Raw genomic sequence first — 288,358 nt, 5'->3', positions numbered from 1 at the left:
ACCCCCAAACCCACCCACTCTTTGGCCTTTGAATCTTGTTTTGTGTCATGTTCCCTTGGGCTGACCCCAACATTATTGATAATGGCAGAAAAAAAAAGGGAGTTTTCACGAAATAGAAAATCGTTGTCACTTCAGCCTAGGCTCCCTGCTGGCAGCATTCTTAGATGTACATACTGAGTCAGTTTTGTCACCTCGAGTTGGAAAATTGCAGCTTTGGCTTAAGTCATTAGACTTGGGTCAGAATTCTTTGTGAAAGCAGCTCCGTATGAAACCTAGTCCAGTTTGCTCAGATCTGGAGAATCTTTCGTCAACCTGCCATTGCTGATGATAAATAATTCAGTGTTTTAGAGCAGTGGAATGGAAATTAAAACAACAAAGCATCAAAAAGAAAAAAAAAGCACCCACTCGATTCAGCTGTTATTGAACTCCTATTGTTTGCCAGACTCAGGACATAGTATTAAAGCAGACTGCTGCCATTCCTAGGGAGCACAAGTCTATGCCGAGCTCCATGGTTCATCCTTACTTCTTACTCTGTAACTTTTTCTTCTCCATAGCTTATACATTTGTTGATGGATGAAAAGAGGGCACAGACTCCTTTTGGTTTTGTTCTTTCATATTCGTTTGTATAAAATTCTCCGACCTCTTGCATCCACATGTCAGGGATGCTTCTTGAGTAAAAGTGCGACACATCAGGCCTCACCCAGACCAACGGAATCAGGAATTCTGGGAGGTGGAATCTGCATTTTGGGGCAGGCTTTCAGGTGAGTTTAGAACGAGGACTCTGAGAGCCGCTGTTCTTCTATGCCCCATGGCTTCTGTGCTCTTGGGTGGAGAGGAATTTTATTATGTATGAAGACACCGAGCAAAAGAGGTTAAGTGGCCTGCTGTAGGTCCCGGAATCAGTTAATGGGTGGCTGTCACATCTGAAACCCAAGAAGTAGAATGATAAAGTTATTTGAATCGGAGTCTCTCTGAGGCTTCAGGTCAAGTGCCCACTATTGGCAACTTGTAAAAGGAGACCACTTAACAAAACACGATCCTGGCAAAAGTTCATTGAAGAGGGCGGAAAACCTGGTGCTATTTCTGGAGGTTTCCTGTCTCTGCATATGACTCCCGGCTAGCCAGACCTTATGGTCTTAGAGACCAGAGCTGCAAGGTAGCCCTTTGCTCAGAGAGGCTCCTTTACTGAATTAGGAAACTGGGGTCTGGGAATTAGGGTCTTCCTGTTGGTGAAGAGGTAACATCCCCTGCCCTCCAAGGAAGAGTCAAAGGTTGTAGCATCTTTGGGCAGAGTCTTTATCAACATCTGCTTTCCCTGGTGGTCTGGGGAATTTTATGGAGGCTTAAGCCGTAACTAAAACCCCTTTCTTCTTCTTCTTTTTTTTTTTTTGAACAACCTGATGAGAAAGAATTTTCATCTGAAGGATGCCCCTTTTTCCTCACCCCACAAGTTTCTTTTCTTTTTTAAATTTTGCATTATTTTACTTTATTGCAGCCACTTGGCAGGCCCCAGTCTCCCCTGGGGGAGTGGGAGAGAGCTGAAACACACACCCCAGTGGACTGCCTTCTGAGTTAAGGCTTCATCTCCTTCCTAAGCAGCAAGCAGCTGCTGCAGAGTCAGGGCACCCAGGAAAGAGGGGTGACTCCTGGTGGTTAAGAATGCAGGTTCCAGGATGTACCCATGCCTGGGGACCCATCTCTTTCCACAGTGACTTTCAAAGGAGTGTAGAGTCAATGGCCAAATCGAAACCTTTCCAGAAACAGAAAACAAGGGCAAGACGAACCCTGCATTCATTGATACAGAAACTGCATTTTTATTTTAAACAAAATATTCTTGTAAAGCATAGTCAGTCATAAGCAGCCTAACAATGGGGTTATGTTCTGAGAATACATCTTAGGGGATTTCATCCTTCTGTGAGTACCATGGAGTATCCAGACCAGGACAGCTATGATATCGCTAGGCAATAAAGTCTTGTGGGACCACTGTTTTGTATGTGGTATGTCATTGACCAAAAAGGTCATTAGGTGCTGTATGACTATATATACGGGGAGAGATCATTTTTGCTGAAGCAGCAGACTTCACGGGGTCCTTCTGCTTCACACATTGTGGATTTTAAAGCCACGCCTGCCAGGCAGGTCTGTCTGCCATGATCCTATATTTTTGGTACCTAGTACCAAGGACTGCCTATATGTACAGTTGGGGCCCAATAAAAGTATCAGGCTCCTCCTAAGATACTACTGGTATTTCTCAAAGGAGCAGGGCTTGGGTTGGTCCAGTGTTTCCCCCTGCTGGGGCTCTTGAAACCTTTTCCCTGCTTTTCTGCTTTTTTGGATTGAAGCAGGCTCTCCCTGGCTGTGTTGCTTCTTACGCAAGTTTGTACTTGAATTTGATCAAAGTTCTACATCTGAAGTCTTTTTTTTTTTTTTTTTGTGGGGCTTACAAGGAGGCATTACTTCCTTCCAAAGTGCTCTGAGAGATGCTGGCCATTAATTACTTATTAATAACCTGCTGGTGCTGCAGCTCAAAGCTCTGACCCATGCCGTCTGCCGGGTCAGCATTCTGGCCCCTGGAATTCTCTGCTGCTCTGTGGTGAAGGGAAGATGAACACAAGGCAAAACAAACAGAACCAGCCCCAATTTATTTACTCATTCAAGTACAGTAGAAAATGTACAAAATACAGATGAGCTAAAAGGAGAGAGCGATTTCTTTTGATCTTATGGAAGAAATAGAAACGTTACTTTAATCTACATCACAGGAGACCCAGCTGAATCTATCACCTATTTTTCTACAAAACACAGAATCTTGAGTATAATTTCAGGCTCCTCTTTTTTTTAAAAATGATATGCTAGGACTTACTTTATGGAAGTTCAGCATATATCTGACTGCTGTTGGACAACATCATTTCTAAACTTTTGTCGTTACAAACAACATTTGCTTGAACACCCTGTGGTTTTCTGTTTACAGCATCCTTGTTCCTATTTTTGGTGTCTTTTTTTGTTGGATTAGATCTAAGCTGAAAATAGGTTTTCCCACTGTGCAGAGTGACAATGTCCTGGTATTCCCTCAGGTGCTGTCCGGGCTGAAGTGACCCTGCTTGGCTTTTTCAGCTCCCTTTCTCGTTCTTAGTGATTTCTCAACTCACCACACATGAGTGAAGGTTGAAGGGGCATCCCAGTGGTTTTATGGAAGAGGGAACAGATTCATACGTAACCAGGACATTCTTGATGATCTCCATCTATGTGCCCATGAAATTTGGTTTAAGACTTCTCTTCCCCTTCTTTAAACTAACTTTCCTTTCTAATTCATGACTCAAGTTCAAGGCTGAGACTGCTTTGCATTTCCACTGCCACCTTTTTCCTTAAGAGTGTTAAGGGGTCATTGATTTTCTTGTGCCTATTGTTCTTTTACTGCTCTGTGAGCCTCTTGACTGCTCAGTGCCATAGGCATTGATAACCCAAGCAGTAGCCAACTGACTGCCAATCATTAAGGTGGACTTGGGGAAAAAGGAATCACAAGTGGCATTTGAATGATGGATCTTTGGTGTCCTCTTTTGGGATTCCTAAGTAAGATGTAGGCTTTCTGGGAAATATTAGGATATAGCTTTTTCTTCTTAACCTCATTGCAAATGCATCTACTCCCTTCCAAAACCAAACCTGTTTTACCACCTATGCCCTGGCACAGGAAGGCAATTTCAGCATCCAGATACAGTCAGTAACAGTTCCTCCTGTGGCTTTGGCAGACACTTGCTTCTGCAGTTTGAGCTTGAGAGTTCCCGAGCCAGTTGTGCAATTCTGTGCAGGAAATAATCTCAGAAATGATTTGCCTCCAAGGTTTTATCTGGTCATTTGAGGGTCTAACCAGAAGGTGGGAACCTAGAGTTGTATGAGTTTGTTTTTTGGAGTCCAGGTGTGCTTGTTCATCACCTATATTTCAAGAGTGTGTTCCCAAGAAGACCTACTCAACAATAACACAATTGGGTGTTTCAAAATTATAATATCTTTTGATCTGGAAATTAAACTTCTAGGAATCTATTGCTGTGGAATTAATCATAGATCACTAAATAAGTATCTTCAAGGATGTTTATGGTAGGGTTGTAATACTGCTATAGAGAGGGAGAGGAAAAATCTAAAAGGCCAGGCACAGTGGCACACACCTGTAATCCCAGTGGCTCTGGAGGCTGAAACACCTCCGTTACAAGTTCAAAGCCAGTCTCATCAGCTTAGTGAGGCCCTCAGCAACTTAGTGAGACCCTGTTTCAAAATAAAAAATAAACAGGGCTGGGGATGTGGCTCAGTGGTCAGTGGTTAAGTACCCCTGGATTCAGTTCCTGGTCAAAAAAACCAAAAAGCCAACAAACAAAATAAAATGATCCCCCAAACCCAAACCCAAACAAACAAAAACAGAAAAAAATTACAGTAAACCAGAATGATCATTAATAATTATAAAGGAAAAATTACTTAGGTATATGTGAGAAATGTTCAGGATATCCTTCTGAGAGAAAAAGCAGGAGATAAAACAAAGAGACTTAATACAATTCTGCTACGTTTATAGAATTGATGGCTACTCACCAATCTGTTCCTGTTAGTTGGAATTGGCCAGAGGCATTTTTTCCTTCTATTTTTGTGTCTTTCTATTTTTCTTCCTTTTTTGGGGGTAAGTTTTCAGCTGCTATGATTTGTAAGACCCTCCTCCTACAATAAGATGAATCCAAATACATTCATTCAGACAATAATGGTGGTACCTTAGGCAGCGTTGTATAGATTCAAGGTAGAGATGGGTGGCTCCGCATTTCTCCTAACACAGAGAGCTAGCTGATATCTCATATTATTGTAGTATTTTAAACTTTTTCATAATGCACATATCTTTGCTACTTCAGATCATATTCAGTCATCTGGTCCTTGGGTCTTAGAGAAACTATGTGGATTTTAAGTTAGAATGTTTGAAGTCAGGGCTTGTTTGGAAAAAGCATTATGGTCAGCAGCCCTCTCTGAGCCTGTGGTTTCCTCCAATTATCTAAGTAAGGAGATGCTGGAAGCTTGTCCCTGATCCATGTCCTTCTGCCCATGGAAAGTATGGCTGAGAAATCTCATTCCCCATAGTTGAATTTTTTTTTTTTTTAAAGATGATGCCTATGGTAGGAACAGGTGGAGAAACTGGTTATAAACAAAAGACTCCATTTAAAATCCTTTCTGCAAAACAGACATATAGCTGTATATGAGGTGGGGACAGTGGGTCTGCAGTAGATGTAAGGGGAATTGTGTAGCCTATGGAAACATCTTGGGGCATCCTTTTCTGGGAAGGTTGGAGGCAGATGGCATGTAGGAGGGAATTGCATGAAGCTGTGAAACAGAGAGGAGTCTTAGGAAGGTAGAGAATTCCCTGAAAAGATATCAGAATAAAACTGCAACTTTCTGATTCTTGTTGAAAGAATTAGGGGTTACTTGGTTGGAAATAGAGAAAAAAATGTCATTCTGGAGATTTTTAAAAGGAATTTGTGTTAGTTCTTTGGGTTGCTTTAAGAAAATGCCATACACGGGGCGGCTTATAAAAAGGAGACAGCTATTCTCACAGTTCTGGAAGCTGGGAGTTCAATATCAAGGCAGATTACATATCTGTTGAGGGCTTTCTTTCTGATTTATAGATGGTTGTCTTCTCTCTGCATCCTCATATGATGAAAGAGACAAGGAACTTTCTAGAGTCTTTAATAAAGGCTCTAGTTGCACCTGTGAGGATTCTGCCCTCATGACCTAGTCAGTTCTGAAGGCCTCACTTGCTAACACCATCAGTTAGAGGTTAGGACTCAACATATGCATTTTGAAGTTAGGACACAAACACGCAGACCACAGCAGGTATGTTGGACGCTCACTTTATTGAGAGCTGAGGGGAGCAGTATCTGTGGTCCATCAGGAGGGCTGGAAGCACAGGGGAGTTTCAGCAGTCTGCAAGGGGAGTGTTATGGTTTAAATATTAGGTGTCCCCCATTATCTCATGAGTGAGATCATGCAAGAAGGGTTAGAGGTGAAATGATTGGGTTATGAGAACCTTAACCCAATCAGTGAATGAAATCCCCTGACAGGGATTAACTAGATGGTGGGGAGTGGCTGGAGGAGGTGGGCATTGGGGGGTACGCCTTTGGAGATATAAATGATGAGCTGAAAGTGGTCTTTCTCTGCTTCTTGGTGTGATGTCTTGCGCCCCTTCCCTCCATCACACTCTTCCACCATTATATTCAGCTTCACCTCAAGACCTGAGGAATAGAGAGAGCCAGCTGTCTATGGACTGAGACCTCCAAAACCATTAGCTTCAAATAAGTTTTCCCTTCTCTAAAATTGTTCTTGTCAAGTCTTTTAGTCACAGAAGCAAAAAAGCTGACTAAACAGGGGTCTGATTTCTAGGAGGCTCTGTTCTTCCTGTGTAGAGTGGCCAGGCACAACGTGGACTTGGGTAGGGGGTGGGGATCGGCAGAACTCAGGGTCCCTCCGAGCTGCTGAGAAGGGGAAGCAGTGTGAAGAGAGGGATCCAGACCAGAGGAGGGGACCTTGCCTTGAGCAGAGCCTGCGACTCCTCTTTCTGCAGACCAGAAGCCCCTTCGGTGAGAGTAAGGCCACTGATGAAATCTGACAGTGAGCAGGGCATGGTGCTCTTGCACTCTCTTTTATTTTTCTCTCTTTCAAGTTCCTGGGTGTTCCCAGAGGCACCTAGTTTTTTTTTTTTTTTTGTACTTTCTCTTCAATTGAAATTCATTGTGGTGTAATTTAGACCACAGGGCAACTTTAAAATCAGCATTTGCTCTCCAATTTAGTAGCATATGTGCAATGGGGAAGAGCTGGGACATTGGGCTTGTGGGCTACTGTGACCCCTTGCTAATAGACAGGGTGACCAAGGGTATTGGCTCTGGTGCAGGGGATTAAGCTGAGGCTGATGAGTGCTGGTGAGGTACACACCAAAGATGACAATTGTGAATATCCAAAGAAGTGCAAATAAAGTGAATCTGAACACTCACAACCTAAGGAGTTAACTCCATGCAGCTCCTGCCATAGTCCTGTGGATAAGAGGATGGGCAAAATAGCCTCTGCGGGAGCTCTAGAAAGTTGTGTTTTTGTGCATCATCTTTTATTTTTAAAATGTAGCTAAAAACAAAATGATACTGTATTAGTCCAACACAGTACATTTTCTGGGCCCTGGGGTAATGACTTCTGCAGGAGCCGAGGGCTCAGCAGTGTGAGGTTCATACTAGTATGGTGTAAGGCAAGGCATGCTTTTTAAATTCAATCTCCTGACTCCAATGCTAATCTCTTCCAGGAATATGCTCACAGAGACACACACAAAATCTTGCTTACTAACTATCTGGGCATCCCTTATCCCAGCTAAACTGATGCGTAAACTTAATCATCACGGTTACCATGTATAATGCTGACAGAAATTATCATCCACGTTTTTATTCTTCCCAGACAAGATGGTGACCATGAAATGTTCCCAGCCATTCTGCCCAGGGGGACCTCCTACTCTGATTCCACTGTGTCCAGGTGCATGGGTTTCCCCCCACAGGGCTCATGGAGCCTTCCCCTGCCTCTGTGTCACGGCTGGCATGGAGGCTAAGTTCATGGGCATGTAACCTGTACATGTTCAAAAGGGCTATGTGCTTGGATTAATGCTGTGCCGTTGCAATTGGAGTTTAATCTTTTAACTTGTGTTTTGCAAGTGAGATCTTCTGAGACAATGGAGCATGCCCTCGTTGTGCTCTGTGTGTCTGCAGCTATTCCTTGCTCCACGGGCATAAAATTCTGGTGCACCAACATTGGTGGGAGCTCAGCTGAATCCAAGGTTATTCAAGTGAGCCTAAGTGTTGCCTTTATGACTAAGTATGTCCTGAGTGACCACACTTCCCATTCAAACCAGAACTTACTTTGAACTCAGAGAGAAGGCTATGATGTTGCAAGAGATGTCAACAACCAAAGAACGCGATTACATCTTTTGTGACTCCTGATCCTTCCCTGGATTATTCTACCACTAATGCTGATAATTATAATGTAGGGGAAAGGGATCTAGCTTTACTTTCTAGTCCTCCCTTACTCCTCAAGAAGCAAAAGGTAGAGCAGGTTGGTAGAGTATGAGTATCAAGAAATGACACAAGTCAATGTAGTAGTTTTATGCACTATTTCCAATAAAGGCCCAGCTGAGGGGTAAGAGTGATTATGTGATCGTGATGTCTCTGATTTCAATCATTTGTACTGGTAGGAAAAAATAGTATATACCTACACATATATGTATGTTAGTCAGCTTTCTGTTACTGCAACCTATACCAGAGGTAATCAACTTATAAAGAAAAAGGGTTTATTTTGGATAACAGTTTTGAAATTTCTAGTCCATGATTGATTGGCTCCTTGCTTTGGGCCTATGGTGAGGCAGCACACCATGGTGGGAGCATGTGGTAGAGCTCACCTCATGGCCAGGAAGCCAAGAGGAGAGTAAGAAGGAGGCAGGTGTCTCTGAATCCTCAGCAAGGGCATGCCCCCAGTGACCTCTGAAGATCTCTCACCATAGGCCCTGCTTCTTAAAATGTCCACTACTTCCCAAAAGCACCATCCTGGAGACAAAGCCTTTAAGACAGGACCCTTTGGGAGACATTCAAGGTCCAACACTAGCACTATGTATAAGCTATAAAATATGAATTCTATAATTTTGGGGAGTCTGCTCTTGAGCTAACTGCTCTTCTGCTTGTATTGTAAGACAGTGTTGCACAATGGAAAGATGCATTAATAATTGATGCACTCATTATGCAGTAATAATGCAATATTTTATTATTTATTTTTATTTTTAATTTTTATTTATTTATTTTTTTTGTGGTGTTGGGGATTGAACCCAGGGCCTTGTGCATGTAAGGCAAGCACTCTACCAACTGAACTATATCTCCAGCCCAGATTTTTATCTTTTCTTCATTTGAAACATGGTAAATAGCAAACAATAACACTGCAAGTCAAGAGCAAGACCACAGAAAAAAGGAAAAGTCCTTGTTTCACAGTAGCTTTAATGGCATTGTCTTTCCTGATGTTTGAACAAGTTCCCCTGCATTTTTAGTTTTGCATTCTAACTTCTGAACTCAGCCCTCGCCAGCTCAGCGTACACCGATGAATGCTTCTCTCTCCATTTCAATTCCCGTAAAAACCAAGACTATGGTCACCACGTGGACTTGGCCCTGGTTCCACAGTTTCCCTGTCAGTCCACTTTTATTTTCAAAGAATTAGGAGAAAGCAACTCCCAAATTTCAGGTTCTGTTTATTCAAATTTCCTTAAGAAGTGTCTACTCTCCTTTAGAGGCACAATAAGTAATTTAATTGTCTTCAGGCCAGAGAGGACCATAAGACATTTTTTTAAGAATAAAAATTCATACAACCTTAATGCATAATGAAAAGCAAATGAACAACAACAACAACAAAAAAAAATCCATGCATTTTTAACTGTGCAAACCCTTTGGAAATTTCTTTTTTTTCCCCTCTGTCACAAAAATGTGCATGTAAATTTATTACTATTTTCTTAATTTCCTGTAACCATAAAACACAAGTCATTAAAATATTTATGCTGACTTGAGTTAATATTAGAAATACCCACTGCACTCAATTGACCAAAAATAATAAAAACATATTTCCAAGTTTGAAAAACTATTATTAAGCACTAGAATAAAATTTATGGGGGACACATCTCTTAATAAAATGGAGGTTTTTTTTTTTCATTGAGTGTATGTGTTGAGGAAGAAGCTATTATAGGAATGAGGTCAATTTCAGCCTCAGTGCTGTTCCTACTCTTCCTTGTCACAGGTGTACACTTTGAGAAGACAGAGTTGAAGGAATTTCATAGCAATAGTATCACTTAGTTCCTCAAAATCATTTTGAGTTAAGTTAAAAAATCGCATTGTGATTTATCATAAAATTTTTGTTGAAGTCCTGTCAGCTTAATTCTTCCTACAATTTCATTGATACCAAAAGTTGGGAATTAACTTTCTTATCAAAGAATTTGTCAGGATGATCTGCTTTTCCAGGATACCAACACTTTAATTCATTCCTTTGTTGGGCAGCATGTTCCAGGAAATGTATCATAAAAGAATAGGATAGATGAAAGAGGTGCCATTCTTTTATAAAATAAGAGAGGACCATTCTTATTAATTTTCATACAAATTCTTATTTGAATTGAGATATAATTTATGTACCATAAAATACATACTTTTAAAGTGTACAGTGCTTTGGAAATTCCAATGATGGAAAGTTTGGAACATTATGTAACTAATGGTGGTTTGAATACTGAGCAAAAAGTTCATATCTGTATCTGATTATTTTATTCAGATTTTCTGGAGACTTTTAAATTTTTTCCTTGAAAGTGTGCCACAACGCACACTTTGAGTTGTAAGGCTAGCCAAGAAAAAAAAAAAAGTATTTTTTTTCACAGTATCATTAAAAAAAAAAAAAAAAAAAAATCCTTCCCTTTTAACACTAGAGGTCACTCTGCGACCACAAATGTGAAAGAAGCGCCCTGGGGCTCCAGAAGGTCAGCGCAGCTAATCTGTATAAATTGCTGAACCATGAGCCAAATTTGTACCTAATTATGGGTTGCTTTGATGCAGCCTCGCTCCTATTAAAAGTTTCCCTTTTTCTTACAGAACTGTGATTTTTGTGACTCATAGTCACAACCAGCACTAATATTTCTTCGCTAACCAGTGTCATCTCAGGCACTGTGACCAAATATACACATCTCTCTATGTTACAGGTTTTTGATGTTCACTATTCAGGTGGAGAAGAGCATCTGTCACTTGGGTATCATCAAACGGTGATAGCTTGGTCTTTATTTATTCATAAGTCCAAGACAGAGACAGTTTTAATTAATGCAACCCTGGATACGTGGGTGTGAAGACCACAGAGCACAGCGTGTGGAAACAATTGCCAAACATTTTCAGAGTTCCTCTTTTATGTTTTTGGAGATGCATAAAACTAGCTCTGCACACAGTATATGAATATTCTTGCATGCATTGGATTATCAACCATAAATTACAATCTTTGGATCCCTAGAAGAGTTGAATTTCCTTTGGTTAGTTACTCTTTCATTGTAGCATTTTTTTTCCCCCTGAGGCTTTGAATATTTGCTACTGAAGAAATTTCATATATAACTGCAGGCAAAAATATGTGCTTTGTTTCATTATTGGCCCCTATTCATTGGTGTTTTGTCTGTGATGACCAGGACATAGGGTGCCCTCTTTGGGATCGTCTCCTTAAGTGAGAGAGTACAGTTCCTCAGGTGGGCAGACATAAAGACTGAAATACCAAGCATTGAGAAATAGAGGGAGTAGTTGGAAGCTTGCTACTCCCTGTCATAGAGTCATGAGGCACGGATGAGAAATTTGCAGCAGAGGCAGGTGATTCCCAGGAGTGCAAGGCTTTCTTCTCTGGAGCGCAGGTTCAGTCGGGTATTGAGATTCCTTGATATTGGCAGTCTCAGCTGGTCAGGACTAGAGGACTTCCTCCCTGCTCTGCCTAAGCTCCCAGCACCAGCAGTTGAGGGAGCGCTGATGTAGATTTAATGGAGCTGATGTGCTGCTCCTGGGTCTGATTCCTCACATCCAGGATTGGCCATGTTTAGGAAGACTTTAGCCATGGGCAAGCCAGAAGCCTTCCCTTGTGGATTGTAGCACAATCACATAATTGCCCTGACCTCTTGTATGTCCTACCCAGGGCTGGATTGGATTTTCAGAGTGTATTTTGCTTAGATTTAGAGCACTCAAGGCAGTGGAGATCATTATTCTCTGTAAGGAGATAACAAAAATATGCTATGGTCACTTATCTCGGCACCTAACCCATCCGCCAACCATTGATTTCCCATCTCGGTTTGCAAGGTGTTGAATGGAACCGATCAATTTAACAGCACTGATGCGGCTCAAACATGCCCATAATCTATATTTTCAGTGGGTTTCTCTCCTGATATCCTCATTCCACTTCGCCACAGTGGCTTCTTGATTGGAGATATTGAAAGAAGGCATTGGGAGGTCTTTATAATGGGAGCAGTCAGCTTTAGGTCTTCCACTCTGCGGGGAGGGGCTCATCTTGTCCCCCTCCCTGCTTCTAATGCTTTCCTTAATGTACATGCTTGCATTCCCCCGCTTGGATTTAAATTAAAAGCACCAATTAGTCTCCTATTTTCTGGCAGCCTGCAAAAATGCCATTTAGGGAGGAACTGTTTAGAAAGCAGGTTTTTACTTAATAAACAGTGATCAATCGAATTGATTAACCATGAACACATTCCCACTGAGTCTGTGGGTGGCGCTTGTTGTTGATAATTGCGGTTCACAAGTACAAGACTATTAAATGGCTACCTGTGGACGTTGTCCCAGCTCGTTCACTTAATAGAACCCAGGGGAGGCGGCGGCAGTGAGAACAATTGTTGATGGCAGTTTTGGGGTTGGGACAGTGTCTGAGCCAACATTTGGCTCCAGCAGATCTCTGCAGTATCTTTATCAATTGTAGCCATTTACTAGACACTCATGCCCGTTTCTGTAAACCTCGCATCTGTGGTTATTTTTTATTTTTATTTTTTAGTAATTCACTTGGTAATTAGATCTTTTCATGTTGGCTTTGTGGTTTTTACATAAACCAGAAGTGTCTGGAGCTGCCTGTGCATCAGAATTAGTGCTGTGATTTGTGCAAAACAGGTTCTCCCCTTCGCTAAAATCACAGCTAGAAACTGGGAGGAGAGCTTCCCAGCTGCATTAGCTAACTAGCTGCGTCCGAAGGCGTGTGCGAACGATGGAAATGAAGGCGGTTTCCGCAGGAAGGCCCCCCTCAGTCGTCCTGTGGCAGTTGCAGAGCGTGCCTGGAGCTTAAACGCAGCTCCAGAGCAGCCAGCACCTCTGCACAGCTCACTGGGGGCTCCAGGCACAGCTCCGAGCCCAGAGGTCAGGCTGCTCTTTGTGTGTCAGAGGCAAGGAGACGCCTGAGGTTTGGAGCTTCTGCGGATGCCCCGCTTATTTTTTTTTTTTTTAATTAATTTTTATTGTTGGTTGTTCAAAACATTACATAGTTCTTGATATAGCTTCTCTTTGCATACATACTTTACCAAATTACCCAAAGCACAAAATAGCAATGCAGCGTGTTCTACGTGGCTAGGATTCCAAAGATTTAGTGAGAAGATCTGGGAGGAAAATACATGGACGTAGTTTGGAATGCGTTGTATGCCCTAGGTGCTCTCTCTGGGTAACTGCGGAGGTGGCGCTGGGTGACTTTTAAAGGCCCCTTAACCAGGGAGGACTGGTCTTGGCGGTGTGATTCCTTGCGCCCTCTAGTGGTTCACTTAGTACGTGTGGACACCAAGCTTGGGGGTCCTAAAGCTCCACTGTAAGGCAACTGCCCGGCCCCGCCCCATGCATGGGTGTCATTGGGCTGAGGAAGGGCCCCGACATTGGTGTTCCTTACAAGCTCACCAGGAGATTCTACTGTGCAATCAGGCTGGAGAGCCTTTGATATAAACCAAGCAAAGACAGGACCCCACGTGGTAGGTGGTAACCCATGTATATTTGACTTTGAAATATATTTATTATTATTATTATTATTATCACCATTATTACTACTATAACTACTGGAGATTGGAAGTAGGATCTCACATGTGCTAGACAGGTGCTCTACTACTGAGGTACATCTCCAGTCCCTTTTAAAAAAAATTCTATTTTGAGACAGGGTCTTACCAAGTTGCCTAGGCTTATCTTGAACTTGTGATTCTCCTGTCTCAGCCTCCAGAGCAGCTGGGATTATAGGTGTACACCACCACATTCAGCTTAGGTTTATTATTTATGTGTTTTTTTATTATTTTAATTATTTTTATGTAATATTGCCTATGGGTGATTCTAATCCGGAAATTTCTAATCCTCCAGGAAGACCCAGAAGTTCTCCTGATTTGACAGCCATTCTCAGCCTTTCTCTTCCCTCTCATCTTCTGCTAAAGAGACTGGAGAAACTAAATTAGTATGCAGTTTCTTAGTCTTTCCTAATGCAGTGAATAGCCATGTGATACCAGGCTAGATAAAATAAGGTAAGGTAAAGTCCACTGTTGGGTGTTTCTGGGAGAGACTTTTATCCTTTTTAATTTTAATATGTTAAAAGAGATGTGGAAGACACCATTCACTTCTCCTTACTTTGAATGTAGGTGAGATGCCTGGAACTCATGCAGTTATCTTGAATCCATGAGGGTGGAGCTAAGAGAAAAAGTGACCCCTTGGCTCAACCAGAACAAGCTAATCCTAACAGTGCCCTGCCTCCAGATATTTTTATTATGGGGTAAAAAGTAGCCTTTATTTGTTTAAACCATGTTAGGGCTTGAAGCCAAATAATTCATACCCCGAACAGTTTCAAATGAAACATCATGGTGAAAAACTGAGTAAGAGAAAAATGTGAAGAAAAATACATTTCTTTAGAGCATCCACAATAGGAAAGGCCCTGGGCTTTCATGTGCATAATTTCAAGCAGAACCAAAGGTGGTGTTGTCATTAGAATCGTTTCCAGTTGAGGAAACGGAGGTGGAATACCTTTCCTTTGTTCAGACAATTGGCTTAGTGTGAAGGACCAGTTATCAGATTTCCAGTCAGTCTTACCTGTCTCCAGAGATGATACCTCTCCTTAGGACTGCTTTCCTACTACCCATTGCTGGAGATGCTGAGTCCAGAGGAGATGCTGAATCCCAGCATTGCTGGATTGGGTAGTTAATCCAGGTAGACGGCTGCAGCCAGGGCCAGGTGGACAGGGAAGGCCACAATGGCACCCAACAATACCCACAGAACAAAAATGGTGGCCCTGAGAGCATCAGCTGGCCAGGGCATGGGACCAGCCTCTCTATGCATCAGAGACGATGCATAGAGAGGTGTGGCTTGTGGAACCATGCTCAGGAGCAGAGCACCTGGGAAGGGAGGGAAGTAAAGCTTCTGGCAAATTCTTGAGGGGAAGGTTGACTTTGGATAATCTAAAGACTGAAAATCCGCTAACCCTCCCGCCTCCAAGTCTTCACCATGAGCAGGGACCTGTATATTTCACAGAGAGAGATATAGAACACATACCAGAAACCCACTGGAGGGTGCACATTAAGAGACATGTATTATGTAATATGTAAATGCATGCATTATAAACAGTGTGGACCTTCTTCAGAGATTGTGGTGTCAATCATTTTCATCAGTCTTTTATCTTCACATCACTTTGTGTTAAAGATCCTTTCCCCTGCCGCTGTTGTATACGGCCGGGAAGACATGGATCCTGGCAGAGAACCAGGGTACCCAAGAAGGCTCCATAGACCCATAGCACCACATCCAGTCCTGCATTCTAACCACAGTGCCAGTGTATCCCCTCTCTGAGGTACAGCTGCTGGCCTCTAAGTTCTCTGAGTCATTGATTCACACCTTCCCTGACTGGATAGATCGTTAAGAGAATTGGTTTACAAGGCTCTTGCTGAGCGGTTGGCTGTGGGAGAGAAAGTAAACAGACGCTAGATAGAGCTGTAACATATGATGTTATATCCAATGCTTAATGAGGCCAGTAAAAACAGGGAAGCAAGATTAGCTGCAGATAAATGAACGTGCCTGTGTAGAATCGAGAGATGACTGTATTTTATGTGATTTAGTTCCGGAAATGGCAGCTGTTGTATCAATTATGGCAAAGTCGTTCTAACTAATCTCTTCATTGAATTCATTTCATGGACTGAGATGGATTAAAAAATTATTTCATTTCCATGATTAGAAAAGTCAGACAGTTTCTTATAGGAAACATACAAAAGAATAAAATAGAGAATTCAAATGACCAGAAATCCCACTGCTAATAATAATTCATAATATAGATCATGTTTGCAAGTGCTAACTAGTTATTACATACTACCTAGAACCTTGGCTCTATTAGCATACTAATTAACCCCCTAAGAAGGAAGACAACTAGCAACCACTTGGTTACAGGGAGGAGGGCGATGCTCAAGGAAGTCAAATGACTTGGAATTAATTGTCTGTGTCCATCTCAGGAGAGGCACTTGGAGCAAGTTTTGAAACCACAGTGTCACCCAGTTGGAGGTGGCACAGTCAGGATTTGACCCTGGCAGCTTGGCTCTGGATATAATTCTTTTTTATCTCCCTTACTGATTTATTTTATTTTTTTTTAAATTAATTGACTACTTTTACAGTAGAATGCATTTTGTCATATTGTGCACCCATAGAGCACAAATTCTCATTCCTCTGGCTATATATAGTACAGAGTCACTCCAGTAGTGTAATCATACATGTATATAGGGTGATAATGTCTGTCTTATTCTCCTGTTCTTCCCATCCCCACAGCCCTACCCCTCCCCTCATTCCCCTCTACACAAACCAATTTTCTTTCATTCTTCCCTATCCCCCACTCCACCATGGATCAATATCCACTTATAAGAGAAAACATTTGGCTTTTGGGTTTTGGGGATTGGCTTATTTCACTTAGCATGATATTCTCTAGTTCCATCCATTCACCTGCAAATGCCATAACTTCATTCTTCTTTAAGGCTAAGCAGCATTCCATTGTGTACATGTCCCACATTTTTTTTTTGGTCTGGATGTATTTTTAATCAGAAATCTCTATTGCCTTTGAGGGAAACTGTGGAAAACTTATTGTTCTCTTCATTTGAAAATGCACACATAGCTTTGTGTTAAAGATCTACATCACAAATTTGGGAACATTTTCTATATGCTGTTTAGAAATTTTATTTGTCATGTGACTCTATGTATCTATTATAAAGAAGCATTTGATGACTTTGTAGTATTACTTTCTCTGAGTGCTCTGGTTTGAATGTGAATTGTTAGTCATGAGGATTCTGTCCTCTTGAATGGGTTAATGACATTTTGAAGGAGTGGCCTAGTTGTCATGGGAATGGGTTCCTGACACAGACTGTGTTCAGCCTCCTTTCCCTCCCTCCTCTTGCACATGCGCTCTTGCCTCCTGCCTTCCAGGATGGGATGAATTATGAGACCCTCACCAGATGTAGACTCCTCCGCCTTGGACTTCCAGCTTCCAGAACTGTAAGAAATACATCTCTGCTCTTTGTAAATTACCCAGTCTCAGGCATTCTATTATAGCAGCACAAAATAGACTAAAACACAGATGCACATTGGAATATTTTTAAAATTACCTTCCTAACCCCAGGCATTTGCATCATTTCCAAGTGCTATTGGGTGATTTTATAAATAATGCTGAGATGAAAGCCAGTTTTATACATGTATCTGTGAGTAGACCCCTGATTATTTCACCTAAGTCAATTCCCACAAGTAGCATTCCAGGATGACAGCATATGGGCAGTTTAAATGACCTCAGTACTTACATTGATTCCTATACGGTTTAGTTTGGTGATGAGCTTTGACCACCATGATGAAATGAATGGATTGGCTTCATTTGTGGTTGTGATTACAGATCTACCCTCAGCCATATGACAAAAAGGCATTATATGGGTTGGAAAATAAGTCGCACAGTGGCTCTAATGAACCCCAAGAAGCACTGTGATGGATGGTGTGCCTTTGTGCCTCACAACAGAGTCATAACCCCCTTGCTTGCCTGCTTTCCCCTTGGGCTGTGAGCAGAAGGAGGTCACTCACTGACCAGGTGCTCATTGAGTGTCTTGCCTGGGCCGAGCACTGTATGGGGGTGGGCCCTGCCCTCACCTGCCCCCCTGGAGGGCTGCGGAAGCAGTTTCTCCCCTGGGTCACCTGATGTCTTTTCTTATACTCTGCCTTCAAAACTTGCTCCACGTGCTTCTCCTGAGATGGACACAGATACTTAATCCCAGTAGCAGGTGTTAGTAGGGCCAATCCTTGGAGACATCTTGAAGAGTGGCTTCCATATCATATCCCATATTACAGATGAGGAACCCAAGGCATAGAGTTTAATAACTTGCTCCAGGCCACATGTCTACTAAGTAGTGGACTTAGGATTGGAACTTGCATCTGTTTAATTCCCAAGACCCTATTCTTTCCCGTGCCACCTTCTGACTTCTCAGAGTGAACTCAGGGTTAAGTGTAGGGCTCAGCACTTGTCCTGATTCCTACAGTCTGTGGTTCAAACTGGACCACAAACAGGGACAGGTGTTCCTGATTGCACCCCAGGCTCAGGAAGGGATCCCGAGGTCCTTGTGGAAAGCTGGGAATCCCTGGTTACAGCAACTGCCAGGACGGAATGAGTGTTCAGAATGACTCCCTCTGGGGAGCACGTCACTCTGTTGCATCTGGTGGCAGGAGCCTTTCTTTGCTTGTTCTAATTGGGAAAGCGACTGTTGTTGAGAGTGCTGTTCGTAGCAGAATGGCTTCCCCTGCGTTGTCAATTTCACAAAAGGAATTCACACGCTCCCTCCTTGGATCCTTTGCTTGTTTGGCTGTTTGTGTCCCCTTCTGTGTGTCAGGACTTGCTCTTGACACTGAGAATCCAGAGGGAACTGGAAGAAGGCTTCTTCCTCAAGGATCTCCCAGTTTGGTGGGGAGGACTGGGAAGTGACCTGCCATTATATGAGGCAGAATGTTGGTGACTCTAGGGATTAGACTGTTGGGGCAGGAGAGGAAGGGATCACGGATTGCCCCAGACAGAAATGATTCCCAGCAGAGGCAGAGTGACAGGAACGCTCCTAAGGAGGATTTTTTTTAAAACCGATGGTTGGATGAAGAGATGATCATTTTGGAGCCAGAGGGGTGGGAGAGAGAAAAATGAAAGGAAAAAAGAAAAGACAATGGGGGGGAAAAAAAAGAAAAAAGCAATGGATGCCCAAATATTTACAACTGAGCAAATATATAAAGCAGGCTCATTTTGTCATTTTGGTTTCTTTTGGCTGAGGAGCTAAAAAGCAGGGTGGTGGTGGGAGGAGATAAATGTGGGAGGCAATAATAAAAAGAGTTGATTTTTCTTCTTTTCAGGCCAGAAACATTTGCTGAGCTTGACATAGTTAGTGCTGATGTTTTCCTGTGAAGTGCATCAAGAGAACACTTCTTACAATAATCATGTTCTTAACAACCTCATGTTAGTCAGAGAACAGGAGTCCCCGCTTCTGAATTCTGATGTCCCTAAAGTATACACAGGTGTCCCACCCAGGCAGAGAGGAGCAGCATTGTCCCCAGAGGCTGGGGACAAAGGGGGAGAGACCAGAGGCTGCCAACAGGTGGCTCTGTGAGCTCAGAAGCTGTTCTTGGGGACTGTGCTTGGTGGGAAGGATAGAAACCCCTGCAGATCACAGGGCTTGATGTTCCAGTATATCTACAGGGATGGTAGTCCTTGGGCCACCAAGAGCCCCACAGTCCACAGCCTCAGTGCCTCAGTCTTGTGCAGAAAAACAGGCAGGAGGAGTTGAATGTGGCAGGGGCTTTTCCTTCCCTCCTGTCTTCTGGATTTCTGAGACTACATCTTTGCCCATTTGTCTGTTCTGTGAAAGAGAAAGTTACCCTGTAGCTGAGGGGAAGGACATGCAATGACAGAGTGGTTCTCCCGAGTCCTGTACTGCTGTCCGTGTGGAAGGACACCATTTCCTAAGAAAATGTGTAAGCACTTTCAGGCAGGAGATGTCACGGGAGGCCTTTCCCTTGTCAGCTCTGGGACCTGAGAGAGAGAGAATGTGTGGGATTGTGTGCCTTAGAGGGTCCCACCGCTGCATGCCCACACAATGGACTGTCTGTGAACACAGGCTCACTCTGGGGTCAATAAGTTTTGAATTAAGAAGGATTTACATGATCAGTTGTAATTGTCACCATTGCTAAAGGAGATGCCGGATTCTTCAGATCAGAAGACTTTAAACTGCCAGCGTTCCACAATTCCCGCTCTGAGTAGCTCCACTGGGTCAGACCCAATAATTCAAGCTTTAAAATTCCCGTGTCTACGTCGTGGGTTTAAACAGTACAAAGCTCTGTGGTAAGTCGTCTCCCTCCTAAGGCAGCCATCGATGAGAAACCCTGGTTATACATCAGGATCAAACCGGACACAGGGGTATCCTGACTTTTAAGATAAGTTCATGAGACTTTTGAATTATAAGAAATCATGCTCCTTGCAGACAGTTTCAGCGATAAATAAGTTACAATGAATTTATAAAAATTGCCTATAATCCTACCACTCAAAGGCAACCCAACTATTAATATGAAACAAAATAAGATGAAAAAACTGGTGTAGCTATGGTTATGATATTCCTTATAGTTAATGAACTGGGACAGATCAAGGTCCACAGATTCTAGGGTTTTTTGTTTTTTATTTAAAAAAATTTTCCCCACCCCAGGATATATCAATAGATTTTTGCTATTAGCATGTGACAGTGTAGGTGTGGGAACAGTGCTGACTTTGAATTTCTGTGAAGGATTTCCTGACTGTCTTAAATGATGTTACTGTGAACAGGGGTGACCTTCTGTCTCTGCCAAAATGCCTCTGGGTTGCACATGTCTGCTGCTGTCCTGATTCACAGCAGGTAGACAGGTGCAGTCCTTAGAAGAGACCATCCCTCACCACCAAAAGTCTCCCTGGCCCTGCTTTTGTGGTCTGCATATTAGTTCTCTCTGCCTGACATTTTGTTTTCTATCCATCGGTTATTGTTGGTGGCCCCTCACAAGAGTAGACACTTCATATGAACAGGCATTTCCTTACTGCTATATCCCCCAGCATGCAGCACAGAGGTCTGGCACTTACTAGATACTCAAAAGTTTTTGACCAGCCGGATGAAGTGGCACATGCCTGTAATTCCTGTGACTCAGGAGGCTGAGGCAGGAAGATTGCAAGTTCAAGACTACCTGAGCAACTGCCTGTTAGTGAGACTCTATCTTAAAATTTAAAAAAAAAGAATTAAAAAAAGAGAAAAATACTGGGAATATAGCTCAGTGGTGAAAGCACCCCTAAATTCGATCCCTAGTACAAATAAAAATTTTTTTTGTTGACCAAATGGACACTTTCTGGGAGCTGTTGATTGCCATGAGATAGAGTGCTCCAATTTTTGGTCTGAAAGAAGGAGGCTGCCATTGACAGCAGTGGACAAGGATGCATCCTCGCTTGTCCGAAGGGTGGCCTCTTGACTGTCACGTTTAGTCTCTGTATCATTTAGAACAGGGCCCGAAGGAAAATCAAGCAATATTTCTCGCTGGGTGAACTTCAAGTTATAGAACTCTAGTCCAGTGTTTTTCCACTGGTGACAATTTTGACCTTAAGAAGCACTTGACAATGTCTGGTGACATTTTTGGTTGTCTCAACTGGGGATGGGGATGCTGGTAGCATCTGGTGAGTAGAGCTGGGGGCTGGGGGCTGCTCAGCATCCTCCAATCCACAGGGCAGCCCCCACACAAAGAGTGTTCAGGCCTAAAGTGTCAATAGTGCCAGAGCAGAACGCCCTGCCCTAGGCCCTCTCTTGTCTTTCTTAGAAGGGGCGTAAGGAAGGACTTAACATAGGGAGGAAACAATGAGAACAGCTTTCATGGATAATGAAGTTACCTAGCTCTGTGTTAGATACTTACTAAATTAGCGCCTGTCTTAGTCAATTTTCACATGGTCCTTTGAATGGAATCTTTTCAGTCTCATTTTACAGATGACAGACTGAGGCTCAGAGAGCTTAGTAACTTGACCCAAATCATACAGGCAGCCTCTCTGAACACAAAGCTGTCTTGTTTTAAAACTCACACCCTTCCCAATAGACACACTGAGTCCTGCAGGTGGTAGAACACTGATTTCTTCCTAAGAAAGCACGGTGGATAAGGGAGACCTCTTCAGGAAGGAGGTGATTAACCTGTTGCAGTTAAGAGCTCGTTAATGTGGAATCTGAAAAGTCAACCAGGCTGAGGAAGAGGTTTCCTCGGAATTTTCGGCCAAGATGAGATTTGCACTGAGTAAAGGAGACTGTGAGGTAAGCATACTGAATTTCTTTTGGAAGTTCAATATTAAAAGCGTTATGATTGTTGGTTTAAGCAATGCAGGACTTAAATGGTAACCACTTCACCATTACCTGGAGAGGCAGTAATGTCCCTAGCACTCTGCACCGAGGACAGGGCTGTCACTTTCTGGTCTTAGTCATCTGTTAACACCTTTAACAAATGTTCTGGGCGCTTGCTCTGTGGATGATCTGCCCAGGTCCTGGGGACACCCTAATAAGACCCGTTGGCTGGACAATGTTCATAGTCTATTTAAGGGTAGACTTAAAATCAAAAGTCACAGTGCCCTGTATGAAGTGCCATAACTTAGACACGGGTCAGGTGATAGAAGTCTAAAGAGGAGATGGTCAGAATCTTCTTTGGGCAATAAGAACAGGGGAAGTGTCCCTGAGGAATAGTGGTCCATCTGGGTTTTGAAGGATGCAGAGAAGTCTGAGTGCATATAGAAAACACAGGAGCGTCAGGCAGAGGAAACATGGTGGTGAAGGCCTGTGGCAGGGGAAAGCGTCTTATCTCCAGAGCGTCGTGTGTATTCATAGACAAATAGGTGAGCCTGTACTGTGTGTTAGGCATCGGAAACAGGGACGAACAATAGAGGCACATGGCTAAGATAACAATAGCGTTTCAAATGCTCTAGAAATAGAGCAATGGGGTTGTGTGATGGAGAAATGAGAACTGGAAGGGAAATGATGTGTAAATCAAAACTTAAGTGCTAGAAGGAGCTGGTAATGTGACCTGATCATTCAGATAGGGATACTTCCCTTCTCCTGCCCCCGGGCTCTAGTTCCGGCATTTGAGCTAGGGAAGCCCTTCCACCTTCATGGCTGAGGCCCCTGGCCAAGGTTGCCAGGCACAGGGAAGGTTACAGGGAAGGGCACAGGTTCTGGATTCTCCATTTTCTGTACTGATCATTTAGGGAATGAGGGGGTCTGCCCTCTGTTGACTATTCCCTTGACAATTCCCTGGAACACCTGCCTGGTGATGGGATGTGCTGAGCATCCTGCAGGACTCAGGGAGCCTCTCTGATTGACTTAGAAGATCACCGCTGGCTGTATGGTGCACCTCTAGGATCACGGGGATGTGCAGTTGTGGAGCCGGCATGGACCCCCTCTCCATTAGAGCAGCGATTTCTAGATAGTGGGGAGGTCACAAGGAGCAGTCCTAGAGGCAAGGAAGGAAGGGGGCTCTGTGCCTAATGATGGCCTCATAGAAGATGGTCAGTTGGGTTATGTTGAGAGTAGATGCTTCAGGGTCATTCAGCATTGTTCCTATATGCAGGACATTGGTGGAAGGTCTAGCTGATGAGAACTGAGCGAAGTGGGGATGTGAGCATCCAGAGCTCAGAGGACTGTCCAAGTGGGCATGGGAGAGGGGCAGGAGGCGAGAGGGCTGGAAAGTGAGGTAGAGCCTTATGAGAAGTCATGACATAGCCCTTGATTTCTCCTGCATGCCCAGTGGCTCTGGATGGTGAACGGTACTGTGGATAAGTAGTGGGAAATCTTCCTCTGGAGACTACTGAGAGAAAGCAGGCTCCGCGAGGACAGCCCGGCTGTGACGGTCAGCAGGCCAAGGCAGAGGAGGTGGGATCTTCCAGCCTTGGGATCTGGGATGAGAAAGGCAGTCACAGCCCCTCCTGGCACCAGGTAGGGGATGCAGGGGCAGATAGGGGAAAAGGTGTCAGTTGGAATTTGAGGATGCTGAGGGCAGAAAGCAGGCAGCCACTGGACATTCAGGTCCAAGCCTCAGGAAGCCAGAGACAGACTTGGTGACAGAAGAGTGGAGTTGTGAGCAGCATATTGGAGATGCTATGAAAATGGGAAGAGTGAGAGGAGGCAGGGGACAGAGTCCTGGCAGATCCCAGGTCTCATTGGTGGTCAAGAGGAGGAGTCCCATGAAGGTGAATGGAGAGAGGTGTCTTGGGACATTGAAGGAGAATCAAAGGGAGTGTGATCATAGTTATTGATGAGAAATGGTGACAGTCACATGTGGGAAGAGTCGGTTTATTTGTTATGATGAAATTGAAGCTCTAGCTAAGCTATGGAACCAACCTAGATGCCTTTCAATTGATAGATGGATAAAGGAAATGTAGTACATATATACAATGGAATATTACTCAGCCTTAAAGAAAAATGAAATTATGGCATTTGTCCATAAATGGAGACTATCATGCTAAGTGAAATAAGCCAATCCCAAAGAACCAAAGGCCAAATATTCTCTCTGATATGCAGATGCTATCTCACAATAAGCAGGGTGGAGAGAGGGAAGAATAGAGGTTCACTGGATTAGTCTCAGGGGAATGAAGGGAGGGGGGAGAATGGGAATAGGAAAGACAGAAAATTAATTGGATAAAACTTTCTTATGTTCTTATATGAATATACAACCAGTGTAACTCCACATCATGTACAAGCATAAAAATGGGAAGTTATACTCCATGTATGTTTGATATATCAAAAGACATTTTACTGTCCCATATAACTAAAAAGAACAAATAAAAATTAAAAAAAAAAATGAAGCTCAGGAAGCTTCTAACAGGTCACATAGCTAGCAAATGTCAGAGTGGGCACATGGCAGGGACTAGCAACCCAAGTTGGGGACAGATCTATTAACCAAGTCACTCAGTTCAGATTCATTTTATAGCCTTTTAAGAATCACATTCACAAGAGTTATATGTTTTTTAAATACTATGTTAACAAACACATATACATATACATACACACATATGTATACACACATACTTATTAGAAGGAAAATAATTGTACTGGAGAAAATTTGGACTATAAAGAAAAGGAAAAAAAATATCAGCCACAATCCTCACCTTTTAATGCAGCCACTGTTAGTATTTTGGGATGAATTTTGGTGATAATTTTTCTGATTTATATTCTGATTTTTAAAAATCTAATATTCTAACTAATTGTTGAGGCTTTGCACAGATTCCATAGCGCCCCGCCCCCCCCAATGGTCACATAAAAATCCATCAAGTGAATGTTCTACTTATGAACTTGAACATTCTCCAGTCTCGAAGACTTAAGTGATTTTCTCTTTTGTCACTGCTGTTTGGTGTAGTATTATTATACTCTATCGAACATTTTTTTCTGAATTTAAGGTAATTTCCTCATGAAAGTTTCAGAGTCAATATTTTTATTGGTCTTAATACATATTGCCAAATTGCTTCATGAGAGAGCCATGCATGTAATTATCCAGTACATGCACGACTGGAAATGTTTGCTTTTTAATTTTGGATGTCTTCATTGGAATCTCTTGGCTCAGCAGCATGGGAGTCAGAGGCCTTCAGCTACCAACAGTGAGAGGGACCCCACCTCAAGTCCATAACATGGCTTCAGGGTTAACCTGAAGCAGGAGGGGATCTGAATTAGCCAAGTGGATCTTTCAGTGGCAACTTCACTATCAATTGATAGAATTTGCAAAGGTATGAATGCGGACATACCTGACAGTGTGGACCACAGAGGAGGCCAGAAAGTGGACAACAGTGAATACGTGGACACACATGGGAACCCCAAATGTCACATTGGCTCATTCCTAATCTCTCCAGAGACTTCACCATTGGAGACTCTGCCCTTTCATTTCTTGAGGGACTAATTTACTGGATTAGTTCAGCCTCTCTCTGGATCCTCCAGGGAACAGTGGAATTCTAAGGGGGCTTTCCCGTCCTCTGCCCAGTGCATGTGGAGGTGGGATCCCAGCCAGTCATGTCCACAGCTCCCAGTACAGCAGAGGCAGCCTGCTGCTAATGAGCCCTGGGCTGGTGCCTTGGATCCAAGGGACATGTGCATACTGCCAGCTAGCGTGGGGCTAAATGCCACTTCTGTGTGTGCACATTCTTATTTCTTTGGCTTCTGAATGTCCTTAGAAAGACAATAGTAATAGAAGCGAGTTAAGGGGACGGGAAGGGGTTGTATGGTGGATTCCATTAGATGGGATGTGATGGCGAGGTCTAAATATTGCATTGCCAAGAAGGAAAGGGGAAAGCGACTTCCCTGCGCCTTGTCCTTGACACACGCCTTGATAGACCGCAGCAGATATTAATGGTCGGGAAATGCTTTTAAGCCTAACGTGCCTTCTGTGGGCTTCTAAATTCTGAGAGGTTCAGATAAGGACTCTGGTTTCCCAGGGGAGTGAAGGAGTAAATACTGCAGGCTTACAGCTTTTCAGAGAAGTCTTAAGACAACAAAGCACTCATTAATGGAAGAAATACACGGTGGCAGACACCTTTATTTTTGTTTAGTCTTTTGACAGGGTTGGAATAAAAAGAGTTATGTGATAGGGGAAGAAGCCCTACCTTCATTTAACTTGCTGAATTCTGTGGGTGTAATTACCTATAAGTATAATTACAGGGAAGACAAATGGCATTTTTAGCTGTGGTCTTAAAAAGCGAGTTAATTTCCGACTTTGACCAGAACTATGTTAATTAGCCTCCATGCACTCCCATGCACTCTCTCTCTCTGTGTGTGTGTGTCTGAAGGGAAGTTTTTCACCTAGGACTGAGTGTGGCAGTTTCCCCCGTACCTTTGAGTAATGAAAGGACACTGCATGCCAACCGAATCAGGGCTGCTGTATTAATAAGGCTACTTTCCTGTCCATTTATCATCAATTAAAGGTGCGCTAGTTTGTAAAGTAACCCCACCTTCGGCCCAGCCGCCCAGAATGGCTCCTCATTTATTTTCTGCGTGGTTTCGTTTGGAGTTAGACCCACCTTGCAGCTCAGAGGTGACAGGCGGCATGAAAAAGTACACTAATTGAGACATCTCAAGGGAGAAATATAAGAAAACCGAAATGGTAATTAGAATGAGAAGATTTTTAAGCTGGGTAAGGAAAATCGAATGGAGGTGCATATTAGGGGCTGTTACAAATGGGGATGAAGGTATTCGGAGCTGGGAAAGACAGAAATGGATGTTCAAGTAGAGCATGCCGTTTTAACACGGCAGGGAGAGAGAGGAGAGTACAGCGACATCCCGGGTGCAGGTACGTGGACTTTCAGGAAGGGTGGCCTCACATGCAGGATGCATGACAAAGCTGATGGCGGAGCTGACCAGAAAATTGCCAGGGTTTAATGGAGGCTGATGTTTTGGGGACAGAAATATGTTGGAACTCTGATAGGAAACATGGTCCTAAAACTAAAATGTGGTCTAACTGCTCCCGGGTATTTGTGCAGGAGTAGAGAGAGAAGCTGCAGGGAGTTTCCCGTGATCCAAGAGCGGGAGTGTTCTTTGGCTTCCCCTTTAGTACTCCCACTTACTGCCCTTGAAGCTGTGCTTCTCAGGATTTGGGAAGGTCACCACAAGTCCAAGTCTTCAGTGGCAAAAGGTAGAACAGGTGGATCACTTTTCCTGCAACCTCATCCCTCGCACCTGGATGATTTTTTTTGGTTAGGAATTCAGGTTCCAATTGTTCATTTCCTTTCTGAAACGTGAATCCCCAGGAACGAACACATACGTGAGCTATTTTAAGAAATGTTTCTTTAAGTGTGGGATAGTCTTGGGTAGCCAGTTTGTATTTTAGCTTGGTGGGTTGTGAGCCCCCTGTCCTTGCCTACCAGATCTGGATGCTCAGAGAACTTTGCACTTCTCACTTGGTCTGGCAATCTCATTGGGCCAATGAGGCTAAAATCAGTGGGCCAGAGACATAGGCACCCTTCAGGGTGGATGGGAGCATCTCATAGTCCAACCAACATGGGGATCCTTGTCAAGTTGCTGGAAGATCAGGTTGAACACTTCCAATAACAGGGAGCCTCAAAAGATGCGATGCTGTCACCTTCTCTCTGCAGAGTGGACATGTCCCTTTCAGCTGTTTGCATCCATCTGTCAACTGTCATACTTTTTTTATTTTTAAGACACAATACCTTTATTTTATTTGTTTTTATTTTTATTTAAAAAAATTTTAGTTGTATATGAACTCAATGCCTTTGTGTGTTTTTATGTGGTGCTAGGATCAAACCCAGTGCCTCACGCATGCTACGCAAGCGCTCTACCACTGAGCCACAATCCCAGCCCCAACTGTCATACTTCAGATGTCTTGTCACCAGCCTGAATGTGCTCAGTTTCCTGGGAGGATGTGGTTTTTAGTTCCTTCCCCTTGGCCATCATCATGTGTGGGAGCCAACATGAACCCTGGTGTGTGATCTGGCACAAAATGGGAATACCTGTCACCCTTGTCGTAGAACATATGTCTCTTTTCATGAGTCTCAAGACCATCTTGATTTCTTTGGCAACTGCATTTGTACTAACCATCGTCATCGTCCATCTCTTGGAATAGAGGGGGATGAGCAAGACACATGTGGCCCTTGCTTGTCTGGAGTTCACAGTGTGGTGAGGAAGAGTCAGAGATGAAGGAACCACCGTGGTGTTATCCAGTGGAGGAGGAGCCGGGACAGCAATGGGATTATAGGACTTGGACTCACATCTGGTTTAGTCGGGGTGAAAGCATTCAAGCCAAGCCCTGCAGGCTGTGTAGGCACATGTCTGGTGAAGCAGGGATGAGAAGCAAGGTGTGATGCATACTTGTAGAGAGAAAACTCCATGTGCAAAGGCCCAGGGGTGAGGAAGGTGCCAGCTGATGGATAGATGTCCCAGAGAGGTGACTGCATCAGATTGTGAGATGGGACAAGGTTAGAAGGAGGTCAGAGATGGAGCCAGCCTGCTCCATCCATGAGAGGGCCTTTCTCTCTAGACCAGGTTCTGCCTTTGGCTAAAGCCTGGGGAAGGCCCTTTTAAGCAAGAAGTGGCTGGATTACATTTTCAGCTCACTTGCTTCAGAACCCCCTGCTTTTTCGGATGTCATCCTGTTCCTCCCCACATTTCTTTTCTGTGATTGTACCCTCTGGGTTTTCACCTTCTGATTAGAGTTTTATGTCCACCCACATTTTACACTTTGGTGTACACAATCACAGCAGTCTATATGGACATTTACATTTGGATTTTGATCCTATCCCCTGATATATGCACTCTGCCTCCCAACTCTGCTTAGCTTTCTAAGTATCTCCTCTGATCTTCCAGGTGGCTGAGGGATTTGAGCTGGACAGAACCTTGTAGCACTTGTCTGTAAGCTATCCCCTGGGTGACCTAGATTCATTCATGGACACATGTTTTGTTCCTGTTGAAACTATCCTTGACTCTTCCTCATTGAACCTACATCAGCCTTCCTGTCTTCCCCGGGTCTTGGAGACTTCAGATAAGAGAGATTCCCTTGGTCCTTATGTTGGCGTAGCTTCTGTTACTATAACAAATACCTGAGATAATCAACTTATCAAGAGAAAAAGTTTATTTTGGCACAACAGTTGTAAAGACTTTAGTTCATGATCTCCTGGCTCCATTTTTTTTTGGGCCAGGCAGGTAGCACATCTTAGTGGAGGTATGTAGTGGAGCCAAAGAGAGAGAAAAGAAGGGACAGGGACCTATGATTCATCAAGGGCACACCCCCAAGTCCTAAGGACGTTCCATTTCTTAAATGTTATACTACCTCCTAATAGTGGCACCCTGAGGACTAAACCTTTACCACAGGGACCTTACCATCCAGACTGTAGCAGTCATGTGGCCATCCTGGAGCTCTGCTGTGGCTGTGTGCTGCTGCTTATCTCCAGGAAAGTCCCCTGTATGGTGTGGCAGACTCTGTACTGGAGCTACTGAGATGCCTTCTTAGCTCAGGCTGCTATAACAACATATCAGACACTGGGTAACACAAGCACCAGGCACTCAGTTCTCGGGGTTCTGGAAACTGGAAGGCCAAGAACAGGGTGCCTACATGGTCATGTTCTGGGGAGGGCTCGCTCTCTCATCTGGGTTACAGGGTGCTGACTTCCTGCCATTTCCTCAGATGGCAGAAAGAGCCAGAGAGTTCTCTGGGGTCCCAGTCATAAGGTACTAATCCTGTTTATGATGTTTCTATCATCATGACCTAATTTCCTTCCCAGAGCACAACCTCCTAAAACAATCATCTGGGGAGTTAGAATCTCAGCATTTGGATTTTGGGGGAACATAGAGGTTCAGCTCTTTGCTGATCCCCTACATAGTCCTTTCCTAGAGGAGCTTAAGAGAAAGATTATTTCCTATCATTTCCTGTCTGACTTTTGGCTGAGTAAAATCAGCTCAAAAGCTGATGAGGCTGCTGCTATTAGGAACATGGAGGAAGCTTTTAGCGGAAATTCTGATGAATCTTAGGAAACATCCTGCAACGACTTGACTCTGCCTTGACTTGAGATGCCCCTTCTGAAAGGCACTGCTTTGAGGGACATTGAAATGCAGATGCAGTTGTCAGATGGTCCCAATGAGTTCTTTGGTCCACACCTGGAGCTTTTTGGGGCTTTCTAATAATTATTCCAGACAATAGACTAAAATCTCACTTTGCAAACGTGGTGCTGGCAAATGTAGGGTGCCTATGTGTTAACACAATGTGGGCAGATTCCATTTTCAACTATAGGCTTCTCTTGAGCTCTGATTTTATTTTGAACTCCTCAGTTCATCAACTTCTTTCAGTCTTCCTTGTTGTCAACTTTGAGTTTAAATGAAGTCTGCTTTCTTGGTGCCTTATGTGCCCAATGTGGGGAATCCTTAGGCTCTCTGCCTGTAGTTATATGGAGCTGCAGTTCTGTGCACATCCTGAAACATAAAGCATCTGTGTTAGTCAGTTTTTCATTGTTGTGAAAATACCCAACAAGTGTACACTTAGAGGAGGAAAAGTTAATCTGCTTCATGGTTTCAGAGGTTCAGTCCGTATTTGGCCAACTCCATTGCTCTAGGCCTGAGGTGAGGCAAGACATCATGGTGGAAGGGTGTGGTGGAAGAAAACCACCAGCTTATGGTGGTCAGGACACAAAGAGCCATAAATAAAATATAATGCCCAAAGGCATGCCCCCAGTGACCTGCTTCCTCCAGCCATGCCCCACCTCCCATAGTTACCACCCAAATTATCCCATAGTTACTTTCAAATTATCAATCCATAAAATGGCTTAATCTACTGATTAGCCTCTGAACATTGTCACATTGGCTAACCCATGAGCTTTTCAGGGAACACCTCATATCCAAACCACAGCAGCATCTTGCTTTTTTTCCAATGTGTACTCTCTGCAAATTCCCATTCTCTGGCCACATAACTGGTTTGGACAGTTTGTTCTTGGGGTTCTGCCTTCCCCGGGTCTTGGAGAGTTCAGATGAGAGAGATCCCTTGGTCATGATTGTTAGGGTCTGTAAACAAGTCAAGACGGCGCCTGGCATTTTGCCAGAAGGAGTGGTTTGTGAAGTAACACCAGCGAGCCATTAAGTGTGGAGATTCCTTATTGGTTGACTGCTGTATCTAGTTTATGTTAATTAAGATAAGCTGTGTGTAATGTATTTATACCCCTCCTGTCCTACAATAAACGGCTCCCACTCCTGCTGTATCAATGTACACAAGTTGCTCCCACTCCTGCTGTATCAATGTACACAAGTTGCTCGTCACCCCCCCCACCCCCAGTTATTTTGCTGCAGCTGGACTGGGGCACATTATGTTGGTATAGTGTCTGTTACTATAACAAATACCTGAGATAATCAACTTATTAATAGAAAAGGTTTATTTTGTCTCAACAGTTGTAAAGACTTCAGTTCATGATCTCTTGGCCCCATTGCTTTGGGCCAGGCAGGTAGCACATCATAGAAGAGACATGTAGTGGAGCAAAAGAGAGAGAAAGGAAAGGACAGGGACCGCCGAGGTTCTGGGAGGATTTTATATAGTCTGAGCCCTGCTCCCTCCCAGGACAGACACATCTCCCTTGGCAAGTATAGCAGAAGCATCTACTCCTATTGAAGTGTCAGGCTCTGGTCACTTTCTTCTGCTTCTTGTATTATTTTACCCTTATCCTGATTGTGTCAGAGGGTGGCTCTTTCTCCCTTTCATGTCTTAAGTGGGTTACAAATTTCTGGATTGCAGCTGCCAGTTAGCATGCTTTTTTTTTTAGTTATCGGCAGATACAACGTCTTTGTTTGTATGTGGTGCTGAGGATCGAACCCGGGTCGCACGCATGCCAGGTGATCACGCTACAGCTTGAGCCATATCCCCAGCCCCGCAAGCTTTTTTTTTTTTTTTAACTTTACTGTTAATAACCCTAGGAATGGTACGACTCATTTCACTAATCAAGCTGAAATAGTTATCAAGCCACTAGCTTTGAGTAAGAATAGATAACTTTATAAAGCCATGAAGACATGGCCTTATGAAGGTTGAAAATTCAAAGCCAGCACCATGTGGATGGTGAAGCAATGAATTAGCTAATTATAGTGGTTTTATATCCCTGTTTGATCATTATTAAAAAAAAGTTTCTCCCTCCCCCAACACACACACATTCACACACACACACACACACACACGCAGGCAGGCAAAACCCTATCAAACAAGTTTCTCTTTGAATTTTAAATTACTCTCGGGGGCAGGGGGGTTTCTGAATCACAGATGAAATGTGAACATCAAAGAGATCCTCTCCCTTCTTCTAAGGAAAGAGCTCTTTCTTCCCAACTATATAAGGAGGGAGAATAATACATAGATTTGAAAGTAAGTTTTCACGAGGGCAAGAAGAGACTAGAAGACACCCCGTTCCTGTAAGTGGACAAGTGTGAATGTTGCTCTGATGAGATAGAATGTGACTGATAAGGAGCATCTGCAGTCTTAGGTCCAGGACTAGGGACCACTTCTTCCTGAGCAGAGAAGGGCACATGCAGAGGCTGTCTTCTCATCAGCCGACCAATAAAGAGAAGGGATGCTGGACCCCAAAACTGAAGAAGTCTGAGTTTGCCTCCAGAAAAGGATTCATAGAAAGAGACTTTCAAAAATGAAAATATTTGGGGGAATCATGAACTGAAATAGATTTCTGTGCATGTATGCATTTGTCAGAATGAACCCAACTACTATGTATAACCATTAAACTCTAAGAAAATAATTAAAATATTTTTGAATAAATGAAAAATTCTTTAGTTTCAAATGGATCATTGAGAAAAGAGTATAGTCGAGTGCAGAATATATATCCACTTTCTTAATAAGTAAGAGTAATTTTGACCTACCCTGAGTTGGTGTGGCTGAAATGTGCCCTTTTGGTCATTATACTGTTACTGACTGTGCTAAACTTTTCTTTTTCCCTTTGTTCCTTAGCTTTCTGGGATTTCATAAATGCCAATAGCTAACAGAATAATATGTGTCATATAAAGTGCTGTCACACTTTCTTTAGTTTGGTTCTTATGACAGTCTTGTAAGATAGGGAGATGTTTGTTCCCACATTGTCATGTAAGAACCTAGTTAACCAAGAAAAACCCACAGCTGACCTCATTGTTGAGACTGGGATGAGGCAGGGATGTGTGCCCTCATCACTCCTATATAATTCAGGGAAGGTCACTAATATAGTGACCACAGGTGGAGTTCTTCAGGATGTTGGCAGCTGTGCTACATACTTTGCATTATGTTCTTTATTTAATCCATAGTGCTCTGGGGACTGTTTTCCCTGATTGTTTGATGGATAAGAAAGGAACAGCTCAAAGAGGTTCTGATTTTGTCCAGAGTTACACAGTAAGCAACTGTTGGAGCAGGTATTTTCCACCACAACAATCTACTCCAAAGGGGAACTACTGTACACGGTCTTATACAAAGCTCCTTCTGTTTGTTTAAAAATTTGGGTTCTAAGAGGGGCCATGACTATCCTTGTGCCCGTAGGTGGTAGGACTAGGACAGAATTCTTAGCACTGTGCGCTCTCCTTGATTCCTTTTCACTTATAAGTTGTAGACCCCAGCCTGTTATTGAAGTCTTTATAGAGTTTGAAATCTTGCATGCAAAAAAAGAAAAATTCCTCTCCAGTGAAAAACCAATTTTAATTGGGAAAGCTAAAAAAAAAAAAAAAAATCAGATCCGCCCTCCTGTTTCAGTCCCCTTTAAATCTCTGAAGGTCACTTTAATATATTGTCTACTTTTTCTTATGAAAATATGTTGCTCATTTAGTTAAACAGACTAGAGTAGTTGAGTCAAGTGATGGTTTCACACTTAGTGATTGATTTTCATTTTCTTAGGCTATAAATTAAATTTTATGAGACTTTGACATAAAGTTGAGAGCAGAAAACTCCATCAAAGGTGGAATAGAACAAAAATATGGCGATACATGGCAGGGCAGGGTGTGTTCCTCTGTGTTGGTCAGCTGCACTGTGGGCCAGGAAGTCCCACCAGGTGTCCCCTAGCCAGAGTCCAGCTTCACTCTCTACCCATCTGGGGTGCTCTCTCTTCTTTTATCCCAGAAGGCTGGAGGGGAGAGTTGGAGAAATAAAAGAGGGAGCCAAGGGGAGGGGAAACATTTCTGCTTCCTTCCAGTACCATTTCCATTTTCTGGTACGCAAGGGAGCCAGGTGGGAAGGAGGAAGCATATCCTGCAATGTCAGCATGTGGAAGTTCAACCAAACAGAAGGGCTCATACTAGGAGAAAGTGAGTCTACTCACGGTGCATCTGGAGACTGCAATTCCACCCATGTACTAGGAAGTGATATTTCTGAGTTTTTCTGTTAAATTTATTGGTTATTCTTTCATTTTATTATCTGTCTTTATTAGGAAATGTGCATTAGCATCTATTAAATGTTTAAGCATGTTTTTGCAAGAAACCATTACATTTAAAAAATTATTAATGTTTTGGAGACTGCAAAAATAAGCAGTGAAGCTGTCACAACTTTTGTGTGTGTAAGGGTGCTTGTGCACGTACAGGCATGGACATGTGTGTTTTCTCACTTTCCTTCCAATTTATGGCTACTATTATTATTATATGATAAACAACAATAAGTCTATCTATAATAAGTCTAGCATGATAATAGTTATAAAAGTCATAAAAATGCAGAGATCATCCTACTACCAATAGAAGATCCTCCTACAATGCTGAATTTCTAGTATTTTAAAAAATTTTTAGTTGTGGAAATTTCTAGAGATGATTGAACTTTTTCTTGTCCCTTTGATTCAGCCTATTAATGGTGTATCACAGTTGCTCATTTCTAAATGAAAGGGTTTGGAAATATTTCAGTCTATGTAATATAGTAGTTGAAAGATTTAGATGATTGCTTGTTTCAGTATGAACACTGATGTGTTAAGGGAGTTGTTTTGGTCAAACTTCTAAAAATAAGAAATTAATTTTAAGCTGGGTGTGGTTGGGAGGTTGAGGCAGAAGGATTGTGAGTTCAAAGCCAACCTCAGCAATTTAGTGAGGCCCAAAGCAACTTAGTAAGACACTCTCTAAATAAAATATAAAAAGGGTTAGGGATGTGCCTCAGTGGTTAAGCACTCTTGGGTTCAACCCTTGGTACCAAAAAAAAAAAAAAAATTGAGATTTTCTACTTCACGTTTTTTTTGTTGTTGTTGTTGCTCTGTTTTTTTTTTTTTTTTTTTTTTTTTTTTTGCGGGGAGATAGGGTTTTGTTTTGTTTAACTCATTTTCGCCAGAGATCAGATTCCTTTTGCTCATCTATTCTTCTGATAAACATGAAGGAAGGGTCTTCTTTTCCTGGGGTGGCATCAGGATGAAGGTCACCTCGCACATCCTTGCTAAGTTGGAGATGAACCAGGGAGATGTAAGGACACCAAACTGAGTTGTGTTATCCATATGCATTAACCACAGAGAAGTATTTTCAACTAAATTTGCAATATTAATGCTTTTCTTAAATAAGGTATTTATTCTATCCAGTAAAAACCAGTTCTATATATTTGTGAGCTCATAGTCCTGTAATTCCTGTAATGACCAATAACAATAATATCATCAACTACTGTTTGCTAGGTATTTTCTTTTGAGCATTTAATATTGCTGAAGGTTTTATATGCATCATGTGATTTTGTCCTCACAATAATTCTTCAAAATATATACAGTTCACAAGTAAAGAAAAGGGAAATCCCAATTAAAACTACCTGGTCAAAGTTGTACAGTTAGTGACAGACCCAGATTCAGGTCACTCTGGCTCCAGAACCTCATTCTAAATCAGTATACTTCACTACCAGTGACAAAGGAACTTTCTCTTTTCTGTGAAGAAAAGTGTTTAGTAAATGAGTATTTTAAAAATTTAATTCATGTTTTAATTTTTAAATATAAAATGTAGTTATTCTCCTAACTGATACCTGCTGAAATTAAGGGACAAAATGTCCAGTGTCCCTTCATTCTTTGCTTGTAGCAAGGGAATCTGAGCCTTCACTCAGCTTTCAGAGCTTGGAGAAGGAGTTCTTCACACAGAATCTGAGGTTCTGTTACTGGATCTTAGGTGCTATCCATCCCAGGGTGCCTCTGCTGCTCTCCGCCTATCCATGAGTGCCTTCTTCTAGAAGACCTGGTAGATGTGTGTTGCCTGGACAGTTCTATTTGTTCCTCACCCCCCTGCAGTAGAACATGGAATTTCTCTTCCCAGTCAGCTGGTATGAATCTAATTTCTTTACACATTTTATTAAGAAAAATTAAAACATACACAAGAGACAGAAGAGTTTAGTGAAACTCCATGTCCCTATCACTCAGCTCTGAACAATGATTGCTCAGGGCCCCTTTTGCTTGTTCTATTCTGTCACTCCTCCTTCCCCAACCCCAATGATTATTTTGAAGCAAAGTTCAGATGTTATATACTTTTATATATATTTGGTGATTAATTAAATTAAAATTTAATTTAATATATAACCAGAAAGGACATGGGGGTGGGGGTGGGGGAGGAGAGAGAGAGAGAGAGAGAGAGAGAGAGAGAGAGATAGATAGATAGATAGATTTGGAATATTCAAAAACCCTTTGTGATAAAAACACTAGCAAATTAGGTAATAGAAGGAATATACCTTAACATACAAAAGACCATATTTAGTAAAGTCTACAGCAAATCTCATACCGAATGGGGAAAAGATGAAATCTTTTTCTCTGAGATCTGCAATAAGACAAAGATACCTTTTTCACCACTTTTATAACATAGTATCAGAAGTAATAGCCAGAGTAATTAAGCAAGACAAAGAATAAAGACATGACCATATATATAGAAAAACCCAGCAAAGATTCATTATGACTAATAAATGAATTCAGCAAAGTTTTAGGACATAAGACCAACATACAAAAATCAGCAGTATTGCTATACACCTATAGTGAATTATCTGAAGTAGGTTAACCGATTCTATTTATAATAACAACAAAAAATGCATGGGGATAAATTTAACAAGAGATGGAAGACCTCACCAATAAAAACTATAAAACATTAATGAAAGAAATTAAAGGGGACACAAAAAGTGGAAAGATATTCCATGTTCATGGAATGGGAAAATCAGTTTTGTAAAATGCCCACTTTACCCAAAGTGATCACCTCTTCTTTCTTGCAGGCCTGTGCTGCCAAGGAAGCCTTTTTTGTTTTAAACTGTTGTCCTGCTCCCAATATTATGAGAAACTAGTGGAGGCTTTTGGAGAAGAGCTGTGAGCAACAGCAAGCTGCTCTTATGATGGGAGCCCCAGATACTCCACATAGTAGCCCACGTCTAGCTTTTAAGAATTCATTTCAAAAATTATATGATTTTATCTTATAAACTTATATGGTGCCCACATCTTCCTCCCAGGGACTGAAAAATGTGAAGAACTTGTCACTTGTGGAAAGAACTTATCACTTGTGGAAAATAGCTCACTTGGACTACCAAGTGACCATAGGCTGATGATGGATTCAAGTAGAATTATTCTTTTGTAGGTTATTCAACTTTTTTTTCTTGCCAATATGGGAGAGAGATTCTTTGCAATTTTATACATCCTAAACAGAAGCACATACACCTCATCTTTTACTTTGATCAAATTTTTATACAGTTTTTGAGGTATAATTTTTATATAATGAACTGCATGAATTTAAAGAATAGAATTTGATGAGTTTGACACATGTATATACCCGTGAAATCATCCCCACAATCACCAAAATGACTTATCTGTCACCACAAAAGTTTCTTCATGTATTTCTATAAATCATCTCTCCCTATTTCCACTCTAACTCCCATCTCTTGGTAACAAGTGATCTATTTTTCTGACCCTAAATTATCTTTAGATGAAACATTTCAGACTTTATACACCTTTGGGTAATTGTTGACAAATTGCCCTGGAACTAACATAAATGGTAAAACGGTCCTATTGTTTTTGACTAATAGTTCACAGCACATATGAATTAGATAAGAGTTTGGGTAGCCTAAACAGCTTCATACTGTATTCAGTGTGATGAGTGTACTAACCAGGGGCTTGGATGTTAAATTATAATGTTAAATCACTATAAGCACATCTAAATCCTTATTCTTAATTCTTACACTTATTTCATCATGCCCGGAAGAAACTGTGTAAGCACTTCATGGACTACATTAATTAGTGATTCACACTTTGAGTAGTATTATTGTAGAGTTTCCTAAATTTAAATTTGTTGGTTAGATTCTTGTGGCGTAATTTAGTATGTTCTAATTCTTCTGTAATCTGATAGTTTTAGAATCTTGATCTAATTCAAAAATTTTCAAAAATATTTTATCTGTGGTGGATATTTCTATTAGGGGTTAAAACTTTGGTTGTCTCTCTTCTTTTTATTTTACCAGCCTGTTGAAAATGGTTGCCTATTTTATCAGGGATTGTAAAATGATGTTACTTTAATTTTTGTCAATAATTAAAAAAATTACATCAAAGACCTTTTTAAAAGGACACTTCCTCTTATCAATGACTGCATTGTTTTAAGGTAGTGTTCAGGCAGGAAAGGCTGGATAAGTGCTTGATTTCTTTCTTTTATTTACCGTCTTTCCAAACAATGAATTAGTGATTTAGCACCCTCTAAAGATGATTGATGAGATTTCAAAAATAAATATTACTATGAACCCATATATTTGATAGAATTCAGATTAGTACAGTTACTATTATTATACCAAGATTTTACTTTCTTTGGCCAGTAGGAGAACTTTCAAGCTGGCGTCTGTGTCTTTAGGACAAAATCCTATTAGTATTGGAGTGTTTCTTTCTGATACAAAATGTTCCAGATTTATATTGTCAATTTTCTCTTTCAGACTTGGATTTAGCAGCCCCAATTTGTGTGTTAAAGGGAAATGGTATGTAGAGGCCATTATCTGGGTGATAGGAGATCTTGATTATTTTTAATGGCTGCACAATATTCCAACATATCAAATTTGGTCAAACATTTCCCAACTGTTGAACAATGACTGTTTTTCAGATTTTGGCCTACAGTCTTCACATGTAACCCTTTGCTATTGACTTCTGCTGTCATTCCTGTTGTTAGCCATTCAGAAAAAGAAAGAGATCAACCCAGTTGCAAACTCTGTTTATTCTAGCATAGAGATGCTCACTGGTCCTCAGAAAATGTTAATCACTTAATTGGTGTGGGGAACTGAAGCCTGAATAATTTTTATTTGGTCTCTGAAACATAAATCTGAAAAGGGAGGATGAAAACAGATTATTGTCATATGAATTAATCATTGGGAGACTCAATAGAATAGATTTTTTCTTTCCAACTGTAAAGTGTCATATGCATAAGACCCTAGTCTCTTGCAGGCAAATCCAAAGGCTTATACAGACTCCATGAATTTTCCTGATCTGAGGAAGCAAGCTAAGATCTGTCACTGACTTAAGTGAACATTGTTGCTGAGCTGACATCATTTGTTAATCATGGAGCCTGTGAAATATCCAGGGACAAAGAGAAAACTAACAAGTATTCCTTTGGGGTTGGGACTATAGCTCATTGGTAGAGCACTTGCCTTGCATGTGTGAGGTACTAGGTTCGATCCTCAGCACCATATAAAAATAAATAAATAAAGATATTGTACTAACTACAACTAAATTTCTTTTTTTTTAAAAAGTATTCCTTTGACAAGATTTTGCTGGTCAAACTGAAGTGCACAATTAGGTCATAACAATAAACTAGGAAAAAAAAAAAAAGAAAAGAAAAAACATAAAATCCCACAGAGGACTTTTTTATGTTGCTCTTTGGGAATGGGAGAGCAAATGCAGTTGTAGGCAAAATAGTGGCTTGATAATGAATGTTCACAGGTGGTGCTAGGAAATCACATGACTGCATATCCCTGTCTATGAATTTGGCATGTTTGCATGAATAAAGATGCTTTTGTGGTTAAACTATGACAATAAATGAGAAAAATGATGTTTACAGAAATGAAAGTATTCTTTCTTTTCTCTGCAAAAATACATTGTGGAAACCACTTCTCATTCAGGAGGAAAATGTTAAATAAACTACATAATAATGAAAAGAAACAACGAATGAAAACTTTATAAATAAAAATTCTATATCTGCAAGCCAGAGAAATTTTATATATTTTATTTATTAAATGCTTCACATATCTGAATATATTATTCTTACTGATGCACTCTTTTTTTTTAATAAATAGGAATTTCCCAGGAGAAGTCCTTAGTCATCCTATCTATTTACTATATGATTTCTTTCATTGGTGATTTCATTTACTTTCTGGCTTTGAATACCTTCTACATACTGTGACTCTTAAGTTCATATTTCTGTTCTTGACCATGCTAGTGTGGAGAACAAACCCCATTGGGATTAGGCAACAACCTAATCCCAATCTCCATTTGAGAATCTTTTGGTAATTCAATCTTAACATGCTTCAAATAACGCTCTTGATCTTGTCCTGTAAGTCTGATCCCCTTCTTGTTTTCCCCGTAGCAAGAAATGGTATCACCAGAAGTCCAATAGACTGGAAAGGAGTCTTGGGGTTGTCACTGAGTCTTACCCTTTTTTGATGTTGTACAGGACCTATGAGCAAATTCTGCTTTGAGTCCACTTCCATTATCACTGTTGTTAGAACCACAATTACTTTGAGCTGGGACTTCTGCCAGGAGTCCGCATCAGTGCCACAGCTTTTCTTCTCATTGGCCATCTACTGTATTACAGATGCTATGCTAAGAAGGGGTTCCACCCTTGCAGGTTCACATCCGTGGGGGAGACAGACATGAAAACAAGCAGCTATGTCACTGTGTGGCACCTGATAAAGTGGAGGTGGTGGAAAGCTGCTTTGGGAGCAAAGGGAAAGGAAAGGAACCAACTGTGACTGGGGAATATTTGAACTGTGTCCCATAGATGAGCCTGAATTTGCTAAGAGGTGGAAACTTACTTTAGACGGATTTAATGGCAGGTACAAAAACTATAAAGGTACATGATGTGATGTGTTTGGCAGCCACCTTTAAACTGGCAAGTGCATGTTTCTGGTAGCTAGAGATTTTTCCAAGAAGTTCATATATATAAAGCGTTTTAATGAATCCATTTCCAAATTTTCAATTCTAACTTTCCTAAAATGCTGCTTCTTGGAGTGTGTATCCACAGTAGCCCTTTACTTTCCAGGAGAAAGACACACCTCTTGACTCTTCCAAATCTCACTTTGATGTATTGCCATGGGTTAGTGTGTAAAATCCCCATAGTGGAGATGGAAAGGAAGTACTGGGCACTGAAATTGAGCAAATTATGTTATATGCATTTGCAAATATATCAGAATCAATCTTACTATTGTGTATAATTACAATGCACTAATAAAAACATTTAAAATGAAAAAAAAACCCTCAGTGGCAAAGGATAAATTGATTTAATCTGGGTATCATAGCACACATTGTTCCAGGTTGCTCTTTTTGTTTGTTTGTTTTTTTGGTATTGAGGAATCAAACCCAGGACCTCTCAGATGCTAGGCAAGTGTTCTACCTCTGAGTTATATCTGTAGCCCACTAATATCTTATACATATTTCTGTTGAGTATGAGAAAGAGGATATTTTTATCAATGTTGGCCTGTTTCCAATTCAGAAGAACAGAAATTGTAGGATGGCACACAACTGTAACCTCACTGCCCAGGAGGCTGAGACAGGAGATTCATGAGTTCAAAGCCAGACTCAGCAACATAGTGAGGGCTTAAGCAACTCAGTAAGGTCCTGTCTCTAAACACAAAAAAGGGCTGGGGATGTGGTTCAATGGTTAAGTGCCCCTGGGTTCAATCCCCAGTACCAAAAAAAAAAAAAAAAAAAAAAAGTTGTAGAAGATAGTGATAGTATTCTTTTAAAAAATAAATAACAGGACTATTTTAAGGACTGCCCAAAATTTCAAGATGCATTGGATAAAGCCAGTGGTATAAAAGTTTCATGATTACCTTCAGATTTAATGGCATTTATTCAATAAGGCAATTAAAGCTTATCATGAAATAGTCATATCATGAAATAAATATTCCATTTCCAGTTAATCTTCTTTCCATGAACCATGTAGGTAAGGTCCAGGTGCAGAAATTGAGATTTAGCTAGTAAAAGAAGGGCTGTGATTGAATCAAGGCCAGTCTGACTACAGTGCCTCTGCTGTTGGCCATGCACATGAATTCTGATGGGTCTGGGGGTTCTTTTCCCAGCTGTGGAACATGCCTATGGCTAACAGTCCCCCCGGAGCCATATTAGCATCTGCTTAAAGAAATTGGTGGCTCCAGTGTCTCTAGTCTGTAATCTTGGGAGTTGACAGGATTTTGTCTAGAATGAGATAGCCCCCAGAGAGAAATGATGATTTCAATGCTTGAAAATGTTCACACATTTCCCAGGAGACACTTCTGTTTTGTGAAATTTTTTCTGATTTCAAGGAACATTTAAAACATGGCTCTTTTTCTTTTACAATGTTAAGTTCGTTTGGCACCCGAAATCTATGCTCATGTTTTCCTCTTCTTTTCATTTTGACAAATGAACTCAAGTGTGTGGGGCTGAGGTTTTGAGTAGCAACAGACCTAAGTGCATCCTCTGGAGGTGGCTTCATGGAGCTTTCCTTATTCCTCTGGAATTTACAAGGGAAGGGGAAGAAGAATACCCACTGTTTTACTCCCTTAGCCCAGATTAGTGGCACAAAAGCTTGGTGGCAACTGCTACTCCCTTTACCTGGTGAGGAGGAAGTACTTTCTTCCTGCTGCATAGTTTTTGGTGTGGAAAGCACTAAGACTCCAGCTGGGAAAATGACTGATGTCTTTCTAGACTCCAGAGGCTTCCACAGACATCTACTCTCATTTCAAAGAAGGAAAAAAGTGCAAGTGTGTATGGGGCATGGTGTGAAAAAACCATTATTCTTTATTTTATCAAAATGAGGAGGAAGTGAAGGAAAAGTATAGGAGTGAGCACTAAGCTTCTGTGATAAATAGATTGCTTAGGTTTTAACAGCGAAGGAACTTTTCCTGGTGTTCATTCTTCCACTCACTCATGGAGCAGATACTGAGGCCCTATTATGTGCAGGGCCCCATTTTTGTTTCAGGTTAAGCAAAGATAACTAAAATAGAGTGCCCACCCATGTGGTTCCCATCCTGTGGTGAATGCATATGTTTAAACAAACATGTTTCAATGTCATTTGGAATATGATGTAGAGGAGGTGGGAAGACTACAGGAAGAATGGCCCTTTTCTGGGTGGTTGACAGGAGAAAGGGTGGATGTTATAAAGACAATGCCATTTGAGTCTTCAAGGAGGCATATAACATCAGGGTTAGGACAGCCTGGAAGGAGCTGTGAGGGGATGGGATCTTGTTTCTGTTGAGTATTGTAATTGGGCATAAGTGGGCCATAGGGTCACTGTGAGCTTTGTATGAGATGGTGTCCAAAAGTGAATAATCTGTAGAAGTGGGATCTGTCTTCATGGTACCAGCTCTTGTTTACTAGACTGAATGGAAGAACCACAGATTAAGGTGAGGGAATTTTCCTCTACCAATAAGAAGGGGCTCAGTCTTCCTTGATTTGGGTTTGTATTTTGTGGGATGGAGATGTAGGAGGGTGTGAAGATCCTTCGAGAACACTTAAGTAAATTGGTGCAAGTTATTTCAGTGTCCATTCTCAGGAGGGGTGTGCAAAGGGTACAGAAATTGTGAATGTTCACAGTGAATTTGATTTTACAAACACATCTTTTTTTTTTTTTTTCCCCCTATGAAAAACAGGCAGGTTGAATGTCAGTGGAGCCAAAAGTTTTCAAGCATGTGCCAAACACAGATTGGGGCGGCAGCAGTGTTGGTGTGCTGCATGCAATACTAATGGGATTGACTTGGAGTCCCCTCTGCTTATTTTCCCTTTAAATCATGATTCTATTAAGCCAGTGGTTCTTAGCCTTAGTCGTGCATAATAATCTTTTGGAAGGTTTTAAAAATACCAATGCCTGTACCACACCCCCAGCGAGTCTGTTTCACCTGGTTTAAGGGGAGTTCCTTGGCTCTCTTATTTTTCAAAAGATCCTATCCCCACTCCATGCTGCTATCAGATCATTGTAATGCATGAACAAAGTTTACAGTTGTTGCCTTGGGGAGTGGAAGGCTCACCTGTGTGTGGTTCAAACTTTGACCCTGCTTGGTGACACTGCTTTCTTTGTAGAGAGGAGGCTACCTTTATGACTATGAGTTAAGTTCCTTCCTTACTGGAGAATATCTTTAAAAGCAAGAAATGATACTCAGAGTAGTCATCCCTCGACATATGAGGGGGATGGGTTCCAGGACCCTATGCATACCAAAATCCACAGATGCTCAAGCCTCTTATATATAATGGCATAGTATGTGCTTTCAATAGATCTTCCCATACACTTTAAATCTTCTTTGGCTTACTTACAAAACCTAGTATACTGCAAATGTTATATGAATAGGTGTTACAATGTATTGTTTATTTTATTTGCATAATTTTTAGTGTAGTCTCATTACTTGTATTGTTCCCCCCACCCCCATGCATATTTTCTATGCATAGTGGGTTGAATCCATGATGTGGAACCTGCTGATATAGAGGGCTGATTGTCTGATCTGTTGTGAAGGTACTTCTAGCTTGCTTGAGCTAAGTTTATAACTTCATCCAAACTACCTTCTCACACTCAGATTTAGTTATAATAAGATTAATTTCCTGAGTCTTGCCTTTGCAGACTACAGAGGACTCTTTTGCTCTTGATCTCTTTTCCCTCTACCAGCTTTGACTGGTTGTGCTGAGACTTGACCACTGCAGCCTCTCAGCTTTGACCCTTGAGACTGCTCAGAGGATTCACCTTCTTCTGCCATTATACTTGGGCATTTTGAGCACTACACCATGCCCTTTGCAGCCCTGTTTGTTAGGTATCTATCCCTGTTGTCATCCATATCACAGTCCCAGGTGTGACCATTAGCATCAAAAGGGCATCATCTTCAGAGAAAGCCTGAGGCAAGTCAGCTGTTGAATTGATCAAAACAAGTCTCTTTGAAGAGCATCAAATAGTGCCTGCTCCCAATAAAAAGTTAAATTGTTATAAATTGTTTTTTTTTGCCAAAAAATAAGATTATTGGATTTGCAGATGGGGAAGCTGGACCTTTTGATCTTTTTCTGAATACCCATTGGCAATTTTGACTTTTGGACTGAATTCTGGGCAGGTTTGCTCAGATTGTTTAAGTGCAATGCCCGGGGGCTGAAGGTTACAACTGGTGATCTTTCAGACTGCCAAATCTCAGAAACTGGAGTTCTACCAGGTGGAAACATTTGAATGGCTCAGTGCACAGTGATCAAGTGGGGAAAAGATAAAACTAGTAGAAGGGAGAATCTTAGCAATGAGAGGTTGGCAGGAGCTGATAACCTGGAAAGTAAAGGGTATATTCTTTGTATATAAAGGTCTTATGTGTTCTTTTTTGATATTCTAAGATTTCTTAATTTTTGAGTATCAATAGAGAAAAAAATGAAACAAATTCTAAAAACATACTCCGATGATCACAATAGTTAAAGATTACTGCTCTGTGACTAGAAAAGCAGCTACATAAAACAAAACAAAACAAAAAACAACAAAACCCCACAAAGAGCCAAAAAACCAAAATACAAAACAAACAATCAAACAAAAAACAAGACCCAAAATAAACTAAGCATGACAAAAATGGAAATTTTGAAAAGTTACATAAAAAATTTATGCTCAGAGTTGGTGACTATATATATCTAAGAGGTTACTATAGAAGCAGTGACATGATTAATTTCAGTAAGGAAAACGTGGTATGAGTCCAGCCTTCCCCTAGCAACTGTTGCCTGCAAATGAAAGCTCAACTATGGGTCCACATTGGAGAAGGTTGGACTGACAGCCCCTTTTCACAAGAAGCTGTTTAATAATGCAAGCCCATTAATTGTGAAGGAAGACTGCTTCTTGTTCTCTACTCTTTACAGCAAAACCAACCATATTATCAGAAATGAAGTTGAATGCAAAAAAAAGCAAGGGTATGAAAGCTTTTTCCCCCTTTACTTTTCTTTGGAAACACATTCTACCCTTTGGAAGGTTTAGGATGTTTGAAAAGTGGTAAAATAAACAGCACTACTGGACCATTGTCAGTAGAATGTCTTGGAGTATTAGCTGTTTATTTCACTGACATATTCTGAAGGGTCTATAGGGGGCTTTTTCAGAAGTCAGGACCTCAATGTAATATACAAGCATTGATTCTGATATTTCCCTTGATAACGGTGCTTGACCATATTGGGGTCGTAAGTCAGTAAGGTTCATTGGCTGCTGCAATGCTCACTGTCACCAGTAATAAGTACAAAGGACTTGCTCTAAAAGCTGGCTTATAAAACTTTAAGGAAACTTGGATTGCTTAAGTGAACTTGCAGGACTCCGGGGGGGCCAGGCAGACCTTAGTTGTCTACTTATATTAATTTCACAGAGTTTAAAGGGTCAAGAAATGCGGTCGGTGATGCTTATTAATTTATGAAAGACAGACTTGTCTGTCTCACTATCCCGCTTTGACCATTCTGCCTTTCCTTTTAGAAAATTTAATATAAATTAAACCTTACCAGACAAGAGTGCCCTAAAGGATTAAGTCTAAAGTTCACAGCTGGACTAAAAGGATCCAAAGATGCTATGTCTTTTTGCAGGCACAATTTCATTTGAAGTGATGTTTGAACAATAGAACCACATGGTGGACATAAAACATGAGAAGAAAAAGCAATTAGAGGCATATCACAGTTAGTCAAGGATTAGAATATTTTAAAAATATAAGACATGTTTGCTTCTAAGGAGTTTTTATTCTTCTTTCCTCAAGAAATAATGGCTTGTAACTAGAGTGTCTTCTTGGCTTTAAGTGGGGGCATGGTGCTTGTTAAGATGGGAATGTTTGTATGTCATGGTGATGTCTCAAAACCGAATCTGACTGCTGAGGCCAAACTCTACTGAGGGGAAGTGAGGGACATGGAACATTGCCATCAAAACTGAAGCCATTCTTCCTAATGGGATGCTTCTTCCTGGTTGACATGCTTTTGAGTAAAGAAGGGGAGGCCAGAATCATGTAAAGACAGGTATTTAAAAATACAGTTTCTCAAAAAACTTGACCATTTCGAGGTTCAAAGAGATTCATACATTTTCTGAGGTTGCACAGCTAAGAAATAAAGGAATCTGCCTCCCCGCTCCCCTATACCAAGGGATCAGATTGAGTACCACCACTCCCATGCCAGGCTTTTATTTTTGGAGACCAATACATCCAAGAGATGAAAAAGCACATGTACATAGGCACTGAGTGAGGAATGGAAATCAGGCCAGCTTGGCTGTAATGTATTAGGCATGGGGGGGGCACAGGAATTGGAAAATTAGATGGGAAAGCTAGAGTCAGACATGCAGGGTCAAATAGCTAGTCATTTGGTTTTTACTCTAGGAGTAGTGGAAGCCATTTGGAAGGTTGAATCCAGGAATACTCAAGTTTAGTGATTTATGAGTTTAAGAAAAGTTACACTGAGAGACTACTACTTCCTGTTGGGATAGAGTACAGGTGGTAAAGAATACTCCTAGAGAGAAGAAATGAATAAAACCAAATGTCTTGTTCCATTTGGGCTGCTGTAACAAGACACCAGAAAAGCTGGATAGCTCATAAGTAACAGGAATTTATTTCTCACAGTTTTGGAGGATGGAAAGTCTAAGATCAAAGTGTTTTCAGATTCAGATTGTAATGAGGACCCACTTTCTCAAAAGTGATACCTTCTTGCTGTGTCTTCATGTGGTAGAAGGGGCTGACTAGGTCTCTGTGCTGTCTTTTATAAGGGCATTACCCACTCACCTCCAGAAGGGTCCCCCTCCTAATACCATCACCTTGGTGATTAGGTCCCGACTTTCAATACCATCACCTTGTTGATTAGCAAGAATGTAAACATTCAGACCGTACTTCCAGAAAAAAAAATGTAGAAATTATTTCTTTGAAGGCAACAGAAAGTTGTTGAAGCAAAGAGGAAAAGAGCAGCTGAGACTCTGGAAAAGTGAGGGTCTGACTTCTATAGCCTCTTTTTACTGATTTTTGGGGGTACACATAAGAGAATGAAAATCGAGAATCTGCACTAAGTGATAGACTCCTAGTGGGAGAGAAAATGGTAGAGCTTCTGTGAGAGACTTGGAAGGTTGTAAGCGAGCTTCTGTGAGAGACTTGGAAGGTTGTAAGCATGCCGCCATGTTTTTTCCTTAAGGCAGTTGAATTCTGACACTATGTGGAGTTGGAGATAAAGACCTAAACATCAGTTCTCTAAAAAAGAACACAGCGGAGTTTTCACCAGTCTTCAGTCTCAAGAAATGAAGATTAGAGTCCAGCACTCACTCTGAGGGGATGGGGATGATACAGGGAATACATTGGACATTTATATGAAAAATTTGAAGGACATGGCTAAGATAAGGGAAAAGAGAAAGCAGATTGAGCCTTATGTGCTCTATAACACAGACTTGATGTCTGATAGTCGCTGCTTAGATTAAGGTGGTTAATTCTCTGACTGAAGGAAGGAGGGGAATATGGCCCATGGAGGAAAATGACATCACCTAGGATCTCCAAAAGTTTAAGAAGCAATAATCATCAAATCAGTAATTACTAGACAAGCTAAAGCAAAAATACTACATAAGTGAAATGGAGAGGAAAAACAAAAAGGCCCACAGATCATCCACATACAGCAGTTTGTTAATGAGACTTTTAAATAACTGATAATTATACTTAAGGGCATGGAGAATAGGAATAGAGCCAAAAATATACAGAATGTGTCACAGGGTTCAATCTATAAAATAAATGGGCAATTTCAAAACTAAATAATGCAATATTAGTGACAATAGTGCATTATGAGAGATAGTAATCTTTACATGACAATAAGAAAAATTAGTGAGTTTGAAGACATTTCAACAGAATATCCACACTGAAGCTAACAGGGAAAACAATATATGGAGAAGAACATTAGAGAAATTTGGAACTCCATCAACAGATCTAACATAAATGGAATTTCAGAAAATAAGTAAAGTGAATGGAGCAGAAGCAACATTTAAAAGAGGTCATGGATGAATATATTTAAATACTGATGAATGATGTTAATCTACAAGTTCAGGGAAGCTCTGTGATATCAAAAATTGTAAACATAACATCACCGGGTTGTATTTCAAGTAAATATTATAATAAGACTGCTAATAGCCACAGGAAAAAAGAAAAACAATATACATTACCTTCAAGGGAACAATGGTAAATCTGATATCAAAGAGACTTACCAAAGAGAACAATGAAAGCTAGGAGACAATGGAACGATATCTTTAAAGTACTAAGAATATCACTCTGGTGTCCAGAAAAGAAAATGGATTTGGGGGGTTAGAGTTGGCTAGAGAGAATATGAAAAGAACAAGTGGCTGATTTTTAGAGTATTATAGTGTCTTGTAAGAGGTTAGACAAAAGTAATGATGATGGAGATGAAAAGGCGGGGATTGATGTGATAAATTTTAGGAAGTCAAAACCCTCCAAAGAAATAGAGCAAACCCACCAATAAAATAGGAAACCCTTCCCCCCAAAAGTCTGTTTCTTTTCCACGATTATTTTCTTTATTTCTTAGAGGTTTCCTTAGCCACCTCATGGACCATCTGATTAACTGAGATGAAAACACATTTTTTTTTTCCCACAAGAAAGCCTCTTCTGCAAGCCATGCCTTCTCATTCTTGTCTTCACATATGAAGCTTAGAAAGCAAGTGAGTACAGCTCTGTTTCTCTGTGAAGAATTCCATGTGACATCATGGTAGGAACTTTGGTAGGGAGCATAAACTCTTACCTCAGTCACATCACATCTTATTCAAATGTGTTTTGATCAGAGTATGGTTCCAGATATGTGGGCTTGACAGTAAGGAAAAGGACTGAATTTGGTAAGTGGTGCTTTCTTTGAAGTCTTTTAGTTTAGAGAAATCTGAACAAAGGAAGGGTGACTTCAGGTCTGATTTAACTGTATCCAAGCATCATCTTTGTCTACTACTTAGACAACTTTGGAGCTTATTTTCTTGCATTTGAAAAAAGGATTGCTAGTATAGTAATATTCCCCTTATCTGTGGGTGATGCATTCCATTCCAAGATGTCTGGTTGATGCCTCAAGCTGTAGATAGTGCCGAACCCTAAAATTTAATGCATTTTCCAACTTAACAAAGTACTTACATGTACCGTAGCTGTGCCTTTTGTAGAATGAGCTGTGACAGCAAAACTAGCATGAATTTCTTTTCCCTTCTTTACAATTTCATTCGTCCTTGCCATAGATATTAGCAACCTCAGCATACAATTTTTTTCTTTATTTATTAAGTCAAGAACTTTCATCTTTTAAAGGAATCACTTTACAGTTTCTCTGTAGCATGTCTGAATTGCCAGCATCACTACTCTTGCTCAACGGGATCATTATTAAGTAAAATAAAGATTATATGAATACATACACTGTGCTACCATGTCAGTCAATCTAATAATAGAGTTGTCTACTAAGTGAATAATGGATAGGCAGCATATAGAGTGTGAATATGTTAGACAAAGGGATAATTCACTTCTAGAATGGAACAGAGTAGAACAATGTGAATTTTTTTCATGCTACTTCGAATGCTGTGCAATTTAATACTTATGAATTGATTATTTCTAGAATTTTTCATTTGATATTTTTGGACCATGGGTGACCATGGGCAACTGAAACTGCAGAAAGTAAAACCATAAATGGAGTGGAATTGAGTCTATTGTAATATTAATATGAGGTAGTGCCAGATGTGAGCCCAGAGTCAGGTGCATGTCAATAATACCATCATCTATCCCACTGGCCTGATTGTATTGAGGTCAATTATCTTAAGGTCCAGCACAGGACATGTACAAGGATGATCTGCTCGGAGCTACAGACCATACTGGCTTGTTCTCTCAGTACATGCATAATTAAGCACATAATTGTGCATCTTTGGACATGAAGAGATGGCAAGATCTAACAAGGGAGAAAAAGTCAGGCTCATTTGAACAAGGTATAGTCATAGGAATTAAGAAGGGCAACATAACTAAATATAAACAACTTAAAAATACAACATGGGTCTCAATAAAAATAGAACTCTGCTATTTTAGTTTCTGCTCATGAGAGGTTTGAAGTAATGAGAGTTTGAAGGACAGGGTCTATTTAATTTATGTATTAGTGCCCTACTGCTGCTACAACAAATTATAACAAACCGAATGACCTAAAACATCACAAATTTATTCTCTTATAGTTCTAGAAGTCAAAAGTCTAAAATTGAGAAGTCTATGGGGGCTTTGTTCCTTATGGGGTCTTTAGAGAACACTCTGATACTTTCCCTTTTCTGTTTCCAGAGACTCCCTTTCCTGTATGTCTTGGCTCCTGGGTCTATCCCTGCATCAACACAACTGTTTGTTATCCTTGTCACATCTTCTGACTCCCTCTTAGGAGGACCCTTAAGATTACATTAGACCTGCCAAAATAATTCAGCTCAATCTCTCCATTTTACCTTAATCACATCTGCAAAGTTCCTTTTACCATGTAAGGTCATATTAACATGTTCTGGGGATTATGATACAGACATAATTATTAAGCTTATGTAAGATACAATTATTAAGCTTATATAATTTGATTTTTTTTTGTGATTAAAATGTACAGTCATAAAACTTACTAAAGTAATATTTTAAAATATATACTTTTGTGGCACTAGATAAATTTATATTACTATACAATTAACCCTAACATCTATTTACAGAAACTTTTCATCTTCCCCAATTGGAATTCTGTTCTATTCTGTTCTTCTTCTTTTATCCCTCTCTCCAAGTCCAAGGAAATCACCATTTTTTTTCTGTTTCTGTGAATTTGACTTTGCTAGATACCTCGTATAAATGGAATAATAGAGTATTTTTCTTTTCTTGACTGACCTATTTCATATAACATAATGTCCTTAAGGTTCATTTATGTTGTAGCATGTGTCAGAATATCCTTTTTAAAAGACCAAATAATATTCCATTGTAGTGTATACCATATTGAAAAAAATCCATTCATTTTACAGTAGACATTTGGGTTGCTTTCACCTTTTGGCTGTTGTGAATAAAGTGCTATGAACATGGTTTACAAATATCTGTTGGAATTCTTACTTTGAGGAATTGCTCCTATCTAAAACATACTGTTTTTTGATAATAGCCATCCTAATGAGTATGAGATGGTGTCTCATCATGGGTTTGATTTTCATTTCCCCAATGATTAGTGATGTTGAGTATTATATAGCTCTAGATGATCATTTGCATAACTTCTTTGGTAAAAAAGAACAATTAAAGATTTTATCAATATTAAACCAGGAAGCTGAGTTTTTTTAGGTATGAGTTCTTTATATATTATGTATAGAAATCCCTTATCATATAAGTGATTTGCTTGCCTTTTCATTCTGTTGCTAGTGTTGTTTAACACACGAAAGTTTAATTTTGATTAAGTCTAACTTATCTATTTTTCCTTTTCTTTCCTTTCCTTTTGGTGTCATATCCAAGAAATTACCATCAAATCCAATGTCATGAAGTATTCCACCTATACTCTTTTCTAGGAGTTTTGTGATTTCCTCCGATACTCTTTTCTAAAAGTTTTAGTTTTACAATTAGGTCTTTGATACATTGAGTTAATTTTTGGATATGGATTAAGGTAAGACTGCAATTTCACTTTTTTTTGCATTTGTATATCCAGTTTTCTTGATAACATTTGTTAAAAAGACTGTCTTTTCCCCATTGAATAGTCTTGGTACCCTTGTCAAAAACCACTTGACTTTGTACACAAGGGTGTATTTCTGTGCTCTCTATTCTTTTATTGGTCTTTTGGCTAATAGCACACTGTTTTGATTACTGTAGTTTTGTAATAAGTCTTGGAGTCAGGAAGCTCTTTATTGTGAGATCTTTATTGTCATGACTGAGAGTGATTTCTGGGGCTATAAATTTGAAATACCCCAGTGATAGCAGAAGATTCATTAATGAATGTCCTTAAAAGTACATGAAACTGTGTCTTCTTTTTCTGCCAGAACATGCCAATGAAGAGAGATTTTCCATATTAGAAAGATGAAATATGGTTTTAGCTTCCATTGAAATTATTGACCAGATAAAAACAAAGTCCTCTGATCTAGGGCACTCCTAGGGAGGAGGAACAGAATATCTTCACTTGATTTAACTCATTTTAAAACTAAATTCCTTCTTTCTTCTTTCATCCTGGCACACACTATCAACACCTTGAGTAAATTATGATTAATTTAGACTGCATATACTAGAAAATATGGTAAAGTAAGAGGTTTATTTCTATCTCATGTAACAGGGAGACAGGCAAACCAGGAATGATTTTTAGGCACCCAGTTCACCTCCAGCTCTCTGTTATCCCTGGATTATAGCCTTCATCTTTCTACTCCAAGATGGAAATTTTATTTCCACTTATCACATCACCTTACACCAGAGATCATCATCATCTAATCACATCATATAACACCACATCACAGAAGGAGGAAAGAAGAAATGCCCCAACCCCCTCCTTTTTAATGAGACTTCTTAGGGGAATCATGAAATGCTTCCATTTATCATTTATTGGCCAGAAATTAGTCACATAACCACATTTCTGCAGGGGAGGCTTAGAAACACAGCCTGTTGGCCAAGTTAACACTGGGGAGCTGATTTGCAAACAAGAAGGAGAAAATGATCATTAAAAATCAACTTGCGGTCTCTGCCACACTTTTGAGTACCTTCGACAAAAAAGTCTGAATATATGAACTCTTGTCTCCTTCTTCTATGCCCTGCACTATTAGATATCGATGCAAATAAAAATAATAAGGTAATGAAAGCTTTAAGTCATATAATATATGACCTTAGGAGGCTTCCTAGAATGAGCATAAATGACTATGGTAAGGTCTGACTATTTCAGCTCAGTTCTACTCCAATCCTCTTTGCAAAGCTCATCACCAACTTTGCACTGGAAGGAAGATTGTTTGCTTTTGTGGATATACTGCAGTGGTAGGTAAATGCATGTAATTTCATGGCAATAACTCATCAAATGGGGGGAAGCTTGGACATAGCAACAGATGGTAATACATAAGCCTATCCAATCAGCCCTTCTGATTATCAGAATCCCTACTGCAGTGATTCTTTGGAGTCTGCTGGGTTCAGAGCTCTAACCCAGAAAAGTCTGAAGGGAATATTGAGCTTGGAGCTCCAAGATTCAATGAAAGGATAAAAAAGTGTCAAGCTGAAAGTCGAATAGTGATTACTAGGGACTGAGAATGGAGTTGGTGTGGTGGTAGTGGAATAAGTATTATTGGATATGACCAGTGCATACTGTGTACACATATCTGGAAATATCATGCTGATTACCATTGCTGTGTAAAGTTAATATATGTTAATAAAAATATTAAAAAATGAAAATGACTACAAAGTTTACTACAGAGTTAAATTCAACAAAAATATATGCATCCATACGCATCCATTATGGTCAGTCCTTCTTCATGAAGAAATTACTAAAATTCTTTGCCAAGTTTGTCCAGTTCAGACATTCTTCTTTTTTATTCAACTCTCTTCTCTGTGTCTTGTTTATTCATATCCTTTGTCTTTGCCATTACTTATTTGATTAAGCACTTTTAAATATTGATTGCAGAGCTTTCTCAGAATTGCTATCAGCGACGGCACACATTTGCTCTTTCCTCCAGTGTGATTAGCAGGGATGGTACAGGTCCATGCAATACTGCAATTAGTAAGGCCTCCTCTCCTTCAAAGCTAGGGCTGTACATTGGCTTCAGGGGAGTATTGCCTATTCTCTTCAGGTTCTTTACTCTCTGTTCTTTCTCACTGAACCTATTGTTGACAAGCAGTTTTCCCCATAGAATGTACTTCTATCATGAGAAATCCATAATCTGGTTGATAATAATGATTCTAGAACATTCCTGAAAGTTGGTCTTCCAAAGTAGATACAAAGACATCTGGAAGCATTTTTCACCTGCATATTTAGGAGCCAAATGTTTTACTTTTTCCAAAATTTTCCAGGTAGATGGATTTGGAGAAAAAAATTCAAAGCATACTGATGTCAGACATTGGCTGTCTATTGTTCAATGTATATGTTTACTCCCCAACTTTCTGCTTTCTGTAACTGCAAAGTAAATTGGTAACTATTTAATTTATTGGAATAAATCTGAGAGTATTGGAAATGATAGTTATTAAAGAACAAAAGTCTCAGAATTTTCAAATCTTAAAATGTGGATAATCATAATACCTCCATCTACCCATCTCCCAGAATCAGTAGTCCACCTAGATAACACATGTAAGGGCACTTTGTAGACTATAAAACACAGTAAAATGTTGGTTGTCATTACAGACTTCATGCTAATATTTTCCTTGTGACTCTTATATCAAAGCAGGAAAAGTTTTTAACTATTAATTTTTACGTTTTTTTTCTTCATTCTCAAAAAGGCTTGCTGGAATTCAACTCAAACAAAAGTAAGCAACAAGTGAAATATACTGGTCCACCTTATTGGGAAGTCAAATCTGTCTTCAGGCACAGTGAGATCTGGAAGCTCAGTCACTGATATTGAGACTCTTTCTCTTCCAGTCTGTGGACCATGTTCTTTCAGTTTCCTCCATGTTTTATGGGTGCACAATTACTGACATCATCACATAACTCAACAGAAAGACAACTTCTTTCTGCTAGTGTCCATATATCAATTTTAAATATATGGACTCACTTCAGGTGACTGCTGAGAGTGACATCTGTCATGAAAGAAATGAGTTCCTTCTTTGAGTGGCCACACACTATGTGGCTTCTTTTGGTCCACGCAGAAGTAAGGGCAGGAGCTCTATGGATGACCATCCAGTCAGAAGCACAGGGTTGGGAGAATGGTGATTCTTCACAAACAGACTTGTTGAGCATACGTGAAATTCATGTTTTTTTTTTTTTTTTTTTTGCAAAGGATGAAATCAAGTGTTTCAGAGAAGAGGAAGCACAAATAGTGAATGAATATATGAAAACTTTGTTAGTAGTCAGGGAAATGAAAAACCAACCCCGTGGGGAAAATTTTAAAAAATCAGACAATACAAATCTGGTGAAGATGTAAAACAATGGCTAATTTACTCGTTGACGTATGACTTGATATAACTTCCTTGGAAAATAACCTGCTATTATTGCAAAGTTTGAACATTCATATATACAAGAGTCTAACAATTTGACTCCTAAATGCCAGTGAAAACCAACAGCAGCAGCATGAGCTGATACTTCTTAAGCTTGAACAGTGTTAAGTGAGAAAACCAGTATCAAAAACTAACCCCAGCATGGCGCTATTTTTGTAAAGTTCAATACAAGGAAAATGCAATAACGTTTTGCTTTGTCAAATAGCAAATGCAAGAGAATGATAAGTACAAAATTAAAATAATAATTACTGATCAGTTATTTAGACTCACTGGTAATGGTAATGGTTCTGGTTTTTATTTTTTAACATAGAGATCAATTTGCAGACATTTGTTTCATTAGCTCCACAGCACACTCACGCACGCATGCACACACATACACACGTACATGCATATATATATATATATATATGTGTGTGTGTGTGTGTGTGTGTGTGTGTAGATATGTTACATATATTATTTCATATACTAAAATATTAAATAATAGAAGCATGTAAAAAGAAAGCATATGTTCACTGCAAGTGTTCCAAAACTGGCTTAATCAGAAATGCAAATTTTAGTAGACATTAATATGCATGTAACTGAGGAAATTCAGGAGTCAAAGTATGATTTATATGTGATTGTTGCTGTATTTTAGATGCACTAAAAGTTTAGCTTGGCCAAGTAACTATTGGAACATTTGCTAAGTTATCAAACTTTGAAAGACTCAAAGAAAACAGCAAAGGAAGGACATTCTTTTTGCAGCCTGATCCAGTGGAAATCTGGATTAAATATAAAAAAAGAAAATGAAGGGGTGGTTTAAGGAATTTGTTTTGAATCTTTAAGACATAGCCATTAGAACATGGAAGAGTTTTCCCCAACGGGCTTCAGATGATTCATTTTTTTTTCCGCATAATGAATGTTTGCTTGGAGAATAAAAGTCAGTATTAGGTATTGACAGCATGATTTTAACTCATATGGGAATTTGTTTTTACTCATGTGAGAATAGTTCAAGTTTGCGTTCCTGTTATAATTTTAGAATGGGATTTTTTTACAAAGCCTAACATTTTCCCCAAAGGAATTATGGTTAGGCAAGGAGGATTACTGAAAACAAAAAAGATGACAGAAAGAGAGTTGGGATAGAGAAGGCAAAAAACACGGGAGTGAGAGAGAAAAGAGAGAATGGTATAGTGGAAAGAGCAGAGTCTTTGTGATGCACACATGGAAGTTTAAATCCTGGCTCTGCCACTGACTAGCCGTGTGACTTGGCCAAGTTCCTCAACTTCTCTGATATTCACTGGGCATATCTGAATGTGAGGAACAACAGCCTCCACCTCCCCATGTTGTTGGGATCACAATCTTTGCAGGCAGATGGAATGTGACCCAGGAAGGATCAACGATGAATGCAGAAAAGATGACTATATATATTTGATGATCATATTCTTAACACTTTGCATGTTTGTAATGCCTACTATAAAAGACAGTGATTACCATGAATATATTGATGGGTGAATGAACAACATGAAAGTAGAAATTTTAGAAAGTGAGATTCACTCTGTGGAAAAAGTAAAGGAGAGGATGGTAACCCCATATAAATAAAAATAGCTTTATTATTCTTATTTTTTCACTTGGTGCCAGCCCTATAACTAAGAACTGTCCCCCTCCATTTAATCAGGTTGCATGTCTGGCATACAGAGAGAATGTTCATAAATATATTTGTGCTTTGCATTCTAGCATACTTGATTATTCTTTTCCAGTTCTAAATGATAACAAGCTTGTGGCTAAAGAGGAAGATGAGATGGTGTTGGGACTATTGTTAGGGGTACATTCAGTGAGTGAAGATTTATTTTCAGAAAATTAGGTACCCCTCTCTGTTTGGGGAATTATTGGTGATAGAATAAAAAATATGTCTGGAGCCAGGCACCCCTGTGGTGCTGTGGTTTGGGTGGGCTTTTTGTGTCTTGCATTCATTGTGATTGAAGGCTTGGTCTGGCAGGCTGGTGCTATTGGGAGGGGGTGGGACCTTGAGGGAGGTAGAGCTAAGTGAGAGGTCCTTGGGTCATTGGGGATGGGCTTTCAGGAAGTAGTTGTCTTATCCCTTTAGTTCTCTCAGGGGCATTGTTTAAAAGGAGCAAGGCCTGGCTGCTCCCTCTTCTGTAAGTGAGTTTCAGGTATAATTGCCTGCTCACTCCTGCATGCGCCCTTGCCATTGTCATCTGCACCATCATGTGATGCACTAACAGAATCTGTACTATGCTCTTTGGATTTTGAACCTCTAAAAATGTGAGCTAAATAAACCTCTTTTCTTCGTAAGTAGTGTATGTGAGGTATTTTTAAAATAAAATCGAAGAACAAAGAACCAAGAAGAACGTTTATTATTTATTTGGGGTTTATTAGGATTCCAATCCAGGAGATAGCCAAATAAATATTGCAGTCTTAATGATATTTTCAAAGTCAGTGTGCACCCAGGTGTATAGACAACTCTATTCTAAAGCTGTGGATGTGCCTGAAAGCTGTTTTACCAAGGCCTTCCTACTCCCTTTGAATCGTCCTGAACCAGTGCTGCTGCTCCATCTAGATTATGGGGCACAAGTGGCAGCTAAAAGCACCAGAGCATGCTGTGATTGTCACAGTCTGGTTTGTAGACCAGTCCACTCATCCAGACTCAGTACACTTACTTCATAACAACACTTAGCAAAGGGAAGGATGGGCATTCTAGCTGTAACACATGCCAGGGATTTTGTGTGCTATCTCCTTTACTTCTCATAGAAACCCCTCCTGTGAACTGTTACATGCTCTTTTTCAGTGGTTTCCTCCAGATCACACATTCACGCTCTGTGTTCACCTTGAAGAACATCTGGCTGCAAGACATGGGGTCTACCCAACAACCTTCACTCCCTCCCAGTTGACAAAATACTCATCCTACTTGCATGTTTTCTTAACCCCAAATCTCAGAAAGGAGTCATGAGAGGTGTTTTCCAGGTGAGGAAGTTGAGGTTCCTAGGCTGTGAATGACAAAACTAGATCAGGAAACTCGGTTGTATGACTTCAAGTTCAGGCACCAGAGTGTCACATGGAAGAAAGGGGAAGGCTATCTTATATTATCCTACTAGCAGAATATAACCTTGGGGTTCTGTTCTGCTAGTATTAATTAACTGCTTTTCAAGGTCTACACCCTCTTTATACCTCACTGCTTATCCTGGAGTTGCAGTAAGAACCAGGTAACTGGAGAGGCTGGACGCAGGTGGTCATGGCTGGAAGTTGGCCAAGTCAAACTTCAAGGGCCCAACTTTAAGTGCCTATGGCTCTGTGGTTCCAGAAGCTTCTCAGAATTATAGATCATTGTACACTAATGCCCCGATCCAGAAATCCATGCCTGAGAGTTCCAAGTGCCTCACCATTGCTATCTTGGAGAATGAAAACTATAAATGATTCAACTACTACTCTCTGGTGTGAATCACCCAAGAATTTCAAGTGATCTATCTGTTGCTTTTCTGCATTTGGCAACAGGCTCTACTCTGTGCAATGTGATTTTGACTACAATCCTTATCACAAGGAACCTTCTATTTTGTTTAAAATTCTCGTTGACTTTTTAAACTTGAAAAATAATCCACTGGAACATATAACCGAGATGTTATATGGACATCAGTATGCCTGAAGAAAAATGGACATCAGTCACCATGAGCTGGTCATATATTCCTTAATTTACCATATTATCAGCTCATGCACCTACAACCCAATGTGGGAGCAGGCATGTGTTTTTCAAATGAAACTGCAGTTAATGGTACAAAATATTTACATTTATGCCCCTAATCCAACAGCCACAAAACTTTATTTCTCCTCCTCTAGTTTCAATATTTAATTAGTGACAAAGCACCAGAAACCTGCAGGGAAAAAATGCCCCATTATTTTTTAAGTTATAGTATATTTACATCTCCACCTGCTCCCTTTGTCTGCACCTGTCTCTGTTGTACACAGATTCGTCTCAGCCAGCCCCTCAGGAATGCAGCTGTGTCATCACATACAGAGGCATCCTAATATTTCATACTAAGCTCTAAACCAATTAGGAATGACTACTGACTGTGCTGACTCATGGGAAGAGAAGGGGATAATGTGTCCTTCAGGTAATGAACTTCTTTGGGGACTTGACACATATTTCATTTTTTAGTGCTGTTGGTTTTCCCTTGTCACATTTCTGTGGATGAGGCTTCGTTTTGCTTCGTTGTGCTAAAAGGATTATGCAGAGATTAATATTTGGGAAGGAACCAGGTGACCCACCTCAAAGAGTACAGGGAGAGTACAGGGAGATCTGGTTCAAGTGAATATGTGTTTTGAGGGGGATGTTGGGTCCTTCTTGTACTTTAACTTCCCTATACTCTGCTGGTTCTCAACCCTAATGTGTATCAGAGTTATCCCAGTGGACACACTGCTGGGTCTCCAAACTCAGAGCTCCTGATTCAGTGGGATTAGGATGGGACCTGTCAAGGGCCCCAGTGAATCCAATGTTGCTGGTTTGGGGGCCACACTTTGAGAACCACTGCTCTGAAGTTGGGGTGCCATGGTTTAACTATTTGCTGGATGTGTGAGGATTCCTTGAATAAAAGAAAAATGTGAGCTCAGATATACCTTTGTGTGATTAAATCAGAGGTTAAAAGACCAAAGCTTACCAGACTGTTGGGTATTGTTTAACATCACCTAAATGAATGAATTGGACCAGAAGGCAGAGACAGACAGGAGTGGGGGGACCTGAGGGACTCAGAAAGCTCATACCCCATCAAAGGGACAGCTTTATCTGAGCTGAACTAGACTGTGATTTGTGGGAGCCCAGTCTTCTAGTTCTACATGATGAACCTCAAATCCAGATTCATATTTTTAAAATGTGAAATGACCCTATTTCAAAATGGAGAGTTACAACTGCTCCTCAGCTTGCCCCTTTGCAATCTCTGGTCCAAACAAATATACCAACCACTTTTTCTTGAGAGAGTAGACAGATTTATTAGACATGCATAGCATAGCCTTTCTTTGGAGTTTCCTCCAAATTTGCCAATTGCCCATCCTTGTCTAGTGGATACTTTGGCTCCAAATCCCTGTCTGGGTCCTGGTGGTGAAAACCTAAGTTGAAGGCTGACCAACTGGATACATGACAGGTCAGCACCCAGTGACAAACTAAAAGAGAGGCCAAGTGCAAATTTCATGGTGTATTAGGTAGGGTTCTCCGGAGGAACAGTCAATAGAATATTTAAAAATGTATATGGGGATTTATTAGATTAGCTTACATAAACAGAAGCTGGAAGTCCCACAGTGACCATCTGCAGGCTGGAGACCTGGGGAAACTAGCAGATGCTATCTGTGAAGCTGAAGCCTCAGAACAAGAAGGACCAATGATGTGGCTCCAGCCTGAGGTTAAAGGCTTGGAAGCCTCCTTTAGAGTTGCTGGTATAAATCTGCTTTCAAAGGCTGAAGAAGTTGGAATCTGAGGTCCAAGAGTGATAGAGCATCAGCAAAAGAACGTGGCCAACTCAAGAAGGGTTGAGTTAGTACACACCTGAGCTTCCCTCTTCTGTATTTTCTTTTTACCTGGCCCCCAGTGTATTGGGTGGTACTGGCCATAATCAAGGCATTTTTCCCTACTCTGTTTGCTGACCCACATGCAATCTTCTCTAGAAACATCCTTATAGACACACTCAGACAGAGTATGCTTTACCAAGTTTCTAGGCATCACTCCAGTCCAAGCTGATGACCAAAATTAACCATCATGCATGAGATAGATCTGCTTCTTGTGAACTAGAGAGGAAGATTCTCGCTCATGGTGGCAGTTGGGACTGGAGCAATTGCTATACTTATGTTGGAGCACTAGTAGATTCCTGTGGAACATGCATCTGCAACTTGAGGCAGGAGAGGAACAAGGCCCAGGCAGCCTGGTCATTGTCCCCTTTGAGGAGGATGCTCATTTAGGAGCTTTCACATGTTGCATCTCATTTAATTCACATTGCAACTTGATGATAATATTTTTTTTTAATTTTAAATTTATTTATTTATTCTAATTTGTTATACATGACAGCAGAATGCATTTCAATTCATAGCACACATATGGAGCACAATTTTTCATGACTCTGGTTGTTCACAAAGTAGAGTCACACCATTTGTGTCTCCATACATGTACTTAGGGTAATGATGTCCATCTCATTGCACCTTGATGATATTATTATTGCCATTTTATCTGAGGTGAAACTGGAGGTCTGAGGGTTTTTGTAGTTGGTGAGTGATTAGGCTATGACCTCAAATGAGATCATAAGATAGGAAGCCCAGTGACCTGCCACCTTAGACTCTTGAGTAATGCACCCCAGCCTCCTTGACTGGGGATGTAGCATGATGGGTGTTGGGAAAACCATGGCTTTCATTTTTTTTTAATGATTTCAAATTTTATAATGGGAATTTGACTTCATATTTGTACATGCTCCTACATAGCAAGACCTTAATTTTTCTTTACTAATACAAAATATGACCCTGAGAAGTTCATTCCCAGCTCAAGTAACCTGTGTTGAAATAGGATGTTAACAGAAACCTCATAGCTCACACCTGACTCATTAATAACCCTGAGTTTGAATGGGGCAGGTCCTAACTCTTTCACTGAGATTTCTTTGCTTCACTAAGTTTAATCCATGTTGGGGCTATTAAAATGTCCATTCAGTGCTTAGTCTGAAATTACCCCCTTTTACAAGTTTTCCCATTATGTAGATCTACAGCCCTTTGGAAGATGAATGGTTTTTGGTGAAGGTGGAGGTATGCCTGTCAATGTTTGAGAGCCATCTAGCTCTAAGCTGGATTACAAGTAAATAAAAATGGACTTTGAGCCTAACTCCTATCTTTAAAAAAAAATCCTCTATAACAGAGATAATAGAAGCAAAGAAATGGCAGTGCCTGAGCCCAAGAATGTGGAAAGTCTAAGTAAGGTACTTAATATTCATCTAGTATTCATTGCGATAACATCAATCTTACCAAATTCTCTTGGTATTAATGTAGATGTTCTGCATTTAATATATACTTCCAGTGGAATTTCATTGTAATTGAGCACTAAATGATGTCCACTTATGGTAAAGTGGTTCCAGAATTTTCTGTAATAAATAGGTTTTAGTAGAATAGAAGGTCCCAAATTCATCGCTGAGTCTATATTAGGCTCTTTATGCTCTAATTGTCATTGATAGTCTTTACTGTATTATTGCCAGACAGTTCATAATTTCCCCAGCTGAACAAATGGTGATTTGTGAGTGGAACAAAATACTGAGTGGATTATGTGATGCTGTTGATTTCTATTGCTCTACTTTAGCAAAATACATTTGGTCCTCTGTATCCACAGGTTCTGCATCTTGGGTTTAGCATTCATGCAATCAACTAACCATGGATTAAAAATATTTAAAAAATTGCATCTATGCTGAACATGTACAGACATTTTCCACTTGTTATTACCTAAACAATACAGTTTAAGAACTGTTTACATATCGTTGCATTACATTAGTTATTATAAACAATCTAAAGATGATGTAAAGCATGTGGGATGTTTATATGTGTTATATGCACACACTATACCATTTTATATAAGGAACTTGAGCATCCTCAGATTTTGGTATCTGTGTTAGTTAGCTTTTCATTGTTGTGACCAAAATACCTGACAAGAACCACTCAAAAGAGGAAAGATTTATTTTGGCTCCTGGTTTCTGGAGACTCAGTTCCTGGTGGGATGACTCCAAAGCAGAAACATCATGGTGGAAGGGTTGTAGAAGAAAGCTTCTCATCTCATGGGAGACAGGAAAGAGAAGCGGGGAATGGGGTAAGATTGAGTAGTGAGAAAACAAATTCTTCCAGACACACTCCCAGAGACTTAACTGCTCCAACTGACTCCAACTCCCAGAGACCTAACTGCTCCTAACTGCTCCAACCAGTGGTACAGTCAGTTATCAAACAAATGGATTAATCCATTGATGAGGATCAGAGCCCTCATGATCCAACCATTGCTTAAAAGCCCCTCCTCTGAACCTTACTACTTTGGGCACTATTCTTTAAAAACATGAGTTTTTCTGTGGGGGGACATTTCAGATTCAAATCATAACAACATCTGAGGGGGGTGTTGGAGCGTGGATACTGAGGGACGATTATATCTTTTAAAATCACATGAATCATCTCTACTGGCATCATTATTAATTAGTTGTAAGGAAGTTACTTGTGTAGCAGCAAAGATAGCAAAAATGTGTTGAGTGCTTACTATCTATTAACACCTTGTTAAGGTAAATACTATATATTCATCATTCCACTGGACCCTCAAAGAAACATGATAGGTCCAATTATCATTTGTATTTTATTAGGTAAGTTGAGCATCAGGGGTTGGGAATTTGTACAAGACCATACAGATGGAAAGGGGCAGAGTTGGGTTTTGAATTCATATTATCCTGGCGTCAGGCTTTAAAGTCTGTGCTTTTAGCTACTGCACCAGATAGCGTGTGTGTGTGTGTGTGTGTGTGTGTGTGTGTGTGTTTGTGTGTGTGTGGTTAACAGGCATGGAATTCCCTATAAGTAGATGGAGAAAACTATGGATTCCTGGACTGGCAAGAATTATTGTGTTTCTTTATCACAAGCATGCTAGACTTGTTATGATAAACCAAGATGCTGATTAAGAGATAGCCTTTCCTTGGCTTTAGCTGAGAGATGATGGGGGAACTGACATTTAGGGAGAATATCTTTCTGAAAAAAAGGCGCACACAATGAACCCATTAAGCGAATAGCTAGTAACCCAAACAAATTGCTCAGACTGATTTTATTTGCATGGGAAGCAGTCTTAGCAGATATATAATAGCAGCTAGTTAACCCTGGGGTGAGACTGTGAGACCATTGGAGCTGAGGTGGAAATCTCTGTAAAGTTCACCGTCCTGGTGCTGCCTGTGCTGGAGTTCTGAATGCCCCACAGGAAGGGCTGTCCCAGTGCTGACTCACCAGCAGAGGGCCTTGACCTCTCTCTGCAAAAAAGAGAGAACTGAGTTGAATTCAGACCTATTTACACTGGCACAGTCAATCATTTTTCAAATGAAACAGAATGTAGAATCCTAACGTATAGAACAGATGAGGGCAGAAAATCTCTGGCTGAAGTAGTCACAGCCTCCTTTCCATCTTAGACTGGAAACTTCTTGGGCCTCCTTATCTTGACCCAGATCTCCCGAGACCCTTTTAGATGTCAGAATAAGTCTAGCTGCTCTCTTAGGCTTCTGCTAATGTACATTTCTGTTTATTCACTGTATCTGGATAAAGGATATATAGGAGGATTGTGTAGCTCTGGATTAGAGCAATTGGTGTGTTATAACTTTATGAGCCCTGGAAATTGAGTCATTGGTCAGTTTTCTTTTGCACAGGGACTCCCTGTCTGATATTTTACCTAGGGCAAGCATTTCAGACACTAAGGCTTATGTTTTGGATCAACCACATTTTGTGTCCCTGCCATATCATTATTTCAATTTTCTTTCTTCCTTATTTCTAATGTACATAATTGTGTTGTTCAACACAATTCTGCAAGCCACTTTAACTTTTTTTTTTTTTTTTTTTTTTGTATTTTTAGCGAGATGGATTAGGAGACTAACCATCCAAACCAATCAACTGACAAAAAAACTCTTTCAGATCCTTTCTGATTCCAAGCCCCCAAATATGTGTCACTAACATCTGCAAATTTCGCAACTTGGGGTTCAAATGTCACTTCTTTACTTTTACATATACCTACATCTCTGTTACGATTGTTATTATGCCTGTAGTCCCCTTTATTGCATTTAGCACAACTTATAATTATGAACTTGTGTGATTATTTAATCTGCTTCTGAGTCAAATTTTTAGGAGAGGAAGCTTAAAAAGTATGGTTTAGGGTCATGCTAAGGTATTTGGTTTTCATTTGTTTAGTTACAAAGTAACACACAGTAGGTCCTCAGCTAACTACTAATAAATGGCTGCAGGAATCAAATGAGTCTTTAGAGACCCAGCAGGAGGCTGGTTTCACCACATAAGTCTCCTCGATGGGGAAAAGCAGTTCTTTATTGTTAATGCCAACACCTCAGATAATATACTTTTTATCTCTGCTCGTAATGGTAATGTAGATAAATTCCATAAATCAAATCTCAGCAGTAAAAAGGTTAATAAGTTTATGCTGTATAATTGAAAGCCATATTGGTGATTAAAAGGATTTTATATATCAGTTTTCTGGGTCACCCAACTAATTATTTTCAATGGCCAGTAATAAAACACAGCACCATGCCTGGCCAGACGCTGCACACTGTCAGATGTTAAATCATGTAGAAAGGACTTGAGCAGGTTACCTTAAGTTGGCTGATTTTTCCCTTGGGATGTGAAGCCACTGAAATCTGTGCTGTTTGTTTTGTGTCAGGCTTATATGATGTTTGGGGGTTCTCATCTACCAAAAGGAAGGAAGCAATCCTCCCAAATGGGAAAGGCTACGGTGCGCTCCTACGGTCCAGGAGTAGCGGTAATCATTCACATTTAATGCTTCATTTACAACAAGATCATAGCTGCAGTGCAGCGCATACTTTGCCATCCTAGCTCAGAATGGAGAGTTTGCAAAGAAAAGGACAAAAAATATGTGATCTGGAGTAGATTAACATGTATTGACCCCTCAAAAATATCCCAGGAAAATGCTTTTAGATTTAGGTCCACCAGAGACCACTAAGTTATGCATCTTCAATACAAGTTAGTGATGGGAAAACTGAGGCTCAGAAAGTATGGATGAGTTGACCAAGGTCGTGACTATAAAGCAGCACAACCATGTTCATGCTTGGGTTTGTGTGCCTTTACCTTCAAGTTGTTCTGCTATTGAGCTATATAGTTTTTGCTTCTGGTTTTGTGGAGTACCATGTGAAAACATAACAATAGCAATGACAACAACAACAACAAAGTTAAAATGGTTCCAAATGGTTCCAAAATCTGTGTGGGAGATCAGAGGTTTGTGTGGCTAGGGATGGTGGAAGCAAGGCTGTTACATGGCATGAAACATGTGTTGTGTTCTAGGTAAGTGATCTTCCTGGAGTAGTGGAAGGCAGCAGGAAGAACATCCAAGGGGGACTTTCCGGTTATGGACGCTGTGTGAAGGGACATGAAAATGAGACAAGATGGAGAGGGGTGGCATTTGTCTCAACTTCTGCTACTATTTCTTAAAAGTGGTCCTGATGTGTCACTTAGCTCAATTGCCATCACCTCCAGAGTGGCAAAAGAGTTGCCAGTCTTTGAAGAGTTTACATCAAAAATAAAAACAAAACATGTTTGTTTCTAAATATGAATTAGTGGACTTAAATCCAGAAAAGTCACTAAATACTGTAGTCAGTTGTCTTTTCTTTCACACTTGATTTTGCCCTATTATGGACAGGAATTAAATTTGGAAACCTGTATATTTGAAATCTTTCTTTTTATAACTTTAGTTCTCTCTGAGGTTCTGAAAATAGGCACTGTGTTGGGTCCTGGGTGTATGTGTGGAGGCAGAGGTACGATTTGTAAAACTAGTCCAATGGGACGCTACAGAGTCTGCTGATCACAGATGAATCAGTTTGAACTACTCAGTTACAAAGGCAAATGATTTACAGATGAAATAAAGAATGAAAATGGAGAGGTGAATGCCATTCACTTGCCTTCCAAATTTATTCCTTTATAGAATAGCCAATAGCATCCAGGAGTGTGGTGACTGGTTTAAAAAAGTTATTTGATGGATATGTTAATCAAACAATCAAATCAAGGAGATGAGCTGAAGATGGCACTAGATTGGCGCTCTCAGAACTCTCCAGGGGTTTGATAATTAAACCCAGGTGCTTTCTTTTCTGGCATCCAGTGCTGGGAAGGAGTGACCTTCCAGTGACTTAATGTTCCCATCTGCCATCAGGTGGTATGTGAAATGTATGAGCAACCTCAGTTCCTTCCTGGAGGAAGGAGATGTGATTAACCCAATAACCCAGAGAGAAGACTCAGAAACAGGCGAAGGAAAGGCGAAGGAATCCCCTTTGGGGCCACAGCGAAGGGATTCCCATTGTAGGGGAAAGTTGGGCTTCTCAAATTACAGGAATTCTTCTTCATGTCCATTTGTGACAAGTGTTCCAAAACTCCTCTAACTGCTCAACCATATTTTACAAGGAAAAATCGGGGTAAGTGGGGAGTAGGGAATGAGGAGGGGAGCCAGGTGGAGCAGGATGGACCGGCAGACTTAGAAGGGCAGAGAGAAAAGGAGAGACAACGACACATATTATTTCCATTAATATGAAAACAAATGCGCTTCAGATGTCTTGAGGCACAAGTGACATTTATCTTTAATGGGAAGCATACTTTGAATAAAACTAAGCGAGCAACATCCATCATCTTTCCTCTTGACATCTGTAACAACATGCTTGAGGGAATCAATGATTGGGGGTTTGTGGGGAGAGTTGTCAAGAGGCAGTGGCTTGTCCTGTCCCTGGGAGCACAGATCTGGGTACTCTGGGCTGGTTGCACCTGATGCACTGTGAGAGAGTGGCGGCGGGGTAGGAAGCCAGCACTGTAAGGCATCGTCAAAGGTTTCTGTAGTGGGCTGCGCCTTGCAGGTTAGACTCATCTCTGCAATGGCATTGCCATTGTGGACTGCTGGTTTTCACTGTGTTGGTACAAAGAAGTCAATAGGAGAGCAGGGACTTACCCTGCAAAAGGTGTAAAGATGGTATACATTTTCTCTGTTCCATTTTCTCCCACCAGTACTCAGAACTTTCCAGCAGACTGTTGATGTCTCTAGTCTCTCCCTAAGCAAGTATTTGAGGCTCATTTCTCACTCTCAGCTCATCTGATCAATCAACCAATCTGGCCTGAGAACTCCTACTAGTTGGACTGGGCTAAGACTTCAACAGAGCTTATTGGGATACAATACCCTGCGGGAGGGAAGGCTTGGGTGCGGAATTTCACCCACTGTTGGAGGTAAGGCAGCAACTAGTGAGAGGTGAGTGAAGTACTTGCCTTGTGTAGGCTGCAAAATTTAAAGGGGAGTTTAACAGTCCCCCCCAAAAAAACCCCCCATACTTCTATAATAATAAGAGTTAATATTAAAAAATTCATGATGAATGTCTACATTTTATATATAGAACTCATGGGTCATGGAGAGTAAGGCTGTCACTCTCAGGGTCATGCAAGGGTGGGGTTTCGTCTGTTTTTTATTTAGAACTTTCATATTTTGTTCATGTGGAGTTGGGACTGGGGAAGCTATAATGGACCAATGGATGCTTCTCCAGCTCTGTCCCAGCCCCTTGCTGAGTCCAGGAAGACTTTCCTCCCAAATTCATATCGCATTTTACATAAATTCCCTTTGATTTAAGCTGGGTTGAGTGGGGTTCTGTTTCCTGTGATCAATGATCCCAAAACTAAGACAGAAAGAAATATTCATTCCCTTTCCAACTTCACAGAGCCTTGTCAGAGAGTCACAAAATCTTTTCTTCTTGATTCAATTTTCTGTTTCAAATTGTAAGGAACAATTTGAGAGCAGTAAGAAAGAATTTTCTTTTTAAAAAAATATATTACATCTAATCCCCTCAATATAATACAGAGGTTCTCATTTTTACATGTTCCCTTCTAGGATCTGATCACAATTTTTCATAGTCACAGTCATAGTGAACATAAAATTTTGAATTTTGTTCTTTTGGGTGAACTTCGTGTACACCAAATTTTCCATATTGTTACATGTAAATGTCTGCAGGCCATTCTATTGATCTTTTTGTTCCATATTTTCTCATTAAATCTCTTATTGTTAGGCTTACATATTGTGTCCAATTTAAATCACTTATTATTAAACTCACAAATTGTCTCTGATTTTTCATGTGATAATGTGAAAATTAACATGTTCATCTTCATGGGTTTTGTTTTTTCACTGATTTCTTTAAGATTCCAGAAGTCTGATTTCTGAGCCTACGTCCATTGCTATGCTTTTTAATGTATAACTTTTGCTATGCTTTTTAATGTATAACTTTTATTGCCATATAAAATTTCAACAGCATTTGGAATTTACAGTGCAAACAATAGAATTTAAGCCAAAAGAATTCTTATACATAAACTGCCTTATTTCAAATTTAAATGCAAGTGGGGGAAGCATTTATCTTTTAAATTTAGTTTACTTACAGTGTTGTTCAGTTTCAAAATTGAGACAGCAATGGATTTTTTTTTTCTTTTCACTTGCAGCAGAGCCTTATGATTACCCCAACTACTTTTTCTCTCTCCAGTTTATTTGGCAAAACAGAAACAATCCTACTTTATGGTTTTTTAAGAAAATATTTTTGGGGCATCTCTGAGAACCATATAGTCATACAAATTGCAAATTAAATTGGAACTCTCTATATGCATAACAGATATTTGATGCTGAAACATTAGTAGTTTTTAATTTTTTAAAAATGATCATATTACTTTTTAAAGCAATGTTAATATCATACTTCCAGGAAAGAGTCAGCATGTCTATTCCAACCATAGGTATATGCAGTGAGGCTCAACTTCCCCTATACTAATTTTGAATTAAAATAAGCAAATGAAAATCCTGAGCCATATCTTACATTTCTGTGGTTTATTTTCACTGATGCATGTAGGGCAATTTTTGCAAAAATAGTATAGACAAAGGAAGCCCTGAGACCCAAAGACTCTATTTCCTCAAATTGAGTCAGTGACTGAATTAGTGATCCAAAAATATCCCTTAAACCAGGGTCCTTGTTCCTCTATAAGAGAATTACATCAACATTTCCCCTCAAACCAACATTTTGAAACATGAAACTCTCAACCTAGATGAAGATTAGACAAATGTCTAATCTTTCTTCCCCCAAAGTAGTTATTTGATATATAAATGAAATGGGGGTAGAAAACCAAAATGTGACCATTGAGGAGTCTCAAAAGCACATAACGTTCTGGCTACATCCATTAGCAGAATGCTTTGAGCAGATACAGCCTTAGATCAATAGCTTGAAAACCCAAACTGCCTTACAAATGGAAGATTTTCTGGAGTGATATAGGAACAGGAGGCACGTGAAAGGAGGGCTGTTGGCCCATCACCTAGATGAATTCCAGCCAGCTGTAGGCACAGAGAAAGGCTCACTTCTAAGTCAGGTAACACTGGAGATAAACAGCATCTTGAGGCCAGTGTGAAAAATAACCCTTTTGCTCTGTGTGAAGGTTTGAAGGTTCCATGACTTGCCCAAAGTCAAATGAGTAGATTGTTTTAGTTACAGGGATGCAGTTCAGTGTTTTGAAACACAGTGCACCATTGCTTCATCTCATTGCTACTCATCACGGACAACAATGCATTTTCTTGTGACAGGTGTCTAATCTTTCTTCTTCCTGTGATCTCCAAGTTTCTTCTCTGGAAGCCAACTAGGGGAGTCCTCATTCCGGGTAGTACCATAGCCTACAGGTTACTGATTTACACAGCTTGTGGCCAGGTTCTCTTGCTTTGTCTTATGAGGGTGGGACTCCTTCATCATTCACCAACTCATCTCTGTTTTTCTTGATTCATGTTTTCCTGAAACTATTCAGTGGGCTCCACTCAGCCTGTGAATCAATTCTCTTTGGGTTAGGTTTGTACACTGGTCCCTTCTAAAGGGGTCAAAGAGAAGTTCCCCAAAAGTAGTTATTTGATATCATGCACATAGTAAGCATCATTTCTGTGCCTGTGTATTATTTTTATCTTTTATTTTTATTTGTTCTGATTAGTACATGTCCCTATGTTTTGATGCACACAAGGTCTGGGCAGGAAAAAGAATTTAATTCAAGAAGAAACTACCTGCAGAGGAATGCACAGTGTTAAGGAACCAAAGAAGAAATGTTGAGGCCCCCCTGAGTCCAGGAAAGATAGGACAAAGTTGTCACTTGGGTCTCAAGTAGAGAATGGATGAAATAGTGTTTTACAGCCTGGCGAGAGCAGGAGTCCTAGGGTCAGAGAGACTTAACAAAGCTGCACGAATTCCAGGGATGCTGTTCAAGCAAGGAGGGCAAGAGGAAAGAGGCAACACATCTGCCTCTCTCTTACCATCCTCTTTCTGGCCAGCCTCCAATTGACCAAACTCAGAAAGAAGCCAGTCAATAGAGGAGACAGGACATGATTTTTGAGGGTCAGCCTTCATGAAGCATGGAACAGAGCAGTGAATAGATTTGTGGAATAAAAAGAAACATATCAACAAGTTTTTTTTTTTTGCATGTCTTCTTATCTAATATTTAAAACAGTTCCATTTTATGATGGGAAACCAGGTAGCTTGTGGAGCTGTTTTGAATTCTTTCTGAAATAAGATAGTATATGGAGCCAACCTAGGTGCCCTTCAACAGATGAATGGAAAAAAAAATGTGGCATACACACACACACACACACACACACACACTCACACACACAATGGAGTAATACTCAGCCATAAGGAGGAATGGACATTATGGCATTGGAGACTATCATGGAAAGTGAAGTAAGCCATCCCCAAAAGTCAAAGATTGAATGCTTTCTCTGCTATACAGAAGCTAATTCAAAATGGGTGGTGGTGGGGAATAAAAAATAGGAAAAGAAATCAGTGAAATAGATGAAGAGGAATGGAGAAAAGGGAAGAGGGATGGAATAGGGAAAGACAGTAGAGTGAATCTGACCTATTTTCCTATGTACATACATAAATATACCACAGTGAATCTCACCATAATGTATATCCACAAGACATTAATTAAAAAAAAACTATAAATAGCAGAAAGATCAGTAGAATAGAGGGAAATAGAGTAGAGGGATAGGAAGAAGGGGAGGGAAAGGGGGAAGTACTAGGGACTGAATTAAAACAAATTATATTCCATGCTTTTATAATTATATAGAAATGAATTCTAATGTTACATATAACTAAAAAGAACCAATAAAAATATATAACTACAAAAAGATAGCATATAGATTCACAAATGTGCTCATAGTCACAGAGCTAGTATATTACTGGGCTCTGAACATGTCTGTTTGATTCAAAAGATAATAACATTTGCTAACACTGTGTAGGGCAGATAATATTTGGGCACTGTGCTAAGAAAATCACAATCATTAACTCACCTCATCCTTATAATAGTAAAGGGTATTGTAACCTTCATTTTTCTATTAGGAATGAAATTTTATGGAAGTTAAATGGAGTCATTCCTCAGTCTCTTCAATAGATTGGTTCCAGGACTCCTGCTATTACCAAAATCTGCAGGTGTTCAAGTCCCGTATATAAAATTGGATAGTATTTGCATGTAACCTATGTAATCTTCCATATACTCAAAATCATCACTAGATGATTTATAATACATAACACAATGTAAGTGCCCTGTAAGTTGTTGTTATATTCTATTGTTCAGAGAATAATTACAAGGAAAAAAATTTGTACATAGTCAGTATGGATGCATTTTTTTTCTGTCAATGAATGGTAGAATCCATGGACACAGACCCTGCAGATACAGAGGACAAGCAGTATTGTTTTCCAACTCATTGTGATGGGAAAAATTCAAATCTACTTCTGTCTGAATCCAGAGTCTGAGTTCTTCAGGAGCCCCTGCCTTGCTGCCCCTTTAAGATGAGTGTGGAGAATCCAGCAATACTCTTTAATGTGGGTGTCCAGTCACTGACGTGACACCATTTCCCTCTGTGCATGCTGAGCTGGCAATGATCATTCCATCTTCAGGATCCTCCCGGTGGGTGGTAACAGTCACGAGACATCCTCCATGGAATAATAATGACCATAATGATATTTTCTCTAATCCATAGAACTAATCTGCATAATGGCTGCTATTATTCCCATTTGGTAGATTATACAGTTTAAGTTTGGACAGACATGTGGCTCAGATGAGCTCACAAGATCCTGAGCCGCCACCGGAATATGTAGCCATGTTGGACTGACCATAAGTCCTGACCTCTTACCTTCAATTCACGTGACTCACTTTCTCATCCAACACAAATCAAATAAACTCTTGAAAAGAAGCCAGGTGGTTTGTTCCTGAGAATCAGCACAGATCCCATACTTTGACTGTCTTCATCCACACAGGAAGATTTGAAACCTTCCACATCTTTCTGTCTTCTGTTGGAATAGGGTGGTCGGCAAAAGTGAATGAAAGAGTGATTAAATGAATGAATAAGTAAATAAGCACATGTATTCTCATTTTGATTCTATGAAATCCATAATTGAAATTTTTTATTGTGCTATTAAAACCCCGGGACAGCTGGTTGCTTCTGTTTTACTGAAAATCTGGTCTCAGGAAGATGAAAGCTGCCTGAGTTCAAATTAGTTTTCCTTGTGCTTTGGAACTTGCCTCCACTTCTGTTTAGGATGATGGGGGCTGAACAAGCCTGCAGCACATATTTAATAGGCATATTTATTTGGTGTCTGCACAAAATCCTTTGAGGGTTTATAATCTGAGAAGTGGACATTAAATCCTGTAAATTAATGGAGCCATGCTCCTTGTTCAACATCAAACAACCGATGAATAGCACTAGACCAGCTTTCCTTCCTGACAGAAGACTGGTCCACTTTTGGTGGGGAAGTTGTTTTTGCAAATGAACTTTCAAATTTAGGAGGGTATATATGGAGCTTGGAGGGCATAATGGGAGACCTCCCCAGTCAACCACATCCAGTGATCCAGTCCTGGTGGTCAGGAGAAAGTATTATGACCAGAGCTGCACTTGAACTTCAATTGTGTAAGAATCACCTGGGGAGTTTGAAAAAAAAATATGCAGATATGTGAATAACACATTTTGGGTGGGACCTGAGAGTTTTCATTTGTAACAAGTTCACAGGTGGTGCTGACATGTTTGGTCCATGGACTACACATTGAGTTGCTGGGTTCTATGATATGCATTTACATCTTATTTTTCTAGTGCTCTCATGATTAGGCCAGTGATTTATCAGTAGCTGTACTGGGGCAGGGCTGATATTATATAGCAGCATTTGATGTCATGAAAGTCATTGTCATTTTATTGAAATCATCTTGGGGTCATCATTGTTATTGTTTCTCTTTTGGGGACCTCCATCAGGGTGAAATATTGGCAAGCACCAGAACTTCACTCAAGGAGGCTCCAGTTGAAAGGAAATTTTATTCTGCTATGGACAAATCCCTTGGGAACTAATAATAACCTCATGGGGGCTGGAGCTAGCCAACACCATTTCTCTGTCTCTGTTTCTTGCTGCACATGCAGTTCAAATGCTTGATCACAGCCCATCAAGGCTGGCCACCAGTGGTGGACTTGATAACCAAGTCTATGTAACCTACAAGTGCATCCACTTACAGCTCACTGACTGCACTTGTAAAGTCCCTATCCAAAATTCTCAGGTATCCATTGGTCTAGTATCAGTCTGGGGTCCAGCCTGGGTCCAATGTCAGAGAGGAGTATAGGCAGGATGCTGTGGCCCAGAGGCTGCCAGGACTGATTTGGGAAGAGTGTCCTGCATCCTGTCTCTTCTTCATCTATCTCCATTAAAGAAATCCACTTTGAGTAAATACTCATCCCCTCAGGAAAAGTATAATTCAGAAGGTGATGGTGGCCCCTTCTCTGGGCCTGCTTGCAGCCAAGCCTCTGCATGTGCATTTTGTGGTTTTAGTTACATAGCTAATCCTCCAGGAGGCAAAACTTTAGGATTAATAAATCTTGGGAGCTCAGTCCTAGGCTGGTCCACCCATAACTTCACAGCTTCCCTCAGAGCACTGAGCACCAGCTCTTGATGGCTTTCAAGTCACATCTTAGGTATAACCTTCAGGGACTTCCATCTGTTTTGTTCTGTAACCTCCCCTGGCTTGGTACTGTGCAGACTATAGGCTAATCTCATACTGAGAATTGCCCTCTTGCCAGCTATTCCATGTCCAGTCTACCTGGGCCTCCATCTCCATCACCATGTTTCTGTGGGACTAGAGATCCAGGAGTCAAAGTTGCTGGTTAGCCATGACATCACAGATTCAGTGTGTCTGATACTTCTTAATCCCCTCTGATGCCCAGTGTATGTTCCACTCTGGAGGCCTCCCCACTAGCTTTCTACTGCATGAGAAAATGTTAAGTCTTGCCCACATTACATTTGCTTTTGAAGGATGGAATGGACAAACTGGGTAGGACATTGAAAGGAGAGATGGTTAGCTCCAATGTTATAGACAGGGACCACTGATGCTGAGACAAAGCAACATGACAATGTTGCCTGAGTTCTTCCCTGAACTAACAATGTTGCCTGAGTTCTTCTTGATCAGAAGTATGCTATCCATGGCTCTTTCATGATCCATACTTAAAAACCAAATGCTTTGCCTCCAAGATGATGGATTTTTTTAATCTGTTAAGGGAAGCAGAGCAATGATGCTATCTTCTATCAGGAGAGAAGTGGCCACTGATGATGTGGGGTGCTGTGACTGACACCAGTGAGTAGCGTACAGCCTGTGACAGGTGTCAGGTCATAGACCAGATGGGGAACCAGTTCATCAAGGTTTACTGCCAAGACCAGGCCACTAGGAAAGGTCTTCAGCAAGGAGGTTGAGAAAGACGCTGATGCAGAGGGTACTAGGAGCAAGAAAGTTGGGAGCAGTTTGTGACTATGGGAAGACTGTCATGCCATTCTCACTGGGTTGAGTCCAGTTTTCCAAGAGATGAAGATGTGGTCTCCCAGGGGATGGATAGCAGGAACTTTTTATAAGAGGGCAAGTCCTCCTCTGCCAGCATCAATTTTCCCCACCTCCCACTATATCTTTTCTATTGTTTTTCTCTGTTCTTTTCCTACATTGAACTCATCGCCATTTTAATCTGGTATTTAATTGTTGATGTGTTTACTGTCTGTTAATCTACTAAGGGGAGGGATTGAATCTCTTGGGACCTCCAGGACCTACTATGTGCTTGGTATGCAGAGAATGCTCATTAAGTGTTCGCCGAATATATCAAACCTGGACAGAAGTGACAGCCACTCTGAGCCTATGGGTTTGATGGCTGATCCCACAACCTTGGCTGCCATTTGAGGAATGGAACACTTGGCCATCAGGTGGATTTTGCACTTGGTTTGAGAAAAGATAAAAGAGTGATGCCTGTAGATAGCTTTTGATGAAAATATGGGAGATGGAAAGATCATTGGGAACATAATATGGAAATGCATCGCCACCTGCTATCTAAGCTTGGTGGCAAGAAGCCAGACATGGGCATTGGGTGGACTTGCTCAGAATCTCTGCCATGTTGCTTTGTCTCAGCATCAGTGTCCCTATCTGTAACAGGGAAGTAATAGTACCTGCTTGATAGGGTTGTTGTGTGGATTAGCTATGGTAATGCCAAGCACTGGGCTGGGCATACAGAGCTATTTTCATAATTCTATCACAAAGTTTAAAAACTTTAAACAGTAAGATTATGGGAAGGCAGTACATTATAGGATAATGGAAAGATCAAGGCATTTGTAATATGGAAAGCTGTCTGGATCCCAACTACATGCCTACAGCTATGACAAACTGGGTATATACTTTAACCTCTCTGAACTCCACTCAAAAAATCATTTTTTGCTACCTGATGACAGGAGGATTAAATGAGATAATGCATCATAATACATTAACTAAAAATGTAAAGCAGAGTTCCAGAGGGTGTGTTTCCTACTCCATGAAGGTTGGGAAAATGATTAAGGGAAGAAATGTTAGAAGAATCAAAAGATTACGACTCTTTAGAAACATTATTATATTAAAAATAGAGTTTTTTAAATAAGGGGAAGTAAAATTTTAGTTAACAATTGTTCCAATTTACTTAGTGATTATCTTCATAAGTGTAAATTCTGGTGCCTGGAGCAAAACATCTTACCCTTTGTTAATTGTAACTTCAGTGGTCTCCCGAGGGGCCACTCCTCTCCTGCAGCACCTCCCTCCCGTAAAGCTGTGTGTATGCCTGTGGCTGTCTCTATAGCCTTTGAAAAAGCTGTAAAAAAGACCCACAAAAGGAAAATCGAGCACCTTCCGACATTTCCCCCGCTCCTTCTTACTTTTTAAGTTTCATTGAACATTAAAAGTTTTTATGAGTATCGAGGAAAGGCATTTTGCCACTTGAAGTTAAGGTGTGATTCAAATTATAGGATGGTAGAGTCCATTTCCAAAGTGGTATTTAACAAGTTTCACAGATATCTTTTTTTATAGGACATTTCTAGTGGTGCAGAGATGTAAAAAAAGCGACAGACTTTAGAAACTTGGTAACTGCCCTTGTGCCCCAACTTTGCTTGAAGTGCAGCCTGGGCCACCGTTTCCTTTGATCCCTTTTTCTTCATGCTTTACTGAACCACCTCAGTACACTTCTCCTTGAATGAGTTCCAAGCTACTTACCTCCATAAGATTGCACCTTAGCAAAGACCCACATATATAATATGTAGAGATGATGGGAATTGATGGGTGCCAGAAAGTTCTGCCTCAGAGGCCAATATCATGTTTGCGTCCAACAGTTTATGGGGCCAAGTGTGAGGTCTTAGCATTAATGCCATTTTAATCTAAGTATTGTCTTGGCATTTTGATCTGGTAGGTAAAGAGGAATAGTGTCGATTGAAGTAGAGACCACTACCATCAATGTCTGCAAAACTTTGGTTGTTAAAACTGCAAATAGTTTTTGTATTCCAAAGGATAAGAACAAATCAACAAAGAACCAATCAGAATTACTTTCTTATTCAGTAGAAAGGGTAAGCAATATTACTGACACAGAGATTAAATTTTAAAAAAATCCCACCAATGTAGGGACCATGAACTAATTAATACCTTCAGGTCATGAGTGAAAACTTGTGAAGTCGTCCTCCCTTCTTCTTGGAAACAATGTATTCTTGCCCAGGGCATAACTAGCTCGTTAATCTGGTCAATAATTCAAAAGATTTTTTTTTTATGAGAAGGCTGATTTATCTTGTTTGATTTTTTATCATCTGTCAAATTAGCTGGATAATCACCTAATTGATACTTTTCACTTTGCAAGTGGCTCCAACTTGAATGTAGAACAAATTAAAACTGTCTTCTCTGTCAATTAGAAAAGGAAGCAGGGCTGACCCACCTGCCATGGAATCTATGATAGTCCATAAGTGGTGACCTCAAGATCAGGAGGTGAGGGACGAGCCTGATGAGAAAGATTTTGTGTTCTTTTTTCCTTTGGCATAAAACCACCTCCGTAGAGGCCAATTTGGCTACCCCCACCCCAATTCATATTGAAATGCCTCAAAGAATTAATAATAATAAAATTCTCCCAAAGTCAATTTGCACATATTTCCAACTGAACTAAAGGACGTGGGAGACAAATTATGTTCTAAACCTCTTCTCCCCTTAAGTCCAGCAAATCTGAGTTGACTTCGCCCATAAATTCAAGAACAAAAAGTTATAAATTGAGCCTATGAAGGACATTGCCTCTTTTCAAGTGACGTTTCCTTGCCTTAATGGATTTAGCGATGGCAGGGAGTCAGAGAAAACTGTCTTAACTAAATCTTTGACTGATTATGCATTTTTCCCTATTCATACTAGATAGATTCATCATCCCAATTTGTCAAGCTGGCGAAGTTCCAATTAATTACACCCGGCAAACCTCAGCTTGCGTTATGTCCGTGTCAGGCCTAATCTAGAGGCTCATTTGCTGGCGGCCCGATGAAGAGGTATCAGAGGTGGTGTTCCTTGTGGTACTTACTGTGATGGATGCCCCTGCACCACGGCCGGTGGCAGAGGCAGAACCCTGGACGCCTCTCTCCTCCTCTGGGCCCGAGGACTCTCCGCTCCTGTACTAATTTGAGGGCCCATCTGTATAGTGGATGTTGCTGCAAAGTCTATTCTTCATGGCCGGGCTGAAGGCTTTCCCTGTCGTGTGGGCTGCTTAAATATCTACACAGCTCCTACATTTCTGTCAGGTTTGTCCTTGCAAAATGGAAAACAGAAGGAGACTTGTCCTCCAACTGAGTTTTGGAGCTCTTCGGGACTGATGTGTGTTACAGGAGAATATCACAGGTACTAGCTTGGTGTACCCAAGGCATTTATGAACACATCTGCATATTCTCATAAGTATATGTTTCCTTAGTGTCTGCAGGTAATGCCAGGCTCTTTGGCTTATGGTGACTTTGTTTTCATGGTTTTACTTTATTGGGGAGTGACTTGAGAACAAGTGTTATTTATTAAGCAGCATGAGGGCCTGCTGGATTCTGGTATGCATTCTCTGGTGCATGCATGAAGTAATGTTTGATGGAGTGACTAGAATTCCATGCTATGCTCAATGCTATATTGGCATAAGCTGTCTTTCAACCAATTGTTATTAGCCTCATTAAAGATGGGGAAAATGAACTTAGACAAGTTAAGTGACTTACTCAAAATTGCATAACGAATAAGTTATGGAGATGAAATTTATCTCATTATAAGATTTGAGCTCTTTCCAGGACCCCAGATTATGTCCCCAGATTATGTTCCTTCTTCCTCTGTTCACACCTGATCCTGACCCACAACCCTAACCTTTCTTCCCCCTCCACCCACATTCTAGCCTGCAAACTGCACTGAGGGGCTATAGTGCCTTGCATGGGAATCAGGTTTGCAGGGTTTCACAGCTTTATGACACTGTGCCATTGCTGGGGCTGCTATAGTGCCATTGCTTGGTCCATCTCCTCTGGACCATGGGACTGGCAGGCAGGAGGATGTATCAGAGCTAAAGCTTGGGCATATTTCCAGATTGCCTTGACACTTCTCTTCTGTCTCTTTTTCTGTAAGTTTCTCTCCCATATCTGTCACTTCTCCATTCCCAGCTTTGAAGAAATGTCACCTGAAGGGCATGGAGTCTGCATTGCAGAGGAGCAGGATGATGTACCCAGAAGTGTGGGAATATTGACTCTGCATAGAATGAATTTGACCAATGGGAAATGGGAGGTGTGTAGAGGCCAAGCAGACCTCTCCCTTTTTGCACTTGTGGGGTGGTTTTTCCTTGTTCCTCTTGCAGAGAAGTCACACATGTTAAGTGAATACATCTGCTGAGCATCAGTCTGGATGTCTATTGCTCACAGTGAATCAGTGGCCAGTCAGTAATACAGTGCCTTGTATTGCCTGTATCTTGGACTCACTCTTTTTTTTTTTAACTCCCCACCTTTCAAAACAAAAGTATTGGTATCTTAATCTTAGCTGCTGGAATTGAGACAGGGATATGGGGAACTGAGAGAAAAGTTGACTTCTCACCCTTGCAGCTTCTGCAGAAGAGACCCTGAAGGTGATTGTCATATTTTGAACAAAATTAAGTTACATCAATATGAACTTGTAACTTCAATAAAACTTCTAGTGCATTAATATTCACCATTTACATTCCTTCCTGGTTCTTAAATATAATGTGTTTTACAGTTATCAAAAACATATGCTGCATTTCAGCAGCATTTTATATACAACTTGCTCAACAGAAGGTGCCAGTATCCCAATATGTTTTTCTGAGTTTTGGCTTTAACCATTGTGATGAAAGAATTCAAGTGCAACAGTGTCATCGTTTCGAATGTAGATGGAGACATTGCCAAAGGGTGCCTCCTGAACCAAAGGAAAAAGAAGGGGGTTGTTTATTTTTTTTTCTTTGAACTAATTTTATAATATTTCTACTATGGGAAAGGCTTGCTATTGAACTTGGTGAGAGCTACACGGATGAATCAATCCTACCTCTTGTTTTAAAGGAACTTTCAGTTTAATACAATACTATCTTTCTTTCATTTTTTTATAATACTTTCTTGATAAAGCTGGACATGACAGTCTTCTTATTAAAGGAGGGAGTGATAATTTTCTGTTGCTATACCTGGGGAATCATATGAGAGTTAACACAAGGAGATACATTCATACCTTGTGGTCAATGTACATTGTCCTACATCTCCAGTAGGTGGCCTCCCTCATCCCTCCCCCATCATCCAGCTCCTAAAGCAAGGCCACGGATTTCAAAACTTTTCTCCAGCACTATGGCCAATGTCTGATATGATTGCTTAGAATCCATTCTTTGCCTGTTGTTAAATGCACAAAATGTCTTTCCTGAATGGAGAGATGCTGTGCCTGTTATATTCAGATAATTTGTATTTGTGATGGTTAATTTTATGTGTCAACTTGACTGGATTAAGAAATGTCCACATTGCAGGTAAACATTTCTGAGTGCGTTTGTGAGGATGTCTCTGGAAGAAATTAACATTTGAATGGGTAGATTAAGTAAAGAAGATCTGCCTCACCTTGATGGATGGTTATTATCCAGTCCATTGAGGGTCTAACTGGAAGAAAAATGCTGAGGACAGGATGAATTCATTCTCTATGCTTGAGTTGGAACAAGCATGTTTTCCTACTCTTGGATAGAGGTGCTCCTGGTTTGGGGGCCTTTGGACTTAAACTTGGACTTATCCTGTCAATCCCCTGGTTCACAGTCCGAGTTTTGGCCTGCACCATTGGCTTTCCCCAGGCCTCCATCTTGTAGATGACAGACCATGGACTTTACATTCTTCATAATTGTGTGAACCAATCCCCCACTATAAATATTTCCATTTAGCTCTCTATAACGTATTGTTTCTGTTTCTCTGGAAAACCATGATCAATGCAATATCTTTATTGTTATAACCTCCAATTAAGTGTGTGGATCTCTTTCTGCCTTCCTTTAGTTCTTCAGTTTTTGCCTCATGTGTTTTGAGACAGTGTTGCTGTGTGCATATCCATTTAGACTTGTTTTGTCTTCCTCGTGAATGTACCCATTCACCATTCTGGAATACCCCTTTTTAACTCTTGGTGCTACTCTTTTCCTCAAAGTTTATTTTGTCTCCTACTTAGTCACATCAGCTTTCTTATGCTGAATTTTTATGGTATTTTTTTCATCCTCTTACTTTAAACCCATGTCTTTATATTTATCTCTTCTCTTGAAGATGGCGCATAGTGAGGTCTTGCTTTCTTAATTTAATTTTTAAAAACGTATTCTGAGTCTGACAATTGCTAGAAGTGTTAGTTTATTTCCACTTAATGTAATTTTTGATATGGTCGGGGTTAGTGTGATGTTTTGCTGTTTGTTTTCTGCTTGTACATCTATTTTTCTCCCCTTTTCATCTTTTCTTGCTTTCTTTAGTTATCAAAAATTTGTTTAGTCTTTTATTTTGATTCCTCTCTTGGGTTTTAGCTATACCTCTTCTTATTTAGTTGTTGGTGTAGGGATTATTTATTACATAGATCATTAGCTTTTCACACTTAGTTAATTATTATTACTGTTCAGTTTACTTAAAATATAAGATACTTGAAATGGTATAATTTTATTTATCTTCCTTCCTCATTCTTTCTACTATTATTATATAATTTTACCTCTATATACATTGTGAATATATTTTATACACATGTAGGAATATACCCTACCCCACCTTAATAGTTTATTATCTTTTAAAGGAAATAACAGGAAAAAAAAGTCTTTGGTATTTGCCTATGTTTATCATTTCCACAGCTCCTCGTTCTTTCTTATGGTCCTAAGTTTCCATCTAGTGTCATTTTACCATGGCTTGACAAACTTCCCTTGGCATTTATTTATTTATTATAATGGAAATATGTATATATGTATTTATGGGCTTATTTACTATATGTATACACATATAGGGGAGTGCCTCTCGTTTCTACTTGCTTTTGCCTCTCTCTAGTATATTTAAATAAAAGTAAATTGTGTTATTTGTTATTTTGGTGTTAAGCTTTTTGAGTTCTTTTTATATCCTGGAAATTAACACCCTATCTGAGGTGTAGGTAGAAAATATTTTCTCCCATTCTGTAGGCTCTCTCTTCATGGTCTTGATTGTTACCTTTGCTGTGAAGAAATTTTTTAATTTGTTACCATCCCATTTATTGATTTTTGATTTTACATCTTGCACTTTAGGAGTCTTGTTAAGGAAGTTGTTTCCTTAAAAATACGAGACATGGCTGAACTTGCAATTCAGATGACAAGTCATTTGCAGGGTCTCAGCTTTTCTGCCAAGGTCATGACAATGAAATTGCAGAACTAGGAGCCTGTGGGCCAGCTTCTGAGGTTTTACTGACTTAAACACAGTTTAACATATTTCAAGTTTATTTTTGTATTTAATAGGGTTCACATAAAATTGTAGATTTCTGGATTCTTTAAAAAAATCAGAAATTCTGTAAATTTGAGACTCTGAATTTCATTTTTCCACTTGGTTAGGCACCACTGGTTAGGGGTGAATAGCACCTCTATCCATGAATGAGAACCCTGGTCTTTAGTTTTAACCTTTTCACCCCACATTACTCATCAACACCGCCTTTTTGTTCCCCAAGGTTTTTTTTTTTAATTTAAACTTAGAACTTCAGGAGGAATTAGAACTTCTCTGTGCAATACCTTATTCAGAGTTGCATTCTGAGGTAAAGCAGAAAGTGAGCTGTAATTTGCACAGAGGCTGAATATAAGGTTTGGAATACCCTGTGCTGGTGCCTCTTTAAGGCCATATGAAATCACCTCTGGAGAGGCAAATTTGAAGAACTCTGTCATAGTTAAGAGTGAATCTCTTGGGTTCTTTGATAATGATTTCAAGACTGAATAAATGGAATAGAAGTCTCTTGGGTGAGGTTTATTTATATATTGGGTAGAGGACTTTCACCTCCAAATCATAACAGAGACTACATTTTCTGCATATGTTTTCTATCCCCAAACTAATCTTCAACGTAGAGGAATGGCTCAAGAATGCAATCTTTTCAGAGATTGCAAGGTTCCAGACTGTCCTGGCTAAGATACAGATGAAATGCAAATTAATCATGCCATAAAGAAGGAGAATGTATCTCAAAATGCAGCATGGTGTTGGTCAGTGCTGAAGGGTGGAATTCATGATCTTGTGTGAGAAGAGGTTAAATTTATGCTGTACACTTTTCAGGAAGAATCTTAGAGGAAACCAGGAAGAAATGTCAAATCCCACTGGGTTGGCACAAATAGCACAAATATCAATGAAATTGGAAAGACAAAAACTATTTGGCTCATTTTATCCATTTTGGAGCTTCATAGGGGAAAACAAGTAATCTCCCTCTGATGATAGGAAATTAGAAAAGACAAGAGGAATGGGATCTCTGCCCCAAATCCATCCTTTTAGATTAATGCTCACTAATGGATATTAAAACAGTGTAGATTAATGAAAGCCTGATAGACCATGCAGCTAAAAAAACACACTTTCTTTTGACAGCCAGGCATTCCAGAGATGTCCAGGAATTAAAGAGCAATCCAGATTAAACTACCCTCTCCATTAGGATATCCTTTCCTTGGTAATTCATGAGCTGCAGGAGAGGGACAATGAGAAGCCATGATTACCGGAAGTCATTTGTTTGAACTGTGCTTTTGACCACAGAAATAAGGAACCCATCCAGATTTCTTATGCTGACAGGTTAACTGAATGTGGGTCAACAGGAGGGAGGAGTAAAGGACACTGAAGATCAAGAGAGTGTAGATGAAGAGAAATGAAGGAACCTGCCCAGTGTCAGCTGGCTGCATACTAGTGAAGGGTATTTCATCACTGAATTCTGTTTTTTTTTTTTTTGCACTCTGTGGTGGTTTTGTACTAATACCTTTCCCAGAATTCTCTCCTCTCTCTCATTCTAGGTAAGGGCTGGCTCAAAAAAAAAAAAAAAAAAAAAAAGAAAGAAAGAAAGAAAGAAAAAATCTTGTGCAAGATTTCGAAGGCCAAAATGAAGCAACAGCCAATTTTATGTTCCTGAGATTGGGTTTGTGGGGGGCACTAATCACTGTGACAGCCCCAGGCCAGCTGTTCCTGATCAGCTGGTTCACCTTGCTGGCAGAGTCAGCATCCCCCATCCACAGCAAGTGGGACTCCCATGGGTGATCTGCATGCAGCTCTGTGGCAGATGTGTCAGCTTTTTCATGTCACCCATGTGTTTTAGGTTAGTGGCGAGAGACAGGTGTGGGGTTCAGGCTGTAGTTGTAGATTCCAGCTTCTGTTGGTGGTGTCTATTTCACCACTGCTCTCCCTTACCTCATATCCAGCTTTCCTTCCCGACCTCGCAGCCAGGCGATCTGATAATGGTGACTGCAGGCATGAGGTCAGTTGCAGCGGCATTGGCTTGGCCTTGATTTTCCTTCCCCATCCAGATCTAATCTCAGAAACACATCTCTTATTCTAAAGCGCTCAGAGTGGTTCTACTTTTTGGATCAAATCTGAGACTGACATGCTTATTCTGTGGAGATAGATGGTGGGTGGACATCTGGGACTATCATTGCTATTATTGTTGGGAGTCTATTCTCATAAGTGCTTGCTTTCCTTTAGTTTCAGGATCTAGTAAAATCTAAGTCATACCACTTACATATATAAAGGTTGGAGAAATGGAAAGATCCCATTAAAATTACTTTGCAGAAATGGAATACATTCTGCTTGTTTTGCCTCTCCTGTTGCTGCCTTTGACATATTTCCTGGAAATAAATACAATTGCTGTCCCTTTATTCCCATCACACTTGAAAGTTGGGGGGATTCATCCTTCATTTTTTCTTTTTATGCTTTCAAGAATTAGTGGGCTAAAAACTTTTTTTAAAAAATATTTGTTTTAGATGTAGATGGGTATAATAACCTTTATTTTATTTTTATGTGGTGCTGAAGATTAAACCCAGTGCCTTGTGAGTACGAGGCAAGTGCTTTACTGTTGAGCCACAACCCCAGTCCCCTGAATCCTTTTTTAAACAAGAAAAACAAGTTTACTTTTATAATTTTATGAAAAATTACCTACAAATACTAAATTGAAAACTCAGGAGTGAAAAACCTGAAATTATTTTTGTTTCAATTTTAATTGATAAGTAAATATATGTATTTATTGCATACAACATATTTTAAAATATTGTGAAATGATTCAATTGAGTTAATAATCTATTACCTTATATTCTTGCCATTTTTGTAGTAAGAAAAATTATTATCTTCCCTCTTAATTATTTTCCAAATATAGTACCTTGTTGCTCAACTTAGTCATCATGTTGTACAATAAATTTCCTGAATTTATTCTTTCTACTTGATATTTTGTGTACTTGGATGTAGTTCCCCAATCTCCCCTACTCCCAGCACTGAGTAACCCTCCACTTTCATGAATTCAATGTCTTTAGATTTGTCTTTCTGTGCCTGGCTTATTTCATCTAATATAAATTTTCCATGTCATCATATTGTTGAAAACATCAAGATTTCCTATTTAAGGACTGAATAGTATTTTATTGTTTCTATATCACATTTTCATTATCCATTTATACATTGAGAGACTTTCAAGTGGATTTACATCTTAGCTATTGTGAATAATACTATAATGAACATGAGGTTTAGATACCATTTTTTTGTCTTAAATGGTTATTTTTTCTTATTTATTTATTTATTATTTTTAGTTAAACATGGCAGTAGAATCCATTTTGATATAATGGATTAAATTCCATTTTGATATAATCAAATAATCATGGAATTTATATTATTTTTGTTAGGTTCACATTCTTGTGGATATACACTAACCCCACCATCCTACAGATATCTTTTTGACATGCTGATTTCATTTCCTTTGGATTCATACCCAGTGGTGGGATTGCTAGATCACGTGGCAGTTCTACTTTTAATTTTTTGAGGCTCTCTGTGCTGTGAGGTAAGGATATCATTTCATCTTCCTGCATGTGGATATTGAGTTGTTTGGACACCACCTCACCACTTATTGAATAGATTGCTCTTTTCCCATTGTGTATTCTTTGTACCTTTGTAAAAAATCAATTACCTATAAATTCATGGTTTTACTTCTGGGATCCCTATTCTGTTCAACTGGTTTATTGTTCCTATTTTATGCCAGTACCATGCTGTTTTGATTACTATAGCTTGGTGTGATACACACGCACACACACACACACACACACACACACACACATACACACACTTACAAATATACATATATATATATATATGATTGATAATATAATATATATTTATTTATTGGTTGTTTTTTAGTTATATAACATGAGGATTCATTTTGACATAATTATAAAAATGTGGATTATAATTTGCTCTAATTCAGTCCCTAGTATTTCCCTTTCCTACCTCTTATTCCCTTCCCACTGCTCTACTGATCTTTCTGCTCTTTACTTTTTTTTAGTCAGTGTCTTATGGATGAACATGATGTTGAGATTCATGGTGGTATATTCATATGTGTACATAGGAAGTTTAGGTCAGATTCAGATTCATTCTGCTCTTCTTCTCTTTTCCTTTTCCTGTCCCTCCTCTCTCTCCCTTAGTCCCCTTCAGCTAGTCCACCAATTTTTCTTCTATTTTGATGAAATCTCCCCTTGTCTTACACCCCCTTATTTTGGATTAGTTTCTACATATCAGAGAAAACATTTAGCCTTTGTCTTTCTAAATCTGGTTTATTTCACTAAGCCTGTTAGTCTCAGATTTCCTGCATTTAACAGCAAATACCATAGCTTCATTCTTTATAACTCAGTAATACTCCATTATTGAGTATTACTCCATTGTGTATTTATACCACATTTCTTTATCCATTAATCTGTTGAAGAACTTGATAGTGTATTCTGAAGTCAGGGGGTATGATGCCTCCAGTTTTTTCTTTTAGCTTAAGATTGCTTTGGCTGTCCAGGATCTTCTGTAGTTCCATAGGAATTTGAAGATTTCTTTCTTACTAGAATTTTGACAAGGATTGCATTGATTTATAGGCTGCTTTGGGCAGTACTGACTTTTTAACAATATTAATTCTTCTGATTATTATTAATTTTTAATTTTTTTATTCTAACTTGTTATATATGACAGTAGAATGCATTACAATTCATATTATACATATAGAGCACAATTTTTCATAGCTTTGGTTGTATACAAAGTATATTCACACCATTCATGTCTTCATACATGTACTTAGGGTAATGATATCCATTTCATTCCACAATCTTTTTTAACCCCCTGTCCCCTCCCTTTTCCTCATGCCCCTTTGCCCTAACTAGAGTTCATCTAATCCTCCCATGTTCCCCCTCCCAACCCCTCTATGAATCAGCCTCCTTATATCAGAAAACATTTGGCATTTAGTTTTTTGGAATTGACTGACTTCACTTAGCATTCAACATACAAAAAGCAATAAATGTAATTCATCACATCAATAGACTTAAAGATAAGAATCATGCGATCATCTCAATAGATGCAGAAAAAGCATTTGGCAAAATACAGCACCCCTTTATGTTCAAAACACTAGAAAACACTAGGGATAACAGGAGTATATCCCAACATAGTAAAAGCTATTTATGCTAAGTTCTAGGGCAACATCATTCTAAGTGGAGAAAAATTAAAAACATTTTCTCTAAAAACTAGAACAAGACAGGGATGCCCTCTTTCACTGCTTCTATTTAACATAGTTCTTGCAGTTAGTTAGATGAAGGAAATTAAAGGGATACTGATAGGAAAAGAAGAACTCAAAGTAGCACTATTTGCTGATGATATGATTCTATACCTAGAAGACCCAAAAAATTCCAACAGAAAACTTCTAGAACTAGTAAATGAATTCAGCAAAGTAGCAGGATACAAAATCAACAATAAATCAAAGGCATTTCTGTATATCATTGACAAATCCTCTGAAAGGGAAATGAGGAAAACTACCCCATTTACAATAGCCTCAAAAACAAAAAACAAAAAACAAAAAACAAACAAACAAAACCAAAACTTGGGACTCAACCTAACAAAAAGGTGAAAGACCTCTACAATGAAACTAGTAAATGCTAAAGAAATAAATTAAAGAAGACCTTAGAAGATGGAAAGATCTCCCTTGTTCTTGGATAGGCAGAATTAATATTGTCAAAATGACCATACTTCCAAAAGTACTACATAGATTTAAGGCGATTCCATTCAAAATCTCAATGACATTTCTCTCATATTATTTTTAATAAGTATTTTGAAATTGTGTGAGGACCACTTATCATTGCATCAGAGATCTTATAAGTCAAAGGAACATTTGTTAAGTATTTGTTATGTACCCTATGTTTCATGCACATTATCTACATTAATTCCTTTAATCCTCAAATTCTACAATGAAATGAGTGTTATTCCCACCTTCTGGGCAATCATATGGCGCCTTGGAGATGACAAAAAAATTTATTTGGTTTAGTTACTACACAAGCAATTTGGGTATGGGCCTAAATCTTTCTAGTTCAAAATTTCCTGACTTCATAATAATGATTATTGGAGAATTTCAGTTTGCCAGATAATCCCACAAATATATTTTGAGTAGACAATGTAAGCAAACTTTCCCTTAAAGTTTTAGATTGTACATTTATACAACATAAATAGAGGTCGTGAGATGCTAGACTCTCTATTGTCAATTTCCACTATGAATTCACTCAGCGCTGCCCTTTCTACCTCTGCTTTTGCCAGGGGCTCCCTGATAACTTCTTATGTTTTCTAGATCCTGGGGAAGTAAATTTGCTACTTTATAAGAGGTTTTGTGGTTCTCCAGTATATATTGCTACCTTGCATTTTAGTAAAAGCCCTAGACAGCTATTATTACCATGCAATTGTTTTTCCTAGTTCCTTTACTCTCTATATCCCTTTATCACCAAGTGTATAAGGACTTTGATTTATTTGTTTAGTTTTCATATTTAAATATCTGCATGACATAAACAATTCTATTCAAATACTTATCAAAGACGATGATGTGCTAATGTAGTCTCTTTGCTCTTGTATCATTTGGGCTGGATGAGAGGCTCTTCTTATTAATTTACACAATAAAAAGTTAAGTTGGCTGAAAGTCCACAAAATTGAGACATTGCACAATGAGTTGGTTTTACAATATACTTCTCAAATATTGTGTTTTAGGGTATTCTTTTTGAACCAAATCTAACTCAATTTTTCTTGCTCTTACAGTGATGATTCCTGTCACCACCAAAAGTACTGATCAAGTGTCTTTTCTGAGATTATGAGACATACATGTGATATGAAACATTTAAAGTAAGACATATGGTTTTATGGAAAAAGAAATGGCTGAGAATCAGGGAATCAAGTTCTTATTTGAGCTTTCCAACTTAGCCAGCAATGTGTCCTGGGGAGCCCACAAAATGGGAACCAGGATACCTTCTCTTTCTCCTTATCTTAAAAGATTAATGAAAATAAAGTTTATGCTCAATGAATGCGAAGCCACTTTGGACAACTAAAGAAGAAAGGAAACACTAAATAAATAAAAGCTCTACTTTCATTGGATCCTTGTTTTTCCAGTTTCTCTTTGTACAGTGTTTTTCAAACCACGTGTGCCAAGCATATTTTCAGATGGCACTCTAATGGTGGATGGGTTTAGCCCCACTCTCACTAGAAGAGATGTACTTTGATTCATTTTTAAATAATAAGGTCTTTTTTGGAGTAATGAGTAAGTTTGTTTAGAAATAAATTTTCACAAATCTCCCAATTAGCTTTTGGTACTGGAGTTTGAAAGCTACCAGTGAGTCAGGTTCTTGAAGACATTGTGTTTAGAACAAGCTTGAATTGGACAGGGAGGTCCCATTTGTGAATATGGAGTCGAAGGCAAGCTTCAGGAACTACTAAGGTATAGGTTATAAAAATAGCAGCGGTGGGGATGGGGTGGGATTCTAGATTCAATTCTCATTTTGTTTCTTTGGTAGGGATTGTAAAAATTATGCAGCTCTTATCTGACTCTCAGCTATCTAGAAACCCAAATGTAAATGATGTAGGTTCTAGAAAGAATAAGGGCTGGGAAGAGGAGGGATGTGGTCAAAGCACAGCAACAGTCCCAATGTGTGGTAATTATCAAGTAATTTCCCCATGAAGGTGCTCATTTGAGCATTCACAAACATTTCAAGTCTTCCTTGTATTGGTACTGAGGACAAAGCATCCTGGCTCTCCAAAAATGTTCTAATATTTTACACTTAGCTGATGCTGTTTAGATGGAAGTACAGATGGGTGAAGGGGATTTGAAGAGCTGTCTAGGATATGGGAGAGAAGAAAGAAGTAGGTGTGAAGTTGAAAAGGGGAGTAATGAGTATGATTTTTTTCTCTCCTAGTGTTGCTTTCTTTCTTCTTTCTCAAGTTGTCAGATAGATGGTGGATATTGGCAAGTTCTCCTGCCTGTGAGTACACACTGACTCCTTGATCTACACATCCCAAAGGCTCCCTCCTTCTTTTGAGTGATTCCACAGCCAATGAAAGCCATCAACAGAATTTAAGTATCCTGCAGAGATGATTTCTTTTTAGAAGAGGGAAATGGAAACCTATCAAGCTGGCCTTTGGCTTTGCCAGCAAAGGGTAACAGAGCTGACCAACTGACTTGTGGACAGCCATTTTTGGCATCAATCATAAAGACAGCAGTCTTGGAGAGATTTTTATGAAGATGCAGGGCATCCATACACATAAAAAGCAGGAGAAATGCTTGTTAGTTATGGGGAAGGTGAAAGGCTTAGAAAACTGATTAGCGTAGCAGTGTGGTCAGATGGAAATGAAAGCTCAGAAGCATAATCGTTAATTGGGTGCTTACCTACTAATTTGAGCTTGGATGTCAGCAGTACTGCACTTCATTTCAAACCCAGGGTCAGACTTTAATGCTACATCATAAATTACGTAAAGGCACAACACTAACAATTAGATAATTATGGAGACCCATGCTGTTGCAATTTAACTGGGCAAGTTCAGGGCAAACATGACAGGAATACTGCTTAACCCTCAGACTGCTGGCACGATGTTTTTCCAGAGACAAATGAATACATAAGATGGTGTTGTTGGCTGATTTTCAAATCCTGTGAGTTAAATAAGTTCTTTACAGTAGCTGGATCATCAGATGACCTAAGCAGACTCTGAAGAAATATTAGAGAAGTGTTATATATAAAATATATATATATATATATATATATATATATATATATATATATATATATATATATACATATATATATATATTCCAGTCTTTAAATCTGCACCAGCTAAAGCACCTGGGAGTGGGCTGGGTTCCAGTTAAATTTGAAACTGAAGTTTAAAATTGAAGCTAATTTTTTACAATTGTGAGGCTTTCTGTAGATGAAATGTGTGATTGTTCAATCACAGTTCTCCCACATTAATGTATGAATCAAAATAGAAGATTCAGGTCAATATTTTATTCCCATTGTATTCTTGCTGGCAGACTGGTGGTTGACTCAGTGGAAGAAGGTGTTTCATCATGGGTGTGAATGCCAGGGCCATGTTGATGCCCCCAATGTGCTGGGTATGAGGGATAAAGATGTCATTAAACAGGAAAATAAACATCATTCTCATTCCCTGGTGGAGAACAAAGACTTATGGAGTCTCAGCCTATGCATATGTAACATGTTTTCAATATTCATTTTATTTCTGGGAGAGTTTTGTCCTCACCATCAAACTGTGAGCTTGAGAAAGTCTACAGCCATGTCACGCTTCCCCTCCATCCCCAAACCCTCAGCCCAGGCAAGGTATCTTTCAAGAAATACATAAGTTTTAGAGCGTGGCTGAAAGGATAAATTATTTTTGTTGAGGAAAAACGATGGGTAGTTAACCAATATTTGGGTTTTGGAAATCCACATTGTCTGACAAATTAATTTATATTTTAACTTTGCAAAAATATTTTAGTGAAACTGAATTCTAACATGAAAATAGTTGTTTGTTGCTTACAAATTAGTTGCATTTGTCTCCTCTTGAAATGACAACAATGTAATCAGCCCAGGTGCATCTACAAATCATTGAATCTGGGACCGTGGAATTTAAGATTGGTGGATTCAGTGGGAACTCAATATTGAATTCCATTTTTATTTGTTAGCCAGTGGATTTTCCCAAGACTTTGGGGTGTTGAGATCTAGATTGAGAAGAGTGTGGCTTAAGATGGGGAAAGAAAGGGATCTCAGATTGTAAACCTCCTATGACTAAACAAGCAGGTATTAAGGACACGCTGCAGGGAAATCTCTGTGTGTGTAGGTGTGTGCATGTGAATGCACATGTGTATGTGTACATTCCTGTGTGTGCATCAACAGTTTCATAATTCCAGCACTGTACAGAGCAGAGCAAATCAGAATCAAGCCTATTCCTGGGGAAGAGGGATGTCTTCATCTACCCTGATTCTACCTCTCACAGTGTGAGGGAATGAGACTCCTGCATATGACAATTTCTCTCTTTTGTGGATGGCAAGCTAGGATGGACCTTGCCAATCCAAACTCTCCTGGATTTCTGGGATTTAACACAGGAAGGAGATTCTGGGGAGAGGAGAGAGTGTCCTCCTGGTAGGTTACAGGATTGAGGGCTTATTTAATTTGAATATCAAAAGAATCCCATCATTTTATAACCCCCAAACTACAAAAGTGGGATTATTAGCTAGCTACATGGAGACAAAGAAGAAGCCTGGAAAGGACAGAGAAAAACCAGGAGGCTTCAGATTGTGGAAGCTAGATTGAACCAGTTTCTCAATAAATGGTGGTGGTGGTGGAGGTATGTGTGTGAGTGATAGTCAAATACAAAATGAAAAAAAAAAAAAAACAGTGCTTTTCACCACATGGATTTCCATCTCATCACTTAATCTTGGCCAATGTCTTTTCCCTACCTCACCTTTTTGTTACTCAGAGTTTCCCAAATGCGTTAGGTTTAAAATTCAATAAGCTCAATGTATGTCATACACTGTCTTCACCTCCAAATACCTTTGAGGTCTCTTCAGTGAGTATTGATGGTGACAGATGTGCCTTGTTGACAACAGGTCTTTCCCCAAAAGGAATTATTACAGATTTTTCTAGTGGTTGGGATTTGTTATAATTTTTTTTCTCACATACACAAAGATATTTGGTGGCCCAATTTGAAAATGTCTTTAATAAATTTACTCAGTATACTCATTAATATTAATAGATCACCTTCTGAGAAAGGTAAAACCATTGTTGGATGGATTGGACATTTCCTTGGCAGAGAAGTAGATTTTTGTCATTATGGTTGTTGCTGTAAGGAAACCATTCAAAGGTTAAGTGATGGGCCATTTTCAATGGTGTCTTAGTGTCAGGGAATCTACATTTTGAACCAATGTTATATAACCACAAACAATGACAATATGCAAAATATTCTCCTAACTCTTAAAGACTTCACTAAAAATTAATATTAGTGAAAATTAGTAGTTTTCCTTCTTTTAGCCATCTGGGAAAGATACTTGTGAGTCAATTGATTATAAATTTTGTTTTGCCGTGCATTGGTGGCTGCCTCTAAGTCAATCAGTTGCAATCTTTAGTTATCTTTGGCAGGTCAATTCATGGCAAGAATTGAAACTTTAATATAAGGAGGTCATCTTTTCCTAGACTAGTACTATATGTTACTTGAATAAAGTTGCATCTTTCTTTTTACCTGCTCCCACTCTACTCCTTAAGTGGATTTATCTGAGTTACTTAGCTAATCAGATTAAATTTAAATAATGGAAAGAATAACAACTCCTTATTGTACCCTGGAGAGTTACGGTTTTCAAAGCACAACCAAATAGCTATCTCTAATGGTTATTTTCTGATGGTGAAGTGGCTGCAAATGAGGATGAAAGACTAGAAAAAAGGAATCCTTTCTCCTCCTCCTTAGTATGCCCACCTCTCTCTCCCTCTCCCACCTGCTCCATCTTTCTTCTTACCCTGGGGAGTAAAACAAGGCACATTGTTCTGTACTTTGGATTTTACATGTGATGACTTGCCTTGCTATCTGTCCCACTTCAGCATGTTGAGGGTCACTTCATTCTTTCTTGCAGTGACCTAGCATTCTATTCTGGGAATGTACCATTGTATATGAATCTGTCCCTGCAAAATGGACACTTAAGAACATTCCAAACGTTTACCTTTGAAAATGCTATAACTTGAACATTCTTGTTCATGTGCCTTTGAAGCACATTGGAATGTACATTGAGAATGTACATTTTAGATCAAAGAGTGTGTGCATTGGGAATTTTAGTGACAATTGCCACATTTTTCTCCAAAGAGTTGGTGATGATTTGGGAGGTATCCTAGCTATGGGATCCTAACCATTGTCCAAAGACATCTTGTGACAGAGTTTATCCAGTTGGGGCAGATGCAGACAAGAAACCGAAGGAGAGGGATACTGGAGCAGAGAGAGTCTTCTGGAGGGGGAAGTGAGCACAAGCTGAAGTTCTGTTTGTCAAATGGAAGGGAGAAGGTTTGGCTTATCTTGTAGGTACCTAAAAGCACTGGCTGAGAGTTCCAGGGGACACATTAGGACTCAATACAAAAACAAAACAAAAACCCTAAGCCAAAAACAAATGAATGAAAAAAAAGAATCCCCAAAACATCAACAAAAACTTTATGAAAGTGTTTGTCAAATATGGAGCTGTTTCAAAGGAAGTAGGACCTCTGTCACTAAAGGTGTTCAAGTTAAGGCTGATTGTCATTGGTTTTGTGTGTGTGTGTGCTCATGTGTACGTGTGTATTTGTGTTTGTGTGCTTGTATGTGCATGTATATGTTTTTGTGCATGTGTGTGCATGCGTGCATTCATGTGTATTTAAGTGGGTGAATATTTGTGCTTGTGTTTATTTGTCTGCATGTATATGTATGGAAATGTATGTGTATGTACACCTGTATGTGTTGTGTGTGCGTGCAAGCATGCAAACATGTTTGTATTTGTGTGTATGTGTGTATGCATGTGTGGGGGGTATGTGGACTTGCATAGGGCAGTTGTATAAAGAGGACATTTCTTTAGATGGGAGGTTGGCTCCCATTTTTCCAGTCATCTACATTGATTTAATAAGTAAATAAAAATGTAAACATTTTAATTTTTTAAGGTATAAGGTTTTGACTGAGTTGCCCAAATATAAATAGCCCCAGTGTCCAAGTCTAGGATAATATAGTATTGTATATTCATTATTTCAGTGAACATGCAGTGAGTCCTTACTGCAAGGCAGATAGGGGATAGATAGATCTGCAATGGACAGAGAGACAAGATCCCCTCCCATATGGAGCATAACCAGGACTCAGTGAGAACACAAAATCCGGAATCGTGTATAAGTGTGTGCCATGGGAAAGTATAGACCACACTTGGTATGGAAGACTGGTCTAGGTTGAAATTTGAAGGTTAGGAATTTACTTAGTTTGGGTGTACTCCTTTGTGGGCATTGGCAGAGATTTTCAGGCAGAGACCTAGGAAATTCAAGAAAATGAAAGAATCTTGGCATGGATATTTGGAGTGTGGAGCCTAAGCAAAGGTGGGTGGAGAAATTCCTTTGAGAATGTGCCAAAGATTTGGGAATTTGTTCTTTTTTTTTTTGAAAAGTAACAACAAATGTAATTAATAGGAAGTCAACAATGTTATAGTCAAGGATTTAAACAAATAATTCTTCATTTCTTTGCTGTATCATAAATGGAAGTCAAATTTGTATCTATTTTAAAAATACTAAGATTATAAGAAAACTGTTAGAATTATATCCCTGTTAGAGATTATTAATATATGGCAAACTAGATACAGTGGGGATCTATGATTGTAGTACCTGAACCACAAATAAATTGCCAGATTTTCCAACAGGTAATCCTGTACTAGATGATAGAAAAATATTTTTTAGTAACTCCACTTTCATATTCATTTTAGCCATTTTTCTGCAAAGGGTCACACATTGCACTACAGATGTGGTCATGTTATGGCTCAGATATGAGTTAGTTGCCTCCCAAAAGCTCATGTGTGAAACAATACAAAAATGTTCAGAGGAGAAGTGATTAGATTGTGAGAGCTGTAACCTAATCAATGGACTAATCCACTGACATGGGTTAACTAGGTATTAACTATAGGCGAGTATGGGAACTCATTCTAAGATCATGACATTGGAAGTTTTTTGAATAGACAAGTTACACATTAAGATTTATATCAAGCTTGCCCTGGCACATGGCAGGAAGATATTCTACGACAAAGTTTCTTAGCCTCAGTTCTGTTGACATTTGATGCTCATAATTCTTTGTGGGAACTGTCATAATTGGAGAATGTTTATCAGTATCCTGTTCTCTATCCAGTAATTGTCAATAGCACCACCCCAGCTCTCAGCTGTAACCCCAAATATCTCCAGATGTTGCAAAATTTCCCAGGTAAGGGTAAGAGGTGTGTGCAATTATTAAGAACCTTTGTTTTGGGGAATGAGATGACAGATCAGGGTTCAGGTGGGTCTCATACAGATTCTAAGTCAAGGGCTTGCATTTAAAGCCTGCTGTCCCATAGCTGGTGGTTGAGCTAATGCCCCTGCTGGCCCACTGATGACATTATGGAAATGTGCGTCATGGCTGCCCACGTGTTTTTTGGCCCTGTGCAAGGCAGGCACTATATACAGGAATATGTGGCCAATTTCAGTTGCTTGCAGCTCCTTGGCCATTCACCCAGACCACCCCACTGAAGCAAGATTCACATGGTTTCTCGACTAAGGAGGGGAGGCCCAGCAAGGTTGACCTTTCCTGCTCTCTGCAGCTGAAGTACTTCTTAAGTGACGGCTGAATGGTCGAAGCTATTACTCTAACTGTAATTTGTAATGGCTCTCTAATTCTTTTGAGAGAGCTGGGGTTCCTTGGGATGAAAGGTGACTTTTAAAAGTCAGTAATTATACTTCCAGTGAAAATGTGTCTCTGGCACGGTGTGTAACTATAGTATGCAGGGCATCCAAGAATTCTCTCCTGGACAGGGCTTATATTAATCATAGTTTCAATGCCCAGAGAACATGTTCTCAGTATTTAACCATCCTCTTTCCTGCTCCTTAAAATGTGGACCTTGTAATCAAAAAAGCAGACACACCCTCAACTACAGCAGGGCTGCTGTACTAAATAAAAAATTATAGTTATTATACACGGACTTCATACGGAGCAGGGTCTAGTTATAACACATCTGGTAAACTCCATTAAAGAACTGAGTTATGTTCAGCTTGTATTTTAATTAGCCTGTGATAAACAAAGAATCAAAGGCCATTCCGCTCTGGTGGTTTTAATATTTATGACGGCCTTCACCTGCACTTACGAACAGGTTTATGAAGTGTTAAAAAGGGACGCGTTCTAGTGGCGCTGTCTAGACCATTTACTGTGATAGATCAGTTAGGAGGTTGGATTTTGGAACCAGCCAGGCATGTACAATGGCCTGCAGAGCTGATGGGTTGCTTGGTTTACAAAAATGTTCAAGACCAATGTAGTCTCATCTTCAAAGAAGAGATTTGCTATCAACATTTTCAGACTACTAAGGTTCCATTGTAGTTTGTAAAAAGTATATTAGAACAATGTGGTTTAGGAAAAAAGAATGCTGAGTGAGACCTAAATAAAACCTTGTGCTCCTGAACAATGAGAAAGGTTACAAGAACCAATGAGAAAACATTTTTGTAGATGAGATACATTAAGCTTCAAAATATATCTTCCCTGGTCCACCTCCCAAACCTCCCTGCAGAGAAAATTACTGAACAGGTTGATGTGATGGGTTTTAAGAAATTTTGCTAAACAATCTTCTGAATTTTACTAATCTCCCAGGTACATTCCAGTTCTGTGCTTCTCATGTAAAGGATTGATTTAGGCATTATGCTTTTAAGGTAATCTGGTGATGTTGCTTGATGGGCATATAAACATGGCCTGGAAAAAACTGTTTGGACATATTGCTGCTCCCTAGGTTCCTTGCAAAAGCTCACCTCTTTGCTGTTCTGAGAGAAGATCCTGTGCCAGCTCCCACACTGAGAACAAAGTCACTAATTTTGCTTCACTTCTATTTTCTACCTTTCAACCACTTTTTTCTTTTTTTAAAAAAATCTGTGTTTTGGAATATAATATATACTCAGAATAATGCAAAAATACCAAAGTGAGTATGCCTTGTAACCCCTACCCCTATTAAGAAGTAGAATACCACTGTTCCTCAGAAACTTCCCTCGGGTCCTCTTCTAATTATTTTCCTTCTGTTTTCTCCCAAACTAACTACCATGACCTCCAAGTTAGATTAATTTTTTCCTGTCTTTGCAATTTGCATAAATATACTTAAACAGAATACATACTTCTGTGTATGACTTCTTTCACCCAATATTCATGAGATTTGTCAATATATCATTGCTGCATACAACTGGAGTTCTTTTGTAAAAAAAAATGTTGTGCAGTATTTCTTGTAAGAATATGTATTCCATTTATTTTTTTCATTTTATTGCTGATGAAAATTTTGTTGTGTCCAGTTTGTGACTATTATGATATATATATATATATATATATATATATATATATATATATATATATATATATATATAAAGTCTTTTTTGTATATATCATTTGCTAGACACCTGTAAGCATTTCTCTTGCATCTGACCAGCTAACATGCTATTTGACCTCTGACAAATCATTGAACTTTGTAGGATTGTTTTTCTTCTCTTCAAAAGATGTTAATAAACTTAGTCTTGAAGTTCCATTCAGGAAGTGAATCTTTCACTCAAATATGTGCTGAACTAAGTCACTGGTATGTCCACTAAGCCCTGATAATGCCTACTTAATTGTCTCCACCACACTGATGGTGGAATATTTTAAATAAGCTGGTTACCATCCACACTCTCAGGGTTTTCTCTGTTTCCTGTTTCTGTTTCTCTTTCTGTGAGCTTGCAGTCACAATCAGCTTCCTGACATCAGGAGAGCCAAACTCTACCTTTACACCAGAAGTTCTTACAGTGTGTTCACTGGATTTGTAGCATTAGCAGCACCATGGAATTTGTGAGAAATGCTCCTTCTCAGGCTTCCTCCCAGACCTGTGGAGTCAGAGAAGGGATTTGGAGCCCAGCATCTCCTGAGAACCACTATGTTCCTCTTTTCCCATCCACATCATCTCTATCAGGATTTGCACAATGGGTGGCACTTGGTGGGAAACTTCATTTATTTTTTTTTTCCATTAATTCAACCAGTACTTGTGGAACACTTGCTAAGTTCTGAGCTACACTTTGCTAAGCTTTTGAGATAAGAAGATGCCTTAGAGATGGTCCTTGTTCTTAAGGAGCTCAAGGTCAGCAAATGGATAATAATATAGAGTGATAGGTGCCATGGAGACTCACAAAAAAGGGGATGATCAACTCTTCTGGGGAGGTCAGAGAATGTCCCATTCAGGAAGTGAAACTTTAACTCTAATACGTGTTGAATTAAGTCACTGGGATGATTCCTAAGAAAGAACTAATTAATGCTTGCATATTGCTAGTGGCCTCTTGGATATGAAACTGTCCAATGATATCATCACTTCTGAAACCCAGATGCCTGAAATATAGCAGACAATTATTAAATATGTATTAAGTTTCTGAATAAATGGATTGCTTTTTCTCTGCCCTTTTCATTTTGTAGTTCACTCAGTCAACATGCACCTGCTATGCGACAGGAACTCCTCTATACACTGAATTAAAGAAGTGAGCAGAAATACCCATAATAAGGGTAGTAGAAATAGACACAATTTCTACATGTCTTTAGACTGGTGGGTGAAGGCACTAAAAGGAAGTGTGTGTGAATGGTGGTCTGTGGTCAGTGTTTACTGAACTGTATCAGCTAGCTCCCATGGAGCAGTTGGAATGCTACTAATTGGACAGGACCACTCAAATGGCTGAGGGGCTGGAACAGGCTGTGTGTCTGATATTTGTTATCTGGGAGAGGACAGTGTGAAGAAATGGATCTACTTAGTTCTTTAGGGTGTTAAATATGATTTAAAAGGTTCTTTTGATGGCAGGATACTACACACTGACACTCAGATAGATGAAAGGCAGAGCTCCTTGTCACTCACAGCTTGGAATGAGAGGAGGCTGCTAGGCAGAGCCACACAGGGGGTTGCCTCCAGGGAGAAGGTAATGCAAGCTGGAGTGCAGGGGCAACTGTCTGTGACCAGCAGGCTGGGGTTAGCTAAGTCTTATGGGCTCCATGTGGATAGGTTAATTTGAAGAATTATGTGGGCTCCAGGGTACAGTGACTGTTGCTAGTTGCCTATGCCTGGCCTGGGGTTTATTGGAGAGGTGCACACTGGCCCCGCAGTGACCACTGATAAGGGAAGTGGTTGTGATGTAGACTTACTCAGCTGCTCTCGGGGGAAAAAAATAAAAAGACAAACTTAGAACCTGGGTCTCAAAACTGGATCAAGACAATATTTTAGGAAAATACCTTATTACCCAGGGAAGTTTTGTGGAATGACAAAAATCCTGTTTTGCTGCCGGGAAGCATTTCTGAAGCCTTTACGTGGCTGCCTCCTTCCCTCTGTGTTCCATCTATGAGGCAGACAGGTTTTCAGTTGTTATGTGGAAGTAGAAATAGGAATTCTGCAGCAGTGTAAGACTGCACAACATAATACAAACCAAATACAGTCTTTCTAGCCTGGTAATGGGAAAGATGTGTTAAAGGTGACCTCCATAGACCTCAAGTTGAAGTTACCTGTAATAGAAGATATCACCAAAAAATGAGGGGTGGCCAAAACTCTGTGGTTTTGTTTGAAATCAACCAAACCTATAAGAGATGCATCAGTTACATAATGGAGTTCCTATACAGAGCCTGCAGATCTTTCCTGGAGAATAGATATTAAGGGTGAGTAAACACTGAAACTATCTAAAGGATTTCAGTTCATGTTATTGTGGTCTGTCCATGGTACTTTTTCCCCCTTATGGTGAACCAGAATAAAATCTAGTGAAGCACAGAAAGCAATAATGCCAGAAATGAACTGTGATTCTGGAAGCCATTTTTTTTTTTTTAAACTGGAAGCTGTATGCATGAATTAAGGGGCAGGGGGATTGATCTCAGTTAGAAGCTCCTGTTGTGAACTCTGTCAACTAGATGCTTGAATTCTTCCTATGCTGCAACAGTTTCTGACCTTGCTGCTCTTCTGGCTGGCTGTGCATTTGAACACACACAAATGAAGCAGGACTGTGGGACTAGACACTTGGAAAGGGCAATTAGGTACACCCATGCCTCCTGACAACCTCTTTCTCAAGTGAAGCTGCTGCCCTGCTGGACTAGCCCAGAGATGCAGATCTGAAGTTCATTAAGAGAGACTGAACTGCATCTATATTTAAAGCATCTGATGTCCCAGGGTACAAAAGTAAAGTGGTGGTATGTTATTCCTGGTGAATTTTCTATCTGAAAGCTCAAACATTTCCATTCCTTTCATATCTTGATCCCATAATTCATTGTCTATTAAAAAAATTCAACCTTCTTCACATTAAAAACCAAACAAAACCATCACCACTGTGCTTATTTTAGCAAGTTTATTTTTTAAAAAGATAAAAATCAATATTCTCCCTTGCACAGCTGATATCCTGGGGGATGAACTACAGGAATCATAGTTAAATTGCTGCTAGTCTGTCTGTGTGATAGAAAAGGTCAATATTTTTCTAGAACGAAAGCGCTCTGCTTTCCTCTTGGGAGACAAGAGAATGCTGCAGTGGTAAATTACTGGATTTCTTCCCCAAGTGATTGCAAGCAATAATTTTACTCCTTGAATGGAAACATTTCTCCTTTGCTACATTTCTTGCTTCTCACCTCTCATACTCTTAACTTAGAAAGTTTCCTTTGGCTGGTGTCACTAGCTTATCCTTACAGAACTGCTCAGTAGGGTCTATCTTAAACCCTAAAATGAATAATACAGGATGTCATCTCTATTGGCATTGCATCAGTCAGGATAGTGTGAGATGTGGTGAGGTAACAAAAATGTCTCAATCTCAATTAGTTAAAACTACCAAAGTTTAGTTTCTGCTCATGTTACATTTCCATTGCAGGTCATCAGGGGCATGTGCTCATTGGAATTATGCAGGGACCCAGGCTGAAGGATACCCCATTCCAACACTTGCCTTTATGACCACCTAGATGTGGAAATGGTGTAAGGTCAGCTTTTTTTTTTTTTAAAGTTGTTCTAATTAGTTATATATGACAGTAGAATGCATTTTGACACATCATATGTAAATGGAGTAAAACTTCTCATTCTTCTAATTGTACATGATGTAGAATCAGACCGGTCATGTAATCATATATGTAAATGGGGTAATAGTATCTGATTCATTCTACTATCCTTCCTATCCCCATACATCTTCCCCTCCTTTCACTCTCTTTTGACCAATCCAAAGTACCTCTATTTTCCCTACCCCCACACCCTTATTGTGAGTTAGCATCTGCATATCAAAGAAAACCTTTGGACTTTAGTTTTTTGGAATTGGCTTATTTCTTTTAACATGATATTCTCCAGTTCCATCCTTTTACCAGAAAATTACATTGTTTCATTTTTCTTTAAGTCTGAGCAATATTCCAATGTTGAAATGCATCTAGATTGGTTCCATAGTTTCACTGTTGTGAATTGAGCTGCTGTAAACATTGATGTGACTGTATCACTGTAGTATGCTGATTTAAGTCCCTTGAATATAAACTGAAAAGTAGGATAGCTGGGTCAAATGGTGGTTTCTGTTCCAAGTTTTCTGAGGAATCTCTATACTGCTTTCCATAATGATTGCACCAATTTGTACCTCCCTCTTAAAACTTTGCTCCTAAGTGACATGGGTCACTTTTGCTTACATATTATTGTCCAAAACTAGACACATCTCATCTACTGTCCAAATTCCAAGGAAGAAGATAGGATCAGAATGTTTGTGAATGACCTTCTTTATCACTCTGATCATTCATCCAATAAATTGAAATGTTGAAAGGATTTGAGAAGACATCTCTCCTGGATTCTTGCTCAGGGGATCTTTTCTATAATACGCTGATATCCTACCTGTGCTCAACCTCTGCTAGAGCTTTCCTGGTGAGGGAACCTCACTACTTCTCAAGGTGGCCATCATATCTTTGGACAGCCTTTGCTTTATTAAAACCTCTTATAGTATGAGTATCTAGAAATTGGGCAAATGCTCTGTCCTGTGACTGTGTGACCCCAGCTGTGAAGTTCACCTTGCTGAGTCTCTGTTTCCTTTTCTGTAAACTTATTCAAAGTTGAATTGAGAAGAAATGAAATGCAATTAAATTTATGAGGCCCCTACATGGTTGGCACATAATTAAAAACAAAGGCTTGTGCTCTTACTGTAATATAGGCTGCTGAAAGACTGAATGTATAAATTGTACACAAATTCATATATATAATTAGTATATATACAATTAGTGCTCTGCAAATTATAGATGGAAAAAATATTAAGATATTATAAGCACGATTTAAGAATGTATGCCGATAATTTTGGATCGAAGTGGAAAGTCTTGGATATTCAGTAGCATAGATGAATATTTCTAAATTATTCAATCACAGCAGACATTTACTGATTTAAAAAGATGGATTTTTACTTTTGTCTTTTCTCCACTTTCAATTTGCTGGCTGGAATGCATCTCCCTCCCATTAGTTACTTTCTTTGACTTACTCTTTATGTCTCAGTTCCTTTCCAGTTTTTATTGTCAAAAATGGCCTATATTTACCCTAGAGAGTATCATTTATCACATGGAATTGTCTTCAACTTAAAGTATCTTGGGACTACTTCTGAATATTGTTGTACCCACCCCACCTTTTCAAATGAGTGATTGGACAACGTGTTTTCAGTATCCATCTCTGTATCAAGCACTTAGTGAGTCCTCAGCATATGGTTGCTCTTCTCTCTTTCCCTGGGGTAATCTTGGAGGACGATCGGACTTCTGGTTCTCACTGTTAGAACTCAGTATGTTAAATGAAATTCAAAAACATGTTGCTTGTCATTGCCCTTCGTAAAATATTACCGTCATTTCGGACAAATGGCTCAGAGGACATCTGGTTATTCTCTGTGAGTTATGATGATAGAGCAAAGCAATGGCTATTTGAAGGATAGCTAAAGGCGTTCAAGAACAGTGGGTAAGCAGAAACCACAATGGGGTCAGGAGAATCCGTAGAGGAAGAGGGCAAATATCTCTCTGACTTATTTTTGCATATATACACTGATTTAAATAGTGCATCCTTTCAAGATTGCATTGCTGAATGAATGTGATATTTTACAACCTTATAAATTAGTTGGACAGCGTATCTGGAGGTCTATGGCAGGACGAAGACTCTGGGTTTGGCCCTGTAGCATGCTGCAAAGGGATGTCTACTGGAGCTTGCTCTGGGGAAGACTGGACCAGACTTCCCTTCATCTGGTTGTGGGTCAGGAATGGGGAAGCTCCCAATCCCCTTCTTGGGAAATGGTCACAGCAAAGAGACAAAATCCTCCTGAGATTGCCTCTGACCCTTCTGGTTCGTCTTTGAGAACTGCTTTAGCTCCAAACTGCTTCATTCCATTCAGATTTGCAAATATTTGAGACCTGGGATTTTGATCTGGAGGCACAAGTATGTTAAGTATCATTAATTCTTGGGCCAATTGTTTCTAGGAAGCAGGAAAACAATCCACACTGTGTTGTGTGAAACTAATGCTGTGACATTTGAATATATTTTTTGTAGAAATTGACATAATCTGGGCTGTCAAATGCCTTTTGCAATTACTGGGTTCCTGTGTGGTGCATTTGCTCTCTTCTCTTTTTCTTTAAAGGCCTTGTGAAAGGACACCTTTTTCCCCTCCTGTAGGAAACTGCCACTGGATTCTGCTGAGAACCTTCCCCCACTTCCCTAACCCATCACATGGAAGGAACATCTTACTCTCAGAACACTCACGGTCTTCTAGCACTGCTCTCCTTTGGGAGCCTGTCATGTTTTATTTGCCTAACAAGTGGCTCTGTCCATGCTTAGTATGAGCTTCTCAAGAGTGAATCTTTGATTTATCCACATATCTCCTATACTACACTGTATCCGCACAGCAATGGCTTAGGAAAATCTACCTAGGATGCATTTAGCTATATTGTATTGTTGAGCAGCCTGAAATAAATTAATGGGCTTTTCTGAAGCACCTACAGAACTCAGCATATGGCCTTCACTTCATGGTGACTAGGACGATGTATGCATTGGAGACTTTATTTTTGAATCCCTTCCTACAACATTAGGTTCTAATGGTAGTTATGATTAAAATGACTGCTGCTTAATTGAACAAAGCATTTGATTCATAGAAAGGCATATAATAAATGCTCAGTAAACTCTGAGTGACTAAATTGGTGGATAAAATGCATAGGAAGCAAATATCTCAAGATGGACTTGTGCAAGGCACAGCAAACTCATCTATCAGGTCACATTTAAAAATTGTCCTGTTGACAAAAATCAGTGGTATTCTAGTATTTTTAACATCCAGTTCTTTTGGGAAAAAATAGTCTTGGTTTACAGAATTGGCTGAGTCCTGTGTTGTTAAACTCTCACCAAGGTGATTTCATCAATCCTGGGGTTAGGATGGAAACATCAGACCTGGCTGTTCCCCAGCACGTCACTGACTACCTTCTCAGGGCTCTCAGGCTCATAGGGAAGTAGGGGTTAGGATTAGCGGTAGGGGTAGGGTTAGGGTTAGGGTTAGGGTGATCATGACTGAACTTGGGTACAATCTGGGAACTTGCATGGTCTAGTCTTCTGAGGCTCTCTCAAGAAGCCAAGTTCTTGATTCTCCCAGCCACACAGCATTATATTGGTCCTGTTTAGTTCTGTTTCTGTTAGCCACAGCAGATATTGTGCCTTTGACTTCAGAATCAACATCTAGACATTAAATAAGATTTCTACAGTCTGAACTCAAACAGATGGTCAAAATGCAAGGAAAGAAAACCAGTTAAATCATGATTTTGATATGATGTGGGAAACCAAAAGGAGCTTTGCTGAATTTGAATAGATGTGCTTTAAAAAAAAAAACAAACTAAGACCTACTGGTCTGGGTACCTGAGGGCAGCCATGTATATATCGTTAAACCCGCACAGGTCCCTACCTAGCATTCTTTCTAAATTTCTTTCTTTCAAAAAGTCCAGTACGCAAAGAAGGAAAAATAGCTTTAGAGAAACCTGACAAAACTACTTCAAAGTCAACATCAAGGTCAACATAAGCAGTGATGTCATGTTGCTAGCGAACAGCCTTGATATGATGTGATGAGAATGGTGCTTTACCTCTGTGTTATTCCTCTCCCACACTGATAGTGCCCGTGTAATCGTGAGGAGAAGAGCAGACAAATCTCAATGGAGGGGCATTTGACCCGATCAATCTCTGACCAATGGTCCTCTTATTGTCAGGGTCATCAACAACAACAAAAAACCCAAAACAAAACACAACAAAACAAGAGGCTGTATGAAACTGTCACTGTCAAGCGGAGACTCCAGGAGACACGATGGCTAAATGTAATGTGGTCTCCTGGATGGGATCCTGGACAAGAAAATGGACCTTAGGAAAAAAGTAAGAAAATCAGAATAGAGTGTGGATTTTAATTAATGATAATACCAGTGCGCTGTGCTGATGGAGGATGTTAACAATAGTGAAAATTGCACATGGGGTACATGGGAACTCTTAGTATATGTAATTTTTAAAAATAAATCTTAAGCTAGGCTAAAAGTTAAAAATCATTGTCAATAGCTTACTCAGCCTAGAAAAGATTGCTCTGTTCATTTATTCAGTCGTTCATGCCTTCATTTATTTTGGGGAATGAAATCAAAAGTTGTAATTGTGAATATGAAACTACTCAAGGAATAAGAATTTTTAAAAAATAACTCTTGATTTATATTAGTGACAATTCAAGGGCAGAGATGAGAACAAGGAGGAAGCATAAAATGAAGAGAAAATGAGGAGATGGGTAGAGATGGCAGGAGCAGGCAACCAAGGGGCACAGGGAATAGCCCAACAGAGAGAAGTACCTGGATATAGACAAAAGTCCCACCAGACACAGAGCAGAGGTTTAGACACCAAATCCAATACCTGAAAAAGAAAAATAAAAAGTTCCAGAAAACTAGATTTAGAGGCAACAGTATTTCCATCTTGTGCCTACTTTGGTCTGGTGTTTCTGTATCATATGAGCTCTTTAAAAATGATACTTTATATCATTAAAAATTCTTTTGGCTCAGTGGTAGAGTGCTTGCCTAGCCTGTGCGAGGCCCTGGGTTTGATCCTCAGCACCACATAAAAATAAATTAATGAAATAAAGGTATTGTGTCCATCTACAACTAAAAACTATATTTAAAAAAACTCTTTTGAGTGAGCAGTGCTTGCCACCACTTTATAATGGAAATAATAATAAACTGGAATCTAAGCTGTTGCCTAACAAAATTTATGAGAAATATAAATAATGAACCTACATTTCAATCAGAAGATTTATATTTCTGAGTAAACTATCGACAGTGATTTTTAACTTTTAGCATAACTTAAAGAATGTTTTAAGAATAACCTATATAAAACCTCATCTTATATATGCAGTATTTTAAAGTTGGAAGGAACTTTAGCCATAATATTTACCTTACAATCTTGAAGGTGTCAGGAACATAGGCTAAATTTGAATGCCACGTGCCTGAGTTATTCCATTCCTCTGTTCCTATCCCTTTTCATTTAGGACCAAAATACCATACTGCCCATTGTCTGTCAGAGCCTCTGCATGACTGCCAGAGCCAAGCAAACAAATAAAACGGCCAGGAGAATCATATTTGAATTTGCATTTTTAGGAAAAAGTGAAAAAGTGACTTGCTTATCTATGATGTGTTTTTCAAAATATCTTGTATTTAAGCACTTTCTTTCAGGTATCATTTTTAGTTTATCCCAGTTGGTAATTATTATTTTTTTCCTTATGAGAAAAGAAAAATGCCCATTCCATTTTAAAAAATTAACTTTCAGCAGTTGAATCATATTTTTGAATGTGATCGCTCCATTTTAAAAAATTTTTCTAGGTCTACTATGACATTCTATCCCAAGTTAGTTCCTCTACTTTTTAGATTCTCTGTTTTCTCTAATTCTCTATGTGTGTGTTTTACTTTTTGGAGTATATTTTCAAGTAAATTGAAGATTTTGTATTTGGTCTATATCTAAAATGTCTTTATTTTACACATTCCTGCTTGATAGTTTGGATGGATATAAATTCAAGTTTTAAAATAATTTCTTTGCATAACTCTTAAAACATGTCTCTGTTATTTCTTACCAGTTATTTTTTTTATTGTTTGTTAACACTTTTTATTTTGCAAATAGTCTAATAAATCTGATTCTTATTTCTAATTAAATTATTTTTCCATATTTCTAGTAGCTTGGATTACAGTTTCTTTATTCTGAATTCTGATATTTCCTTACACTTTTTAATTTATTCTGCTAACTTTCAATGGACTATTTCAATCAGAAGATTTATGTTTCTTTGACAAGTTTAATTAAGTTTTCATGAATTTCCACCTCTTCAGTTTTATTTATTTTTAAAAGCTTCTAATATTGGTACATATTAATTATATACAATTGTGGATTTGATTGTGGCATATCTGTGCCTACATAAAACATAATTTTATCAGATTTCATTCCTCTGTACCCCTTCTACCCACCCCCACTCTATCCTTCCTGATCTCATTCTAATTTACTGGCCTCCTCTCTAATTTCATGGAGTTCTCATTTTTTCTTCTTTCTTTTTTCCCCCTTCTAGCTTCCACATATGAGAGAAAACATATAATTTTCTCTCTGAGCCTGACTTATTTTGCTCAAAGTTAGGGTATCCAGTTCAATCCATTTTCCTGCAAATGACATAATTTCATTATGACTGAATAAAAATCCATGGTCTATAGGTACAATATTTTTTTTTATCCATTCATTTGTTTATGGCACCTAGGTTGATTCCTTAACTTGGCTATTTGGAAGGATTTTGCAATAAATATGGGTAAATATGTATCTCTAAAATATGCTGCTGTATAGCTGGATCATATGACAGATCTGTTTTTTAGCTTTTTGTTCCTCTTCATCTTTAAAGGAGGTGGCTCTATTGAGCTTCATGGATTTTTTCTCTGTATCACTTATTTTCTTTCATATGAATTTCTCCTTAATCTTTTTGACCTCTTTTATAGAGATTATTTGACAAGCTTTTTTTTAAAAAAAATTCTGAATGTTCATGCTTTTATGTGTTCAACAAATTTGGGCTTTTTGTGGAGTTATGGACATCCTTCTTCTCTTTTCTGATATTTTGTTCCCCTTGGGGTAAATACTGTGTTTGTTTATCCTAACGTTTCCATGTTATTTGTTTTGTTCAAATACCCACTGATTCTTGGTTGAATGTTCATATTATGAAGAAAAAAAAACTATGTTAGTGAGTAGAATCAGCTGGCCTGGCTTTCCTGTGATATTGAGCATTTCTGCTTCTGAACTCAGCTATTTTAGTCTTTTCAGGCTACTATAACCAAAAGCCTTTGACAAGATTGTTTACTGCAACAGAGTTTATTGCTCACAGTCATGGAGGCTGGGAAGCCTCATAATCAAGGCACTAGCTGATTTGATGTTTGGTGAATGCCTGATCATCATAGACAGTGCCTTCTTGCATTATTATGTGGCAGAAGGGGTAACCCAGGCTCCCTCTCTCCTGTTAGAGAGAGCTCTTTGCATCTAGTCATGCAAATCCCCACCTCTAAATACTATTGCTTTTCAGTTTTGGTTTCAACATCTCAATGCTGTAGGGAGTTAAAGATTCAAACCATAGCAACAGGCCAGTGTGACAAAACTGGTCTCTCTTTGGGTGTGTGGGCTTGGAGGTAGGTTGACACTTCCTCCTCCATGTACTCTCTCTGTTGGAATATATGAACTCTGCAGTGGAGATGCATCACTCACCCTAGGGTCTCTCATTCTTTCCTGGTCACTTCGTTACTTGCTATTAGGGTACAGTTTCCTGGTTTTTTACATTTCCTAGTAATGAACCCTGATTCCAGTGGCCTACAAATTGGTTAGGAAATTCTTGGCATTTGAGGGAGGGTAATGACCCACCAACTCTTCTCCCTTTATCCTTTCCCTCCTGTTTCTTGTTTCTCCATCCCTTCTCCCAGTCTTTAATTATGACAATGGTACTGTCCACTCCAAATACTTTTATCAAAATATAATTTAACTAAGCTATTTGTTGTACTTTAGGGAATTTTTTGTGTACTTGTTTATAGTAACTTTATTTGTAATAATCAAATATAAGAAACAGTCTAGGTGTCTCTCAATAGATAAAGTCCTTTTTAAAAAAATTATCTATGTTTTCTGACTGTCTTACCATTCAACCCTTGTTTTCTTAACATAACCCTGGATTTATTTACCTTCATACATCTATATAGTATTTCCAACGAAGAGAATGTAAATGGGTGTGTTCAGTCCACCATCTGGATCTAGAAACTTTGGTAATTCATTCTTAACAGTATAGTTAGCACTAAAGCATATGGTGTTCCTAAGCCTATGACTGAGAAAATGAAAGAATAGGTTCATGGAATGCTTTAACCAAGGGAAAATTCTTATAGTTTACTGGTTAGAGGAGTAGATTTAATTCTAGACCCATCATTTCCTGAGCTAAGGGTGTCAGGGACACATTTTTTTTTTAGAGGGTTTGTGCCTCTATTTTCCCACACATATGACTGGTAATAATAATGGTACCATCTTCGAGGGGTGGTATGAGGCTAAAAAGAAAGTCTGGTGCCTGACACAAAGTAAACCCTCAATAAATGTTCACTCTGTGTTTTCACGGGTATTCTGCAGTAGTTTTGTTAAGAATGTTCAAGGTTGTCAAATACAAAGATCCTTTCTATCTCCTGTGATCTTCTTTCACCAAGGAATAATACATACTTATCTGAAAAATGGTATAATATATGACTGACATAACAGGTTAATCAAGCAGAAAGGGACTTCAAAGATGGTTGCTTGTGAAATGCAGCCATCTCATTTCACCCCAGGAAAAAATCATGGTGCAATGGGTTGAATGGTAGGCTCTGCAGAGTGACAGAGCCCTGGTCTGTGTCAGGTCTCCTGATTCTCCATGGAAAGTGTTGAGAGACACCTAATGTTTGCCAGGCATTGTTCATGTTCCCCCATTTAATCCTCTCAACAGAAATGTCCTTCTGTTCTCTCTGTCTTATGGAGAGCAGGCTTGGGCTCAGAGAGTTGAGTGCATCGGTGAAACCCTTTATGTGAGGCTGGGTCCTAAAATCAGCATGGAAAGTGAAAACCCCATAGAGTCTACTTACCCTACATTCCTTCAGGGAATTGCTACATCGGAGAACAACATATAGACTCTCCATTAACCCCTCAAAACATGTCTTCTATCCTGTCTTGAGATAAGTCATTATTTCTTCCTCTGAGCTTCAGAAAAGCAATTGACCTGCAGTTAGCAGGACATGACATGAAAATCCTGAGATCTGAGCTGGGAATGGCAGAGTCCTTCATTCTATCTCCTTCTTCCTCTGGAACAATCGCTTCCTGAGTGAAATGGTGGGCAGTGTCCTCTCCAGTTTAAAGTTCCCTCTTTCCCTTTTGCAGGTTCTTGGAATTGACCTTGTGGAATTTTGCCAGCCATTACTTGCATGAGCCACACTGCTATTAGGTGGGGGAGTTGGGTATTGCATCCTACTGTACCCAAGGCCTTTACTTGGGCTCCTCACTACCTTCCCACCAGGGTTCACCATCTTCCCATTCATCAAGCTTGCCTAATTTAGTTCACTTTGACATTCAACACAGGAGCCTTCTGTTTTCTGGTATAAATCTCCAGACATTTTATGAACCAATAATGTCCGAAATGTACATGGACTCTTTTGCTGTGTGGTAATTACCACTGACCTCTTTCCTGGACCCTTCTCCATAAAGAGGCCACATCTTTGGGGCATCTCTGCTATCCCCTTTCCTCCAAAGCTGTAGGTGGAACAACCAAGTTCCTAATTAGCCAGCTTGCACAGGGAAGCTTGGTGTCAGGTTTGCAGGTCAGTGTTTGATGGAGGGGTAATCAGGGGAGGTGAGGCATTGACTTTGATTAAAGAGTAGTGATGAATCAAGATAAAACTGACATTTCATTTCTTTCAGACTAAACTAATCTTCCAAGACCACACTTAAAGGTGAATTGCCTTATTTTTTTTTTTTTTTTTTTTTTTAGTTTGTGGGGCAAGGGAATTACTTCCTTTGGAAATGGTAAATCTGACCAAAATTTGCTGTGATTTCTTTCTCAAATCATTGTTGTTTAATCAAACAGGGATGCATGTGATGATTCAGTGGAGATTTTCCAACCAAATCTGAAATATTATCCCAGCACTTCAGTCCATACACTGCGGCTTTCCTATGGGGAGTCCCCTCAGAGAAGGATCCTGACTGCCCTCAAACTGCCCTGCCCACCTCACTCCCCATCCAGTGGAATATGATCCTTGTGTTTAAAAAGAGGAAGGAAACATACCTTGTTAATATCAACACATTTAGAATAACAATGTGCTTTGAAAACTACCACAAAATGTGTGACTCTTTCCTAATTAAACTCACACCCCTCTTGGAAAAAAAAAAAAAAAAGACAGAAGGGAGAAACAGCTTCAAGTGATAATTGACTTTTCTTTGACTGTCAACAGTGAAATAAATAATAGGAAAATAGCAACTCGCCCCCTTGGTAAACTAGAATATTGTTAATTACTCTTGGAACACACACAGATATTGACCTGAAAATCTTGGAAGTGGAGTGATTTTCAACTGTGAATCTTCATGTTCTCATCTGAGTGGATGTGGGACAGGGCTTGCACGGTACACAGGGAGAAGTAGCAGGCTTTTATCAGTAGATGGGAGTAGAGCAACACAGATGGAACTGGCTGAGCAGCCAGTCCTGATAGTTTGTCCTCAAACCTGTATGCATGAGTTCCCTCGCCCAGATAGCAGGGAAAAAAAAAAAGACCAGAGTGGTTGGGAGTTAGACAATGTGGACTTTCAAATCCACCACATGAGATCTCAGGCAAATTCCAGAAATGAGTTTCTACCCAGCTGTACATTCCATTTTGGGCTTCTTTAAAAATTTCTTAGAAAATGATAAAATTATTAATTTTAGTTTATGTCTTGTTATCTAACAGCTTCTCTCTTTCTCCATTCCTCATTTGTCTTGTTCTCTTTCTCTTTCCAATATATCCACACTTGTTTTATAGCCGTCATTTCATTTTTGAAGTGGGTTGAGGTCTAGCTGAACACATATTTAAAAAGCTGTGAATATTCATGTAGCTTGTATAATCATAATCCCTTTTTTTCCCCTAAAGTATGGAAACTTCTTTAACAACTTGTCTATTTTCTTTGGAGGGAAATCAGAGGCATTCAGTGTTTTGGTTTGATAGTTAAAATATACCCTAACATAGATATTGTAATAACAGTATTAATAAAGTCAGATGTGAGTCTTTATCATGCTCCTCAGCTCTTGACAACATTGCGAGTATCAGAGTTAAGAGGTTCTTTCATTCACTCATTCCCCTTTATACATTCGTTTTTTTCTCACTTCCATTACCTCCTCCCACCCTCTCTTCCTGCAACCACACTAAAGAGTTTTATTACACTGAATCTGTTGATTAGCATGTGTTTTGTAAAATAAGAATTGTTGTTTGTGGGCATGCTTTCTAATATAAATAATATTTTCTTTCTAATTTACACAAATGGTTATTAGGCTGATTGATTCATTTTATTTCTTTTTCTGCTCAGGATTGTGCTTTAAAGATCTATTCATGTTGCTGTGTGTACCTTCAGTCTCTTGCTTCTAGTGATTGCAGAACATTTTGCCTGATACCTGGTGTTTTTCAGCATCCCCCAGGAGTGGGCCTAGACTACTTAGGACTTTCCAGATCCCCAAACTGGGACATTCTCACCAGTTTTGTTTTCTTGCAAACTCATGTGAGGATCTTGGGGATATGTTCCTAAGAATAAGATTGCCACGTCCTGGGCCATATGCAGAATTAACGTGAGAACCTCCAGAATAGCCAACCCATTCCCATAGGTACTACCCAATCATTGTCTATATGTCCCTGGTGTTGTCTACAGAACATAGAATTTTTTTCCATGTATTCACATTTCTTTCATATTCCTTATTAGAGTTCAAAAATATTGTCTCTCTTTTAAAATAGAAATTTTGTATATTCCTTAATTCTTAAATTTTTTTTATAAACTTTTGAAACTATTGTGACTTTTCTTAAAATCGTATTTCCTAGTTATTTATTGCTTGGGTAATTAAGTATTTTTGTGAGTGATTTTTTTTTGGAGGAAGTTTTGTGAACAATCTTATTGATTCTAATTGTGTATATGTTAATTCTGTTGCATTTTATTGTTAAGGAACATGTTGCCTGCAAATAATTGATGATTTCCCTCTTTATTCTTAGGCCTCTAATTTACATGTAATTTCTTAAAACATGAGTCAGGACTTCTAGTACTCTTTTAAATAATACATTAATAATACGAACTCTTGTCATATTTCCCATAGAAATGTCTAATTTCCTATTAGTTATAAGGTTTGCTTTAGGTTTGGGGCACATACTTTTTGTCAATCTCAGAAAGTTCCTTTCCTTTCTGTTTCTAGTGTGCCAAGATACTTTTTTTTTTGGTGTCTATTGAGATGATCATGTGATTTCCCCCATATAGTCCGTTAATGTGGTAGAGTACACTGGCAGGCTTCTAGGATGTTGACTTATTGCTGTCTTCCTGGAAGAGATATTTTGGTGGTAGTAAAGTTGAAAGACTACCAGAATCATCCTCAGGATTAAATTCTCTGTCATATTGTACTATGTGTTTTGTATATATATATATATATATATATATATATATATATATATACACATACACACATACCCACATATATGTATATATATGTAAGTATATATGGATATATATAATATGTATTTGAATTTATATATTTATAAAATTAACATTTTTATTCACTGTCTCTTAAACCCTGGACTGTGTACTGGTGAAATGTTTTTCAATATACCTATATTAAATATTTTCAGTGAAAACTTTGGCCCTAAAGTAGTTGGTAGCTGGCACTGGCATCAAGTTCACAGCATGACCAGTGGCCTTTATATGAGATGATGAAGAAGCAGCAAAGCCTCTATTGACTTTTGTTTCTGTCACAAAAGGTCAACTGTCACTTCAGACCGTCATTTGGGGGCTCTTTGGCTCACCGGTAGTGGGAGCTGAATAAACCCCTGTGAATATGAATTGGGCTTCCATCCAGTTTTACAGTTGATGAAGATTTGTTTGATTCATTAAGATTTGAAAATTACTGGCTTTACCTGTTTGTTGTTCTGTGCTTTAATCATATTGGCATAGTTAGAAACCAGCCAGATCACTAAACAAGCCTTTGGTAAAATAAGTGTTTTAAAATCTCACCTGACTATTACTGAAACCATGATAATGTAACTTATTCTCTGACAATCATCATTTATATTATCTAAATGTAATACAGATGATGTACTTAAAGGAAGAGAGGAGAGATCAGAAGATTTCAACTTGGAATTCGAGGAAGGAGTTGCAAATCCATATTGAACATAACCAAGTTTGCACACGCAGGTATTGGATTGAATATGTGGTCAAGGTGGTTTTCATCCCGAAAATAGGTCTGGGAGGAAATAACAACTTAGGATACCTGAGATGAAGTAATTGGATTTTCCGATTTCTCCTCTCACCTAATTGGATGTGCAAATGATCTGTCTGCACAATGAGCTCATGCCCATGGCTCTTCTCTCCTTCATTTGTATGCTGTGAGCATGTGTGTGTATGTGAATTTACACCAAATCATACAGGCTTTATTTTCCTGCAGGGAGTGCCCCCAGAACAAAAAGAAAAATGGCTTCTTAATTGTAAATGGGGTTTGTAACGTGCCCATGCCATTTTCTGGTAGTTTTATGTGACCTGTCATAAAAACAGGGGACAGAGATGAGGCGGTACCTATTTAACAGGGGTGTATTTGTGCACTGGTGTATCTGTGGCACGCGGCGGGAGCTGCTTTATTATGTATAACTGTAATATTTTGCCTGTGTGTGGGTCCTACACCCAGCATTTCAGACGTTGTTGATACTGTTTCAGCCACTCCCCCACAGCGCGGCTGCTAAGTCTATGCTGGACTCTGATCCTGTGGGAAAATCTCTCTGTAGTCCAGAATCCTTTTAGAGATTTGCATCTCAATGAATATCATTCCACATTTCCATACGAGCTGAATGAAACTACTGGATAAATTTGCCTTAATGACTTGTGCTTATTCTTTCCTTTTCCATATTAAATGACTGCAGCTTTGGAAAGACATAACCAAGCCCAGAGGCTAAGAGTGAGGGGAATCAGGAGAGGTTTCCTGGGAGGTAACTTTATACCCAAATCTTAGAGGTGAAGCCGAGGTTTAGTGAGGAAGAGGCGAGGATGCTCCAGGCAGAGAGGTTAGCAAAGTCAAAGACTTAATGGTGTGAGAACAGCTGGCCCATTCTGGAAGTAAAAGCAACTGAGCAGGCAAAGGATCAGGCGCAGAAGAGAAAGGCGGAAAATGGGAAAGGCAGATCATGGCTCAGCAGTGTTTCACGCTCTACCTTAAGACTCTTGGCCTTGTAGTTCTTTTGTCCCGTGGCTCTGCCTGTTTGGCTTCTCTCTTTATTGTAAGTTAGCATTAGGTCAATCTCCACAGAGTAAAGAATGCATTTAAACCTGGGGCAATTTTTTTTTTTTTTTAATTCAGGTTAGAGTCTTTCTTTCCTCCATCTCCACTTAGGCTTTTTATTTTATTCCATTTAGTAAAAAAGGAAAATAATAAGAAATAAATGTATCTGTGATCCTTAGGTTAACAATTTGCTAAAGGCCCAGGATTCTAAAAGCCTCATGTGAATGGTTTTTAGTGGCATTCCTGAAACCATAGTCATGGTGGTGGTGGAGAGGATTACCCTGTTAGTCAGCTTTCTGTCACTGTGACAAAATACCTGATAAAATCAATAAAAGAGGAAAGGGTTATTTTGACTCATGGTTTCAGTCCATGGTCAGTGGGCTCCATGGCTTTTAGGCCTGTGGCAAGGCCTCATGGTAGAAGCACGTGGCAAAAGAAAGCTGCTCACCTCATGGCAGCCAGGAGAAGGGTGAGAACAAGGGGGAGGGACCAAGGACAATATACAGACCCCAAGGGCATGTCCTCAAAGACCCTCTCCCTTTACCTCCTATAGTTTTCTCCACCTCCCAATGGTGCACTCAGCTACAAATCCATCAATGGATTAGTTCATTGATGAAGTTAGTGTCCTCCTGATCCAAACACTTCCCCAAAGCCCCACCTTTGATGATTGCTGCATAGGGGACCAAGCCTTTAACACATGCACTTTTGGGGGACATTCCAGATTCAAACAATAGCAGTGACTGGAAGAGTTCATTTTGATGCCAAAGCTGACAGGTTTTTTTGTTTTGTTTTTTGTCTTTGTGTTAATTCAATTTTTATTCCCACTTGATTTAATCTTAAGTGGATAACTGTGAAGTTTGGCCTGTCTGGATTTCCATGGTTCATAAAGTGTGGCAACATAATAAAGGAGTATTGGTTCACAAAGAGCAATGAATACCTGGGATGGAGAGAAGGGAGAAAGGGAAATCAACATTTATTGAACATTTATTATGCGCCCAATGCTGTGAAAGGCACTTAATGTGCATTATCTCTTTTATTATTTACTGCAGTCTTCTGAGGTGTATATTTTCCCTTATTTTTCATTGAAGGAATTTAAAGTCAAGACTTGCCTGACTTACACAATGATGAAGGGCTACATACTCTCATTCCAAAGTGCACACTCCTTCTATTGCACAAAGCTGAATGATAGTGGTGTGTATTTTTGAAAACTTTGTCCTTTTATATCACCACATGTGAAATAATGGTTTTCAAGATATTAGACATCAGCAATGAAGGATGGTAGTTCCTGAGAGAAGAGAAACAATTTAGGAATATCATGCAATTGTCCTATGGACTATTGGGCCCTTTCAGGCTGTGGAGCAAGAAAGGGAAACCCAGGTGCTGCTCAGAAGTTTCCATGATTTGAAGAGATGGAAGAGAGGGCAGGTGGGTAGAATTCATGGGATAGAATACCAGAGAGGAGAGTAAGAAAGAAAGTGAAAGCAAGTGAGAGAGAGAAAGAGAGAGAGAGAGAGAGAGAGAGAGAGAGAGAGAGAGAGAGAGAGAGAGAGAGCGCCAGAGCAGGCTAGAGTGTGTTCTGGATATTCTTAATGAATCCCCATTGAGTCTTCAGCTGTGATTGATGTGCACATGTGTGTGAGGAAAGTACCTGAGGCTTTAGACTGAAATATCCAAAGGAATAGAGAGAACAAACCCCGGCTCTCTCACAGGGCCAAGAACAGTTTCTGTTATCACCAGAGTTAAAAAAACTTTGATTAAAAAACAAACAAACAAACAAAAACCTCCAAAGCATCTATAGAAAAAACACACACTGGGTACAGAGAAAAACAAGAATGGCAGCAGATGTCTCATTAGAAACAATGCAAGTCAAAGACAATGGAGGACATTTTTAGAGTACTGAAAGAAAAAACCCCATCAAGCCAGAAATTTTTTTTTTCTGGAATAAAATAATTTTGAAATGTAGAAACACCAAAAGAATTTATCACTACCAAGTCGGGTGCAGTGGCACACACCCATAGTTCCAGGCTACATGGGAGGGTGAGTCTTGAACCTGGGAGGTTCAAGGGCAAAATGGTGAGAGCCCATCTCAAAAAAATTTATATCTAGCAGAATTTTATTATAAAAAATATGAAAGTTTATCATTCACAGAGAAGGAAAAGGATACCTGATACAAATGTGAATCTTATCAGAAGCTGCACAAGTGGTAACTGTGGGTAAATAAAAAACACATTCTTTTGCTTATAAGAAATACCCTTAGGGCTGGGGTTGTGGCTCAGCAGTAGAGCACTCGCCTAGCATATGCGAGGCCCTGGGTTCGATCCTCAGCACCACATACAAATAAATTAAAAAAAATAATAAGGTATTGTGTCCAACTCAACTAAAAAAAATGAAAAAAAAAACATTAAAAATATTTTTTAAAGATATTTGACTGTTTAAAGAAAAAAATAACAACATATTGTAGACTTTATAGTATGGAAGTAAATTGTATGACAACAATAGTACAAGTGGAGAAATGGAAGTATACTCTTTTCTTAGGCTACTAATAAAGTAGGAGGATAGAGAAAGATAATATCATGCTAACAAGTTAAAAAAAATGCAGTGTCTATAATGGACAAAGTAAATTTCAGACCAAAAACAAATTATGAGATAAAGCGTTGTTTCATTTTGATAAAGTGATTAATTCATCAATAGCGCAATCTCCCTAAATATATTTGTACCTCTAAAAGAGTTTCAAAATACACAAAGAAAAGGCAATCCAAAGGCTGTATCCTTGGGCCATGGGCAGAAATACAAAATTGTCCCTGAACTATAATTTGGTACTGCACAACTATTAGGGTACCCTGAGAAACAACTCCTTGGACCTCAATGGTCCATTTTCTAAGAAAAGTTGTGGAAAACTTTGTTCATCATCCAACACACAATTGATCTCTTTGGGGAGGACCTGAGAAATAATTTCTCTCTGGCTTCAGTATTGGGAATTTTATGTGCTTTTCATAACAGTAGCCAATATTTGTTAAATGTGTGTTATTCATTTATTTTAAGGAACCATTTAGCATTTTATAGGTATTATCTCATTTAATCTTCCCCAAATGCCAAGGAATAAATGCTACTGTTTTCCATATTTGATGGATGAGATTTTCTTTTGTCCTTTTTAATACACTATGATTCTTGTGGATTTTGAGACTCACTCATAAAGTGTATAAAATTTCATTGTATGTATTCTGTAAACCATACTCTCTGTGGACCCCAACTTTTCATATTTCTCTCTATACTTCATTTATGTTATGCATTTCAAATTATTATTATTTTTCAAATTAGGATTTTTATTAGTGCATTATAATTGTACATGGTATTGGGGTTTATTTTGTCACAATTACACAAACATGTAATATAATTTACTCTAATTCAGTCCCTAGTACTTTCCCTTTCATACCCCTCCTTCTTCCCCCTGTTCTTTTTTCTCTACTGATCTTCCTTCTATTTATTAATAGTGTTTTTTAAAATTAATTCTTTATACACATACATAATAGTGAAATTCACTGTTGTATATTCATATATGTATATAGGATAGTTTGGTCAATTTAAGGGTCATTTTAAATTTTATAGTTCAGGGACAATTTTGGATTTCTGCCCATGGCCCAAGGATACAGCCTTTGGATTGCCTTTTCTTTGTGTATTTTGAAACTCTTTTAGAGGTACATATATATTTAGGGAGATTGCTCTATTGATGAATTAATCACTTTATCAATATGAAACAATGCTTTATCTCATAATTTGTTTTTGGTCTGAAATTTACTCTTAACAATCCTTCATTTGTTTATTAGCAGAAGACGAGAGAGCAGTGTTTTCTCTCAGTTGGTGTATTCACTAATGATTGGATTTCGTAATAATAATCTGAATGACTGACTTCTGACTTTCCTCATTGGTCAATGTTGAGGGCAGAAGGCTGAAGTGGGCTCCTGGAGGGTGTGTTGGTCTTCTTGGAGGAGACTGACACCTAATGGAAGTTACAGATATTTGGGCTTCTGGGGACCTGAGGGATAGGCTACATTTCATGAGGGTCACCAGGACAGTCTGCATGGCAATTCATCCATCCTTTCTATGTGGTGTACACAGACCATCAAGTCAGTGCCACTGAGGTCAGTCAAAATCGATACGTGAGGACTCAGTCCTCAAGATCCAGGAGAAGAAGGTGAGTCCTCACACAGGAGAAGAGGTGGGGTTTTTTGTTTTGTTTTTTTTGAAAATAATATTTGTTACAAAGCAGGAAAGATAACCTGAGGTGAGAGAGGGGAAGAAAAAGAGTTTAAGGCATGGGTTATGGACCAGGTATAGATACTAGTAGCTCATTTTCCAAATGGGGTAGAGTGTGAAAGGAGAATGTAGGATTGGGAGGGTGTGAGTGTTAGGAGAGGGGGATAGAAATCTTCTTCTTTAAAGTGCAGAGTCAGGCAAAGAGCAAAGCAACCCAGATGCATAGTATCCCGGGTCTCAAAACTGCACTGAGCTATAAAGGAGCCCCAGTAATGGGCAGAGGCTCCAGACAGAGTCTGTACCACAGGTTGTCCTTCTGAGATGTGAGAATAAGGATGCCAGCTCTTTTCATTACAGTTCATTAGGAGAGACTCAGGCTCAAATGAAAAATAAGATTTTTTTTTCAGTGTTTCTCTTTAGTACCCAATCTCTGGTAGCACTAGCTAACAAAAATAATGTGGAAAGTAGTAGTAGTATCCAGACCCCAAATAATGGGAGGCTCCTCAGGGATGATAAGGGAAGTACTTAACAGTTTGAGAATTACCATGTCACTACCTGTAGCTCCAGTATTGCCCAGCTGCTTTTAGAGATGACCATCCAGTAGAAGGCCTGAACAGGCGATGCTCTCTTTCCCATTTCTTAAAGAGGGTTTTCTATTCCCAAGACAGGTATCTGGTACAAAACGGGTATGTTTTTGCCTGGAGACCTGAGTGGGTCTGAGGTCCCTTAAGTGACCAACCAGCACTCTTGATTTCTTGTTCCCGTGTCAAGATCCCATCTTGAATGATCAAATTTGTAACATAACCACATGCACTTTCTATGCCATAGATTTAGCTCTTGCCAGACTGAACAAAATCTATACCTTCTCCCTTGATTCTGGAATAGCTATGCCTAAGAGATAGCTGTACATTTTTTTTATTTTTTTATGTTGGAAACATTCTAGATCTGTGCTATCCAATATGGCAGCCACACTGAGGACTTGAAATGTGACTATGTCATAAATTTGATCACACACATTTGGCTAGTTAAGTACTATCTGTGGTTTCAGGTATCAACTGGGGGTCCTGGAACAGACACACACACACACACACACACACATATGTATATAAATACACATACACACATACAATCATGTATACTTTTCAGTCAACAGGAGACCACATATGTGATGGTATTACTCCCATAAGATTATATCTTCTAGTGACATCATAACCATGTGGGTTTAAGTACATGCTGTGATATTCTTACAATGACAAAATTGCCCTAAAACTGCATTTCTCAAAATATGTCTCTCTTGTTAAGTGACACATGACTGTATTATGTTTTTCCTGTACATATGCATATATGATAAAGTTTAATTTACACTTAGTCACAGAGATTAACAGCAATAACAATAAAATAGAACAATTATAACTGTACTAAAAGTTATTTAAAAAGTGATTTTTTTCCTGTAATTTTTCACTATTTTTGGATGAAGTTGACTAACCATTGATAACTGAAAACTTGGAATGTGAAACTGCAGATCAGACCATAGCACTCAGAGAACTTCAATGAGAGAGAGGACTCATTTCATTCTGGTTTGCTCCTATACGGGTCTGTTGTTTCTCTCACAGTGTAAGGTGCTAGATTCAGCTAAAACATTCAGTGTGGTTAACTTATATGGTCGAATAACCTGCCTGTATTCTGATCACTTTCCCTGCTTTCTCCTATTCAGTCTCACTGTTCAACCTGACTCCTGAGTTGTGCCACTTTGATTTGATTTAATGACAGTCTGACTCTGATGGTTTTTCAATGTCTTATACATGTCAGGCACCTTGAAAACACTTAGGCCTGAGCGACCTCATTTAAACTCTCAGAGGTACCTTATTTTACCCATTTTTTAAAAAGGAGAAACTGAGGCCTGAGGGCTGAGGAGTGGTAGAACAGGGACACATATCCAGAGTTCTCAACTTTAAATTAAATATTTTGTTCTTGGCTACTTAGTTTTAATCTCACAAATGTATAGGAAATGACATCTGCTTTAATTTGTTTCAATGAAAATGTGATGTTTTGTCCATGCTACAGGGGAGCATCCTGAGGCTAAGGCAGGCTGGCCAAGTGTCTTGCCCATACTGGAGCACTAGCATGCCAAGGATGAGGACTTCCATCTTTCTGAGCCCAATGCCTGTTCTTGCTCCACTCCACTACTCTAAATCTGAGTAACAACTTTATTAAAAGATGGTCTTTTGGAGAAAAAAACTGGGTACTGAATGACTTTCAGTTTAACTGGTTGCTCATAGGTCTTTAGCCTCTGATGAGTCCCTCAGAGATACCTCAGTTCTGCTTGATTAGTGGCCCTGGATGCAATGCATTGGCCCTAGGATGTACCCCTGGGGCTGTGGAGCAGTGGCTGATGAGACCCTGGCATAGCCTCACTGTTGCTCTGTGAAATGTAGCTCTGTTTTTGTTCCCAATGAACAGAGAGACCTGGAGAAAGTCTTTTATGTGGTGACTGTCATTTTTCTCACCCATAAACCCAGGGCCATAGACTGGGGTCCCTCAAGTTTTTCTTCTGCTGTTTGTAATACCATTTGCAGTGCCTCCTGCCACTACAGAATAACCCCTCTCTGCATATCAAACTGGCATTTTTCTTTATAATCTAGCTTCTCTTTGTGATCTCAAATGTGTGATCTCAATATTGGTTGTTTAAGAGCGGCAGTTAATTATCTGAGTGTGGCACTATCTCAATGAGCGCCGATGATGAGAGATTTAGGTTTTAAAGCAATCACCCATTCCATTAAAAAAACCAATGATGCCAGGTACCCCACATAAAACACTGAGTCAGATTAACTGTCCAAAAGTGCTTCACAAACTCGTTCCCATGTAACCATGAAGCAGAGGGGAACTGCCAGAGCTTTTACAAAGCAGGAGCTGACACCAGGCATATTTGAACACCGTGAGATATGGTATCACCAGGGACAGAGAGTGAGTTTAGTTAATAATGAATGGCATATCCCATAAAATACCATTACACAGTGTTCAGGGCCCAAGAATGATGACATAATTATTAGGAGACTGGGAGATTAAGATATAATTTAAAAAAACATGACAGGGGAGTGTGTAATTGGGGAGACAAAATACACAGGAAGTTTGTAATTTACATGTCAAAATACCTTTTTCATGTTTTGATTGGATTAGACGCTGCCTTTCCACTCCATTTATCCTGGCTTCAATTAGAGGCAGCTGAAATGACATTTCATGTTCATATTCTTGACACCCGCTGCTCATGGGCACTTTCTAATTCTAACCGACAGGAAGGGGGAAAGGGAAACTCTGTTTTGCCTCTGCCATGCACTTTTTACTTAACCCCTAATTTGTTTCTAAATGAGCCTGTCACTGTGGTTCACAGGGCTTTGTGCATGGGCTGCCACTGGCTGGTCTTGGTGGAAGCTGTCCGCCATCACTTGATATGCTCCGACATAGCCCTGCAGGCGTGGTGGGAGACTCCGAAACCGAACAGGAGAACTATGGATTCCTTGTGAAACAGGATGGCACAAGGACACGTGTTGAGAAACCACACTATATTATCAGCATCGTGTATTCATGGTGCTAGCGACCATCAAGCACAAACTATCCAAACCAGAGGACAAGGGGTGGGAAACACTCCTCGTGGCCATTCATTTCATGTGTCAGTTTAACTGGTTTAAGGGATACCAAGGTTGGGGAACACTGTTTTGGGGTGTGTCTGTGAGAATGTTTCTGGAAGAGCTTAGTGATTGAATCAGTAGACCAGGTAAAGAAGATCTGTCCTCACTAACGTAAGCGAGAATCATCCAATCCTTGGAGGAATCAGGTAGAAAAGGCAGAGAAAGGCAAATTCATACCTTCTGCTTGAGCTGGGACACCAATTTTCCCAGCCCTGGGACACTGTTGTCCCGATTCTCAGGCCTTTGGACTCAGGCTGAAGCACACCACTGGCTCTCCTGGCTCTCTAGCTTGCAGATACAATGAGTTGGAACTTCTTGGCTTCTGTAATCATGGAAGCCAATTCCCATGATAAATCTCTTACGTAGTTCTGTGGACATATTATTGGTTCTGTGTCTCCAGAGAACCCCAAGACATTCCCTTTGTTCCTTTTTTTTACTGAATTTTACCTAGAGGCAAACTGTATACATTCAATAGAGGTAAATCCTCAGGTTTTTGTTAAACTAGGATGCCTGGTACCTCCTTGTTATGGTTTGGATGCAACATGTCCTCCAAAAGCTCACGTGTGAGATAATGCAAGAAGGTTCAGAGAATAAATAATTAGGTTACAAGAGCCTTAACACAATCAGTGAATTAATCACCTAATGGGATTAATTGAGTGGTAACTGAAGGCAGGTGGGGTGTGGCAGGAGCAGGTAGGGCATTGGGGATGTGGCTTTAGGGTATATATTTGTATCTGGTGAGTGGAATCTCTTTCTCTCTGCTTTCTGATCATCATGTGAGCTGTTTCCCTCTGCCACACTCTTCCACCGTGATGTTCTGCCTTACTTCAAGCCCTGAGGAATGGAGCCAGTCTTCTATGGACTAAGACTTCTGAAACCGTGAGCCCTCAAATAAACTTTTCCTCCTCTACAATTGTTCTAGTCAGATATTTTAGTCACAGCAATAAAAAAAAAAAAAAAAGCTGACTAAAACACTCCTTCTCTCATTGACCTGACAGTCCAAGGCCCATCTGAAAACCATCAGTGAAATATTTAAGTCAATTCTTTTTCACTTCTGTGAGTCACATATGTGACAACCCAAAGGCATTAAGTACACAGCTGGCAATCATAATTACCTGCAAGATGAAAGGTAACATTATAGTCTCATCTATTTGAGGTTAAGAGCCTGGGATTTACTTTTATCATCTTGTTATTTCCTTTATAGTGGATGCAATGATACTGCTACATCTAGATTTGTTTTAGAATATGTATTAGCAACAAATATCCTATATATTATATATTGTGAGAGACTTGTGAACACAGGCCTGTCTACTACTTATCAGGTGCTTGAGCAGTTTTAAAGAGCAAGACGAGGTTTAAACCTCAGGGCAAACAAGTGCTACCTAGTAGAATTGGTTGGTTCTTTCCTCCAGCCATTTCCTTATTTCTCCTGAGAACTTCTCTTTACTAATCCTTGATCAGAAGTTTTAATTTGGACATTACTCATTTGGTCTCTGAGTGGTGAATTTGAGAGAACTCTTAAGTAACCCCCCCACCCCCCAAAAAAAACAGACTATGGGATTGATTATTCAATGTCCTGGGAAGGCAGCAAAGAAGTTAACTCGATTTCAAATTATTTTCTGACATTTGCTAATTGTCCTACCTTGGATAAGACATATTCTTTTCGAGCCTCAGTTTCCTCACCTCTAAACTGGGGATAACAGAGATATTTATCTCACACTGTTTCATGATTAAACGACATAAAACATGTTAAATGCTTGTCATTACACCAAAGCAGGCATCCCTCCGTATGCACAGAAGATTGCTTCCAGGTCCCTTCCCTCCTCTTGTGGATACCAAAATCCATGGATGCTCAAGTTTCTTATATAAATATGAGGTAGTATTTGTGCATAACATAAGCACACCCTTCCATATACTTTAAATTATCTCTAGATAACTTACAAAAACTAATACAATGTAAATAGTGTGCAAATAGTTATTATACTGTATTTTAAAGGAAATAATGAAAAGAAAAAATACATCTGTACATGTTTAGCCAGATGCAACTTTTTGTGCTGCACATTTTTGAACCGCAGTTGGTTGATTCTGCAGATGAGGAATCTGTGGATATGAAGGGCTGACTCAAATTGGTAAGTTTAGCTGTCACTTGTTATTTGGTTTTCAGCCTTGTTTTCTGACTGTTTCTGCTCACCTCTTTGCTCATTGGACCCCACTATATTGTCCTCTATATTGGTTTCTACTTTCAGAGGACAGATGTATTTTAGTTCTTTAATGAGACTTTCTGAGGTGCCCAAGGTTTCAACTTTGTTATGGACTCCAATCCTGTCAGCACAGCAAGTCAGTACCTATGTCACTATGATAATACAAGCAAGTTGTAAGATAAAATGGTATCAATGGAAGAAACTATAGCAATATTGCATTAAATGAGGTTTTTGGAAATCTCTGAAACGTCTGTGTGTGGCTGAGGAGGGATTCTTATTCTCAGATATTATTTAAATCTCTTTACCTTGTGTTATGGTTTAGTTATGAGTTTTCCATCAAAAGCTCATGTGTTAGACAATAAAAATAAGTTTAGAGATGAAATGATGGAGTTATGAGAGCTTTAACCTAATCAATGTACTAGTCCACTTGAATACATGGTAACTGTAGACAGCTATGGTATGGCTGGAAGAGGAGGTCACAAGGGGCTTGCCTTTGGGGTATATGTTTGGTCCCTGGTGAGCTGAATTTAATCTCTCTCTGCTTTCTGTTACCATGTCCTGAACTACTTTCTTCCACCACACCCTTCCACCATTATCTTCTGCCTTATGTTCTACCCAGAACAATGGAGTTGGCCATCTATGAACACCTCTGAAACCATGCGTCCCCAAATAAACTTTTCCTCCTCATCATTCTTGTCAAGTCTTTTGGTCACTGAAAAAGCTGACTAAACCACCTTGGTATTAGGAATAGCACGGTGGACAAATCTATTGGATCCTAATCAAACCATCTTTGTGCCGATTTCGAAAACACATCAAGTCTAGAAGAGGAATCAACTTGAATCTTCTACTTGTCCCTTCACCCAGATGAAGACATGGAGACTTTAGGTTTGGGTATTTGCTTATGATATTGAAGTTCTTGGAGTCAGAATTGGAACTCAGGTACTAACTCTCAGGGTCAGAGACTATCCCTTTGTTCCTTAGTCTCTAGTATAAAACTTTTTAAAAGGGTTGCATATTATGTCACTTTGAATTAACTTGGGCAGATGTGGGGGAAAAGGGCTGGAGAAAAGGCAGGCAGAAGAGAGAGTCAGGATTCTCCAAAGTAACAGAACCATTAGGTGATAAACCTCTACCTCTACCTGTGTTCATTCATTCATCCTCCTTTCCATCCATCCATCCATCTGTTCGTACATATTTCCAGCCATTGAGATGGAAAGATTTGTTTTAAAGAATTGATTTATACAGGCTGGCAGACTGAAAATTTAGACTGGAAAATTAGACATAGACAGTTGGTCAATGAAGGATCATATTTCTTCCACCCAACAAATTTTTCCCCTCTTAAGCAAATGAGAATGTGGGAGGCCGTTGAGCTATGTAACCAGCATTCTCCTTCTCTGATTGGTTGAAGCTCTGTCAGTCACTTCTAAGTGATCTGGCCACATCAAAGTGGCCCTAGATGGCTGCCCCAATCTTGGAAGTCGCAAAATGTCACAAAATGTGTCTTCATGCATAGGCGTGCCTTCCTGCAGCCCCATGAGTCAAGCTACGCTCACCTGTTCCTTTGTGATATTACCCCCTTGCCCTGTTTGGGATAGAATGTTCCATGGAAATGCCCTTTGTGTGTCCCCTTCTCTTGCTCTGCCTTTTGTGTGGCCTTCCTAGATGTCAGTCAACCTGCTGACAACAGACATCATGAAGCTAGACTCAGCCCCTTGAAACCTGACCCCTTGCCTCATTTGAATGGCTTCTCCTCAATAAAAGGGGTTAGCACTGGATCAAGCTCTCTGTCTCTTTCTGCAGACCTTAAGGTCACAGGAGCCCTCACAGCACCCCCAAAGAAAAAGGTATCTCTATCTCTTTTGTGGTTATTTCGTGCAGCCCAGTTCCCCTGGAGTGACTCTGAGTGTTTTTGTTGCTGGGAATGCGACAGGAAAAGATGGAAGGAAAGTAAAAACTAAGGGAATTGGAGGCCAATCTGTATTAAAATTGTCCACAGAAGAGCTGTAGCCCTTTCCTTCCCTTTCTTCAATCCGAAGCACAATTCCTAGAGAAATACAAGTGTCGTTAACTTCTTTTTTTTTTTTTTTATGAACTCCCATTTTTTACCCCAAATACAGATTGCAGAATCACATCGGTTACACATTCACATTTTTACATACTGCCATATTAGTGTCTGTTGTATTCTGCTGCCTTTCCTATCCTCTACTATCCCCCCTCCCCTCCCCTCCCATCTTCTCTCTCTACCCCATTTACTGTAATTCATTTCTCTCCTTGTTTTTTTCCCCATTCCCCTCACAACCTCTTATATGTAATTTTGTATAACAATGAAGGTCTCCTTCCATTTCCATGCAATTTCCCTTTTCTCTCCCTTTCCCTCCCATCTCATGTCTCTGTTTAATGTTAATCTTTTCCTCCTGCTCTTCCTCCCTGTTCTGTTCTTAGTTGCTCTCTTTATATCAAAGAAGACATTTGGCATTTGTTTTTTAGGAATTGGCTAGCTTCACTTAGCATAATCTGCTCTAATGCCATCCATTTCCCTACAAATTCCATGATTTTGTCATTTTTTAGTCCAGAGTAATACTCCATTGTGTATAAATGCCACATTTTTTTTATCCATTCATCTATTGAAGGGCATCTGGGTTGGTTCCACAGTCTAGCAATTGTGAATTGTGCTGCTATGAACATCGATGTGGCAGTATCCCTGTAGTACGCTCTTTTAAGGTCTTCAGGGAATAGTCCGAGAAGGGCAATAGCTGGGTCAAATGGTGGTTCCATTTCCAGCTTTCCCAGGAATCTCCATACTGCTTTCCAAATTAGCCGCACCAATTTGCAGTCCCACCAGCAATGTACAAGAGTACCCTTTACCCCACATCCTCACCAGCACTTGTTGTTTGACTTCATAATGGCTGCCAATCTTACTGGAGTGAGATGGTATCTTAGGGTGGTTTTGATTTGCATTTCTCTGACTGCTAGAGATGGTGAGCATTTTTTCATGTACTTGTTGATTGATAGTATGTCCTCCTCTGAGAAGTGTCTGTTCAGGTCCTTGGCCCATTTGTTGATTGGGTTATTTGTTATCTTATTGTTTAATTTTTTGAGTTCTTTGTATACTCTGGATATTAGGGCTCTATCTGAAGTGTGAGGAGTAAAAATTTGTTCCCATGATGTAGGCTCCCTATTTACCTCTCTTATTGTTTCTTTTGCTGAGAAAAAAACTTTTTAGTTTAAGTAAGAGAGCCTACATCATGTCGTTAACTTCTAACAGTTACCTACTCAAACTCTGCCACAAATTCAGTTGGTACTGTTCAAAGTCTTTGTTGACAACAGAGAAATTAAAATTAGAGCAGATAATACACATGAGCATCATTCTCAATGGACTTATAGTCCTGTGAATGATTTCTTGGGTTTTCAATTCCAGTTTGGCTCCAAATTTTGACAGCAGAAAGTGTCACACTGATGGCAGAGTTGTAAGGGATTGCATCCAAAGAAGATTGAAAAACACATTCTCTACCTACAATAGATGTCAGAGGGCTGCCGGTCCAGTTGAACTCTGCAGATATGTTCACTTACATCAGCTTTATTTTATTTTAAAAATTATTATATGTGTAATCCCAGCAACTCAGTAGGCTAAGGTAAAAAATCACATTGAGACCAACCTCAGCAACTTAGCATGATCTTGTCTCAAAATAATCAAATAAAAAGACTAGAGATGTAGTTCAATGATAAAGCACCTCTGGGTTTAGTCCTCAGTACCAAAAAAGTTATTAGCAAAAGTGATTTTTTTTTAAAAGCAAAGAATCAAACACTAGACTGACTTCTATCACTTTAAATTCTATTTCTGTTTTCATTCAATTTTCTAAAATCTGGAGCACCCACGGCATGATACCCAAATCCTGTCTCTCTTTTGTCTACAATCTTTCATTTACAGGATCTTATTCAGTATCATTGTTCAAATATCATCTCTGAGCTGGTGGCTCACATAATGATGTCTCCAGGGGCCGCTGCCTTTTGGGAATGCCAAACTTTCATCTAACTGTATACTTGAAATCTCCATTGTCCTACCTTCATAGCCATCTTAGACAAGAGTCCCCAAAGTATTCTCTCTCCTCTCTTCAACCTGTTTCGCTTTTGTCTTCCTAGACCACTAAATAATCCTTCCATCCATTCTTTTGTTACATTAAAGACTCAAAGGTCATCAATTGGTTCCTTTCATTATTTCTCTTGCAACAATCAGTCCATCAGTCAGCTCTGTTTGGTTCTATTCCTTCTGCTCTGATGGTCTTCACTGTCTTCCTCAGCCTCCCCCTCTCCTGCAGGCCCACCGCAGCAGCCTCCAAGGTGGACTTCCTTATTCTACCTTAGCTCATCTTCCCCTCTGCAGTCTCCTCCTTCACACAGCACTGTGAGCAGGGCTGCTTTGTAATGCACAAGTCGAATGAAGTCAGCCCCCACTTAAAACACCCTGAAGCACTCTCCCTAACTTTTAATAACACCCAAGTACCTTCCCCTGGCTTCTTCATCAGGTCTCTTAGGTAGCATTGACATTCCTGAGCTCACCCTCAACCCTTTTCCCCAGCCCTGGTCATGGTGCTACAGCCTCATGGCCCCTCTGTATTTTCTATGATTGCTTAAACCATCCTGGTTCTCTGGTCACAGAGCCTCTGCATTTGCAATTCCTTCTGCCTGGAACATTCTTCCCCTGAATCCTTCGCAAAGCTGCCTTCTAGTTCAGCTCTTAGTTCAACTATTACTTCCAGATAAGCATTCTTCCTTAAAACCTTCTCTAAAAGGGTTTTCTCCAGTCATTGCATTACGTGATAGATTTATTGTTTTTATTGCACTTGAGCCAGTTGAAAATAATTTTGTTCTTCTTTTTTCTTTCTTTCTTTTTTCATTGTCTCCTAAAGCTAGAATATAAGCCCATGAGCTCAGGAACCATGTAAACCCTGTTCACCCTTGAATCCTCTCTGCCTAAAACAGTGACTGGTATGATTGTTAAAGACACACATAAATGAACAGACAATTGATTATCTGGTACCTTTGTGCCTAAAACTGGGAATGTGACATTAAGTGAGTATAATTTCTTCTCCGAAGAAGCTCATATTCTAATAAGATTTTAAAGGCATGTGGAGATACCTTTATAGTTGGTATGGCCATACTGTCCTTGGCTTTCATTTATGAACTTAAAACTTATTCATACATACATCCAGTATTTTGAGAGTTCATGCTATTTTAAATAAGCTATTAGTTTTAAGCCTCAAAATAAGCTATTCAGCCAATCAGTTTCTCCTAATAAGAAGCAATTGGTTCAAAAGTGTCAGTCCTTTCTCTGATGAATTGTATTCTAAGTGTTGCGTACAGTTGGCCTCAGTTTTTAGTTCATGTGATTTTTGCTTTTAATTATCATTTTTCTTTAATTTTATTGGTTCTATCAATTTAATTTTTTTGTGTATTCTGTTTAACCTCACAATGTGAAGTGTGTTTGTCACAGTGGCGTTTTGGACATGTCATTTTCTAATAGCTGGATTTCAAGATTTATGCTGTGGTTTTATGGGAATAATCTGTATCCCGATTGCTCAAGCAGATGTGCATATTATGTGTTATATTATGTTATGTACTTTATATAGACATACCTGGCTAATCTATTATACTTTCCACTGGCAAGTGTGGTTGCCTGTGTCAGGAAGATAATGGGTTGTTAATGTTTTGCCCACTTAGTGGGCCTTGGACATCTATAGAGACTGCTTAGTGATGGTTCACATTTCTCTTGTAGGACTGACCCATTTATATCATTTTTAAGGTTGTTTTGGAAAATATTTTTATCTGTATATTTAGAACTAGAATTCTAGGTGGAGGGCTAGGATATTATTTGGCTATAGCTTTAAAACAATTCTGAAGAGAATTGTTTTTAGGTTAAAATCAATTGGTCAAAATTTATCAGTTGTATGTTTAACGAAATAAGACTGTCCAAAATGCATAGTTCTGTTTAAATTTCTCCTCTTTCCTTTGTTTTCATATCTACATACAATTATTTCCATATAAAAAGTTTGGTATTTGCTATCTCTCTACAGGCTTGTTAATTCTCCCTGTTTTCTCCTTAGTCTTGCTCATTTAGTTCTTCACTGTTTCCTTCAGAATTATACTGGCTTCTTGAATCTCTTCAAATATTAAGGAATTAAAAAGTTTTAGTTATTGGTCATTTGTATTTCTTCTTTGTAAGGTGTGCTCATATTCTTTAAGTGTTTTACAAAAGGTCATTTTCTCACTTACAGATAAGGGCTAATTTTCTATTTATTTCATAAATCCTTTGTTTATCAGACCTATTTACATGTATTTTTTCTCATTTTACTTGAGAAAAAAATTCTAAAAAACATCTTATAAACTATTTCAAGGAAACATAAAAGTGGAGAGACTAATGTAGCAAATCCTAGTTTGCCCATCCCTGCCTTCCCAGGTGTTGACTGGTGGCCAGTCTCGTTCCATCTCACATCCATAGCCACTTACTGCCATCTCCAGCAAGGACTAGATATGAGGCCATTTCTCCTATTATATTTGAGGATGTATCTCTAAGAGGAAAACATTTTTTTAGAAGCATAATAATGGCACCATTACTTCACTTTCAACTTAACAATATTTTCAACCATCTAATATTCAGATGTCTCAGATACCTCATAGTATTTTTTGCAATGTCTTTGAATTAGGATTGAAATTATACCTCATTGCAACAATTCTCTTTTATCCTCAAGGTCCTTTCTCTCTTTAAAGAAGCAGCAACTTTTTTTTTTTTTTTTGAGAACTTTCCACAATCTGGATGGATCTAGAAGTTTCTGGATGCAAACTCAAATGTCCTTTATACATTGTCCTGACTCTTTCATGTAAGCTCTGAGTTAGATTTAAGAATTTGGTAAGATTCAGGTTTTAGTGATTTGCTTTTTCTGCAAGACTGACTGTAGGTCATCTGGTGCCTCTATCAGGAGGCTGTGGAGTCTGGCTGACTTAACTTCTGGAATGTTAGTCACCCATGGCCAGTCAGTCTTTACTCTTTATTGCTTTGGGGTTACACAATGCTCATATTTTCATCCTGTCATTCCTCTTTATTTATTAGTTGGAATACTTCTGTAAGGAGAAACTACTACTTATTATCGTTACTTGTTTCCCCAGCAGTAAAAGTTTAATGGGAAATGTAAGGTACGTACGGGATTCTTCTTCTCTACTTGCCTGTGATAAAAATAATACAGCTACATATTAATGTCAAAAAGGGACCAACCAGTTTTTTTAAACCTTGATCTTGTTATAAGCGAATGAATTTAAACATATTTTAAGTATTTCAGTTCTTTGCAATTAATATTCTTATTGATTTACAAAGCTGATAGCTTGCCTGACAAATCATCCAATCTATAAATTGAGGTCATTTACAACATGCCTGGTAATATTTGAGACATGCTCAAAATAACAAGTTCTTTTGTAATTCTTCATTTAAAGTCACAATTCAAAAATTAGCGAGGAAACAGTTGATTTTATAAAGAAACCTCACTTATCAGATTATAAAAGCAATTAAAAAATCTATTTGGATGCTACAACATACATTTAATTCCTGGTATTCATTTGCTCTGAAGACAATAAATGTATAATTTGTTTGAATTTTTATGTTGACATTTAAATCTCACTTTCAAAATGTACCCTCATGCCTTTCTTATTTCTTAGTTTTTAAAATAAGTCTCATTCTTTCTACTTTATTTCTACTGTAATACCATTAGATTAAAAACTATGAGATAATATGGGGAGAAATATAGAAATGTATTTGAATGGTTATGAAAATAACAATGAAATGACCACACTTAAATCTACCATTAAGGTAAAGAATTAGAAAGTGACCAGTGCCTTACAGCCTCCAATATCCCCTTTTCCAGGAAAATTTCTTTACTCCAACTTTTGTGTCAATAATTCTTATATATTTCTTTATGCTGAAACCACCTAGGTATGTATCCAAAACCAATGTGCTGTTTGGTTTTGAATAGCTATGTAGTCAGTACCAACCAAGCTATGCAGGGACATGGTCTCACAGCTGTTCATAGAAGATGGCAGATAGGAAATGATAAGATGAACAGAGAATTACATGTGCTCACATTTAGAAATTGGGGAGTAAAAACCTATCAGAAGTTTTGATTATGTGAATGGGGCTTAACAACTTTGAGTTTAGATGCGGGTCAGCTGAGGGATGGGGAATTCTTGTCTTCAGCATCTCCAAATCTTTTTTTCAGGGCTGGTCACACTTTCTAGGAAAGTCCCTTCCACCAGCCCTGCTGGAAGTCAAGGATCCCACTGCACATATTATGGAATTGTTCGGGAGGTGGGAGGGGATGTTTCAGTATTCATTATTTGGAATGTTGTAGTTACTTCATTCCAACATGCATGGTCTTCCCCCAACCAGATCCTGTTTTACTCTCTGAGAAAATAAAATTGTATTTTCATCTGTGGTACAGGAGAAGAGTTAGGGAATGAACTGTTTCTCAAACATCTTTTGTCTAATGTTTCTCATTTTCGTTACCATCACCTTCTGTGTATACTTCTTTTGCAATTTCAGAGGTGTATATTGTACACATGAACTTTTTGGAAAATTCCGTATTGTATTTTGTGTTTGCTTTTATTTCTTCCACTGCCACTTTGGGGCTTGGCTTTCTCAGGTTTGCTATGCCTATTGCCACTTACCCATTTGCTTTGTGTTGTAAGAGTTGGTGCTGTTTTCCCTGAGGGTTTAAGTACTAAAATTTTTTAGGGGATGGTGGTGTAGCTCAGTGGTAAAGTATATGCTAATCATGCACAATTAATTAATCAATTGGTGCTGGCTCAATTCCCAGCATCAATTAATTGATTAATTATCTAAATTCATAAAAATTAAATGGAGATTTAAGATGTGGGAAAATTTAAGATTTATGTGTTTACTCTTTTATATTTTTCCTTTAATATCATAGTTTTAAAATATCCATTTGAAACTTCTTCCCTGTAAATGTATTGGGAAATGTCAAAATCTGAAACAGAACAAGGACCTACATAGTTATTTCTTTTAACCATAAATTTCAACCATCAGAGCCATCCATGAAAATAATAAGGCAGTCAATTCATTCACATAATTCAAAAATAACCCTGTCAAAATGTGTTTGGTATTAGGTGGACTAAATAAAATATGACTAAATGATTTAGTTTTGCATTTTCCACCCAATCATTTTTGACATCATACACTGGGGAAATTCTCAGAACTCACAGCCATGATGATTCTGGCAGGTTGGTGGCTCTCACATATGGTTGGCATGATGTTGAGGGGAGTGGCTAAGGATTAAGCATCCAAATCCACTAAAAACCAATTTTTCCAAATCATGATTCCCAAGAAAAAATATAACAAATGGAACACACACACACACACATACACACACACACACACGCATACACACACATATACACACATAGATATATTTACACATAAACATGTACATATATGTGTATATAAATGTGTGTATATACACGGAGACATTTTTAGATAGCAACACAACACACATATATACATACATATTGAGGCAGCAAGAGTGGGAGGGTGATGAGAGAGAGAAAGTAATTAGGCATGAGGACATGATGCTTATGGGAAGGGCATATTCATTAGGAATTGGCTCATGTAGTAATGGAGGCTTACAAATCAGCAAGCTGGAGAACCCAGGAGAGTTGATGGTGGAAATTCCAGACTGAACCTGGAGGAAAGAGAAGAATATTGTACTACCTTGAATACATTTAGGCAAGGATATAATTCTCTCTTCCTGAATGTTTTATTCTGCTCAGGTTTTCAGTGGAATAGATGGGGGCCACCTATATCAGGCAGGGCAATCTGCTGTAATAAACAGTGTACTAGTTCAAATGTCAACCTCATCTAGAAACACCCTTTCAGACATACCCAGAATAATGTTTTACCAGATATCTGGGTACCCTGTGGCTCAGTCAAGTTGACATAAAATTAACCCTCATAAGTCCTACAGAAGCATGAAATAACAATTCACAGGACTTTGGAGTGAAGTTCAAGGAGTCACCACTGGTAGTGAGAAAATACAGCATATTTCCCATTTTGTAAGATATCTGTGTTTATTTTAATATAAAATAAACTACTTTCCACTGAATATAATAACTTCTGGGAAGATGCTGAAAATTTTTGTATTTTTTTGTCATATCACTGAACACCTTTTACAGATATGTATTGCAAATGCTTGATCTAAACTTATAGGTAGAAGAGAATTTCATTATAACTTAAGTCTGAAAAGAAAAAATCTTTGGATCTCTCTTGATTCTGAAAAAAAAAGAAAATGAAAAAATTTAACTATGCATCATTTGACTTAATTTAACTTCATTTTAGGAAAGATTTATAACCTATGTAATATGCTATCTGACAGGTTTCGTGTGTTATCGCAGCTCACTGTTAAAGTTGGTTGCCTGTTTCTCTTTATTGCTTTCCTAAAACTAAATCTCCGCTCCTTTTCTGTTTCACTGAGCACAAGTTTTTCTCTTGGAGGCATGGCTAAATTCATAAGAAGAGATAAAGGAAGGATTTTTTTTTTAAATGAGAAATCCAAACATGCAGTGAGGATGAGTTTTAAATCTTTATATTCTGTTTGACATTTGAAGGATAGAGAAAGTGCCTGTTGGAAAGATGTTTGAAGCTCTTGTGAACTTTGGGTCCTTCCCTGCACTGGGCCACAGATCCCAGGGCAGGAAGAGGCAATGCCAGCTTCCCACTGCTTATTGTGACACTCCACTTTTCCAAGATCAATATCCATCAGAAAGTGATTATCATAAAGAAAAGTATTCAAGTAAGATGGATGTTAATCTGCCTTCTGAAGATCAGTTCCTGTTCTGAAAACAAGAAAGCTCGAATTGAATTCATGTATCAATTTGGGAGATTTCTGTAATTTATAGTCTTCAATTCATGTAGTTATTGGTAGGTGGTAGGTAGACCAAGGTTTTGTAGGATTACAGACTTGAGATGAAATTCACACTGTGTCCCTTGCTAACCTGTGACGGAGGGGAAGAACCATTAATATGGAATCAGGGATTTTGTTACTGTCTTGGGCCCAGGCCTAGAGTACAGCCTGGCCCTTACGGGAGGAAGGAGGGTGTTTAAGAAGTGATGAATGACTTTAATGATGAATAAATCAAATAAATATAGCGTTTTAACCCAATTCAGAGTAGCTGAAAGATGTTCTATAAAATGTTTTCTTCCCTCTTATTTAAGGAAGAATACTACCTTTAGCAATACTAACTATTATATCTAAATTTGTTGTGTGCTAGTTGCTGTTTTGAATGCTTTTCTTGTACTGACTTACTTAATCCTCACCAACGACTCTGTGAAGCAGGCCTGTTATAGTCTCCCTATTATTAAGAAATTGGGGTATAGAGAGAATCAATTTGTTGCTCAAGAACTAGACTCAGTAAAATCAGGACGTAAAGAAGCTTGTTTCTCATAAATATATTTTAACCACTAGGGAGGGCATACCATTCTTATCAACCACCTCATATCTGAACCCCGTTTCTTTTTTTGGGGGGGGGATTTTCCACTCTCTCATTAACCATTTTGGGAGGAAGAGGTCATATTTTATAATAAAACTAAAGGAGCTGGCTACTCTTCCTCTGTTCTTTGCAGCTAGAGTACAAGTGTGTGGCCTAGGCTTCAGTGTTTAGACACACTCATGCCAGACTACTACAGCTGTGATGCAAGGAAATACAGACTTCTTAGAATTCATTCTGGCAAGGGCTACAGTAGCTACACACAGCTTAATGGCCACAGCCGAGGGGCTTCTGGCAGCAGCACCCAGTGTCCAGTATCTGTGCAGTTCTCAGCAGCACCCCAACTTCAAGTGAAAGAAGATTCTCCAGAAAGGCCCAGGCATTGCTCACCTAAAGTTGCATGAAAAGTCACATGAAGAGATGGATCAACTTCCCAGCATGATATGGCCGGCATTCCTATCCTTCCCAACCTACCTCGTGGCTTCATGGAAATGTTCATGTTGAGTGATGGTGATCTCTTAAAGGTAGTGGAAGGGACAGAGACTATGTCTGTCTTTGTTACTGTGGCTTGGTTACTGTCACCATTGTCCAGTGCCCAAACTGGCAAGAAGCAACAATTAAACCAAAACCTTGATGGGATGCCTCACTGGGGAGGAACATGTTACCTACCTGAAGATAAATCAGCAACAATTAGAGGTATCCATAGATCGAGTTCACCAACACAATCTCTGATCCCCTCTTTTGCTTGTTTCTCCAAAGAAGCTTTATAGGGTCAACTTCCAGTTAAATGGAATCATTACTATGCTCTCTGCTGGAGGCATTTTTCCTTTGGGTGTTGAAGCCCTCAAGCCAGTAGGGTCCTGAGCCCAGAGAGCGGGGCTCTCTGTTGAAATGCTGATGACAGCATTAGGCCCATCTTATATTGAGGAATCAAAGATTAGAAGTGGAAGTAGCATCTCTCATTAGGAAACTCACTTGTATAATTACTCCTTCCTGCTCTCTGGGCTCAGGACTCTGCTGGCTTGAGGGCTTCAACACCCAAAGGAAAAATGCCTTCAGCAGAGAGCATAGTAATGACTCCATTTAACTGGAATTGATCCTATAAAGCTTTTTTGGAGAAACAAGCAAAAGAGGGAATTAAAGATTGTGTTGGTGTACGTGATCTATGGATACCTCTGTCACTGTGTTATCTTCTTTCTGACATCAAATGTGTATTGTTGTTTCATACCAGTTCTTCGGTTCTTCAATACCAGTTGGATACTATCTAGAATTAACACAGACCCCAGAGATCTATGGCTCAGTCCTTCCCATGAGATTGTCCCTCCTTCAGATATCTGTCACTAGTTCTAGAACCAATCACACCTCTGACTAATCCTTTGTAAATTCAGAGGTTTTCCGTAACCCTATCCTCAGGCGCCATAATTTTCTAGAATGACTCTCAGAACTCAGGAAAACATTTTATTTTGGTTTATGTGTTTATGGATAAATGTTACAATTCAGCAACTGCCACATAGAAGAGATATATAGGAGGAGCTGCTGAGCACAGGGGTGGCAGAGACTCCAAGCCCTCTGTGGGTATTCTACCCTCCCAAAACCTCAATGTGTTCACTAGTCTGGAAACTATCTGAACCCCCTTGATTAAATGGAAATTTCATTACATAGACATGATTGATTAAGTGACTGGTCATTGGTGATTGAACTCGATCTCCAGTCCTTCTTCCTTCCCCAGAGGTCTAGGGATAAAGCTGAAAAGTCCCAACCGTGTAACCATGCCCTGTCCTATTCTAGTGATCAACCTTTACCTTGGAATACTTGGTGAATCTAGCCAACTTCATCAGGGGCTATCTCTAGGATGCAGAAGATCATTCAGAAAATTCCAAGGGTTCTATGAGCTCTGTTCCAGTAACAGGAGATAAAGACAAAATAATTATTTATTTTTGTTTTATCATAATTGCCATATCCAGTGATATGGCAACTGAGGGGAGACTATAACAATTTCAAGTGGACAGTACCATAAAAGATTCAGATTTGTCAATGCTTCCTCTGGTGAACATATTAAGCATGTGTTAATGGAGTCCATACTGGAGGAATGAATTCCTATTCCAACTGTGGCCACATGAAAGTGAAAGTGCCATCTCTCACTTGGAAACTAGCTATAGAAACAGGGAGTGTGAGATCTAGTCAGGTTTTCTTTTTGAATATATTGTGTATATATTAAGCACTTTGTTTCCCTGTTCTTTTTATTTCTCTATTCTTTCCACAGTTGTTATGGGTGTGTTGTTAGTGGTGAACTTTATGATGATCAGATATTGAGAGTAGATCATGAAGGAACCAGACTGAGACATATTCTGTGTTTTGAGTTTGGATAGTGCTACTGGCTAGGTAGCCTCTTACAATAGTTTCCTGAACTACCCCAAATCTTTTAAAATGAATATATTTTACCCAGAGATGGTCTTGGAGATGATCTTTGGATTGTCCAACCTTTGGAATGAGTGTGATTTTGGTTGTATGTTAGAGAGTTTCACTATATTCACTGAGAAGTTTTTTTGATCTTTTGAAATTTAAGTATGGTAAGGAGAGAATATACTAAGGTAGGGAGTTGCACTCCAGGGAACTTTTTTCAATATTTTTGTCCATGCAACATCTGCCTGCCCTTTCTATGTTTGAGAGATTCTCTTCTTTATGGTTCAAGATGAGAGGCAACGAGTACTCTATTGAAACTAAAGTGCCAGAATTTGCTTTCCTAGCCTGTCTTTCAGGAATGGTGGTACCCGGGCATGTGACCTTGGCTGTGCCTATCAGACACATCCATGCCAGACGTTGACTCAGGAATGAGCTGTGCAGGCAAGCAGGGTCTTCTTAGGATTGAATTTAGTGAGAATAACAGCTGCTACAGTAGCTAAATCAACTTCCAGAAACAGCAGCAACAGCTGTTTCATCAGCAGGACCCCACACTCTCCTCCAAGGTGTCTTTAGTGAGAGGTTATAGTACAACTCTGACTGAGACATATTCTGTGCTTTGGATTTGGACAGTGCTAGGGGCTATGGGCTAGGCAGCCTCTTACAATAGTTTCCTGAACTACCCCAAATCTTTTAATGAACTTACTTATTTTCTTGCTTAAATTAGAGCATTATTTAATCTTGCCTTTCATATCCTACTAGTTTCCTGACTGCAAACAAAGCTTTGTCCCTATGGGGGTATCCCAGAACTTGATCTCATTGAGGTCTCTGCTTCTTCTGCACAGGAAACACCTGGAAGTCTCTGCTGGGCTGGCAGGAGGGCTGGGCAGACATCAGCTCAGCCAGAGGAACTCTCCTGTTAGTTCTTCCTCTCCAGTCTCTAGAGAGTGAATGGACCCAGTGGGCAGCCTGGCAATGTGGCTCAGCAGCATCTCCAGCACATGTGTATCCTTAGGCAGGGATGTCTCCTGGGCACTCTCCTTTGTCTCTCAAGGACAAATACCAGGAGCCCCAAGCCCCTACTGCCAGGAAGCTCTGACCTCCATGTTGTGTTTTTCACATTCACCAGAGCTTCTTAAAAAAACATAAAGAAGAACTAAAAGGAAGTCCCAAAAGAAAAAAAATATTTTCTGGAGTTAAAATACCCAGACAATGTTTCTGATGCCTGTGATGGAGATTTGATTTCTCTTCATTTCTGTCTTCACATTCCTGACAACTCCTCTCATTGTCTTAAATGTGGGTTGCCAGAGCCAATTAAATATGCAAGGGGAACAGAGTACATTTTGGAGGAAAGTAATTACAGTTACACCTTAGAGCAGCTTAATGAATACATTAATAAACGATCCTTCGTCATGTTTTTCTCTTAATAGCCATAGAAATCTTTATAAACCTACAGCACAATACATAACGTCTCGTTACAAGATTTGCTTTTTTTTTAAATCAATGCATACCTAAGTTATTTGTGTCAAAACTCATTTATTTTCACAATAACATGGACTGTCAAACCTGACATCCTGCTAATAACATCCAGTGCATTTGCATATTATTCAAATATTTCCTTTTATGAAATGGGGACTTTTACTCACACTGCTCTGCTCTCCTGTGCAGCAGGCATTTGCACATTAGCTCAGTTCACACAGCCAGAGAAGGGTTACCTGTGGCAACTAATTATGCCACCCTTTATGCATATTAATGAATCTTGAGAGCAGCCATTCTCTGTTCTGCAGAGAGAAAAAAATAATTCCAGACTTAAATGGGAAACCGATTACAGGCTGAATACCAGAGAGTTAAAGAATGATTTTTTTTTTTGGATAATTTTCCATTTTTAGTGTCCCTAGGTGTATTCCTTTCCCTATTGTTGTTATAACAAATCGCTGCACCCTTAGCAGCCCCAAAAGAACTCAAAGTTATTATCTTACAGTTCTGGAGGTCAGAAGTCCTGCCTGAGTCCCACTGGGGTCAGATGCAGGTGAAGCTGAGCTGCACTCCTTTCTGGAATCTCAAGGGAAGAATCCACTGCTTTACCTTTTCTATCTTCCTGAGGCTTCTCTCTGGTCTTTGTGCCCAGTCCCACATTTTGGAGCCAGTAAGGGGTATTGAAACCTTCTCAGACTATCATGTCTTTCTGAAGGTTCTGTACTTTTAGGGCTTCATGGGATGAGACCTGACCTACCCATGTTGGATAATTCCAACACTTTTCTCCACCTTGAGTTTCTTAACCTTAATCAAATCCACAAAGTTCTTTTTGCCCGACATATTGACTTCTTCCGGGGAGGCATTTTTCTGCCTGTCAGATTTTCAACATCTTACTATGCTTGAAGGGGCCAAAGATAATGCTGAGAAGGAGTACAAATGTCCTCATGAGTTAATTATTTCTTTCTCTTTTCCTGTTTCCCTTCACTGATCTTTCATTTGCTTTCTTCTCTTTTATCTGCAGATTGCCCTCCTTCGACTTCCTCTTTCTCTTCCTAATTTTCCTTTTTGGTTTTTCATATTACCCCATTTCAGCCAACAGCCCTCACTGAGCATCCACTGTGCCCTTGGTTCTGCTTCATGTTGGCTGTTCCTCCTCTGAGTTTTACTTGGTAGCGTCAATGGCTCCACTTCATTTCAGTTTAAATATATTCACCACTTTGGTGTGCTACACTTCCCACAAAGACAAAGCAAGGGGTCACAAAGACATAGGAAATGGGACAGACAACTCGATGGAGTGCCCATCTGCCCTTGAAATACCCTATCCTATTCCAGACACTTCCCTTAAAGGTCACAAGAACTTTGCGTTTATTGGCCTAAGAGGTTCTCTGAGCTCAATGGAAGAAAGGAGCAGTGCCAGGAAATGAACACCCAGGAGCCAACTTCGGCTTGCAAGGGATAGAAGTTGATGAACAAACACTTCAATTTATCAGTCCTTGAGAGACTATTCTGGAACCCAATCTACTCTGGACCCTACTTGGAAGAGTGGGTTGAGATCCAGTGGCCTGCTTTAGTAATCCACTCTGTTTTCTTCCCTGTCTCACTCTTCAACTTCCTCATAGTACTTCCTGGGTCACCTCCCAAAAGAATAACTGCATTCACATTCTTGTCTCAGGATCTATGTCATGGTTAATTTTATATGCCAAGTTGTCTAGGTTCAGGATGGTCACATAGCTGGTTAAACATTATTTCTGAGTGTTTCTCTAAAGTTGCATCTGGAAAACTTCAGCATTTGAATTTAACTGAAGAAAGAAAATCCATATTTCTCAACATGTATAGGCATCACTGAATCCATTTAAGGCATGAATAGGAAAAAAAGTAAGGGCATGTGACTGCTGAGACGGAGGCAGGAGGATTGCAAGATTGAGACCAGCCTCAGCAAATTAGCAAAATCCCATAAGCAACTTAGTGAGACCCTATCTTAAAATAAAAAATAAAAGGGCTGGGGATATGGCTCAGTGGTAAAGTGCCTCTGGATTCAATCAGTACCACAAAGGAAAAAAAAAAGCAAGAGAGAGAGAGAGAGAGAGAGAGAGAGAGAGAGAGAGAGAGAAAGAAAGAGAGAGAGAGAGAGAGAGAGAGAAAGAGAAGGATAAATTCTCTTTATTCTGGAGCTGGGAAATCTATTTTCTCCTGCCTTTGGAACCTGGGTATCCTTATTCTTTTCAGACTCTGGAATATACTTATTCCAGTGGCTTTTATTCTTCTCTACTCTTTGACCTTGGACTAAATCACACCACTGGCCTTCCTGAGTCTTCAGATAGCATCTTGCAAATAGCATTGTGGAACTTCTCAGCCTCCATAATTGATGCAATTCCCCTATTAAACCTTCTCTCTATCCCTCTGTATATTCTATTAGTTCTTTTTCTCTGGAGAAACTTGATTAATGTCATCTGCTTTTTGGGGAACTATGAATCCAAGAGGAGGCCCTCTTCCTGGACTGGAGAGGACCAGGGAATAAAAGTGCCTGGAAGGTGCGAGGAACAGTATTGGGGGGACCAGAAAAAGGAAGACCTACAAAAATGTGCCCCTTTCTGGGTTTCTCTACCTCTTGTATAAATCTTTCTCCTGGCTATTAAAAAACTTCTCCCTTTTTGAATTACTTACATGGGACAGCAAAGTCCAGGGGCCTCACTACTCAATTCCAGGGGACATAAGGTAAGAGGGGACATGAAGAAATCTGGTAAAAGCTGGTTCCTTGCTCATACCAGAAGGGAAAGATGGATGGGCAAAAACAGATTTAGGCCTTTTTGCATGAAAAATTAGCTCTGAGTATCCAAGACAGAAATTCTTTACCTCCATGCACTGACATTCAACACATTTTCTCTTGGGACTGGTTCCAGTTGTCCTGCCCCAGGTGCAGATTCTAGCTGTGACATTGACTCCCTGACATGGTGGAAGAATTCCAGACTGCCTGCTGTCCCCCTGGGATGCATTCCTGAGCCCCATGGAGCAGGCCCACAAGACTTGCCTACAGCAGGAAACCTTTATTTTATAAAACCACAGCTGCCTTTGAAGTAATCATCACCATAGCAAATTGGGAAGCTAATCTGATTTCAGAAGTATGACCAAATCTCTGTTTAAAATTTTCTTTCAATTGTCAAGGGAATGGAATCTACAGCAATAATCTCAAACCAAGAAAGTCAGAAATACATGTTCTCTGCATTAGCATGGCTACCTAACTTAACTGGCTCGAAGAGGTTGCCATCTTGCTTTAGGTAGAGGCACAGATTGGGTCACTGAGTGGAACCCAGGATTTCTAGGAAGAGATATAAAATCAACCCATCTTGGGAGACACAAAGTTTTTTTTTTTTGGGCTATGGCTCTCTGAATTCCTTTTCAGTTTCTGGGGCTAGATGAAAGTCTAAACCAGGTAGTTTCTGAAAAAGGCCATAAGAAAGAAGGTGGGAGTGGGGATCCATCATGGTGGGGAAGGGAGAGAGGAAGTGTGCTTCTTTAAGGAGACACGGGACAAAATCCGTGTGCAAGTATAGTGTGGGAAAATATAATTGAAATTAGGTTATTTATTTTTGTTAGGAAAGTTTAGTCTTTAATAAAATGCATTTCACACACACATATACAACAAATGAGTTTTCTGGTATAAAGCAATTGCAAGGCATTTTTTTTTCCTCATAGGATATGAGTGGAGTGTTTATGGAGTGTTTCCTTTTCTGAAAATTAATCGTAGAATTTAAAGATCGTATCTATCAGATATGTTAAATGATACTTTCAGAAAATTAGGCATTTAATAAAAACGATGGAGTATTTTATTTTTGAGGTTCTACTATGTGCTTGATTCCTCAGAAAGAGACAGTAAGTACCACTGTAGAATCTAGACTTTCACAGTTATATAGAGTTTCTTTGGGGGAAAAAGAAAAGATTCACGTGTTTTAACACAAGAAAAAGGTACAGTCAAAAATCAGGGACCCATTAGAGCTATCAATGCAAATTTAAGCTTCTCAACTCTGGGATATGCAGGGCATTTGGGACTATTGGGATGGAGTATTGAGCTGTTATATTTATAAAAATGTAAAAGGGACAAGGTTTATAAAAGAGGTTGTAAGCCCCATTGGGTGTGAGATATAAGGGAAGGTCAATATGTTTTAAGATTATTTCCAAAGTTAGGAACAAGAAGTGAGTAAAAGAGATCCACTTTCAGGATAAGCAGACAGTGGAATCAACCTGGCACAAGCTGATAATGAAATCCTTCAAGACTCAAAAGGAGAGAGAGAGAGAGCCCTACCTCACTCCACCCCCATTCTCAGGGAAACAAAAGGGTTTGTTGAAGGAGGTCTCTCATTCTAGGTGGGGTGGAGAGGCCATTTTTATCCATGAATATTCAGTTTTCATGAGTTCATTCACTCAACAAAGATGACTGAGAACCTATCATGCCCCAGACACTGTACTTGGCCTGGGGACTGGGCTGGTTAGCAAGGCAGATGAGCAGTAACACATCTGGTGGGAAAGGTGACACCTTGTCACTCGTTGATGTTCAGTGACAACAGATGCTCAGGGGTCGGGGGAAGCAAGATAAGAAAACATCACAGATAAACCGAGGCTTGGAGGATGCGGAGAGATTGGTCTGGTGAAGGAGGATGTTCCAGGCAAAGTGAAGAGCTCAGTCAAGAGGGAACACAGAACATTCAGAGAATTATGTAAGCATGGCTATGGCTCAGAGGACAAGAGGGATGGTGGTAGGAAGTGGGCTGGCAGAGAAGCAGGGACCCCAACGTTGTTCATCCTTAGATCCCTTTATGCAGATTCATAAGTGATGCTATATTCTAGGAGACCCGTGACTTCTGCTTGTTTCTTTTTATGATACAAATGACCTTTGATGTACAATGTCTAAGTTTATTTCTTAATAGGGGGCTACAAAGTCATGATATTCTAATTTTATAATTTCTTTGTCAATTGCTAGTTGGAGTTCTTTGGTAAAGAAATGCTGCCCTCTCCTCTTTCACTCACTTGTTACTTGTCTAGTTAAGAAAAGGCAGGAAAATACTTAATTCTTTTCCTTTATTTACCAATTTTTAATTAATGGGCTGATTCTCTTTCAGTCTCTGGAAATGATATATTTTCCCTTATAAGACATTAAGAACTCTTGATGTTAAAAACAAAAACTATGATGGGTTAAATCCTTTTTAATTGTCCTGGTTCTCTTTAATGTCAGCTTTCAAAGTGAGAAGTCTTATAGTCAAGCAAATTGTTGCCACTCATCCATTTTTTTCACTGTTGCTACCTTATTATTTTTTGTCTCTATATTTTTGAATGTCAAACATATACTAATACATCATGTCCATGAATTATCATCAAACAAAACAAAACAAAACAAAACTCTGGGTTCTACAAATAGAAGTTTGGCAGGAGCTCAGGCGCACCCTCCACATAAACCCTCCCAGTCATCATGTCCTCAATCTTCTCCTGCTATTCTGAATTTTGATTTTTGCCTTGCTATTTAGCTTCATATAAATGGAGCCACAAAGTATGCATTCTTTTGTATTTGGTTCTTTTCTCTCAATACCACATTCAAAGAGCTTTATCCATATTTTGCATATACTGTGTTTTAGTATTCCATTGTACAAACATACAAAAATTTTATTTATCCATTCTGTGGCTGGACTTGCAGGTTATTTCTAGTTTGGAGCCATTATGAAAAATGCTGCTGTGCACATTCTCATACAAGTCTCCAGGTGCACATGTGCCCTTTGTGCAGATTCATAAGTGATGCTATATGTTTACTCATTTTACAGATTTTTGTTGGATCTGTTTATCAGATTGCAATTTACAATTTGTAGGATGGGCTATCTTCAATTATAATAGCTGATCCCAAACTTACACCAATCTACAGTTTCATCCATACCATAGCATTCAGTCATATCATTGTTAGTACTTGGTGCAGTTGGTCTTCATTTTTAGTCATTCTGGTGACAGGACATTGTAGTTTTACTCTAATTCCCTGATTACTCATAAGGTTGAGAAAATTTTCATTTGTTTATTGTTCATTTGGCGTTAGTTCCTGCTGCACATTTTTTTTTTCTGTTGGTTTGACAACCTTCCTTTTGTTTGGTTTGCAAAAGTTCTCTATTTATTCTGGATGCAAGCCCTCTGTAATGTAAATATCATTTCCCTGTCTTCCCTCTGCACTTTCTTAATGGTGTCTCTTGATGAACAGAAGTTCTTGATCTAATGCAGCAAAATAACAATCTTCTCATTAATGACTAGTACCTTTTATGTCTTTTTAAGAAATAGTTCCCTACCTTGAAGTCATTAAGATTAATTACTGTGTTGCTTTCACATTTAGAGCTATAATTCACGTGAAAATTTTGTATATGTGGTAAAGTAGGGGTCAAATTCCCCTCCCTTCATTAATATCTAATTTCCAGCTTCTCTGCCTATACTGAAATCAATGGACCTCTTATGCCCACCTTCTTCAGCCTCAGGAAAAGGTGGCAAAATGTTGAACCCACCTCTCTGGGTTTCTCTCTTGGCCTGTAACTCTTCATTACTGTTATGGTTTGAATCTGGAGTGTCCCCTAAAATTTCACGTGTTCAGAGGTGAAGCATTTAGGAAGTGGTTAAATTGTGAGGTCTCCAACCTCATCGGTGGATTAATCCATTGATGGCTGAATGGAGTACTAGAAAGTTAGACCTAACTGGAAGACATGGGTCACAGAGGCCATGTTCTGGAAGAATTTATCTCCTCTTCAGCCCCTTTCCCTCTCTCTTTCAGCTTCTAGGCTCCCACTTGTTCTATTGGACTTATTCCACCCAGGAGCTGAACAGCTTTTCTCCACCACCTTCTATTACAATCATGTTCTCCCTCACCTCAGGCTCAACGGAATGGAGCCAGATGACCTGTGGACTGAATCCACTGAAACCCTGGGCCAAAATAAACCTTTCCTCTAAGTTGTTCTTGTCAAGTATTTTGGTCACAGCAACAAAAAGCTGACACAAGTAACTTGTTACCTCTCTGATGTCTTTAATACCTTGCTGCTGTTGTTTTATTTGTCTAGCTTTTTCAGTTTCTGCTCAGAGATCACATTCATCAGAACTCACAATGCACCATTACTAAAAAGAGACACCCCTTTAATTCCCTCTTCTCAGTTGTTGCCAATTATCACTTCTAAGATATAAATGATGGCAACTCAGCTCTCTTCCATGGTGCACACATTTCAAGAATATCAGACTATTTGCGGGGAACATTTTCTAATATGCATCCTTGGCTCTTCTATGAGGGTTATAGGAAAATATAAGGTGTCTGTGATCAGATGCCTTCCTCCTAAGAGTTCAGACTATGCCAGTATAAACAGTGTTAAATAGGGGGTTCTTCACCACAGGCCTCCTCAGGACCCTTGATGAATAATGTGACTTGTGGGGAAGAACTTAGAATATACTGTGCCCTGAAAGTGTTTGAGCACAGGCCTGTCCTTTGCCAAGCAGCTCAAAGCATAACTTTTACAGAAAACTTCCTGGAAAGTGCTGCTTTAGGTAGAAAGCACTTCCGCTGTAGGACACAGGAGGGTTTTAACTGGGCTTTGTCTTAGTCAACTTTTTTTTGTGACCAAAAGACCTGACTAGACAAATTAGAGAAGGAAAAGCTTATTTTGACTCATGGTTTTAGAAGTGTTAGTCCACAGACAGCTGACAGCATAGGTCTGGGCTCAAAGTGAGGCAGAAGGTCATGGTGGAAGGGCATGGAGGGGGGAAGCAGCTCAGGTCGTGAGAGAGAGCTCTGCTCACCAGGGACAAAATACAAACTCCAAAAGCAAGCCTGCAGTGAACTATCTTCTCCAGTCACATTCTATCTGCCTACAGTTACCACCCAGTTAATCCAAATTAGTGAATCAGCTCATTGATTAGGCTCTACCTCATCATCGAATCATTTCACCTCTGAGAATTTTTGCATTGTCTCACACATGAATTTTTTGGGGACACCTCACATCTAAACCACAAAAGACTTCTCTCTCTATTCCTAACTCCATCCATGGTTTCTCTTTCCACATGCTGTGCTCCAGCCTATGTGAGGAATTTGAATTTCTCTACATTTTCTCTGATATGTTTTTTATTTTTTCATTTGTTGCAATGTGGAATGACTTCCTCTGCTTCTTGGCTTGACCGACTTGTTCAAGGTGGGGCCTCATCTTTTCCAGGGAACTTCTTTGACCTCTTGGGCTGTGGGAGTTCCTCCTCTTGTTTTTTTCAAACCTACTCCTGGGATCACTTTTCCCTATATATTGATATGTCAGCCATAGATTTATCTGCTTCTGATTTATCCTCCCGTGACTAGGTTCTCCAGGAGAATAGGGCTTGACTGATGGTCCATATATATTATCAGGGTCACTTAACACTTGTTCTATTGGACTTATTCCACCAGTTCACTGAGTGACCACCACAGGCCAGGTCCCATGCTAGATTCTTGGAATAAAAAGTCAAGAAGTTGCCAAAGTGTGCTTGGGTCTCATGCTCATAAACGTGAGTGTTCTCCAGAAGAAACCAAGCACACAATGTCTGACGAGATGCTCTAGGTTTATTCTGGCCTATTCCAACCTCAAGGCAATGCAGGGTTGGCTCTGGATGCTGTCAAATAAAGCATCTTCATATAGTGAGTCTATGCCTGGTCTGTACTTAAGGGAGGTTGGAAACCAGAGCCTCTGGGGGCCTATAACATTATATAACTTTCAGAGTCTTAACTAAAGTTTGGATCTACCACAGTCTTCATTCACATATGGTCCTGTAATTGCAGGATCATAGTTCACTATTTAACTCATAAAATACAGTCTTGTTTCTCTCTGCAGAAAAGATGTCTCAACAGGGCTCATGCCTGGGGCAGCTGTTTGAGGTGGAGTTATTTTTGATCTGAGACTTCATAGGTGGAAAACGAGTTTCAATTAAATTGTGGTGCAAGTAGTAGCTTGAGCATGTTTACATAACTCATGGTGACTGGTTACATAACAGTACAACAGTCTCCCTTCTCTGTGGTTTTGCTTTCTTCGGTTGTGGTAACCCACAGTCAACGCAGAAAAGGTGAATACAGTAAAATATTTTGAGAGAAAGAGAATGCATGTTCATATAATGTTTATTACACTATATTATAATAACTGTTTTGTTTAATAACCAAGTATTATTACTTTCAATATGCTTCATTTATAAATTAAATGTTATCATATGTATATGGAAAATCACAGAATGTATAGGGCTCAGTACTACTGAGGGCCTTAGAATGTATTCCCCATGGATAAGAAGAATTATTGTTGTTATCCTATTATTATTTTATTAAAAAATGACAGTAACTATGGAAGCTGTCATTTATTGCATGCCCACCATGTTTCAAATGACAGTCAATAAATGCCCTATTTGGAATTGGGTCCTGTCCCGAATGCTAATCAACCTATCTGGGAGACTACTTGACTTAATGCAAAACGGGTGTACCTTGGAGTCAGACGTATGTGGCTTTAACTACAAACTTTGGCACTTATTGGCTGTGTGACTTATTGAGGTTTCTCACTTCTTTGTAAAACAATAAACTCAGACTCAGAGTTGTTACAAAAATAAACTGTAATGTATTTATCACCTTTGCCTAGTGCATGCACAAAGTCAGTGTTCCTTGGGACACACTGGGCACCTCTCTCTGGTCCAGTTGGGATCCAGACCTGAACCTGGACCCATATCTTCAGTCCTTGCCTCAATTTCCCTTTGCCCAGGACTGTGTTTTCTACCGCCTCTGTTCAGTCCCTGTTGATTACTCCCATGGGACTTCAAGCAACACTGAACTCATGAAATATTCAAACCCAATTCTTCACCTGTGTTGAAAAGAAAGATGGGTTTTAATAAAATGAACCCAGGTCCTACAGAAGTTCTGCCTAGGAGAACAGGGAGAGCAAGTGCTCTGTGGAGCAGGTGTGTGAGTCAGTTTGACATACCTACTGGGCTAGCCTTATGGCTCTCCAGCGGGAGTTTGGGTCTCAAGCCTGTGTGGCTCAAAACCAGCTCTGTGGGGTGCAGGCCAGTGGTGGGCTGTAGAGACATTTGCTTACTGATGAATATCCCTTCTGAATGATAGGAGACGCCACACCTTATCTGACAGGTTTAGTTCTTATTGCCCTTGGTTCACTATCTCCAATCCTTACAAGGACCCTTTGAGAAAGAAGTGGAGCTTGAGATCTTGCAAGGATTAAAAAATGTATACAAAGACCTAGCACCATTTTGTAGGTTCCTGATGGAATCTGTTTTTCAGAAGCTTAGGCTTAAGGAGGTTGAATAGTTTACCCAAGGACTTGATCCCATATCTTGAATGACTCCAAAGTCCATCTCTTTCATTTTCCCCAACAACCCTTTTCTGCAACCAGAGAGATCAAAGAAGTTCGAGGGGGTCTTAACTGTAGAAAGAAACACAAATACTTATTGAATAAAACACATAAATGAGTGAATGAATGAACAAAATATAAGACTTCTTCTCTTCTGTAGAAGTCATCTCTTATAGGAATAGATGAACTCTAGATAGGGCAAAGGGGAGGGAGGGGAAGGAAGGGAGCATGGGGGTAGGAAAGGCAGTGGAATGAGATGGACATCATTTACCCTAAGTACATGTATGAAGACACAAATGGTGTGACTCTACATTGTGTACAACCAGAGGTGTGAAAAATTGTGCTCTATGTGTGTAATATTAATTGCAATGCATTCTGCTGTCATGTATAACTAATTAGAATAAATTTAAAAAATGTCTTCTACATGACCATTTTAATGGCTGTGGATAATCCATTTATAAAAAAAAACTGGAAGATCCTACAAGAAACAAATAAATGTTAAAAGATGGAAAAGTATTTCATATTAATACTAATAAAAATTTGGGTAGCTATGATTAAAAGAAAAAAAGATACCATCTCGTATAGAGCCTTCCAGAAGGACTGACCCTATGTTTTCTCCATGGCCACCAACCCACTCTACTCCTGGATTTACAGCTTAGTCATAGTCATAAAGTAAATTATGAGGTTTGGAGTAGCTTAATCCCAAGGCTCTTGGAAGTATCAACCAAGGATCCTAAGTGAAGTAAATTTTTGTCTCATTTTCTCAGATGAAACCAACATCTCTCTGTGTTTATATATTCATATACACATTTATTCAATGTGTATTTAGAGATTAACCATATGCCAGGTACTCTTCTATGTGCTGGCAATGGAAAGATAATTAAGACAGAGGAGGGAAGAGCTCCCAAAGAGTTCACATTGTAGTAATCAATCAGATGCTGTAGTTCCATGGGAACAAGGAGAAACTGTCTTAAAGGATTGGTGTAAGTTTGCCAGAGAAGGAATAAAACGTGCAAAGGTGCAGAGGCCTCCGAGTCATTGCACTTGTGGGATGTTCGAGTTCAATTATAGTTGGAGGGTAGTGTAACAAACACTTATGAGCACAGTGTTAATTCCGATTCTGACACTTGTCAGCATTGTGATTTTGGTCCAATTATGTAACTTTCTCTGTATCAATTTTCTTCTTTTTAAGCTTAGGATGTTGTTGATGATGATAATGATAAAAATAAAAAAGGTAAGCTATAGCTTTTATGTGCCTGGTATTGTTCTAAGTGCTTTAATTCATTTAATATTCAAAATACCCAAATAAGGTAAGTAATACAACCCCTCCCCTCCATTTTCTTGGAGGCAAGGAAAGTGAAGCAATTTTTTAATGAATTATTGCAATGATTTAATAAAGTGTGTGTGTGTGTGTGTGTGTGTGTGTGTGTGTATGCACTTATGTATGCAAAACCTGCTATCAGGACTCCCTGTGGAGAACCAGGACTCCTATTCTGGCATCATAAAAATAAATAAGCCTTGCCTGATTACAAAGTCTTAGAGTATTTTTGTTGATATTGTCAATTCTGCCACTTTCTGGGAACAAGGGATAGATCTTTGCAAACATGTTTTAGAAAGAACCACAGGAAACAAATAGAACAAAGCAAAACCTCCACCCATTGAAGCATTTTACAACTGTCTCCCAATGTCAGCTTTTTCCTACCATTATAACCTTCTGAGACATTGTTAGGAGAGTCTTGACAGCCTGCCACTGTGAACTCTGCCCCCTGTTGAGAAATGCTTGACTGTGATATCCCTTCCAATACTCTCCATGGAAACTCTAAGCATTCTGCATCATTCAGCTGGACATTTTGAGCTGAACACTCCCCTAGGTTTAGCACCAAAAGATCAAACAAATGCTCAACATTCCATGAAACCTACATGGCTACTAGGAGAAAAGCAAAGCTTTCTTAAACAATGCAGGAGGGCAGCACAGGCCCTGCTGGCTCTGAGTGGATGATGACCAGTGCGATTTTGAGAAAGCAACTATAGGAAAAAGTCAATGATTTAGCAGAGGACACCTGATGCTAAACCTCTGTATGTGGGAGTAGAGTGTGCTGGGTGTGGAGGGTGTGGGGCTAACTCAAGGGGAGTCTTATAGGCTAGGTGGGGCTACAGAAGCTAAGTCTTCCCATGGTCAACTGGAAAATCGGGAAGATTAAACCTGTGAAATGACAAGATTTGGAATTTTAAAAAATCAAGCAGAGTAGATAAATAGGAAAGGGCCTGATATGGTTTGGACGTTAAATATCACCCCAAATCTCTTGTGCAGAAGGCTTGGTATGTGGCTGAGGGTGGAATTGGGAGGCGGTAGAAGCTTTAGGAGGTGGGGCCTTGTTGGAGGAAGGAGGTTCCTGGGGGCATGCTCTTAAAGGGCTTGTTGGGACTCCCCCTTCCTCCCTCTTTTCCTTCTTCCTATTCACCATGCACTCCTTGCCTGGATGTTCAGTCTTGCCATAGGCCGGAAGTGATGGGGCCAAGTGACCATGAACTGAAACCTCTACAACCATGAGCAAAATAAATCTTTCTCCTTTCAGTTGTTTATCTCAGGTATGAGAATGACCGGAAGTTGACTTACCAGGTCCATAGACAAAAAGAAAGATGAGTTAAGGAGTTATATACTGGGTCACAGTGGGAAAAGATGAGGTTCTAAGTGGACTGGTAAGGAAGGGAACTCGTGTGTAAGATATTGAAAGGCAAAAGGATTTAAGTCAATGAAAAAAATCCCTCCTTCCTCCCTTCTTCCCCCCTTCCTTTCCTCCTTCCTTCCTTCCTTCCTTCCTTCCTCCTTCCTTCCTTCCTTCCTTCCTCCCTTATTTCCTCCCTCCCTCTCTGCACCTCCCTCTGTTTTTTTTTCTTTCTTTTGTCTCCCTCAGAAGATTACCTCCAGAAAAGAATTTGCATGTATGCTTTTTAATTAGGAAGTGATCTAAAAGCACAAGATATTTACTTGGGACAGGAATGCTAAGTCCCCCCTTAATGGTAAAACAGGAAAGGGAAGGAAGCAGATTCAGGATGCCGTAATTATCAAATCACATTATCACAGAGAGCAGGTGCAGTTTATCCTGCTGTGGTCTTCTGGGAAACAGTGTAGAGCATGCCTTAGGTTGTCCACCCAAGGGGCTTCAGTATTCATCCTCTAGCTCCTATCCCTGATTGTTGAGAGCTACTCATGGGTAAGGGCATTAACTCCTTGTCGTTTCGTTTCTTTTCTTCCCTAAAGGTAGATACATTTCTTTGACCAATGAAGGTTCTATTAGTGAGATTGAGAGTACTCAGGTAGCAAGTTCTGGTGGCCAGAGGATGCCCCAAGCAAAGACTATTTCCTTGGAAGAGAAGAACAACAGGGGTGAAATTCTGTTAGTACCTTTTTATTTCAGAATAATGAGGTCACCTGGGATATTTGGTAGATGACTGTAGCCTCCATATGGGGCCCATCCATGAGCAGTTGGTTACCCTGCAGAAGATGAACCTGTAGCACACTGCCCAGGTTAGATCTGCACTGGGCCTGGAACTTCAGCCTCGTGGGTCTCCCAGTGCTTACTGACTTAAAGCACCAGGATTTTTGTTAGCAGAAGACTTTTATTGCTATTGGCAGAACTTGAAATGAGAAAAATGAGCTAACTCTATCTCATAGAAAGCTTCTAAATAATGATATATGCAGGCTGATGGACTTAGATTAACCCATTAATAAATAGGAGGTGAGGAACATGATCCTGTTGGCTGTAATGAATGCTAATAGAGGTGACCCAGCTAATGAGACTCCTTTCTCTATGCTGTCATTACCCTTATTAGTTATGCAATCATGAATACTGCCTGCCTTTTGCATCTCCAGGCTGAGAAATGGGTGACTTATGGAGATGTTTCACCCAACAAAATGGTGATTATGATAGGAAAACTGGAAATTTTAGAGGAGAGTTGGTCACATTATCATCCGATTTAATGCATCAGAAGATAGATTTTATTTTTAGAGGTTGAAGCTTTAAAGCCAATGGTGGTTTGTTTGTTTGTTTGTTTGTTTGTTTGTTTATTTTGCAGGCTGAGCTGCAGAAATCAGAAATGCCTAAATGCTTTTGACACCCATACAAACATGCCCTGGACTCCTTCGAAGAGTATAAATTAGACTAGGACTGAAGTCTTTATAACAGTTTCATCTTCCTCCAACATTGATTCTAAATTCTAAGTAGCAGTGCTATCTATCCTTGCTTTTGTTCATTTCTATCACATGGTTCATAACTCATTTCTTACTTAAACTGCTCAACACCCCCTCCTTTGTTCACCTCTTGCCCCACTTCGTTCTGCCTCCATCCTAGAAACCTCTGCCAGGGTGGTCTTCCCCAAGCCCAAAATTGAGCATATTATTCCCACGTATAAAAATCTTCTATCACTTCTCATCAGCTGAACCAGTGGCCTGAAGTTACAATCTGACCTGTAGACATTTTTTTTTTATTTCAGCAGGTCAACATTCATTTGTAATATTAATTTTGGAAGTCTTTTCTTTGGGGCAAGGATAATAAGTTGTCTATAACCATCATCACTCTTTTCCATTTTCCATGTATTTCTTCATTACTTGCCTGATCCACATTGGCATATAAGATTGCAACCCCTACCTACTATAAAAAGGCTCATATTATCTGCCTTTAGTCTATTTTACCTGTATCACCTTGCTTGGGGAAGTTAGTCATAACAGCCTTCAAAAGAGTGGATGATACCTATCCACATTGTGAAAGGCAATCTGTTTTACTCTGTGTCCACTGATTTGAGTGTTAAAACCCTAGCAGAAATATCTAGAAAAATCTTTGACCAGAGTAGCTGGTCACCATGGCCCATCCAAGCTTACACATGAAATTAATCATCATAGTGACTAATATTATAAGGTTCAAAGTCATGAATGCTACTGTATTATATGTGTTCTTTCCCTCTCCACCTCCGGTATCTCCATAATTGTTGCCACAGGTCAAAAATCATATGGTTGACTTTATTTTTTAATTCAACATAGACAGCTTTTATGAGGTGAGTGATCTTTTGGCCAGCCTATACTGGGCTGGTGCTCAGCACCTCAGAAACTCTCATGAACATCTCTCTGGATTTCAGGTCAGCTCTTAAGCATTCAAGCATTATCAGTCACCTCTAACAGCTCCTAATTAGGAGCATAACACATAGCTGCCTAGAATATGTTTTTACTCTATGTCAAGGACCAATGTTAAATCATTGCCTATCTTGTGCTAAGTGCAAGGCTGCTCTTTGAGGACCATTATTTTATTTATACATGTGATACAGGAGATATGGGTAATGTAGGTTCTATCCTTCCTCCCATTTTGAAAAAAAAAATGAGGCTCAAAAATTATGAGGATTTTTCCAATGTCCCTTGTTCTATTTATCTACCACGGCAAAATTTATGACCCCAGCTTAGCTGTGTAAAATAGCAACCACTCTGTTATGCTCAAGAGTTTGTGGATCAGAAATTGAGACAGAGCATAGAGGTAGCTGAGACAACTTTTCTACTGGTCTTGTTTCTGGCTGTTGGATTCTTATGATCTTCTTCCTCTTGTGTTTGCTGGGTTGGAAGGTTCAAATTCACTTTTTTAAAGAAATTTTTATTGTTGGTTGTTCAAAACATTACATAGTTCTTGATATATCATATTTCACACTTTGATTCAAGTGGGTTATGAACTCCCATTTTTACCCCGTATACAGATTGCACACTCACATCAGTTACACATCCATTGATTTAATATTGCCATACTAGTGTCTATTGTATTCTGCTGCCTCAATCTCATCTACTTGCTTGTGTATCCTCAGTCTTTCTCCCTATGGCTTGTACTCCTTCATAGTATGGTAGTCCCAGGTAATCAGACTTCTCACATGGAACTGGCTTCCTCAGGGTAGAGCTGCAAAAATCTGCAAGATGTTTTATGACCTGGCCTCCGAAGTCCCAGATTGTCATATCTGCCATATTCTATTGATCAATCAAATCACTCAAGACAGCCTACATTTAAAGGGAAGAAAACTGAATTCCACCTCTCAATTAAAGAGGTAGTAAAGAATTTCAACCATCTTTAATCTACCATACCCATTTCCAGTAAGAGGCAGAAGTGGGACTTGGAGCCTAGTTTTGCTTGACTTCAAAATCCTTGCATTTTCCCCTCAATTGCTTTGTCTCTGCCAGCATCCTGTGTGTGATGGCCACAGGGTTCCTCATTATGAGCAGGACCCCGGGTTACCGTGTAAATAGATAGGCAGCTGCAAAAGGGTTATGAGATGACACCCTGTGATGTGTCAGTGTGGGACAACAGGAAGGGTCAGTGCCAATATCCTGCTGGGAAAAAGGAACACCAATGTCATGGCACATGCTGTAGGAGGCCTGGGGCTTGAGAGGAGAGCAGTATTTCAGAAATGCTAATGACCAATGCTAATGAGAAAGAGGAAACAAGGGGAGGAGGAACGAATTCTATAACGTAAAAAAGTAGAGGAATAAGGTACCTGGGAGAGGACATGGTGAGGCCAAGTTATCTGCAACATTCACTGCCTGAAAGGATGAGGAAACTCTGTAACCCAGTCTTCCAAATAGGAAAGTAAGTGATGGTTCTCTGGCAACTTTGTTTTACTAGCCAGTCTGGCAGATGAGGACACTCTAGGCTCAGAGGATTTCAGGAACCTCACAGGAAGGACTATGTAGAAAGAGGCACCAGAGCACCCAGGAGTTCATTATTTTAGTCTTTCTTGCCTTTTATCTTACTCCCTGGGGACAATTATTGGAATAGACAATTATTGGAATAAAATATGATTGAGCATTATTAAAAAAAACTGACTGAAGTGTTGAATTCATAGTTATTCTACAAGTAACTTCTTTATAACTTATCAGGGGCTCCTATCTGAATTCCAAAAGGATGCTTTTCTTCCTAATTTCCTGCAGCAGAATTTTCATCCAATTAAAAACTGCTTTTAAAATATGGTATTTACTTTGCACGCATAATTGCTCTTTTGCACTTTTGCTGCTCAGAGTAAAAAGGGTATAATAAAATGTATGCTGTGCTGCTTAGGCTGCCTCCTGTCAACCAATCTCTTGCTTCCTTATTAACAAAACTACATTTTTGTTTGGAGCAAATGCCCATATGTTATAGGCATGATTCATGCTTAGTGTCAGTCAGTTATGATAATGCTGTGTTCTTGACCAGGGATTGATATAGAAGTGAGCATGAGACCTCCGAGCCATCGCCAAGGGAATGTCATGGGAAGTCAGCTGGGGTTTCTGGGTAAAATTCTTCTTTCTGAAGAAAGAGAGCTCCTATTCTGTTCCTGTTTTGTCTATTCTGAGCAATATTGTGTGGGGATCTGTCTCTTCGAGTTCCTGCAGCCATCTTGTGATCATGAGGGAAAAAAAAAAAAAAAAGCTAAATAAATAAATAAATGCCAGATGTCAGAGAGTCATCAAACAGAACTGACACAATTTTCCTTCCCACTTCTGGTTTTAAAGAAATTCTGTTTCTTGAAATAAAAATTTGCCTAGTATGTACATTGACCTGGGGTCCAACTATCCAGCATTTGCAGTCTGGCCTGCATTTCAAATGGAAAAAATGTGACTCAAAGTCACCTGCATTTGCTACTAAGAAGGTAGTCAGTTTCCTAATGCTAAGCTCTTTCCTGATTTACCTGTGAGGGGTGTGTGTGTGTGTGTGTGTGTGTGTGTGTGTGTGTTAGAGACAGACACATATAGACAGACAAAGGCAGAGAAAAATTGGAAGAGAGAGGTGATATATATTATAGTTTTAATTCTCTACTTGATAGAGAAAAATCACATTTCCCACTTCTTTACCATTGCAAGCACAGAGCATAACCTCCTAAAGTTGTCACAGCTGCTGAGGGACCCATGTTAAACCAGACACTGTTTGAAGATCATCCATCCACCATGATACAGTTTCTGGATAGATGAGATTCATCTTGTAGGGTTCTATGGTTCAATGACGGAAAACCCAACATTTCAATGTCAGACAACTTTCAAAGTGCCATGACATAAATTCCATCAACTTTTTCTGACTGTGATCATCATAGACTTTTATCCTCTCAACTGCAAGTTCACACTTCCGCCCCTCATTGGACATGATGGGCATTTCTCCTTTACCGTGAGCACCACGTTAAGCTTAGCCAGTAGAGGGCACCTGGAAACCATCGCAGGAAGAAGGGACATATCTGTTTCTGTTCTTTTTAATTTTTTAATTTTTTTTTTTTTGCTGCATTCTGCCTTTTTTTCTTGGCTCCCTTTGTACCCTCAGTCAGGGGCATGACTGTGGAGGGGTGGGGGTCTGGTGGTTCTGTGCCTCCACCCTGTGTACAGACACTGGCAACCTCACTGCCTGGCATGGCTCATTGACCACCTTCTGTGAGTCCTCTCATTACAGACACACCCTCCCTACACGGGAACTTGGATGACCTCCCGGTGAGTGGACTCCAGACATACCGACCCTTCTGTTCCACCCGTTGAAGTGCTGCCTCCTATTTTCCCAGTAACTGTGGACCAGCTCTGGTTTGGGCATCTGTGTGAACTTCTCCACCATCCATTGTCACAGTCACACCTTCTCCTATGTGTCCTGAAACTTAGGTTCCTTAGAGTTCTCATTACATATTTGTAGTTACTCTTGTGTCAGAACTTCTCAGTTCCTCATTTATACTCCTCCTCATCAGGTGCTGGTACAACCCATCTTCTCATCACCTTCCCATCTCTCGTTAGGTTTCTGTCTCCTGATTGGACCAAAATGGATGCGTTGAGTTTCAGAGTTAAGTGTACTTAGGTATATTCATAATGAAAATTAGTAGCATGGTTATCCATATGATGGGGAGGGGATCCTGTTACCTATAAGTAAAGCCCTTTAGAAGGAAACAAAATATTTGCAGCTGCATAGACCAAGATGGCAGCAGGATGATGAGGGGAAAGAGCCTAGGAACACTAGGGAAGGAGATGACTGCCAATTTCTCCAAGAGCCATGAAGGTCCTGCCAAGGGTGGGGCACATGAGGGCCATTTCTCTAAGCATGGCTTCCTGGCCACTTTCCTGGGAACCAGCAGTGTTGCTGGAAGAAGGAAAAAAAATGCTAAAAATGCTCCAATCCTTAATCAGCACCATTGGGGGACATTCCCTAAAAATCCTCCTTTAAAAACTGTACTAAGGGGATCCTTAATCTCCTGACGCATGTAGCATTCCTGCTTTGGGGAATGTCTTCCATCAAAGGCCCTTGTGAAGGATGAAGCAGCATCCAGAGAAAGTTCTGACATGTTAGCTTTGCCTCTGTGCCCTACGCCCTGGGAATGTAATTTTACAAGCGATGAGGGGAGATCCTATGCCAAGGGCTCAAGATCCTGCTGTGTGTATGATTTAGAGACTAAGTCAGGAAGGATTTGTTTGGAGGAAAAAATTGAGAAGAAAAAGGTCATTTCTGTCTGGGCCTGCAGGACTTCCTTGGAGCAGCTCAGGTGATGCATGTCTGCATGAGACCTAAGGGCCCATGATCAGCTGAACATTTTGCTGAAGCAGGTTGGTAGACTGTCTGATATGATGGCATAGGTGTAGAGAAATGCAAACCCAATGAAACAAATACAGGTTAAGAAACACATGGGGAGAGTCATCAGGAAAAGTTGTGCCAATGACACCCATATGACATCTGGCTATGATGGAGCACTGTCCAGAGCTGTCCTGACATACTATGACAGGCGCTGTCCAAAGCACTTGTAGCTGACGCTGTGGGTGCTCAGCAATGCCCCTACTGAGGTCCTCTACCCACTCAGGCTGCTGCCTGTGAATACTGAGCCCCAGTCAGGACACTTCTGTCTGTCTCTTAGACCAGGTCTAGACTTGTCCACAGGGTGAGCCATGGGAGAGTGGTCCAATGTCTTGAGTTGCACCCTTCAAGTAGCATTTCCAAATGCCTGACAGGTATTTATTGTAGGAGATGAAATATCAGAATTCTTGGGAATTCCTAAATCATAAATTATTCTGTATTATAGTTGTATTTACAAAGTGAAAGTAGTATCTTAATACTATTTTACAAAGTATTTTAACAATACTTATAAAGAATCGTTGCTGATAACAAATATTCAAATTATAGAAAACACCAGTGACTATTATGGGGTAGTAGCAGAACATTCCGGGTGAGCAACACTAGACAGAATCTCATGTGGAAATGGCAATCTAAGTACTTATTTGATTGTTTCCTGAGCTTATTATTTCCTGGAACAAAAATATTGCTCATAAGATTTGTATAAAGTACTATGATGGTTAGTTTTGGGTGTCAAATTGACTGAATTAAGGGAGGTTTAGAGAACTGGTAAAGCATATTTCTGGGTGCATCAGTGAGGGAATTTCTGGAGGAGACTGGCATGTGGGCCAGCCAAGTGAATGGGGGAAGACCTGCCATCAATGTGGGCAGCACTATCCAATAGGTCTGGGTGGAACAAGAAAGTAGAAAGGGGAAGCTAGCTCTCACTCCTGAGTGACCCTTTTCGAGCAGGTGCATTTTTCTTTTGCTGTTCCTTGCAGATGGATGTCAGATTACAGGTTCTTTAGCCTTTTAATGGGATTTGTATGGTGACTCACCAGGGAACTTCCAGGCCTTCAGCTTTGGATGGAGGCTGCTTCATTGGTCTCTCTTATTCTGAGGTTTCTCACTTTTTGAATGGAACAGCTACTGTTTATCCCAGCTTTCCAGCCAACAGGCAGACACTATGGTACTAGCTGATTGCATGAGCCCATCTGATAAATCTCCTCTTAAAATTACATGCTCTATTAGTTCAGTTTCTCTGAAAAACCCTGACTAATTCCCGTACACTAAGCATATAAAGTTATTTCTATTCATAGCATTTGCAAAAGTGGCATGAGCAGCACACAGGACAAGGAGCACACCCTTGTCACACAGCCATGCCATCAGCAAGATGGATGGGTTAGATTGTATATTTCTCTGCTGCATGCTCTTGACTTGGTTCCTGGGAATGTTCCCCTTACCCTGTGACTCTGCGTCAGCCTTTCCTGCTCTTGCTTTTGACCTGATTCGGGGGTGCCTTTATTATGACTGGTGTAATTTCTAATACTTTCTCCCATTTTTCTGTATTCTCAACTGATTTTTCTTGGGAGTTTGATTTAGGGTATATACATTTTTTCTCAGGAATTCTGGGAAGGAATTCCTACCCTATGCTCAACCAATCATAAACAGGGAATTGGGGCATAAATCTTAGTGTCTTCTCCCCTAATGATTCTTGGGAGGCATTTTGGGGTTGTGTTGTCTCAGGATTCTCCAGGGGGTTTGAGTTCCAGTTGTCGAGAGTGGTAGCTGACTTGAAAGCACCGACAGCCTTCGTTTGTTCTTTTATTTCTCTGTCATTTGTAGCATTTTCTTTGGCTCTTTGGGGAGTGGGGGACTGAGTAACTGTGAGGGGATGAATTATGTGTCTTCCTTGAAGTCATATATTGAAGCTCTAACTCCAGCACCCCAAATTGTCTCTGTTTGGAGAAACTGTAATTGCAGAGGTAATGAAGTTAAAATTAGTTCAAGAGTGAACCCTAATGACTGTTGTCCTTATAAAAGCAGGAATCTGGACACAGAGACACACAGAGGAAGACCATGAGGGACCCATGTAAGGACACAGGGAGAAGAGAGTCATCTGCAAGCCCAGAAGAGAGGCCTTAGGAGTAACCAGCCCATCTTGACTCTTTTCAGCCTTCTGAAGTGTGAAATATTAAGTTTCTCTGTACAAACCACCCTACCTGGGATACTTTGTATGGCAACCCTAGCAATTGAATACAGAATTTATCTTCAAATAAACTACTTGCCCTTGAACCTTTGTCTCAAGTTCTTCTTAAGTTGGGACCAAACCAGGGAGACAGGTTTTGTTTAATCCTCACTACAAATTTGAAGGGTAGGTTTTCTAAAATTTTTATTAACAGGTAAGAAAAATGAAGCCCAGAAAGATAAAGCTGAGGAAGACTTTGAATTTTGTTCTCTCTGCTTCAAGACCCATAATTTCCCACCACCACTCCTCATGCCCCCCTGTAGAGTCTGAGGACCATCTCTTGGGCTGTCTCATTCAACAGCATTTTTTATTTCATCAGGATTCCTGAGCTGGAGCTGGCCCTGGCAGGACTTTAGCCTGGGGATGGCTCTTCTGCCCACTTGAGTGGAACAAGAAGGCCTTGGTTTTACCTCTCAGAGGGAGGATTTAGGAATGGCAATGCGCCAGCTCATCCCAAGAGCTTCTTCATCTGGGAATAAAGAGGAGTGGAAGACATTTTAAATTTCTGCCATTTAGGTTTCTACTCACGAAGGGAGGTCAGAATCCTTCAAAAGGGAACAAAGTATATGAGTTTGGAAATCAACAAAATATTGGGAGAATAATGATTGGGGAGAAGGAACTTGACCTTCCCAGACTGAAAAGGACTGTTACGTATGTTGATATCCTAAGGCAAGAGCATATGTGGGCAAATGATCCCTGGAGGATTCTGAGAAGAAAGGGGCTGGGATGCTGGGGTCATGAGACACTGGGGACCTGCAGAGTGGCTGGAACCAAGAAGAGTGTCTCTGTGAGGAAAAGGAAGCCAGAAACAGACTATATGGGGAGAAAGCTCAGAATCCTGGCGTCCTAATGTTTCTGGGCCGGAAAGATTTATCATGGGCAAGTGGCTGGCGGTACTTGGAGACAGATGTGGTCCTCCTTCAGCAATGCAGCCAGATCATCTGTTTTGCTTTCTTCATAAATATGTCTCTCTGAATGTTGACAGGGAAAGATTTGGAAATAAAACAAAAAAACATTTTCTGTGGGGCATGAAAGACGTAATTTACCACCAGACTTTTCACCAAATGAAAATAATTAGCTTTTTTTTTTTTTCAAAGACTGCTGAACAAATGTTTCCAAAAATGCAGTAGATTATTGCAATGACTGTACCCACTTTTTAAAAATTCACCCACAGATGGACAGGTGTTTGGAAAATGTTTTCCCACAATTGTCCCTGTGAAGATGGAACCTAAGGTGAGATGGCTGGGGAAGAGTTTTCACGAGTGACAAGCCTGTTCAGGGAGGGGCATGGGCTCGTTCAACTTGCCGGGCTGCTGCCCTTCGGAGCTGTATCTGAGATGAGTGTTTTGGTGGATGCTGGGAGGTTGCTGTGAAATGCTCACTGTGAGGCTGGTGTTCTTGTCCACTTCACCAAGACCATATTCTATTAGGATGCAGAGGAGAAATACTTCCCGGACCTCAGCATCAAGAAGAGGCATGGTCTTGTGGGGTAGGATGTTGTGTTGTGGACAATGATTATATTTGCCTCTCATCACTGTGAATCTTAAGAGTCCAGTTTGTGACTCATGCTTAATACACATGTAACAATTTGGGGATAAGTTACAGTGTACTAAATGTGATTTTATTTTATTCCTCTTTTCTGACGTCGCTGCAGCTCTGACCTACTTCTGTAAGTGTAAGTATTTTCATCTTGTGGTGTGGGATTTTGTAAGCTGCATCGAATTATTTTAGACTAAGATACTGCATGAGTGCCATGGTGTGTTGCCTGAATCTCCCTTTGAGACCTAGGAGCTATTTGCCCATCTGCCAGGGGTGTTGTCTGCTGGTCATTCACAGCATGTCTCTTTCCACAGGTTGTCCTATAGGTTTTGAAACCTAACCACAGCCACCCCTCTTCCCCAGGGGCTGTTTGCATCTCAAGACTGGTTGATGGAGGGAATACCTGGTAACTTTGATTCTATTCAGGACAACTTAATGTCAGAGTTACCTATGAGCTCCCTGTGAAATTCTTTGAGAACTCTTATAATAGCTCAATGTCCTCCTTTCCAAGACTTCTGTACCTGATGCTTCATTTCAAAGTCTGTTTCTTAAGAAATTTGACCAGTAGCAGTTGGTGCCTCCAGTGGATGAAAAGCAAATTCTAAAATGGAATTTCAGAACTGGATCCCCACTAGCCAGCTGATACTGAAACCTCATCTCTAGTAGGTGGAGTCCTGATTGCCCCAGAAATGGGGAAAATGTTATATAGTTAAAATTTTCACAGCTGTGGGCTGGGCTGGGATGCCAGAGGAAGGAAATGATGATACGCATAATATCTAAAGCATTTAAAAGTTTGGTATAAGTTTAAAAGTTGTTAAATTAGATGGCTATTAATAGGGATACCATGAGCTGGGGAAAGATAATGAAAGGCTGAGTGTGATTAATTACCAATTCAAAGCTAAGTGTGAAAACAAGAGGTCCTCTTCAGAAGCTTTTAGAAAGACCAATTTGCCCCAGCCAAGCAGCATAAAAAGCCTAGGATTATACCAGGAACTCACTCATGAGAGTAGGGGAGCCAATGGGAAGACAGGTCTAAAGTGCAAAGGTCAGGGTCCTGATGAGGTCAGGATGGGCCCTGAGACTTGGGATGAGGTCATCTGAACTGATGAACTCCAACTGAACGAGAACCTCTGGGCCTACAGTACAGACACATTCATCCTTGTTAAGGTCTAGCACTCCTTTTTTACTTACAAAGGATGTAGAGGTCTTTGTCCTGCAAGACAAAATGTTCCCCTACCCCCTGTCTCCAGGGTCTATCTCTACACAGGAGGTCTCCAGACCAATAAGTAGAATTCAGCAATAGTCTAAAGTGGTCCAGTGGGACAGGACCTGCAAGTGAGAAGGGAGCTATACCATGAATGAGCTGTGGAATCTGGAAGACATAAATGAGCGGGACTCAGGAAAGTACATAAGGGAGTGAGTCCTCAGATGTTGGATCAAGGGTGGTCATGGGAGAGCATAAAACTGAATAAGGGATGGCTTATTGACAGGGGAGCACTTGCTTATGATAGGGACTGGCATTCTGGCCAGGAATGTGTGAGAAGCTAACATGCAGCTTGTTGAAAGCAAAGACATAAACAAAGCAAAGTAGAGATGCTAGAATGACCATGTCAGGTCCAGACAGGCAGGGTCAAAAGGCTCAGAGCAGGTAAAAGCATATGGGGCATTCAACTGTGTTCCATAGGAGGACCTGAAGGACATTCTGGCTATACTAAAGAGTGTCTTCTTAAAAGGGAGCAGCATTTTGGGGAAGCTTAATAGAAACTATTATCTATAGGCCATGTTGATGGTAGATTCTGTCTTAGAAGTGGGCTTCCAAAATAGCAATGGTCCAAATAGCAATGGTAATAGTGCTTAATAAGCATCAGAACAAAAAGTGTACCCAATTCTTCTAATGACTAGCAGGGTCAGAGTAGAAGTTGGGGATGGACGAACAAGGCAAGGACTGGAGAAGTGGTTAACAGAACATGGTGTCTCATAGGCAAAGCTGGAGGGACAACCTATAAGGGCCTTGCTCCATCTGTATAATGGAGAGAAGTAATGCCAGGAGGCAAGAACATTGCCCCCCAAACTTCAAGAAGCCTTATACATTTTAAAGACTTCAGCCAGTAATCTGACTAGAATCTTGGTGACTGCAGGAAGGGATGGGCCTCCAGGACAAATGTCTCTGTAACAGAGGGTGACAATTCCCACAGAGCTTCCCAAAGGCATATGTAGCTGTTTTCTTAGGAACTAGACACCAAGGAAAGGAAAACAATATCTTAATTTGTTGTATGTTGCTGTAATAAAATACCTGAGCTGGATAATGCATTTAAAAAAAAGATTTATTTCGCTCAAAAATTTGGAGACTTAAAGTCCAAGATTGGGCAGCTCCATCTGTTCAACATCTGATGAAGCCTGTGTCACAAAGTGGTAGAGGGTATCACATGGGGAGAGATGTGAGAGTGAGAGAGGAGTCACATGGTGAGTCAGGAAGCAAGAGAGGTTCAGGGGACAGGATTAATCCTTTTATTCCAACTCATTCTCATGGGAACTAACCAGGGTCCTGTGAGAACTATAGTAATCCATTGTGAGGGCAACACCTCCAATGACCTACTTTCCACTAGGCCCCACCTGTAAACTGTTCCACCTTCTTAAATGCCACATCAGAGACCAAGCCTCAAGCACATATACTTTTGAGAGACACTCACACTATATCCAAACCATAGCACCTACACATTCCAAAGGCTATTGGACAGTGGGTCTAATTGACTTTGATATCCAGAACCCCAACTGTCACCATGACCCCATGTATGAGCAGGAGCCAAGAAATAGATACCCTCTGTCCCTGATCTGGCTTACAGTGAGTTCACTGGACCCCTGAGTCCACAGATTGTTATCTTCTCCATTCCACTAATATATCATGGAAGTAAAGATACTTGGTAGTGGGAAGAGCCCCCACATACTTTGTCCTTGGTCTGTGGGGTAAGAGCATTCTTATGGAAGATGGATGGAAACCTTTGAGGTACCACCCCCAGCCAACATAGTGCACCAAAACAATACTGCTATGATTTGGATGTGGTTCTTGTGCTGGAGGCTTGGTCCTCACGGAGGTCTTGAGGTTGATGCAATCTTTAAAAGGTGGGACCTACTGCCAGGTAATTAGATCACTGGGATTTGAAAGGATCCTTGGAAGGGATTAATATCATCTGTTGGAGTAAGTTCTCTTTAGAGTGGATGAGGCCCCCCCCTATACTGGGCCCCTCCTGAAGGCAGCTGGCTCCCTTTCCATTCTTCTTCCATATTGTGATGCATTCAGGGAGGCCCTCATCCGAGGTCGGATGGATGGGGCTGACTGATCCTGGACTTTCATCTTCCAAAAGTGGTAGATAAAAAAACTGCTTGCTTAATACATTACCCAGCCTAAGATATTTTGTTATAACAACAGGAAACAAACTAATGCAAACCCACATTTCAGAGAGATGGAAGACATTGGGGCTATGCAGGTTGGTAGTGATTTTTCCACTATATACTTACATAATCCACCCTTCTGTCCATATAATCCATAGATTATCAAACTCAATCAAATAGTCACCCACACTGTCCCTGCTGTGCCAAATATGGTATCTTTACTGAAGCAGAATTACAATGGTCTGAAGTACATAACATGAGGATATTGATTTGGCGAATGAAAACTTTCTCATTTCTGTGAGGAAGGAGGACAAAAAGCAATCAAGAATGACAGTATTGGGGCTGGGGATGTGGCTCAAGCGGTAGCGCGCTCACCTGCAATGTGTTCGGCCTGGGTTTGATCCTCAGCACCACATACAAACAAAGATGTGTCTGCCAAAAACTAAAAAATAAATATTAAAAATTTTTCTCTCTCTCTTTCTTCTCTCTCTCTCTGTCTCTCTCTCTCTGTCTCTCTCTCTCTCCTCTCTTTCTCTTAAAAAAAAAGAATGACAGTATTGCCTCAGAGCTGTGTTAACTCCCTCCCACTCTCTATCTTGATGTATCTGAAGCATCTGAAACACAGAGAAGCACACTGATTTATAATACCAATAGCATCTTGTTAATTGAATAGAAGGAGCAAAAAAGATGCATTGAAGTCCTGGTAAGGCATGTGAACTCCAGAGGATAGAAGCAAATTGACCAAATTTAAGAACCTGCCAAACTGATAAAGTTTGAAAGGGTCTGGTGGTCCTATGCATTCTGTAATAGTCCCTTCAAAGTAAAGCACAAATTATTGCATCTTGTACTTCTTGCCACCAAGAAAGAAGCAAAATACCTAGAGGAAGCATATCCCACACTTGGAAGTACTGACTAATTCATTTACTGAGTCACGTTGGAAGTTGTCAGTTTTGACTGGAGTTCAGACTAGGTTGAGGCCATAATTCAAACCTCTTCATAGCCCTACTATTAACTGTAGTAGAGGAGATACTTCATAGTGTAGGCAACCCCAGCAGGAGAATCATAATGCAGGCACCTAGGATTCCAGAGTAAGTTCAGCTCATCCACATCAGAATATTATAGACCATTTAAATATAACTCCTAACATGTACCTGGCCCTTGTATGGATGGGGCAGCTATCATTGGAACCCAGGTCTCCAGGCTTCCAGAACTTCCCATATTGATCTGGATTCTCTCTGGCCCAGTGAGTCATAGTAGAAGTGGTGCATCTGGTCAGTACATGTAAGCCCAGAGGGCATAGAAAGTTGCATAGGCAGGTGGCCTAGGTTCCTGTGTAATCCACCAACATCACAACCCTGAATCTCCTTGAGCTCACACCCATGATTATGCATGAGTTCCCCAGGACCCATTGGAAGGGGCAGAATGCTAACTTGGTTCTCAGATGAGTTGATTTACTATGTTTACTATGCAGATACAAGAGGAAAATGGATTGCTGAGGTAGTATTATGCTCCATATAGGACTAACCTTGAAAGACAGTTGGGTGGGAAACATCCATCCAGTGGGCAAGTCTTGATCAGTATATCGAAGCTGATCTCCAAATTGGAGGATTTTTATGTAAATCTCATGTAGAAATAGATTGCATGTAGCTCCTAATTACACGGCAGGTTGTGAGCTTGGCTGTCTGACAAAGGGCAAAAGCACTGCCATCCTGACTCATTCCATGAGTAGTGTGCATGGCCCCAATACAAAGCCAGGGTTCTCCTAGAAGCAGGAAGGGGGATGACTGCTAGGTAGGCAAACACCAGCATCTGTTGCGGAGGCACTCATGGGTTGCTGGAGGAATGGATGAGAATCATTTTGCAGGGAAGGTCTGCCCCTCTTTTCTGCTGCGTCCAAACTTCCTGATTTCACTGTCAGTGAATATAGCACTATTTACAATGCATTATTAGTGGGTTACTAACACCATTTGTTTTAGTCACTTTTGCATCACTGAGATCAAAAGATCTGACATTAACAACTTACAGGAGGAAACATTTAATATGGCTTATGGTTTCAGAGGCTCTGTCTATGGCTGGCTGACTCCATAGCCCTGGGTCTGAGTGAGACAGAACTTCATGGTGGAAGGGCATGGCAGAGGAAAGCAGGTCAGGATATGGCAACCAGGAAGGAGAGAGAGGGTTCAGCTCACCAAAGACACAATATAAAAGTCATGCCCCCCATTATCTACTTCCTCTTACCATGCTCTACAGTTACCACCCAGTTAATCCATATCAGGGATTAATCCACCGATTACGTTATACTGCTCATTATATAATCATTTTACCTCTGAATATTCTTGTGCTGTCTGATACATGAGCTTTGGGAGACACCTCATGTCTGAACCACAACACCCTTAAATAGCCATTGCATTATTGGGTTCTTATCATCTTTGGTAGTGACAGCAAAGCCTAAGAGATTGCAGCTGTGTGTACGTATGTATTATCAGTTTCATGAAGCCTTCATCATGGCTAATTACTCAAAAGGCATATATTGATGCTCTTATTGATTAACTCTCATATGTGTGGAACAGAAGAGAAAAATGATCATGGATGAGATTATCCTGCCTACAGTTTTCTCCTGCTCAGTATAATTTTCATCAATTCCCCTTCCCCAGGGTTCCCTGCTTTCTCCAGGTAGAAGCAGTCCTCGCCTACTTTATGACCTACATTCCCATGACTGGCATCCTTAGTAGGTCCCTGCCATCTATAACCTCATATGCTTAGTACTACAGTGAACCTTGAACTCAAAATTAAAAGACCACTTTTGTAGCACTTCATTGCTTTTCTGTAGGCCAAATCATTTCACCTCTCTGGAGCCTGATGGAACTCTGAAAAACAAAGCGTGAGGATGAGGAGAGTATGGAATCTCTGTGATGCCTCAGAATGTGTCCATTAATATCTCTGCCCCTTTCTCTTCCAGGGGATCGTAATTGCTCAGAGTCACATTGCTTGGTTCCTCAGGAGAACACCCACAGTCTCATGGGAGGTTGATCCTCAGTAAGTGCTCACTTATTGATCACTATGACATTTGTCTCTCTTTATGTAGCTAAGAGGAGAAAATACTTTAAATGGATTATATGAGATATTTTAAGAACTGCTTTCTCAAAATTTTCCTGGCTATCTTGCTATGGCACATGGCTCTGGCATTTCATTCCCTACCCACTGTGGTTGGATAGGGAGCTTACCTTCGAAGAGCTCATCGTGAGGGGTGGATACCTCATTGAACTGGATGAGTGCCTCATTACCCAGAAGGCATTTGTGCTCCTCAGCCTTGCACTATTGGCACCATGCCTGGACTCCTACCTGACTCTTCCATGTTGTTGAGCTCACTTGGAATGGCTTGAGGATAGGCACTGGGACAGTTTTCCATTACTGTAACCACTACCCAGCTTATAAAAAGAAAAGGTTTATTTTGGTTCACAGTTTTGGAGGTTTAAGTTGTAGGCAATTGACCCCACTTATCTGGGCCTGTATGAAGGCAGTATATCATGGTGGAAGTCAGTGGTGGAGCAAAACTGCTTACTTCATGGCCAGAAAGCCAAAAGCCAAAGGAGAGTAAGGAGAAGGCCAAGATCCCACTATTCCCTTTAAGGGCACACTCTCAAAGACATAACAACTTCCCACCAGGCCCCACCTCTTAAAGGTTCCATCGCCTCCCAGTAGCACCCTCTTGGGGACCAAGGCTTTAACTTATGGGACATTCCATGACATTTCAGATCAAAACCATAGCAGGCACAGCTCATCCACTAAAGTTGACTCACAAAATCATCTGACTTCTTTCACCTTCTTCGCTTCTTTCTCTTGTGCCTTTCTGAAGATTGTTCTCTAAATTTTCTGGGAATTCTAATGTCTCCTTCATTCTCTTTTTATTTCAAAATTTAGACTTGGTGAGTCTCTGTGTTAATTTTAGGATAAAACCGCAAATTGCTGGGCAACACCTGGCAGAGATACCTTTCCAGAGGCAAATGTTTGTGTGCTTGATTTAAACACAGGCTGGGTTAACTCAACCCCAGCTGGATGAAATTAAAAAATAAACTTTAAAAGACATTGTTTCAGAATGCCTTTACTTTAGGTTTCATTGGCTGCAGCTAAGCAAGTTTTTTGGGTTCAGATGCTTCTGACCTTTTGTTCAGGCAAAGGTCATGGTTAGGTCACTTGTAGCCTTGTCTTCTCTAGTCTCTCATTCTCTACTCACCTTTTCTAAGACCTCTTTCCCTGCCCTTTTATCATTTTTATTGCTTTCCTCTGGACCATCTCCAGGTCTTGACATCTCTCTTAAAATGTAGAGGCCACAAACTGGGTAAAGAACACTAATGAGGAAGGGAACAATATGGAGCCCATTAGGAGGATTAATTCCTGGCCCCTGCATATGCTGCTAATTCATCCCAGCTTTTAAAGTCGCATCCAGGAAGCTCCCTAGCATTGCGAGTATGGTCATCAAAGACCTGTGTGCTTTCACTGCTGCGCTGCTCACAGGCCTCTTGTTCCACAGATCAGCTCTCTTTGGGTTGATTTTGTTTCTGATCGGGCTTCCAGATCATGTATTCGTCTGCTTCTGGTGAAACTTTTTTAGTTTTAAGATTTTCCTGGGATTTAGTCTTACTTTAACAATTTGCAAACTTCAATGGCTTCATCAATGTCAGCAGTGAAAGTACTCTAGGAAACTCCACGCCTATTGCGGTGGCCTGGGAGCCAGCAAAGAGGGGGCCAGGAGTTGCCCCTCTTGGAACAAAATTACTTACAAAAAGGTTAAAGAAACCCCTGGACTTATACATCGTCTGTCCAGGATGTACAATCACTGGGCACACCCAATACTGTGTTAGCCAATAGCTGCTCCCCATATATATCTGGAAGACTTGCTGAAGGAGATGTTCACCAATATGGGCAGATCACACAGTAGTTTCCATGACCTTAGTGGCTGGTCAGTGGTCATTGTAAGAAACAAATGGAACAAAGACTGCACTTTGCACTTTCATAGTTTAACATTCAATGAAAGCAGAAAGCTTGGTTTAAACTATGGTTAGGTTAAGAGATTGGGGAGAGGAGTTAGGGAGGTTAGCTTCATTTATTCCTGTATAAACTTGTCTGCTAAGTAAACTAATGCTGCTTGGAAAATTCAGATGCTAGTTGAGTATGTTGCCTCAGGAGCTGGGGAACAGTGGGATCAAGGTTGAGCCTACCTCCCTTCACTTGGATGTTGAGATTGAATGTGGACTTCAGGCCAGAAGTCCTAGTTCTTACAAATCCCTTTGGCCTCATGCCAGTGTGGAACTTACAGCTATTTATTTGCTGCTGAAGAAAGGATTTTGCATGCATATCTCTCAAATTTGTTGAGAGGATCAGATAAGACAGTAGGTGTTCTAGGGCTTTGTGCATGATAAAAGATTCTATGAAAGGCAAGGCTCAAATAGTAACTCAAATTAGGTTTGGTGGCACATAAGAGAACAAGACCCTAAACCAAAAAGTGTTAATCACAGTATAAATGTTTCTGAATATGCAAAAAAAAAAAAAAAAAGCAGAGGCATGAGGTCCCAGACAGGTGTAGCTGGTCCATGAAGTCATCGGCTTCCCAGGTTGCTTCCAGCTTTGCTACTTGTAGCTTCATTTTCATGGTCCAAGATAGCTTCTAGGGCTCCAGCCATCACATCCCAGTACTAAACAACAGGATGACAGAAAGGGAGAAAGGAGAGTGCGTGCCTTTCTTGTGAGGCAATTTCCTGGAATTTGCACAAAACACCTCTATTTTCATCTTGTGGACTAGGACTTAGACCCTCACCATACCCGTGCGGAGGGTGACTGGAAAGTGGAGTATTTGGTCTGGATAGCATTATGTTAACCAGTGATTGAGGTCAGTAGCTGTGGGAAAAGGGAGGGTAGGTACTATGGGGAAAGCTAACAGTGTCTCTCTTAGATTATATCCTATTAATCTAAGTAAAAATCTAACAGGTGCCATGCCTGAGCCTCACAGGGCCATTTTGCTTCCATGGTGCAAAGCACTGAGCCCTACTCCGACTTGTTTGTTTCTTCTCTGTTTTACTTTGCTATAAGGTAGTTGCTCCTGTAAGGCCTCTGTGGTGTGGCCATGTGCACAGCCATGGTATAAAACGCCTCACCAATGCCAATGTCTCTATGCCAGTGTGTACTCAGCACATTTTGCACCATTTGAGTTTCCCTTTAAGCTTTTGCTTATTTTAAAAGGAAACTTTGTACCATGCTCATTATTGGAAAACTAGTTTTGCTTTCTATGAATAGAAGGCAAGTACACACACACACACACACACACACACACACACATACACACACATGTGTAAAATAAAAACTAAAATTTCTTATTGAATTATTACATTTTGGACAGATACTAGATAGAGTTATTTGCAAGGCTCAGAGCCTCAGGCCCTCTTCCTAATTATTTAAGAGGAAGATTAGTGCACGGGTTAGAGGAACTGTATCACCAAACCAGAATTTTCTTCTTGTAAGATTGAACATTTTCTCACTGTGTAATTTAATTTCTTCTAAATTTAATTGATTTAATTTTGCATCACTGTCAGTTGAAATTGTCTCACAGACCACAGTGATATAAGCTTCACCTACTGTGATTTCTACATTTCCTTTTTCTGTTCTATGAGTTTTAAAGTCACAGATTTTCTCTAGGGATGTGTCTTTAAGTGATTTTGTTCCAAATACTGCTGTGCAGCATCGGGCCCTTTTCCAAGGGAACTCAGCCTTTGGGGCCATGTATGGTACAAAGTCCTTGCAGTTCCTTCAGGTTGATGGAGCATTCAGTGCTGGAGAGCAGGTGAGAGCCTGAACTCAGATCAGCAAGAGGGGGCAGCGAGGCATGGGGACGTCACACTGGCAGGATGACATGTTTCCATCAGAGTTGCTGGTAAGAAGGAAATATCAGTAAAGATGGGAGATAACTAAGGGAAGATGACTCTGCATATTTCATGGCACATTCTAAAGAACCCAGAATCTGGAGACAGGGCTTATGAGGAGTCTGTCTGGATATTGCATCCTGATTTTTATCCTCTCTGGCTAATTCTTCTACACTACTCAAGGGGGTGACATGGCCTGGTCTTTTCTAGTAGTTAAAAGTAGCAGTTGGTTTCCCTAGCAAATTCAGTAGGAAGCAGGGTTCTAGAACACTTGTGTCCTGTAGAGATACAATTTCTCCAACATGCCACACACTAATATTTCTCTTCAACAATTATGGCTGGTGCCTGTGGTTTTGAGCTATGAACAGGGACCTATATCTGGACATAATTCAATAATACTTTCTTGTTTTTATTTTTAGTAAAAGAATAAAAAGTCCATTGTTCAGTTAAAACCTGAGCTACCAGTAAACTCAGATACAGATCTGCAAATATTTTAGGTCTAGGAACGGGCTTAATTCCGCAATTGGGGGAAAAATCTCCCTGTGGGGCTGTGGCTCAGTGGTAGAGTGCTTTCCTAGCATGTGTGAAACACTGGATTTGATTCTTAGCACCACATATAAATAAATGAATAAAATAAAAGGTCCATAAATATCTAAAAAAATTAAAAATAAATCTCACTGGGACTCCAGGGGAGTGTGTGTGTGTGTGTATGTGTGTGTGTGTGTGTGTATGTGTGTGTTTGTGTGTGTGTGTGTGTGTGTGTGTGGTGTGGAGGTCTATAGGAGAGGGCACTGGGGCAGGTTTTGTTACATGCTGCAAACATAGGGTGGAGGGTGCATGTGGGAGCTGTTGGGATACATCAGAGGCAGGAGTGATGGGCCTTGTTTAGTGACAGGAGGATGGATGGACTGAGAGGTGGAAGTTCCCAGTCAATGACACTGGCACATGGTGCCTGAGAGATGATATTCAAATGCCATGAAGCAGGTCTGGGTTTGGGAATATGCATGTGATAGATGCTGCACTGTGGAAGGGAGGTCAGAAATATGAGAGAGAAGATGGAAGGTAGTGAGGAGGAGTCTGGGAAAAATGTCTTGTCCATTTTGTCCAAGCACCTAACTTGTGCTTTTGAGGAGCACAGAGTTGAGTTGATATGCCACCTGCTCTGTGTAGTCACATCCTCTGGAGCTGGGATCAACACACTGGGAAGGCTGGGTTTGACAACATTGTTTATTATGGCTCTTTGCAGGCCATGCCTACTTAAGAGCTTCCTAGATCTCAAGAAATGGCACATATAGCCTTAGCCACAGAATTGGTGCTTCTCTTCTTCTGAGATACCTAACTATTAAAGACGATTGAGATAAAACATTTTTTCACCTGTGAAAAGACCCCATTTATCATAAATTTATTCAAATACTTGCTGAGTACCAACTTGGTGTCAGCAGTGGGGATAAGAAAAAAGTTGTTAAAAGATCTCATTTAAATAGAAGAAATAGACTCGTAAGCCTATGGCTTACACAAAGTGACCATGGACAACAGGAAAACCACAAAAAATTCCTAGGGCATTCAAGGGCAGATGAGAGGAAGCAGGTCAGCTCTGCTTGGGGGACTGGCTAGAAATTCAGCAGAGGTCCTCCAAGGAGTGGGTTTGGAGTTCATCTGGGAGGTAAGAGGGAATGTCAGGAGATGGGCATGGCCATGGCCATGGGAGCAGGAAGCCACGTGGAACCTTAAAGGAGCATCAGGTAACAAGAGTGTGGATGAGGCTCCTGGTGAGAAAGGGTGAGGGAGGCAATGCTGGGTAACTACACAGAGCACCTCCAGGAGATATCAAGTGCCATGCAAGGGGTCAGACATTGCCAATATGGTCCAACCTGCACTCTGCAGTGCAAAAAGATATTTGAGGGAACAAAGTCTCCTGTGGAGAGGTGCACTTGAGGAAATCAGAGGTCTGCAAATTCAGACAGGTGTTCTTCCGGTGAACACTCAACACTATCAGGATGCTGATGTATGGTTTGAGTCTCCGAGGGATGCAGTGCTATTAAGTTCATCATTTGTAGAATGCCTGGTATTGGAACACTTCTTGGGGAATACTGCTGAGGGCCAAGAAGAGCCATAGACAGTTGCCAGAAGCAGAATGGCTAGATCAGATTTGAGAAGGGTCACTTTGGTACAGATTGTGAAGGATGCCAGAGAGGGGGCTCAAATACGAGAAAAGGACATCATCACACACTGAAGCTGCCCACCTTCCAGACCTACCCTGTGTTCCCTTCTGCAACCCCTTCCCAGTGCCCTCCTCAGGAGCCAGCATCTCCCCCGCATATGCACTGCTGGGGAATTTATTTAAATGACTTCATGGATAGCTGCATTATCTCCTGTGCTAGAGAATAAAATAGCCAAAGGTGAACCTTTCATCAGTTGATACCTTTTGAGCTCCATGGATCCTGATACTCTTTGCATGGAGGATCTTCATTCATTCCTTTGAATAAATTGTGACTGAGAGAATGCATGGTAAAGCTACATGTATGATCAGAGCTCAGAATGCCCAGCCACGAGTGGACTACTTCCCAAGAAATACTTTACAGAACAGGTTGCACTTGGACGGGACTTGAACAAAGTGTACATTTTAGAAGGAAGGGAGAGAGACAAACATCATGATCAACTGCTGTTGGAACGATAGGCATATGCTTTTGGAACCAGCCAAACCAGAGCTGTTGGCAATGTGATGAGGGTTAGGAACATAGGGCTGTCTGAGCAGTTGAGCCTGGATTATAAAAGGTTTTAAAGGCAAGCCAGAGGAGGATGTTTTGTGTGATAGTTTTGTCTGTAGTTGTGTACCTGCTGAATGGCTAGTGACTCACATATTGATTCTTTGAGATTTTTGCTTGCAAAATTCAATACAGAAATTTGTGACACAGATGTCTGTTCACCAAAATCTACATCCTCTTGATTCTGGGCACAAAAGTAGACTATGTCTCATCACCTCTTCAAAATAGTTGTGCCATGTAATAAGGGCCTCTGCAGGGGAAACCTGAGCAGAAGAATTCTTGGTACTTTTTGGCCTCAATCATGATTGAGTTTGGACAATGCAGACAGGGCAATGCCCTTGGGCTTGGTAGAAGAAAAGGGAAAGACTATAGACTCCTGCACCCTGCATGACTATGAGGGTCATCATGTCTACCTTGTATGAAGGCCATGAATCTAATATCAGGTGAGAAACTATATGGAATGAAATTTTGGAAGTTGTAGAACACTATATAAATGTAAAATATTTATTTGATTTTAGAAATAAATTTTTTAAAATTGAGATATACTTCACACACCATCAAGTTGACTATTAGAAAGCAGAGGTTTTCAGTATAGTCATGACACTGTGCAACCATGGCCACTATCTAATTCCAGAATCTTTTCATTACCCCCCAAAAATCCTGTACCCACTTTAACAGTTGTTCCTCATTTGTTCTCCCTGGAAAAAAACCAATAATCTACTTTATGTCTCTGGATTTGTCTATTCTGGACTTCTCATATAAGTAGAATTATACAACATATGGCCATTTGCTTCTATTAGCATACATAGTATTTTATTCCTCTTTATGGATGAATAAAATTGATCATATGGATATATCACATTTTGTTTATTTATTATTTCATGGATTTTGAGTGGTTTCTACTTTTTGACTATTATGACTACTATATTCTTATAACACATATTTTCACAGATTATGTCTTTGTTGAGTACATAGTTAGGAGAGGAATTACTGGGGCACATAGTAACTCTTTTTTTTTTAACATTTTGTGCTGCTACCAGAGAGGTGTTTTATGTTTTTGTTTGTGTGTTTGTTTTTGTAGTGGTGACAACTGAACCCAAGCCATCAACCACGGAGCCACAGTCCCAGCCAACTACAAGAGCATTTGCTAAAGTGGCTGTGCCCTTTTTCATTCCCACAGAAATGAGTGAGAGTGAAAATTTCTCTATATCCTCACCAGCACTAGCTATTGTCAATTTTTATTTTAAAATCAAATTATTCTATACATTCCAGCAAATATGAAGTGGTATCCTGTGGTGGTTTTAATTTGCAATACCCTAATTATTAATGACATAGAGCACCTTTTCATGACCTTGTTTTTCTTTAGAAAAATGTCTATTTGAATCTTTTGCCCATTTTTAATTGAATTCTTTGTCTTGATACTTATGGGGTCGGAGTTTAAAAGTGTTGTATACACACACACACACACACACACACACACACACACACATGATAGACACCAGAGCCTTATCAGATAGATGATTTGCAAATATTTTCTCCCATTCTGCAGCTTGTTTTGTCATTTTCTTAATAGTGTCCTTTGATTCAAGAAGTACTAAATTTTGATGCAGTTCAATTTATCTATTGCTTATCTTGAGGTTCCAAAGATTTTCATCTATGTTTTCTCCTATGATGCTTATAGTTTTAGCTGTCATACTTACAATTTTGATTACTTTGAATTAGTTTTTGTATATGCTGTGAGGTGGGGGTCCCAGTTGATTCTCCTTAGATGGATATCCAGTTGTCTAAAGCCCTTTGTTGGAAAGACAGATTTTCCTCATTTAATGGTCTTGACATCCTTGTCAAAAATCATTTGACCAAGAAAGGATAGGTTTATATCGGGATTCTCAGTTCTATTGCATTGATCTGCATGTCTATTCTTAGACAATACCACACTGCCTTGATTCTTTTTGGCTTTATAGAATGTTTTGAAATTGGGAAGCATGATCTTCCAATTTTGTTGTTCTTTTGCAAGATTCTACTGGTTATTTGGGGTCCTTTTCATTTCCACACTCATTTTAGGATCTTGTTGTCAGTTTATTGAAAAAAGGCAGCTGGAATTTTGATAGAGATTGCATTTTGTCTGTAAATCATTTTTGGGAGAAATTGTCACCCTAAAAATTATAACTCCTCCAATCAATCAATCAATCAATGAATCAATCAATGTGTGTGTGTGTATATGTGTGTATATATATATAATATATTATATATTATATATATAATATGTATTATATATAATATATTATATATATATAATCTTTTCATTATTTAGTTTTTCACTTTAACAATGTTTTGTATTTTTCAGTACACAAATCTTTTACTTTCTTTTAGATTTGTTCCTAAATATTTCTGCTATTGTAAAATTATTTTGTTAATTGCATTTAGGATTGTTTATTGTAGTATACAGAAATACAATTGATTTTTTTGCACTTTAATATTATATCTTGCAACCTTATAGAATGTGTTGATTATCTGCTAAGAGCCATAGCCCCATGAGTAGGAATGACCCATGGCATCTTTGGTTGAAAGGTGATGCCAGCAAGCCATTGAAATGATAATGATTATTTTAAGATCTTCATTCAATTGGATATTAGGCCCCTGCTGTCCACCTCAGCCTGCTACTTTGGAGCTCTGCGGGACTCCTGGAGAGTTCCCATTGGTTGGGGAAGTGTGGTAGGAGAGATTTCTGGAGGAGGGATTTCCAGTTGGTGGAGTGTGTCCCGGGAGAAGGCCTCCTGTGTGGCATTTTGCGGGAGTTTTGGAAATAAAGTTTGTTCCTGCTTGAGTGGCTCGTGATTTTGTGCCCAGACAGACTGCGGCAATTATCTAATATTTTTGTGGATTCCTTAAGATTTTTCATATTCAAAACCATGTCATTTGTTAGTAGAAATAGCTGTGCACCTTTCTTTTCAATTAAAATTCCTTTTATTTCGGGTTCTTTTCTAAATAGACCTAGCTAGAGCCTCTAGTTTGCTGTTGAACAAAAGTGATAAAACCAAACTTCTTGTATTGGTCCTAATCAAAATTTTTCAATCTTTCACAATTGAATAATATTAGTAGGAGTTTTCATGTATCAATTTGAGGAAGTTCACGTCCAGTCCTAGTTTGTTCATTTTTTTCTTTCTCTCTTTCTCTCTCTCTTTCTTTCCTTTCCTCCTTCCCTTCTTCCTTCCTTGTTTCTTCCTTCTATGAAAGAATGCTGTATTTTGTCAAATATTTTCTTCCCCATTTCTATTGAGATGCTCAGGTGGTCTTTGTTTTTTATTCTAGTAATGCAGTTTATTACACTGAATAATTTTTGCATATTGAACCACCTTGTATTCATGGGATAAAGCCTGCTTGTTCCTAGTATACAATCCTTTTTGCATGTTGCTGGATTTTGCTTGCTCGTATTTTGTTAAGATTTTAGCATTCATTTTCTAAAATATAATAGTCTGATGTTCATTACTCATAAGGACTTTACTTTTGGTATCAGGATATTATTAAACTTGTAGAATAAGCTTGAGAATGTTCTCTCCTCTTTTCTCTTGAGAATGTTCTTTTCTCTTTTAAAAGAGTCTGTGGAGGATTTGTATTAATTCCTCCTTAAATATTTGGCAGATCTCACCTATAAAACCATCTTGTCCTCTGCTTTTCTTCATGGGAAACTTTTTGGCCAGTCATTCAGTTTCTTTCGTTGCCATATGCCTATTCATATATATTTTTTAAATTTCTTCTTGAGTTAGTTTTTGTAGTTTGACTTTTGGGGAATGTATTCATTTCATCTAGGTTGTCTAATTTCTTGGCATACAACTTTTCAGAGTATTCGCTCTGATCCATTTTTTTTTATTTCTGGGAGAATGGAAGCAATGTTCTCTTTCCTGTTTATATAACTTGAATCTTCTCTCGTATTTCCCCTTGGGCAGTGTAACTTAAATTTTGTCAAGTTTGTAATGTTTTTAAAGAACCAACTTTTGGTTTTATTGATTTTTCTGTCTTTTCATTATCTATTCATTTCTTCTGTAATATTTATTTTGTTCCTTCTTCTTTCTTTGGGTTTATTTTGCTCTTTGTTTTGTTGCTGTTAAAGTAGGTATTTAGATGGTTGATCGCTTAGTTTTAAATCCATTCTGCCACGCTCTGCATTTTAATTGGTGTTTTAGTCGGCTTGGCTTTTTCATCTCTGAGACTAAAACACCAAACAAAAACGACTGACAGGAAGAAAAGTTTATTTGTGTCTCATGGTTTCAGAGGTCTCAGTCCACAGTCAGCCAACTCCATTGCTCTGAGCGGAAGGTGAGGGAAGGGCCCAACAAAGGACAGCTGCTAATCTCATGGTGAGATAAGGAAGCAGAGAGAGGGAGAGGGGCAAAGGGGCTGTAGAGAAGATATATCTTTTAAGAGAGCACCTCAGTGACCCACCTCCTCTAGGCACACCCCACCTACCTACAGTACCACCCAAGGCCATTCAAACTAGGATTGGCTAATTAGGTTACAGTGGCCATAACCTAATCATTTCACCTCTAAAAATTCCTGAATTAACTGTAACTTTTGGGGGACACCTTAAATCAAAACCAAAATAATTGGAAAGATTATTTATGTCTGATATATAAGATTTAAATTAATCACTTTCTATTGTATTCTACATATACTATATATTTTTGTTGCCTTTAGTGCCTTCTTTTGTATTAAATATATATTTTCCAGGGACTTATTTTAATTCCCTCATGTGTCTTTTATTTTATTTGTTTTAGTTATTTTCTTAGTGATGCCTGTGGATCTGATTAACCTAATAATTTATTGCAATTTAACTTATATTAATACCAACTTTGATTAAAATATACTAAAACTCTGCTAATATTTAGCTCCATGCTCTCCTTCTTTCTTTTTGTTGTTATCATGGAAATTATACATTTGCATATTGTACATCTATCAACACAGATTTATAATTATTGCTTGTTGCCTTCACTTTAAAATCATATAGGAAAAAAAAGAATTATAAACAAAAGTACATTTATACTCTGATTTTATTTTCCCATATAGTTCCATGTCTTGATACTCTTTATTTCTTCATTTGAACTTGAATTATTGCCCTTTCATGTCAGTCTAAAAGACTTTTAGGAGAAATCTAACTAGATTCTTTCAGTTTTGGTCTCTAAGAAAGTTTTAATTTTCTTAGAAGGATATTTTGAAGGATAATATTGTTGGATACAGAACTTTTTGGTGAAAGTTCTTTTTTCTTCTGTTCTGTTAGCACTTTATGTCACTCAGTATCTTATGTTCTTCATGGTTTCTGGGGCAAAATTGGTTGTTAATGTTATTGTGGAGTTTTTTTCTTTTTTTGTTGCTTGTTTGTTTGTCGTGTTTTTTGTATAGGGAATTGAACCTAGGGACACTAAACCTCTCAGCCACATTCCCAGCCCTTTCTGTATTTTATTTTGAGACAGAGTCTCACTAAGTTGCTTAGGGCCTCACTTAAGATTCTGAAGTTGACTTTCAACTTGTGATCCTCCTGCTTCAGACTCCAGAGCTGCTGGGATTACAGTCATGTGCCACCTGGCTTATTGTGAATTTTTATATGTGACTTGTTTGCTCTCATGATTTTAAAATTGTCTTTCAATAATTTGTTTATGATATGCTTGGCTATCCATCTTTTTGAGTTTATGCTACTTGGACTTTGTTGAGCTTCTCAAATGTGTTGATGGATGTCTCCCATCAAATTTGAGAAATTTTTATTTATTATTTATTTGAATATTCCATCATTTTCTCTTCCCTTTCTGAGACTTTCCTTATGCATATGTTTTTTGCTTATGATAGCCTAAAGGCCTCTATAGTTATATTTATTTTATTCATTCCTTTATGTTCTTTAGATTGTACATCACTTGAACTATCTCCAAGTTTGCTGGTACTTCCCTATGCTTATTTAAATATGCCCCTGAACATTGATAGAAAATTTTAAAATTTTTATTGTACTTTTTAAAAATTTTTATTTATTTATTTTAATTTGTTATATTCTAATCCTGATGGTTTCAAGTCTACTCCAGGAAATGGGTGGCTATTTTTAAAGAATATTTCAGAACTAATGAGTTAGTGATGGGGCTAAGGCAGTTAAAATATCATAAGGCTCTTACCAATATTTGGCTGTTTTCCTTAAATGCATGCTGAATTGTTGCAAGTTCCTGATTAATTCCTGGAGTTCTTGAAAACGTTGATTCTGACGATTTTTTTTTCCAAATTTTACATTGTTTTAGTGGATAAGAAAAATTTCAACTGTCTTTACTATTAATGATATTTTTTAAAAATTTAATCATCAGTAAATAGTCAAATGACGATAGTGCCCTGGAACCTGATTCTGAGGCTCAAATTCTGGCTCTGTCCCTTACTAGCTTTTAACTAACTATAAAACTTCTCTGTTATCAGCTTTGTTTTATGAACTAGGAATGTTAATAACATTCACCTTATAGTTTGGTTGTGGTGTTAGTTAATCCACTTTTTGTCACTGTGACCAAAGCATCTAACAAGAACAACTTTGAGGAGGAAAAGTTCATCTCAGTTTATGGTTTCAGAGGTTCAGTCCATGGTGGGTCAACTTCATTGCTCTCGATGGGGTGGTGGAGGAAAGCTGCTGGCCTTAGGGCAGCCAGAAAGCAGAGAGAGGTCGGAACCAGGGGGACAAGATACAATTTCCTAGGGCATGTCCTCAGGAATCTACTTCTTTTAGTCATGCCCCACCTGCCTGTGGTTACTACTCCATCCAGTAGTTTTTTTTTTTTTTTCCTAATTATTAACCACTGAATGTTTCAGTCCACTGATAAGGTCACAGTTTTCATAATCTAATCATTTAAGATTTGAACATTCCTGCATTGTCTATCCCTTGAGCTTATTTGGGAATACCTTATATCCAAATCATAACTGTTGTGATTCATAAGATGAAGTAATATAAGGATGCTTAGTCCAGTATAAGCATTGGTGAATCTTACCCATTGCTATTGTTACTTTGAATTCTTACTACAATCCTGCATAGTTGACAGCTGCTAAACTGAGTTAATGAAATTATTTACTAAAGTCACAAAGGTAATGAGTGATTGATTCAACCAACTGGCAGAGTCATTATGAGGTATATGTAAATTGTTCAGCTCATGCCAAAAAGGTGTTCACTAAGCAGAAACTGCTCCTGAAAATTATGTCTCTGGTATCTTCTCCATAATGGGTAGACAGTACAAACTCTTGAATATTTTATTTAAACTTTATAGATGAGAACGTGTGATTGGATTGAAGTGTGTCTTGCAGTTGCAGAAGAGTTATGATCAAACTTTTCTCCTGTCTGATAACTGGGTTTTGGCAGAGTTCAAAGTCTTCGAAGTAAGAACTGGCCATGATGAACTTCTGGGTGTAGTTATGGCTTCAAGAACAAGCAAGGTTGGCCCAGTGTTTGGGCTCAGCACATTCTGGAACCTATTGTCAGTCCTATGGACCTTTATAAGAGAAGGAGGCAAGCAAAAGATCTTGCAAACCACAGTGAATGTGGTGAAAGCAGTTGATCAGGAACAGCTAAAAATGGAGCAGGTGGCCTACATAAATACCAGCTGTGCACAATGGCCAGTTTTATTGCCATTTTATAATGTTGTCCATGGCGATTTTACAACAGTTTTCTTTATTTCTGACATCCTTGTAAATCTTGCTGTAAAATTGCTCTAATGCAGCAGAAAGGCTGTGAAATGAAATGGGAACTTCAAGGATCAGTCAATTACAGCAGGATGGAAAGGAGGTTGAGGATACCCACAGAAAAAATAAAGGAGCCATGGGGGAAAATTAGTGGGCTGAATGTCTCATTATGTATTACAATTTGTCCTCTCTGATCAATTTAATTGTGAGCAGGAGGAGAGAGCATTTTTAAGATGAATCCACTAGGTGGCACTATCAAAAATGTTTCTTAGAAGATTCCCTAATTTCTTAAAAGCTAAGAAATTAGCTTATTTATTGTTATTTTTAGGGGTGACAACAATACTTGTTCACTTTTGGAAGGAGAGAACATGTGCACTTATCATATGATCTCTGTACTTTTTGTATTTGTGTGTGTGTGTGTGTGTGTGTGTGTGTGTGTTGTAGTTTTAAACCCCTTTCTCAAGGAATACAGTTTCCATTTGTCTAGATTTTATCAGAGTGAAGTTTGAACTAAGAATCCCAGATGCCAATGCGCCTGGCTTATTTTGCTGTTTTCTGATTAATATTAATATATTTTCTGTTCTATTCTATTTTCTTAGGCTGAGTCTATGTAACCTTTATATAAACTTTCTAATTTTCTTTTCTTACCATCCTTGCCAAGAGATAAAGGAGATTACCAAGTAGCCCCCATTTACTTACTCCCAGAAGCTGACTAGTGCCTTCTAGGGTGTGATTCTGAAACCTAGCACCCCTTGTGGGGAGGTCCCCAGGATTCTTAAAATCATACACCAAGACAGAGCACAGAATTGGAATCTAAGGTAGCTGGGTCCCTGACCCATTCTGCTTCTTACTGACTCTCAATGTGATCAAGGGTTATCACAAAAGTTTTAAAAAAAAATATGTGCAACATGCTTAGCATATGACCTGGCACATGTAGGTACTTAATAAATGTAAAAAAAAAGAAAAGAAAAAACAACTTACCTGTAGTTAACCCTTGTCTTTTTATCACAAGCCCCATAGAAACTTCTCATCTGTCAGCTTTATTTCTAACCCTTCTAGGAATAAAGAAAGGTAAAAGGAACCAGGAACTGAGATTCAGTGTTAATCTTTGCTCCTAGTGCCAGAGGTGGGCCTTGACTATCAGCCATGACATAGACTGGAATTTTTGAAATTGAATTTTTAAAAATAGTGCCCAGCATTCTCTGAGGTGAGTCTAAAGTCTGGCATGTGGAAGTATTTGGCAGTAGAGGCCGGCCAAGTTCCAGTTTCCCACCTGAAAGGGCAGGACCAATTTGTAGAACCAGCCCAAGGAGGACAGAGCTCACACCCACACATCCAGTTAAACTGCAAAGGTGAATTGAAGATGCCAGGGCGGCTTTAATTTTCACTGTCCATTTATCTATAATCATTTCTGTAAGGAAGATTGATGGATGCAGGGAAGGATGGGAGAAGGTACCAATGAGTAGTGATGCATAGAAATCGACATTTTATCAAAAGAAAGCTCTTGAAGGTTGTTTTTCTGGAAAGCTGGAGCTGATGGGCATCTTTACTGAGTTGTTTATCCATATTGTCAGGTATGTTCTGCAAAAGGGAGCTGCTTAATATCCTGGAGGCCCCATGTCCTAAGTGCCTCACCAGCTCCAGTGTGTGCATGACACCTTGGCGAAGCAGAGCAGGGCTGATGGGTGCTGTTTGGAAATGTGCTAGTGAGGAACCCAAAGTTCCTTGTGTAGCCTGCCACTGGAGCTGCCTTCAGTTCAACTTCCACAGGGGCAGCAGGACAGCCCAGCTAGGTCATCTGTAGGGCAAAGAGTCCTAGAAACCAAAGCGAATGGTCTGAAAGTCTGAAGGTGTGGTGAGGATATGGTGTTTGTGTTCTGTCTGGCCGCGGCGCACCAAGTTCTTGATACCACAAGTGGCATATCTGCAATTTTGAGTACAGGAATGCATCACTTAATGACTAGGCTAAGCCCTGAGAAATGAGAAGTGTTGTTAGGCAATCCCATTGTTGAAGGCACCCTTGGGGAGTGGATTTACAGAAACCTAGGTGGTGGAAGGCAAGCACTCCATGTGGTCTCTTCATGCCATCAAGGGAGAAAGTAAACACAAGATGTGTGAGGCTGCTTCTAGAGGAACATGGCAGACTGTTTCTCAGGAAGATTTTATTTTTTGTAAGTAGACATATAATCTAAAATAACCATAAAAAGTACAGTATAATAAATACAAAAATCAGTAACATTGTTGTTCACTATGATCATCGAGTATTATGTCATGTACATAATTCTATATGCTAGATTTTTCTACAAGTGGTAGTGAAATAGGCTTGTTTACACCAGCATCCCCACAAACACATAGGTAGGGCATTGCGCTATGGTATTAGAACAGCTATGAGCATGGGAATGTCTGGATTGTTATAATCTTATGGGACACCATCATCTATTGTTGAAGTGTCTGTTATTGGTCTACTGTTGAAGTGTCGGTATGTGGTATCTGATTGTATTTTCTGAGTCCCGGCTATTAACAGTAATACTCCAAGTGGCCCAAGATCCAGAGTACAGAGTGGTGACTACCTGGGAGCTTCTTTAAATGGAAAGACACACAGCGCTGTGAAGCAAAACTCACCCTCCGGCCCCAGACTTTCCCTCTTATGTGTTGATTCCTTGCGCCCTATTCACAGCATCCAGAAGCCCCATCTCTCCTAACTCATGGCATTCTACTAACTTCGGGGGATGGGGTGCGTACACTTCCTGTTTTATTTGAGAAATTCCTCTCTCATGGGAAACAGATGAAATTCCTAGACTCTCCTTGACTGTTTGGAAGTGCAGTGACCCAAAGTTCCTGGCCTCCTTCCTGAAGAAGGAGTGAGGGTGGGGGAGGTGCACTATCAGATCTATTTCTTGCCCCAAGTGGGGCAAGACAGCAGTGCCTAGGTGTCTTCTGAGCCCACTTCTGGCCTCATGAGATCAGTGGAAGTGGTCAGATCAGGTCCACCCAACCTCATGCTTGATTTGCTTATGTCTCCTGAGAAGGACTGTGTGGTGGCCACCTTTGAGGTCTCTTCCACTGCTCTGTGAGAGATGTCCACTTGGAGGCCAAAGGACATTCAGAAAACAGAAGATTCTCACAGTTAGGTAACAGACAGGGAGAAGATCCCAGTGTTGTGGGGCCTTGATTTAAGATTCTCAAATTGGAGGATTCTTTTTAAGAATAGGAATATAAAATTCTGAAATAATACAACTAAGTATGAAAGAGAATATGTGGAATAGAATATAAATCACAAGTTAAACAATGCTACAAACATTACAAAAAACCCAGTATTTTAATCATCAGTTTGACATACGCTATGATACTATTTTCTAGATGTTTTGGTTGTATCCACTTTGATAGCAATTTGGTGATATTGCTTTTTATAATTTAGTCTTCACTCTGCCATGGTTAATTAAACTTTTTTGATTTCTTGATATTGGCAGTTTGAGAAATTTCTTTTAGCTTCCCAACTTGTTACTTAAAGGACACAGATAAAAAATCCCTGGCAATATCAAGTAAAGGTTTATGATTATTGCCAAATATTGGAAATCCTGTGTCAAGTTTCTTTCATGTGTGGTATATGAGCAATGAGATTTGAAAGAATATTCCAAACACCAGCTTCTGACTTGGTGACTTTTTCTTCTCCTGCACTAATCACAAGCTTCTGGTATCAAAGATAGTAGCATGGGACATTATTAGCATATCTGGCTTCTGGCCCTGCATCTTGGTGTCACAATGTTGAGTGAGTCTATGTCATGCATGGTAGATGTACCCCTGGAAGCCATTCCTGTACTGGGACAGCCATCATTCCCTCAACTCTTCAAGGAGGTCACTGAGAACCATATACACACCTTCTACTAAAGCCAAAGTGAATGTATTCTGAGCTCGACTTGCTGTTAGCTGGACCCCAGAAGTACTTATGTGACACCTGACATGATGGTATACAAGATGGCGGGACATCAGTGGAAAGGGACTCAGCCTTAACTGATTGTATTAAAATATTAGTTCTGAAAATTTAATAAACATACTTGGCCACGTACTTGCCCTGCCAGAGCTTCTCCCCAGGCAATGGGAAGGGACTCCTGCAAGTGAGAGGCCCTGAAGCTTAAGTCTGATCAGCCTCTTGGTAGCTTTACCTCTGGGCTCAGAGAAGGGCCAGATATTGCTTGGCATCACATCAGAGAGAATAAAGAGATGTGGCCTTCGGGCTAGTCTCTTAGTGCTGAGCATTTTCCAATTTGTATGATATAAAAATATGTTGAAATCAGGTTCTAGTACAGAAGTAAAAGCATTCCTATTTTTACCAGGCCCTGGAACATAATTCAATCAATATTTGTGAATTGATTGAACTGGATGAATAATTAAAATCTAATGGAAAGAGATCTATCTGATAAACAAAGGAAGTTTCCATTATTCACTATACTATTCATTTGTATATATATGCTTGCTCCACTATTGTAGGTGTGAAAAAGGCTGCTTATTCCGTTCCATGCTCATTTTGCATAAAATAATTATTGAATGAATAGGAAAGTGAATTATAAGTTAACTGATCAGTTCTTTAGTTACTTCAGAGTTCTTTAGAAGATATTATATGAAAGGAAAGAAAAAGATACATTCAAAACTTTAAAATATCATCATAACATGTACTCCTGAGAAAGGATTAGTATCCATTGTATATAGAGAACTATTTTAAATCCATAGAAACAACCAACCCAAAAGAAAAAAATGGATAAAAGATACTATAGGCATTTCACATAGGTAGACACATGAATAGCCAATAAATCTTTGAGAATAGCTTAGCCTTTTCTTTCAAATTATAGTCATTGAATAGGGAATGTATACATTTATTTTGTTATACATTAAAATTATTATGAGATGTATGATTTTTTAAATTTTAATTTTGTTCCACATTTTTATTGTGTACTATGATTATACATAATGATGGGATTTATTGTTATATATTCATACATGCCCACAGTATAACAATATAATTTTATCAATATTGCTGCTCAGCACTTTCCCCCCTCCCTCCTCACCTGTCACCCCTTGGTCCCTTTTCTTTATTGATCTCCTTTTGATTTTTATGAGATCCACTGTTACCTTTCTTTTCCTTTTTTGTCTCTAACTTCTGCATCTGAAAGAAAACATCTAACCCTTGACCTTCTGATTTTGACTTAATTCACTTACCATGATGATTTCTAGTTCCATCTATTTTCCTAAAAACAACATAATTTCATTCCTATTTATGGCTGAATAAAATTACACTGTGTATATATACATACTATATTTGCTTTATCCATTTATCTACTGATGGACATCTAGGCTGGTTCCATAGTTTGGCTATTGTGAATTATGCTGCTATCAACATGAGAATGCACTGTAGTAAGATGACTTGAATTCTTTAGGATAAATAGTGAGGGGTGGTAAAGTTGGGTCACATAGTGGTTTGATGCCTAGTATTTTGAGGAACCTCCATACTGATTTCCATAGTGGTTGTACTAATTTACAGTCCCACCAATAGTATAAAACTGTGAGGATAGCTTAACCTATGGATAATCAAGAAAATAAAAATTAAGATACTGTCAAATACTCATGGATTTAAAAACTTAGGAAATTTTAACATGATCAATAGTCAAAATAGCAAACAACAGGAACACAAACACTGTTGGCATGAGTGTTAAGTTGCTACAAGCACTTCGAAAAACATCCTTATATAGACTTGAACTTGAGTAAATACTTTGACCTATGATTACTCTATATACCCTAGAGAAACTCCTGCCCATGGGACTAAAAACGCATGTACAAGAAAATGTTTTCAGCAGTCTTCATGGAAGCCACGAATAACTTAAATGTCCATCCATAGCAAAGTGGGTAAATAAAAGTTCAAGAATCCCACATTGAATATTGTGGAAGTTAATGACCCAAGACTGCCCATCAATGAGATGGAAAAAATGAGTCTCAGAACTTCAGTAGTTTGAGGCCACTTTATCAAGCTAAAAAAGGAAGCTGTTCAGAAATATGTACTTGTAAAATTATTTTTTTAAGGAAAGCAAGAGAAGAAACAGCACAAACACTGGAATAGTGGTTCCCTCTGGAGCAGAGGCAGCAGAGGGGGATCAGGACCCTACAGGGAGTTCCACCAACATTGGTCATGATCTCTTTCTAAAGCTGGGTGGTGGAATCAGGAGGACTCATTTTATGATTATACTCCCTAGTCCTGATACACATTGTATCCATACATGACAACACCTTTCACAAGTATTCTCCAAAACAGAACAAAAGTCAAATACCGCAAAAAGCTTTCTGGGGGAGAGAATTCCATCTGTCAGTCTTTTCTGTTGCCTAACTGCCTATGCATGATGGTGTACAAGTCGGGGACAGCAACCTGTAGGGGAAGGAATGGAGCCTTGCCACCATTCCCTGATTCCTAGTTCCAGCTCTTTGCCTTCCACTGCTGGAGCCATGTCCCTGAGCCATGGATCTCTTTGTTTCAGTTTTTTTTTTTTTTTTCCAGAATGATCTCTCAGGTCCTATAGGAATTGGAGATTATCAGTCTTTGGGTGGGGTTGGATGGTGTACCGAGGTCCACAATCTCTCCATTTCAGGCTCAAACACATACCTCCTGTTTGTAGGCCCTCTTACCCTCATACCCTAGTAAGCCAGGTGTGTTTAGTTCCTTGGGCCTCAGGAAATGTCAGAGAGGATAACTGCTGTACTTCTGCACCCCCACCAAACTGGGTGCCTGGACTTCTGTCCAAGTTCCTAGGGCTCTGCTGGGCCAAGATTTCTCCTTCCGTCTGCCTTCCATACAAATGCCCAGATTTTACAATTTGATTGTCCTTTTTCCTCCCATTCTTTGTCCTTGTCATTTTTTCCCCCTTAATAATTTTTTTTTTTTTTGTGTGTGTGTCATTTCAGTGCCTTTTAGGAAGAAAGTACTCTAGGCTCATTCTACCAGTCCCATAGGTGAAGAGTAGCTTGTTTACTTTAAATTTTCCTCTTAAAAAATAATAATAAATGAAATAAAGGAAGGATGCTCTGGTTAGCTGAATCATTCAGGAGGCTGAGTTCTGTTTGTGGAGGTTTAGGAGAGAATAAAGCGTTTTCTACTCTGGCAGGCATAGTCCCTGCCTTTGCTGTCTCTGTAAGATTGCTGGATTCAGAGGAAGCATTTCTGAAACAGCCATGACATTGTGATTTTCACCGCCAACTTCTATTTTTATTTTTACAATTCTTAACATTAAGTTGTTAATAATCAATGTTAAATTGGCTCTCTGATTTCACAGTCATGGGGCAGATGAAATATGCTTATCAAAGGGATTACTTTTGTACTTTATGTTCTAATTTCTCTCTTTCCGGGTGGAATGTATTCATTTACCCTGTCTTAAAAGATTAAATTATTTTTTTTTTCCTTTACATCACAAGGGGTGACACCTGCCTTCTCATGACAATGGCCCCTAATCAAGCAGACCTTGTGCTTATGCCCGCTACTTCCTCAGGTACCTTGCACATGGCTTGAACCTTGTAGGCTGGGCTTGAGTTAATTTAGAAAATACCATGCATAACCTGCCCATTCTTTTCCTAACCTCAAAAAGTCAAGAAGCAGTCCAGAAACATGTTATTTCAGCTGACAGATTAATGAAGTCTACAGTTAAGAGGTGCCAGTAACTCAGCACGGTTGAAGAAAAAGCAGAGTGTCTGAATAGGTTTGAGTATGTTTTCAAGTTCCTATTTTTTAAATGAACATTCTTCAAATGGATTGTTTTTGTAATACATTATGAATCTACTGGAAAGTCAAAATACAAATGCCCTTAAAAGCATAATTGTCAATGCAATGAACAAAGGCATCAAAACCTCATTCTATATCTACACCAATGCTATTTTTCAAGTGACTGACTTGAATCATATTCTCTTATCTCTTTGGGAGGTTGGTGAAACCCTCTTGGTCCTCTTGGAAGAGGACCTTCTAATTATGATCATGTTCATTCTTGAAATCTCTCTGCCCAGGGGGAATAGATGGAATCATCACTCTGTTTGGGTGGATAATGATACTAAATGCTTTCCCCCATAGGCAATGTAGCGAACCAGGGCTATGTCCTGAATTTGTAGAGACTTTAGCCTCTTTGTAGGGAGATGCCCAGGCATCTTCCCAGGAATAAATAGCAAAGTTACTCTAGATTTTTCATAAACCTTTGTCCTAGTCTCAGAAAACAGAGTTTATATAACCAGATATGCTGCCTACAGTAAGTCTGAGACATCAGTTTTTTGAGGACTAACTTACATATGGTAAAATTACTCCTTTTAGTGTTTGATTCTGTACATTTTTATAAACATGCATAATTGTGTGACAAACCACCTTATCACATTAAAAGTCCCCTTTTGACCTTTTGAAGTCAGTTCCCTTCTTTCTTTCCCTGTCTCTGGTAAACACTGTTTTGCTTTCTGTTCCTCCAAACTTTGCCTTTTCTGGAAGGCTGTCCAGTCACATGCCATGTTTTGATCAAAGAGGGGCCACGCGTACCACAGCAGTTCCATAATAGTATACTACCTAGTGACATAGTAGCCATCTTGTTTGTGCAAGTACACTGTATGATGTGTGCACAGTAACAAGCTCAGCCTTTATCCCTGTCATTAAGCTACACAGACAGTACAAATGGCATCACACAGTACATAACTTTTTCTAACTGGTTGCCTCTACTTTGCTTAATGCTTGTAAGCTTCTTCCCTGTTGTTTCAGTATTATTATTTTTGTAGCATTTTATTGTTTGAGTATACTAAAGTTTGTTGGTATATTCACTAGTTGAAGGATATTGGGATTGGACATGCCTTTGTGTAGTTGTATGTTCTCACTTCTCTAGAGAGAAAAAGTACCCAGGAGTGGGATTGGGGGTGCTCATAAAGTACATGGAGGAGTGTTTTATAAGAAAACACCAAACTGTTTTAGAAATGGCATCATTCTGCCTCCCCAGAAGAACTCAGTGCTTTCTAGGGGAAAAAGCACAGAGTTTTTGCTCCATATCCTTGCACCTGCTCAAGTGCTTTTGTTTCAAAAATTTAGCTGTTCTACTTAGGGTAATGATGTCCATCTAATAAGTGTGTAGTGGGAGCTTATTATGGTCTAAAGTACCACTTTATAATAATTTGAGCATCTTTTTTAGATGTTTATTTGCCAAATTTATTTCTTCTTCTTTGGAGGGTCTGTTCATATGATATATTTTTTGAGCCATGTAAAAAATATACCTTGTTTTGTTTTCCTATTGCTGAATTTTGACAGGGGTTTATATATTTTTGGACCTGAGTACTTTATCATTTTTGTGCTTTGCAAGTATTTTCTCCCATTCTATGCTTTTTTAATATATTTGAAGATTAATTTATTTTCCTACAACTGATAATATAAGGTCATAGATTGAAAGGCTTAAGAAAAATAGAGTCAATAGTAAGTCTCTTTCCTATGAGTATTAGCATTCAAATCGCTCTTCCCAAAGCAAGCACTATTACTAGTTTGTGAGAAGGAGGGAAGCAAAAAGAATACGCTCTAAAAATACTTTATACAAGTATAAAAATGTTCTCTTTTTACCTTAATACATGATAGTATATTATGCACACTGTTATTTGTCTTGCTTTCTTCAACATAGTTCATTGTGATATTCTTGCTATATCATTGTATAGAGAAGAATCTACTAATTGTTTTTAAATGCTGGATAGTATTCCAATGCTTGTATTTACCATTATTTATGTACTTTTTCTCCTACTCATTTTCAATATTTTCCTATTACAAACAATGCAACAAGAAATATGTTTGCATAGTAATAGCTACCATTGGATTTCCTGAATTTTAGAGAATATATACTTAATTTTGGAAGTTATTGCTTAAATTCTTTCATAGGGGTTGAGCCAATATAAACTTTCACCTGTGACACATGAAAATTTCTGTTTCTCCACACAATTTCCAACATGTTTAAATTAAAAAAAAATTTGTCAATCTTACAGTGAAATGTCTTACAGCCTTAAGTTATACTATTTTTATTATAAATCAGTTATCTACGATATCTACTGTAGTTCTTGTTTGTAAGCTATCTATTGATATCCTTTATTCATTTTTGGTTGAGGTTTTATCATTTTCCTTATTGACTTAGAGTTCTGTGTAGATAAGAAATTATCACTTGTGTCATGAATTGAAAAAAGGTATTCATAGCTTTTTTTGTGATTTTATTTATAGTTATTTTTCCTTGAGAGAAATTTTCATTTGTTTAATTTTTTAAAATATTTTTTTTAGTTGTAGATGGACATAATACCTTTATTTTGTTTATTTAGTTTGCCCATGTGATGTTGGGGATCAAACCCAGTGCCTCACGTGTGCTAAGCAAGCGCTCTACCACTGAGGCTCAACCCCAATACCTCATTTGTTTAATTGAGCTGATCCTAACTAAAATATGTGATAATGACAAAGTGAAGTGATCTCTAAAAATCATTAAAGATAAGTAGAGGGCTCTTGCATGCTGGTGTGTCTCTAACTACTGAGCTGGTGCCACTTGTAAGTTATTATCAATAAGCAAGAGAAGAAGCTCGCTGTAAGTGTAAATGATTTGCTGATCGAAAGTTTGGTCAAAGATTACGTATGAAATGATTTATTGTAAGGGCCATGCTTCCATGAATAAGGGGGAAAGATACATAATGTATCTTGCTTGTTTTCTGTACTTGCAGCTGCATGCGTGAGAGTGTTAGTGCACAGGAGCCTCATCCAGTGTGTTACTGAGAACATGGGAGAACTCCTGGCTTGGTTCCAATGCAGCAACAGGTCCTGAGTAAGTCACTGTAAGAGAATCACAAGGAAGCCTGCCTTTAAGAGATAATTTAGAGGGGGGACTAGAGCCAGGATGGAGATTCCCTCAGGGGCCTCAGGGTGGAAAGGGTACAGGGAGAGGAGTGGCAGGGCCTGAACACGCTTCATATTGGGAGCAGAATGGGCTCTGGCATTGTGGGAGGATTCTGTCAGGCAGAGAGGCCAGGTATGCATCTTTCAGAGAGTGGAGAGCAAGAAAGAGAATTTCCAAGTGAAGATCCTTTTTAAGAAATGTCTTCCCAAAGGTCATTTATGGAAAATCAGCCTAATATTTTTAGAGTGAGTTGCAAAAAAGTTGTTTTTTGTCAACTGCTATTACCCAGATCACGTGCCTCCTCGGTGTGTACCAGATTTAATTCTAAATGGGCCTCAGACTCTGGAGGAAGCTTCAAATCACTTTGAGTAGGGTCAGCATCACTTGCCAAAGCATGTGTCTTGCTAGCTGAGGAGGCAGTTTTCATGTCCACAACAAATGGCAAAAAGAGTCCCATAGTCCTACTCAGTAACTCCTAGCCAGCTTTTTCTCACCACAAAATATAGGTGAGGGGTGTTTCATCACATTTTGGAAAATTGGAAGTTAGATTTTTCTAGAAAGGAACTGTGGCCCATATAGTGACTTTCCTACAGGTTTTTGGGTCACATTACATTATGTTCCCCAAAGTAAGGAAAATTTCCTGTTCTCACTCAAAGAACCCTTCAGAAAGAGGGGAATTTTCCTATCTTCAAATTTGTACAGGTTGTGGGCAGGGGCAGCTACTAGGAGGTAATGCTCATGAAGGACTGGTAGGACCACAGGCAGAACATCAAAAAGTTGAATCTCAGAAACACTTCCAGCCGAGAGTGGGGAGCTGCTGAACTGGAAGCTCAGCTCTTATCTTAGCTGAAGAATCTCAACATTGCCACCAACAAAGAGTCTCAGAAGAGAGGAGATGGTCTGCTGTACATCGTCATGGGCTTCTCTGAAGGAGGTGATCTGTAGCGGAAGTGCAAGGAATAGAAAGGGCAACTTCTGCCCGAGAGTCAAGTAATAGGGTGTGGTTTGTATAGATTGCCATGGCTTTGCAGGATTTACACGAGCGACTTCCTTCATTGAGATCTCTAGTAATTACAGAAATGCAAATTAAAACCACACTGAGATTTCATCTCCCTCCAGTCAGAATGGCAATTATCAAGAATACAAGAAACAATAAGTGTTGGCGAGGATGTGGGGAAAAGAGTACACTCATACATTGCTGGTGGGACTGAAAATTGGTGCAACCACTCTGGAAAGCAGTATGAAGATTCCTCAAAAAACTAGGAGTGGAGTCACCAGTCCACTGGTGGACCCAGTCATCCCACTCCTCAGCTTATACCCGAAGGAATTAAAATCAGCACACTGCAGTAACGCAGCCACGTCAATTTTATAGCAGCCCAATTCATAATAGCTAAGTTATAGAACTGGCCTAGGTGCCCTTCAACAAATGAATGGATAAAGAAAATGTAGTATAAATACAGAATGGAATATTTCTCAGCCATAAGGAAGAATGACTTTATGACATTTGCAGGTAAATGGAAGGATCTGGAGACTATTATACTAAATAAAATAAGCCAGCTCCAAAAACAAAAGGTAAAATGTTTTCTCTGATATGTGGAAGCTAACTCACAATAAGTTGGGGGAATAAGAAATAGAAGTTCCAGGGAGTAGACAAAGGAGAATGAAGGGAAGAGAAGGAAGGCAAAGGAAAGACAGTGGAATGAGTCTGACATAACTTTACTATGCACATATATGAACCTACCACAGTGAATCTCAACATCGTGTACATCCACAAGACATTAATTAAAAAAATAACTATGGTTAATTGGCAGAAGGATCAATAGAGTAGAGGGAAGAGAGCAGAGAGTGGGAGCGAGAGGAGAAGGAGAGTTACTGGGGACTGAAATAGAACAAGATATATTCCATGCTTTCATAATTATGTCAAATTGGATTCTACTGTCATGAGTAACTACAAAGAACAAACAAATAAACAAATTAATAAACAAATAAGAAAAAAAAGAAGACTCAATGTCTTTCTGACAAGAACAAACACCATCCAAGTGGGGGACCTAGCAATTGCCGAGTGTTAGAGAACCACTGTGACAGGATGAGGACCCTCATCCAGCACCCCTGTTACAGGAGCCCTGAATTGTTTTCAAACAGACCCTACAACCCTAGGCTGATGTTTGGGCTTTGTGATGCTGTGCCTATGAAATGACCACCCTGAGACATGCTCTCAATGCAAGACATATGGGTTCTTTATTTTACAGGATTGTTGAAATAGAGCAGTCACCAATACTGAGAAGTTAGAGCCCACAGTTGGGAGAATGGACAAGAACAAAGCCGTGCAAAGGTCTGAAGACAGATCCTCTGTGAGGTGCATCCTGAGGCAGCTTTATACCAAACACCAAATCTTTGTTTTGGGAGCCACAAAAAAAAAAAAATCCTCCAAAATTACATTAAAAGTGGGTCTGCGGCAGTTCCACTGGTTCATCCCCTTCCCCACTGCTATTATGAGAGGACCGTGAGGGAATCAGGCTTCCAGGCTGAGCCCTGAACTTAGTGTCATTCCACAGACTCCTCCTTCACTTGAGAAATACTGCAATCCTTGCCCATTAGAGTGCCCTAAGTGCCTTGGTGGATTCTTATGAACTAAGGCATTGTTCACTGAATCCCTCCTTTCGGCAGGTGAGATGTCAGTTTTTACCCTATTGAAGGTGGGCAGTGACTGCAGTATTGCTCATGTCTGATTTGCCAGTGTGGCCTTTCCTATTAGCAGGTGATTTCCAGGGACCAAGGACCATCAGTTTCCCCTAGGACAAATACTTATTTTCACTCATTATACATGTCTTGGAATCCTGAGTAGAATATGTTTGGGATTGGATACTTCAACATTTGATTCTGCCTTTCTGGAAACGATGGTACCAACAGGGAAGACTTGACATTATTTTTTTAAAAAAATCAATTCACACGTCAGGGGATAGATTTAAAGAATATGAAGTTCTATGCAGCATTTGAGCAATTGGATCCCATTTAACACTGATGGATGTTTAATGTTTTAGATTCATTTAATATGAGCCTCATTTAGGGTATACAATAATTGAGTCTACAGTATTTTAGCTTTGTAAATCATTATGTTTTCACATACTAGTTTTGTTAGATTTATTTCTCCTTAGTGAAAACATCTCCCAAGTACTAATTCCTTTTCCAATTAAGCAAAGTCCAGGTCTTTTTTATTAAAAAAAAAAAGAAGAAGAAGAAATATTTTGTCAGATAAATGAATATATTGCAGCTTGGAATAAAAATTTGTGTGATGATATAATTTACAGATTTATAAGTTTATATTTCAAACAACTTAGGAAGGAAGTTGACATCTCTGGGAAGCAGCATGTGGTGCTAAACTCAGATTCTAGGGGTGCTGGAGAAATGGATGTTGAATCATGTGAACAAGATGAATAAAATTCTATTATGAAATATTTGGAGAGCAAAAAATCAAATTTTTAAAAAAATAATCTTGAGGATGAGGTGTAGCTCAGTGATTGAACAAGGGCTTAACATGCATGAAGACCCTGAGTTAAATTCTCACCATCTCCCCACAGAATCTTACCTGTGGTATATAAATTTGTATTTTCTGTGTACAACTAAATTGTTTGAGTATATAATCTGAAATATTATAAGTTTATTATACTAGTTAAGGGTGTTATATTAGCCAGGCATGGTGACACACACCTGTAATCCCAGCAGCGTGGGAGACTGAGGCAGGAAGATCACAAGTTCAAAGCCAGCCTCAGCAATAGTGAGGCATTAAACAACTTAGTGAGACACTGTCTCTAAATAAAAAACAAAATAGAGCTGGGGATGTGGCTCAGTAGGCGAGTGCCCCTGTGTTCAATCCCCAGTCCCTCCTCCCCAAAGAATGCTGTATTAAAATTTTCACATTGGGAAAATGAAGGAAGTCCTCATATTTAGAAATTTTCGGTGAAAGGAAATAGTAATGTGTTTTACCTTGTGTGTCTACAGGGTCTCGAGGGAGGAGTAGAATCAAGAGGGAAATGTAATTGGGCTCATTATCTACAATCAGCAAAATGAAGCAACTATGCCTTGCTAGGGGAGAGAAGCTTTCATTATGCTGCCCAGAATACACCCAGTACTTAGTACATGTTCAATATACTGTGCTGTTACTCTTAGTGTATGTGAGCTTACTGAGATTTTTAAGTTCAATAATATTTTTATGATTATGAAAATAATACTTTTGATTCTCATTATTTGTGGTTTCTGCACTTGTGAATTCACCTGCTTGCCAAAATTTGTTTGTGACCTTCAAATCTACATTTATGGCACTTTTGTAGCCATTTGCAGATACGTAGAGTAGCAAAAATATTTCAGTTGTCTGTGTGTCCTGTAAACAAGTAATCTTTCTTTTTCTTCCCAAGTTCTGGGGATTGAACCCAGGGGTGCTCTGCCATTGATCTACATCCCTAGTCCTTTCTATTCTTTGAGACAGGGTTTTGAGTTGCTGAGGGTGGACTTGAACTTGTGATCCTCTGCCTCAGCCTCCTGAGTCACTGGGATTCTGGATGTTTACCATACCACATATTTTTCATGATCTATGTAGTGTCATTTAAAAAAAAATTATTGGTGATTTCGCTTTTTTAAATGGCCCTCAAATGTAGGGCTGAAGTGCTACCCAGTTTTCGTACGCAAGAAGACTTTGATGAGAAAATAAGCTTCCTTTCAGCTTCAGCTGTGGAGCTTTTGGTTATGAGTTCAATATTAATGGATCAACTATTAATGTCTTTAAGCAGAAATATGCATAAAACAAAGTTATCCATTGATTAACAGACAAAAATGGGACCAATAGCTCTCAGGAACCTACCCTTCCTCTTCTTTGAAGCAGTGGTTCGGTTCGCTATTCACTAATTTATTGTGTGTGGTGACTTTATAAAGCTCAACTCCTACAGTGCAGACTTCAGTGTAGATGTGAAACATTCTGTTTGGTGCTTTGCATTTTACTTATTGCTATATCATACACACTTTTCTAGCTTATTAAAAAGTCCTAAGGTTAATTTCTAAAACTCAATTCATGTGATCATTTACTATATGAAACTGAGGAATGGATTTAAATTTGTACTTCCGGTCAAAATAGTGAAGAAATTCATGAGACAAAATGTGGCTTCCTGTGTGTGAGAACAAGAATCTGTTTTTTGAGCTGTGAAATGAAGGGAGCCAAACAAGGTTTTCACTTTTCATGCAGATGTTTGATAGGACGCTGATACTGGCCTCTCCTTAGGGTCAAATACATGTGCTTACCAGAGTGACACCTTTTGTCAATTTATTTATATGAGAAGGAAAGGAAGTATAGAACCTGCAGAGAGGACAAAGTCTACCCTCTTAAGTATTTTTTAATAAGTAATATGCAGGAAATGACTTCCACAGAGAATGTGTAGGTGTTATTCATAGGGTGGAGTTTGCATTTGCAATCACTATGGGACTCAAGCACACAAAAAGTCTTAGTACTCTGTGTCCCCAAATCAAATTAAATCTGACTCTGAACACCCATGCATATGAAAGGGAGAATCTCAACACAATTATATAAGGGGCATTTTCCTCCGAACCACTCACTATGGGAAGGTGGCAAGGAACTCACACATACCAGAACAGTTGGGAAGCCTGCTTGTGACTGTTGAACACGAAATCCCACCGACAGGCTCAGTTTCCAAACCAGTGTGGCGACTATGGTGGTGGCGGGGAATAGCTTGCCCATTTAATTCTTGCCTGAGACTTGGCTTCAGGAGCACAGGGCTCAATCTTAAATGATCATAATTCTCTCATGAGGGCCTGCCTCTTCTCAGGAAAGAAACTCTCAACCACAGTCCACTTCCTGTTTAGAATCTTTTTTTTCCCCAGGGCCTAATCTTCACTTCTCTCCCCTTCAAGGTCTAAGACCACATTCTACTTTTTGAACCCATTAATGTCTTAAATTTAAAACAAAAAAGAAGAAGAAGAAGAAATTGAACTTGACCTTAAACAGAATGGAAGTCTCAAGTCTGCAAAACAAAGACCTAGGATGGAATTGCACAGGAACAAGTCTCTTTTATTTGACCCTTACATAAACACAAAAACATACCCCATTCTCTCAATAAACGATCTCACCCTTCTTCACAAAATAGGTGAGGGAAACTCAAGTCAAACAGTTTTGTGAGAGTCGATTTACTTACTTAGTGACTTCTTAGAGCCTTTGCAGTACTTGTATGCATTATGAATCTTCAAGAGGGCTTGATCTTGAACTGAATCACAGAAACTTTTGGAAGTAAAGTACCTCTGGAGATTGTTACTTGGTTTGAGAGCACTTGGATACTAAATAGTTCTAAAGTGCCTGGTGACTGTTTTCCTTGACTTGGACATATCTTCCTAGCAGATTCAATAATTTATTACAGATTTTCTTTGTAGATTTGTTTGAGAAGAATGCCATCCTCTTTGGGGTGCTCTGTTAGTCTCCATCCAGAAGCTGGGCCATTCTATGATTCTAGTTTCCAGGTTATGCTTACAAGGGTTGAGGTTCTGGGGACATGCTTAAAGCTTAGGGTTATGGGACAAGGAAAGTCTTCTACTTATATAACATTGACCTTGAGTCATAGTGTCCCCTGTGACCCTCTGATCTGCTCTTCAGGACCTCTGGGAATTTAGAGATTTCCCTTATGATATGATTGATGCAAATATATTTCATTTCTCTGCAGAGTATTCCTTGATCAGAGCTCAGTGGTGCTGCCCTTTGCAGTGAATGGATAAGGGCAGTACTCCCAGGCAGTTTCAGACAGGACTATGACTTCTGCTTGGTAAAGGGGAGGCATTGAATGAATTAAAGAATCCACATATTCTCACCTACCACACCTAAGGCAGATGGTGCATTGTCCAAGGAGACACCTCATTTATGTAACTCAGTGATCCAAACTCTTAGACTGTAAAGCAAAGAATTCTGATGCCCCAAGGACACTTCCACTGGCATTTCCAGTATTAGCTGTGTGACCCCCCTGGGAGCTTCAGACTCTGCTACCCATACCAGAGATCTGAACTTGCCTCTCATTCCAATGGCTGCGTTGCGAGTGTGCCATATCCTCCCCAAGGGGTTCTGAGGGACTTCCACTTGTGGGTGTACTGAGTTAATGTATAGCCACCCTTGAGGAAATGTGTTTGCATCTTTGAAATGTAGGGTGTAATGAATTCCAGTGCCCCTCCTGTGAACTGCATGCTCCCCCACTTCACATTCAGCAGCTTTGCTTTCATGCGTTATTGTGCCCCTAGACATGAGAAAAGGCATGTGATTTTGATCATTTGAAGAGTGTAAGTAATGCTCGGCACTTACTTTGTGCTATTTCTGCTCCAATCCCCCATTTCACTTTATTTCCTCTTATGCGGCATGAAATGGTTGTATTACAGCAATCATCTTGCACATCCTCTGCAGTTTATAAGACAGTTGCTGCTGCATGCTCTACCTACAGATTATTCTGAGAGATTAAAATCAACTTTAGTTGTCCTTGTCTGTAAAACAAAACTTACCATAAACTGAACAAAATTCAAGCAAATATTCATCTTGATGGGATGTCTCAACTTCCCTCTCTGTGTATTTTTTTGTATGTCCATCTTTGACACTTCTTACTATGCAGGTCCTCAACATAGTTACTGGGAGTAGACTTTCCCAAACCAAATTTCAGACTCACATTTTCCTTCTTTGCAACACACCACTTAACATATTGTATCACCACGTAAATTACGGGGTGGGGGGGGAGTCTGACAAGTCTATAAAATATACACTTGTGTCGGTGACCTTCCAGGGGTCTCTAGGAGGCTTGGTGTGAGATCTCAGTATTTGGTGGGTAGCAGATATTGCTCTAGATTTGATTCTAGAAGCCCTGAGACTGGGACTCAATTCTACTAATTACCTGTTTAATGACCTTGGGCCAGCATGCAGTGTGGCTCTGAATTTCTGGAATCCCACATAGCTCGTGGTGTTCAGACCTGACAGCTGCCTAATTAGTGCTGTTGAAAGACTGTTGAAGCAAACTCCTCTTGATGGCTGTTAAAAGATAAACTGAGGCACACTATGATTTTAGAGTTTATTTGAGCAAACAGTGATTCATGATTATGGAACCACTAGACCTCAAGCAGTTTGGGGGCTTTGCTGAAGGGGCATGAGGTAAAGACTGATACAGGGTGAATGTAGAAATAAATTGAAGAAAATATTTGCTTGGTTAAGGTTGTTATGATCTCCTAGATAATAGTGACCCCCCCTAATGCTCAGTTGTGAGACAATGCAATGCATTTAGAGGTGAAATGATTGGGTTATTGGAGCATTAATCTAATCAGTGCATTAATCCCCTGATAGGGATTAACTGGGTGGTGACTATAGGCAGTAGGGTGTGGCTGGAGAAGGTGTGTCATTGGGGGCATGCCTTTGGGGTGTATATTTTGTCCTTGTGGAGCAGAGCTCTCCTCTTCCTAGTGCCATGTTCCCAATTGCTTTCCTCCTCCATCTCTTTCCACCATGATGTTCTGCCTCAGCTCAGGCCCTGAGGAAGAGTCAGCCAACTGTGGACTGAGACCTCTGAAATCGTGAACCCCCCCAAATAAGGTTTTTCCTCCAATAATTGTTCTTGTCAGCTCTTTTGGTCACAGTGACGAAAAAGATGACTAAACAAACATGGAACATTAGCCTTATTTAGATCATCCGAGTGGAAAGTCCCTAGCTAGAGGGTTGGTTGGCAGTTTCTGATCAGTTAAGCTTAAGTTGAATCTCACCCTCTACTCTGAGTTGAGTCCAGAGGGCACTGGAACTGCATAGTTCTCCCAATTAAGAACAGATGTGAATCACTTAATGACAAACTGTGTTCTGAGAAATGCCTAACACCTTTTCTCCTTGTGGAAGAGGGTGCTCACACACACCTCCATGGGCTAGCCCAGTCACCTGGTGTAGCCTACCTGGGATACAGGAGGCTGCTGCTGACTTAACATGACATATTGCTTTATAATAAAAATTTTAAAGTAAGTAGAAGGAGTACACTCTACAACAATAACAATGATAGCATGGTAAATACATATACCAGTAATGTCATCTACTGTCATTATCAAATATCATGTACTGCATACAACGGTGTGCAGCATATTTTACTGGACTGGCAACACAATAGGTTTCTTTACACTGAACCTCACAAGCAGGTAGTGATGTGCTGACATGAGGATGGCTGCAACATCAGGAGATGTTAGGAGTTTTTTAACTCCACTGTAATCTCAGGACACAGTGATTGTGATCCATCATTAACCAAACTGCCATTATGTGGCCCAGGATGGTATTTAATGTTGTCAAAGGGCTGTTGACTGCTTTCCCTGGATGCTGAGAAGCTTGTGTAAGGCACTCCTTCTGGCTGTGGGCCCCCAGTCTCTCCTTTTTGAGTGAAAGGAGTTAAGGAAGTAGAAAAGCAATAGGTCTGCACGTGGTGCGGCAGAACTTTGTTAGCCGTGGTCCTGTCTCCATGTGTAGAGGGCCTTATTTCCCATTCTTGGTGCCTGGTTCCTTGGTGCCCTCCCTCAAAGACATGGACAGAAAGGGAGACAGAATGGGGCCTTCAGTGCCCTCTGGACCTAAACTGGGAGGGTGTGGGGTGAGAAGTGAAAACAAAACCAGTCTTTGTCACATCATCCCCCGGGGAATTTGTGAAGACTAGGTGTTTAGACCTGACTGGCTATGAATTGAGAAAATACCCTTTGAGCCTTAATTCCCCATATTTTAAGTGGAAATGGCCACATTTATCCAGCATGTTTGTTCTTAGAATTGAAGTATGTGCCGATGACATTGAAAGCCATTTTTGTGAACTCCAGAATGAGAACTTTGAACCTGATTGGTTTATCATCTGCAGCAGCATCATCATCATCACCATGGACAGGCTGTGCTAGAGAATTAGACCTACCTTTTGTTAATCTGGATGAGACCCATAGCTATTTGAGGGACAAGAGAACCAGGTTGTGAGAGTAGTCCTTTCGAAGAAAGCTGCCGGTAGCTGACTAAACCCCACACAAGAAAATACAGTTCAGGATGCTATTCAGCCAGGCATAGCATCTGGGGTCCTCCTGGCAGGGAGGTAGTGGGTGATACCTCTACAGGGTCCAGAGAGGCTTCTTCTGAATCAATAGTTCTGGACACTGGGAGGAAGTAGCCTTCCACACCTGTGCAAGTCAGCAGACCACTGTGTTATCAACTCTAGCCAAGTCATCCCTCCACCTGGTACCTATATTCTTGTCTCTATGTAAGAAGAAATGGAGGAATCCCAGTACCTGCAAAATGGTTCCATAAACTATGAAATCAAATTATAGCTGATATCAGAAAGTGACAAAAAAACAGAAAAACATGAGAAATTAAGTTGCACAGTATAGGTTTCATCAGACTAAATCAGAGGTAAGCAATACCTGCTTTTCTCAGAGAGCCTATGCTTAAAATAAAATGAATGCTTGCTGGGGTGTGTGGTTTCTTGTCGGCACACTCTGATGTGTGAGGTAGGAGAGGCCACGGGGTGAGCATCAGAATAGAAATGATAATTATTTTTTATAACAATGTCTTCTCGAGCTTCAAAGAAAGGGGCCTCTCTCCTTGCACATGCAAACATCAATTTGGGAGCTGAGGAAGGTAATTTTCACATGCAAATGCATATGAGTTGAAATGAGCAGAGGCAATGAGCAGACTGTTAAAGAGACACAGTCCTCTTTCTCTTGTAGTGCGAAGGAGCAGGTGCTTGAGAGAAGCAGCTGTTTCCTGAAGGAGGAGGAAAGGTAGCAACCTAGTAAGCTTTTTAAAAATTCTCTTCCTTTGAACATATCTTTGATTCCATGAGATCTCCCATAAATATTTTGTTAATCATTTATTTTGTCGGAAAAATAGGAGCATACTGCAGTGATGAACAGAATGTGTGGGCCTGGAGTCCAATTTGGTTGCAGATCCTTACACTGCTGCCCACTGGCCTTGGAACCTCAGCACAGGCATGTAGATTCTGGGAACTGACTTTGCTAGTCACAGGATGCTGTCAGGTCAATGGGAGTACATCGTGAAATCCCCAGGGGCATGAGCCGCTAGCCACAAACTAAGGGAGAAGTAACAAATACCCCTGCTCTTTTTAAAATAGCAATTTCTATGCCAATCCCTCATTCAACTGTCCCTTTTAGGGCTGTGCCTTCCAAAACTGCACCAATAACACAAAGCTCTTTGCCTCACACTTCTATAGAGCCCCTCCTAGCACAGAGCCTCTATTCTTACAAGCCATCCTTGGGACTTTTCTCCAGGGTGCCTAGATCCTGTGTGCTTGATCTAACAACCCTCAATTATCTTTTCTCTTGTCTGTGCTGCTTAGAGAACAAAGGAAGTTCTGCCTCTTGTGCCTGCTTCTCTGTCCCTGGACAGCTTCATGGGAATCCTTATGTTTCAGGTCTAGACTGCTATTTCTGAATCTCTCTCTAGTTCTCTTTAGAGAGCAAATGTCAAGAAGCAACACAGGAAGTTTCTGTCTTTGTTATGCACAGTTCCTCCTTGGGAGCTAAGAGCATAGTCATATGCTGGACTAGAGGAGGAATAGAAAGGCAAGAAGAAATTGTCACCTCACCATAACTGAGCAAAGAGTCACTACACACAGAACAAGGATAAATGTTATTGCTCTGTCTTGGTCTAGAAGTTGAAAGCATCTCCTCACCCCCAGCCTTGCCTCAACCCCTACTCTGGGATTCCCTAAATCTATAAAGAAAGAACAAGTGATCTTTGCATCCTTTTTTGACCCTCTGAACACCCCACTTTGGGGAGCAGAAACTTGGCCTTTTCAAAAATTTTGTCTTGCCATTTTGTTTGGATTAATGAAAGAAAGGGTTTTATATGCTCACTGTAATAAGATGTCATGGTAATTTTTGGAAGGGCTATTAAGAAATAGACCGTTGCAACATTTCCCACATCTGCTTGTGGTTAGCTTAAAAACAAACAAAAGTTTTTTTCTAGAATATTGAAAACTGTGACTACAACAGAAAGAACAGAAATTGAGGAAAGTTTGTTTTGTCTCTCTGCAGGGCCAGAAAAGTCTCTTAACTTTTTGCCTTTGCCACCCACAAGCACTAAAGTAATCACCAACTCCTTAGCATTGGTGGAGGCAAGCTGAAGCTATTTTTTTTTTTTCTTGCTCTATAGAAATAAACGACGGATTCCTTTTTTTGCCTGCAAAGTTCTTTCAACCCATGACTCTTTGCAATAACACCTAAGGCTGGGTACAGACAGGCTGCTGCTTGGCTTGGCTACTCAGAGCTTGTCCCAGGGAGTCAAATGACTACACCTGACCTCAGAGGAGTTGCAGAAGTCGTCATTGAGGTTTTGGTCACTTCACTTCGTAGACGTGTGGTGTGGTGGTCACTTCACTTAGTAGACGTGTGGTGGTGAAAGTTCCCCTCCCTGTGTGATGATAGAATACTGGTTAAACATTGGGGCACTTGGCTTCTTGATTAGGCTCCAGCAAGGAATAGCTGTGTAACTGGGACAAACCTATTTTTAATTACATAAGACAGAGTGAGTTTGCAGAGGTGTCAAAAGTCCCTCAGGTTTCCCTTTCAATGATTTTCAATCAAAAGAACATGGCACTGGAAAAGATAGAATGGATGTCTTGTTCTTATTCCTTCAGTAGCTATGCTACATATCTTGAATGTTATATGAAAAAAAACATAAGACGACTGTAAAGGTGGAAAAAAGGGTAGAAGAACTAAGAATGTTAGCACTTAAAGAATAATATACTGGTGAGTTCCCTGGATTTTCTTTTTGCATTAGGTATTAGGTACTTGGAGCTGAAGAGAACAATAACCTGGGAATATCAATTGGCATAGACAAAATACTCCGTGCCCCCAAGTCTATTCCTTTTTAGCCAGAGGACCAGAAACTATGCAACTAACAAGACAGAAAGCTCTTAGATGATGACGCTCTACTCTGACCACAAACCACAGAATAAATTATGGCTTCACTTCTAATCATATCAGCAAAACCTAGGTGAAAAGCTTAGATTTTTCATCATCATGGCACTATAATAAAATAATGCAAGAGCTCCTCCATGAAAATACCAGAAAAAGCCAAATAGAGAGCCAGGACTCTCATCCCCATTGGTAATTGGCTCCTGTGCAACTACAGGATCTATGAAGACTATGAGGGAGGTAGAATTCCCACTCCACCCAGTGCTAGTGAGGACCCCTTACTACATGGAATGTCATGGAGATCAAATGGAGAAACTGTACTTTTACTCCCCACTGGTAGTAGCAAGGTGGCACTAATCCTTTCCTGAACACAGTGCTGTCAAAGAAAGTCAGTTAAAATAGAAGACCCCAATAAATCCCAGCATCTGAGAACATAAACAAAATGCCTAGGTTTTAATAGAAAACCACATACCATCCCAAAAACCAGAAGTATTTTAAACCAAATGAAAAAAGATAATCAACAGATACCATGAATGAATTATCTGACAATTATTCTTAAGCAGCCTTGATTTTAATGAGAAATTGTGAATCTGCTTGTAATGAATGGAAAAAAAATAGAAAGCCTTGGTGAAGAAATAGAAGACAAAGAAGAACCAAATGGAAATGATAGCACTGAAAAATGCAATAACTGAAATGTTTTAGTCAGCTTTTTTATTGCTGTGACCAAAAGACATGTCAAGAACAATTTTAAAGAAGGTAAAGTTTATTTGATGCTCACAATTTCAGAGGTCCATAGAAGGCTGACTCCACTGTTCTATGCCTGGTGTGACAGAACATCAGGGAAGAAGGGCATCACAGAGGAGATCAGCTCAGGACATGGAAATTAGTAAGCAGAGAGAGAGAAGAGAGCTCCTCTCACCAGAGACAAAATATGTATCCCAAAGGCACACCTCCAGTGACCTACCTCTTCCAGCCACATCTTATCTGCCTACAGTTACCACCCAGTTAATCCATTCAAGTGGATTACGGCACTGATTAGCTTAAACTTCTGGTACCCTAATCATTTCACCTCTAAACTTTCTTGCATTGGATCACCCATGAGATTTTGGGGGATACCACATGTCTAGACCAAAACATGCAATAAAAATCTCAGTTGGTGGACTCAATAGCAGAATGAGAGCACAGAGAAATCAGTGAAGTGAAAAATATAATAATCAAAGTTATCCAGGAGAGAGAAAAGAGGCTAAAAAAATGAACAGAGCCTCTGGGACCTGTGGGATTTAAGCAAAAGATCGAATATTTGTATTATGGAAGTCCAGGAAAGAAGAAAGAAAGAAGGTGAATTTGGAAAAGTACTCTAAGAGACACTGCCTGAAAACTCTTTGAATTTGGCAATAAACATAAATCTAAAGATCTAAAAAGCTAAAACAAAAAAAAAAATGCAAAAGAACATGACAACTTCCTCTGATAAATTCACAAGATGAATAATAATTAAATTTCTGAAGACTAAAGCCAAAGGAAAATCTTGAAAGCAGTCACAGAAAAACAATATCTTAAATATAGTAGAAATGTAATTAGAATGACAATGAATTTCTCATCAGAAGCCATGGAGGCCAGAAATAAATGTCAGGATATATTTCAGATGCTGAAAGAAAACAATTGTCAACCTGAAGTCTTATACCCTGTTGAGCTATATTTTAGGAATGAGGGGAAAATCAAGACATTCTTAGAATAAAAAAAAGAGAGAGAAGTTATCATGAGCATGTTTACTTTAAATGAATAACTAAAATAAATTCTATAAACAGAATGGAAATGATAAAAGAAGAAATCTTGAAACACCAGGAAGGGGAGAAAATGCAATAAGCAAACAGAAAAACACCATAAGCCTTCCCTCTCTTGAGTTTTGTAAGTTGTGTATAATAGTTGAAACAAAAATCATATATTGTGGGCTAGGGTTTTAGCTCAGTGGTAGAGACCTTGCCTAGCAAGTGTGAGGCACTCGGTTTGATACTCAGCACCACCTAATAAATAAATAAATAAATAAATAAATAAATAAATAAATAAAGATATGGTGTCCATCTACAACTAAAAAAAACCAAAACAAACAAACAATCAAAAAAAAAAGATTGGCAGAAAGGATTTGAAAACCCAACTATATGCTATCTATAATAAATTAATATAGAATGTAATGACATATGAAAACTGAAAGTAAAAAAATGGAAAAAAAATGTATCATATAAACAGTCAAAGGAAAGAAGAAATGGCTATACCAAAAGGAGCAGACATAGAGAAAATAAAATCACTAATGACTAGCGGTAGAGAGGAATATTCTGGAACGGCAAGAAAGCCAAGTCACTAAGAATACATAGTAATTCTAGTCATGTATGCATAAAACAACAGAACTAAAAAATATGTGAAACAAAAGCTAATGGAGAAGTCAACACATCTTTTTCAAGAGTCCCTAGAACTTGTTTCAAGTTTGGACATACCCTGGGCCATAAAAATCTCAATAAATTTTAAAAGACTTGAAATTATATAATGTGTATTTTCTGATCACTGTGAAATCAAACTAGAAATTTATAATAGAAATATAAGAGGAAAATAGCTAAATGATTGGAAGCAACACACTTCCAAGTAATGCATGAGTCAGTGAGACAGTCTCAAGGGAATTAAGAAAATACATTGAATGGAAGAAAAATGAAAAAACAGCACATCAAGATTTGTGCAACCCCCAAAAAACAGGGAAATAAGAAAAATTTATAGCACTAACCAAATGCATACATTCCAAAATAGGAAGTTTCTAATGAAATAAATGATGCTCTTAGCTCAGGAATATAGAAAAGAAAGAACAAAATAAAAAAAAAACAAAGAAATCAGAAGAAAAAAATTGTAATAACAAATGTAACAATGAGAAGAATAGAAGTTAATAAAATTGAAAACAGGAAAACGACAGAGAAATTCAATAAAACATAGAGCAAGTTCTTTGAAGAGTTCACTAAAATTGAGAGACCGATATTGATGAGAAAGAGAAGGTGAAATTCATCAAATTCAGAATTGAAATAGGGAATATTGCTATAGGAAGAGCCTATAAGAGTTAAAAATAATAAAGAAAACATACACACAACTCTGTGTCTAAATTTGACAATTTAGGTGGAATGGATAATTCCTTAAAAAACAAAAACTACCATAGCTCATCCAATATTAAATGGACAATTTGAGTGACCCTGTAACTGTTAAGGAATTGAATTGTCAATTTAACACTACCCTCCTCACATCTCCTGGCACAGTTTCAATGGGGAATCTTACCAAACATTTACAAAGGTAACACCAATCTTACATGATCTCTTTCTAATCCATTTACCAAGCTAGTGCTCTCCTGCTTCTAAATTAGGGTAGCACTAGACAAAGTACCAAACAAACACACAAACAAATAGATCACACACACAAAAACACTCACAGCAAACCCAAACCAAATCTAAGAACTGTACACTATATCCCTCCTGAATACAAATCCAAAAATTCTTACCACAATATTACTAGTATTAAGTCAAACAATATATTCAGCAACATAGTCATCAAAAAGGACATCAATGGCAAATGAACATATGAAAATTATTCAATAGGAAACTGAAATTCAAAACTATTAGGAGCTATCATGTCAGTCCTATAACAATGGCTGAAATAAAGAAAAAATAGTGATGATGCCAAATTCCATAAATGATGTGAAGAAACTGAATCAGTGTTATATTATTGATAAAAATGCAAAATCACACAGATACCCTGGAAACCACTTTGGCAGTTTCTTATAAAGTGAACTATGCAACTACCATATGACCCAGGGATTGTATTCCTGGACTTTTGTTCTAGAGAAATGAAGATTTATGTCTGCACAGAAACCTGCACATGAATATTTACAAAAGCTTTATTGGTAGTGGCTCAAAACTGGAAACAGTCCAGTTGCCTTCACTGTATGAATGGTTAAGCAAATTTTGGAAATTCATACCACATAATTTTAATCAGAAATAAAAAGAAATGAGTACAACAACCTGAATGAATTGCTGAAGAATTATACTGTGTTAAAAAAAGGAAAGCTGATCCCAAAGGTTTTCATGCTATATGATTCCATTTCTGTACATTCCTAACTAAAATTATAGAAAATGGGAATACATTAGTGGGTTAAGGATGGGTTACGGTCTGGAAGGAAGTGGTGTGGGTACAGAAGGGTAACTTAGAGACACTTGTGAAGGGGAAATGTTGTATTGAATGTGTCACTGTCAATGTCCTGGTTATGATATATCTTTTTAGTTTTATAAGATGTTACCATTGGGGAAAGTGGGGGAAGTGGTATTGGATGTTTCTCTGTATTATTTCTTAGAAATATATGAATCTATAAACATCTTGAGCTATTATGTTTGATTATGGAGTTTTCAAAAAACAATAGGAATCATAATAATCAACATTTATAAAATCAGTGAGTTCTGAGTTTGTATTAGTTTGCTATCAAAATCCCTGAAGTTTCCACCAAGAAGTTCTTCATCTCTGCAGCCTTGTGAGTACCACCTCTCCCTCTTCCCTTCCTTTCTTCAACTCTGTAGTTTGCACTAGAATTTTTATTCCTTGCATATGCAATGCTTTCTTCTGCCAACAGCCTGTTTTCCCCATCTTCTTTCCCTTCTTTATTTGCTCAGTTCCTACTTATTCTTTAGTTTACCCCTACCAGATGAATTCCCATCTTTTGGCATCCCGTGTTTCCCACGTAGCAGCTGTCCTGCTCATTTCATTTAATCTCTGGTTTGATTTGCCTAAGATCTTCCTTCCTCCTTCCCCGATTTGTAAACTCAATGAATGTGGGGACTAGGTCGGCTTTGGAGTGAATGAAAGGATGCATGAGAAGATTATTTGCTTTCCATTCTTAAACTGGCAAGATCTTCATCAGTGTTCAGAACCCAGGTTGGCCACTGTCTCTGCTCAGTGTGACCTGCCATCCCAGGAAGAAACATACATTGCTTCTTTGACCTCTCTGTGGTCTCCTATTGCTCCTTCCTACCCAGGGGGAACTGGGCAAGCGATGATCCTGGCCTGGTTATATTAGATACTGGGAGTGAGAACACATGGTGGTGGAGAGAGAAAACCTGGGTAGGGAAAGGCTGAGTCCAGCATGTGTGCATGCTAGCCTTCCCCAAGGGAAGGGGTTTTGCCCTACAGAAGCTGTTTACCTTGGTAACTCTCCAGTGATTAGTAAGTGTGGGATTTGTTACAGTTGAGCACTATGGTACATCTTGGGGGAAATGGAGGAATAGTTCCTCTAAGACTGTGATAACGAAAGAATAAAATATCTAGTGTCTACCTTTTCAATGTCATGCTGTTGGCCTCCAGCCCAACCAGCCTTTGCCCTGTTTTGGGGTGGCTTTACATCCTGAGACTACAGATGGTGGAGAGTAGGTACCTGGATCAGGGATATCCTAAAGTAGGAAGCAAATGGGCCACCTTGTGTCCTCACAGCCACCAGATCATTCAGCACAACAGCCCTTACCATCCTATCTCCATATCTGTTTGCCCTAGTAGAGTCTAAACTCTATCTGAGGGAACAGGATTTGTCTCATTTCCTACTGCCTTCTCTCTGTGCCCATGCATAGTAGGTGCTAAATAAATGTTAGTTATGTGACAAAAAAGGAGGGGGGTACTTTTACCATCTCTTCCCTGGTCTCCTTGTCAGGTCTTTGTACTTGGCCTGAAACCTGGATCTCTACTGTATCTGTCTCATTCATCTCCTATTCCCTTCCACATCTGACCCACCATGTCCTCATCACATACCGCATTTAAGGTAAAAGCATCCTAACCAGAATTGCCTTCAGAGTGAATCATGTCCTGTTTAGAAGTTGAAAGTTGGTCCTCTCATTAGGCAAATGAAAGTGTTAAAATAAGATTTGGGCAAATGAAATTTTTTGTACCCTCTTGGTGGGTTGGATGTCATGCTTTATATACACTGTCTTGTCTCTCACTCTGGAACAGGTATTTTTTATTTCCATTTTCATGGAGAAGGAAATCTACATTTTCAATGACAAGCTCTTTCCCCAAGGTCACACAGCAAGACAGCAGGGACCAAGGATCTGAGTTAAGATCTATCTCATTCCTAAACTCTTTCCTACAAAGGCTGGGATATCTCCTGGATTTTTTCTGACAATAATTTTGGCTTTAGGAGAAAGACTAGACACTTTTTTTGACCTTTCCAATTATCTAACAAGACCAGTGTTAATCAGCTGAGTGAGAATTGATGACCTCAGGATGGCTTAAGCCCCAAACCATCTTCTGATGAAATGATAAAATAAAACTGCTAGGCTAATTAACAAATCTAAAAACATGTGATTTCCAGGGATGCCTTTGCTTCTGGCCCATCCAATACCTTCCCAAATAAGAAAGCAACTAATTTGTAAAACTCTTGCTTCTGTGAAGCAGCTGAGGAAGTCTCTAACATAAATGATTAGCACAAAATTAATTCCTATTGGGGAAGCATTATTACCACCCCTAATGAGGACTAGGAAGTTATTAGTACTATGTGAAGTGAGGATTTCAATACAGGAATTTTGAGGGGATACTTTCAGTTATCTTGTATAAGAAAGGCTGTTTTCCTTGGTGATTTGAGACTTAAAGTAATATATGGCAGGGTAAATGGAGTTTTGTGGTGTGTTTCCATGATTTCCTTTCATGAAAAATTCTGTGCAAGTGACAATTATGATAATTTTAACACTTTGAATGTCCTTTAACTGAGTTGAACTTTCTTTTTGTTTTAAATATTTTTTAGTTGTCAATGGATTTTTTTAACTTTATTTATTTATTTATGTGTGTTGATGAGGTTCAAACCCAGGACCTCACACAAGCCAGGCAAGTGCTCTACCACTGAGCCATTACTTCAGCCCCTGAGCTTAACTTTTATTTTAACAAAGTTAAACTTTTGTTCCATTCATATTTTAAATGGAAAAGAAGAAGAAAAGTGACATATGATGAAGAGGAATCATATATTCATTTACAGAAAAATAACCACCCAGAACTTTTTTTACCTATAGATAATAAATTTAACTGAGTCACACGTTTATTTTAGGCTTTTTTCCTATGCTTACAGCTTTGTTACTTAGACAAAAAACACACAATCTTTTCAAAGTGCATTTTATTTTTCCTATTTATAATTTTTTTTCTTACTAACAATTCTTCATAAACATCATTTTACAGCTCATACATGCATTGTATGGTGGTACTGTAATTTACCTGATCATTGCCTAAATGTCAGAATTTAATGTTTCTTTCTTTCTAATTTTCACTATTACACATGATAATGCCATGCATATCTTTGTATTCATTTCTTTATCTGCATTTTAACTTATTTCTACTTATTTGCTAAAAGTGGGGTCACTTAGTCAAAGCAAGTTTTGGATAAATTTTAGGCTCCAGATAAAAATTGCTGAATAATTTTAAAAATATAATTCCCAGCCTAGAAATCTACCCAGGGAATACTTTCTTTAAAGATAAAGGAAAAATGAGAACATTTTCAGACAAACAAAATCAAAACAATTATTGCCTTCAGGTATACACTAAAAGATATAATAAGGCATTTTTCTGTGATAAGATAGCTGTGTCAGATGAAAATGTGGAAATGCAAGAAGAAAGAAACATGGAAAAATCAATATGCAAATAAATCTAAATGAATATTGACTACATACAGCAATAATTATTTAAAATACATGAAGGGTAAGTACATAGAACCACACAGAAAAAGAAAAAAGCAAAGTAATGGAATTAAAAGTTGTAAGATTCTTTCCTTACATGGGAAAGGAGCACAGTAATAATGTAAATTTGTATCAAAACCTAATACATGGAAGAGGCTTGCTATTTTTTTTTTTAGAGAGAGAGAATTTATATATATATATATATATATATATATATATATATATATATATATATATATTTTTTTTTTTTTTTTTTTTTTTTTTTGCAGACTCAACATCTTTGTTTATATGTGGTGCTGAGGATCGAACCCTGGCCGCACCCATGCTAGGCAAGCATGCTACCGCTTGAGCCACATCCCCAGGCCGAGGCTTACTATTCTCACTGCATAGCCATTAAAGGAAAATAAAAGAAATGATAATGAACAACATAAGATATAAGGAATTCGAAAATAGTTTTTAAATGTTTTGTTTTAAAGATATGCAAGAAAGGCACAGGAAGGCATCAGGAACAGGTGTGACAAGTATTAGATTGTAGATAAAACCCCCAAGTTACCAGAAATTGTGTTAAATGTAAATGAATTAAGTTTTCCAAATAAAAAACAAATGGAATTTAAAAAAAAATACAATTACTATTAAAAAGGAAACTGGCATAGTTATATAAGATAAAAGAGACTTTAAGGGAAAGATATTTCTGGAGATGAAAATGGATATTTCTTAGTGATAAAAGACATATGTGTCACTATAGTATGCTGATTTTAAGTCCTTTGGATATAAAACCAGTAGCAGGACAACTAGGCTGAATGATGGTTCCATTCCAAGTTTTCTGAGGAATCTTCACACTGTTTTCCATAGTGGTTGTACAAATTTGCAAGCCTACCAGCAATGTATGAGTGTACCTTTTCCCCCAACATCCTTGCCAACAATTATTGTTGCTTGTATTCTTGATAATTCTCATTCTGACTGGAGTGAGATGAAATTTTAGTGTAGTTTTGATTTGCATTTCTTTAATTGCTAGAGATGACGAACATTTTTTCACAAATATTGATGGATTATATTTCTTCTTTGAAGTGTCTGGTTCCTTATCCCATTTATTGATTTTTTTTTTTTGGTGTTCTTTATATATCCTGGAGATTAATGCTCTATCTGAGGTGCATGTGATAAAGATTTTCTCCCATTCTGTATGCTCTCTCTTCAGGTTATTGTTTCCTTTGCTGAGAAGAAGCTTTTTAGTTTGAATCCATCCCATTTATTGATTCTTGATTTTACTTCTTGTGCTTTAGGAGTCTTGCTAAGAAAATCAGATCCTAAGCCAACGTGGTTAAGATTTGGGTCTACTTTTGCTTGTAGTATGTGCAGGGTCTCTATTCTAGTGCCCAAGTCTTTGTGATGCAGCCACATAAATGTTTATAGAAGTTCAAGTCACAATAGCTAAACTAAGGAACCAACTTAGGTACCCTTCAATAGATGAATGGATAAAGAAAATGTGATATATTTATATATATATATATATATATATATATATATAGATATAGATAGATATAGATATAGATATAGATATACACACACACATACACACATACGCGCACACACACAAACACATACACACACACACAATGAAGTATATTACTCAGCCTTAAGGAAGAATGAAATTATGGCATTTGCAGGCAAATGGATGGAGCTGGAGAATACTTTGCTAAGCAAAATAAACCAATCCCAAAAAAAACCAAAGGTCAAATGTTTTCTCTGATATGCAGATGGTAATTCATAATGAGGTTGGAGAGGGAAGAACAGAGGTACTTTGGACTAGGCAGAATGGAGTGAAGGGAGGGGAGGGAGTATAGGGGATAAGAAGGACAGTAGAATGAATCAGACATTATTATCCTATGTGCATACATGACTATACAATAGGTGTGTTTCTACATCATATACAACCAGAAGAATAAGAAGTAATACTCTATATATGATGTGTCAAAATGCATTCTACCATCATGTATAATTAATTAGAACAAACAAAAAGTTAAAAAAAGAAAAAAAGACTGATGCAGAAATAGCATAACATCAAAATATATAAAGCAAAAATGGTAGATTTAAAAGAAGAAACAGGTAAATTCATAGCCCTAGTGACTCATTTTAACAGGTTTTGGTAACTGATAGGCAAGTAGACAGAATCATTTTAGGGTACATAAAATTTGAACAAAAGACTTAAGGACTATGCAACTAAATCCAGAATTCATATTATTTAGGGGAGCACTTGGAATATTTAGCAAACTTAGTCATAAACTGAGCTATAAATTAAATCTTAACAGAATTCCATGAAATTATACATACAATGAAATTATACAATGAAATAGAGCTAACAACAATAATAAAAATTTACTAGAAAACTACCAAATGTTGTACATTAAGCAATATATTTCTAATCCATGAACAAAATTAAACTGTAATGGAAATTTGAAAATATTTTGATTATATGAAAATTAAAATATGACACATTAAAAAGTGTGGAAAGCGATTAAAGTCATGCTTGAAAAGATATATTCATATATCTGATAAGAAGACAAGCTGAAAATTAATCATCTAATGATTTTCTTGATTGCATTCATAGCAGGGGGTTAAAAGAAAATAGAAAGGTTATTATTATCAGAAGCTAGGGAGGAGGGAAGGATGGGGAAAGGACAGGTGTTGATAAAAGAATATGAAATTTCAGTTGAAATGGAGGAATAAATTCTGATGTTCTATTGTATTACATAGTGACCATGGTTAATAAAAATACATTATATATTTCAAAATTGCTGAAAGAGTAGATTTTTAAAGTTCTTAACTACAAAAATGAAAAATAAGTTAATGAGGTAATGGATAAGCTAACCAACTTTTGAATCTTTCTATAATGTGTATATATATATATATATATATATATATATATATATATATATATATAAATCAAAACATCACAACAAATCCCACAAATATATGCAATTATTATGTCATAAATTATTTTAATTTAAAAGAAAAAAATTTCCCTCAGCTCTGAACATGCCCAAATGATGTAGAAGGCCCTCTGAGTATTGATTTTGGAGTTACCAAAAGATTTTCACAAGTAGGTGAATTTACAAACTTAGAATTCATGAATAATGAGTATCTACTCTAAGAAATATTAAGCATGTTGATTACAAAATGAAATTGGAAACATTATGCTAAGTAAAATTAGAGAGAGAAAGACAATTACCACACGCTTTCAGTTATATGTGAAATCTGCAACAAAAAACTCAAGAGGCAGAAAGTAGAATGGTGGTAACAACTTGAGGTGGGGTGGGATGGGATAATCAGATGGGATGGTCAAAGAGTACATAGCTTCAGTTAAGAGGAATAAGGTTTTATTTTCTTTGAGAAATTTTTCACAGTACTATGAGTATAGTAAAAAATATTATATTATACATGTCAAAATCACTAAGAAATTTTTAAATATTCTTACCACAAAATGATACATATTTGAGGTAATGAATATGTTGATTAGCTTGATTTAATTATTTCATGTTGTATTCATATGTCATAAAATCACTGTTCTCCATAAATAAGTGCAACTATAATTTACCAATTTTCAATATAAATACAAATTTAAGTTAAACCAAAAGGAACAAAGTAGATAATATTTTCTTGATAGCAGGAATGAGTCAAACGTAGAATAAGTGTACAATTCAAATGAAGTAACAAAGATCAAACTTTGTTCTTTGGAAAACTAAAGTCTCAGAAAACATATTAAGAGAAAGCAAATGGATACCTATTGCCAATGTCAGAATGCAAATGAAATATTATCACAGATCCTTCAGACATTAAAGGGAATAATGAAAGGATATTGTGAACACTATTTTAATACATTTTAAAATATAAGTGAAATAGGAATTTGCTAAAAAATTACAACTTACCAAAATAGAAACAAGAAGGAAATTTGTAAATTCTAAGTAGTTCTATTTTTTTCTGCTAAATAAATTGAATATGTAATTAATAGAGTACTTATCAAAAAATTTCCAGGTACAGGTTCTTTCATTTGTAAATTCTTCCAAATATTTAAAGAAGAAATAGCAATAATCTTATACAAACTCCTCCAGAAACACAAAAACAACAGACAAATGAAACTAGAGAACATGTATTTTTTTATTTTATATGGTCAGCATTATCCTGAAAACAAGACAAGAACATTTACACAAAAGGAAAATGGTAGGCCAATTTCAAGGAAATAAATCAGCTTATCAAAGGTGATTGTAACCTTATATAAAAAGAATTACATGCCACTTTCAATGTAGGTCCATTTCAGGAATATAAGATTCACTTAACATTGGAAAATTGGTCAATATACTTTATCATGTTGACAGAATAGAAACAAAATGCTTTGGTGATCTCAACAGGTCAACATTTGCTAAAATCTACTATCCATTGTTGATAGAAGGACTCAGAAAATAACAAATAGCAAAAACAAAGCAAAACATAAGCAAAAAATGAAAAATCTTTCTTAAAAAGGAACAGCTCAAAAAGTCACAACAAATATTCTATACTTTATGATACAATGCAAGATGCATATGCTTAAAGATTGGAAATGAGACCTGTTTTATTTATATCATTCCCATTCATTATTATACTAGTTTCCTAGATAATGTAATAAGACAAGAAAAAAACTAAGGATTTTAAAATGACAAAATAACATTACTTCTGGGTCCCATGATCATGAAATAGAAAATCTAAAATAATTTACAAATAAACTATCATAATTCAATCATTAATATACCAACAAGCTGGTATATAAACATAAAGTCAAATCAATAGAAAATGGCATTAAATAATACCAGTTATAAGAGCATCAAAAACATCAAATACCTAAAAATAAAACCAAAAGATGGGTATAAACTCACAGTAAACATTGAAAAACATATTGAGAGAAAGACACAAATAAATAAAAGGTAATCAATTATTATGGGCCAATTTGTGCATCTCCATCTCCAAATTAATGTTAAAGTACTAACATTCAGTCCCTCAGAATGTGACCATATTTGCAGATGACTCTTTATAGAGGTAATTAAGTTAACTTGAGATCATTAAGGTGGATCCTAATCCAATATAACTGATGTCTTTATAAGAAATTTGGACATAAAAGTATTTATTAAACTCTGTGATCTATTAGATGTAATACTGTGAATTGATTCACTATCTTGATCTTCACTCTGATACTTCCTGTCTTGCAGGTATAAGGCCCAAAGAGGAGATTCAGCCAACTATCAAGTATGTCTGTTATAACTGTGGTTTGGGGAACTGAGGAAACGACATTTGAATGGATGTTTATCCCCAGGAGGCAGTATAAGTTGGACTTTGGCTAGGATTCCAATTGTTACCGGACTGCAAATAAATCTTCACTCTAACTGAAAGCCACAATAATACTCCATTTCTCTGGGAATCAGTGTCAACCTGGGCCTTTGTTTAGTAGTCCTCAGAATGTATGAGTGCTCCACTTGTCCCATGTATTTCCATTTAAATAAAAGAAGAAAGTCTGGGGAATATTAAACAGTGGGTATATGTTATGGTATAATATAAAACTTAGCCAACTCTTCAGAGAACAGGTGTCAGATATAAAAACTAGCTCGGTTATAGAAATTGGGTAAAAGATGGTGACTTCTTGTTGGGGTAACTGTTCTCAGCCTCCTGTTCATTCATTCTCACTCTCTTTTGATGGCTATCCAAGAAGAGCATGATGACCTTGGCTCAAGTGCTAAAGTGGATCTTGAAGGAGCTAGAAGCACTCAGCTCACCTCTGTCCATGCTAGTTGGCAAGTTTTTCTTAAAGGAAGATGTAAGTTGTGCATCTTCATACCTGCCAAAACCTAGAGGCATAAGCTGTCATAAATTATGCATGTCCCAGATAAGTTAATAGAGGTAGGAATAGGGTTTGATAGGGACAGAAAGGCCAGATTAGCTAAAACTTCAGGAAAAGGGTGCCTGAGATGAGCAGAAAGGAAGATCCACAGCCAAGGAGTGGGTTAGGGGGTTAGTATGAGTGAGGCTCCTGGTTCTTTACCAAACGACAGGGAGATGAGGAGCTCTGTTTTTACCAAGGTGTGTAATCCCAAATGGATACCCAAGTGTCAGTGCCCTGCTCCATTCTTGGTTGGCAGTGAGAATGCCATATCTCCAGATCTAACTTTTGGCAACAGGAAAATTAGTAGGTGGAAAGTGAGCCATCACAGATCTCTTTGTGAGCCAGTGAACCTTCCTCCAACTTATTCTCTCCCAACTCTCCACTCTGGCATTTAGAATTCTTCAGAAGTAAGTCAAAATACCAGCTTGGACATCTGGACCAATATATAAATTTCATGGTTCCATGTTCCCTGTGTAAACTGGGTATACTAATGCAGATATCAAATGTTGCCATGAAGGTAAATAAATAGTACAATGGCCCACTTAGCATAGCATGTAGCCTTTTCATGGTCCATAAATGTTGTATATGTTCTCAGCAGTGGTCTGAAACTTAATTAGCTTGGAAAGCCTTAACAAAATACCAAGACTGCATGGTTTCAATGAGAGAAATGTATTTTCTCATAGTTCTAGAGGCTGAGAAGTCCAAGATCAAGATTACTGCCAATTTGTTTTCAGGGTGTACTTGACTTGCACCTTTTCATTATGTCTTCACGTGGTGGAAAGAGATGGCAAACTGTTATCTCTGTTCTTTTTGTAAGAATATTAATCCTTATTGGATTAGGGCTACATCCATATGACTTCACTTAACCTTAAGCAATTTCATATTCAATATACAGACATCTTGGGGGTTACATTGTAACATGAGAATTTAGGGGAGCACAATTCAGTGTATAGCAGTACCTTTCCTTTGGTCCAGCATCTGCTTCTGATTCACATCTGTGAAGCTCATGCAGGTAGTTCTACCTATTAAAAGTTGAGTAAGCAAACAGAAGTTCTCTCAAATTATCAAAATGCATGGTCTTGCTTAACTTGATTGTTTTTAAGTAAAAAGTTATATAAATACATTTACTCAGGTACTCTGCTAGTATGGAATAAAAATCCCTCAGGGATTTAATTATGTGAAGGACCAGGCAACCTCCAGAGAAAGAACAATGTAGCAAGAGAGCAGGTACACAGGCTGACTGACTTGATGCCATTTGACTCAAGATTCAGGGTACATAGGAAGAAAAGAGGGAATTTGAGCTAGGGGAATACACCTTCTACATCTGGGGGCTAAAAATGAGGGAAGGGTTTATAGCTATATGAAAGAGAGAAGTCCAAAGAAGGAGTTTTACCCAGTATCGAAGACCCTGGGAGCAAACAGGAGTTGACTGTGGCACATGCTCCAGAGAGAGAAGAAAAAATGGGATACAGGGTGAATTCCTAATTTGCCTTCAGTGTTTAACCCAAGGGACATTTTGGGCCTGCTGCTAGGGGAACATCCCTATGTCTGGCCTGCCTGCCTGGTTCCTTAGGAAATGCCAGCACTAGGCTCATTCCAGTAATAAGCCTGAGGAAGATCCAAGGGTGAGCTTACCCCTGATAGATGCCTCCAGGTACCCCAGAACTGGCTGGGGAGGAATTTGAAGTTGTAGAAAGTCTTCTAGTAGTAGCTGGGTCAAAGGCAGGAAAATACTATGATCTGCCTATTACTCTATTTCTTGGCCCTAGGCTGCTGTGCCCTGAAAGATGGAGGTACAGGTAAACCCCGTCCATCCTCTCTTCTGCACTACTTTGGTCTAGATGAATAGCTCCTGTGACAGCAGCGTTGCTATGGTGATCCCAGATGTCCTTGGAATATTTTTCTTGTTGTATTTTTTTCCGAGTGAAATTGGTAAGATTTAGCTTGTTCCCACATAAGCATTGACAATATAAACTTAAGGCAAGACTCTGGGCCCTTCTGTGACATCTGCAATGGTAGAGGACAACAACTGCAAGTGTGGTCAGCATCCTGGAGTTTATATGGATAAGTTCTCTCTCTGTTGTTCCTAGGGATTGCCAGCCTAGGATGGTGATGAGCCGTTCTCGTGTCCTCCATGGATTAGACTGGATAGATTGGGATACTCTACTGGCTCCTGCAAGTCCCACTTTGTACTGAGTGGGTGTGTGCCTGTGTGAGTGTGCATGTGTGTGTGTGTGTGTGTGTGTGTGTGTGTGTGTGTGTGTTGGGGGGAGGGGGGATGGTTCAGGAAATCAGAAAGATAGAGTCTCACGAATGAGCCAAGTGGAGGGCCACTGTGGGAGTCAGCAGGCTCCAGGAAGACCTCAAGGGAAGGCTCTCCCTGTTGCACTGTCTTTAGGCTCTTCCTGCCTTTGGCAGAGCCAGCACAGCCTCTATGCAGGCTCGGGACCCAGTGGGACTGATATATGCATGGACCTCTTTTTTCTAACATCTCTTGCCTCCACCATAGATGCGGAGCCCCTTCCATGGGGATTTAGTGTCCATAATATTATCCACCTGTCTATTCTCAGGGTCCAGCATGGTGTGAGTGCATAGAAAATATTTGTTACATATTTAAGGGATACATAAATAATAAAAATATGACTTTCTTCTCACAACCCACCATAACCTCAATGATGGGCAAATGAATAAATATATATGAGTAAATAATTAGACTAATTCATTCTCTCACCCATTGATTTGCTCATTTAATGAATATTTGTTTAGGGGATGATAATATTTGTACCTAATACAGTATCTTGCAGATACAAACACTTGATAAATACCTTAATTGCTGGAAAATTCCAAATACAGCATAAAGCACAGCTCTCCTTCTCTGTGTGCTTGTAAATGTTCTTATCCACTGTCATGTGTACACACACACACACACACACACACATTTTGGAATCATTCCTTTCAGCTGGTGGAATATCTTCAGAAAAATCCTATTTTATTACTTTAAAAAAATGGTTTGGTGCATTGTAATTATACATAATAATGGGATTCATTTTGACATATTTTAAAGAAGCATATTTTAGTTTAGAAACTAAATGTATTCAATGCCTACCATGTACTGGTTTTGTACCAGAGCAAGACATATCTATAAAGAGCGTTGGTGGAGGCTCTGTTCAAGTGTTGCCACAGGAAGGTTAATTGAAGAGCTGGCATGCAATAATGGTTCAGAAAAGCCCCAAGTCCAGGAGGGACAAGAGGCGTGGTTCCAGCAAATACCTGTCCTGCCGAGGATGGCATAGAAGCCCCGAGGCTGTGATGGAAGTATGGAAGGTAAGGTACACAGCAGTGTGGAAACTGGGGAGGAAATCCATGTACACTTCAATTTTCTAGTCAAACCCACAGTCTGGCTCATGGAAAAAGACTGGTTTGTCCCATGGAGACACTGTTGGCTCCAAGAGCTATGGAGGTAGGACATGGAAAGGTGACACCAAATAGAAGTGAGAGCAGACCATGTTAGCTGCTAAGCTCCCAGTGAGTGAGTACTCAAAGGGAAATGAGGAAGAGCTGAAAATTTGAGAGAATGCTGAGGTTTCAGAGCTCCATGACAGATAAAAGGTGGGTCCCATCTCAGAGATAGAGCAGACAGGAGAATGAATGCATGGAAGCTAGGAAAGGGAGGGTATTTGTTCCATTGTGAACACATTGAATTCACAGGAGGGATGAGAATACAAGAAGGGAAGTGTCACAGGCAGATGAAGTAAGGTCAAGGCTGGGGTAGGGGTCCCCCTCCCAGAGATAGAGACTGAAGCTGGAGAGTTGAAGAGGTCATTGACCTTCAAAAAGAGAGTCAGAACAAAGGGGCTTTAAGAGGGACTGAGAGTTGAAAATAAAAGCTCAGAGCTGGGTAGTAGTGCATGCCTCTGTTCCCAGTGACTCAGGAGGCTGAGCCAAGAAGATCTCAAGTTTGAAGGTAGTTGCACCAAGTTAGCGAGACCAGCAGCAACTTAGTGAGACTCACAGGAACTTAGTGAAACCCTGTCACAAACGGACAATATTTTTCTATTTTATAATATTTTCTAAAAATAAATATTTTTACCAATGAGATGTAGCTCAATTTTAAAGAATTCATGAGTTAGATACCCAGACCTAAAAAAAAGAAAAAGAAAAGGCAGATGACAGAAAGGTCAGGTCAGGGGTGATGATGACTTTGTCACTAGCTTAGTACAACTGGGGAGTCCTTTAGTGCTGACAACCTCAGTTTCCCAACTGCTGAATCCTATTATGTAAAGAAATTGCTTAGCCCAGTACATAGAAATTCATCAACATTAGCTGTCATTATTATTGGTCCAAAGTAAAAAGAGAAACTATTAAAAACGTAGAGACAGCCTGGGATGGTGGCATATACCTGTAACCCCAGAAACTTTGGAGGCTAAGGCAGGAGGATTGCAAGATCAAAGCCAGTCTCAGCAACTTAGCGAGGCCCTAAGCAACTTTGGAAGGCCCAGTTTCTAAGTAAAATATTTTGAAAAAGCTGTAAAGTGGCTTAGTGGTTTAGCACCCATTGGTTCAATCCCCAGTACAAAAAAAAAAAAAAAAAGAAAAAAGAAAAAAAAATGTGGAGACAGATCAGAAAATTGTAGTGTTAGTTATATTGATAGCATGATTTTACAATTAAAGAAATGAATTTTATCACCAGCTCTGTCCTCAAAAGTGACGCAAACTTGGATACTACATCTCTAAAACTTTGTTTCCCTCTGAATAAATGAAGACTCTGGCTTTTCATTTTGACATTAGTAGGCAATAGAAGAGGGAATAACCCATTTCCAATCAAAGTGTTTCCATCACATACCTGGAGACAATCAGTCTCAACGTACTTTGGAGCTTCAATTGATCTCACTTCCCTTAAGTCTTTTCTGGCCTCAATCATATGGAACAGCTGCTAGGGCCACTGGGAGGATCTGTACATGCAAAAGCAGTGGTTGATCTTAGCTACTAACTTAGAAATCCTGTATATCTTCATTTCAATTTAAATACATTATTAAAATTAAGAAGGGAAAAACAATCTCTTCATACCAGCCCATACCCATTGGGTTTTGGCTTTATGATTTGCTCAGCTGTTGGAATCAGTCTCCCAAATGTTTTGGCTCTCATACCAAAGTCTATGTCAGGGCAACAGTGCGCTGTCCTATGGAGTTCTAGCCAAAGATACCACTGGGAAATGAGCCGAACAACCTCTGGGACAGTTTCAATCCACATAATGGGCAGTTTTCAGAGCAGAAGGCTGAAAAAAAAAAAAACAAAAACCCTGAAAGTACAGGAAGAATAAAATCAGATTTTAATTGAATTGCTGCAATGTACTAGTAAGGCTAGTTAAGCATATAATTAATTGTTGTAACTATAGCAACAGAATTAGCTGGAACTATTAGGGTGGGCACCAGGGGTTCAATGAGTGACTCTTAAAAAGACAAGTGTTGGAGATGGTAGAAAATAATTCATTCTCCTCCAGTGGTTCTCCAGAGGGCCTTATACTCTCTTGCAATCCAAAATGAATCTATTTAATAATATTTTCTTAGATTCATGCAGCTTTTCTTATCCCAAAAGGCCCTGGGGTGCTTTGTAAGCCATGAACATAAATATAGATCTGGAATAATATATTGAGGCAGATTTTCTTAGTGCTTAAATAACTCTCCGGTGGTTTGTTCTGCACCTTTGGAAGCTCCATTACCTTCAGGATACATGCAATCAGTAATTTATTAAGTGGCATCCCCATAGACCCAGGACCTGAAGACTGGTGGGGAAAAGGCGGCTTCAGGGATAATACTTTTATTTATTTATGCCCTACCTCCTTCCAAGAGGATTCAAGCAGCCTCACAAAATACACAGAGTACATTAGGATAAAATAAATACACAAGGAAATCCAAGGCAGGGCATATCATAGGAAGAAACATCTAGATCTATGGAAATGTTAGTACTGGAAATACAGATGACAAACTCCTACAGAGTTGCTGAAAGTGGGTAAAATTGCAGCTGTTCTTCCTCTTGTCTAAGACAGAGGTGGAAACAGAATTTGCTATAGGAAAAAATATTTTCTTTTCTTATTCTTTTTCTTTTTTAAGGACTGGGGATCTAACCCAGGAATTCTTTACCATTGAGCTACATCTCAGTGGTAAATTTTTTTTTTTTTTTTTCTGGTGCTGTTGCCTGGAAGAAGTTTCCAATTGGGAAGCCTGAGACAACCTTTAACCCATGGATCTTTGTGGCAACTATCAATAATGCAATCATAGAATTACACAGAAGAAATAAATTTTTCATTATATTGTTGTTTTAGCCAGCTTTTTCAACAAAAGACTTGATAAGAATAATTAAAGGAGAAAAGGTTTATTTTGAGGCTCACATTTCTGATGTCTCAGTCCGTAGACAACTGACTCCAATGTTCTGGGCCTGAGGTAAGGCAGAATATCATGGCAGAAAGGTATGATGGAGGAATACAGCTTAGGACATGTGACCAGGAAGCCGAGAAAGAGTTCAATTCACCAGGAAAAAATATACAAGGGTATGTCTCCCAATAACCTACCTCCTCTAGCCACACCCTACCCTCCTGTAGTTACCCCCAGTCAATCCCTGATTAACACACTGATTAGGTTAAAACTCTCATAGCCTAATCATTTCTCCTATAATTTTTTTTTGTATATTCTCACATGTGAGCTTTAGGGGGACACATATCTAAACCATAACACAGTTATACATCCTTGTATCTTTAATTCATTATTTTATAGATTTACCTCTCGCCTCTGTAGTCATTAAGAGACTTAGAGTTCTATGAATTTCCAGTTAACTTGTGTTTATCAAGCATCTTCTACGTAGATAGAGCAGCAGAGAAAAATATGTAGTATAACTTTTTCCCTTTTATTATGGTTCAGATATGAGGTGTCCCCCAAAACTCACATGTGAGACAATGCAAGTATTATCAGAGGTTAAATAATTAAATTATAAGAGTTGTTATCTAATTGGTGGGTTAATCCACTGATATGGATTAGCTGGACAGTAACTGTAGGCAAGTGAGGTGTAGTTGGAGAAGGTGGGGCTGGGGGCAGTTTTTGAGGTTTATATTTTGTTCCTGGTGAGCAGAGCTTTCTCTGCTTCCTTATTTCCAACTCCTGAGCTGCCTTTCTCTACCACACCCTTCCGCCATGATGTTCTGTCTCATTGTGGGCCCAGAACTAAGGAATCAGCCATTTATGGACTGAGACCTCTGAAACCATGAAGCAAAGTATATTTCTCCTCTTCTATATTGTTCTTGTCAGGTCTTTGGTTACAGTGAAAAACTGTATATTTCATTTAAGAAAAAAAATGGAAAATGAAACCAAAACTATAGTAAAACCTACATTTAAAAGATAGGTAGATGCCTCATGTTTGAAGGTCATTTCTCTAATACTTCAACCAGATTATGACCAAACACCAGTAAATAAATAGATAAGTAAAAATAAATTTTAAAAAAATTCTGACCACACCAGACTAAAAATATAGATGAAAAATCATAGGGAGCAATAATGAGAGCATAAACCCTTAATAATTTACTCAGAACTTATTTACTCACACTTTTAAAATAATACTAATGAATTGTTCCTGTGTTGTCAATGTCAAGAAAACATCGAAAGTACAGAACTTTAGAGGAGGCAAGAAATGAACACCTTCCTTCTCTATAGGTAACGTGTCATAGATTGCATGTTCGGGCTGGGGATGTGGCTCAAGCGGTAGCGCGCTTGTCTGGCATACGTGCAGCCCGGGTTCGATCCTCAGCACCACATACAAAGATGTTGTGTCCGCCGACAACTAAAAAATAAATATTAAAATTCTCTCTCTCTCTCTCTCTCTCTCTCTCTCTCTCTCTCTCTCTCTAAAAAAAATAGATTGCATGTTTCTCTCCCCAAAATGCATGTATTGGAATCCTAACCCCCAGTGGGACAGTGTTTGGAGGTGGAGCCTTTGGGAAGAGATTCAGTTAAAATGAGGTCATGGGTGGAGCCCCATTAGCATCTAGCATGTTCCAAGGTGAGGAAGAGAGTAAGGCTGTCTCTCTGCACATTGTGAGGATACAAGAGGAAGGCCATCTACAAACTAGGAATCAGGTCCTCACCACACACCAGATCAGCTCCACCTTGATCTTGGACTTCTGAGTCTCTAGAATTGTGAGAGGAAAAAAAAAATTTTGTGTTGTTTTTAAGGCACACTATGTGTGGTATCTTGTCACAGGAGCCTGAACTGAGACGAGTGTGAAGTGTCTTCACGGTGCAGGAGGAGAATGCAGAAAACAAGTGAAAGACAAAGCCTGTGAGCTGCATGGTACAAGGTTGTATGTAGCCTTAGTGTCACTTAGGGCAGAAAAAATAACTACAATTAGCATTCATCAAAATAACTAGATTTAGTTATTCCACCCACCGACCAAGGCAGGGAAGTTCAAAATAATTTTTAAAAGATTTTTTTGTGATTTAAAAAAAATTGGAATTAAAATTGAAATTAAAAATAGATATTTACTTTTTAACTAGAAAGTTCTTGCAATGGAATTCTTCATTCCCATGTGATCAGCAGGTTCTGTTATATATAATTTAAAGGTAAACCAAGGGGTTGAGTCCAGAGGTACCTTCCATGCCCAGGCCTGCAAGCATGGTCAACTCCATGCTGTCTTGAAAGGGAAATGGAAAAACGCATGCTTTGCAGTCCCATTGCTATAGTCTGCAATGGCTGAGTAAATCAACTGGGCTATTCTTGACTCACATAAAGCTACATAGACTGTGTCCCCACAGAGTGACCTGTGAATAAGGTTTGAGCTCAGAGCACAATCTGTGGGGATTTAGGGTCTTGATTTCTGTGATTGATAATGAGTTCATTGTCCTTTTTGAGTAATTACCAAAGGGCAGTCACGTTCACGTTCACTTGTTCACTTAGCTTAAAGGCAAAGCACAAGGAATTTTCCTAAGAGGCAAGAAAGTAGGGAGATAAGCAGGCCTGAAATTAAAAAAAAAAAAAAAAAAGAAAGCACTCTTAGAAGATGATATATGATATGAAATTAAAAATTTTAAATTAGTAAAAATTATATAAAATATAAGACCTTGACATTTTGTTGCCTTTATCAGTTTTTTTTAAGATTTATTTATTTATTTTTATTTATTGTGCTGAAGATTGAACCCAGGGCCCTGTGCATGCGAGGCAAGCACTCTACCAACTGAGCTATATCCCCAGCCCTTTATCAGTTTTAAAAATTCCCATTATCTAGTAACACAAATGCTTATACAAATATGTGCCTGCATGTGTGCATGTGTGTGTGTTTGTGTGAAATTCATATTGCAACTGTTTTTCTCTTTAGCAATACAACATAAGCATTCTTCCTTGCTATTAAATATTCTTCTGTATCATCATCTTGAAACACTATATAGCATCCTAATGTAAACATGTATCAGGACTTATTTAACCAATCTCGTTTTATTGTACACTTGGCTATTTCCTCTTTCATTTTGTTTTGATTTTATTACTATTATAAACAACTGAATGGTAAGGATTTGTGCTCATGGATGAATTGTGGCTTTATTCTTGCTCTTTCTCATATCTATCCAGACTTTTTCACAGGATGAGCTGTCGTCAATCATTTGTGGGTTGAAATTTCTTATTCTGGTGATCTACAAAAGTTGGTCTGCTCTGTTTATATATATATATATATATATATATATATATATATATATATATATATATATATATATATGGTTAGAGGCAAAAAATAAAAAATAAAACTTGAGGAGTATTAAGAGGAGAGACTAGAAAGAGCTCCCCTGCGAGAATTTCATTGCTCTAAGAAACTGAACTGAACTAATAGCAGATCTGTTTAAGTTCAAAAAAGTCATATCATGCAGGAAGACAAAACCTTTAATGGGTAATGGGAGGGTGTGAAAGATCCTTGAAGTATATACGAAAATAAGAAAAATTAAAGAAATTGTAAAGAAAAGGTAAAGGAAATGGATTTTTTAAAATTTTTTTCTAATTAATTTTTATTGTTGGTTGTTCAAAACATTACATAGTTCTTGATATATCATATTTCACACTTTGATTCAAGTGGGATATGAACTCCCATTTTTACCCCGTATACAGATTGCAGAATCACATCAGTTGCACATCCATTGATTTACATATTGCCATACTAGTGTCTGTTGTATTCTGCTGCCTTTCCTATCCTCTACTATCCCCCCTCGCCCCCTCCCCTCCCCTCTTGTCTCTCTACCCCCGCTTCCAGAGATTCTATTAATCTTTCAACCCATGACACAGAAAGATGCCTGAGAAGTCCCCCTGTATCCATGCAAAATATGGCTCAAAGTCGGAGATACCAAAAGGATGATTCAGCATTGGTGAGTGTTGGGGAGGATCCTGGGGTGTGAAAGTAGAGGGGATGCTGTGATGTGCCCCTGACCTTAGCCCTGAAATGCTCCCTTGATTTCTAATCCCCATAGAACTTCTGCAGGTGTTAAATAGAGGCCAGCATCAGAAGGCCGCTCTGGAATTTGCTACTCCTGACATTTTAGTGATATTATCAAATTATTGCAGCAGATGCTTATGTTATGCTTTTCTACGTGGGAAGAGCTGGTCAGTTTCTAACTCCAAAGTTACAGGCATTCTGCATGAGCAAGCCCATCTCTTGGAAAGGAAAACTGTAGCAGTGTGGGGAGTGAGGAGTCAGCCCATTCCGAAAACTTTGTGTCCCGTTTAAGTAAACAGTAAACATTTATCAATTGGTTCCAAAGCAAAATTACTGATTTGAAGCTTTTGCCCATTTCCTTGATGAACTCTCACGTGGTCTATTTCAGGTCCAGTCATGGATGGGAAGATGGGGAGATCTGTGTGTAGCTGGCTCTCGACAGCTGTTGTGAGCCCCCTCTAGCTCAGACTGATCTGGAGTAAGTGAGAAAAATGGGCTGAATCTTTGCCTTTGCCATCATTTCTGAGGACATCTTTGCCTCCCACTGCAGCACCTCACCAAGGGACACCCCTGTGGTCTCTTACCTCTCAAGCTGGACTTCAGAGAGCCGTACCTCCATTGCCCTCCTGCTCCTCCCCCTCAGCCTGCACCATTGACACATCTTCCCACCTGGGAACCTGCCATGTGAAGAAGAGGGAGCTGGGACACTCTGGCTGCTCCTCATTCTACTTTTATTGCCTAAAAGATGAAACTGAGATATCATCTTCCTCAATACTTGCCTCCTAATTCTGCAAAGCTGTCTTCGATTGAACCAAACTGCCTGTATTTCTGAGTAATCTCAAAGCCACTGCCCCTGACCTTAGATCTGTTTTTTTCTGTTTTCCTGACTGATTATATTCCTAATTCTCCTCCCAGGTATGGATTCATCTGGTATATTTCTTCATGCTTTTCTGTTGTAAAAGAAGAGGACAAAAGCATTGCAGAGCTCTTTCTCCTTGAATATTTAGTTTAAAAAAATTCTCACTATTTAATTTCAAGTATGTTTCCCTTCCTAAGCAGCAAGTTCCTAGAAGGCAGCACCTAGTCCTTCCTATCTTCAGTCCTTAATGCAGATTCTGGCATGTGGTCAGCCCTCTGTATATTTTTGTTAGATGAAGAAGTGAATAAGTGTACAAACCAAATTCAACATTAATATCAGAGACCAGAGTATTTGTAAGAACACTTTTAGCCTCAAGTTACTGAAGATGCAATTCAAAAAGATTTAAATAATAATGTGATTTATTGTTTGACAAAAGTAGTTAGAGGTGGAATAGTTCCAGATGTGAGTTCATTCAGCATCTCAGCAAGTTCTTAGGGAGTGAGGTCCATCCCACCTTTCTTTTGTGCCACACTTCATATCTTGACTTTTGTGGAGAAGCAGAAGAATGTCAAGTATAGCAAAATGGTTGTAGCAGCTCCAGGCATCATAGCCACATGTTCTAATATCCAATGACTGGAATAGTCTTTTTTTTTTTAATCTCAAAGGAAACTTTCTCAGAAATCTTTTCTCCTCTGCAAAAGCAGATTTCTCCTCACATAGTAAGGGAATGGAAGCACAAGGATTGACTTGGACTAGTGAATAAAACCAGGTTCTTAATGGTAGAGTGGGGAATGTCCATCTGGTGGGCAACCAACAATTGGTACACTGCAGTCAATAGAGGTGAGGTATTGAGCTGTCATCCACAAAAACAAGCTGGGTTCATCTCAGCTCTGGATGGATAGTTGAACATTAGAAAAATGTCCATATGCAATACATGGCACTGATTAACTCCAAGAGAAAAATATAATCAATTTTAGAAGATTTAGAAAAATCATGTGGTAAACTTTAATAACAACTATACACAATTCAAAAAAAAAAGAAGATTTAGTAAATTTTATAGAAGGGAGCTACCAAGATCCTATAGGAAACATTTAATAACAAAACCTTTAGATATCAGAAAAGCATGCTCGTAACTATTGTTTCCATGTAAAACTCTTGCATTAATCATAGTGAGGTAAAAGAAAAAGAAATAAATTGTATAGAAACTTGAAAGAAAAATATCTTACAAAATTATTATTATTATGGTAATATTATATTTTTATGATGACATTATTGTCAATGTGAAAACTCAGAAGACTTTCCAGAAAATGTATAGGTATTAAGGAGAGTTTATGAAACTTCTGGAAATGAGATTAATTTTACAATATCAGTCCCATTAGTGTTCACCGTAGTAAATAAAAATGTTTTTTAAAAAATACTATTTGGCAATAATTAAGAGTACGAATAATAATAAATGCTGACAAGGCATTTATTTGATGTGGAGAAAAAGGTACATTCATACATTGTTGGTTGAACTAAAAATTAGTACCATCACTCTGGGAGAAAGTATGGAGATGTCTCAAAAAAAAAAAAAAAAAACTAGAAATGAAACCAATACATTATCCAGCCCTCTCACTCCTCAGTGTTTATCCAAAAGAAGTAAAAGCAGCATACTATAGAGATACAGACACATTAATGTTTATAGCAGCACAATTCACAAAAGCCAAGTTATGGAAACAGTCCATAGATGCCGATCAATAGATGAGTGGATTAAGAGAATGTGTTGCATATGCACAATGGAGTTTTACTCAGCTGTAAAGAAGAATTAAATTATGACTTTTACTGGTAAATGGGTGGACCAGACAACATCATGATAAGAAAATAAGCCAGACTCAGAAAATTAAGAGTTGAATGTTTTCTCTCATATGCAGAAGTTAGAGTAAAATGAGGGGAAAAGGCAGAGAACCAGATATCATAAAGTTACAGGAAATATCAGTGGAATAGAAGAAGGAAATTGAGAAGTAAGGAGGAGGGATGGAAAAGGGTAGGAAAACAGGATGAATTTGACAGAATTATGCTATGTGCATATATAAATATACCACGATTAATTCTACCTTTTTGTATATCTATAAAATTTTAATAGAATTTAAGTAAATAAATGAGTGAAAAGAAGACCAGTAGAGCAGAAGAAGGAGAATATTGGGAGGGAGGAGTAAGGAGAAAGTGGCGGGGGTCGGGGGGCACTGTGGACCGAAATGGAGTAAATTAAATTCCATGCATGTATGATTTTGTCAAAATGAGCTCAACTAATATGTATAACTGTAATACACTAATAAAAGAAAAAAATAGGCTATTTATAATTGCAACAAAATATGTAAGTTTCCTAGAAATGAATTTAATAAAAGTTGAATATGATTTTATTGGAGAAAAAATGAATAATTAGTTAAATTTATTTTGATAAATAAAAATTAGTGGAAGAGATGAATCCTATTTATGGAAAGATTCAAAATCACAGAAATTTTGACTCTTCCTAAATTACTCTAAAAATCCAGCATAGTTCCAATCAAAATATCAAATATTATGGAAGATTGACAACCTCATTCTAAAATAGGGAAAAAACTAATAACTCTTTTTGAATAAGGCTATGGTAAAGAAGACACTCTCTATTAAAAATCAGGAATTATTTTGAAAATATAGTAATTTGGCCAGTGCAATAGTTGTATAGGGCCACATATACAAACCAATTGAATATTTATTTACATCATTTATATTCAATGAAATATTTATTTATATGAATTCAGAAACATGCTCATGATTGTGCAGAAACATGATGTATAAGATTACATTGTACATTATTCTCTAGTATTTTAGAAGAATTGCTTCTCTGTCATGAAAGAAATAAAATTTATTCTCATCTCTTGCATATATGAAGATCAACCCTCCAGAGAATCAAGTCCTGAAATATAAAACTTGTATTATCTTATAGAAGTGTGTAGGAAGGGATCTTTGTGCTCTTGGGATTAGAACAGGAATTTTTTATAAAGGTACAAAGATGGAAACATAGAACAATTTGAGTAAACACAAATTCAATTTGAGTAAAAGTTTTCAAGACTCGGCTTTAAAATGTGGTGGAGAAAGTATTTCACAATAGATTTTTCAAAAGTAAAAAGAAAGATGGGATCTCTATAATGACCAATAAGAACTCCTAATGAGTTGTATCACACAGAAGCTTTGGGAAAAGTCATTCCATGATCCTGAGAAGAAGCCACCATTTTAACATCCTGTCCTCTATGAAGTATCTCTTACAAATCCAAAGGAAGGCTGATCTTTACTTTTAAAAACCTAATTTCAGTCATGCTTTGAAGCAATTAAAAAAATAGGTTTAAAAAGTTTCTATAGAAAAAATTCTGAAACACTTTTCTAAGAAAGATGAATTTCTCCATGAGTCATGAGTCACTGAGTTCTGCCTGGAGATATTGGGAAATGCAGACCAAAATCCCCTTGAAGTCCATAGTTAATTACTGCCCATTACATATTGTGTCATAACCTCCCCTTATATCAGAAGTCCTCTGGATAATCGGATCATACTTGATTGTGGGGCATGATAGTGGTCTTGAAAATTAAGAGGCTACTACTGGGAGAGCCAAGAGCTGCTCATTGGAGGTCAGGCCCCACACAAATCCCCAGGGCAAGGTTTGCTTAACATCTAGATACCATATTAGGTAGGCTGTGAAGGAGTGGCTTTGGGGTTGGACTTCAGGGTAAGAGAGGGCCTGAGAATGGCTGCTCACCACCCTTAGGGTAGGACCACAAGTGTTCACCTAAAGGCTAATCCCAACATTTATCATGAATGTGATCTGGAGGGAGCAATTTGACCCATTTGAGCCTCTGATTCTTCATCTGAAAAATATAGTGTATTAGAGATTAAATTAAATAGTGTCTGATACATCCAAAGTACACAAAATATGATCACTGGCATCACTAGTCAAATGTAGACTCTATCAGACTAACTGGAACTGACTTTCTGAATCTTTTTTGAGAATCACAAAAATGGCCCTTCTTCACTCAGTACTTAAGGCACCGTTATAAGTTAACTGCGACATTCACCAAAACAGCCCTGCCAAATAGAGGGCCATCCGTGAATGAGAGGCTTCAACTACATTATTATTGACCAATGTGTAGTGTACTAGTGGCTCATTAAGAGGTTTTGCAGTGGTGCCATTTAGTTTAATGACATGGTTAATTTAATGATATCTTTTGGTTTTTGTTTGGTTTATTTTTGCAATTGTGAACTGGGACAAAATGTATGTTTAGCATTTAGACTGGCATACAGTAAATGCTCAATATGTGCAGGCTACTACTACTAATGTTCTCTTTTCTAATCAACACTGCTACTTATGGGTGGATCATACTAAGTTCTACATTGGAGACTGGAGGATGGATTCCATGGGGGCTGTGGAGGGAGGGAAAGAATGTGGGTAACAGTGAACTTAAGTGAACTTAATCCCTCATTCACTTACCCCAATGTTCTAAGATTTGAAAAAAAAAAAGAAAAGGATAGAAAGAAAAACAATCCCCTTCTCATAAAAAAGGTGAATTTGGCAAACTAGAAATTTCTGGATTGTATGTAAAGAGTTCCAAGATGGAAATGTCTATCCTTTTCTCTCCAAGCAGGATCTGTGAGGTCTCTAAGGTCCACTGCTGGGCCTTTCCAACTGCCCCAAAAGGCCCCAAATAGCTTTAGCTCTTTGCATTGTGTCTCCTTGTAATTGTGTCACATTCATATGGCAGTTACCTTCATCAACAAGTCCACATTCTTCAGATATATGATGCAATGGCTATGTACTGCATATTTGTGGCACACAGAGAGGTCCTCTCTTTTATTTCCTGGATTGAGCAAAGAAATGACTCTGTCAGAAAGGAATTTTACTTTGCATATTGTTAAATTATGCTTCAGGGGTTTTCCCAGCCAGGGAACAATGGAGTCTTGGCTCCTAAACATTGACAAATACCTGCGTTGCTCCCTATAAATACTAGACCATATATAAATACTAGACCAGATCCAAGGAAACGGGCTGCTAATGTTGTAAGAGCTGTAGGACCAGCTTCTCGACTCTGATTCTAGTTAGTTCCTGGTAGTCAGCGGAAGAGCATTTAATTTAAATAACTAGTCCATTATACTTAATTCTAATTATTTTTCTTTGTTATATTCCGAGATCCAGAAACTATTGGTATTTACATTGCTTTTGAGGGGGGAAGTCAGAGCACAGTTTGTTTGTTTGTTTTTTTTAAAGAGTACGATATCTCCCATCTCCATATAGATTTTTAAGTCAACATTATCTTCTAATGCACAAAAATACATTTGGGGAAGTAACTTCAAGATTCTTTATTATATTACAATAGATGACTCAATTTCCTTTAGTCTTTCCTCATGACAAGTATAATTTTCTTAAGATGTTTGTGGAGTAGGAGAAAATAGAAAATAACAAAAAAAAAAATGAGGGATGTAGATATATTAGTGATTTCTGGCCACTAGATATACCCAGTTCCTCTGTGTGCTGGCCCAAGGAGGGTCCAAATCTTAACACAACTAATCTTAGCTGATTAAGAATAAGGACAAAAAGTTTTATATGACTAATTTTCTTCTCTCAAGACCATGTGATTTTTATTTTGTCTCGAACAAATTTTTTGAAAAAAGCTTCCTTAGGTATATTACCTAAAAAGATGCTTATTATAACTAAAGTACTTCCTGATTCAGTAAAGTTTAGTCCTGATAGTCAGATCCTCAGAAAATACTCTGGGATTCTCCAACATCTTCTTTTTCTTATTTGATAGTGACCTGTACCTGAACCAAGACCTGGATTGCTGCTTGTGCAGAGACTCAGCTCTGTGAGTGAGGTCACATGCCTATCTACAGCCTTTGACCCCTGTGATTTTTCTTCAAATTTCTGCAGAGGTAGAGGACTGCCACTCAGAACGACCCTGGAGAACATAGTGGTCTCCTGTACCATCATGCTATACAATTCATCCTTGACTTAGTAGGAAGCAAGGGAGGGTGTTGGCATCTGCTGTTGGCTGAACTTGAGGAATCAGGGAAAGTCAATCAATACATGGCCTCTGTCTTGGGAACCTCTACTGTGGCATCACATGTGCCCAGGAGAGAAGATGATTAAAAGGACTGAGCATCCACACCATTGCTTTTTTTTTTTTTTTTTTTTTTTTGTCGAGGTACGTGAGGAACTCAAGATTGACATCATCTTGGGCATTCAGAATGGCAGAGGCAGCCTGGGTGGTTGTCTGCCAAAAAACATGGCTCTGTGATTTTTGTGTTCATCCCATGTTTTTTGCTTCATGAGTAATTTTTTGCTGAACATTTGTCGTGTAGAAAACATTTTCTCAAAAAGTTAAACATGGATTTACAATATGACCCAGCAGTTTCCTTCCTTGGTGTATACCCAAAGAAATGAAAGCAGGGTCTCAAACAGGTATTTGTACAAATCATATTCCTCACAGCATTATTCACAGTGTCCCAAAAGTAGAATCAAACCAAATGGATCAATGGATAGATGGATAAACAAAATGTGGTTTATACAATGAATTATTATTCAGTGTTGAAATGGGAAGAAGTACTAGTGCCTGCTCTGCAAAGCAGATAAACATGGAAGTCATGCTAAGTGAACAACGACTGACACTAAGGGTCATGTAATATATGCTTCTCTATGTGAAGTATCCAGAAAAGCAAATCCATAGACAAAGAAAGAGTAGTGGCCACCAGAGGCTGGCTGGGCAGAGTGGGGGATAGAGATGGCTTCATGGATATAAGTCTTTCTTTTCGGGTGCTGAAAATATTTTGGAACTAGAAAGAGATGATTGTTGTACAACATTGTGAATGTACTAATGCCACTGAATTACATACTTTAAGATGATTAATTTTTTTGTGAATTTCACCTTAATTTTAAAAAATCTATAATAATATTTCAGAAATCCAGGAATAGAATTTAAAAAGTAAGTCAGATAAACACATCTATTGAATACCAAACATAGAGATGTATATAGAGAAGTCTCAGTTGACTGTTAGTATATACTGCCCAGGTTGCTGGTACATTTTCTTTTTATGCTTTCTTTGTGCTTTTTATATAACATCCTCCTCTCTACATGGCTTTGCTTCAAGTAGTCTCAAAGCCTTTTTAGAAGTAGGTGAGATCAAATTATAACTGCATAACTAAAATCAATTTTTTACATTTGGAAGCAAACAAACAAAATTGCTTATCTAACCTGAGATTAAACTTTAACAGAAAATAAGGCTCATGCCTCCATTGTTCTTCTGACTCAAAATTAATTTTGTGATGATATTTCACCAAAAGGATACACGGTCTCATTGTCTTTGTGTCATAAGAAGGTTTTGTTTGAATGTGCTGTTTCTGAGGTGCCAGTTTTATAGGGGCATCCATGTTGACCTCTAATCACACTGCCCGTTGGTATGTTATGGAATAGTTTATGGCTCTCATTAACTTTGATGATTATAATTAGATGAAGCTATGAATTGTATGCAGAGCCAGTCCTCTGGGGTGTTCCTGATTCAGTTTCCACAAACAATCAAGAGGTGATGAGTGTTGCTTAGTCAGAGTCCAGATATTGCAATTTAAATATATGTCTCTAGAAAATAAAACTCTTCCCCTAGAGAAAGACTAAAAAGCCAGAAGGCAATAAAAGTCAATATAGAGCTATCCTTTGGTTACACAGGGTCCACAATCAATGGAGCTTCAGAAGAAAGGTGGTGTTTGCTTGGTGGTTGGTCCAATTTAGAAAGGAAGGAAAGCTATGTGGCATCTATGGATCTCTTAGTATCTCTTTAACCCTCACCAAAAGCCTTGTACAGACCCATTGCTTTCTCCCCATTGCAGAGGTGACTGAAAGCAGACTTGTGTCCATGTAAGCTTGTGGCACACAGCAGGGGCTTCAGCTATGAGAGCTAAAGCAGAGCACATCTAAGATTCCTGATCTACCTGGATGGGGAAGAGTACAGGCCCATGAGGGTCTGTCTTCTGGACAGTGATCCAGGGCTACAGGACTATGGCACTGTATCTGTCCCTCTGAGATAAGGACAGAGTCTCATCACCTTATGTCTGATTCCAAGGAAAACAGTGCCAGAAAAAATGATCAGGGAAAAAAAATAGAAAACACTAAATCACTGAGCTTCCCAGAGGATTTTCAGCAAGGAGGCTAGAGCCACAGCTACATGCAACTGAGGGCCAGGGTGGGTGGAGGAGTGGTGCCTGTGTTCTCTTCACAGACCCACCTCACAGCCTCCTCTCGGGATGATGAAGCAGGAGTGGGAGGTGGAAAATGTCTTTGTTACCCAAGAAGCCCTTCAGCAGCGGAGGGTAAGTGTTCCATAGAGAGGATGAGAATTCTGAGCAGAGGCATCTGCGGACGGGGTCCTGGCTTGGTGAGTGGGGACTGAGTCAGGTTCCTGGTGCTACCATGGTCAAGGGTCTGGAAAACATTCAGTAATAGAGCATTATTTTTGTGATGTTCTCAACTTCAAAGGGAGCACAGTTGAATTCTAATGAATGTACCTGTAAAGGAGTAGACAGTGGATCAATGCTGTAGAACACTTCAGAAGACACCATGACTATTTGGAGCTTTAGTATACAACAAAAGTGCCCTTTCAACCAGTGTCATGAAATAATGCTCCATGAATGGTGTTAAAAGAATCTGTGGTTCATTTGGGGAAAGTAGTTATATCAATCACTCGTACTGTGAAAACAAAATTCTACACAAATCAAATACTAAATAGTCATCATAAAATTACTAGAAGAAAAATGGACCATACATCTTACCCGGGGAGTTGGGAAAGGATTGCATGAGAAACAAAATGCAAAAGCCATAATGAAAAAGATGACTAAATATAATCATGTCGGGGATGTATACCAAGGTCTCAAAGAAATCCCCACTGAAGATTTTCCATGTTTGATATGAACAAAAACATTCTCACCTCTCCCTAGCTCCATGGAGGAAGAGGACCAACTGCTTTCATCAAAATCTTTCTCCCCACCTAATGTCCTTCTCAGGGTCCTTTCAGGCTCTTAAAATACTTGAAGAATTAAAAATCCTGAATTTTTTGATGACTTCCCTTGACATCTTCCATGATGATCTTGTATCTCACTTTGGTTTAGAACATCTATTATTTTGGGATATATGGTTCTATTTTGGGGTGTGTGTTTGTGTATTTGTGTGTGTGTGTGTGTGTGTGTGAGAGAGAGAGAGAGAGAGAGAGAGAGAAATAGATATCAAATTGACATCAGCAGGGAGGGGAAATGCGCAAAGTAGTGACTGGTTAAGAGGGACTTGAACTTTATCTGTGTTGGGTTTTTAAACTGACACTATATTCATGCATTACTTGTGTAATTAAAAATAAATGAAATTAAATATACTCTAGACTGTACTGGTTGGATCTCTGCAACTTAATTTCCATCTGCCAATGAAAATAAATCTGAAACCTTTCATTTGAGTTAATGGCCCAACTTAACGTGTGGTTTTGTTGGAAGAAAACCAAACTGTGAGGCATTTTTCAGGGCTCTGCTTTGGATGACTCTTTGGGTCACAACATGGGTCTCCTGATATTTGCTTTTTCTAGATACGTACTTAATGCGTAATATAAATTTGCCCTGGTACTTTGACTTCCTGGCTCTGAACCAACCTTAAAGGATGAATGGCAAGGCCAGCCACTTCCTCTCTTGCAAACATGAGAAAATACATAGCTACCTGGTCTGTTTCCAGCTGGATTCAAAGTCCAGTAGGGAGGCTGTTTATTTGAATGGTGAAATTGAGCTTGGCCTCTGTTTGGCTTCCCCAAACAAGCTGAATAACCACTTTTCTGATTTTCAGACAGCATCCTGGGGATATGTTGGCAAAAGGGCAGAAATGGAATGAAAAAAGGTGATTAGGACTAAATGTGAAATGTGACTCCGGCTGCAAGCAGACAAGGCAACACACAGCTGTGAGGTCCCAAGTCCTGATCTTTGCCAGGCCCCTTTCCTCTGAGTAGCTTCCCACCCTGTAGTAACACTCCCTTAATAATGCCTGTTTAGTGCTGGGTAAACATTTCAAAGTGCTTCCATATCTATTTGAAAACACTTCTGTATCTACTGAGCATTCACAATTATTGGTCCCAGGGCTGGCATTAGAAAGAGCCACTTCCTCTCAGAGTCTAGTTCAGAGAAACAGACACTCAAACCAACATTACAACTTGGAAAGTGCTATGAGAGAAATAAATGAAGAAGCTATGGCAAAAAAAGAGGCAGGGAAGTTAGAGTGAGGGGAGAGCTGGTGTACTTTGGGGAGAGGAAATGGCATGTACAAAGGCCCTGAGGCATGGAACTGTACCATTTTGAGAAATGTTAGCAATCAAGGTATTATATAAGCCTAGTTAAGGTTCTTTCCACATGGAACATGTTATGTGTTGATCTACAAAGCTTGAACCTGACCTGAAGGCTAGGAGAACATTTGGAAAATTCAAAGAAGAGAAGGGACTTGCACATATCTACTCTACTTGGTGAAGAATCAATTATAGGAGGCAATATTAGAGGCTGAGAAACCCAATGAGAAGATATTTCAGCAATCCTCAGGAGTGATCACTGTTCCAAGACAAAGGTACCAGGAAACAGGATTGGTGAGTGGAAATGAAAAAAGTGAAGGAAGTTGGGTGTCTCAGTGACTTGTTAGGTGCTACAGAGATGCAGAAGGGTGTTTAAATTGCTGACTTTGGTGACTGGGTGAATCAAGGCATAATTCACAAGGCAGTGCAAACCAGGAGGATGAGGGTCAGGGAGAGTTGACACATACACCCTTTCTAACCAAGTTCCAGTGAAGTCTATACAATAGCATGATGAAGTCTATCCTCTGGCCAAAAATCTTAGGCATTCCAGGTAAATGGACTTATCTAAGGTCCCCACCTGGTTAGTATCAAAGATGAGTCTAGAGCCATGTTTTATTTGTTCCAGTGCGAACCCCTTTAAGCTGAACTGTGAAACTCATGTCCTTTGACTATATATCCACCTCCACACTTTGGGCAGGATTTCTTCACTTATTCAGCCTGTGTTTAAGAATGTCTGTGCCAGCCACTCTTTAGCTGCTGGGACCCCGCTGTGGAAGTCCCACTCTTATGTAGCTTACCCCAAGGACTCAGATGACACAGACACAAGCAGTTATGCAGACAGAGCAGGCAGCTGCTTTGGAGGAATGGGAAGCACAGTCAGGTTGCTAAGTGTTTGGGAGGTGGCTGCTGCTTCTAATGGGTCACAGCAAGGCAGAAAACAAGGAGAGAAATGAATTACAGTAGATGGGGTAGAGAGAGAAGATGGGAGGGGAGGGGAGGGGGGATAGCAGAGGATAGGAAAGGTAGCAGAATACAACAGTCACTAATAGGGCACTATGTAAAAATGTGGATGTGAAACCGATGTGATTCTGCAATCTGTTTTGGGGGTAAAAATGGGAGTTCATAACCCACTTGAATCTAATGTATGAAATATGATATGTCAAGAGCTTTGTAATGTTTTGAACAACCAATAAAAAAAGGAGAAAAAAAATAAAATAAAATAATATTATATACTTAAAAAAAACAAATGTCGAGCAGAAATCAGAGGATGTTTGCAGGAGGGAGGGAGGTGAGGGAGTGAGTCATGTGGGTACCTGGAAAGCTGTAAGTGCCAGGGCACAGCTGTGAGGAGGTGCTTGACACATTGGGGGGACGTGAAGAAGGCCAGCATGGTAGAAGCAGTCGGTGGGGGGGTGGGGGGCAGTGAGTAGAATGGCAAGAGGTGAGATCAGAAAATTGGCTGGGTAAGTCTGATTGAGCCTTCCTCTCCAATCCAAGGACTTTGGCTCCTGCTCTGATGAGTCACCTGGGAATCAGTGGAGGGAGCCCTTCACAGAGCAAGGATGTGTGTGACTTGCCTTTTTAAAGGGTCTCAGTCCCGCTGTGAGGAAAGGGCAGAGCAGGAGGACCATATTGGTTAGCAATCATTAGAGCCTGCGACAGTATGGCATGAAGATGTCAAGATCTGGGTGTTTTGAGGGTAGACACAGTAGGATTGGTGATTGAATACAAGATGTCACCCAAAAATAAAAGCAGGGAAGGTACTAAGTATTTTCCCAGAATAACAGCAAGGGTGAAGTTGGCATTTACTGGGGAAAGTAACGAAGCAGGAAGGAGGGGGAAAGAACAGCTTTGGTAGCTGGAGGGAGATGTTTGTTTTGGGATATGTTGATTGGAAATGTCCAAACTGGTAACATCACCAGGGAGTGAGTGGGGCCAGAAGAGGAAAGAAGACTAAAGACTCAGCCTTGCAGCTGAGCTGTCATTAACATGACAGATGAGGAGAAACTGGGAAAGGAGACTCAGAGAAAAGCACAAGAAAGAGGAAGAGGGCCAAGGGAGGATCCGGGCCCAGGATCAAGTGAAGATGCATTTCTATAAGAGACAGATTTGTTCTGCCAACAGACTGATCAGGAAACAGAGATCTGAGAGCTGACCATAGGAGAGGCCATCAACTCATGGAGGCAAGGAGGTCTTCCGTGACCTTGACAACCGGGGTTCGGATGGAGCAGTGGGAGATGGAGTGCAGTTTAGACGGCAAGAAAAGAAAAACAAGGCAAGGGGACCGTCAGAGAAGTTCCTGGGGAACATACAGTTAATTTTGATTTGTTTGTTTTCGATAGACAATATTACCACTTATTTATAGGGTACATTCTGGAGAGAAGGACACTTTGGTGACATGAGTATGATCTTGTAGGCCATGCACACATTGAACCAATTAACAGGTACTGCATTGCCTAAGAAAGAGGAGGTGGGGTCCTTGTCTAAGAACCCTGGGGAGCCCCAAGATGAGGGAGGGATTGATTAGATTTATTTTGTACATTTTGTAAATGTACAAAATAAATTTATGTGGGCAACTAGCTATTCCCAGAGGATAAGAAAATGCTGGATTCGTGCTTTGTACTTGACATTGAGATATATTTCAGATGTATTAAATTTTAAATGCTAAAGAGTAAAATTATAAAGGTATTAAAAGAAACTATAGAAAAAATTAAAAAGTAATCTTGGGGTATGGAAAACATTCAGGACTATGATATAAAAACAAGTATCCCAGCCAGGTGTGGTGGCAAGTGCCTCTAATCCTAGTGGCTTGGGAGGCTGAGGTGGGAGGATCAAGAATTCAAAGCCAGCCTCAGCAACTTAGCAAGGCCCTAAGCAACTCAGTGAGACCCTCTCTCTAAATAAAATACAAAAAATAAAAAAAGTCTGGGGATGTGGCTCAGTATGCCTGGGTTCAATACCGGCCCCACCCAAAAAGAAAAACAAGTACCCCCAAATGAAAATATTGATAAATTCAACCTCATATAATAGAAAATTTCACATATTAAAAGTAGTCAAAATGGTTAAAAAAAAAAAAAGACAGGAAAATAGTTGTAATTCCTAAGACCAACAAACAGCTAATTTCCAAACTATATGGGGCTTTTACAAATCAATAAAGTAAAGACAAACAACCCAAAGGGAAATGAGGAAAACATACACTCAGGCATTATAAATTGGCATTACTTGTTTGGAAGATGGTCAGATAATAGCTTTCAGAATTAAAAATGTATATACCTATGTCCTAGAAATATATTACAAATATTTTTTTCCCTGCAAATAAACTTCTACATGTGTGAAGGGATGTTTATTTAGGGTATTTTTGGCAGGATTGTTTGTAATAGTAAATTATTGAAGGTGATGTTTAAGTAGGAAACTGGCCTTATGAGAGAGCAAGGCAAGGGAATACTAGGTCATCCTTATAAAGAGAGGCACAGCTTTCATGTGCTTTGATCTCTACTATACATTGTTAGAAAAGCAGTCTCTAAAGTACATTGTTATATTTTAAAAAGATGCAGGGTCGTTACATCATGTTCTACTGTTTGGCACAAAGTTCATCATAAGAGTAAAATTAAGTGTGTAGCCATGTGGGAAAAGTGTGCTGTGGATACCTGCTGCTGCACATGGGCACATCAAGGAGTCTCTGAGATGTGAAGAATCAGAGGCAGGATGGACCACAAACACCATGAAGTGGAGGACACACAAACTTCCCACAGAACTTCCAACTAATTCTAGTCTCAGGACTCAGGAGGCCGTGGGAAGGAGTCGAGCTGACCTAGGTCACTAGTTGCATAGTTTGGGAGAGCTGAGCAACCTCCCATTTTCAGAAGCTGAAGGGTATGTGCCAAGGTTATAGGGCTCTTTGAACTTGCAGTACTTCCGGGGTAGAATGGCACTTTCTTAACTGGATAAAAGTTGCTTATCAGTGAGCCACAGCAGATATCACATATACTACGATATCAGTGACTCTTCCACTCCTGTGAGCAATCAGTCAAAGGTACACTATCAGTGCTTCTGCTTATCATTGTACCTAAAGCTGGCCAATGCAGTAAGTCAGGTTTTAAAAACATAACAAGTAGATGTTGGGCATAGATAAAACTGCCATAAATTATGAATTGGCTATGACTTTTCTAAGAAGCTTTTTTTTTTTTTTAAATTTGACACATGAGCAAACTACTAGAACATCTAGTAGCATTTCAGTTAAAAGTTTTGTCTTTTTTTCATAACCCAAAGTATCAGTAGGGTGTTGAAAATTTTTAGAAAATAAAGTTATACAACTTGTATTGTTCAAACAATACATCTCTGTCTTTCACACACAGAGATGGAGAGAGTAAAGATCTAAATCTGAAACCCAAAAATATGCAATTATTAGGAGAAATTTTGGAAGAATACCTTCATAATCATCATTTATCTCAGAAGCCACAAAGAAAAAAACAAGTAAATCAACTACAAAATTAATGAAAATTTCTGTAATCTCAAACGTCTAGTGAACAAATAAAACAATAGCCATGGTGTAATCATGTGGGGAAGAATTAGGGCAGATGGTTGCTTGAGTCATCATTATCCATAATAAATAACACAAAATTGCAACAACTTAAGCACCCACTGACAGAATGACCAGATAAGTGATCTTTCCTGATTACTATGGACACGTCCAGAGTTCATGCCCTTAAACACTGTTATGTTCTGCCTCTCATTGGAGTACATGGCCTTCACATAGTCCCAATAATATGTCTTCAAAAACAGTCCTTCACCATCTAACCAGTTATTTTATCCATTCATTAATCTTTCCTCATCTTACATTTACAATCACTCATGTGGGCCAACTAGGAACACTGCATTCTAAAATGTTCTAAGAGATATTTTAAAAAAAAAATTAAGCTCTCCAAAGAGCTGCAGGTGCATGCTTGTTACAAAAGCTTGATGACACATCATTTCTCATGTGGAGGTTGTTCCTGTTCCAAAATACCAGTTATAAAAAAGGTAACACTGGAAATATTTTTCCTAGACGATTGATGGAATAAGAATTAATTGAAATCTTATTTTATTCTCTTTAGCAGTGTAATCTTGAACAAGTCACTAAAACTTGCTGAACCTCAGGTTTTTTATCTGTGAAATGGGTTGATGATCAACTTTGGTCTATTTAAGGAAGGATTACATAAGAAATAAGCATGGCCCCCAACAGAGGCTAAAGAAATGCTCCCTCCTTGAAGCTTCATTACCATCGAGGAACTTAAATTCTGGACAGTGAGAAGACAGAGATAAAGAGATTACTGCACAATTATGTTTTTAAAATGGTATGAAAGAGGTAAGCACAGGCAGGGGTGAAATCAGAAATGTTTAGCCCATGTTTCCTCACTTGTATGCCATGCACACCATCAGTAGCTGGTTCAGGGCTCTGGAAGATCTATGCTGTGGTCCAGGCATCAACCTCTAGTAGGTGAATCAAAAGGAGGTGAGATGGGAAGTAGATGGTATCAGAAGCCAGTGCTGCCAAGGTTACAGGGAAGGATTCTGGGGTTTGCTCAAGGAAGGTTAACACAGCTCAGAGGCAAAAGTATTTGGGGCTGATTAGTTGATGCTATTTTTGTAAAGACAGAGGAAGGGAATTTACACTGGGAGATGTCAGAGAACATTTCCCAAAAGTACAAATTCACCAGAAAATAAAACTTGTAGAAGAAACAAGTGAATTAAAAGTGCATCATCATATTTTCCTTTGCCATGTCTAATAAAAGATACAAAAGTATTTAAAAAATCATGAAGTTTTCACTATCAGTAACCAGTGAAGAACTCAAACTAGCCATAAAGTCCAAAGCTTGATGGTCAAGGAAAGCAATGGAAGGCCAGAGAGAGCAGAGAAGCTGCAGCAGGACTGGCTCCCAATGACCCCCTTCAGACCTCCCCAGCGGCAGTGCCGACTTCAGAGCCCCCTAATTCCTACATCTCCACGGAGGCATGTCTCTGTAGATTATCTTCATATGATAGAAAAGAGGATGAGGGTCCTGGGAAGACAACTGAAATGGAATGTGAGTCACAGGTTAGGGGCTCTTCTCACCCGTGCAAGGACAGAGCAGCCACACAAGGAATCAGAGGGATTCCCAATAGGAATGGGACCGTCTGCTTCTCCAATCCAACCTAAGACAACTGGAAGACAGGAGTCCTGGTTTAACAAATGCTAATGAATGTGTACAGAGAGGGCAGAGTGCAGGCATTCCTATGGAAAGAAGAAAGAACTGAAAAGAGCAGCATCCATTGAGCGTTCCCTGAACCTCTAGCATTCTCTCAGGGTAGAGAAAGGTGGGTAGAACAGGAGATGCCCACTCATCTGGAAATGACAGCCCAGGGGGAAAACAGTACCCCGACTTTATCAGAGCAAACGGAATGCCTGATTAGATCTGGGCAAACATAAGCCAGTTGGAAAAAGCCATATGACATCAAGGTTCATGTGGAAATATACTGTGGGGTGGGGGCCAAGGGAACATGGTGTGAAAAACTGAGAGGAAATCAATCTGGGAAAAAATATGGGATGGGAATAAATGTTTAGTACTTGCTTTACGTGACAGAACTTTAGTGTTAGAAAAAAAATTGAATTTAACTCAAGATAAAATGATAAAAGACAGTTAAATTAAAAAAAAAAAGAACTTGAAGACCACAGGACAGAAGCTAAATCAAAGCCATTACTAAACTCAAATCTAAATTAAATTTGAATGATGAAAAGACAATCTGTTGACTTGGAGAGAATGCTTGTAAATCACATCCAAATAAGAACAATATCCAGAATATGTAAAGAGTACTCAAAATTCAATGAATTAAATGATCCAACTTCAAAATGGGCAAAAGGATTTACCCAAATGAAATGAAACCTGGGTTCATGCAAAAACTTACAGCCAAGTGGTTATAGAAGCTGTATTTGTTATCTCCCCAAACTGGAAACAACTCAAATATTGCTCAGGTGGGGAATGAATAAACATTGTGATACATCTCTAAAATGCTGTAGTATTTAGCAATAAAAACGAACAAGCAATGACACTGATAAATCTCAAATATGTTGCATCAAATGAAGGAGCTAAAATCTCTACACTATGATTCCACCTATATAGGATTCTGGAAAAAGAAAGGTATAAAGACAAAAAGATAGGCTGGGCATGGTGGCACAGGCTTGTATGTAATACCAGGTACCTGTGAGGCTGAGGCAGGAGAAGAGCAAGCCAGCCTGGGCCACTTAGAGAGACTGTCTCAAAAAATAAAAAAAGAACTGGGAGGCTGGGATTGTGGCTCAGTGGTAGAGCACTCGCCTAGCAGGGCGGGACCCGGGTTCAATCTTCAGCACCACATAAAAATAAAGGCATTGTGTTGTGTCCATCTACACCTAATAAATAAATATTTAAAAAATAAAATAAAAAATATATTAAAAAAAAAGAACTGGGGATGTACCTCAGTGGTAAAGTGCCCTCCAGTACCCACCCCCCAAAACAAAACACAAACAAACTGATAGAAGATAAGCAGTTTGGTGGTTGCTTGAGCCTCTGTGTGTGGGACAAAGAGTAAGAAGTGTGCTACAGAAAGTACCTTGATTGTGGTGGTGGTTGCATGACTGTCAACCTGTAGAACTCTATAGTAAAAGGGTGAATTTTGGGCATGTCATTAATAATTTAGTAAACTAAAAACAACAAAGAACATAGAGAAATTTAAAATGAAAGTCGTGATGTGCAGAAAAGACCTACTATAATCACAGAGAATGCTAAATGACAAAGGCCAGAGAACAAAATAGGAGAGAAATTCATGTTTGCATGCAAATAAGTCGATGTAAGTTAAATTGTCTCTGAAACAAAAACAGAAAATCCAACAAATGGAAAAAAAATATGTTCACTATTTAATACAAGGAAACTTTTCTGAAAAAAATAAAATAAAAAAGAATAAATAACCATACCATATTTCTAAAAATGTTTCATGGTGCTTACCACTGAGGTATATACGCTTGAGCTATACTGAGTCTTAGAAATTTTATTCATTTATTTATTTAGAATTTTTTAATATTTATTTTTTAGTTTTTGGTGGACACAACATCTTTATTTTATTTTTATGTGGTGCTGAGGATCCAACCCAGCGCCCCGAGCATGCCCGGCAAGCGCACTACATCCCCAGCCCCAGAAATTTTATTTTTTAATAAATCCAAGGAGAAAGTAAAAGACCCTCTTAGAAAGAAAAAAAAAATAGCAGGTGATCTCAGATTTTTCTGCATTTGATATTCTGTACCAGAAACATATGTCATCCTAGGAGCTCAAAATATTATACATTATGAAGCTTGCCTTTCAACTCTAAAGGAAACAAGAGGCATTGCCAAGTGTAAAAGATTTCAAAGAATGTATGTCAACCAAAACAATTTTCGAAATTAAAAAGCAAAAAAAAAAATAATAACCCTAAACAACAAAAATCTTCTGTTTCCATGACATCCAAGTAAAGGGTTAAAGAAAAAAAAAAAGAAAAGCAGAATTAGAAAAATGATTTTGTAGAGAACAGTGAATCCATTTACATATAAAACTCATTATTAATAATTATAAAAATTATGCCTAATGATCATATTGGCATCATCTAACTTAAAATCTTTTAAAAAATGTTCTGAAATAACAAACAGCAGGCTGGGGATCTAGCTCAGTGATAGAGCACTTGCTAAGTATGTGTGAGACCCTGGGTTCCATCCCCAGCACTGCAAAAAAAAAAAAAAAAAAGGATTGACAAACAGCAATCTTGGCAGATACACTAATACCATCCTGTCTAAAACCGAGGCATCAAGATTTTTGTCTAAAAATCTGGCTCTTTCATTTTTTTTTCTTAATCTCCTTTTTTTGACTTCAGCAATATCATTCTTTTTGGAAATACCCCTTCTTATGATAAAAGAGCATTGATTACAAAGAATCTCTTTAGGTACTCCTTTTATTTCCAAATTCAACTTAAATTAAATACTATAATATCTTTAATAAAAATGGAATCTATAAAATGGTTCAATGTTTCTAAAAGTATTTCTGACTAGGCTTTTGATCCTTTTGCTCTGTATATACATAGAAATTACAATCATACCATATATAATGATATTTAACATTTACTGTATGTCAAGACCATTCTGGGTGTTGTCCGTGGGTTAGCTCATGCATTCTCAACTTTATAGCACAGTAAATGTTATCATTATTATCTTCATTTACAGACGAGGAAACTGAGGCACAGTTGTATTCTGCTGGGGAATGCTTACAAGTGGACCAGGAAGGATTAGGAAGTAGGAAGCAGCCAGTCTGGCTCCTACTCTGTGCCCACAAGCTGAGCAGCCTTCCGTGGATGAACAGTGGTCAATTCTAGGAAAAGGTATGTTTCCCCCACTTTTATCTTCCTCCATATTGTTTGAACTCTTTTAATGATGCATATTAATTTAAATAAAAAGGAATATTTTTTTAAAAATCTTTGTGAAGAGTTGGAGGAGAGTTTAAAATAAGCCAGGATGTAGTGGGAGTTGGCAATGTGGATGAGTTTGCTTTTTTAAATGTGTCTGTATTACACACTTGTATTTTTTTAAATATTGAAGAAAAATGCATGATTGAATTCAAAGTGAAGCTGACTACCCTTTAGGCAGTTAAGCCAAATTGACATTTCTGTATGGGTTTAATTTAACTTTTAATTTTTATATTGATGGCTGTTGATTCCTTGCCTATTAATGACATCTATATTTATTATTTGAATGTATACCTACTCCTGTTTCTTCTCAGAGTTCATTGGGATCCACCAACAAATGGAAGACTGGTTTTTTTTAATCTTTATTTTTTAGGTTTAAGTGGACACGAGATCTTTATTTTACATTTATGTAGTGCTGAGGATCGAACCCAGTGCCTCATGCATGCTAGGCGAGTGCTCTACCACTTGAAGAACTAATATCAGATCTTTATAAACATCATTATGGAATATATCTCAGAACTCTCCACCATCTCAGCTCTCTCTGTTCACCATTATTAATCCAGCTGAGAAAAACAGTCATGTAGTTTATCTTCCATATGTATGTAAATTATTTATATAAATAACTTTTATCATCATACGAAATTGCTGGATAGATTCTCGCCAAATTTGAAGAGTATTTGAGGCCCAGATTTATTTAAAATATAGGCTGTACAGTGAGCCAGATATTATATTAGGAGGTGTGGAAGTCATTTCAGAGTGTCTAAAATTGAAGATAAGAATTTATTAAATTTGGAGATTCAGTGTTGAGACAATCTATCCTAAAACATAGCCTTTGGAATGTAACCAGAATTCCCTTTAGGTTTTTTTAAGGTCACCCTCAAAAGGGCAGTCATCCTGGCGGATGGCTGACAAGAAGCCACAGCAAGAGGTTGCAGGATAGCTGAGCTGGGCGAGGTTGGTCAGCAGAGGAAAATTGCCCAGCAGTTTCCTATACATGCCCTGCTTGGAAGTCACAGGGCAGAACCTATGGGGAACATGTATGCCAGCCAAGATGATTCACCTGAACAATGATTTACTGATGATTCATTGAATGCTGGAAACAGTAGTGGTAACAGCTAATATGCTGGAGGGTTGATGTGGATGTGCCATTGCTGATTACCATGTCCTTTATAAGCCTGGGCCCTTCCAATCCTGACAAGTGACCAATGAGGTAAACTTAACTATCCAGTCATATCAAAGAGAAGTAACAGAGGCTCTGAACGATGGAGTACTTTTCCCAGGGGACACCTGTGATGGCAGAGGCATCAGACAAACCAAGCCTGGCCAAGGATGTGAGCATACAGTTCTAAGTTTCTGGTCCCCCACTGATAACTGTGTAGCCTGAGCAGTTTCTGGTTCATTAACTTTGCAACACTCTGGTTTCCTGTCCATAAAATGGGGAAATGATAGCATCCTTTCTGCAGAACTGAGGTGAGGGTTACATAAGTCAATAAATTCAAACTCTTAAATGATGTTTCCCATTGACACCCAAATGAAGAACGGGAAAGGACAGAGTAAGGAAGTGGCTGGCAAGTGGGAAATGGCAACCAAGTACCATAAGGCTTCCTGGAGGATTTAAAATGATAACACAATTGGTGACTAACTGGGTTCCTCCCTGCTCTGTCATGACCTTAATTCCTCACACTGCTCACCTCTCTTGAAGTCCTCATTGTTTTCCAGTCGTCTCTTGGTCTTCTGTTGAATATCACAAAGGAATCCAATGGTGAAGAGGGACATTCTCAGCATTCGAAGAGGTTTAAACCATGTATATATGGCACCAATTGATTGAGCTACACTGATGGAGACAGTCACTTTTTGGTTCAGGTAGATAATTAATGGGGTGGTTGTCAGTGTGTTACCCGAATGAAACAGGTGTGTTTTAGTAAAGTGCTATCGACTCCTATTTGTGCCCTTATTCCTTTACCAAGTTGCCCAAACCATGGGGTTTTCTTGTGTCCTATTGGCCTGGTTGACATAACCCAGAAATTGATAGCTTTACTGCCTGTTTATTTTCCACTGAAATCAATTTGGGGAAAAAAAATAAAAAGCAAAACAGAAAAGCTGGCATCCTTTTGACTACATGATAATAATATAGAGGGGAAGATAAGAGCAATATTCCTGGAGGTGAGAAGAGAAGTTATGAAGTCATAGAAGACTGCAGCATAGTTTCAGGAACATAAACACACACACAAAAAAAAAAAAAAAAAAAAAAAAGCAACAAGAACAACAACCAAACGGCTGAAAAGAAAGTCTTGAAGTAATGGCACTGCATGGGCTCATGAAAGGCTTCATGATCACCTCTTTTTAAGGAGGAAAGCCAAAGCTGAGGCATTTGAGAATGAGAAGAAGATATACACCTGGAGAAAGAGAAAATCTTGTAGTTTAATTTTTCCAGAAGGACGTTTCAGGAGACTGAGAAACATTCTACCCAAGAGTTCCTTGATTCCTTCACACCCTAGAGTGGTATTATTCTGTTTGTGAATTTCAATTAATGCTCTCCTTAGGCCAGCCCATGGCTTGGGCTGAGAATGAGCTTTCCTTCCCACCCGACCTGAATGTGGGCAACACGTCTGTTGGCTAACTAGCAATAGTCCCTATGAGAGAGCAGACCATTCTCTGGCACAATTGTTGAACCAATTGTTTTGGGTGAGTAATGGAGGTGTTTGGATTCTGTGCAATTACAGGTTACTGTATGCCATGCACCATGCTACTCAGCGAGTTTCTTCCCATAGGCAGTGGAGACAATCATTCCCTGCATCCCGTGTTCTAGAAACATCCAAATTGAAGGATAATTTCTTATAGTAGAAGTCCTGTGGTCTCCAGCTGAATACATTTGTTATTTCTGTCACCCAGAAAGTTCCCATAGTGTTCCAGTTGGTGTTCTTACCTGCCACAGGTCACTCTCAAAAATACCCTAAATTGCAAACCTGACCATTGCTGTGACCTGTCTGTGAACCTCCCCAGCCCTGTGTGTCTCCACCTCACGTGCTGTGCTCTGTAAAGCCCAGCTGCTGCAGTTCTCCACAGGCTCCAGGTTTTTACCTTTATTTATAACCTTGCTTCTGTCTGGGATACTCCTTTCCATTACTCATCTTTCAGGCATGAATTCAGGTGTGATACTCATTTCCTAAACTCCTGGGGATTCCCTGGGTGCCCTGGCCATTGTTCTTTAGAAGCACTCATCTCAAGATTATGTGCCCATCTTCCAGATGAATCTAAAACTCACCTTGGGCAAGAAGCTTCCTATTTGTTTCTGAGCATCTAGCACCTTACATGGTACCTGACACTAAGTAGACACCAACTGAAGGTTTGCTGAGTTATCTGGTTTCTGATACCCATGGAAATACATTCTCATGAGATCCACGCCCATACAGCCCATGACCTTCCCCAGGGTCAATTGAAGTGGGCCTGGAGCCGAGGCTTGAGGTGACTGACATCTTCCCCTAGCATGCACAGCCAGTCCTGAGCACAGCTGAGGGAGACTAACCAAGCCTTGTGAGAGTTTGGGCAAAATATTCAAATCTCCTCCCTCTGCTTGTTTGGTCATTTGGAGATGGAGATGGTTTTTGTAACTCCATTCGCATGTTCTGTGGTCTTCTGTGCTTTCTGGCCATCCAGCATGCTTGATGTATGCTGACTGATGCACCCGCCCAGCTCGGACACACAGGTCTTGTAGAGGCTCCACTGGACCGTGGTAAATGGCTTTCCAGTGTGGGCTGTGGCCAAAGTCTTCTAGAGATTGTGCTTGAGTGAGGGAAAGGAAGAGCAATAAAGACTCTTTGTTCCCCATTTTCCCCAATATTCTCCTTCCTTCTCCTTATGCTTCCTATCTGATGGAAAGTGAGGGGATGATGTAGCCCCCCAGGGAGTTGTCCAAAGAAGCTGGTGTGCAGACTTCATGAGAAGGGTGAGGTGGGGAGCTTCTGGATGTGGACAGCATGCTTTTCCCCACCAGCCCAAAGGACACCCCGGAGAGTGGTGAGGAAATCAGCTTGTGCCTTCCTGACTCCTAAGTGCACACCTAAGTGCACGAGCACATATGTGCATACACACCACACACCACACAGACACATACATTACACACACTGCATACCAGACATACACACCATATACCACATATACCACATGTACCCATACATATCACCCTCCCACACACACCACACTCCATACACACTGCTTACCACACAGACATACCATGTACTATAAACCACATATGTCACACATGCCACACACACACACACACACACACACACACACAGCATACCATACACAAATGCCACACACCACGCACCATATATATCTCAGAAATCACATATATACCATACGTACGCACTGTACACGTACCACATATATTCCATACACCCACACAATCACACTACACATACCACCATGCACATCATATATTATACATACCTCACAAACCACTCCTAGACACTATACCACACAAACTACACACATGCACACACACACACACACACACAAATACAAGCATGCACAAGCACACCCCCTATAGACACATGGGACACACCATAACACACACACACACACACACACACACACACACACACACATACACCACACACATTTTTAATTTTTTGGCAAACCCCACTCCTACGTGAGGGTATATCCTGGGGACTAATGATGGAGTGAAGGGGAATGAAGGACACTGTCCATGGTTAGCCCTTAAATAAACAAGAGAATCATTTTTTATCTTTATTGGTTCCTTGGTTGTAGGAAAGAGGGAAAGCCTGTTATAGGTCAGGGAGAATTCAGCATGAGATTAATTTCCAAAGTGACTCCTGTGATAGCATACGCATAGATGTAAATTCTTGAAATTTCTTTCGTCTTTGAATAAAGATAATAGCTGTGAGCAGGGGACCACAGGAGAGTAGGCAAGGAGGACATTTTTCAGCAGGAGTAAAGCCTCTTCATGATTTATCACTTGATTAGGTTCCAGCAACAGTGCAGTTGATATTCTTATTCTGGATAACAGGAGCTTGGTTGGGATAAATAAAAATATAACTGGTTTATACCACTTGATCTAAGATGTTCTTCATGTTCAAGTGGGTATTTTGGGGAATTTGGATACAAGGTGAACCCCCAAAGCTCCTGTGTTAATGCAGGAATGTTCAGGGCTAAAATGATGGGATTATAACATCTGTAGCCTAATCAGTCCATCCCAGTTTATTTATATGGATTGGCTGGGTGGGAACTGTAGGTAGGTGGGCTGTAGCTGGAGGTTGGTCACTGGAGCGTGCTCTGGAAGAGCTCATCTCCCCTGTGCCTTTGCCCCCTGACCCCTCTTTCTACCTCCAGTTGGCATGAATGGAGCAGTAGTCTTCATCACGCCTTCTGCCATGATATGCTGCTTCACCATGGGCCCAGAGCAATTAGCATGGCAGTCCATGGAACCGAAACTCTGAGATTCTGAGCCCCAAATAAACTTTTCTTCCTCTGAGTTGTTCTTGTCAGGTGTTTTGGTTAGAGCAACACAAAGCTGACTAAAACAGTATTCCAGGAAAAAATAAACAAAGAAAAACAAAGAGAAGTGCTTGTCTGTGTCTCCTACATTCAAGTGGAGGAGTAGACCCAGAGATTTTAACATTCATAGTCCAGAACATAAATGGAACTTTGGAACTGGGTCCCGCTGCACCAACACAGGGGGGCTCAGGCCAACACTGTGCAGATTTGTCAGTGAATGTGACCATTGTGTGATGTTCCCTTCAAACTGTGAGGGCAAATTAGAGTCAACCTGCCAAAGGCTTGTAGCTTTCTTCCATTTGATCCTCTATGGGGTGGGGGGGAGAACTTTTAACTCCACTTTTATCACACAAACATGCCATTTACTATATTAAAAAGAAGTGGTGAGAGAGGGCATCCCTGTCATGTTCCAGTTTTTAGAGGGAATGCCTTCAATTTTTCTCCATTTAGAATGATGTTGGACTGGGGCTTAGCACAGATAGTCTTTACAATGTTGAGGTATGTTCCTATTATCCCTAGTTTTTCTAGTGTTTTGAACATGAAGGGATGCTGTATTCTATCAAATGTTTTCTCTGCATCTATTGAGATGATCATATGATTTTTATCTTTAAGTCTGTTGATGTGATGAATTACATTTATTGATTTCCATATGTTGAACCAAACTTGCATCACTGGGATGAACCCTACTGATCATGGTGCATTATCTTTTTGATATGTTTTTGTAATCAATTTGCCAGAATTTTACTGAGAATTTTTGCATCTATATTCATTAGAGATATTGGTCTAAGGTTTTCTTTCTTTGATGTGTCTTTGTCTGGTTTTGGAATCAGGGTAATATTGGCCTCACAGAATGTATTTGAAAGTGTTCCCTCTTTTTCTATTTCATAAAATAGTTTGAGAAGTATTGGTGTTAGTTCTTCTTCAAAGTTCTTGTAGAACTCATCTGTGTATCTATCTGGTCCTGGGCTTTTCTTGGTTGGTAGACTTCTGATGGTGTCCTCTATTCCCTTTCTTGAAATTGATCAGTTGAAATTGTGTATATCAGGGGCTGGGGACATAGCTCAACTGATAGAGTGCTTGCCTGCTTGCACAAGGCCCTGGGTTTTATCCCAGCACCACCAAAAATAAAATAAAATAAAATAAATTGTGTATATCATCCTAATTTAGTTTGGGCATATCATATGCTTCTAGAAATTTGTTGAAGCCTTTGATACTTTTTATTTTATTAGAGTACAAATTTTCAAAATAATTTCTAATTATCTTCTGTATTTCTGTAGTGTCTATTGTAATATTTCTTTTTTTCATCACAGATGTTAGTAATTTGAGTTTTTTCTCTCCTTCTCTTCATTAGCATGGCTAATGGTTTATCAATTTTACTTAATTTTTCAAAGAACCTACTTTTTGTTTTGTCAGTTTTTTCAATTGTTTCTATTTCATTGATTTCAGCTCTAATTTTAATTATTTTCTGTTTTCTACTGCTTTGGGGGTTGATTTGTTCTTTTTCTAGGGCTTTGAGAAGACAGGGATGCCCTCTTTCACTACATCCATTTAACATAGTTCTTGAAATTCTAGCCAGAGCAATCAGACAGATGAAAGAAACTAAAGGGATATGGATAGGAAAAGAAGAATTCTAATTATCACTATTTGAAGGTGATATGATTCTAAAAGACCCAAAACATTCCACCAGAAATCTCCTAGGACTAATAAATGAATTCAGCAAAGTATCTGGATATAAAATCAACACCCATAAATCAAAAGCATTTATGTAAATCAGTGACAAATCCTCTGAAAGGGAAACTAGGAAAACCACTCCATTTTCAATAGCCTAAAAAAAAAAAAAAATGGGAATCAACTTCATGAAAGAGGTGAAAGGCCTCTATAATGAAAACTACAGCATGCTAAAGAAAGAAATTAAAGAAATCCTTAGAAGGCTGGAAAGATCTGCCTTGTTGTTGGATAAGCAGAATTAATATTGTAAAAATGACCATACTACCAAAAGAACTATACAGATTTAATGCAATATCAATCAAAATCCCAATGACATTTCTCATAGAAATAGAAAAGGCAATCATGAAATTCATCTTAAAAATAATATAGTATTATACACCTGCCAAGTTGAAAAAAAGTAAAATAGATAAAATTAAGTGTTGAGTGGGATAATTAGAAAATTAGGAAGTTTTGTTTATTGCTGATGGGAATGTAATTTTTTGAAACCCTTCTGAAAACATTTTGGTGCTTTCTAGCAAGGCTGGATATGTACAAGTCAATACCACTCAAGGGTATCCCAATGCCTAGAACAAATGTCATACAAGAAGCTAGAAATTTCATGTTATTTTTATAATTTCACATGTGTATTGATATATGTAAACAATAAACATAAACATGCAAATAAAAAAAAGAAATTCATCTGGAAAAATAAGAGGCCCAGAATAGCCAAAGCAATCCTTAGAAAGAAGAGTGAAGCTGGTGGCATTACTATTCTAGACCTTAAACTATACCACAGAACAATAGTAACAAAAACAGCATGGTATTGACACAAAAATAGACTTGTAGACCAGTGGTACAGAATAGAAGACACAGAGACTAACCCATATAACGACAGTTATCTTATATTAGACAAAGATGCCAAAAAACATACATTGGAGAAAAGATAGCCTCTTCAACAAATGGTGCTTGGAAAACTGGAAATCCACATGTAAAAAAAATGAAATTAAACCTCTAACTCTCACCATTCCCAAAACTCAACTCAAAGTGGATTAAGGACCTTGGAATTAAATTGGAGACCTTGCACCTAATGGAGAAAAAGTAGGCCCAAATCTCCATCATGTTGGATTAGGCCCCAACTTCTTTAATAAGACTCCTATAGCATAAGAATTAAAACCAAGAATCAGTAAATGGGATGGATTCAAACTAAAAAGCTTCTTCTCAGCAAAAAGAAACAATCAGTGAGGTGAACAGAGAGCCTACAGAATGGGACCAAATCTTTACCACAAGCACATCAGATACAGCACTAATCTTTAGAATATATAAAGCACTCAAAAACTTTAACACCAAAACAAACAAACAAACAAAAAACCCAAATAACCTAATCAATAAATAGGCCAAGGAACTGAATAGACACTTCTCAGAAGAGGATATATAATCAATTAACAAACATGAAAAAATGTTCAACATCTCTAGCAATTGGAGAAATGCAAATCAAAACTATTCTAAGATTTCATCTCACTCCAGTCAGAATGGCAGCTATCAAGAATACAAGCAAAATAAGTGTTGGTGAGCATGTGGGGGAAAAGGCACCCTCATACATTGCTGGTGGGACTGCAAATTGGTGCAACCACTCTGGAAAACAGTAAGAAGATTCCTTGGAAAACTTGGAATGGAACCACCATTTGACCCAGCTATCCTACTCCTAGGTCTATACCCAAAGGACTTAAAAACAGCATACTACAGGGACACAGCCATATCAACGTTTATAGCCGCACAATTCACAATAGCTAAATTGTGGAAACAACCCAGATGCCCTTTAATAGATGAATGGATAGGGAAACTTTGGTATATATACACAATGGAACATTACTCAGCATTAAAAGAGAATAAAATCATGGCATTTGCAGGTAAATGGATGGAGTTGGAGAAGATAACCCAAGTCAAGTAAGCCAATCCCAAAAAGCCAAAGGCTGAATATTTTGTTTTATATGAGGTTGCTGACTCATAATGGTGGTTGGGCAGGGAGCATGGGAGGAATGGAGGGACTTTAGATAGGGCAAAGGGGAGGGAGGGGAAAGCAGGGGGTAAAGGGGTAGAAATAATGGTGGAATGAGTTGGACATCATTACCCTAACTACATGAAGACACGAAAGGTGTGAAAATATTTTGTATACAATTGTTGACTTGAAAAATTGTGCTCTTTATGTGTAAGAGGAAATGAATTGCATTCTGCCATTGTGTATAACAAATTAGAATAAATAAATAATTTTTTAAAATGCCGTTTACATGTTCGCCAGTGCATTAGTTTCGAGGGCTGTCACGACACAGTAGCATAGATGGCTTAAAAACAGCAGTGCATTGTCTCCCAATTCCAAGATCAAGGTTGATTTCTCCCGAGGCCTCTCTCTTTGGCTAATAGAGCCCCATCTTCTCCCTATAAGTATCTTGTGTGCAAATCTCCTCTTATGAGAATACAAGTCATATTGGATTAGGGCCCAACGTAGGTACCTCATTTTAACTTTACCTCTTTAAAGATCTTAAGCCCAAATATAGTCATATTCTGAGGTACTCATGGTGAGGATTTCAACTTAAGAACTGGTGGGGGAAGGGGATGACAAAATTCAGTCCACAGCATGTTGTAGTACTTAAAATTTTCCTCCTACAATTTTGTTAAAGACTTTTGTTTCTATCAAAGGAAAAAAGCTTTAAGTTAGAGAGACATTCTCTGTTGTACAATACCAAGAAAGCACTTCCTGTTGAAATTACTTTTTCCTAAGGGAATGTCCTGGACACTTCCCTTGGGATTTCATTAAGAGCAATAAGTCTTGTGTCGCAACCATTTCTTGCCTGGCCCTGGGCTGAGTATAACTGTTATGTTTTGTTTAGCTCAACAAAGACAGAGCAGTTGCCCATTTGATTCTATTACTCTTCCTAGAGCAAATAGGTAGAGATCGTTGGCAATGATTTTGGGGATAGTAGAAATTGGTTATTAGGTTGCAGGCAAATTGTGTGTTCTGGGGCTGATGTGACCATCAAGCCACCCATGCTATTCCAGAGCTATGGCCCTGGATTTCTTCCCAGCAGATTGGATGGGAAATTTCCCATCCACCCAGCACTGCCTCTGGTACTCAGAATACTCTGGGAATTCCCAGAAAGCCTGCAACAGAATAATTTACATACCAGCATGATCTCCAACTTTCGCTTCTAGAAACCATCAGTCTCTGTGTGGAGCCAAATTGGGTGAAAGATGAGGTATCAAACCAAGCAACCCTGCAATAGTTCAAACAGAGGCTGTGCCAAGAGAGTTATCACGTTGTTCTCAGGCAGAGTTTAGAATTTGCCTTTGAAGGTCTTTCCAAGTGATGTTTTGTGAAACTGTGAACAATGTCAGTGGGTCTGTAAGAATTATGTGACCTTAAAGGTCACGGTCCTCAGTGTATTTGTACAATGTTTACTTCAAAAAATAAAAATTTCTGGTTTCTTTTTCTACTAACAAAGAGTAACTAACATTTTTGAGGAGCTGCTCTGAGCCCAAAGATCTGCTCAGCACCGAAGAAGAAAAGTGCAGCATTCCTAGCCTCTATGCAATAGATGCATAAACCAGACTTTGGTACAAGGTGACCAATGTTATCACATAGGCACTCCTGTCTGAGCTGAATGGGGGCGAGGCAGCTTACAAAGCCTCTGTCTTCCCCTGGAGTGGAGAGACAGCTAGACGTAGGTGGGAGAGAAAAGAGTTTGCTATTTGACAAATCAGCCATCTGCCCAATCTTGACAAGATCTCATTCCAGAGATGGATATTTTTTACTTTTTGCTCTTATGAATCTCCAATTTGAAAGAACTAAATTTGGGTTCTTAGTCTGTTCTTCATGGTATTTATTAATTCATGATTTTGTAGACTTAAAGTCCAAATGGTATCGTGTAGGCTCTGGAGAGGGCTTTGTGGTGGCTAGAACATACGTGGGATGGAGAGATCACATAGTGAGACTGGAAGCCAGAGAGAAGCCGGAGGGGACAGTTGTGCACTTTTATAACAATGTCTTCTTGAGAATGAACCAGGGTCCAAGGAAAGCCTCCTTAATGACCCCCTACCTCTTAAAAGTCCCACTGACTCCCAACATTGCCCCATTGGGGATGAAGTCTCCAACACATGAACCCTTGGGGGACACGCTCAAACCACATTCAAATCACTGGAAATGCATTCTGATGTCAAGTGAGAGAAGTGGCCTACGTTCCAGGTCCCAGTTGTCTACCTGGAGTTATTGGAAGACTCTAGTCTCCCCCAGTCCAGATGCACAAGTCCCTGTGCGCAGACCCAGCCAGCAGCCTCTGGATTCCTTGTTCCCCTTTGCTGGCCCTTCCATCCATTAGGAGTTTGAGGTCCAATGGCAGTCAGGACAATGGGCCTGGGCTTGACTGAAAGCATGCCCCTGTACACTCAGCTCCTGCGGGTGGTGATGGAGACCAGGAAGAGACAACTGCTTGGTGGAGGTGGCTGAGGCATGTCTTGGGTCCTTCCCAGACACGATCTCCTGACACGCTCTCTATGCTCTGTTTCTCCTTCCCCCCAGGGTCATCATGGGAAGCAAGCATTCATTATGCATTCTATAGTCTGGACTATTTTAGGGCCATAGAAGTTATGTTGATAAAAAACCTTTTAGCTTCCTGTAGAATAATTGAAAATGAAAGACTATATGACTGAGGTCATTTTAGGATCCCAATGATGTCTAAATATATACTTTAAACAAACAAAATAGGAAAATGTCAACTTATTTCTGAGTATGGGATGTTGATTTTTCCCTATCTTTCTGTATTGTCTGAATTTTGTATAAACAGGGAAAATAAATTATTTGAAAGGTGGAAAGTTCATCCAGACAAGTATCAAAGCATTCTCTGGCTTTGTGGATAACTTTAAGGCATTAGGTCTCCCATAGGGTACAGATTCTTTACCCCCTGTGCTTCTATTGCTTTCTGGCTGGACTTTAAACCAGAGAAAGAGCCACAGCCATCAACCAACAATGTGGGGAACTAACATAGACCCCAACTGAAATTGGCTGTTAAAAGTGCTCCTAAAGTTATGGCACTTGAAGAACTTAACTACTGAAGGAATGTTTATTGAGCAAATGCTATATTCTATGCACAGCTCTGGGAATGAACCAAATCCCTGCCTTCATTTCCAACTTTTCTTCTCTGTTAAATAGTATCTGTCTTCTCTTTGAGATTCATTCTCTCATTTGTCTCTGTGGCAGGGCAGGGAGAAGAAAAGAGCTAACCCTAAAGCTAGCTGACCTTCATGATTATGTCAGTGAACCCTCATAGTATCCAGGTAAGGATTTTACAAGACAGGTTACAAGCTCAGAGAGTGTGATAGTGGCTTTCTATTGCTGTTATCGGCTTCTAAAGAGCAAAGGATTATTTTGGCTTAGGGTTTCAGAGTTTCCAGTAAATGATCAGGCTAACCAACAACTTAAGATTCTGGTGGTAATGCCAGAAGGCACTTATAAGGAGTGCACAGAAGAGAAAAACTGCTCACATCTTGGACAGGAAGCAAAGTCAGTAAGGGGGAAGGGCCATTATCCTTTTCAATGGTTCACCCTCAATGACCCAAAGACCTCCCACTAGGCCCCACCTCTTTAAGTTTCCACACCTCACAATAGACCAAACCAAGGACCAAACCTTTAACAAATTAGCCTTTGGGATACTGTAAGACTGAAACTATAGCAGAGAGATTAAGTAATTTATTCACAGTCACACAACAATTAAGGGACAGAGCATGACTAAGCCCATGTTTTTCCTGAGAAACTATCTTACCACTTGAAAGCAGCATAAAAAAAAAAAAAATCAGATTCTTTTATTCCAGACCCAGCTTTGTATTTCCTCCATTTTAGTAAAACAGGCAGACCTAGGAACTCACCAGAATCTTTAGATCTATCAGTTTTAAGGTTTGTTATCATTCTTGGTTCCATTTTTAATTTCCACAGATAACAAAAGAGCAGTAAGAATTTCCTATACTTTATTTTCTCTCTTTGTTCATCTTTAGGCCTCAGTAACCAGTTATTTTCTGTGACATGTCAGAGATCAACTTCATGGACAGAAATTCAATGAGCTGATTTGAATTTGAGGAACTCAGGGCCCTGATCATGCCAGGGGCTTGGCTGGCTGATGATGGTCTTCTATCTTCCCTTTCAGCTCCTTTCTTCTCTTCATTTCCTTCTGCCTGGGGCACTCTGCCAAGCTACTTTCTCTCTCTGAGCTCTGCACCTGCTTTCCTAAAGGGGGAAGCTCTGTGGCTGGCCCTCTTGGGGCTGGCTTGTCATGGCTCCCATTTCAGCTCATAAGTGGTCCTTAGCGGTGGCCTTCCTTGATCCTCAGCTAAAGGAAATCACCCCAACCAGCCACTCTCTCCTCCCTCTGTCTCTCTCTCTCTAAGTTTTCATATCATTAATCACTACTTGCAATTCCATAAGCACCATGATTGTTTGGGTCCCTGAGCAACTAGAACAGTACTTGGCATATATGAGGCTCTTGGAAATGGTGTGAATGTTTTGAATTAGGAACTGAGCTCCAGGGGACACGGAGATAACTTTGTTCCAACACATCCAGCCTCCAGCCAGAAATGGCGGGGTTGGGGCAATGAGATGAGAGATTAATAAAACCAAAACATCATTGTCAGAAACAAGGTCACCTTTGCAATCTCTGGAAATCTCCACTCATTTTGTCTGAGCCTCATCTCTCATTTCATCTGCGATCTGAATCTGACCTTTGAATTGGCCACAGGATCTATTTTTTTTTTTTTTGTACCAGGGATTAAACTCAGAAGCACCCAACCACTGAGCCACATCCCCAGCCCTATTTTATATTTTATTTAGAGACAGGGTCTCACTGAGTTGCTTAGGACCTCACAAAATTCCTGAGGCTGGCTTTGAACTCACAAACCTCCTGCCTCAAGCCGCTTACAGGTGTGTGCCACTGCACCTGGTACAGGATCGGTTTTGTCCATGAAAGGAGGGACCAAATCACTGTGGCATGACTAGACAGACTTATTATTATTATTATTATTTTTCCCATACTGGGATCCATGTCTCCTGGAGCCCAAAGCGACCACCTGCCATTACGTTTTGCTTTGTTTTCCTCGTTTGAACTGAACCCCTTCCCGATGGCTCCTTTGCTCAGTTGTCTGGGCTCCAGGCCAATTCCACCTGTTGCAAAAGGCAAACTGATTGCCTTTCTCGATGGCACAAGAAGGGAACTGAAGTCAGAGAGTGACCCAGTTACAATGTTTGTGCTCTGTTCCCAAGAGAAAACCAAAGCTGAAATCCAGTAACCACTGATAGGAAGATCTGGAGATAGACACTGACCTGAATTCTGAATAACAACCAGAGAGAAGGAAGTCTGAGAACGTGCTGGCCTTCCTCCAAAACCTGTTTATTGTGTGAATTCCTAGAAGACAGCAAGGCACCGAGAAACAGACTGGAGTGGCTTACACAAGCGATTACGCTACTGAGATCTGCAAAAGCAGGAAAACAGACTCAGCAGATAGAGGTCAGAGTCCAGCCTTGGTGGGCCAAGTTTATGTGTTTGTTTTGCTGTTAAGTTCCTGTTGAACTATTAAACCCTATGAAGAGATCAAAAGTTTAATAAGCATCTCCATTTACAACTTGCCTCCAAGCAATCGTAGCAACAGCACTTATCCCCCATCATGAGACTCGCCCACCAGAATGAAACTCATCTAATTGCCTATCTTTTAATGCCAGGGTACTAGAACGTTCTGGTGGCCTGACCTAGATTCCTGCTCACATCTCTGAGATGCAACAGGAGAAGTTTGGAAAGCTTAGATATTACAGAACTGGAGTATACATGGGAAGGCAGTAAAGGGTGTGTTGGGTTCTACCAAGGTGCTACAGGCTGTGGAAATGCAGTAGTAAAGGAGCCAGGCACAGCAGCTGTCACCATGGAGATATCATCTCCATTCTGGGACAGATGACCCGCATGCCCTGAGGTCTACAGCTGAGACTCCTCTCTGCGAGACAGTTGTACTTCAGGTCACACTTTGGTGTGATAAGAAGACATGGCATCTAAAGATTCTCACAATTACATTTTTCTCAGTGAAGAATCAATACAAGGGAATTCCCCCAACACACACACATCATGTCATCAAGTAAGGAAGTTCTTTTTCTGAAATATTGGACTAAACAAGATCTCTCAATGGAAACTTAAGACACATGAGCAAGCCCAACCCCAAACATTACTTAAACAGCCCCTTGTCTATGATTTTTTTTTTTTACTTTGCCTGAAACTTATTTAAAAAAAGAGCTTAATTCCTAGATTTATAAGAATAAGAACATTTTTTTTTTTCTAATTCAAAGACTGAAAAGCCATGTACACTAGTCTTGGTCTGTTCCTACTGCTGGCAATAAAATGTTTAGGTTTCAAAGTGATATTTATTTGGACATTAAAGAGACAATGTGAGCCAGGAGAGGAAGAGAGCAAGCAGGGATGAGGCATGAGGAGATCTGAGTTCTAATTCACCCATGTGGTCCTGGACAGTGCCACCTCTTTAAGCCTCTGCTTCCTCTTTCCTAGAGAGGTGTTATCTGGAAGTGCTCAGAGATCATTGCTCTAGCTCAGGTCCTGTGAGCCTATAAACAGCAAGAATGTCTCACATACATGATAAGTAGCTGATCTAAATCCAATAATCCATTTAAATAAAAAAATGGTTTAAGTGTGGAAAATGTCATAATAATAACTAACTTCCTCAGAAGCACATAATGTGCCAGGCACTGGGCAATAAATTTTTCTACGTGAAATATATATTTTTTTAAATTTCATGACTACCCAATGACAGAAGTAGCATTATACTCCCCTTTCCCCCTTTATAAGCACATGTGGAAAACCGAAGCTCAGAAAAGTCCTGCCATTAGCCAAAAGTGATGGATCTGGAAATTGGCCGAAATACGTCCAGGTGTCTGGCTGTAGCTGCTGAACCCCTCACAAGGGATGGGCCTTCAGGGGAAGCTTGCCTGTTTCCACCAAGGGTCTCCATGAGCACTGGAAGGAGGGACTAAGACACTTCTCTCTCCCTCTCTGAGATTCACAGGCAAAAGCAGTTTCTTGGACCCACCACCCAGAAGGGATTTCTTGCAGGCAAGCTGAGGCATTACATTGCAGCCGATTCTCAATTATACACAACTACCACCTGAGACAAGGAGATCTGACAGAGTCGCTCAAACATCACCCCATTGCCCAGTGACTCATCTAATCGTCTACTTGTCCTTGCCACAAAATTAGAACATTCTGGTGGCCTGACTTAGGTGTCTACTCCTGTCTCAAGGGACACATCTCTGAAATGCAACAAAAGATCTTTTGAGAGATTAGCTGTTATAGAACTGGATTGCATGTGGGAAAAAGAGGAGAGGCACAGTGGCTCCCAGCTTGGATGCCGAATGATTTGGTGGGAATGAAACCCTAAAAAGAGATGCTCTAGGAGGATCAAACAAAAGCTTTAAAGTAAAGAATTGTCCTTAGGGGTCAGGCAGAGATACAATAATTAAAATCATTCATTCATACATCAAACATTTTCCGAGCTCTGTGCTAGGACCTAGGGAGGCAAAGACACATAAAACAAGTTACCTACTTTCATGGGAGACAACAGTTTTCAGAATACTCTCATTAATATTTCTGGGGAATCCAACACATTGGGTTGCAGGTGTGTCTCTTTCTTTGGAATCAGAATATACCAAATTGACTAAATCACAGCTTCCCATTTGAGTCACATAACCACTCTGAACCTGTTTCGTCTTTTATAATTTGGGAATAATCATTTCTACTCCACTGTATCATTCCCAGTATTGAGATGCTGCATGTAAAGTTTTTTTCAGATGATTCAATGTAAAGAAAAATGGGTGTATTTGGGGGCTTCATAAACAACAGATTTCACTCCTTTTGGATTCCAAAGATTTTATGCCACAGCTTTACAGGCATGTGTATGCATTTTTTTTTCAAAAGTTGACTAATTAAAATTATCTCTTATTTTGTTTTTAAAATGAGGCAGGCTCCACTTTAATTGGTTTATCCAGGTTGTAAAGCTTGGGAATTATTAAGTCATTTGTGGATCTTGGAGACTACAACCAAAGCATTGAATATTCTTGTCACCTAAAAGGCTGTTTCAGAGCTGAGAAGATGGGAGTTTCTGATAAAGGCAGCCTTAGCACTATTGACAGAAACCTTTGTGAACATCTTCTGATTAATTTTCCTCATGCTGCGGCAGTAGGGACAACTTGTGTCAGAGCCAAGGAGGAGCTTAGGTTCCTTCACAATCTCTGAACAGCCTACTGTGTATTATTGAGGCTGACTCAGTCCCTGGTGGTGCCAATCGTGGGCATGAAGCAAGACCTTCTGTTTATGAGTAGCCTGAGGCTCGGCAGGTTTGGTCTAACTAGCTCTGCATTATGCCAGAAAATATGCATATGTGGGTAAGGCTGGCTGTGGGTCAAACTGAGCTGCTGTCTCCAGAGCTGTTGTCTCCAGAGCTGTTGGCCTCTGACTGACCTCCCCACTCCCTGACCTTCATTGGAGTGCTCCTTTGCCCTTCCCACTCCCTGCTGGGGTCTCAGTTCCCCATACCCCTCTCCCACCCTGTCTTGCCTTGGTGATCCAGCCATCATCATCCTGTTCTCTAAACATCTTTTAGTATTTTCTACTTCCAAATATTCCTTGCAACAGAAAACTCTGAGTTGTATTTCTGGAGAATCTTTTCTTCAATGGCAGAAGGAGTACAAGAAGTGTTTGTCAGAATTTGTGGACTTATCAGAAACGAGTGGCCTTGACAGGTCTGAATCATAAGAGTCATATGGTACCATGACTCTCCACTTTTACCACACATCCCACGGGGAGTCTTATGATCAAGAAAGTTGAAGAAATAGCTAGAATCCCCATTGGAGTGATAAAAGTTGTTGAAAGTGCTGTTTTGCTTTGTTGTGTGTGTCTGCATTCTCTCATTACACACTCATAATACTGCTGAATGACTGTCTCTGTGGACGATTTGATTGGCAGGTAGTGGCTGTCATAGGATGGCAAGGATTGCTGTTCACAGGAGATTGAGAAAGAGCCCTGGATGTTGCCACATCTCAGACATTAACCAGGTTTTATGAAAGATGATTTCATGCTTTGGAGTTATGAGACTGAGTTTTCAATGATGGCAATTTGGTAACTTGGAAGATACAAAGGAAGATACTGGTTGTCAATGTCTCATTCTTTGGTTATATAAAAATAGTCTAGAATGCATCAAAATATTTAAGCTTCACCAGGGTAGGAGCCTCTACATGCTTGGTATGGTGTCTGACACACAGTAGGTATTGGTAAATGAATGAACTTTGTACTCAGTGAAGAGGACTGAGGCATGTGCTTTCTTCTTCCCTCTATGGATCTTTCCACCTGTGAGATGTTGGGAAGGTGATCATTGGGATACAAAAGCTGGGTAAAATCTTTGAGTGGGCCTTCACTATCTCTGGAGAATTTTCTATCTCTGGGAAATCAATAAAGGGGTGGAATGTCTTCAGGTCAGCCTCTGAGGGGCCGTTGGGGACCGTGAACTCAAAGGGCTATATCACTTCCAAAGAAAGGGCTGAACAGATGTGAAGAATTATATGTCTCCTCTGCATGTTATCCGATTTTCTTTCCTATGTAGTACAACTATCACTTCTCAGTTTTATTTCTCATTTCTTTTAGGAACTCAGTGTCCAAGACCTATGAGACATCCATATGCATTTGATTGCTTTTCAATATATGCATGTTCAGTGTATCTCCACTTTAAAGAACTGACGTTAAACTCCAATATGAGCATTAGAAAATGACCAGATAAGAAAGTGCTGAGTGACCCTGGGCAAATTTCTCCATTTCCAGGTCTTGCTTTCTCCCAGTACAGAAACAGGAAATCTGTTTTTAGGTCTCTTCTATATCAACTTGGAAAGCCCTGCAGGAGTTAAAGGGCCACTCTGTTCAATGCACTGAGGATACTTGCAAAGAGGCTCAGATGTATAAGAATAGAAAATGAAGGTTATGACCCCTTTACCTTTTCCACAATGTAAATATCTAAAGGTAAACAGCATGAAAGAAAAAGAAGCTTAAAAGAAAACAATGGTGAAGTTATTTGTTTTTAACCTGCTAAAGTGACCTTGCCTGGGCCACTTGCTTTTTCCCTTGGGCATGTACTATTGTTATTCTTTCTCTCCTTTATTTACATGCTCCCTCAACAAATATTTATCCAGACTAAACAGAGTTCAACGGGTTCTCTCATCTGTGCTTAGTTTTGCTTCCTGGTTGCTATACTTTCATTTTCTCTAGCAAAAGAGTAGTTCCGTTTTTGACTGTTAAAACTCTCACTGAGAAGTCGTGGCTCTGAAAAATGATCAGCTTGACCCTGTTCTGCAAAGGTCCAGTGAACAGCTCCCTGTGTTGCCAGCTGACGTCCATACTCCCAGGCTTCTGCTGAGCCCCTCACCATCTCACCTGTCTCCCTCCTTCCTGGTGTAGCTTCCCGTGTGTCCAGGTGGCAAGTGATGCTGGGGCTCCACTGACTTGTCTGTTACCACGTATGCTTGTTCACTTGAGCCCTAAGGAGGTGGTGTGGTGGGAGGTTAAGGAAACCTGGCTTTTACAGAAATTCTAATTAACTAGTTTTGAGAACTCTGAATTTCCTAAGTTCTCTGACGTATTAAAAGAAGATAATGACGGCTTTGCATAATTGTCTTAATGCTAAAATGAGAAAATTATGAAAATTATTTGCTCCAAAAGATGAATCAGTTTTTGCTCATGAACTCTCCACTGGCTGGATCCATAGTAAACAGGTTGTGGGACTAAAGAAAACTGTTTTTTATATTGTTTCTTATATCATCTAAGGAGTTCATTCCCAGATGACGGAGATGGAGAAGAGTAAGTAGGAAAGAGGCCAAGAATGGTAACAGTACCTAATTCTAGATATGGTGGACTACAAGGAGACAATTGGAATTCCAGGATTTTGTAAACTATTTGAAAAATCCTCTACTAGCTCTCTTTACATGTCTTGGAGATAGAAAGTCCCTGCTTGATTGTTTTTTAAAAAGGGGGAAATCCAGGTATAGTCCTGAGGGATTGCAAAGGGTTGAGAAGGTTGAAAGTTTTTCTTAGAACAGCATTCCATGTCTCAATACCAGCTCAGCATTCTCCTCCACAGATCTGGTGCCTTGCTTTGCCTTTTGGGCTGTAAAAGCCAAATGAGAGGCTTTTAAATTATTGCTGTTGCCTATGAAAGAGAAATATTATCCACAGTAACAAAATCATCAAATTTTATTATGCACAAGTTAGTGCTATATATTTCAGAATTTTGCTTTAAAGGATATCATTTAGAAAAATGGAACAGCTTTTGATTGGCTTGGAAGTTTCTATTATCAAAAACACATTACCAGGAAAGTACACTACATTGTAAAATTATAAAGGATGGTGCTTTAGCCCTATTTTGATTTTATTTATAAAAAACAAATTAATAGCAAATGAATAAAACTTTTAAACCATTATCTGAGTAATAATACTAAACAAAACAACTAATAAAATAGTTGCATTCAAACAGCTGTTTAAGAAAAGCCAATGATATTTCATCCATTGTCAAACTTGGCATTTGAGCAGAATAAAGACCAAAGTAAATATTTATTGATTCATGTGAGAATACTGAAAATTTCTCTTTTATAAGTAGAATAAGCAAATAAACCATGATTTATAAAAACCCTGGCTAACTAAATCAGCTAATGGGTCTATTCAAAAAATTCTTATCATGTAAACTGTGAACTGACAATTATAATTGAAAATTACCAGTTTCTCTATGAATTTAATATACATATAGTTAACCACCTGCTTGCCTGTTATACAGAGCCATTTAAACGTGCAAATGGATGTACAAATGTTTGAAGGCTTTTGAACCAAAAGCATTAATTGCCAGTCTGTGTTAATGGAAACACACAGAATGGTTGCTTGCCTCTCTGTAATAAATATAAAAATTCCCTGGGCTTCAAGTCTCTATACTGAGCACAAGTGGAGAATTTTTTATGGGAAAAGCTAATTTCAGGGTTTAAGCCCCTCCATCTCAACCAAATAGGTGAAAAGGAGATATGGAAAGTCTGTAAGCTGGGAGCAGTGGTATGCACCTGTAGTCTCAGCTACATGGGAGGCTGAGGCAGGAGAATCACTTGAACCCAAGTGTTTGAGGCTGGGCATATAGGAAGACCCAATTTAAAAAAAGTTGGGGGTATGGGCACTACATTTCTGACACTGCAATACAATCTAACTCTAGCACAGATATCTAGAAAAATGGTCAGTGAGAAGTAAGATGCCCACATGGGTCTCTAATTCCTTCCAGTTGACATCCTGACACATGACCTAGTGTTTTCCTCTTTAGTGGTCTGGGACCCAATTGTAGTGTCCCCTGGAACTGCTCTTTCCAGGCTAGGATGCTTTCCTTCCTTATGGAATATGACACAAGTGTCCTGTATCCCCTGCCCCATGTCCTGGTGTTGCAGATAGGAATGTAATAATGGCCTGGTGTGCTTCTCTGTTCAGCCTCTCAAAAAGCTGTCTGGGACAGGTGTTCTTTCAAAGGGCTGAATATTAAACGCTTCCTGAAGAGACCCTGGTTTTCTGTGACTCTAGGCCATCTGGATACAGATAGAAGGAGAGCCTCAATCTGACTCTGAGCCAATACAGATGCCCAGAAAACAGTTGAGGTAACTTCTAGGGGCCAGGGAGACTTATTCCAAAGGTAAGAAGATGTGGGTGAGACAAGCTTTTACCAGTCCCATAACTTTCGACTTCAGAGGAGCCTGTTGATTGTGAGTAGGCTGACTTCTGCCAGCAGCCCCATCTCAAGGTTCTATGCCTGACCCTTAAGGAAAGGGAAGTTTACAGATGAAAAAGAAAATTAGCTGTTTCTCTAAAAACAAGGCAATAGACTGAAGCTCAAGAAAGTCTTTGGGAGGTGAGTCCTGAAAAATAAAATACAAAGTGAAAGGAATCACTTTTTCTCTTTCTTTCTTTCTTTTTTTCTTTCTTTCTTTCTTTCTTTCTTTCTTTCTTTCTTTCTTTCTTTCTTTCTTTCTTTCTTTCTCTCTCTCTCCCTCTCTCTCTCTCTCTCTCTCTCTCTCTCTCTCACACACACACACACACACACACACACATCAACCATAATCTGAGTTTGTGAACCTTCCAGGGCATTAGAGGTGATACTGAAGGGTAGTGGGAACTGACTTTCTCCTGGGGCCTTCTAGGAAGTTCTTGTAACTCATGGGGACTTCCAGGAAGTTCTTGGGAGTAGGGGAAGGACTTGGTAAGAAGTTGATTTTTTTTCAAGAGCAAGTTGAGACAGGAGATTCAGTGACATGGGGGTGTTATTTTTAATGGGACTCAGCTCTCCCCCAGAGGCTGATGGTGCCTGGGAACACTCAGGTACAATATGTATCATGGGTCAGATGTTCAGAAATTTTCTTATATCTAGCTGCCAAACCCCACAGAGGCATCCTGATTACTACTGTCCTTCCCCTTGCCACAGGCCTTCACCTCTGCTCTGTCTGGTTTCCTTGGTATCACCGCCAGCCTGGCATCCAGCTTTACCTTCTCAGCTTGTTTCTGAACGAGCTTTGGATATTCTGAAAGCATCAGTTTCATTCTCAAAGGCTAAGACTTCTTCCCAGTGAAGACATTCAGAAGACCAAGGCACAGGCTCTGTTTCAGTGAGCTTTTTCGCTGCTGTGACTAAAAGGCCTGACCAGGACAATATTAGAGGAGAAAAAGTGTATTCAGGTGCTCATGGTTTCAGAGGTTTCAGACCATAGGAGGCTGGCTGCATTCCTCAGGGCTCAAGGTGAGGCAGAACATTAGTGGCGGACAAGTGTGGCGGAGGGAAATGGCTCACATGATGATCAGAAAACTGAGAGACTCCACTCACCTGATACGAATATATGTCCCAAAGCCACGCCTTCAATCGTTCACCTCTTCCAGCCACACCCCACCTGACTTCAGTCAGCACTCAATTAATCCCATCGGGTAATCGATTCAGTGATTGGGTTAAGTCTCTAGAAACCCAATCATTTCTTTTCTCCTCATTTCACACATGTGCTTTTGAGGGAAACTTCATATTCAAACCATAACAGACTTTGAGGACAATGTCAAAAGAACTCCAAGGAGCTGGGGCTGTAGCTCAGTGGTAGAGTGCTTGCCTAGCATGTGTGAGGCACTGGTTTCAATCCTTAGCACCACATAAAGAGAAACAAATAAAATAAAGGCATTCTGTCCATCTACAACTACAAAACAAAACAAAAACCTCCAAGGCTAGGGTGTAGCTCAGTGGTAGTGTGTGCTTAGCATGTGAGCAAGCCCAGTGCCCCAACTTTAATTCCCATCTCTGAGAGAGACGGGGAGAGACAGCCCACCAGACATCTCTAAATACAGTGGGATCACTATACCAAGCAGTTCTTCTCCATCCATATGAGCATACCATCTGACCGTGGTCATGATCTAGGTTGGTTATTAGGCACAGAGAAGAGTCCAATCCTCATTGGACCTAACTTATTGCAAAAACTTTAAGGGGAAGAAAGCAACTTAGCAACTCTAGGAAAATGAGGTTCTTCATTCCGTGTGTATGTGTGTGGCCTCTGACCTTGTACATTTGTGCAAAGAGCTCGGAAGGATATGCATGGCACAAGTGTGAGCAATGATCCAGAGTCAGACCTTTTTCCCTAGGCTCTTCTGAGAAGCTGGAAGCAGGAGAGGCCTGGAGTGTGGAGGTGACATTGTCAACTATAGTGCTGTCCTCTGTGTGGGGGGGTCACAGTCCAAACACCAATTGTCAAAAGGGTATGAGAATTCAGGTTCTATCAAGTGTTTTTATTGTTTCTGGGAAAACACTCAGCTGAGGAGCAGTTGAGTGTCAGTAGGAGGAATTTGGTGCTGAGGCTCAGAGACAGGTGATCGCAGCTCCCTGCAAAACCACACATGACACCTGTGGGTGTGGGGAGCAGAGTTGCCTTTGATGGGAGGGGCAGGGACAGGGTGACAAACTGTGCCAGTTTGCCTGGAATTGAGGGACTCTTGGGATGTTGGGATTTCAGTGGTAAAACCAGAGAAATCCTGGGCAAACCAGAACAAGTTGTTCCCCCTGGGCAAGAGCAGGGCTCCTAAGGGCTCTGTCTGAGTAAGAGAGGTCAAGCTTTGGGACTGGTTAGGTCTTAAGGTATCAACTTTCTTCTGAAAGGAAAGGAGCAAATTAAAAGCCAAAACAAACAAAACAAAAAACAACATGCATACACACCAGCTTATCAAAGACAATTTCCCACTTGCAAACTTCTCTGACACATGGAGCCCTTTTTTTTGCTGACAGTAGCCATTTCTGTCATTCCCCAGTTTAAGGAATTTCTTGCCCTTTCCTCTCCTTGGGGTTCCTGGTGGTGGAGTTGAGGCTCCAGGTCTGTTGTCTGGGAAGGGCTCATGCTCAGACCTGTGTACATGTCACATGGCCATCGGGAGGCAGAGGCTCCTCAGTCAGCTGCTTAGATTAAGAATAGACTTGGGGCAATCAGACACATTCCAGCTGTTCTGGAGCCTGTGGAGGTGCTGTTTGTCTTGGAACCAGTCAGGTTTAGGCTGAAGGTTCAAAGATGCAGTATCTCTGGCTGGTGGAAGCTGGAGAGAAAAGGTCAACTTTAAGTTCCCTGGCTCCTGCCAACCCAGTTCCTCCCCATGAGAGGTCTGTGCTCTGTGCTCTGTTCGGTGTTCAGGAGCAAGCTGGAGATCATAAGAACTCAGCCCCCTCACCCCGTTTAATGTACACACTGTTTAACACATCTTCCCATTGGCTGAGGAAATTATCTTGTTTTGTTCTTGGGAGAACAATTCTGGAACTGTACTTCAAGTACAGTGAGATTAGTTTTCTGAAAAACATGGTATTTGTCTGATGCAATCCTGACACCATCTAAGAGGAGCAGCTGTCAGTGTTCATGCCCACACATGTTGGAGATGTTATCTTTTGCCATCAGGACCAAAGTGTTTGTTATGTCAGATATGATAAAAGTCGATATTTGCTTTCATGGTTTGCCTTGGTACCCAGTATTCTGCATTTTTAAAAGAGGGCAAGATGGTTGAATTAAGGATAAAATTACACACTTTGAAATTTGCTTTTAAATCACCTCTGTAGATAGGATTCTATTAAGAAGTTTAATAGAAATTTTTGACTTTCTTCTCTAGTAGGAGGATACAGGAAGACTTCATCTTAATATCACACTCCACCCATGTGTATGCATACCCAGCAGTCCCCATACTTCTTCACCCAGTTTTAATTCAGGCAATTTTTAAAAAAATGATAGTGTTTAGGTTCCTAAGCTGTTTTTCCATAACCTTGGTTCTCTTGAACTGTTACAGTGGATCTATAGCTCAGCTCTCAAAGAGTGAATAACTGGATAGTTTCTTGGCTTTTTGTTGTTGTTGTTGTTAAGGCAAATGTGGAACTTGTGATCCTCCTGCCTCAGCCTCCTGATTCTCTGGGAATACAGTTGTGTGCCTCCACTTCTGGCCATATTTTAAGCTATTATGTTTTACTGTATTTATTTTTCAAGCTATTATGTTTTACCATATTTTAAATTGACGCATTCTAGTTGTACATAATGGTGGAATTTATTTTTACCAATTTGTGCATGCACACAACAATATAATTTGGCCTGTCTCTGTTATGTTCTTCACTAGCATGGGTCAACATTAGGGTTTTGCTTTGGACTTCCTGTATTGTGGTGATATAGGCTGTGTGTGAAATATAGGCAAAACTCAACTGTTTTGTTGAGTGAATCCTTCTCCCTTTGTTTACTGCCCACCAAAATATCAGCTACTGAAAATAATGTTTGTGTTTTAGTGGTGGGATATAATAATATCACATTATTGATATTAATAATGTACCCTCCCCAGAATCGCAGGTGTACAAACAGTGCAGGTGTTGATGAGTTTTCTTGCCCCTGGAGTGAAGCTTCCAGTCAAGCAGCAGAGGATGTGTGTGTGTATGCACATGTGTACTTTGTATGGACATGTGTGCGCATTTATGTGTACTATGTTTTGGAATTAACTAACTATAGGCCATGAAATTTCATACTTTATTTAATCAATTCAATAACCAGTTTAGACAGGTCCAAACATTCTTAGAGGGAACTAAGGCAAATACCTTGCATGTGTAGATCACTTAATATATGAACAAGTAGGTGGATCCTAGTTTCTTGGAAATTTGGGTGGGGGTGATATCTGAATTAGTGAACACAGAAATAGCTCCACCAAAGACACAATTCATGGTAAATTCAATTATTGTAATAATCTCAAAATGGGAACTAGTCACCCTTTTAACCTACTCCCAACCCCATCACTGTGTTAGTCTAATTTTCTGCTATGTTCCATCCCCAATGGACTCACATCTGGCTTTATGGAAAAGCTCCTTAAGTTATTACATAATGGCTTCTATAAAATAAAAGCTCTCCACTATAGAAAAAATTTAATAATCTTATAACAAGTAAGCCCATGTTTTATAATACTGTGTCAGTAAGAATAAGCATATATAAAGTAGTTAAAACCATTTCTCAGCTTACAAATGGGTTTTTCATATCATCAGACACTAAGAAGTGCAATTGTAGATGAAGGGAATGGAAGGGGAGACAGGAAAAAAGAAAAAACATCCAAGACATTAACACAGATACACCAGAAAATATAATCTCTTTCCTGAATAATCTGTTAAAATGTATCAGATTCAGAAGCTGATACAACAAATAGCCCCAATAAAATTTCTGTCTCTATATAATAACAGTCTGTATTTTCATCAGAGACACGTCTTAACTCATTTATAATGTGATAGCTTGCTTCGAATTACTTTAAGTACTTTGATAAGCTGAAAATTCATCTCTGAAAGTTTGGGTAAAGCTGCATTTATGTTATTTTATATATAAAATTTTCAAACTCAAAACCAAAATCTTAACAAAAGTATTATGTGCATATAATTATTATACATTTTCTTTGCTAAGTGCAAAATTAAGTTTTCTTTTAAAATGTATCAGCTGAAATACAAAGAAACAACCTATTGACGCAAGCAGCAACTTGTATGGATCTTAGGCTGTTATGTGGAGTGAGAAAAGCTAGTTTGAAAAGGTACATTCTGAATGGTTCCACTTATCTAGCATTCTCAAAATGACAAAATTATAGAGATGGAAAACAGATCAATGGGTCAGGGATAGGGAAGGAAGGGGAGGAGGGTATGATTACAAAGGGACAGCCCCAGGCAGTTTCTTGATGGTGATGGAGTGGTTCCTTATGTGACTGTAGTGATGATTATATGAATCTACACATGATAACACATCATAGAACTGTACACAAAAACATACACAAGAAAAATGAATGCATGAAAAACTGTCTGTCTGTACCCTGTTACTGTCCTAATTTTGCTAATGTACTTTTGTTATGTAAGATGTTACCATGGGGGGTGGGGGGGGTGATTGATGGGTATACAAGACTTAGCTGTACTATTTTAGCAACTTATTGTGAGTCTATAATTATTTCAAAATATAAATGTCTTAGATGTATGTGAAGAAAGGATTCCAGCTACTAATTAAACATACTTAGGAAGCAATTTAGACAAAGACTGGTGTCCTTTGTGGAGGGAGGGTTTTTAGATATGAATGCTGACGACTCTTGATCTACCATGTGCTTAGTATCCAGGTTGCAACTTTTAAGCTGTGTAATTGAAAACAATGACTGTTTTCATCACTTCTTTAAAGTTGTAGAATCAGGAAATTTTAGAGCAAGCAGACCTCACAGAGAATGTGGGCCAAGCTCTCAGTTTACAACTCTCTGGGTTTTTGGTATCCTCATTGGTAACTTGAGGGTTTTGTCCTAGTTTCTTTGTTAGTGTCCGGCCTAGTTCTAATTCTCTAATCTACAACTTTCTTATATAAACTACAGAAACTTTAATGGATATCTTGTAGATTCTGTCTTAGTATTTACTGAGACAAAACATTTCGTGTTATGTTGATGACAAACATGAATGCAGAAAGAGTCTGTTTATTCATCTCAAATATTAAAAACAACTGGAGAGCAATCTAACTAGGCTAATTTTTCATGCTTAGTTAAGGTTATAATTTTCCAGGACAGAGAGTCTGGGCAGTTTCCCTGAGATAATTTATAATCACATCTTCATTGTACAAATCATAGTACTTGCAACCATGAGTATTTGTACAGAGAGGAGGCTTACGTCAGTCAGTGTTACCCTTGACTGCCCCCCAGACCTGCCTACTCAATCCTGAGGAGATTCTGGCCAAGCAAATACTAAAGCTCAGGAAGCTTGAGAGTGGCTGCTATAATCTGGGTATAAAAGAAGATATGCTCTCCACTGACCAAAAGAACTTAAGCTTCCTTACTTGAGATCTCAAGTACTTTTTTTCATGGAATGCTAGAGGCTGTCTTGGGAAACTGAGTCCACTGTAGAAATAAGGTCAGAATCCTAGGTTGCTCCTTACCACCTGAAAGCAGATACAAACAAAGCCACCTTTTAGTAACACTGTGGTTTTTGGTATTGATTATCCTTCAGTCTACAATAATATAGTCTTTCAAACAAAAACAAAAACAAAACTAGAAACTCACAGCATTAATAGAATAATTTTATTAACAAAAAGAACCCATGGGGTTCAAGCAAGAATACAAAATACAATCTTTAGTTTTTTTTTTTTTCCTGTGGGTTAAACTGTTATATTTTTAATAAAAAATTAAAAAAAAAGCTTTCATAGTTAACTTATCAAAAACATAACCCCTGCCTACTGAGTTTCTTATTGTGCAAAACAGAAACATATATACACAAACAGTTTTGCCAAGGGAAGGATTTTGTGTGCCAAAAGATGCACATTTTCAATTTTAAATTTTTGTATCAAAAACAAAATTCTAAGGCCACTTTTTGTAAAAAAACTAAAGAACAAGAGGGGAATAAACAGACAAATAATAGCAGCTAAATTTTTATCTTCATTTGTAGGTTTTCTCTGTTCCAATGTAGTTTTCAGTATTCATATTTTGATTATGAAAAGGTATGCAGTTTGAACCTACAGCTGCTTAAGGTCAGGTAGACCAGTATCAAGTCACACTTCTGATTTATTTTCTCAATGCTACAAAATTGTTTCAATTTTGCAGGGGGACTTTGTGATTTCTCTAATCAAGGAGATAAAACAATCCTACTGAAGGATTCCATTAAGTGGTTGCTTTTCTACATGGAGCCAAATAACTCAACTCTCTCTCTCTGTCCATCCAGTTTCCCTTTGTTTTGGTTTTGTGGACAATGTCTTGACACGGCATGTAAACTTCAGCTTAGAAGTCAATAAACAGCTGAAAATGATCTTTCTCAAGTAAAAATAAAGCTGTTTGGACAGCACTCAAATACACAAACCTGCTTAAAGACACACAAAACAAAACATTAAAAATAATCTCTAAAAACCAAAGCAAGGATTAAAGTTTTGTGACAAATCTAGTACCACAATTACTCATATAACAGTTTTGCATTATGATTTTAAACAGTAACTTGTCATGAAACAAGTGTGTTTGATGGTTACATGATTACAGAGAAGAGAGGTATCTGAGAAGGGTGAAAAGCGCACATTTACCTAATGTTTGTAGAAAATCCCTGATCAAATGACCAACTGATTTCTAAATACAAAATTTAACTATAGTAGAATTTTTCTATTTCTAAGTGAACATACTGATTTAAAGATAAGTTAAATCATTTTATTGAATGAAGTACAGTATCATGCCTGGGAAGCACCAGGGTTTCTCGATCAAACCCTTAAGACTTGGCTGGTCCACAATCTCTATCATTGGAATCCCTATCTCCCTTCCACTTAGTGTCCAGAAATGTTCTCAGCTCACAGAACCAACAGACTGAAGGAAAAGCAGGTGAGCATGTGACCATGCACAGGAGGGGACAGGGGGACAGTGAAAACACTGCTCAAACATTTAGCAGCAACACAATCCTGTTGGTCTGAAAATCCTGAGGTTAACTGACAATAAAATATTGCACCAAAACAATAAAGAAAATCACAGTTTAAATAGATGCTGAAGAATTTGAAAACAATGTATAATGCAGTGACTACCATCAGTCGATTTAAGCCTTTTGATAGAAATCAAATGTATGTCTTTAAAAAAAAGATGTTTCTATCCTCTTTGATTCTGCGTTTATTTTGAAATATCCTTAGGTATACATATGTTTATTTTCACTTAATGCTAACATTGTGGATTTTCCCCTTGGTCTAGTTTCAGATTCAGTGATAGATAAGACTGCTACAGTAAGTAGCAGAAACTCTGAAGAAGGGTGATCAGGCCTAGAGTTTTTAACATCTGATAACCCCACTAGAGGTAGGTTAAGATTTTTTGTTTTTGTTTTTGACTGTGTAGTTATCAAGGCATCCTGAATATGTAAGCTTTTGATCCCCCTTTCTTTTTTTAATGTGCCCATAGGAAAGTAAGACAAGAGGAAAGTCAAATATATATCCTGTGGAAGTACTTAAGGGTGGTAAATAGTACAGTCTTCAACAAAGCACATTTTCATGTTAAAATTCTCCTTTCCCCTTTGAAGTGTAAAGCTTTCCAGAAGCCCTTTAGGTTTCCTGACATTCTACAGCCAACTTATAAAGTACACTGTAACCTACTATTGAAGGAGTGAAAACGGTCATTACTTCATTAGGACCTTTACATGAGCATGGTCTCAAGAAAGGATGCTTCTAAGGACTTTAGTCCTTGATGTGCTAATATGGAAAGAAATCATGAAGACCCTGAAACCTGAGGGTCTCACTTTGTATTTAGAGTAGGCCACTTTGCCATTCACACACATTTCTATGCTGCTTGGC

The 288,358-nt window shown here is 39.3% G+C and overlaps 1 protein-coding gene across 1 annotated transcript in view; it reads right to left on the bottom strand.

Moving 5' to 3' along the window:
* Positions 1–286,210: 286,210 nt before the first annotated feature.
* The window catches only part of Arrdc4 (arrestin domain containing 4), a 12,401-nt gene continuing 10,253 nt past the window's right edge, over positions 286,211–288,358 (bottom strand). Inside the window, exon 8 of the mRNA XM_076848836.2 lies at positions 286,211–288,358. This exon is cut by the window's right edge and continues 440 nt beyond it. The gene's annotated coding sequence lies outside the window, so the exon portion shown is untranslated.

The sequence above is a fragment of the Callospermophilus lateralis genome, chromosome 3, assembly GCF_048772815.1.
Source record: "Callospermophilus lateralis isolate mCalLat2 chromosome 3, mCalLat2.hap1, whole genome shotgun sequence".
NCBI lineage: Eukaryota > Metazoa > Chordata > Mammalia > Rodentia > Sciuridae > Callospermophilus > Callospermophilus lateralis.
Note: the sequence above shows the minus strand (reverse complement) of the source record. Positions and strands in the feature narration are given on the sequence as shown.